Source organism: Astatotilapia calliptera, chromosome 20 (assembly GCF_964374335.1).
Source record: "Astatotilapia calliptera chromosome 20, fAstCal68.1, whole genome shotgun sequence".
Classification (NCBI taxonomy): Eukaryota; Metazoa; Chordata; class Actinopteri; order Cichliformes; family Cichlidae; genus Astatotilapia; species Astatotilapia calliptera.
The window spans coordinates 16,310,202-16,515,553 of NC_137441.1; the positions used below are offsets into that span (position 1 = coordinate 16,310,202).

General features: G+C 43.7%; 9 protein-coding genes, 1 long non-coding RNA gene, 2 other non-coding genes and 1 pseudogene across 25 annotated transcripts; 8 read left to right on the forward strand and 5 right to left on the reverse strand.

The window, feature by feature from the left end:
- Window positions 1-1,928: 1,928 nt before the first annotated feature.
- On the reverse strand, window positions 1,929-6,724 carry LOC145423038 (uncharacterized). Its single transcript, XR_013904158.1, has 2 exons — window positions 6,070-6,724; window positions 1,929-3,314 (listed from the first exon to the last, which is right to left on the reverse strand). It is a non-coding gene; the product is annotated as an uncharacterized LOC145423038 (long non-coding RNA).
- A 37,983-nt stretch (window positions 6,725-44,707) lies between these two features.
- On the forward strand, window positions 44,708-50,762 carry LOC145423165 (PR domain zinc finger protein 15-like; annotated as a pseudogene). The gene is made up of 4 exons (XR_013904274.1): window positions 44,708-45,660; window positions 45,757-45,837; window positions 46,639-46,831; window positions 49,619-50,762. The product of XR_013904274.1 is annotated as a PR domain zinc finger protein 15-like (transcript).
- A 12,494-nt stretch (window positions 50,763-63,256) lies between these two features.
- haus7 (HAUS augmin-like complex, subunit 7) lies at window positions 63,257-69,773 on the forward strand. 3 transcript variants are annotated; one of them, XM_026155249.2, is made up of 9 exons: window positions 63,257-63,416; window positions 64,105-64,220; window positions 64,296-64,366; window positions 64,443-64,504; window positions 64,619-64,809; window positions 66,420-66,531; window positions 66,653-66,865; window positions 69,246-69,357; window positions 69,435-69,773. In XM_026155249.2, the coding sequence occupies exons 1-9, from the start codon at window positions 63,360-63,362 to the stop codon at window positions 69,494-69,496; spliced, it is 996 nt and encodes a 331-aa protein (XP_026011034.2). In that variant the 5' UTR covers window positions 63,257-63,359; the 3' UTR covers window positions 69,497-69,773. The 3 variants fall into 3 exon arrangements, with proteins under 3 accessions (XP_026011034.2, XP_080151580.1, XP_080151581.1); XM_080295454.1 differs by having other exon boundaries at window positions 63,290-63,416; window positions 63,997-64,220; XM_080295455.1 differs by having other exon boundaries at window positions 63,328-63,416; window positions 63,935-64,220.
- A 2,690-nt stretch (window positions 69,774-72,463) lies between these two features.
- On the forward strand, window positions 72,464-74,512 carry LOC113013486 (ninjurin-1). The gene is made up of 2 exons (XM_026154432.2): window positions 72,464-72,813; window positions 74,239-74,512. Exons 1-2 carry the CDS (start codon window positions 72,607-72,609, stop codon window positions 74,470-74,472), a joined length of 441 nt encoding a protein of 146 aa, XP_026010217.2. The 5' UTR covers window positions 72,464-72,606; the 3' UTR covers window positions 74,473-74,512.
- A 3,569-nt stretch (window positions 74,513-78,081) lies between these two features.
- On the reverse strand, window positions 78,082-80,238 carry LOC113013931 (ribosomal biogenesis protein LAS1L-like). Its single transcript, XM_026155167.2, has one exon. It carries the CDS (start codon window positions 80,074-80,076, stop codon window positions 78,349-78,351), a length of 1,728 nt encoding a protein of 575 aa, XP_026010952.1. The 5' UTR covers window positions 80,077-80,238; the 3' UTR covers window positions 78,082-78,348.
- A 2,344-nt stretch (window positions 80,239-82,582) lies between these two features.
- emd (emerin) lies at window positions 82,583-87,124 on the reverse strand. 4 transcript variants are annotated; one of them, XM_080295458.1, is made up of 7 exons: window positions 86,744-87,124; window positions 86,375-86,453; window positions 85,921-86,016; window positions 85,525-85,559; window positions 85,401-85,426; window positions 83,596-83,649; window positions 82,583-83,508 (listed from the first exon to the last, which is right to left on the reverse strand). In XM_080295458.1, exons 2-7 carry the CDS (start codon window positions 86,451-86,453, stop codon window positions 83,343-83,345), a joined length of 456 nt encoding a protein of 151 aa, XP_080151584.1. In that variant the 5' UTR covers window positions 86,744-87,124; the 3' UTR covers window positions 82,583-83,342. The 4 variants fall into 4 exon arrangements, with proteins under 4 accessions (XP_080151584.1, XP_080151582.1, XP_080151585.1 ...); XM_080295456.1 differs by having other exon boundaries at window positions 86,375-86,485; window positions 86,744-87,113; XM_080295459.1 differs by having other exon boundaries at window positions 86,637-86,757.
- A 301-nt stretch (window positions 87,125-87,425) lies between these two features.
- Window positions 87,426-98,045, reverse strand: nlrc3l (NLR family, CARD domain containing 3-like). Its single transcript, XM_026154170.2, has 12 exons — window positions 97,833-98,045; window positions 96,626-96,802; window positions 95,998-96,093; window positions 95,542-95,707; window positions 94,714-94,861; window positions 94,226-94,318; window positions 93,018-93,367; window positions 92,142-92,354; window positions 91,115-91,290; window positions 90,750-91,026; window positions 90,030-90,245; window positions 87,426-88,023 (listed from the first exon to the last, which is right to left on the reverse strand). Exons 1-12 carry the CDS (start codon window positions 97,856-97,858, stop codon window positions 87,637-87,639), a joined length of 2,325 nt encoding a protein of 774 aa, XP_026009955.2. The 5' UTR covers window positions 97,859-98,045; the 3' UTR covers window positions 87,426-87,636.
- A 22,648-nt stretch (window positions 98,046-120,693) lies between these two features.
- flna (filamin A, alpha (actin binding protein 280)) lies at window positions 120,694-164,605 on the reverse strand. Of its 6 annotated transcripts, none has more exons than XM_080295462.1 (49): window positions 164,226-164,605; window positions 154,930-155,396; window positions 144,545-144,796; window positions 142,630-142,727; window positions 141,104-141,251; window positions 140,864-140,982; window positions 140,712-140,789; window positions 140,416-140,578; window positions 140,135-140,335; window positions 138,618-138,755; window positions 137,871-137,997; window positions 137,661-137,797; window positions 137,378-137,574; window positions 136,820-136,933; window positions 136,594-136,737; window positions 136,394-136,517; window positions 136,050-136,210; window positions 135,862-135,952; window positions 134,796-134,965; window positions 134,540-134,657; window positions 134,213-134,325; window positions 133,767-133,916; window positions 133,328-133,646; window positions 132,885-133,058; window positions 132,640-132,802; window positions 132,404-132,564; window positions 132,108-132,275; window positions 131,879-132,002; window positions 131,320-131,476; window positions 131,058-131,247; window positions 129,942-129,965; window positions 129,212-129,459; window positions 128,075-128,149; window positions 127,328-127,427; window positions 127,101-127,241; window positions 126,881-127,009; window positions 126,607-126,780; window positions 125,961-126,122; window positions 125,627-125,830; window positions 125,393-125,545; window positions 125,188-125,310; window positions 124,775-125,041; window positions 124,550-124,687; window positions 124,259-124,374; window positions 123,274-123,406; window positions 123,007-123,183; window positions 122,696-122,914; window positions 122,403-122,600; window positions 120,694-122,016 (listed from the first exon to the last, which is right to left on the reverse strand). In XM_080295462.1, the coding sequence occupies exons 2-49, from the start codon at window positions 155,297-155,299 to the stop codon at window positions 121,832-121,834; spliced, it is 7,635 nt and encodes a 2,544-aa protein (XP_080151588.1). In that variant the 5' UTR covers window positions 155,300-155,396; window positions 164,226-164,605; the 3' UTR covers window positions 120,694-121,831. The 6 variants fall into 6 exon arrangements, with proteins under 6 accessions (XP_080151588.1, XP_080151586.1, XP_080151589.1 ...); XM_080295460.1 differs by having other exon boundaries at window positions 132,404-132,582; XM_080295463.1 differs by lacking the exon at window positions 129,942-129,965.
- Window positions 164,606-182,969: 18,364 nt separating this feature from the next.
- rpl10 (ribosomal protein L10) lies at window positions 182,970-186,774 on the forward strand. Its single transcript, XM_080295467.1, has 6 exons — window positions 182,970-183,152; window positions 184,133-184,191; window positions 184,925-185,032; window positions 185,923-186,061; window positions 186,143-186,305; window positions 186,565-186,774. Exons 1-6 carry the CDS (start codon window positions 183,130-183,132, stop codon window positions 186,718-186,720), a joined length of 648 nt encoding a protein of 215 aa, XP_080151593.1. The 5' UTR covers window positions 182,970-183,129; the 3' UTR covers window positions 186,721-186,774.
- LOC113014052 (small nucleolar RNA SNORA70) lies at window positions 184,304-184,436 on the forward strand. The gene has a single exon (XR_003270920.2). It is a non-coding gene; the product is annotated as a small nucleolar RNA SNORA70 (small nucleolar RNA).
- LOC113014051 (small nucleolar RNA SNORA70) lies at window positions 186,358-186,490 on the forward strand. The gene has a single exon (XR_003270919.1). It is a non-coding gene; the product is annotated as a small nucleolar RNA SNORA70 (small nucleolar RNA).
- Window positions 186,775-188,765: 1,991 nt separating the features above from the next.
- On the forward strand, window positions 188,766-193,913 carry dnase1l1 (deoxyribonuclease I-like 1). Of its 3 annotated transcripts, none has more exons than XM_026154584.2 (10): window positions 188,766-188,908; window positions 190,846-191,004; window positions 191,525-191,613; window positions 191,886-191,975; window positions 192,058-192,170; window positions 192,258-192,370; window positions 192,455-192,612; window positions 192,812-192,908; window positions 193,071-193,219; window positions 193,679-193,913. In XM_026154584.2, exons 2-10 carry the CDS (start codon window positions 190,855-190,857, stop codon window positions 193,683-193,685), a joined length of 966 nt encoding a protein of 321 aa, XP_026010369.2. In that variant the 5' UTR covers window positions 188,766-188,908; window positions 190,846-190,854; the 3' UTR covers window positions 193,686-193,913. The 3 variants fall into 3 exon arrangements, with proteins under 3 accessions (XP_026010369.2, XP_080151594.1, XP_026010367.2); XM_080295468.1 differs by having other exon boundaries at window positions 188,842-189,086; XM_026154582.2 differs by lacking the exon at window positions 188,766-188,908 and having other exon boundaries at window positions 190,674-191,004.
- Window positions 193,914-196,759: 2,846 nt separating this feature from the next.
- LOC113013952 (L-rhamnose-binding lectin SML-like) lies at window positions 196,760-200,091 on the forward strand. The gene is made up of 9 exons (XM_026155205.2): window positions 196,760-196,966; window positions 197,110-197,142; window positions 197,228-197,278; window positions 197,990-198,125; window positions 198,835-198,941; window positions 199,014-199,058; window positions 199,152-199,284; window positions 199,710-199,813; window positions 200,016-200,091. Exons 1-9 carry the CDS (start codon window positions 196,891-196,893, stop codon window positions 200,030-200,032), a joined length of 702 nt encoding a protein of 233 aa, XP_026010990.1. The 5' UTR covers window positions 196,760-196,890; the 3' UTR covers window positions 200,033-200,091.
- Window positions 200,092-205,352: the final 5,261 nt, after the last annotated feature.

Genomic DNA, 205,352 nt, shown 5'->3' on the forward strand with positions numbered 1-205,352 from the left:
ACACAATTCCAGCAAGGTCCACAGTCTGAAGCACAGCCCCAGCTTCTAGTGAACAGTGTGATGCAAGCAGCCACATTAGCTTTCTGTGAAAGAATTCAATTAGGACCCACCCATGTCTGTACAGTGTGCTACAGAACTCCGTTTCCTAATCAAGTTAAACACTGCAAAAGATCAAAATATGTTAAAAATAGTCACATTGTTGACACTTGCTTGACAGGAAAATTTGTCCATGTTTGTGATAGTGAATGTTCAGCAAATTGTACCTTTCCAAAACAAAGAATGAAAGAGTGGATTTGCTACAACTGTGACCTACAACAAGGAAAAATGTCGTCCATCGCAGTGGCACACAATTTAGCACCCGTTCCAATTAAACTGAGTCAATTAAATGTACTAGAACGACAACTGATTGCTAAAATTCTCCCATTTGCCAAAATCATTGCATTACCAAAACACTTCTACACTGTGAACATGAAGAACGTGTTAGCAGGATTATCAAAGCTAAAAGAGATGCATTCAGAATACAAAGATGTATCTATTGATGATGAAGCTACTTTTGCTGATCCCACAAATAATCAGATAATCGAGACGGAACATGACACTGCTGATTCAGATATTCAAGATGCACTGCCCAGAAACTTCGACCAGCAAAATGTACCAGAAAGAAGAACCACTGAGGATACAACAGCTGGACTGCTGTCATTATGTAAACCAACTAATGAAGCCTGAACAGTCAAATGGAGAGCCCTTACAAGATATGGAGAAAGAAAAGGATGAACTTCAACCTGGTCTTGTTCTAGACACCTGTATGCAACCACCGGTAAGGCAATCACCAAGGATGGACGTAAAATTTGTAACAGAATGCTTCAAAATAAAGACGAAGTGGAGAGACTGATAAATAACAAAGATGCAACTAGGGCTGCACGATTAATCGTTAGAAAATTGCTATCTCGATTCATACTTATGTGCGATTTCCAAATGACAACGATTAAAAAAAAAAAAAAGACGACGACTGTACCACATTTTGATCCGGGACGTACTCTGCATGAAAACAAGCGCTCACTCTTCCTGCTCAACAAATGACAAGGGCGGAGCCTTATACCATGTGATACAGAAGCTGTGCCGTGTGATGCTAAAATTAGCAGGGAAAAAACAACGGAGAGCACGTCAGGGATGACGAGAAAGTGACAGGAGAAAATCTGTTCCGGTCAACCACCCAAACACCAATAGCCGGAACCTTATACAGCGCTTCCCTATACACGTCGAACTCAAAGAAATTACGGAGGCTATCACTTATCACCTGACCAAAGATATGGCTCCCATCAACACTGTGCAAAACGAGGGATTTAGGAAAATGATCAACACCCTAGACAAACGCTACACAGTGCCGTCCCGCAACTATTTTTCTATTGTTGCACTACCTGCTCTATACATGCAGTGTCGAGCAACGGTGGAGACGGAATTTCAAGCAGTACAACATTTTGCGGCAACAACAAAACGTGAGACATTTGTTGTTTTAATGTTTATTTATTGTTTTTATGTTCAGTCTCAACTGTTACGAAGTTGATGTGCAGTTAATAAGTGCAATAAATATTTATACTGGAAAAGAAAATCGTGAGAGAATCGTGATCTCAATTCTAAGCCAAAAAAAAAAAAAAATTGTGCAGCCCTAGATGCAACACGCTTCATGAAACCTCTGAAAGTTACTCCAGCCTATTGGGAGAAGGCACTGAAAGATCTCCATGCTATGGTCAGACAGTTAGGAAAGCCAACTTTTTTCCTGACATTTTCAGCTGCTGAAATGAGATGGCCTGAGGTTGTTGAGGTCATAAAAACTCAACAAGGTGGATTTTTCACAACTTCACATAAGATTTTTCACGACTGGAACACAAAGTGTGAAATTCTCCGAAGCAACCCTGTGACTGATGCAATTGTTTGAAGAGAAAAAAAAAAAAAAAAAAAAAAAGTCGATGCACTAATGACAACACTGAGCCTGTCCCCGGCACAGCCCATCAGTGAAGTAGAAGATTACTTTTATCGAGTGGAGTTTCAGGCCAGAGGTAGCCCTCATATCCATTTACTGGTTTGGGTCAAAGATGCACCTAAATTTGGAAGAACCTTGAAGACCTCGTGTACAAATTTATTGACAAGTACATAACATGTAAGATGCCTGACCAAAATGCCGATCCTGAACTTCACAAAATTGTGTTCAAGTCCACAGCAGAAATCACTCCAGATCCTGTAAAACAGGTAATGTGTCATGTAGGTTTGGGTTCCCCAAACTACCCATAGACCAGACAATGATCGCTTTCCCAAGCCCAGATGATGACGATGACCACAATGATAAGCAGCATAGCACAAGTAAGAAGAAAGGCACAAACGAAAAACAAAAAGCAAAAAATAAAAAACAAAAATAGACAAATGGCTCTTGCCCAAAAAAAACCAGAAAGAGGCCAAAGAAAAAAACTCCAGCCATTGAGAGATTTGCTCTGTGACCCAAATTCCTCATTTGAAGACTTGTCTGAGCCGCTTCACAAATGCAAATTAACTTATGAGCAATACTTGAATTGTGTCTTCAATTTAAGCAATGGCCATGTCATCCTGTTAAAGCGTGACCCTAATGACTGCTGGGTGAATGCGTACAATGCAGATCTGCTGAGGGCCTGGAATGAGAACATGGACATCCAATATGTCATTGATGACTACAGCTGCCGTAAGTACATGTCTTGTGTCTCTAAACCCGAATTTGAGATGACACAATTTCTTAATGGAGTCATCCAGGAGGTAAAAAAAAAGTCCAGTGTCAATGAAAGCGATGAAATGAAACAGATAATGCAGGCATATGCTAAACACAGATAAGTCAGTGCCCAAGAATCAGTGGCAAGGACATGCAGCCTGTCACTAAAAAGAAAAAGAAAAAAAAAAGTGTTCACGCAGTGTGGTTTTCATACAGACTGATGATGATGATGCCCTGAAAATGAGTCTCCCGATGAGCAGGTTGCAGAGTATGTCACCAGATGCTGAAAATGTGTGGATGTCCGGCTTGCCAGAAAAATATGCAAACAGACCCAGAACACTGGAGTTTGAAAGAATGTGTTTGGCTGAATTTGCTTCAGAGTACAGGATTCTCTACAGCTGTCAAACAGAGTCCAAAAATGCCATCCCTCTTGAATAACATGGGTTATATTAAAAAAAAAAAAAAAAAAAGAATGGGGAAAACTGCAATAGTCAGATATCCTCGGTTCTCAGAAAAGAAACCAGAAAAGTTTTATAGCAGACTACTAAAACTTTATTTTCCACATCAATCAAATGATGACCTTAAAAAAAAAAAAAAAAAAAAAAAAACACAAAATACCCCACATCCGAGCAGTTCGGATGTGGGGTTTTGTTGCCCGGACACTGAACTGTGTGCTGTTGGACTCAGGCCGTATTATTTACCCAGGGAATTCTCTCACGTCATCTTGGTGGCTGTTTATGTTCCCCCCTCTGCTAACCCCACAGCTGCATGTGACACTATCCACTCTGCCATAGCTCGGCTACAGACTCAGCACCCGAGTGCCTTTATTGTGATCTCGGGTGACTTCAACCATGTATCACTGGACAATACACTACCAACATTCAAACAATATGTGGACTGTCCCACAAGGGGAGAGAAAACTTTAGACTTACTGTATGCTAACGTCAAGGATGCATACAGCTCCTCCTCCCTCCCCCCACTTGGTAGGTCAGATCATAACCTGATTCACCTCACCCCCCGCTATGTGCCAATTGTGAGGAGGGAACCTGTGACCACCAGGACTGTTAGGAGGTGGTCAGAGGAGGCAATAGCGGAACTACAGGGCTGTTTCGAGGTGACTGACTGGGAAACACTCTGTGAGCCTCACGCCGAGGACATCAATGGGCTTACTGAGTGTATCACAGACTACATAACTTTCTGCACCGACTCCATTGTTCCAGCTCAGACTGTTCATTGTTACCCAAATAACAAGCCGTGGGTGACTAAGGACATCAAAGCCCTCCTCAACAACAAGAAGAGGGCTTTCAGAGGGGGCAACAAAAAGGAGGTGAGGAAGGTCCAGGTGTTACTAAAGGACAAGATCAGAGAGGCTAAGGACAATTACAGGAGGAAGCTGGAGTGGAAACTCCAGCAGAACAGCATGAGAGAGGTGTGGAGGGGCATGAAGACCATCACTGGATTCAGGCCAACCAACAGCAGGGGAGCTGAGGGAGGTGAGAATAGAGCCGACGAGTTGAATCTGTTTTTCAATAGATTCGACACCACAGTGTCTGCTCCTACCCCCACAACCTCACCTGCAGTCAGCCTGGAATCCAGAGCCACACCACTGTGCCAGCCTCTCTCTTCACATGTTGCCTCCTGTGAGATTCCTGACACCCCTCCCCCACCCATCACCTTCACTCAATACCAGGTTGAGATGCAAATGAGGAGACTTCACTCAGGCAAGTCTGCTGGACCAGACGGAGTGAGTCCCCTTGTCCTCAAGGCCTGTGCCCCCCAGCTGTGTGGAGTCTTTCATAAACTGTTTATGCTGAGTCTGAGTCTGCAGAGGGTCCCGGTATGTGGAAGACATCATGCCTCGTCCCTGTACCAAAGACGCCTCATCCCAGTGGCCCCCAGGATTATAGGCCCGTGGCACTGACCTCCCACATCATGAAGACCCTGGAAAGGCTCATCCTGGACCAGCTGCGACCCATAGTAAGACCACATCTGGATCCCCTTCAGTTCGCTTATCAGCCTCGTCTCGGAACAGAGGACGCCATCATCTACCTGCTCAATCGTGTCTACACCCATCTGGACCAGCCGGCGAGCACTGTGAGGGTCATGTTTTTTGACTTTTCCAGTGCTTTCAACACCATCAGGCCGACCCTCCTGGGTGATAAGTTAGCAGCGATGCAGGTGGATGCTTCTCTGGTGTCCTGGATTGTTGATTACCTGACAGGAAGACCACAATATGTACGTCTCCCACAGTGTGTGTCTGACAAGGTGATTAGCAACACAGGGGCACCACAGGGGACTGTCCTCTCCCCCTTCCTCTTCACCCTCTACACCACAGACTTCAGCCACTGCACAGAGACCTGCCATCTTCAGAAGTTTTCTGATGACTCTGCGGTGGTTGGATGCATCAGCAGGGATGATGAGACAGAGTACCGGGCTGTGGTCGACTCCTTTGTCACGTGGTGTGAGCAGAATCATCTGCAGCTCAACGTGGCAAAGACCAAGGAACTGATCGTGGACTTCAGGAAGACCAGGAAACACTTGACCCCTGTTTCAATCCAGGGGGTCAGTGTTGACATTGTGGAGGACTATAAATACCTTGGAGTACACATTGACAATAAACTGGACTGGGCTAAAAACACCACAGCACTTTACAGGAAGGGCCAGAGTCGTCTCTATTTTTTGAGGCGACTGAGGTCCTTCAACATCTGCCAGAAAATGCTGAGGATTTTCTATGAGTCTGTGGTGGCCAGTGCGATCCTCTATGCTGTTGCATGCTGGGGGAGCAGGCTGAGGGTCGCAGATGCCAACAGACTTAATAAACTGATCCGTAAGGCCAGCAATGTTGTGGGGATGGAGCTGGACTCCCTCAAGGTGGTGTCGGAGAGGCGGATGCTATCCAAGATAAAGACAATGTTGGATAACACCTCCCACCCACTCCATGACATGTTGGTCAGTCACAGGAGCTCGTTCAGTGAGAGACTGAGATTACCGAAAAGCACCACTGAACGACACAGGAAATCATTCCTGCCTGTGGCCATCTCCCTGTACAACGCATCCACTTAACACACTGTTTGCTGCTACAACTACACATGTTTCTTTTCCAAATATTTATTTATTTATAAGTGATGTATGTATGTATGTATGTATGTATGTATGTATGTATGTATGTATGTATGTATGTATGTATGTATGTATGTATGTATGTATTGTACTATTCTTAGTTAGCGTATTGTCTGTCTTGTCTTAATGTTGGTTTAAAATGGAGCACTGTAACAAAAAATAATTTCCCCCAGGGATCAATAAAGTATTCTGATTCTGATTCTACAAAAGTGGACGAAAACATGGTTTTGCAGTACGGCCAATTGTTACCTTTAACAAAAAGCGTTATGAAAGCCATGGCAAAACAATGGAAAGGGCACTGGAACAGATTGAACAACAAGGCCCACTTATCAATGCTTGGAACACCTTTGCACCTGAGGTTGAAGTAGATAGTTTAGAGTGTGTTGCCCAACGACAATGCACAGATGACACTGATGAAAATGAACTGGACATTGTTCCTGACTACCAAGTCAGTGGTGGCAGCAGTGGAACCATGCCAGCAATCATAGCACCAAAGCTGAGCTCAGACTTTGTCAGAAAGATGTATCAAAGTCTGAATGAAACCCAAGCCTCTATATTCTACACAGTGCGTGAGTGATGTTTCAAACTTGTGTGGGGTCACTGTCCTGAGCAGTTCTTTTATTTTGTCTCTGGAGGAGCTGGCTGTGGAAAATCACATGTTATTAAGTGCATATATGAGGAGGCAACGAAGATTTTGCACCAACTCCCCAGATTCCGTGACCAAGCAGACATATCCTACCCTGCAGTACTGCTGACTGCATTTACTGGCACTGCAGCCTTTAACATATCTGGGAAAACACTGCACTCTCTGCTAAAGCTGCCAGAATCTTTAAAACCGCCTTATCAGGGACTGGGGGATGCACTGGATGAAGTGAGAGCTTCACTTTCAAATGCAGAGATTCTGATCATTGATGAGATATCTATGGTTTCTAAAGAGCTTTTTGCCTACATCCACTGGAGACTTCAGCAAATCAAAGGAAACAAGAAACCTTTTGGTGGGATGTCTATCCTTGCAGTAGGAGACTTTTACCAGCTGCCACCCCTTGAAAAAGCCAAACCACTCTGTGTGTACGAGGACAATGTCCTTGATCTCTGGAAATACTATTTCCACATGGTCAACCTGACAGAAATCATGCGACAGAAAGATGATCATTCTTTTGCTGAAGTTCTGAACAGGATAAGAGTGAAGCAAAAAACAGATCCTCTTGACGCCGATGACAAAGCCTTGCTCACACAGGCTATCCATGACATAAAAGACTGTCCATCAAATGTATTACACATTTATGCTACAAACAAAGAGGTCGACAAACACAATTCGGCAACTGTAACTGCTCTTCATTCTGATATCATAAGTATTCAGGCAGAAGACTACAGAAAAGACCCACGAACAGGTGAGATGGTCCTCCTGGCAGAAATGATGAAAGGCAACAAAAGAGATTTACCTGATAACATACAAGCTGCACCTGGAGTGCGTGTTATGATTATTAGAAATTTGGATGTTGAAGATGGGCTTGTTAATGGGACATTTGGAACAATCACGAACATTGTGACAGCCACACAGGATGGACCAAAAACTGAAACTTACGCTGGACAATCAAAATTCTGGACAAAAATTTCACCAAAAAAATACAAGGATCCTCAGACAACCTGGTATATATTGAGAAATGTGAAGAATGCACAAGTAAAAAAGGAGCTGTTGGCAGGCAATTTCCAATGAAGTTGGCCTTTGCATGTACAGCTCACAAAGTACAAAGCATGACAATGGAGTCAGCAGTAGTATGCTTGAAGCGTGTTTTTGAACCTGGAATGCCTATGTTGCACTCAGCCGCACAACCTCACTTAAAGGACTGTACATCACAGACTTTGATGAAAAGAAAATCTATGCTGATCCTGCCATCACAGATGCACTCAAAAATATGAGACATGCATCATTTGAGAATGTAAGACCACTGTTGCAATTCTTAAAATCAGTATTTCCCACAGTCCCCACGTTGACAATTATCCACCACAATGCACAAGGTCTCCCAACTCACATGGAGGACATGAGATGCCACCATGATCTCAGCCTTGCTGATGTTTTATGTATAACAGAAACACTTGTCTGGATCATCGGTTTCTCCCCACTTCCAGGTGGAACAATACAACATGGCCACACGCAACAGACACGTCTCTTAAACAAACCATACAGACATGGCAAAGGTAAATGGCTCTGGAGTTGCAATGTACTACAAGATCATTCTTACAGCAGAGTCTCGAAAATACCTGCAAAATGTGACTGACCTTGAATTTGTTGTTGTAAAGGTTGAATCGCCAGTCACAGCTTTGATTGCAACTGTATACAACTGTATACAGGGAGAATTTTGAGTTGATATTCGTCAATCGGGTGGGTTTTCCAGCTTTGTGTTCTGGCCGTTTGCTTTTGTTTTGTGCATGTTTATTATATCTGAAAACCGGAAAAAGGTAAAATCTGCTTCCATAATATAAATATCATTAAATAACTTTAGAAAAACTTCCACTTGACTCTTTACATGTAATGTTGTAAAAATATATATTTTATTGTTTAATTAATCTGAAAATGTTAGTCTGCCAAATGTGCAGCAATTGAATTTTTTTTATTCTCTTTATCTGATAGTTTGTGGGGCCCAGGTAGAATGTATAACTGCATCTCTACCAGTTTCTCTGCACTCCAGCCTCTTCTGTGCCATGTGAAGGGATTTTCCTTAATGCAAGAGAAATTATCTCCACAAAAAGGAACAGGTTCGGCCATCGCACACTAGAATAAATTCTCTTCTTAAATAAAAATGAAAAAGGGCTACTTTAAATGCATAATGTTTTTAATTTGCAAGTTCATAAGCATTTTCCCTTTCCATTTCACAATCAATTCTACCCCCAGGTCAAAAATATGTCTGGGAAAATTTCCCTAATATAATATTATTTATAAATATACCCATCTAGCGGTTAATTGCATAAGTGCATGGAGACAGGATCTCAGAGCAGAAGAATACTCCATAATGTGTTGTACATTATCAAATGTATGTTATATGTAATGTGGCATTTTTCAATTATTGTATTTACCAACATCAAGAAGTCACAAGCAAAGAAAGACCACACAATGGTGCATGTTTAAACAAGGAAAGTTTACTGGTCAAAATTATTTATTAAACAAATAAACCACATTTTTTTTAACCACCAAAGAATACACGTTCAACGCAACACAACGGTGGCCCAATATCAGACAGAATTCCACTCAGTAGAGTGGGCAATCATAATGAAGCAGTTGGTTTTATTTTATGGATTCAAGCTGCTCTTCATATTTTTGGCCACCAGAGAGAACTGTTTTGAAAAGCTTCGAGTAATGAACAGTTTTTCAATAAAAGCTTCATTTGGCCATCACTAGTTAAGGCTCTCGGAGTACAAAAGAACACCTTTGCCCTGAAAGAAAAACCTTCATGTTCAGCGCACCTGCAGCAATGAAAGACATGCTGTTAGGTTAGCAGCCATTTTATAGGCATTAGCCACGCCCACTCCAGGTGAAACCAACCAACTCAGATGAATCTTCAACCTCAGGCAGTGACTAAGAATGCACATGTGTAATCTGTGTGGAAACATTTTCAGCTGTTGCAGTAGATATGCCTTCTACAAGTTCCATCCCTGCTATTGAAGTGGACCTTTTCGCTCTAAAGCTGTAAAGATTATCATTCAGGAGATTATATTTAATTTTTCTAACATTTCTGAGAACTGTGGGAGCAGTGATGTTGGTCTATAATTGGTAAACTGGCATCTCTCTCTCTTCTTTTATGGATGGGAATAACGTTTGCCATTTTCCTTTTGGAAGGAAACACACGAGTTCGAAAGAACAGATTACAAATGTATGTGAAAGATTTGACTATATATTCTATAATATTTTAACTAATATCATGTCAATGCTAGAACAACCAGTGAACTTTTTATTTTGAAGTGTTTTCACAATGTCAAGTATTTCTCTATGACTCACAGCACCAATAAACATGGAGAACACATTCTGAGTAATAAGTGTTTTTATCTCATTATTATTTCTTGGATCTGGAATTTCTTTTACTAAAATAAGCCAACATGCACAAAGAAATCATTAAATTCATTTGGTGTCTCTTCAGTTTTATCAAGCACAACATCTTTATCCTTTTTAAAACATGGGGGTTCAGCTTACACTGAGGTTCAACTTAAACTGGAGGTATGAATAAACATGTGACGTGACACACAACACACGGCTCAGTCTAAAAGAACTTCATCTGCATCCGGCAACAATATCAATATAACTCATTGGAATTCTATTTATGATAATCTGGAACTGAGAACATTTCGATACACAGACCATAATGTTCTAGACTCAGAAAAGGACATAAACCCGGAAAATAATTTCTTCTACAACATCAGCAATAACTGCTGCTACTTCACTGATGAACAGTTTAAACACACCATCAACACGGAAAACAAATTATCAATAATCCATTTTAATAGCAGAAGTCTGTATGCCAACTTCAACAATATAAAAGGAATATCTAAATGAGTTGACAAATCCATTTGGAATTATTGCCTTTTTTTTTTTTTTGGACTGGAGGGATATGATGTGAATTTTGTAAATAGAAGGAACAAAAGTGGAGGGGCAGTAGCTGTGTATGTGGATGAAAACCTAAATTACAAGGTGGTGGAAAGTATGACAACTGCAATTGGTAATTTATTAGAATGTATAACAATTGAAATTTATAAGGAAAAAGAGAAAAATGTAATAATTAGCTGTATATATAGATCACCTGGCTCTAGTATTCAAGTATTTAATGACTTCATAGAAGAAATATTCTCTAAAACAAATAAAAAAGTTACGTTTATCTGTGGTGATTTTAATATTGACCTGTTGAATTCGAAAAAGCATAAAATGACCGACGAATTTCTAAACACTATGTGCAGCTTGAGTTTACATCCTAAAATAACCAGGCCTAGCAAAATTACACCACATTGTGCCACCTTACTCGACAATATTTTCACTAACAATATCGAAAACAATATTGTGAGGGGATTATTAATTAATGACATCAGTGATCACCTACCAGTTTTTGCAGTTTATGACACTAATTATAAGAAAAATCAGCATGAAGAACAACTGAGATACAGACGTGTAAGGACAGAAGAAACTATGAATGCATTTAAGAACGATCTATTAAATCAGGACTGGGACAATGTGTACAAAGAAGCTGATATTGATATTGCATATGGCATATTTTTAAGAATATTCATGGAATTGTACGATAAACACTGTCATCAATAAAATAGAACAGAAAGCACAAATATTCAGATAGACCATGGATCACTAAGGGTTTACAAAATCTAGTAAAAAGAAAAATACACTCTATAGGGAATTCCTAAAACAAAGAACGAAAGATGCTGAAAATAAATATAAAAAATACAAAAATAAGTTGACCAATATTATACGTGTATGTAGAAAGGAGTATTATAGTAAAACATTGATCAACAATAAACATAATATGAAGGGAATATGGGATGTTTTAAACAGTATCATTAAAAATATAACAAAGTTATCCTCAATAATTTATTGACAATGGCAATGTTATGGAAAACACTGCTGATGTGGTCAATAGATTTAATCATTATTTTGTAAATATTGGACCAAATCTGGCAGAACAAATTCCTGAGTCACTGCCATCAGTAGACTGTAGTGAATGCCTGATCGATAGGAACCCTAACTCAATGTTCCTCACAGCAATGGAGGAAAAATAAATAATTGAAAATTGGGAGAAATTCGGGAGAATGGTGGGTCTGGAAAGATTTTGGGGAGGGGCACTGAAATTTGGGATTCTCCCGGAAAAATCAGGAGGGTTGGCATGTATGGTTGTGGCAACATCACTAACCTTGTCAAACACCCCAGAGTAAATCGTATCACAGAATATGACGAGCGTATGTTGAGGCGAACTGAAGAGGAGGAGAGGGACAGGTGCTGCTAGGGCGAGACAGACGTCTCTCATGGAGTCCTTTAGTGATGCAGGCAGGCAAGGTGTTCAAATAGGCACAACTTCAGTTTTTTTCATTTCTGTATGATGAACTCTGCACTATGTGATAAGTGATAAGAACAAGTAATCTGATGTCCTGTAATCATTATGACGCTATAATTTGAGATACACTAAATAAAATAAGTTTTTGTATCGGTATCGGATCAGTATCGTCGATACCACCCTGAATATTACTTGGTATCGGATCGGAAAGAAAATCAGTGGTATCGCACATCACTACTACTGAGTTTAACTACTGCCCCTCCCCCCTCTTCCCAGCGTAAAGCACAAGGCTCGCATGCGGAGTGAAGCGGAAAAAAGTGTGAGAGAGAGGGTGAGACAAAGAAAAAAACACAAACCCACGGCTCGCGATAAGTAGCTGGCTCACGTTGTTCACGTCAAAGATCCGGCTCTAAGAGCCATTTCGTTCGCGACCGACCCATCACTAATGAAAATCGTCAAGAAGGTCATAGAAGGAATTGTAGGACCTCTAACATATATTTGCAACTTATTTCAGACTGGAAAAGTTTCAAACAAAATGAAAATAGCTAAAGTTGTGCCACTGTATAAAACTGGGGATTGACACCACTTCACAAATTACAGGCCTGTTTCTTTACTACCACAATTCTCCAAAATCCTAGAAAACCTGTTTAATAAACGATTACACAAATTTTTAGATAAATATAAATTACTCTCTGACAGTCAATATGGATTCAGATCAAAAAAGATCAACATCTCTGGCATTATTTGAATCAATTGATGAGATTACAAATGCTATAGATCAGAAACATGACATATTAATCAATAAACTGGAACGGTACGGGATCAAGGGGGGTTGTACTGCACTGGGTGAAAAATTATTTAAGTGACAGGAAACAATTTGTGAAGCTGGGTGTCCATTCCTCATCATGCTTGGACATTGCTTGTGGTGTTCCACAAGGTTCTGTACTGGGTCCAAAACTATTTATTATTTACATTAATGCTATTTGTAAGGCATCTGATATATTAAAATTAGTATTATTTGCAGATGACACAAAAAAAAATTTGTTCTGGGGGAATCTAAAGGAGCTGCTGGATACAATTACTTCAGAAATGTGCAAAATTTAAAAAATGGTTTAACAGGAACAGACTATCGCTAAATCTAAGTAAAACTAAAATAATCTTATTTGGGAATTCCCTTAGAAACGTCCTGCTTCCTGACAGTATTCTAAAACAGTTTTCTAAAAGGGAAGGGGGGTACAATTTGAGGGTAGAATTAAATTTAAAATATCCTTGTATCCGTACAACATTAGAAAGTTTTTGCATCTCTGCATGTGGAGTGAAGCTGTGGAACAGACTAAGTACAGACTTTTTCAACATGTTCAAAATAAAGATTCAGTCAATCAAACAATCAATCATTCTGGATGATCCTTATTTCATGAGCCCTTTTTGATTAAACTATTTAATAATCTCCATGTTTCTTGTGTTACTCCTGCTTTGCTCCAATAATGGTTGGTAATATTCTTTCTTACTTGTTCTTATAATATGTACTAATCTATTTTTATATGACTTTTACTTTATTTCAGCATCTTTTGTCCTCTGTTTTATAAATCTCTGATATAGATTATTTGTCTTTTAACATACATGTTCAATCCCCTTTGTGATCCATGCCTTATTTGATCTGTGATGCTTTCTACTGATTTTCATAAAAGGAAAATGTTTCTCATATAGTGAGGTTATAGTTGACAAGAATGCATCATAATATATGCTTTGAACTAAAAAAGGAGCAAAGCTAAAAATGTACTCTTAATGTTCTTTTGTGGTAGCACATTTTACTATCTGGAGAAGTTTGAGATGTAGTTAGTCTCTATCACTGAGTGTCACTCACTGACTGTATTTTCTCAGCTGATGTAATGATTTAACCGCCCGACCTTCCAAGCACGAGCATTCAAACCCACAAACCCAAAGCAAAACTACAAGGACCCACAAATGAGAAAGACAAACAATTATTTGTACTTTCTTCCTTCATTGTTCCAGCAGAGGTTTGTGTGCCTTTCATTCATAACAGCTGAAAATGTTTCCACACAGATTACACATGTGCATTCTCAGTCACTGCTTGAGGTTAAAGATTCATCTGAGTTGGTTGGTTTCACCTGGAGTGGGCGTGGCCCAAGTCTATAAAATGGCTGCTACCCTAACAGAATGTCTTTCATTGCTGCAGCTGCGCTGCACGTGAAGGTTTCTTTCAGGTCAAAAGGCATTCTTTTGTACTCTGAGAGTCAAACATCATTTAAAGTTTCATGACGGTAGATTCATTCCTGACATGTTTTATGTCATTTATGTCGACTGAGAACCAGAAAATTAATCACTATGTAAAGTGCTGTGACCACCTTACCATCTTTGTGGAGCTTGTACTCGTATGGTTTGGGGTTAGCATGTTCCTATTTATTAAAGATTCAATTTATCAATTTATGTCATGAATGTTCTGTGTGAAATTGAGAATTGAATTAAATTTATTGCAGTGGTTCCCAAACATTTTTGCTAGGTCCCCTTCAGTTTTACAAGAAAATCTTCTCGCCCCCCCCCCCCCCCCCCCCCACACACACACACACACACACACACACACACACACACACACACACACACACACACACACACACACACACACACACACACACACACACACACACACCACAACCGACACATCCTCCAGCCACTCATGCCGTATTTTGTTTTCAAACTCCATCGCAGATTATTTCACACCTCAAACCTTTACTTTTATTAGTTTGTTTACTAAACTGCAATAAATTACAGGTAACAATAAAATAAACTCTTTTATACTACGTCCACACCTACACGGGTGTTTTTGAAAACGCAGTGCATTTCGTCCACACGTAAACGGTGTTTTGAATCACCGAAAAACTCACTTTTAAAAACTTGGTTTTTGCGTTTACGTGTGGACGAGGAATACAGAGTTTGTCACGCAATGTCCCTCCATTTAGAAAAGCAGAGGTGTCACGGTGAGATTATTATTATTATTATTATTATTATTATTATTATTATTATTACTATTACATGTAGCTTATTTTCCTGTGTAATAATATTCAACATTGCGATCAATACAATTTTCAAAAAATGCCTCTGTGCAAAATGGGTTTAAAAACAAACAGCTGTAGGATGCTGTTTGTCCGTGATTTGAACGGGGGAACAAATCGTGGCAGGATGAAGCCTGATGTTATTTGTATCCCGCTGTAACTTTACTGTATAAAGAGCTAATATCTCCAAAATGTCAGGAGTAGTTAGTGATTACAACAAGTGTTTGTGAACTAAAAATCAAGATTGTGGGATACTGTTTGTCCGTGATTTGGAGAGCCAGGTGCTGCTCCCCACGAAGGGAAAACCAATTCTGCAGGGGAGACCTACCTCGGCACTTGTGCAGGTGAAGCCAAAGGGAAGATATGCTTCACCATATTTTCTAGTCTTTGGCTTAGAATGAAGTTGGTTTGGAAACATATTAGGCTTTGCTTTTTTTTTTTTTTTTTTTTTTTTTTTTCTTTGTCATAAAGTTTGTGTAAAGGTTTCATTGAATAAATGTAAGCATCATCAGAGTATCTGTGAACTCTTTAAAAAGGATATCCGGTCTTTAAGTCTGCCGTCATTAGCCATTTCCCGGTCCAAACTATAACTCTCATTGATGCCGCAGTGATTATTTGACTGGGACCTGAAGCAAACAGTTGAAATTCTTTCATCTTTAATAAAATGATCAGTGTGGCTGCTCTACCACGTGTAACAATTAAGTTTAACATCCAGGCACGGTGGTTGGCACTGTTGCCTCACAGCAAGAAGGTCCTGAGTTCAATTCCACCATCAGGTCTTTCTGTGTGGAGTTTGCATGTTCTTCCTGTGTTTGCGGGGGTTCTCCCCGGGTACTCCGGCTTCCTCACACAGTCCACAGACATGCAGTTAGTGGGGATAGGTTAATCGGAAACACTAATTTGTCCATAGGTGTGAAAATGCGGAAATGAATGTGAGTGTGATTGGTTGTCTGCGTCTGTGCATTATTCGTGGTGCGTTGGCTCCCTCTAGTGGTATGAGAGTATTTCAGCTTTACAAATTACGTTTGATTCAGGGTACCAAATCTGTCCTCCTGTGATTTCACACTCAGGACAAGAGAACAAACTGCTTCATTTCCAATCTGCTACATGGATTTTCCCAAAAGACCTGAAAATTTCCCTGATTGTTCCTCAAAGCCTGCTGATTCTTACAGTGCAGGAATGAAATAGATAGGCTGCTGACCTCTGATGATATGGTATTTTTCTTTCTTGCACTTTTTGCACTAACATTTGCTCATGATGTCACAAAACACAACCCCACAATAACAAATATCTCATGTTCACCATACAGATAGACAACTTTTGACCTTGTAAAAAAAAAAAAAGTTTTCTATACTTCATTTTCTTCACTTAACAACTGGTAAAAAAAACAAAAAAAACAACAACAAACAGAAGAAAACCTGTTGCCATGACATTTTTAAATATGTACACAACCTGGAGTATAACTCTTCATTGAAACCTGTCTTATTAACCCTGCTTCTCAGATTCTTTCATAAACATGACACTGTATGTATTTACAGCTCTTAATGTTTTCAGATAAACAATACACATTTAATACCTCTGTAAACTGACTTTTTCAAACCGTTGTCAACTTTTTGTCATTTTTAATCTATCACTACCATCTTTTTCTGAACATTTTAACAACACACACAAATCAATGCTTTTCTTTCACTACTCATGATCTGTTTTTCTGTTTCAGTAATATGCTTGCCTTTCATTTGATCGTTACACAAACAGTGGGCTTTTCCAGGTCTTTATCAAATGGCTTCCACATGTCCGTTTCAATATACAGTTTCTCCACCTGGTTGGACATGTCAGTGGTTACAACGGCAATCACATGCACCGCCACTCTGTCTTCTTTGGTCTGTCAATGCACAACAAGCAACTACTTAGCATAAGGGGTGTCAGGCCAATTTCCAATTAATTTCCTAATTGAAATTTTTTTTTTCATCCAGAAACCACCCCAATATGGCCATCACGGTTTCCCAAAATCCACACATCTCGTGTGTGTGTGTGTGTGTGTGTGTGTGTTTACATTTCCAAACCTATGATTGTAAACATTTGTTCACATCACATTGCTGTTACATGTTGAAACAAACATACAGTTTCTTCATACCTCAATCTTTGTCAAGGACATCGAGTGCAGCGCTGATCCATAACTTGACTGTTTTACCTTCACACCATTATTTGGTCTCCCACATGAAACTACCTCCGTTGTACCTCATATTTTTACATTACATTCACTAAACCCCTTTGTCTCTAAATGTATATACAAAGCTGTATAAACTCATCATTCAATTGTTATTAGCGACTACAGGATATATACAGTACAAACTGTTCATTGTAATCCAGCCCATGCAAAGCCCATGTAGGCGTGATGACCATGAACTGCATAAATACCACAAACACTTCCAAATACTAATTACAGAATAATAGTGGTTGATCATGTTCCCGCTATTTACTGTTTGTTTGACAACAGATATTATTATTTATATACATAAAACCACTGATGCTTTCCTTGCAAAGCTGAAGCAATATCAATTCTGATGGAACCACAAAAACCTCAACGATCTCCCCTTTTACTGTCATAAGCCCACCCATGGTTGAGCTCATCCTCACAGTTGTTACAGGGGCAGGAGGATGCAGAGCATCCTCACTCTGACCTGGTCGCCCATTTTCAAAACTCGAATTTGCAACGGTGGGAGGCGGAAATAAGGGGTGTCAGGCTGACTCCAATTAATTTTCTCATTGTCATTCTGAAAACAAAGTAACACAAACACATTAACAGGTTAATACATTTTGCTGGATTCACTTGTGATATAATACAATAGCACCTGTTACTTTCATGTAATTTCTTTGCATTTTGATATCAGCAAAGAAATTATTCACCTCTTACATTCACCTCTTAATGCTTTTGCTTTCAATTTTTATATACCTCTAAATCCTTGCTACTTTTTTGTTTTTTGTTTTTTCAACCCTCACAAAGTGAAACACACACATAGTAAACCTTGGAAGTGTGTGGGGAAGGAGGACCCAAGATGCAGGACTCTGCGATGCAAATACACCCATATAATAATGATAATAATAATCAGTCCATACTCCTCACGGACCCAGAGTCCCTGGAACCGGGGACACATGAGTGAGCTCGCATCATAAATAAATGTCCGTCCATCCATTTGCTTTCGCTTATCCTTTTCAGGGTCGCGGGGGGCGCTGGAGCCTATCCCAGCTGTCATAGGGCGAGAGGCAGGGTACACCCTGGACAGGTCGCTAGTCTGTCACAGGGCCAACACACAGAGACAGAAAACCATTCACTCCCACATTCACACCTATGGGCAATTTAGATTTTCCAATTGATTAACAAAGCCCTCAGCTACAAATGCTACAGCTAAGCTACCGGTATTACATCCAGTCATGAATGCACAGATTGCTGAGTATTTTCAGCATGGCTTCACAAATGATGACGTCCTTGTGTTATTAGCTGAATCACATGGCATTACTATCAGCAAACATACTCACGAAAGAGCCAATTTGTTGCGATCTGGTTTTGAGCGCGCTTTCCTCTGCGCCATATGCTTCCGGGTAACAAGAAAGTGACCTCATTAACGCAGATTACTGATTGGCAGAGCCAACTCGAAATTTTGACCAAGACACCCTAACAAAAAGCAGGATTTGGATTTTGTAAATGTTTAAGTGATTGACTTTGTGGAGATCAGAGTACATGAGTGCGTTTCAAACACGTGGCCGTTACAGTATCTGTGGGTGGGGATGATCTGTGTCAGCCACAATTTAGCAGGTGACACTGAGGATTATCACAATCAGTCACCGATCATCGATCGGCCGCATCACTGTGGTCACCTGAAGGCAATTGTCTATGGTGTGAAGATAAGAGATGTGCAGCACCTGAAACTACGGATACTGGATGCCTGTGCTGGCATTTCTCCTGCGGTGTTGCTATCAGTGTGTGAAGAGTGGGAGAAGAGGGTTGCATTGACAATCCAACACAATGGGCAGCACATTGAACACATTTCATAAGTGGTCAGAAACTTGTAAATAACTCATGAAAGAATAAAGTTACGTTGAAACCAAGCACACCATTGTTTTTCTTGTGACATTACCAATAAGTTTGATGTGTCACATGGCCCTCTTCCTATTGGGGGAAAAAAAACAAAAGTTGTATCCAAGATGGCCGACTTCTAAATGGCCACCATGGTCACCACCCATCTTGAGGAGTTTGCCCCCTCACATATACTAATGTGCCACAAACAGGACTTTAATATCACCAACCACTCCCATTTTATTACGGTGTATCCATATAAATGGCCCAACCTTTAGATGACAACCAGAAGGAGCGTGTTTGGAGGCGTGGTCCTGCTCCTGAAATTTGATACATAATCTCTATTAAATGTCTAACTGCCCAAAATCTAACAACACAACTCCTATAAATACTTAACTTTAACACCAGATTTTCATATATTTACATTTGAAAGTGATTTCCTCTCCCGCTTCGACCGCCATGACTATCAGGAAAAAAAATCTCCTGTATGGCCTGCAATGAATCCTATGGTGAGACATGAAGGATACACTGGACCCATCCTTCAAATTCATGGAAAACAAGGACTTATTTGTCACCACATTTGGAGGACTCTTCGAATTTGGACAGCCTTTGTCGCGTTGCTTTGACATCATTGCCCACAAATGTGGCCATCGAAGTATGCAACCCCTGAATTTGGACACAGCTGCAGTGTACAGCGGGTGGGAGGAGTGGTGTTTGGGGAGCAACGGAATACATGTACCACTGTTACGTATTTAAAATACAAATGAGTAACTGTATTCAGTTACAGTTACCATTTAAAAAGGTGGTATTTAGAATACTTTGCTGAAATAAAGGTCATGTCCAAATTCATGGGCTGCATCCTCCTGAAACGCATTTGTAGACCAATTGCGTCACAGCGACGCGCTGAAGGCTGTCCAAATTCGTAGAATCCTCCGAATGCAGCCGACAAATGCGTCCTCCTTTTCCCCGAATTTGAAGGATGGGTCGGGTGTGTCCTTCGTGGCCTACCATATCCCAGAATTCATAGCGTGGCCCAGCCAAACTCCAGTTTCCAACAATGGCGGCAGCTACTAAGTTTTAAAATTACTCTTACTAATCTTTCTGGGTCACAAAATAAACTTTTATCATAATTTCAGGCGAGAATGTAGCTGTGTTAACATCAAATATCTGCTCTGTTTATCAAGATATCGCATATTTGCAAAAGTACTTCGGAGACGTCTGCTACCCACCGGCTCGGGAGCTGGAGGGTCACTGAAGCCGGCGAGAACGGCACAACTCCCAGCACATCATTTTCAGATCACCGCGGTCTTTTGCTACTCAGGTTAAATGTAATATATAAGTCACTTAGACAACCTAAAAATGTTATTGTTTGGCTTTTTTATGTGTTTTATTTGTTCATGAGTAAATTGGTTTGGCTGAAATTAAAGTTATGAGATTAGATTAGAGAAAATAAAACTTTGTAAAAACCACCTGAGGGATTAATAAAGCTGAATAAACATCAAACAGAAGTGTGAGATGGTCGAGAATTTACGTGTCCTGTTATATTTTAGGAGCAGACGGCTAAGTTTATTAAACTCCACCGAGACAGCAGAAGGCTAGACCGTCCAATTTCCCCAGCCGTTTACTTCCGGCCTACCCGATCTTCTGAGCACCCAGCCCACGTAGACCGCGAAGACCGGGTCCTCAGAAGGATGCAGCCCATGAATTTGGACACGACCAAAGTGATTACACAGCGGTCTTTTCCTGTTTCATATGTTCAGCTGTGCCCTCTCTATTTTTGGTTTCCACGCCCCAAACAAAACGCGCATTAAGAGGCCTGTGTCTCAATCTCGTGGCCCATGTCACCTCTACTACACCCCGCATAATGACGTGAAGAAATATTTTTAAAAATTATTCACAAAAATGATTTCACATGAAGGCAATAGGCAGAGTGTTACAGGCATCGCACTAAAGAATGTAGCCTCATGGGCAGTGTAGTTCGTGCTGCAGGGAGAATGGACTGCCATACCCGTTATGTGTCTGTGAGCGAGCGAGGGAGGGAGAAAAAAGGAAAAGTACGAGCTGTACCCGAGCAGAAACGGGAGCTGGAAGCATGCAAATATAATAATAACCACTGCAGCCAAAAAGAGTGCCTGACGAGCCCAGTTGTAAGTAAGCTATTAAGACTCGACTGTACACTGTGTTCGTGTTTTGCTCCCAAACAATAAGTTCCGTTGGAGCAGCCTTTCAACGCCTCTGTCTCTTGCTAGCAAAGTTGACCCAGACAACAAAGTAAAGCTAGTTTTCAGCTACAAGCCCGACATGAACCCGCCGTATTAGCCAGAGGTCCCTTTACTACGGGTCGGAGCCGCGGACCTGTTTTATATACGCGTGGAATAGTTTTCTATACGAGATCGCTGCAAAAAGTGCAGCCTTACCTAATGTCCACCCTACTGTTACTCATTTATATTAAGATTTTAAAATGTAGTCAGTATTGGTATGGCGAGTAACCTTCAGTAAAAGTCATAATTTACACAGCAATAGTACATTCATGTAGTTGTAAAAGGCATGCTAGTATTATAGGTAATCCAAAGTATTCAGAATTCATTACTGTCATTGAGTAACGTAACGGAATACGTTACAAAATACATTCTGGGGCATGTAATCTGTAGTGGAATACATTTTAAAAGTAACCTTCCCAACAATGTGTGTGGGTAACGTTCACACAGTAATGACGGCCTCAGGTGATCAGGAGAAACTCACCTGGATTTCCTTTTTCCACAGCAGACTGAGAGCTGCAGGTGGAACTGAAGGAGGTCTCAGAGGTTGTAACTTCAGTACACATACTACTGTTAAAGGACTGAATACACTCCCCATACCAGCATAGGCAAAAATACACATGTTCTGTACTAAAGTGCTGTAGTAGAATTTGAAGTACTGATTCAACTTCTTTACTCAAGTAAAAGTACTGAAATGTACTCGGAGAAAGAAAGTAAAAAAAGCTGTTTGCAGGATGTTTCAGAGCTCACTGAACCTTGTGCTATATTAATAGCTCCAGTAGATTTTCGTAGTGTGATCAGGTGACCTGCTGCTCTCTGTGGATGGACACACCTGAATCCAACCAGATGTGAGCAGATGTTTCATGAGTTGTCCTGATTTCATCCTCCACACTGACAGTACACAGTTTATCCTGTCTTTATATTAGACACTATACAACCATCATCAGCTAAGTCATCTGAATCTCTGCTACATATGATGTGTAGCAGCAGTCACACACTGTTCTTTACTTTAAACCATCACAGCAAACTAACCTGTTTATCCTGCACTAACCTGCAGAGGATTTTCATGCAGCCTTTAAATCTCACAGTCGCCTCAGTTGGATTTCACAGTATGAACAAATATAATGTGACATGTACAGATTTGAAAACATGAGGACATGTGAGCTTTAATAGCTGGAAAAACTGATCAGGAAGGATGGCTGTTGTTAGCATGAAACTGGACACTCTGGTGACAGTGGCAGAGAAAAGGACACTAAAGAAACTGCTGGACATTATGGACAATGCTGGGCATCCTCTGCACACGGCCATCAACAACCAGAGGAGTCTGTTCAGTGACAGGTTGCTTTTCCCAAAGACAAGAACCAACAGACTTAAACTCTTTTGTCCCACACGCCATCAAACTGTTTAACTCCTCTCTGGAGGGGAGAGGGAGGGGAGACAGGAGGACAAAGGAGGGGGGAACAACTGAGCTGTAGTGCTTTTTCACTGTACAATACTTTTGTTAATATCCAACGGTGCACTAGACTCACAATACTTGAAATGTGCAATTCCCTTGTATTCCTACTCCTATTTATTCCTTTCGTATACTCTGTATTTATATATGTGTGTGTGTATATATGGTATATTTCTGCTCACATGCATCCTGTAACTTCTGTCGGTGCTGTGCTATTGGAAACCGAATTTCCCGGAGGAACCCACCCGAGGGATTAATAAAGTTCGAAGAAGTTTGCTCTCTTTTCTCACCCTGTGAAATAAGCAGCTGGACCTTTAGCTGCAACACACTGCAAGAGAAACTGCACACAAACAACGTGTGTTTGCTGATCTTTGTAGAGCTGATAGAAACGCTGTATTAAAAACTACCTGGCACTCCCTCCTTCTGTAGGGCTGGTTGGATGCTGAAGTACCACAAACACAACTTAAATGGTAAATGGCCTGCATTTGTATAGCGCTTTTCTAGTCCATAGGACCCCAAAGCGCTTTACACTACATTCAGTCATTCACCCATTCACACACACATTCACACACTGGCGATGGCAAGCTACATTGTAGCCACAGCTGCCCTGGGGCGCACTGACAGAGGTGCACTGAACTTAACACCTGCAGTCCTTCAGATGTTGTGGGGAAAAAAAGAATTTAAAAAAACAACACTGTCCCACTTTAATCCCTGACTTTGGCACACATCTCTTTTCATGCTCGATCTCCTGGTGATTAATGAATGAACAGGATTTCTGTTTAGGCTCAGATTGGTTTGGAGGCTCGCAGTGACATGAAATGACAACTCGAGCCAAATGAGCTAAACCTGAAGTAACAAGCCTGTTCTGAAAATGTGAGGAGTACAAAGTTCAGATATTTGTTTAAAAATGTAAGGAGTAAAAGAGGAATAGTAATAAGAGTAATGAACAGGCGCCGTTCAGTGTGCCCAGCCCTGAGGCCCTATATGTATACATAAGGACTTTTTAAGCCTTATTGACTCTTTAACCTGGTGCAGGTTGGGATCTGGTCTCAGGACTGAGGGCAGTATCTACAGTGGCTTGCAAAAGTATTCGGCCCCCTTGAACTTTTCCACATTTTGTCACATTACAGCCACAAACATGAATCAATTTTATTTGTATTCTTCTTTTACGTGGAATTCCAAGTGGTGTACATGTGAGAAGTGGAACGAAAATCATACATGATTCCAAACATTTTTTACAAATAAATAACTGAAAAGTGGGGTGTGCGTAATTATTTAGCCCCCTGAGTCAATACTTTGTACAACCACCTTTTGCTGCAATTACAGCTGCCACATCTTTGCACATCTAGAGACTGAAATCCTTGCCCATTCTTCTTTGCAAAACAGCTCCAGCTCAGTCTGATTAGATGGACAGCGTTTGTGAACAGCAGTTTTCAGATCTTCCCCATTCGAAGGATCTCATAGTGGAGCTTAGAGAGAGTGAAGCCGAAAACTTTTTCACAAACTGATGTCGAAAGGATCCTGTACTTTTGGAGCTCTGCCTGTGTCATCTTCAGCTTCAGGAGTAGGTCCTTCAGTTTCTCATAGGACACAAAATCCTTATTCATAAGTCCCACTGAGCTGACCAGCACTAAGACCTTGTTCCGCGTGTGCTTTTCATTCTTCCTCGGAATCCTCTTGATCACTTGGGGCAGCCATGGCATTCCATGCTCTCTGTACCTTTCAAGGGTCCTGGCGTAACACAGTCCATGGCGCTCCATGGCCACATCCCCCACTATGGCAATGGCCTGGGACTTGATGGAAGGCTCCCTGTTGTCATTATGTATCTTTACATAATCCATCAAGTTCCAAGAAGCCCTCCTTGTTCCCTTTATGTCACGGTACTTAATGTCCGGGAACCACCTGATCTTCAGCTCGAGGAATCCTGCTCTCAGGCATTCTTGTACATTCTTGCCTTCACCTTCAACAAGCTTCCTTGCCCGGGCAAAGGTGAATGGGGTCAGGAAGGAGTCTCTGGTGGACAGGTTCTCCGTCAGTACAGCCAGATTAATGTGTCCCTTTGAGATTCTCTGGGCATTTTTCCCCTTGCAGCTCTGACATGAAGATGCCGTTGTTCCTCCTGAAGAGGTCTTTCAGCAGAAGCTTTACAAGTTCAGGTCCCAGCATGGAAGGCTCGCACTCGAGACTCAATGTGAGAGCAAATAGCCTCTCGATTCTTTTCATCTTATCCCTTGCCCAGTGTGCCAGAGGAGGTGGGCAGTCGTCAATAGCTGCACCAGTTGCTGCACCCAGGCCCATGAAGCCCCTCATGTTGGTTGCACTGAACTCGTGCAGCGAGCTAGTCCCCAGTGATGCCGAGTACTGTCTGTCCATGTTGGACAAGGGGTGCCTGTATAATGCCTCCTCCAGCGCAAGCTCCAGTTGGAATGCCTTCCACACTGGGAGAAAGCCGCCTTTGCCTGTGTGCTTTTCCCAGAGTTGCCGGAGCTGGTCAGCCATATGCTTTAGACAGCGAGACAGTATCTCATTCACGCTTGGCTGTTCCTGTTCCCGTTTAAAGGGGACAATGAGGGGGGAAGTCCGTCAGGCACTTCTGCAATGTCCTCATGTTGAAGAATAGGCGTGCCTCAACAATGTGTCCCCTTCTATCCCCTCCACTATCTCTATTCTCAGGTTATAATTACCTGCATCCTTCCTGGCCAAGTCCATCATGTGGACATTGTAGTCCTCAGCTCTGGTGGCCACCGCCTGAACATAATTCGGGTGACTGAGGCCATCAGTGACGATCAAGCCAGTAATCGGGTGCCGGAATGTGGACATATAATGCGTGTGTGAGCTGTCCACATAAAATTGCCAGAAGGTGACATAAGGCCTAGTGGCAATTGCTGCCAAAGCTGGCAAGATATCCGGTGGGTGCTGGTCGAGTTCTGTCTGCACGTTAACACACTCGTGAATGGACATGCACGTGAAGAGCATCCTTTCCAGTCCTGCTCTTGACCAGAAAAGTGTGGTGTGAGGGTCCAGTGGTATCAGGTTGCAGGCCACGTGGAGAGAACGTCACACAATGTCGTCAGGGTCAGCTATTGAAGGGTTCCTTTGTCTTGTGTCCAAATTTGTAGACGAAGAACCGGACTTCCAATGTTGGATGCTCCAAAACATCCTCTTCGCTTCAAGTTTGGAGAGCGCGAACGCTTGATCCTGCGACAATACGTTCATGCTCCCCTTGTTTTGAATTATGGTCTTCTGCAGCGTGGGTCAGGTCTTCCAGTGGAAGGTCTTTGACCAACTCAACAAATTTTGTTAAGATGTGTTGGGAAATCAGTTTTACCCCGGTTCTTTTTTTTTTATTTTTTATAAATTCCTCGGGCCTCCAGAGATGCACCGGACCCAGTAGCCATTTTCACAAAAACTTTATTCATCTTTATTTAAGCATGCATTCTTCTAGAAGGGAAGACTTGCCAGGCCGGTGTCCCTCTGCAAAATCTTCACTCCTTTGTCTGTTATCGCCAAAGGAAATGAATGGTATCCCACTGAATGGGTCGTTCAGTGAATGGGCTACTGAACGACACTCACTGAATAAGCCACTGAATAGCCCATTGAATGAACAAACGCAGGTACACATGTCTTTCCCATTCTTATGTGCCTATCCTCTGTGCCCCTAGAGACAACAAAAGAAGCCTTAGATGCTGGAAATTTGATGCCTATGTTTGCAAGGCCCACTGTCACCTGAGTGTCACATGTCACTCATGTGCATGAACGAACACACACACACACACACACACACACACACACACACACACACACTAGGGCTGGGCGATGTGACCCAAAATTCATATCTCTCGATATTTTTTAGCTGGATGGCGATATAAGATATTTTTATTTTTATTTTTTAAAGCCATAAGTTAAGAACAAAAAGAGTTCTTAGTCACACTGTGTCCCAGATGTCACACGGGCACTTTTATTTACATACAGCGTAGATGTACATGAAGAAATTACTCAAAAATAAATTATCAGCATTTATTAAATAATCATGGTCCATAAATAAAAGAAAACAATGTTGTTTTTATGCATAACAAAAAGCTCACAATTGTGCAGTCAAAATGTAAACTACTAGACGCTTAGCATAATAACAAAGAGACAGATTTCACAGCTGCACCACGTCTCTGAACAGGTGCCATTTGTGGTCCTTATACACACACACAGTACGTATCACTCCGCGAGGCTCCTCCTCGGTAGCCGTAATCCTCCGACAATCCATCAAGCGGTGCAGCTCCGTAGCTTAGCAAAGTCATATTAAAACATTTTTTGACAGATTGCTGAGCGCTGTGTACCACATAAAATCGGTTCGCGGTCAGTAAGCACAACCAGAATTCATACATAAAGCGCACTGTCTATTTTTGAGAAAATGAAAGGATTTTAGGCCGTGCAGCCCCTCCTGGCTGCATGTCGTTAGCGCGGTTAGCTCGCTAACACGTTGACGCCGTCCAGCCCCACGCACGGTAACTCGCTAACGGAGATTTTCCGCTTTCATCTTGTCATTGCCTGCAGGTGAAGCTATGGGGGAGGCGGAGTTGTGTTCAGTGAAGGAGAGGCGAGGCCGAGTAACGTTGCGTAGAGACAAAAGTGGACGAAAGAGAGGCAAACCTGCGGCTCCACAAGTTTAATTATAACGTAACATAGACTATATCGATATAAACGATATTGTCACATCTTATATCTTGTATGAAAATATATCGATATTTTTAAAAAACTCAATATATCGCCCAGCCCTAACACACACCTACCTTCATGTTGAGTTTAGTCTTTGGTCTTCAACTTATTTTTTATTTGTTCTATTTATTCATGTTAAACACTACTTTGAGATATTGTTCACAGCTAAAGAAGGCTGAATATAGCATTGGTGTTGAAAATGGTTTTTGTGCTAATTTAGGAGCAGTTAACAAGGACCGGTCAATTTTGATGGCTCTTGAGGTTCTGGAGATATGCCAAATCAGAACAAAAAGGATGGGACATGTTTCTCAGGTCTGGTAGAACAGTAGCTGATTCTATAATGAACAGAATAAACAATTATTCTGCAGAAATAAATTGTAGTGTGTGACAGGATTATTATATCTTTCAAAGGCCTGGTGTGAACTCGCCTCACCTGGGAGACATGAAAAATATTATGCATCTTCATGTTAAGAACGCTAACAGGATTTAACATTGCTTCACTGGGAAAGGACCAATAAATCGGGAATATAAATACGGCCATGTTTGGCTTAGTGAAAAAAGAAACATGCATATCAAAAACTCTTCATGCTCCTTTCAAGCTCCCCTACCCCGATACTATGTACATTTAATATAAAGCTTCTCTTGTTTTCAATATATGTAAAAGTATGGCTTTGTTATCCTATGTAATGATTTCTGAAAAACCTTTAGGTATTTATTTTATAAAGTGCATTTGTTATGATTTCAAATAACACGCTAACAGCTTGACTGCTCTCCTTTCACTCTTATAATCTAGTCAACCTTTATGTGCTTGAGTAAGAAAACAGTATGTCACTGTACAGTAACTGATCAGCCAGTATAGTTTTAGGAACTTTTGAATGCAGCAGAATGACATTTTCATTATTGTTATTTTTATTTTTTTTTATGTATTTATTTTTGCTTTACCATGGAGAATATGGTTTTCAGCTGAGATTTTAGAAGGCTGGTAATCTGTTGTTACTGGGACGGTGGTGGCTTGGGATGTAATGCCATCTTTGTGCAAACTGTCATTTCGTAGCTCTCCCTTAATTGCTGGTCATTGATGAGCAACATATCACTGCGGCTATCTGTCCTCCATATATACAATTACATAAACATACAGACACCTTTTAAGCCCTTCTCCTCTGATCAGGTGTCCATCTAGCATTTACCTGGATCACTGTCGCCAAACCATCTGTTTCATAATACATGCAAGCGAATGATCTCAACGTGCTTAAGATACTTTTTTTTTTTTTTAAATTATCTGTCATTTCTGTTCATATTTAAATTAAGAGGTAAAAACTCTGTAACAGAGATGTCATCAAGTACACTGTCAAACTATTGCTCTGTACGGACTCGCGTACTTGACTACTGAGAAACAGCTTTCATGTCAGACTTCTCGTCACATTTCATTTACTGCTAAGCTGCTTAGCGGCTCTTATTTATCCAAAGTGCGACACCTGAGCACAGACCTGGGCTGTTAAACAAGTGTGAGTCAATGCAGAGGTCAGACAGACTGTCCAAATTCTCCCAAACAATCTGCAGCCACCTGTTTAAAATTGACGTAGAATAGAAAATTCTAAGTCTGTTCTTGAGATATTCTTATTTTCTGTTAATAGTTAATCTTTCAAATGACAAGAGATGATGCCTAGATATCTCACCTCATCTTTCCTCTGTATGTTACATATTGACTGCAGGAGACACTCATGTAGAGCTAGTATCTCACATTTATTATTATTATTATTATTATTATTATTATTATTATTATTATTATTATTATTATTATTATTATTATTATTATTCAGCTGTAAACCTGACGTGTTTCATAATCGCCTTGGCTATGTTAATCATCATGCTCTTCAGGAAGTCGTCAGGAGGCGGGGAACACAGATGAGAAATTAAAATGGAGCCACAAGGGAAGCAAAACAAGACACCTGAACATGGAAACACAAGACCTTCACAATAAAACACGAAACTGTGAACGTATATAATACAATGTAAAACTGAGTGAAATTTGGAAACATGACACTTTTTATTTCAATACGTAAATTTAAAAAAACAAAACAAAAACCCTCAAACCACATTTAAATTACAGGCAAGACCATGTAAAAACAGCTTTTTATTTGTTTTAAACAAACTACTGCCATCTTAGGGAAGAATAAAATCACTGCATCAAAAAACCCAAGCAAAGAGGGAAAAAAAAAAAGAACAGATAAAATCAAAGTCAGCTGTCCAGCCACTTCAAGTCTTCCCCTTCAACACCATAAGATTTGTGAGTTACTCCGTTGTCCCATAACAGCTCCTCACCAACTGTGATGTCCTTCAGGGCAATGAAAAGTATTGTCTCCTAAGGTCCTGTAGGGAAGTTCATTGTAAACTTCTGGGGCTTGATGTTGGGATTTTTCCGGGAATGGTTCATTCGCATTCCATAGGTTTCAATGTCGGGAAGACAGGCACAGGGGAATGCAGTGGTATCTATGCACATACCTCGGTCACACTTGCCCTGAAGAAGAACGGATACCCCAACTGGAGCCTCCGTTTCCCTTCTGCCTTACTGATGTATGTCCCGTGGTAATTGCACACGACATCCCCTTTGCAGAAAGGCATAAGTGCGATCACACCTGTAAGTTGAAAGAGACCATCGGTCATGACAGGGCTCTTAGAAACGTTCACTTGCAATTTAAAGACCATGTAGTCTAAATGATGTGTGCATTTGACCTTTGCCCTTCCATTCCCCAAAGTCTTGCAAAGCCAGGCCCTTCCACTTCTGCTCTGCAGTCGAAGACGTGAGGGACTCGTTGTCTTGTATACTGGGTTGCGGAGCAATCCAGGCCTGCAAGATGGCATTGACAGTGGGCTTGTTGGTGTGCCATTTCTCCTTGTCCAAAGCTATCTGTACTCGTGCAGGCTTAGGTGGGTTACCTCTTCTGGCAACTGACTGACCTGCTCAAGTGGTCCAAAGAAAAAATGCAAGTGATTAGTGCAGCTTAAAAATGAAAAATCAACCATATGCATTGTCAGAAAATGCCGAAATCACATATTTGTACCTTGAAAAATTCCTTATATTTATAATTGAGCTATCTGTGTATATTTGATAAGTGGTTCTCAAATTGTGGTACGCGTTTCACTATGTGGAATCCACCTAGTGGTATGCATGAAGTCTCCCAAAAAATTCTAAGATGAAATAATATATCATGTAATGATTGAGGGATTTCTGAAAAGTTAAAAACATACTGTCCTGCTATCACTTCTGGCATAAAGGAAGACGGGAAACTAAACAGCAATGACGTTTGTAAGGTTATTGAAGTCAGGTTAGCTAGTATACAGGGTGGGCCATTTATATGGATACACCGTAATAAAATGGGAATGGTTGGTGATATTAAAGTCCTGTTTGTGGCACATTAGTATATGTGAGCAGGCAAACTCCTCAAGATGGGTGGTGACCATGGTGGCCATTTAGAAGTCGGCCATCTTGGATACAACTTTTGTTTTTTCAATAGGAAGAGGGCCATGTGACACATCAAACTTATTGGTAATGTCACAAGAAAAACAATGGTGTGTCGAAGAGGTTAACACGTGAGGAGCGGATCGAAATTGTGTTGATATCTGGTGAAGGCAGTAACCGGGTCATTGCAGCAGATTTCAATGAGACCACCCATCTCCCATGCTACAGTTAGCAAACTGCTTGCTAAGTTTCGTGAAACTGGTTCAGTGTTGGATTTGCCAAAACGTGGATGCAAGAAAACTGTCACTAATGAAGAAACATCAGTGGCTGTCCTAGCTTCATTCAGCAAGAGCCCACAGCGTAGCACTCGCCGCAAGTCACTGGAGAGTGGCATTAGTCGAACATCCCTTCGGTGGATATTCGCTACTCTCAAATGGCACCCTTACAAACTCCAGCTACTGCAGCATCTCAACGAGGATGACCCAGATCAGCACACACAGAATTTGCAGAATGGGCAAAACAAAAATTGGAACAGGACCCTCAGTTCACGCAGAAGATTTTGTTCAGTGATGAGGCAAACTTTTATGTGAATGGTGAAGTTAACAAACAAATCCACCGCTATTGTTCTGACACTAACTTGGATGGATCCCTCCAAGACTGAAACAACAAAAGTGATGGTTTGGTGTGGTATATGGGGTACAACGATAGTGGGTCCATTCTTCATCAATGGAAACCTCAAGGCCACTGGATATTTGAAATTGCTACATGATGATGTGTTTCCCTCTTTATACACTGAAGCTGGCACGTTCCCTGAGTTTTTCCAGCAAGATGGTGCACCACCACATTATGGGTGCCAGGTCCGAGCATACCTAGATGAACAGTTTTCAATGTTTAGCTGGATCACGTTATCGGTGAGAGATTTGACCGACTCCCGTAGTGTGGCATTTTCAGCGGCAAGCGTTTCCACCTGCTGCTGGCTGAATTCCAGGGATTCTCTCAGAGATTTAAATTCCCGGTGTAAAATCTCCACCAGGGACAGCCTCACATCGAAAGTGGACAATCGCTTGTCGATTGACTCCAGGATGTCTGCGATGTCTTTGCCGGCAGGCAATGTTGTACCGGGGAAGTCTGCCAGGCGACATCTCTTCGATGACGGCGTCTCAATTTTGGCCGGGGAAGATGCACTCTGGGCCTTCTTCATTACTAAATCTTGAAAACAGCGGTCGATGTAATCTTGGAGAGCGTCTAAACTCTCCCTGTTGTCCTCCAGGGTGTTAGAGATGATAGGACAGATGTTGTTAGTTAAATGACAATTGATTAGTATATTTGGTAATACTGAAGCTTGAAAAAAACTTTGTTAAACTCTATGCTACCATTCGCTTTTTTTCCGCCAAATCTCCGGCGTCTGACGTCACCTACAACATGGGTCGCTTACCTTACTCGTCACTTCCGTCACTTACCGTCTCCTCCTCTATCCCGTCTCCTCCTCTATCCACATCTCTGACATACAGCAACATATGTGGTTGACTGTTATGAGTACAGGGTTAGGGTTTCTCTGTCAGATCAAAGAAACAATCTTTCTTAATATGCTTTTGATCCAGTTATGTCAAGCATAGAGATGGACCGATCCGATATTACGTATCGGTATCGGTCCGCTACTGACCTAAATTACTGGATCGGATATCGGAGAAAAATAAAAAAAATGTAATCCGATCCATTAAATATCACGAAAGCACCTCACAAAACTTGCAACACGCCGTAACTCACCTCAGAACGTTAGCACGTCGGAGCAGTATGCATCACGTGATAGAGCGGCTGTGGCATGTAGGACCTGTCGGTGGTCTGGATAGCATTTGGAGCTTCGCTAGCAACCCGGCATTTCATCTCAAACAAAGTTATCCCGAGAGAAGTAAAGCAAGTGTGTAAGTCCATCTCTGAATGTTTGTAAAGCATTCCTGCGTTAAGCTTAACAAGCGACTGTCTCTCCTGCTGCTACTTCAATCATGAAACTGCTTAACGATCAGCTGATCGGCTTTTCTGTCGCGAGTCCATCTCTCTTGTTTGCTTTTGGCCCACTTTGCACCAGAAAGAGGAAACCAGCGGCTGAACAACAGCAGCACGTTTAAGCTTGATCAGCTGTTGTTAGAATTTATTTAATATTACTTTCTACACCAGGATCTTTTTCTACGCAGCTGACGGCTGTAACTGTGCAGGGGCGGATCTAGCAAAGTTTAGCCAGGGGGGCCGATAGGGCATTAACAGGGAAAAGGGGGCACAAAGACATACTTTTTTCTTATTCTCATTTAAAATGTCTAGCTTTTAATAAATAATTATCTGACACCCAAAGTTTTAATTTGATGTAAAATGAATAGAAGTCAATTACTGTATATAGTAACTATTAAGTCTAATATATATACACCCTAGTAAGCTATAGTACTTTTTCCTTTGGGAAGGTACCATCTGTGCAGTCTGCAATTTTGTTGAAGAAAGATGTTGAATCTATTTAATATTTCTTGAAAAATAATTGATTTCTGTGCATTTTTTTTCACACTGCATCAAATTAAGGTTGATTACGTCGATTAAGCATCATGAGGTGGAGCGTGAGGGGTGGTTCCCTATTTTTTATTTATTTATTTTTGTTGTTGCTGGGAGTTGGAACCCTAATATTTATGCTAAGTACTCTTTAAAATACCAGAATAGGGAGGATGGTGTAGGTTTAAGTTTATTAGATTGATCAGTATTGCTGAACTATGAAATATTTTTTTTTGCATAGGGGTATAACAGAATAGCTTTAGTGTAGTTGTTGTTTTAAACTTGAGTATGAACTTATACAAAATGCAGCAAGATATTTAAAAAACAGTTTTGTTGATTAAAAAACACTATCGGATTCATATCGGTATCGGCAGATATCCAAATTTATGATATCGGTATCGGACATAAAAAAGTGGTATCGTGCCATCTCTAGTCAAGCACTCGCCTCGCTCTCAGGCGTTGTACATCTAATACTGGGTTGGACAGTGGGACCCCACATTCTCCTAGCAAGAAATTGCCACTGTCATCGCTGCCAGCAATTTGATTTTGCAAGGACACTGCACGGATGTTCTTAAAATAGCAGTCCAACAACTCCAGAGAAAAAAGGAATCAATGCTAAATATCTCATAAAATCAATTCCTCTACCTGTGTGTGTGGGGGGGGGGGGGGGCTTAAAGAAATACAGACTTGCATCAACTGTCATTTCACTTATCGTGCACTTTTATTGTTGGCGGTGCACTTACAAAGTTCTTGAACAGCATTTGCTGTCAGTCCATGTTGTAGGATCAGGATGGCCTTGCGGTACTGTCTGAAGGTAGTCATTGCAAATGTGGGGATACAATCACCGCCTGAAAGCCTTGCGTGGAAATATTCAATGTCCTTCTTGGTCACGGCAAGAATTTCCTTCTTATCAGACCTATTGCAAATGTGACAGAGGTAAGACATCATTGAAAGTGTGTATGTGTCATCCAATATGTGGAAGTGGCAATAAGGTCAACATACCTCGCTGTTGGCACGACTGTCGGGCACGCTTGGGGACTGTCAGTGATGATAAAGCCACGTGTTTGAAGGTGAGTGCAGAGTTTAATGCAAGATTCTTCATCCTTGCAGTACTCCTGGAGCTCTGAGAAGTTCCAGACTACCTTCAGTAGAAAACAGCTTCTGTGAAGTAATGGCTCTTGAAGCTTCTTCCTCACATTCCTGTGGTGTGCAGTCTTTCAAGCACACTCTGCTCAGGTGTGTGCGAATGGACTGTTGGGGCTTTTTACAAAGCAGGCAATAGACAACGCTTCTCTCCATCTTGTTTGCACTGTAAGTACAAAGAGTGAGAGAGAAAATCTCTTCATATCACTTTGTTTTCTCATACTGTCAAAATAAAATGAACAAACAACAACAACAAAACATCCACACACAAACTTTGCTTCCCCCATCCCCCCCCTCAAAAAAAAAACTTAAAGAAAAAAAAGTGATTTAAAACAAGACAAGAGAACAAACTGCTTCATTTCCAATCTACTACATGGATTTTCACAAAAGACCTGAAACTTTCCCTGATTGTTCCTCAAAGCCTGCTGATTCTTACAGTGCAGGAATGATATAGATAGGCTGCCGACCTCTGATATGGTATTTTTCTTTCTTGCACTTTTTGCACTAACATTTGCTGATGATGTTTAACCCAGTGTTAATTTGGTTATCTGATATTGTGTGATATTCAGTATATATGTATATATCTATATTGGGTGTTATAAAATGTTCTTCAATGATTTTGAGGTTTTTTGTTTGTTTTTTTTATTGCTATTGGTTTGCGGCTGCTTTACGACAGTCGACTGTGGTAGTACATCCTAGCGGGAGGGGCTATGAGCTCACGTGGCTTGTAGCTGTGCCAGAGAGCAAGCTTGGGTGAGCTAGCGGGGAATATCTTCTTCTGCAGTAGCCTTAAAAAAGACTATTGTTCGTTCTCCTGCCAGGCGCCTTACTGCTGTGCTGCCTCGCTGGTGCCATTAAAGGACAAGCGGCTGCCATCCATTCATCCATCCGGACTTCAATTATTTGGACTGAAGTACTCACACACACACACACGCCCGCACTCAGTGCCATACAGTCTCTTTATTTTGCTGGCCAGCTAACATCATTGTTTTGTTTTTTTTCTTTTTGCATTCACAAAGACTATCCAAAGACATTTTGGTTATTGTCAAATAGACACTCTCTGATTACGGACTGAGGAGGTTGTGGTGTTACAACCCCAGGACTGAGAAAAAAGACTCTCTACATAATATATTCACTTGTCTCCTGGTTAGAAGTGATTATTGATGGAAATATTTTTTCTTCTTCTTGTCTTTGTTTACATTGTATCCCAGAGAAGTTTTAAGTTGTTCAGGTTGAAACATTTGCACTTAGTCTGTTAAGTTTCCTTTGATGTATCAGTGTCAAGCTGATGTTTAAGAGGGTATGTTAAGGACAGATGTGCTCCAGTCCATCAATCCCTTAAAGTGCTGGACACCGATGGTAAATTGCCATCAGACCCTAAATAAATTGTCCTCTGCTGTTATCCATATTGCTTCACTCATTCTTTGGTGAGTAGACGTATTGGTTACAATGTCACAAAACACAACCCCACAATAACAAATATCTCATGTTCACCATACAGATGGACATCCGTTGACAGCCTTTGTCGCGTTGCTTTGACATCATTGCCCACAAATGCGGCCATCGAAGTATGCAATTTGGACACAGCCGTAGTGTACAGCAGGTGGGAGGAGTGGTGTTTGGGGAGTAACGGAATACATGTACCACTGTTACTCATTTGTATTTTAAATACGTAACTGTATTCCGTTACAGTTACCATTTAAAAAGGTGGTATTTAGAATACTTACTTTGCTGAAATAAAGGTCGTGTCCAAATTCATGGGCTGCATCCTCCTGAGACGCATTTGTAGACCAATTGCGTCACAGAGACGCGCTGAAGGCTGTCCAAATTCGTAGAATCCTCCGAATGCAGCCGACAAATGCGTCCTCCTTTTCCCCGAATTTGAAGGATGGGTCGGGTGTGTCCTTCGTGGCCTACCATATCCCAGAATTCATAGCGTGGCCCAGCCAAACTCCAATTTCCAATAATGGTGGCAGCTACTAAGTTTTAAAATTACTCTTACTAATCTTTCTGGGTCACAAAATAAACTTTTATGATATTTTCAGGTGAGAATGTAGCTGTGTTAACATCAAATATCTGCTCGGTTTATCAAGATATCGCATATTTGCAAAAGTGCTTCGACGTTTTCGGAGACATCTGCTACCCACCGGCTCAGGAGCTGGAGGGTCACTGAAGCCGCTGAGAACGGCACAACTCCCGGCACATCATTTTCAGATCACCGCGGTCTTTTGCTACTCAGGTTAAATGTAATATATAAGTCACTTAGACCAGCGGTCCCCAACCTTACCTGTGTGCCAAGTTTCATCCAGATTTACTGTAAAATTCCTCAAAAATTAAAGGACATTTATATGCAATTCAATACAGCCAATACACTACAATTATGGAAATTTCAGAAATTCATTAAAAATCATCCATAGTAGTTGAGGTCCAACTTTCAACACTTTCTTACTCTGGGCACCCTACTGTATCTCTGGGCCAAGTTTCATCTCAATTCACTGTAATCTTTATCAAAAATTGAAAGAACAATTATATGCCAATGCTGGATGTGTGTCCTTTCAAAGTGACACTAAATAACAGAACTCAGGCACATCAGGGAATAATCCAAAAGGCGGATTTATTAAACAAAAACAACATACAAAATATCTCTAAGCCATACTACATAACCTAAAAAGAAACAAAGGGACACTTAGAAGCACAAGAAAACAATACTGAAAGGGCAAGAGACACAGCCCAAACATAATCCACAACTAAAATGCCAAAAGAACAAGTCATCCCACATAGCAGACGGGTCTTGCCTGGATCTGGTGTCAAGCCGGCACTGCTGGCTGACTTCTGGCATGGTAAGATGGCACTGTTTATGTGATGGCATGCCACATTTGGCCCGATTGGGTGAATGTGACATGTTGTATAGCGTAGGGGTGGGTTTTTAAAATAGATTCTGGCTTGGATAACGTAAAATCGATTCATTAAAATCCTGAATCGATTTTTTTAATATAAATTTATTTTGCCCGAAATCTCTGGTGAAATCTCACAAAATTTCAACCACCACCAAACAGCTAAGACAGTAAATGAGAGCAGGAACACGGATTCTGCACAAAGACTTAAACACACAGCGCGACCCGCGGATCAGAATCAGTTAGATGTCGCCTTTCTCACGGTCGGGGCTGAAAGCCGACAGCTTGCTGATTCTGATCTGTCGGCGGGTCCGCACTTTGTGTTTACGCCCTTTATGTGCTGATTCTAAAGCTGCTAGTTTGATGTCTCTCCAAACAATATTGACCGAACCAGCAGCAAAAGAAGATCCAAACTATGCTTCACATGAACATTGTCATGTATTCACTCTTACTTTTACTGTTTTGCTTCGACCACGATGCACAGCTCTCTCTCTCTCCCTCTCTCTCTCCCTCTCCTTCAAGAACAGTTTCCCGTCTAAAAATCTGTTTTCGTCATTATTCGCTTACTTGTTATGCACAAGACTACAGTTTACAGCGCTGTCAGCCGACGTTTTTTTTTTTTCGTTTTATATACTTCCGAAAAGAAAACCTAATTTCTGCGGTTCAATACTGAACAAATTTAAACTTTTTAAAATTATGCAAAATGCTTAGCCGTGTCTCTAATAAAACTGCTGTAACTTCAGATTACAATCATGTGTTGATTAATGGTTTTCTTTCGTTTTTGATGTACTGCAGAATATTTTTATAAAATCCCAGGCCAGGAAAATCACCTTCATGTTTTTCTGTGTTTTATCCTCAGCTACTTTGACACAAAGGCATCTGCTGTGATGCTCACACCTTTGATAAAGTCTTGCGTGTGTCAGCTTCCTTTTTATAGATACAAAAATATGTAAATGTACTGATCTGAATTATAATATTTCTGTCAAAATTTCCCAGATTCAAATTGAATCGAATCGTGGATCAAATCGATTCGGGACTTTGTGAATCGGAATTGAATCGATTCTAGAAATCAGTGACGATACCCAGCCCTAGTATAGAGCACTTTGAGTAATATGGGTGAGTAAAAAAAGCACTGTATAAGAATCAGTCCATTCACTGTCTGAACAGAGTTTCGTCATGTTACTTTTGCACTATTATGTTCCAGCACATGTTGTTATTACATGGCTTACATGGCTAAGGTACACATTAGGCTGACATCTGGGGCCAGAGCTGAAACTGTTCTGGGCCAGCACAGGGCCAGCAGTGTGTCTGCAACTGGCCTTGTGCTGGCTCATGTGTGGGCCACCTCTGGTAAACCAGATCTGGGCCACCAGAGGGCCGTCATTCTTTGCGGTACACAGGCCATGTGTAAGCAAATTGTGTGTGACAGATCCAGGCCATACCAATTTTGCTATGTGGGAGGAATTATGTAAAAATAGAAACATCATAAAAATGAACATGAAGTAAAATGTGCTGAAAAGAACATCAGTATGGCCATCATTATTTGCTTGGAAAGTCTAAAGTTCCATGGCTTTGAACAGCCAGACAACGCAATGCCCAGCTTAGAGTGACTAAAAGTAACTTCTTTTAACATTCTGTCATTCTGCCTCTATATCAAAAATCCACTAAAAATAGTCATTTGAAAAAATATTCGCCACTTTTCATCAGTGTGGGTTCCTCTGTTTATAGCAATTTTTAGAAAAGAATCGAATACCTTTGTCACTATACAGTTGTACAGTGAGATACAGAGCATTTCCTACTCATTGCAAACATGCTGGGGGGGTGGCTCTATCCGCCTTAGTGCAGCTGCCGTACCATACTGTGATGCAGTAAGTTAGTAGGCTCTCAATGGGCGAGTGGTGGAAGGTCAGCAGAGGATGTCTGGGATGATTGCATTAAAGGCTGAGCTGTAGTCCACAAAGAGCATTCTGGCGTAGCTCTGCCGCTGTTCTAGGTGACTCAGCACCGAGTGGAGGGTGATGGCATCTTCTGTGAATCTGTTTGCGCGGTATGCAGAGAGCAGAGACGGGTGTTTGTCTTCTGAATTAATATAGAATAGAATAGAATAGAATTTATTGTCATTGCACATGTCACAGGTACAAGGCAACGAAATGCAGTTTGCATCCATCAAGAAGTATATATTGTAATAGATGTATTACAATATATATTAGCAATAATATAGGTATGCAAGTATATTACAGAAATGGGTCTATTATGGTATGTATAATGTACACGGTATGAAGTTATGAATATGCTATAACTATAAGTATGTACAGGCTGTAGTGAGTACAAGCTATGAACAGGATATAAATATGAAAAACTATACAGAATATGAAATTAAAAAAACTATACAGAAGTATGAGATGTACAGCTATACAGAAATGTGAACTATGCAGGTTATAAACAGTTGTAGAATTAAAAATTATCATATTGTACAGAATGATGTGAGCTGCATCCACAGAAGAGAGGCCTGAGAGATGAAGACTCTGATTCCTTTTCAACATTAAAATTCTATAGGAACCACAAGTACACCTAATATTCCAAAATTAAAATCTGGATTTCAAAGCGAGTCAGTGAAGACAAGCAAATATGCTGTCTCTTTATAGTCCCTGTCATGACTCTCTCAGCAGCACTTTTGATCCATCAATATTAAACAATTATTGATGCAGCAGATTGAGATGAAACCTGGCCCAGAGGTACAGTAGGTGTCCCAGAGAAGGAATGTGTTGAAAGTTGGACCTCAACTATTAAGGATGATTTTTAATGAATTTTTGAAATAGACAAAATTGTAGTGTATTGACTGTATTGAACTGAACATAAGTTCCCTGCAATTTCTGAAGAATATTGTGGTGATGTGTGGGTGTTCATGTGCCAATGGGGTTTTGCCAGTAGGGGGCGCTGTATTTGAGAGGGCTCATGAATGCCTCTATAAAAGAAGACTGACTTGTGAATGAGATATAAAATGTTTGGAGCAGACGCTCGCGAAACACAAGTGGATGCTGTGTAATTATTCAAAGCTATACGAAGACAACACAAATATTACAGTAAATCTGGCTGAAACTTGGCCCAGATGTACAGCAGGTTTCCCAGAGGAAGAATGTGTTGAAAGTTGGACCTCAACTACTATGGGTGATTTTTAATGAATTTCTGAAATTTCCATAATAGTAGTGCATTGGCTGTATTGAATTGCATATAAATGTCCTTTAATTTTTGAGTAATTTTACAGTAAATCTGGCTGAAACTTGGCACACAGGTACAGTAGGTGTCCCAGAGGAGGAATGTGTTGAAAGTTGGACCTCAACTATTAAGTTTATTTTGAGCTGCATACTGCCGCCAGCTGCATAGGAGACGCATTGCACCATTAAACCTAAATCGACAATTCATGTGCTATTACTTATGTCTGAGTAAAGGAGCAACCAATCACACAACTGGCTCCGCCCTGTCTCTCTTGATTGACAGACAAAGTCATTCTGCTGAAAAGTCGCATTATGAAATAAATAGACCATCGGGAAAAACGGGATTTTGAAATAAAGACTGACTTTGAAAAAAGGACATTTTGGAATATAAACGGCTGGAAATAAATAAAATGCCTCAGGAATAATCTGTTATTGTGAAAAATAATGACCATGAAATAATATTTCACAATAATAAGTACATTTATATAGCAGAATGTAATATATTTCACAATAATGAGCATTTTTTTCAAAATGTGTTCCATTATTTCACAATATCATTCTCACATTACATATCTGTGTCTTATTTATTCACATAGTTATTTATGTCATCTTGACCTATTTATTTAATTTTGAACACTTTGGTGCCGGTCCGCTATGGAACTCCAAACGACTCGCGGACCGGTACCGGTCCGAGGCCCGGGGGTTGGGGACCGCTGACTTAGACAACCTAAAAATGTTATTGTTGGGCTTTTTTCTGTGTTGTATTTGTTCGTGAGTAAATTGGTTTGGCTGAGATTAAAGTTATGAAATTAGATTAGAGAAAATAAAACTTTATTAATCCCTCAGGTGGTTTTTACAAAGCTGAATAAACATCAAACAGAAGTGTGAGATGGTCGAGAATTTACGTGTCCTGTTATATTTTAGAAGCAGACAGCTAAGTTTATTAAACTCCACCGAGACAGTAGAAGGCTAGACCGTCCAGTTTCCCCAGCCGTTTACTTCTGGCCTATCCGATCTTCTGAGCACCCAGCCCACATATTGCAAAGACCGGGTCCTCAGAAGGATGCAGCCCATGAATTTGGACACGACCAAAGTGCTTACACAGCAGTCTTCCTGTTTCATATGTCAGCTGTGCCCTCTCTATTTTTGGTTTCCACGCCCCAAACAAAACGCGCATTAAGAGGCCTGTGTCTCAATCTCGCGGCCCATGTCACCTCTACTACACCCCGCATAATAACGTGAAGAAATATTTTTAAAAATTATTCACAAAAATGATTTAACATGAAGGCAATAGGCAGAGTGTTACAGGCATCGCACTAAAGAATGTAGCCTCATGGGCAGTGTAGTTCGTGCTGCAGGGAGAATGGACTGCCATACCCGTTATGTGTCTGTGAGCGAGCGAGGGAGGGAGAAAAAAGGAAAAGTACGAGCTGTACCCGAGCAGAAACGGGAGCTGGAAGCATGCAAATATAATAATAACCGCTGCAGCCAAAAAGAGTGCCTGACGAGCCCAGTTATAAGTAAGCTATTAAGACTCGACTGTACACTGTGTTCGTGTTTTGCTCCCAGTTCAGTTGGAGCAGCCTTTCAACGCCTCTCTCTGTCTCTTGCTAGCAAAGTTGACCCAGACAACAAAGTAAAGCTAGTTTTCAGCTACAAGCCCGACATGAACCCGCCGTATTAGCCAGAGGTCCCTTTACTACGGTTCGGAGCCGTGGACCTGTTTTATATACATGTGGAATAGTTTTCTATACGAGATCACTGCAAAAAGTGCAGCCTTACCTAATGTCCACCCTACTGTTACTCATTTATATTAAGATTTTAAAATGTAGTCAGTATTGGTATGGCGAGTAACCTTCAGTAAAAGTCATAATTCACACAGCAATAGTACATTCATGTAGTTGTAAAAGGCATGCTAGTATTATAGGTAATCCAAAGTATTCAGAATTCATTACTGTCATTGAGTAACGTAACGGAATACATTACAAAATACATTCTGGGGCATGTAATCTGTAGTGGAATACATTTTAAAAGTAACCTTCCCAACAATGTGTGTGGGTAACGTTCACACAGTAATAACGGCCTCAGGTGATCAGGAGAAACTCACCTGGATTTCCTTTTTCCACAGCAGACTGAGAGCTGCAGGTGGAACTGAAGGAGGTCTCAGAGGTTGTAACTTCAGTACACATACTACTGTTAAAGGACTGAATACACTCCCCATACCAGCATAGGCAAAAATACACATGTTCTGTACTAAAGTGCTGTAGTAGAATTTGAAGTACTGATTCAACTTCTTTACTCAAGTAAAAGTACTGAAATGTACTCGGAGAAAGAAAGTAAAAGAAGCTGTTTGCAGGATGTTTCTACTTTAGTTCAGAGCTCACTGAACCTTGTGCTATATTAATAGCTCCAGTAGATTTTCGTAGTGTGATCAGTTGACCTGCTGCTCTCTGTGGATGGACACACCTGAATCTAACCAGATGTGAGCAGATGTTTCATGAGTTGTCCTGATTTCATCCTCCACACTGACAGTACACAGTTTATGCTGTCTTTATATTAGACACTATACAACCATCATCAGCTAAGTCATCTGAATCTCTGCTACACATGATGTGTAGCAGCAGTCAGACACTGTTCTTTACTTTAAACCATCACAGCAAACTAACCTGTTTATCCTGCACTAACGTGCTGACTAGTCAGCTTTTTTTCCACCACACAACACCGGCGCTCCATCTGTTGTAAGTCCACAGGTTTGTCCCAGGGCAGTTTCATGTCGGTTACACTTTGACATACGTTTTAAAAAATGTCTTTCCCTGTCGTTGTCCCTTGCATCGACTTAATGTTCAATATTTCCTCTCCACGGATGAAGATGGTCAGCTGTGCAATGTCCATCATGTCTATACTTTCATCCACAGCAAGAGAGTATGCAATAAAGTTTTTGCTTCTTTCACACAACTGTGTTCTTAAATCAGTGGCCATCTCACAAACCCGATCAATCGTATTTCTGCTCAGGCTCACATTTGCCAAAATCTGCGTTTTGTCTGGACACAAGACATTGCACAGCTTCATCATGCAGCTCTTCAGAGTGGTACCAGGCTGATTTTGCTCCTCTGCTACAATAAAACTTGTTTTCACAACAGCTTCACTTTGTGATTTTGCTGTGGTGAAAAAAGTCTGCTGAAATTTCAGATTCTTCTTTAGCTCTTCTACTTTCTGTAGTTTCTGCTCTGCATATAGGTTTTCAGCTTATCCTGACGTTTTGTCTCGTAGTGCCGTCTTAAATTAAATTTCTTAATTACAGCCACATTAGCTCCACTACTAAGACACACGGGTTTACCAGCAATGTCTGTAAACATATATTCAGTCACCCACTGGCGCTGAAAGGCTCTGCTTTCAGAATCAACTTTTCTCTCCACCATTGAGAGCGGCTAGCTGCGCAATAACAGAAGTTTGACTTGATTGACGCGGGAATGTTCTCAGTTAGCCTGGACACATGTGCAGTGTTTATACCGTTATGGAAAAAAACAACAACAAAAAAAAAAAACATCAGCCCATAAAAACGAAAAATCACCATCTGTATGCCCGGTATGCCCGATGGCCATGCAGTTTGGTCCAAAAGTAAACTTGTCAAAAAGCCCGTGACATGCAGCTGCTGCCAGGACCTGATGATTTAAGAAGCATGTTGTATCCTTTCATGTAAACGCCTGCTATTTTTGGACTGAGACAAATACTAGCGTAATGTTAGCTACAACTAAGCAGTAGTTTCGCGTTCTATTGAGTTCATGTCCAGAGAAAGAGTGTAGCCACATTTACCCATAATGAAATTCTTTGGCTCGTGCTCCTCACCTTTACATGAACATGTAGAGAGTGTGCTGTTATATTAAGAAGGGAATAGCAGAAAATAGCAGTAATAATAATAATAATGATAAAAGAGAAAAAGAAAGAAAAAATTCTCTAAATATTTAAAAGTTAGGGCAAGTTGGTATTTACATGTTGTGCAAAACTTGTGCAATAAGCATTTAAGTGACAGTGTCTAGAGTCCTGTAGTTGTAGTGAGTGTGTAATGGTGCGTGCAGAACGTCAGCAGCTCAAAAGCCTGGTGGCTTGTGGGTAGAAACTGTCTCTGTGTCTGCTAGCGCGGGTCTGAATGCTCCTGAACCGCCTGCCGGACGGCAGGAGTGAGAAAAGTCTGTGGCTGGGATCGGAGAGGATGCGCATAGTCTTCCTCATGCAGCGCTGTCTGTAGAGATCCTGCATGGCTGTGCTGTCTTCACCACCCTCTGCAGAGCTTTGTGGTCCAGAGCATTACAGCTGCCGTACCAGGTGGTGATGCAGCCAGTCAGAATAGTATGAAGCATGAACTATGAAGCAAAGTTACAAACAATTTTTAGGAAAATGTGTCTTCTTTCTTAAACAAAAGTTTAATAAGACAGGGAAGGACTTGGAGATTTAGCCACTGAGATTAATACGTTATTGAGCAAAATTGTGATGGAGTAAATCATTTGTTACACTACTCGGTACATTACTTTTGCTCCATAAATTGACCTGAAACACATTCACATAATTACCAGTTCTGCTGTTCTACACACCAACATATATCCCTATCAAAGTCAGAACACACATGTGATCTTTCATATGTATGAACACAAATCCAACAACACAAAGCAAAGATGCTTTGGAGTGCATTACACACAACATTGAATATGATAGAGTTTAATTTGGGGCTTCATACTAAGTGATGCTGTTGAGCTGACGTCCTCTCCTTCTCTGCTGCTGCAGTGGGTATGTGGACATGTCCCACATGCGATAAGAAATATCTGACAGAGTACATGCTGCAGAAGCACGTCCACCTGACCCACGAAAAGGTAGAGCCCCATCGTGTCACCTCTGCGGGACAAAGGTGTCCACTCGCGCTTCTATGAACCGACACCTGCGACGCAAACATCCCGAGGTGAGTGGGGTCAGACCTGAGAGGAAACAACCCATATTACAGCACCCTAAAGGCAGACTCGACCTGAAATGCTGTCCTTCTTTTATATGCCTACAGGTGGTGTCTGTGAGAATCGACGAGTTTGATGATCTTCAGGAAAATTTGTCAATGAATGATTCATCTATCAGCATTGTGCAGGTTAGAATAAAATTCTGGATTTCTGACACCACAGACCAAAAACGATTCATTGTATTTGGTCTAGACCAGGCCTCCATCCATTGTCTTCAGATGGTCCAAAATGCAGCTGCTCGCCTGCTAACTGGTATCAAACGGAGAGCGTATAACCCTAGTTTTAGCTTCTTTACACTGGCTTCCTGTCTCCTACAGGATCCAATTTAAACTTTTACTTTTTGTTTTTAAGTCGCTTAATGCCCGAGCGCCTTCTTACCTGCCTGAGCTCCTCTCTGTTTATGCTCCAGGAAAAACCATGAGGACTAGCTCAAAATGAATGCTGTCCATCCCACGGACTTGTCTCCAATCTCGTGGTGATAGATCCTTCTCTGTGACAGGTCCCAGACTCTGGAATAGTCTCCCCCTAAATGTAGATCTGCACAAACACTTGAGCAATTTAAATCACTACTTTTATGCCCTGGCTTTTAACACATATGACCCAAGCATTCTGGTCTTATTTTAAATAGTTTTAGTTATTGTCCTATTATTGTTTTATATTGTTATTATTGTATTACATTCATGCTTTTTAATGCCATTTTTATATTGTTAAGCACTTTGTGCAGCATCGGCTGTTTGAAATGTGCTGTATAAATAGATTTGACCTTGACCTTTGACCTTATTGACAAGCAAGGTGGTTTTAGGGAGGTGTAGCTATGGAAACACTGACAAACAACAAGAAACCATATTGGATTAAGTATGTCTGTGGTGTCAGCTGCCTTAAAATCTGCATTTTTCTGTACACTAAAGATGTTTCACTTCCTTCTGCAGCCCTCTCTGACCATGGAAAAAGACGGGATGTGTCAGGAGCAGCCCAGTCGACCTTCCCGACACCCCAAGAAGAAGCAGAGAAGCTCAGCTGAGCCGGAGCTCTCTGAGTCCGATGAATACGTTGATTTTGCTGAACCAAGGCATTGTCGGTGATGAGACTGAGATGAGCTCTGCTGTACAGAGCATCCAGCAGGTACAGTGGGGCAAAAAAGTATTTAGTCAGCCACCGATTGTGCAAGTTCCCCCACTTAAAATGATGACAGAGGTCAGTAATTTGCACCAGAGGTACACTTCAACTGTGAGAGACAGAATGTGAAAAAAAATATCCATGAATCCACATGGTAGGATTTGTAAAGAATTTATTCGTAAATCAGGGTGGAAAATAAGTATTTGGTCAATAACAAAAATACAACTCAATACTTTGTAACATAACCTTTGTTGGCAATAACAGAGGTCAAACGTTTGCTATAGGTCTTTACCAGGTTTGCACACACAGTAGCTGGTATTTTGGCCCATTCCTCCATGCAGATCTTCTCGAGAGCAGTGATGTTTTGGGGCTGTCGCCGAGCAACACGGACTTTCAACTCCCGCCACAGATTTTCTATGGGGTTGAGGTCTGGAGACTGGCTAGGCCACTCCAGGACTTTCAAATGCTTCTTACGGAGCCACTCCTTTGTTGCCCGGGCGGTGTGTTTTGGATCATTGTCATGTTGGAAGACCCAGCCTCGTTTCATCTTCAAAGTTCTCACTGATGGAAGGAGGTTTTGGCTCAAAATCTCACGATACATGGCCCCATTCATTCTGTCCTTAACACGGATCAGTCGTCCTGTCCCCTTGGCAGAAAAACAGCCCCATAGCATGATGTTTCCACCCCCATGCTTCACAGTAGGTATGGTGTTCTTGGGATGCAACTCAGTATTCTTCTTCCTCCAAACACGACGAGTTGAGTTTATACCACAAAGTTCTACTTTGGTTTCATCTGACCACATGACATTCTCCCAATCCTCTGCTGTATCATCCATGTGCTCTCTGACAAACTTCAGACGGGCCTGGACATGCACTGGCTTCAGCAGCGGAACACGTCTGGCACTGCGGGATTTGATTCCCTGCCGTTGTAGTGTGTTACTGATGGTGACCTTTGTTACTTTGGTCCCAGCTCTCTGCAGGTCATTCACCAGGTCCCCCCGTGTGGTTCTGGGATCTTTGCTCACCGTTCTCATGATCATTTTGACCCCACGGGATGAGATCTTGCGTGGAGCCCCAGATCGAGGGAGATTATCAGTGGTCTTGTATGTCTTCCATTTTCTGATGATTGCTCCCACAGTTGATCTTTTCACACCAAGCTGCTTGCCTATTGTAGATTCACTCTTCCCAGTCTGGTGCAGGTCTACAATACTTTTCCTGGTGTCCTTCGAAAGCTCTTTGGTCTTGGCCATGGCGGAGTTTGGAGTCTGACTGTTTGAGGCTGTGGACAGGTGTCTTTTATACAGATGATGAGTTCAAACAGGTGCCATTCATACAGGTAACGAGTGGGGGACAGAAAAGCTTCTTACAGAAGACGTTACAGGTCTGTGAGAGCCAGAGATTTTCCTTGTTTGAGGTGACCAAATACTTATTTTCCACCCTAATTTACGAATAAATTCTTTACAAATCCTACCATGTGAATTCATGGATATTTTTTTTCACATTCTGTCTCTCACAGTTGAAGTGTACCTCTGGTGCAAATTACTGACCTCTGTCATCATTTTAAGTGGGGGAACTTGCACAATTGGTGGCTGACTAAATACTCTTTTTGCCCCACTGTACATGTGCACATTTCCCCCAGAAGATTCTGCTTTGTTGCTACAATAACGTGTCCAACTTCTTTCCCCCCGAACACCACGATAAGTGGATAAAGGCAGGCGGCCTGATTAAAAAGGAAAACACAGACTGAAGTTTTTCTCCCTGAAGAGCCCTTAAGTCACCCACAGCGGCTGGCTCGACATTGCCAATGAAAGGCTGAATAAATCTGGATTTGCACTTGTTTTGTTGATTATTTGATATGAAGTCATCATTTAATAACTGTGGCAGTTGTCTAATAAAGTTTTTTTTGAATGAGCTATAATGTTACATAACCTAATAAATTGCTGACTTTGGTAATTGTTGACCTAGTAGTTATGACTTCATTGGGAATTGTAGGATAAAATGTGGATCTGTTGAGTAAAGCAGGTGTAAAATACACACAGTCAAACCACAAAATGATTACATTTATAATATCAAATTGTTTTCCTACTGTTAAGACAGTGTTATGAAATTACACAAATGCAGTGCAACGCTTGAAGCCACAATTGACAGCTAAGGCTTTGTGATTACAGATGTGCTCAAACACATTAGACCTTTAACAATTTTAATAATATAACTATACAAAATGGCATGATGCTTAAATAGTTTGATTTAAAAATGTGAAATAAGACATATTTTCTAATTGTATTTATTTTTCAGATGTGTTTACTACATTATTTCTGTCTGGGCCACTTGAGTCAATATAAGACTGTTTTTCCAGCTGCAGTAATTTATATTTGGCCTCTGTTCTGGAACTTTTCTAACATGTGCAGTATGGAAAGCCAAGAGGGCGGGAGAGCGGCAGCATCATTAACAACACTTTCCTTCCTGTTAAAAGGGAGTTTTTCCTTCCCGCTGTCACAGAGTGCTTGATCACTGGCTGGTGTCTAATTGTTGGGGTTTTCTCTGCATTATTGTAAAGTCTTTACAATATAAATCACCTTGAAGTGACCGTTGTCATTTGGTGCTATGTGAATGCAATAAAATTCAGTTCAGTTCAGTCAGCTGGTCTGCCAGGATCGCTGGCTGAGCTTGACTCACGGCCTCAGCCAGCTACTGTTCCTTACAAACTTAGATTATAACAACAGTGTTGTGCTTTGGCACCAGATGAGCTGCTTTCATCATCGAGTTGCAATTGATTTCATTGTTGCCGTTTCAGGTGGTGGTTCTGACCGACCCCAGTGCTCCATCAGCCTCCTCCCCCAATAGCTCAGTGGGACTGGCCAACATCACAGTCACGCCCATCACCAGCCACGCCCCTGCCCAGTTTACCAGCCTGCAGCCTGTCGCCGTGGGCCACCTGACAGCCAGCGACCGGCCCCTCACACTGGACAACTCCATCCTCACGGTCACCTTTGACACAGTCAGTGGCTCCGCTATGCTGCACAACCGGTCTGCAGAACTCATCCCAGAGACTGTAGGTTCTGCTGGAAGCAGGACACCCCAGTCCGTCGCCCATTTCATCAACTTCGCCACTCTGGTCAACCCCATGGGCCACCAGCTAGAGGCCCCGACTCTGGCATGGAGGCCTGTACCTGCAGCTGAGGGCAGCCAGGTCACTCCAGTGGTGGAGGGTGCACATGGGGAGAGTCAGGAGGCCCAGATCCAGGCCGGCCCAGCCAGAGCCAGCCAGCCACCCCTCAGCAGCAAAGCAGTTCTGCGCAACAGATACTCAGCTACTGAGCAGACACTAGGGGTGCAGGTCACCTCACACAGATACTGTTACATAGTAGAGTAGATTTTTAACAAACTGTACAAAGTTGTGATCACTGTCACCCAGATGCCTCTCCAGCCCAATGGAAGCAAATGGTATTGTAATATTTTTTAATAGTAAAACGGAAAACAAATTGACAGTTAGTGAATCTGTTTTTGAGAAAATAAAGAAAAAAAATGTGCATTTAGCCACAATCACTGACGTCTGAAACCAAAGCAACGGTTGAATATTCTAACGCCTTACCAGCCTTGGGGGGGAAAAATGCATGTTTTCAAGATAAGCCTGCTGCTTGAACAATGAGATGTGGAAATGCACCAACATGAAAAGCAGATGAACTTTGTGACAAATAAAGTGAAAATACGTTGACCACATTATAATAACACGTAGTATTTGGTGTATTCCCTAAAACAGCTGAGTGGTGAACATGATTTTTGAATGCTGTAAACTGTAATTATTGTGAACAGAAACCAAACAGCCAACGGTATCAACTACGTGAAAATGGCGCCATCTCGTGGCCCCTTTTGTCACTATAATACCTTCAAAACTGTAAAAAAAAAAATGCTTCACCTGTAAAAGTTTCAAAGTGACGTTTTTTCACCAGCAGAACTTGAGCAGCTTCAATCGATGACGTCACCGAAGAGTCAGAACGCAAAACTACAAAGTTAACGTGTGACGTCATTATATTTGAATAGTTGGTAGAGAAATATCAGTTAACAGTTGGCAGCGTTCCTCGCAGCATTCAGTGGCGATTAGTCTACATTTACTCCGCGTTTTTAAAGAGCTAAAAGATTTCACAGCATTTTAAGGACTGTGTCATAACTCTGGATAAGTTTGAATCCGTAAAGTTTGAGAGCTGTACTGCTTTAGTTTCCTCCAGATTGTGTATCATCCCAGAAGAATGGACAGAGGAGACGGACTAAACATCCCGATTCAAAGTAAGTGCGTGATAGGTTGGAAGACTTCTGTTATTCCCCATAGGCAGTATCAAAAAGCTATATAGCTGTTATTCATAGGGTTCACAACAAAGCAAAGGTGTACAGTTAATAATTAATTCATATTAGGTGCCATAAGCATAAAAACGATGTAAATACGATAAGAAAATTGTTATTATTTTTTTCATGTTGCATTAATGGTTGTCATTTTATTAGTCCATTACTAATCGCCTTTCTGGGATCAAGACCATCACAGACTACAGGACCACCAAACCCTCCCCCGCATCCTCTGATGTCTCCTTCCTCAACGAGCTCAACAACTTTTATGCTCGTTTTGAGCGAGGGAACCCCACAACCACAACCAAAGCAGACATGACGCCAGACCACCAACCTATGACTCTCCCCCACCGATGTAGGAGCGGTGCTGAGCAGGATCAATGTCCACAAGGCTGCAGGCCCTGATGGCATCCCCGGGCGTGTTCTCAGAGCGTGTTCTGGGGAGCTTGCAGGAGTGCTCACAGACATATTCAATCTGTCCTTGGCCCACGCTGTGGTACCGGCCTGCTTCAAATCCACCTCCATCGTCCCGATACCCAAAAACTCCAACCCATCTTGCCTCAATGATTACCGCCCAGTAGCACTCACCCCCATCATCACTAAGTGCTTAGAGCGACTGGTCCTAGCACACTTCAAATCCTGTCTCCCCCCCACCCTGGACCCCCACCAATTCGCATACCGCCGGAACAGGAGCACAGAGGATGCAGTCTCCATCGCAATGCACTCTGTCCTCTCACACCTGGACAACAACAACACATACGCCAGAATGCTGTTTATAGACTTCAGTTCAGCATTCAATACAATCCACCCCTCACAACTCTTCAGGAAACTGACAGACCTGGGCATCAGTTCCCTCATCTGCAAATGGTTACTGGACTTCCTGACCAACCGCCCCCAACATGTCCGGCTGGATAACCGCTGCTCATCTACCATCACAATGAACACCGGTGTACCACAAGGCTGTGTGATGAGCCCTTTCCTCTACTCCCTCTTCACCCACGACTGCAGACCTGCTGATGGTTCCAACACCATCATTAAGTTTGCAGATGACACCACGGTGATTGGCCTCATCAGTGACAACGATGAGGCCGCCTACAGGGAGGAGGTGGATCGTCTGGCTGAGTGGTGCGACGGAAACAACCTGCTGCTTAACACCGAGAAGACCAAGGAGCTCATCGTGGACTACAGGAGGAATGCTGACCCACATCCACCCATCCACATTAAGGGGACGGCTGTGGAGCGTGTGAGCAGCTTCAAGTTCCTGGGAGTCCACATCTCCGAGGATCTCACCTGGACGACCAACTGCTCCAAGCTGGTCAAGAAGGCTCACCAGCGCCTCTTCTTCTTGAGGACTCTGAGGAAGAACCACCTGTCCTCAGACATCCTGGTGAACTTCTATCGCTGCACCATCGAGAGCATCCTGACCAACTGTATAACAGTCTGGTACGGGAACTGCTCTGCCTCGGACCGGAAGGCGTTGCAGAGGGTCGTGAAAACTGCCCAGCGCCTCGCTGGAGCACCACTTCCTGCCATAAAAGACATCTACAGGAAGCGGTGTCTGAAAAGGGCTGGGAAAATCATCAAAGACCCCAGTCACCCATCACATGGACTCTTCACCCTCCTGCCCTCTGGGAGGCGCCACAGGAGCCTCCGGACTAAGACCACCAGGTACCGGAACAGCTTCTTCCCCACAGCTGTCAGACTCCTGAACTCTGCCTCCTGACATCTGACCCACGTTAAACTCATGGACTGAACATACACACACCCACAATGGACAACTGTACCCTCAAACACAATAATAACATGGACTGAACCACCACTCACAACCACTAGCACTTTATATAGCCTCTGTAGGAATTATATCTCACTTATCTTAACTGCACTACTGTATAGCTCTGTGTAAATAATCATTCTGTACATTCGATAATCTTTAATCCTACAACTGTTTACAACTTGCATAGTTCCCATTTCTGTATAGCTGTATATCTCAGATTTCTGTAAAGTTATTTATTTCATATTCTGTATAGTTTTTCATATTTATATCCTGTTCATATCCTGTACATAGCTTGTACTCACTACAGCCTGTACATACTTATAGTTATAGAATATTCACAACATACTTCATACCGTGTACATTATAACATACCATAATAGACCCATTTCTGTAATATACTCACATATCTATATTATTGCTAATATATATTGTAATATATCTATATCACTAAAGCACTTCTGGATGGATGCAAACTGCATTTCGTTGCCCTGTACCTGTGCATGTGCAATGACAATAAAGTTGAATTCTATTCTATTCTATTCTAATTGTTAGTGACTCCATCCTCCACCACGTGCTCTCATCCGGTCCGTGAGTCGTTTGGTACCGGGCCGCGAGAGTTGAGGCTGTGAAATTTATGGTTTTCAGGGTTTTTATCGGTTTTCCTGGGTCTTTTCCCCTGGTGTAGTTGTTTTATTTTGAAATAACTATTTACACGTTACCATAGCGACCAGAGAGCATTAAGGCGCAGAGAGGATCGGACGTTACTCTCAATGTTGTTGGTGCATTTCAGGAGGACGCTGCTAATAAAGTTATATATTATTATATATTATATTTACAAAATACCACAGTTTTTGTCTTGGTCGTATCATTTTTATTTTGTTGTATTTATCCGCCACACCTTAAAGGTGACAAACTGGTTTTAGGATGGGGACCGCTGCTGTACAGTACAGAATGCGTTTAGCTTGTCGAATTTACACACATCTTCAATCGCTAGTAGTGTGACTCTGTGCTGTACTGTATGTTGTAAGTTTTCTCCCCATCAAACACAACAATGCCGACGAAACGTTTTGCACGGTCAGAGGCTCCTGCGGCTGCCTTTGGTTTCATTCTATAATAGGGGAGACCGGGGATAGTTGTAACATTTTTCACATTTCTGTCTGTAAATTGGAGCTCTTTTAAGGTAGTGGATTCAAAATGTAATGCAAAGTATTTACATGTCTCGGCTATTAAATAGTGCAGCTATTTTCTCTGCAGCACAATTACCCATTGCATGGTATGGTCTCAAACACAAAGAGTGAAATGTTACAATTAACCCCATAGTCTGGGTTAGTTGTAACATATCCCGGGGTGAAATGTAACACAATGAAATAAGGGTACTAACAAAATATTAACATGTAATCTCTGTTTATTCAACACATGAATGCACTTAGAGCCATTTATGTAGCTGTGTGTGTGTGTGTGTGTGTGTGTGTGTGTGTGTGTGTGTGTGTGTGTGTGTGTGTGTGTGTGTGTGTGTGTGTGTGTGTGTGTGTGTGTGTGTGTGTGTGTGTGACAGAATGCAGAAATCTAGCTTTTGAACATATTCCAACCCCCCAAAAAAGACAAGTTATAGAATTTTCTGCAACTGAATATTTCATTAATTTTGGTTGGTCTTCCTTGAGTTTGGCCTCATTGGCTCAGTGGGCATTATAACCTACAACTCTTGCACCAATTTTGAACATAACAATGAAGCTGAAAAAATGTAGTTGTTCACCAGCATCGAAATTCCATTACTTTTTTTCATGGCTTACCTTGGTGTGGTTTGCAAAGTGCTTCAGAAAGATGAGGAAATCTGTTTCTTGCACCCATCCTGATTTATTTCCACTACCAGTACTTCTTACTGGTCCATCTCTGACACAGTGGTCTGCATAATATATGTGTGGGAACACAAACAGTGGAGGAATTGTGTTGCCAATGGCATTAACCGCATATACAAATGTGACCAGTGAACCTCTCTCTGCTGATGTCGTTGCCCCAACTTGTTTAATATAAGTTAAAGTAATAGTGTGGTAAGTTGTAACATCTGCGTTATTGTTACAAATAACCCAGACTCCTATAGCCATGAACTAGCTAACATTACAGCCAACGGCTAAAACATTAGCACTAAAGACCTACACAGAATATATCCCCATAGACATACAAATAACACAATTTAAGTTTGATGAGTTTAACTTAAAAGCAGATAATGCTATTAGAAATTGAAATAAAGTAGAAAAACTTACTTTTTGGCATACAAATTACTTTTTTTCGTGTTAAATTGTCTGTGTTTGACAAAATGTGCTGATTTTTCACATGTGATAGCAGAACTGAATTGGGCATGCACAGGATGAATCACATCATTTGAAACTTAGCCCTGATTGGAGAAATTGGAAGTGTTACAACTGACCCACGTTACAACTATCCCCGCTCTCCCCTACTGGACTTCTGTTTCTACAAAGGTTTGAAAATGTTCGTGCCTGTCTGAGAAAAGTGTATAAAGTGTGTAGTGAGAGGTTTTCCAGCCTTAAAACATCTATAATAATTGTAAAGAATAAAGCTGGCTACTTCTGATTTCACCTGTCGCGGGTTATTTTTAGAACATAACTCCCGCGATAAACGAGGGACCGCTGTAAACTACTGCATGAGAGACAACGAAATATCACTTTCGTGATTCTTTCCCCCATGTTTTCAGGGGTGTGACAAGAGTGTGGTCTCTCTTTGCAGTTTTTCTCGTGGATTATCTGACAGTTTGTTACTACACATGAAAGTTTCTGAAGTTTTAAGGCCTCAGTCGCACAAAGCCCAGAGGCTGCTCTGAGCCCTGAAAACATCTGTGTGGTACTGTGTATTTCCTGGTGCACTGGGAATACACATGTCTCTTTATAAAAATGATTTAGACTTTGCACTTAATTGTAACAAAATCCTAATAATTGAATTTAATAGTGCATTACAACAGTGAGTGAGGGCTGAGGAAAACTGACATGAGGACATTTACACGTTGCTGCTCATCGACTGAAGCCTTTTTTACTTGAAGGAACAATCACACTGTAATAAGTTTAGTGGGCGTATATTTGTATGTTCCCTAAGTAGTTATTTTGCATAAATTGGAATTTGTGGACAGTTTTCTCATCATATGAATGATAACAATAATATATTTCCCTGTTTGTTGTTGTAGGGGTACCCGTCGATGAACTGATTTTGGAACTGCAACAGCGTCCGGATTTTGAAGCGATTCGGCCGATGGTCCGCTGGCTTGAGTACGGTGTGTTGAGCGGCCTCTTAACTGAGCAAAACCTCCGTGTTCTGGGCCAAGTTATTCATCAAGTGCAACGAAATGATGAGGAGGAGGACAGAGTTCAGGACAATGATCAAGAGGCTGATAACGAAGAGGAGGAACAGGCTGATGTTCCAGTAGCGGGGATAGAAATAAATCCACCTCAAGTAGAAGGACCCTGGGTCCATAACAGAGAAGAAATCCCAGCAGGAGAAATTGAAATACACCCGGCCCAGCAAGCAGAAGATCCCATTGCTGAAGAAATGGAGAACTGGTTCTGGGATGATGAGGAGGATGAGAGCGACAACGAAAGTGACCCTGAGAGTGGTCCTGACAGTGACAGCGACCACAGTGACACTGATAGCAACAACAATGATGGGAATGACGATGATGATGGCGGAGACAATGTTCAGGATGCCCCTGTGCCACTGCCCCCCAGCCCAGTACCGGGAGGTTCAAGGAGGAGACCAAGGGAGGAGGATGATGATGAAGAAGAAGATGGGGCACCTAGAAAACAACTAAAACTCTGAATTTTGCTCCTGGACATCTAGCAAACCCTTCAGAGGATTCAAAGATGTACATTTCAGTGGCAGCTAAATCTGTGAGTCGTCTGCATAACAATGAAATGAGATGCCATATTTTTTTTTTAAAAAACTGAACCCATAGGGAGCATATAAATTGAAAAGAGAACTGGGCCAAGAATGGACCCCTAGGGGACCCCACAAGCAAGTGAGGTTTTTGAGGATTATACAGGGAGTGCAGAATTATTAGGCAAGTTGTATTTTTGAGGAATAATGTTATTATTGAACAACAACCATGTTCTCAATGAACCCAAAAAACTCATTAATATCAAAGCTGAATGTTTTTGGAAGTAGTTTTTAGTTTTAGCTATTTTAGGGGGATATCTGTGTGTGCAGGTGACTATTACTGTGCATAATTATTAGGCAACTTAACAAAAAACAAATATATACCCATTTCAATCATTTATTTTTACCAGTGAAACCAATATAACATCTCCACATTCACAAATATACATTTCTGACATTCAAAAACAAAACAAAAACAAATCAGCGACCAATATAGCCACCTTTCTTTGCAAGGACACTCAAAAGCCTGCCATCCATGGATTCTGTCAGTGTTTTGATCTGTTCACCATCAACATTGCGTGCAGCAGCAACCACAGCCTCCCAGACACTGTTCAGAGAGGTGTACTGTTTTCCCTCCTTGTAAATCTCACATTTGATGATGGACCACAGGTTCTCAATGGGCTTCAGATCAGGTGAACAAGGTGGCCATGTCATTAGTTTTTCTTCTTTTATACCCTTTCTTGCCAGCCACGCTGTGGAGTACTTGGACGCATGTGATGGAGCATTGTCCTGCATGGAAATCATGTTTTTCTTGAAGGATGCAGACTTCTTCCTGTACCACTGCTTGAAGAAGGTGTCTTCCAGAAACTGGCAGTAGGACTGGGAGTTGAGCTTGACTCCATCCTCAACCCGAAAAGGCCCCACAAGCTCATCTTTGATGATACCAGCCCAAACCAGTACTCCACCTCCACCTTGCTGGCGTCTGAGTCGGACTGGAGCTCTCTGCCCTTTACCAATCCAGCCACGGGCCCATCCATCTGGCCCATCAAGACTCACTCTCATTTCATCAGTCCATAAAACCTTAGAAAAATCAGTCTTGAGATATTTCTTGGCCCAGTCTTGACGTTTCAGCTTGTGTGTCTTGTTCAGTGGTGGTCGTCTTTCAGCCTTTCTTACCTTGGCCATGTCTCTGAGTATTGCACACCTTGTGCTTTTGGGCACTCCAGTGATGTTGCAGCTCTGAAATATGGCCAAACTGGTGGCAAGTGGCATCTTGGCAGCTGCACGCTTGACTTTTCTCAGTTCATGGGCAGTTATTTTGCGCCTTGGTTTTTCCACACGCTTCTTGCGACCCTGTTGACTATTTTGAATGAAACGCTTGATTGTTCGATGATCACGTTTCAGAAGCTTTGCAGTTTTGAGACTGCTGCATCCCTCTGCAAGATATCTCACTATTTTTGACTTTTCTGAGCCTGTCAAGTCCTTCTTTTGACCCATTTTGCCAAAGGAAAGGACGTTGCCTAATAATTATGCACACCTGATGTAGGGTGTTGATGTCATTAGACCACACCCCTTCTCATTACAGAGATGCACATCACCTAAAATGCTAAATTGGTAGTAGGCTTTCGAGCCTAATAATTCTGCACTCCCTGTATATCGCCCAGTCTAACAGAAAAGCTTTGGTTGGACAGATAAGATTTAAACCACTCCAATGCAGTCGCTTTGACTCCGACAGTGTTCAAGCCGAGAGATAAGAATCCTATGATCTACGGTATCAAAGGCAGCACTGAGGTCTAATAGTATTAAAATGGCAGAATCTCCCAAGTCAGCAAAAGTGAAAAGGTCATTAAAACCTTTTAAAAAAGCAGTTTCAGTGCTGTGGTGGGCTTTAAAACATGACTGAAATACTTCACTAATGCCATTTTTATCTAGAAAGGTCTGGAGCTGTAGAATAGGTTCCACCACAGCATGTTTAAAGTCAGCAGGGACACACCCAGACTGAAGACTGCTATGGACAATAGACAGCAAACTCATACCCACAGTGTCATAACATCTTTTAGTAAATGACATGGAGCAATATCCAGAGTACAAGTACAGTGAAAATTTTGAAGCAATTCACCCGATGGTCCACTGGCTTCAAATTGGTCTGCTGCGCGGCCTCTTGACTTAAGAAATTCTCCGTGTTCTCCACCTCAAGTAGAACGAGCCTGGGTCAATAACAGAGCAGAGATCCCAGCAGGAGAAATGGAAATAAACCCGGCCCAGCAAGCAGAAGATCCCATAGCTGAAGAAATGAGGTGGTTCTGGGATGATGAGGAGGCTGCGGGGAAGAGCGCTCTATGACCGTCCTCGCGAGTAAAAGACAACTGCAGTGTTGCGCCAGAGGGAGTGTTAATAGACCTCTCTGCATTGAATCGTACTTGTTATGAATCTCTGTCTCTCTTCCACAGCATGTCTTTATCCTGTCTTCCTTCTCTCACCCCAACCGGTCGCAGCAGATGGCCGCCCCTCCCTGAGCCTGGTTCTGCCGGAGGTTTCTTCCTGTTAAAAGGGAGTTTTTCCTTCCCACTGTCGCCAAAGTGCTTGCTCATAGGGGGTCATATGACTGTTGGGTTTTTCTCTGTATCTATTATTGTACGATCTACTGTACAATATAAAGCACCTTGAGGTGACTGTTTTTGTGATTTGGAGCTATATAAATAAAGATTTTTTTTTAGTTGCCACTTTCTGTGTGTGCTTACCAACGGTGTATTATTCCTGACCTTGTATTGCTTACAATACAAAGGTCACTGTGAGAGCAAAAAGGTAATGTTTCCATTTGTCCCAAATCACAACAAATGTGTCATATTGAAATCTGTTAGAGAATGTAATTTTTTCCATTTTAAACAACCATAGACAACCTCATACCAGTCATTTAGTGACAGAATTTTTACACTTAGCCATTTCTTAGTGATAGTCTCACGGGCAGCCACACTCAAAATGCCATATAATAGCTTGATCACTTTATCCACAATACTGAGTATAAACATCCAAACAAGAGTTCATCCCAGTTAAAGGGAAGCTGCATACTAAGAATAGTCTGTAACTCAGAATGAATCGAAACCCAAAAAGTGTTTATCAATGGACAGGACCAAAACAAGTGGAGGTGCTTTACTCCTTGGGCCCCACAGTTTCTCCAGCTGCTGGAGGAGTTGGAATAATGTTTACTTTGTGCAGGTTTAATAAAAAATTGGCAAAGACTCTTCCAGCCAAAACATCTCCATATATTAGAGCTAGAGATTCTTTCCCATTTTTGTTTGATGTAAATTGTATTCAAATTCCTAACCTCCTGTAAACCCTTGTACAGTCTAGAAATCACTTTGAGACCAGGATCCACATGGTATGCCTCAACAAATCTATTCAGAACAGGAAGAAAGAAAAGATTTGTTCTCTTGGGTATAAAGTTATGTAAATGATGCGGGATTTGGAGAAACCTGAAAAAAAAAATCAGTCTTGCTTAACTGACTGGAAGTCCCTAAGATTTCCCTTATCATAAAACATACAGTATGCCGTTAAGCCTTGTCCTGCCCAGTTTTTCTATCTCACATCTAACTTATTGGGTAAAAAATCAAGATCATAAGCGCATCATCTTAAGATCCTGGCCTCTTCATTCCAATCATTCTTGTTAAGAAACTGTAACCAGAGTTTTAAAACCAGCTTGATCCATTGGTTTCCTTGCAGAAGTCCACTCTGCAGGTGGGGGAGAGACATATGAGAGGTGGAGAATAAAATCAACCTGGGTGTCTATAGTCTTGTGTAGTCTGGGAGATGATTGAATGTTGGAGTGGGTACAGTTTCCTCTGCGGTGGGGTCAGGTGGGCTGCCCTGGGTCCTGTGGGGCTTGGCGGTGCTGCTGCCGTAGGCCCCAGTCTGGATGGGCCTGGGCCCCGTTGCCTTGGTGGGTGTTGGGGGTGCCTACTAAGGTCAGTGGTCTATTCCCCCCCCCATCCCCCAGCCCACACAAGTAGGGCCTTGGGGTGCAGGGGTGTCACCAGTGTGCAGGGGAGGCTTATCTCCCCTCACCATACTCCCTGCCAGTGGCTGATGCCCTCAGGGGTCGGTGCGTTGGTTCTTGGTGTCCGGGGCCTTTAAGGCTGCAGACCCTGAATTGGGATACAGCCTGTATGTCTTTGGACTGTGGGTGAGAACCCATGCAAACTCCACACAGAAAGACCCTGGTGGTGGTATTGAACTCAGGACCTTCTTGCTGTGAGGCAACAGTGCTAACCACCATTTATTACTGCCAGTAATGTACAAATACTTATTTATACTTTATTTTGTATTTTCTAATGTAATTTTATTTTGACAAATTTATCAAAAGATTTCCATTATGCTTAGTTTTCTACACTGAAGTATTAAATTGGTGAATTTAATTTAATTTAATTTAATTTAATTTAATTTAATTTAATTTAATTTAATTTAATTTAATTTAATTTAATTTAATAGATTCAGAGTTTGCTGACATTCCTCATCATACAGAGGTCCATTGGCTGAGTTGGGGAAAAGTTCTCAATAGAGTTTTTGAGCTCATCGAGGAAATCTGTCAGTTCATGGACATGTATGATGTGGTGAAGGCATTTCAAGTGAAGCTGTCACAAATGTACCAGTGCAACCTGCCTCACTTTCCCTGTTGCCAAGTAATGTTGAACCAAGTCAGCGGACTTTGCTGAACTGCACCTGTGCAGATTCAGATGGAGCTGCAGTGTAATGATACACTCAAGGCAAAGTACGACACTGAATGGCCCGCACAGTTTATTAGTTCCTGAAGCAATGCCTCAGCTCCATCTACATGCGGCTCCAACCTTGTATATGCTTTCATTTATTTTTTCTGGGGGGTTTTGGCAGCATGTTCATATTTCTAACTTGCATAATTTTGACAGGATATATTTTTATGAAGAGCAAAATATTTAAAGTTAAAGTTTTTTTTTTTTTAAAGTTTATTTAATCTGGAACAATATTCCTGTCTGTTTTTATTCATATTTTGTGGAGTTTATATACTGCTGGGCGGGTGCTTATTGATGTTGAACTTGTTTTATCTTATTTTATTTATAAGGTTAGTTATTAGAGTTTCCAACCGTCCCGTAAAAAACGGAATGGTCTCGTATTCAGAGAAAATATTGCGCGTTTTTCGTATTAAGGTGAAAAGGAACACAGTTTGTCCCGGACTTCAGCTACAATGAAAAAGACACAAAGCTGGAGTTATTCTGTCTTTGCTGCACAGCTGCCTCTTCTTCTCTCATTCTCTCCCCTCCCTCTCCTGTTTCTACTTCAATCATGAAACTGATCAGTGATCAGCTGATTTTGCCAGTATTTTCCCACATTTTCTAGATTCTGTACCAGTACTGTGTGTAAAATGCCAACAAAAAGTCAATTAAGTTTTATTCTTTCTCACCTGTCTTTCTGTCTCCTTTCACTTTTTAAAGGTTGCCATCTTAGAAAAAATATTTTGCCCTGCCATGCTGTTTATTGATGTGGCAAATGAATGGTTTATGAAAATATATCTAAATCTGTCATCAGTAATCAGTAATGATCATGTCTCTCCTCTAGTCTTCTCTGTCTTAATTTCAGGTTTTCACCATGTGTTCTAGATAGTTTAGGAGGTTAACTCGACCAAGCAGTCTACTTTCGGGTACTGTTTAGAATACCAGAATAGTTTAGTTTATTAGACTGATACATATATACCAACAAGACAGTGTACATCACTGTGACAACAGCGTTTGTTTTCATTCAAAGGATTTATGGTTTTTCCTATAATACCATGGTGGGCCATTCATTTGGACATTTCAGGCTATTGTTGCTTTCATGATATGACTTGACTAAAAGAAATGTTATTAAGGAACCGGACCACGGCAGGTTTTAGAAAACCCATCCAGAATAATTTTGTAGGCCCATACAGGGACCCCAAAGGTCAAAGCTTCTGTTGCCCTGCTCACGCAGTCCTACCAACAACTACCCACTGTGAAAACAGGCAGGTAATAACGTTTTGGCACATTATTTATGATAAGAACCCACCGTGAGGGGAAATGCAGTTGTGGAGAAGATGAAACCACAGAACATGTTTGATGACGCTGTCAGAAATATGAAGTTGGGAAAAAGTGACTGATGCAAAGCCCCAGTAAAGTGAAAGTTAAAGTGGATCTTATTGATATACTGTAAAAGAACTGAAGAAATGAACGATATCAGGCTATATTGCATTTTCTCAGACAGACTAATTTATCTGATAGCCTTTGATTTTTGTTTTCTTTCTCCGAGGGCAGCTGGATTAACAGCGTATTGATTTATAGGATAAAATATCAAAGAAAAGATGTCTAGTTTGACTTTGGTAAGAGACATAAATCCCTTGAGGACTGTCAGGAACAGCACCCCGTGTAAACATCAGCCGACATTCCTGAGTGGCTTTCCTCTGGTCCTCACGTCACGCCGAAGGATGGCGGTAATGCACACGGTCGCTGTTTGACAACCGCCAATAAAATCCACGAAGAAGAACCCGAGGTCGGTTTGGATAATGGCGGGTGTTCTGATAGAGAAACAACTTGCTCGTCATGTATATTCTTCATTGGAGGTAAACATTAAATACAATATTAACTAAATAAAGTCATAGTTGTGCTCACATAGCATTAAACGCTGCTCTGTGATTTGTTTGAACGTGAGCGGCTCATTAATGCACTGAAATGATTAGTGATGTTTTCTAAGGCGGCGGTCCCCAACCCCCGGGTCTCGGACCGGTATCGGTCCGTGAGTCGTTTGGTACCGGGCCGCGAGAGTTGAGGCTCAGGTGTGAAATGTATAGTTTTTATCGGTTTTCAGCATTATTTTGTCATCGTTTTTATCGTTTACTCGGTTTTCCTTGGTCTTTTCATGTGTGTTATGAATACATTTTCTTTTTTTCGGTACCGGTACTAGTTTTATTATGTTGTATTTATCCGCGACACTTTAAAGGCCGGTCCATGAAAATATTGTCGGGCATAAATAAACCGGTCTGTGGCGCGAAAAAGGTTGGGAACCGCTGTTCTAAGGGACTGTGTAGCTGATTTGGCTTCGGTACAATGTTGGACTTGTTTTACATGAATATTTTTACAGTGGTTTTCCTGCTGCGTCCTTTCTTCTTGGTCTTTTGACTGCTGCCTCATGCGGTCGAATAGAAACAGTACTGCTGGAGCCACAGATCCGCTGTGCCTTTGGTCATGACTCTTTTCCTTTGCCTTGATGTGACTCTGTTGTCGTGTGTGTGCGTGTGTGTGCGTGTTGAGGCTGCGTCCTGCCCCTTGGTTGAAGGTCTGTACCTGCAGGAAGCAGACAGTATGCTGCAGCTGCTGTGCGCCCCCTCACAGCACCGCACGGACATACTAGCATGGATCTGCAGCAGGTAGGAGAAGCTCTGCTCCTGTACCACAAATAATCTGTTCATCATTATGAACTCGGCCGTGTGTTCACTTCACAGTATCAGCCCAAGCTTCACCAGTTCAAAGCCGATGTCAGTGAGATCCAAGGAGCCTGATGTTCTGACTAAAGGTAACTTAGCTGTGCACAGAGTCCACCAGATGTTTTTGCTGCTTGACACTAACTGTGGTGGTTTATGTCCAAGCAGATATGGCTGTTCTTGGGCAGGAACTTTTGCTATGCCGAGCATCTGATGTGGACCTGATTAGGGTGAGAGTTTGTATTCAATTAGTGATGTTATTGATTCACACATACAGACATGCAGTATCACAATAAACACAAACAGTAATCACACATCCATGGTTCTGTGTTTAATCTCTGAAGGGTGATGCAAGTCCGCGGCGGCAACTTCAGTTTCTGGAGCAGCTTTTAGCTTTCGTCCCAGGCTGCGTGAAGTCTGCTGGGCACACAGCTGATGGAGAGCTGCTGCTGAAGGAGTTCTTTGGTGCTGAGAATCTGCCGCACCTCACACAGACGCTAAGTCCTGCATTTGACCCTTGGCCTACACACATCAAGTATGTTTGCTGTCTGATGATCTCTTCTTACACACATTGCTGAAAGACTCGTTCATGGATGCTTGGTGAATCCTAATCGAATTCATTGTGTGCTGTTGTACAACCACAAATCAGAAGAACTTGGGATGTGTGTTAAAGTAAAATCAAACTGAAACAGTGCTTCGTTAAATGATCTTTGACCTGTATTATATTGAAAACAGTACAACAGCACATTATTTAATGTGTTCTTCATGAATTTTATTGTTGTTTTCAAAATAAACACATATTCCAGTTTTGGTTCTTCCGACACATTTTAAAAGCAGTTGGAACAGTAAAGCATGTACTGCTTTGTAATGTTGTCACTTAAAAGACGTTTAGAGACTGAGGACACCGAGCGATGAAGTGATTCAGGTGTCATTTTGTCCCATTTCTTCCTGCAAACAAGTCTTAAGCTGGGCAACAGTACGGGGTCTTTGTTGTCACCACACATTCTGGACTGGAGACCTGTCAGTACTTTGTAACTTTGTTCTTTGGTCCGGAGCACACAGCATCCATTTCTCCCAAAAAACAGTGATTGATGGTGAACGGACTGGTTCTTTTCTACTCTTCTGAGCAATCAAAGTGCTGCAAACAACTTGTGTATTCACACAAGCACATTTTCTGAGTGCTTTCTAACTAACATTCACACGCTGATGGATGCATCGGAGAGCAATTTGGGGTTAGTATCTTGCCCAAGGATATTTGGCACGCAGACTAGGGGAAGCCAGGAATTGAACCATCAACCTTCCGATCAGTAGATGACCTGCTCTACCGCCTGAGCTACTGCCACCCAATTGATATGAAATTATTGATGTGATCACAGTGTACGTTTCCACTGTGACGTGGTTCATCCCAGATGCCTGTGAGCCCAGAGAAGTCCACGGCACTTCTGTTAACACACGGCTTCCCTTTGGCTCAGTACAGTTTTAACTGCCATTTGTGGATGTAACTACATACTGTGGTACTTGACAAAGGTTTTCCAAAGCGGTCCTGAGCCCATGCGGTGATATCGCTTATGGATGAATGACGGTTCTTGATGCAGTGAGGGATCGGATCGGAGCGGTTGTTCAGCTTGCGCTTGCGCCCTTGTCCTTTATGCACTGAAATTCCTCCAGATTCCTTGAATCCTTTAATTCTATTATGCACTGTTGAAGGTGAAATATCCAAATCTCTTCCTATCTTTCTTTGAGGAACATTGTCTTTAAACATTTTGTCTCGTATTTGTTGCAAACTGCTTCTCCTCGACCCATCTTTGCCCCTAGAGACTCCAAGAAAGGACTAGACCTTTCTCAGATGCTGCTTAGACGTCACCTGTTTCCAATCAGATCAATATTTAACCAATTTACGTGATTACGAGTCCTAAATTGCTCCTGTCCCAACCTTTTTTGGAATGTGTTGCAGGTCTGAATGACAGAAAAGGACAAAACATGAAATATTTTGTGTTCATATTCTCTGCAATGAAACACGAGTCAAAGGAAATTTAGAAATCACTACTTTCCTTTTTTTTTAATTTGTTTTCCAAACTGTCCCAACTCTTTCTGATTTGGTTTGTAGGTGAGAAGCCTCTCTGACTTCTTTTCTGTACCTCATAGGGCTCTGTGGAAGAACACAAAGTCATCTTATAAGCCAAACAGAGAAGAAAATGGAGATATTGTTGCCCTTCTACAGGCGACGCAATCAGCACTGGAGCAGCTGCAGTCAAAGGTCTGACAAGGGAAAAAAAGGGAAACTGTTTTATTAAAGCACCAACAGAAAGCTCAAACATCTTGTTTGACATGTGCGACTGTCATGGTGGTAAAGCATGCCGTTTGCTTCGTCCCCTCAGTGTGTATTCCTGAACAGCGAGGCCCAGAGTCCTCCCGCCTTCTCTCCAAGCTCACTGCGTGTAGCAGCGTCTGACCTCCAGCAACTGATGGCCACCTTCAGCCATGTTTATGAGACAGACCTGAGAGTTTACTGCAGCAGAGACCCCCCCAGCTTCAGCTCAGAGACAGAAGTCTTCCAGAGGGTCCAACAGCTGCTGCTGGCCTGCAACACGGTACTCACAAATAAGCCCACTCTGTTAAAGTCACACCTGTGTCATTTGGACACCCACAGTTCCAGAGACTTCCACATTAAATCATTCTAGGGCTGCCCTTAAATCATTGACTAAATATTAGCAAATGAGGAAAGTCTCAGTTGACCAAGTTTGGAGTTTGGTGGAGGGAAAGCAAAGCAAATCATTTACCTTCTTATTTACAGACGTGGCCAAATGTTTTGAGAAACCCACAAATATTAGTTTTCACAAAGTTTGCTGCTTCAGTTTTTATGATAGCAATTTGCACACAAACTTCTTTACCATGAACTTGACCGAGCAACCCAACAATCATATGACCCCCTATGACAGGAGTAGGGAACGTTAGTCCTCGAGGGCCGGCGTCCTGCAGGCTTTAGATCTCACCCTGGGTCACCACACCTGAATCACATGATTAGTTCATCAGGCCTCTGGAGGACTTTAGGACATGTTGAGGAGGTCATTTAGCCATTTCAATCAGCTGTGTTGGATCAAGGACACATCTAGAACATGCAGGACACCGGCCCTCGAGGCCTGGAGTTGCCCACCCCGGCCCTATGAGCAAGGACTTTGGCAACAGTGGGAAGGGAAATGGAGTTGTGTCTTAATTCTGGGAGTGTGACTGCACCTCATACACTCCCCTTTTAGTTTTGTTACTGTTTGAATTCCTGCATTTCACAGCGTCTGTTCTCGTTTTTCATGCCCACACTCTGCTCTTTTGTTTCGTCTCAGTAGTACCTGGGATCTACCTGCTGTCAGTCAGAGGGCTGCCGTGAAGCTTTTCCCAAACTCCGGTCACAGACTCAGATATTAGCTTCCAGCTGTTCTCTTTCTATAGACACTGATGATCTAAGTGAAGACACGGTTAAAAATAATACATTTACAGCCAGAAACAAAAACCTGTTTCTGTAGCTAAATTATTTTCCTCCTCCTTAAACTGAATGGTGTTTTGATCGTTCTGTTTTTATAACCCAGCAGTTGGTGCCACGTTGATGGGAAGGTGTGCAGACACAGGCGGCTGTACAGCCTGGTCTGACCTGAAACCTCTTCAGGTCCTACACAGCAAAATCTCCAGTGTTAAATTAACACTGGAGAGTGTCTATATGGGTCCACACCTCTGAGTGTTAAATACAACACTGTTGAGTGTTAAATTAACACTTTTGACAGTGTTATATGTTTAAAAGTGTAACCGGAAGGTCGCTGGTTCGATCCCTGGGCTCTCTGTCCTGGTCGTTGTGTCCTTGGGCAAGACACTTTACCCTACCGCCTACTGGTGTTGGCCAGAGGGGCGATATGGCAGCCTCGCTTCTGTCAGTCTGCCCCAGGGCAGCTGTGGCTACAACCGTAGCTTGCGTCCACCAGTGTGTGAATGAATAGGGGCATTGTAAAGCGCTTTGGGTGCCTTGTAAAGCGCTATATAAATCCAATCCATTATTATTATTAAAAGTAACCTAGTCAGTTTTGAAGATTAACAATGGCTAACACTTTTGACAGTGTTATATGCTGATTTTCTAACACTGGAAAATAACTCGGTGTTAGAAATATTCCAGTGTTAGAAAATCAGCACTGCTCAGTGTTAGCCATTGTTAATCTTCAAAACTGACTAGGTTACTTTTAAACATATAACACTGTCCATCCATCCATCCATCCGCTTATCCTTTTCAGGGTCGCGGGGGGCGCTGGAGCCTATCCCAGCTGTCATAGGGCGAGAGGCGGGGTACACCCTGGACAGGTCGCCAGTCTGTCGCAGGGCTAACACATAGGGACAGACAACCATTCACACTCACATTCACACCTAGTGGCAATTTGGATTAATCAATTAACCTATCCCCACAAGCTGCATGTCTTTGGACGGTGGGAGGAAGCCGGAGTACCCGGAGAGAACCCACGCAAACACGGGGAGAACATGCAAACTCCACACAGAAAGACCCCGGCCTGATGGTGGAATTGAACTCAGGACCTTCTTGCTGTGCGGCAACAGTGCTAACCACCGTGCCACCGTGCTGCCCTATAACACTGTCAAAAGTGTTAATTTAACACTCAACAGTGTTGTATTTAACACTCAGAGGTGTGGACCCATATAGACACTCTCCAGTGTTAATTTAACACTGGAGATTTTGCTGTGTAGCTTTGCATACTAATGGCTTATTCAGGGTTGTTGTAGTGGCAGCAGATACCTTGGACGTGTTTCACAGAGGTGTTGAATCTATCCCACCAAACGTCTCTGAAACAGTTAGTCTGAACCTTCATTTAGTCCGGACTGTTTGCAGGCCTGATAGCAGGTCAGTGTAACTAATAAACTGACACTGCTCGTAGGACAGGAACATAGTGACGTGTTCTGTCCTCTGGTGTGTGCGTCTGTCAGGAGCTGGAAATGCTGAAGGAAGTGTCAGAAGCTTCTGAGTCGGTGAGCGAGGAGGTGAAGCAGCTTCAAATGCAGCCTCACTACTGGAGCCGAGGAGAGAAGCACACGTTACGTAAGTCAGTTTAACACTCATATTTAGAGTTTCTTACATATTGTTTATTATTTGTTTCCTCTTTTTTTCTCCACTAGCTGATCAACTGGAGAAGGTTATCGGGCGAATTGGAGGCTTTCTGTCTCAGCTTAGTTCATAACGTCATTCAGAGGGATGCACTCATCAGATTCACTGAGGAGGCTCTGGTGGTGTTAAGACGGAGACAACACAGCTTGGACGTGTTTCACAGAGGTGTAAGGGACAGGCGTGTAAGGGACAGACGTGTGTGTGGTCACTGCAGTCAGACACCCTGTTTAATCTGAGCATGACTGACATGTTGTTGTGTGAAACAGAAAGTGTCACTGTTGGTGAGTCGAGAGTTTTTACATCGTTTTTTTGGAGAAATCAGTGATGACATTAAACATGTTGCTATGCTTCTTTGTTTCATGATGATTACTGAAACTGACCATTTTACACTCAGTGGTCACATCACATCTCACTGCAGCCGTGCTGGGAAGTACTCCAGACCAGAGTGGGAAGAGAGTATGTTCCCTACAGTTGGCGTGAAGGAAGCGCCATGCGTCGCAAAGACCAAAATCACTCATGTACTGTCTGATTATTAGGATTCAACTTCGTCATTACACATGTATAAATACAGGGTAACAAAGTACAGTATAAATGCAGTATAACTTGTGGACAGTCGAGTTCCTGCTGTGTTGAGCTTGTTCACGTCTTCATTAGTCCAAAGCTGAAGTCGCCCCAGAGAACAAGGGCACAGTCTAGGTGCTCAGAGAGTAACAAACATGGAAGAATGAGGGGTCATCAGTATCTGGGTCATATATACTGCTATTCAATTAGAAATCTACTCTCCTAATCTGTAACTGAGTACTGTGAAATTCACATTTATTGTTCTATATTTTGTTAAACACTCGACTACATGTTAAAAAAACAGAAATGAAAACATTGTTTATCACGCCACAATTATTAACAGTAGTTCAAAGTAGAGCTGGGCGATATAAGATTTTTTCATATCACGATATTTTTTTTCATTTCAGGCGATAACGATATCTATCACGATATAAGCCAAATAACTATATTTGTAAGATTTAAATGTGCTGTTGCTCACAAGTAAAATGGGAAATAATCAGCAGCTTGTTTTTATTTAAATGTTTATTTCCCATAATAAGTTCAACAGGGTAGATGTACTTAAGGAACATGAGACTTTTTCAGATAAATAAAGGCAAATATTGCAAACTACACAAAAGGCAGCCGCTAAAGCGTTTAAGTTTCAAAATAGAACAAACAAAACAGGCTAAATTGTCAATTCCACTTAGAAACAAAATATTAATTCTAAAAATAAATCTTAGTTTGTTTTACAGAAGAACAGACAAAATTGACTAACTTTTGTCAATATCAAATAAACTGAGAACTAAAAGGAAATTCTCAATCTCTCCTTGTTGTATAGCTGAGCTTTTCAAACAGTTTTAACAGTTACTTTAGTCTGGCAAAAGCCGAATGACGAATTAGCGCTTCCAGTCAGAGACTGAGGCTACGTCCACACGTACACGGGTATTTTTGAAAACGGAGATTTTCCGTTTTCGTTTTAAAAAATAATCCCGTCCACACATAAAGGCAGAAATGAAGGAAAACGCTGCTATGAACATGCCAAAGCAGCAGGTGGCGCTAGATTCCTAACCGTGCAGAAATGTTGGCCAATCAGAAGTCTAGAAGCCTCGGTGGGAAAAAGTAAACAAAGCTGGGGCATAGAAGCAGAACCGTGTGGAGGGACAGTAACTGTGTGTATATGTAAGCATTTAAACACTGCAGAGAGTAGAATTAACAGTATTGTAGAAATTCATTTCACCGAAACAATAACGTGGCGCACAGTGTGACGTCAAAAAATGCGCACACCTTTGACGCTGCGTTTTCTCCGTTTTTCTAGTCCACACGTAAATGCAAAAACGGAGTTTTCAAAAATATCCACCCTGGCCGGAGTTTTTAAAAATCTTCGTTTTCAGTGACCAAAAACGCCGTTTACGTGTGGACGAAAGGTGCAAACGCATAGAAAAATCTGCGTTTTCAAAAATACCCGGGTACGTGTGGACGTAGCCTGAGCATGCACCGGTTTATTGTATTTCCAGACTTGCTTTCGGCACAATTTACAGCGCACGCTACTCTGTTTTTTGTCAGACTTGAAATAGCCGAAATACCTTCACACTACGGAACTTCTTTGGCTCTTCCGTTCGACAATCTCTCCGGCATTGGAACCATCATCTGTTTTCTCTTCGGTAACCTTCGGTCACGCTCGGTTGATTTTTTTTCTAGTCGGCACACTCATTTCCTCCATTACCCGGACCGTATGGTGGCTGGCTGCTTCCCAAACAAATACACATGTGCGGCTTGGCACTTGTGCTGTACGTAACAAGTCACGTGACGTGACGCTGCGGCTGTGATTGGTTCGGCTCTGGGCTACTTAATTTGGATTGGCTGTTCTTTTTTTTTTCTTTTTTTTTTAAGAGGACAAGAGCGGCGAGGTCTATCGCGATAGTTTAACTTTTCTATCGAGAAAAAGTTATATCACGATACATATCGTTATCGTTCTATCGCCCAGCTCTAGTTCAAAGGTTTATTACATAAACGTAAGCTCAACTTATCCTTGTTTTATATCTCATGTATATATATGGCTTCAAGCTCATGTACAGTGGTGTGATTCAAATATTCAGCCTTCAGACCAACAGCCACTCTATTTCACACAGTTCTACTCAGCCTGCTTCATGTGACAGGGAGCAGCTATCTCATCCACCCTGTTTACAAGGGGAGCCTTTCCAAAGACACTGGCTGAAACAAAAGCAGAGGGGAGCTAAACCAGTCTGTCCAGCTCGTACACCCAGTATGAGATTGGAACACAGTCTAATAAATAAAAATCTAAAATCAGGAGCAGAGAAATGTTATTATGGTTAAAGAGACCTAAAAACAGCTGAACTCTTCACTTTTGGTGAAATGTTGAAACTTTTCTAATCACAGAAATAGACAGTTTTTAGGTTTTAAACTTTAAACTGGTCTGAATCCATCATAATGGGAACAAAAGGATAAAAAAATCCCTTGTGAACCCAACAGAGCACCTCAGTAAAGGACGTATAATTCTTCTCATTGCTGCAGGCAGGCCGGCACACTGATTCGTGTTGATTTGTGTACAGTGATATTAAAAGACAAGACATTTGAGAAAGATGAGATACTTCAGTTAAAGGGCTCAAAGTTCTTGTATTATGAATGACACGAGTGTTGGAAAGTGACAGAGAGGCATGCAGTGGGAGTTGCTTAACAATCCTACAGGAGGAGCAGCCAGACTTGATCCTGTCTCCAGCCTCGAGTCTTTCTGCAGCCAGTACAGCACAGACTCCAGCAGCAGGAAGAAGAATGGCAGAGCACACGCTTAATGCAGAGGACATGGCTCTAAATAAACTGGGCGACATAGAGGTAAGCATCAAGCCTGTCTTGTCCTCTCTGCCCTCGGGGGCCACGGTGCTCGTAGCTGAAATGCCTAAAGTTTGTCCAGTTTGAGTCGGCACATCATGAAGCTGTTACTGAAGGTAACGGCAGAATTGTATATGGAATTATAGCTTGTGTGGGGAAAAACAAATTTTTTATCCTGTCTTAGGGCAAACTGACCAAACTTCTGAAGCAAAAGTAAAGCTGTGGCTCTCTCCCCACCGGTCATTTAGACATGGGGCTTTTTCATAGAACCAGGTGTAGCTTCTTTCTAGCAGGACTTTAGTCTCACCCACATGATGTTCTACATTTCTGTTTCTGAGGAGCCAAAAGAAAGGTGGATCAAAAAGGCTAAAACAGCTCATTTTTGACCTTCGATGAACACAAAGGCCCAGCATGAGATAAATAAGGATCATGTTGAACTGTGATTCAATAATAAAATTAAGGTATTTGATGTGATCTTAAGAAGTCTCTTTTAATCCTACCAATAAATTTAACAAAGGCTGGGGCTGTGTGTCGTCTTAATGTCTTTGGCTTTTGTTATTCCTGATTTATTTATGTGGTGAAGCTAGCGATGGGCATTCTGAACCTGCTTTAAAGTAGCTGAAAGTAACTATGTGTTCTCTTAATGCTCAGATCCACGTCAGGCATGTGCAGGCTATGCTATAACAAAGATAACCTGTACAGTGATGAAAACTGAGAACGTCCAGGTGAACACAACCAACCTTTTGGGATTTACTTGGATGTTTGAGCATGCAGCACTAATCCCTGACATCACATCAACCTCGAAGAACAATCAGAATGACAAAGTCACAAAAAACAAAAAGATTAATGATTCAGTTCAGTGTCACTTCATCATTATGCTATTAAAGTCCATGATAACAGGGAGAGAAAATAGGAACGACCCCTCTCCAGTGTCTGTTCCACTGATCAGCTGTACAGAGAGCTGAACGATAGCTTTGGGGCTGAGACAGGGCTGCACCCCGGTGTGACGTCTCACACCCTTGTGCTACACAGCTGGACTTAAGTAAATGTCTCAGCTGGTTGAAACTTTCTCACAGTATTTCTGAGATACATGGCGGCGGTCACCTGGATTTATCAGCTCAGACACAGGACCAGTTCAATTGTTCTCCGCACATACATGTTTTCATGTGATAAGTTGGCAGGTATGTAGAAAACCACACCTCTTTGCATGTTAGCCCATGTTAGCTCAGGTGAGTCAACATATGTTATTCTGCCACTCCTACCTTTGTCCTTAATGCCACACCCCAGGGACAGGTAACTAAACGTGTGTGGAAAAAAGCGTGGACACGTGTGCAGAGACGTCACACTGTTAAAGAGAGAAACATTGTGAAAAGTTATTTGACTTTGCATTTGTGTTCCTGCTCTCGTACCTAACCTGTCCTCTCACAGGCCCAGCCTAGAAAAGCACTCCGACCGATTGACATGAATCACTACGCCACTAAGAAGCGTGCGGCTCAGAGCATGTTGGACGTGGCCTTGCTCATGGCCAACTCGTCTCAGCTGAAGACCATCCTTTATGTGGGTCCGCAGTATCGTTTCTATGTCCCCCTCATCCTGCTGCTGACCCTGTCCTCCGCGTTACAGGTCATAGTGGGGCTGCTGCTCGTCTTCATTGGCAAGTGACATCATTGACTTTGTCTGAATGAAAATGGCTTAAAGAACAGCTGTGCTTCTCTCTGTGTTATTCCAGTTTGAGTGAAAAATACTTTCAAAGTATTTTTAGAATAGAAAAGAATAGAATAAACCTTTATTATCCCACGGATGAGAAATGTGGGTGTTACAGTTCTTATAGCAGGGGCAATATAAAATATAAAAGGAAGACACAAACTGTTCCTATATACATAAGCAACTGAAGTTCGTATATACAGGTAACAATGCACAGAGCTATATATTAAATGTGCAGTAAACAAACAAGCTGGTGAGTAAGATGATCAAAGAATGTTGAGCTGCATTATAGAGTGTGACAGCCCCTCTCCAGGCTCAGACTGAGGTTAAAGATGGATGTGGTAACCTCACAGAGTTGATCTGCACAGTCCCTCAATAGTCTGGAGCTGATTCCATCCGGACCCGTGGCCTTCCTGGTTTTCCTCTTCCTCAGCTGACTTTGCACCTGGTCAGCTGTGACGGAGAGGCTGCAGTGTGGGACAAAGTAAATGATGATTGCTGCTAAAGAACTGATTGAAGTTTCTTCGTGACTTTTTAAAGAGCAGGATAAGTTTGGGGGGTCTCTCTTCTGCGTAGTGAAAAAATGACAAGAGGATGTGAATCTCAGATTGATTGTGATTTTAATGAAAGGAAGAAGTGACGCTGAAAACTAGTTCATGCATTTATTAGTTCCAGGCTGAACTACTGTAATTCATTATTATCAGGATGTCCTAAAAACTCGCTGAAAAGCCTTCAGTTAATCCAAAATGCTGCAGCAAGAGTCCTGACAGGGACTAGAAAGAGAAAACAGATTTCTCCTGTTTTGGCTTCCCTTCATTGGCTCCCTGTTAAATCCAGAATTCAAACTCCTGCTCCTCACATACAAGGTCTTAAATAATCAGGCCCCATCTTATCTTAATGACCTTGTAGTACCACATCACCCTATTAGAGCACTTCGCTCTCGCACTGCAGGCCTACTTGTTGTTCCTAGAGTATTTAAAAGTAGAATGGGAGGCAGAGCCTTCAGTTTTCAGGCCCCTCTTCTGTGGAACCAGCTTCCAGTTTGGATTCAGGAGACAGACACTATCTCTACTTTTAAGATTAGGCTTAAAACTTTCCTTTTTGCTAAAGCATATAGTTAGGGCTGGACCAGGTGACCCTGAATCCTCCCTTAGTTATGCTGCAATAGACGTAGGCTGCCGGGGATTCCCATGATGCATTGAGTTTTTTCTTTCCAGTCACCTTTCTCACTCACTATGTGTTAACAGACCTCTCTGCACTGAATCATGCTTGTTATTAACCTCAGTCTCTCTTCCACAGCATGTCTTTATCCTGTCTTCCTTCTCTCACCCCAACCGGTCGCAGCAGATGGCCCCGCCCTTCCCTGAGCCTGGTTCTGACGGAGGTTTCTTCCTGTTAAAAGGGAGTTTTTCCTTCCCACTGTCGCCAAAGTGCTTGCTCATAGGGGGTCATGTGATTGTTGGTTTTTTTCTGTATCTATTATTGTAGGGTCTACTGTACAATATAAAGCACCTTGAGGAGACTGCTTTTGTGATTTGGCGCTGTATAAATAAAATTGAATTGAATTGAAGGTAAATTACAGCGCAGGAACACGAGAAAACACGGTGATGCAGGACGCTCGCAATACTTTGGTCACTTCAGTGCACGCAGTCCCACAAAACTGGATGTCACGACGCATAAATGTGACATATTTTACTCCATATTCATTCCTGCTGTCTTACTGTTTATATTTTACTGCTGCACAGTCAGCGTGCAGCACCTATCATGGAATTTTGCATGTACAAGGACAGTAAAAGGCTATTCTACTCTATTCTATTCTATTGTCATTTGCAAACACTGATGCAGCCGTGTATTTATGTGGAACATTTGTAATATTACTAGACATTTGAACCTAGGCCAATATCAACGAGTTACAGCAGCTTTGAATTCATTTCAGACTGGATGTAGCCAGTTACAATTCAAGTCTCACATAAGAAGTATTTTGTTAACTTTCAAATCAGATAAAAGCTTCGTTGAAGAGTGCACGGCATCACTAACACCTGAGGGTGTTCTATAGCAAAATCAACTATGATGTGCAAACGTTTGGAGGCCTCGAGGGCCAAAAGGTCAGATTGCTGACTCACTGACTCAGAACAGGACGTTTACATGGAACTTGCTTTTGACAAATATTGCAGTACCTCCACCTTTTTTGGGTTGAGCTGTCCTATATACATTATAGCCATCAATACTTATAAGCCTACTTGTAATACATTTGTTTAACCAGTCCAATGTGCCCATTCACGGAGCATATCCATCATGGAACATAAGCGACCAAGATGGATATGATGTGGTTTAACATTCCCAGAGATAAGAAGTAGCAGAAGAACGACACGCTTCAGCTTAAAGATTTCCTAGAATTATTTTTTAGAATCTAATTCTATTCTAAAATCATGTTTAAAGGAAAGTACAATTGTTGTGAAGAGCCATAACACAAATCATTTGGGGCAGTTCCACAAAAGAGAAGAACAAGGGCACAGGTAAAGACTTCATTCACCTCAGTGCACCGTCACTTTTATACACCACAACATATATTTGCACACATGCTTGTCCTTATTTATATTCATACCTACATCTCTGTATTCATCAAGTCAGCTTAATATTTATCTAACAATGTCTCTGCTTCTACACTAATTGTTTATGAGTTTGTTGTATATTTGCTGCTCTACGACGAATAAGGTTTCTCTGATTCCAGTTAATGTCCATTAAATCTGCGTGATCAATGGCATGCAATAGAATTTAATGGCAAAAAAGCATTATTTTTTTTAACACGTTGGGGGTTGACATGTTGTTTTAGTGAACGACCTTGGGTTAAACTAACTCTGATCAGCTGTATGGAAACAAAATCAACAGACTCTTCATATCAGAAGCTCAACCTGCACTGTGCTCACAGCACAGTCAGCGCTAAATCTGATTTGAACTGACCAAACTATACAGTACCTGTATGAATACTATGAAGGCCGGAAGTGAGAGGCTGTGGAGTGGGACGGTCTGTGAGACTGAGATTACCCAGAATGCACCAGTGAACGACACAGGAAATCATTCCTGGCTGTGGATACCTCCCTGCACAGCTCCTCCATCTAATGCACGACACACACTTTTGTTCTACGGTGAAAATAACAATTTGTTACAGTTTAGCCTAAAATGCCAATGATATATATTTCTCCTCTGCAATATTTTGGACATTTATAATGGAGCTATTTATATATATTACAGCTACACCTTATATTTTGTAACTGTGTAATGTATTGTGTTATTTAATTTTGTTCAGTGTTACTGCTCTTATTGACTCGGAGCGACTGTAACCACAGAATTTCCGCAGGGATTAATAAACTCTTTATTTCACTTTCCAGCATGCAGAGAATGTGTTAAACGTTTTTCTCTGCCACCTACTAATAATATACACAAAGAACATAAAGGCTTCCACCTGGCCCAAATGACCACAACTACGACATATTTTCAGTGTCAGTTCATCAGATGATCAGTTTTCAGGATTCGGATGTATTGTTTGGTCTATTAAATGTCACACACTTGCAAAGAGCATGGTTTATTTGAAGACACAGAGTAATCAAACACCTCGTTTTGTTAAATCAGAACATTTTGTCTTCTGAAAGTTTTATTTCTGCTTCTGCCAACATGTTTAGTTAACGAGCTCGACTGGACAGAAACAATCACAACTGCTGAACCTGCACTGTGCTCATGGTTAAAGCTCCCACAACATTTTGTCTTCTGAACATTGTATTTTTGCTTCAAAACTGCTTCTAGCACAACAAGAGTCAGCGGAGGCTGGAATGAGACTTAAAAAAGCTTCAGTCCACATTTCAGTTTGTTGAGCTCGCTGTTGCTCCAGAGGAGGCCCTCAGCTGGCCGGGCTGGAGCCGAGGCCCCGGGGATGCTGCTACGTGTCGCGCTGCTCTCCAGCTCCACTGGCTGGTCAAACACAGTCATTATCGAATAATTGTCCACCATGAGGCACGACGGGTCGTCCGACTGTCCAGGAACTTTACCAAGGGCGTAGTTCTTCCATGTGACATTATCAGTGCACACCTGCCACGGAGAACCTCTGAGGGCAAGTGCTCTTTCAGCCTGCACGTCTGCCCATTTGCGCTCCTCACTTCTCTCCGAGTCCATTGGTGAGGAATGCAAGGGACGGGCGTCCTGCCGGGAGTGTTGCATCTGGTCCAGCAGCATCCTCACAGTATATATGGGCTGCTGCTGCTTCTGCTGCAGAGGTGTGCTGGCCTCTGAGCGCTCTGTCTGTGTGTAGATGGAGCAGAGCTGGAACAGCTTCTCTCTGGTTTCCTGAGGGGGGGGATGCTCCATGTCATCCAGGACTAGCTGGATCAGGTGAGGTGTGCTGATGCAGGGGGCATCCAGACATGCAGAGAGAAGCTGCTGCCACCTCAGCTGGATGCGGTTGATGAAAATCCTGTCCTTCGTTCTGGCTTTCTTCTGCAACTTTGTCTCAAAATGATATTCAAATTTGTTGTTGTTGCAGAGGAGGACTTCTGAAATCCATGCAGAAATATAGAAACACCTGTGACTGTTGGGCTCTTCGCTGAGCAGCTTCAGTTCCACAAAGAGCTTCTCCAGGAAGAGGTGAATGAAAGACGGAGAGTTAAGCATCTTTAGCAGGGGCAGCCAAAAGCGCAGGAAGGTTTGTGGGACTCTGGGCTCAGTGGGACTGGCACTGTCAGAGGTTGCACAGCCTAATGTTTCCAGCTGCTCCATGGTAGGAACAAGAAAACCGTCTTCCAGCAGCACATCAATCAACAGCTCACTGGACTCCAGTGCAAACTGCTTGATCTCACCCAGCAACCAACTCATGTCTGCTAAGGGGGCCTGCCACAAGCTCTTCTTGTCTTCAGGAGACCCAGCATCAAAAGCTTGGTACTGGTCCTTCTCATAAGAGATCAGCAGCTCCCGAGCGTTTCTGTAGGCATCCACTTCTTTCTGCCTGGCAACGAGCTCATCTTCCTGGCGCTTGACGTCCGCTTCCTCATCCTCGCCATCCGACTGCAAGTCCCAGCGCTCATCGGGGGCTCCTCCCAGCTGTCTGGACCAAAACTCCTGCTGGAGCCACTCCAGGACCACCTTACACCCCTTTCGGCACCATTTCAAAGAAGGAAGCGTCCGATGCGTGATTTCGTGCCTCAGATTCACCACCCACTCGGGGATGTTCAAGTTTCCAGCCAGTCGCCTCAGCGGCCGGGCTGTTCTTCCCTGCTGGCGCTCCGTGATAAGATTAACAAATCTTACCAGGGCCGTCCCGTACATCAGGGTCAAGTCATCTCCGGTAAGCTGTCCGGACCGGTCCCGCACCTGGCAGCGCACGAGGTCCGCTGTGCAGTCCACGGCCACAGGAAAACTATTAGCGCACCTGGCCTTCCAAGCCGATATCCTCTCTAACGCAAACCTCTGCAGAGAGGAGTCCATCGAGTAAAGGTAGTCCCGAACCTGATCCCACTCCGCTTTGTTAAGCCAGGCTACCACATGGCGTTTTTTCTCAGAGCCCTTTTTCTTCATTGTGCGCGCTCCGGACCTCACGCTCAATCTCTCACTCACCGGGAAAAAGCCGCTCGCCTCACGCAGAGACCACTCGCAGATTTATATGACACAGGACCGCGTTCAGAGCTTCGAGTTTTACCGTCGCTTCTCGCACAGTATCCAGGAAATGACGCTAACGTTTTCTTCGGCTTCGTTTGCGGCTGACGTTCACCCTGCGGGCACGCTGACGCCTCCTGCTGGATTGGAGGATGGAGCGATGGTTCTACAGAGCGCTTATTTACATGATGCTGGTCATAAACGAGCTTTCTTTGGCTATGGTGATGATCACAGTTTATTTACATACTCTATAAATTCACGCTGTTTAGTTTTAGACACTGCACTTTTTTCTTGCATCGCATTCATTTGGACATTTCAGGCTATTGTTGCTTTCATGATATGACTTGACTAAAAGAAATGTTATTAAGGAACCGGACCACGGCAGGTTTTAGAAAACCCATCCAGAATAATTTTGTAGGCCCATACAGGGACCCCAAAGGTCAAAGCTTCTGTTGCCCTGCTCACGCAGTCCTACCAACAACTACCCACTGTGAAAACAGGCAGGTAATAACGTTTTGGCACATTATTTATGATAAGAACCCACCGTGAGGGGAAATGCAGTTGTGGAGAAGATGAAACCACAGAACATGTTTGATGACGCTGTCAGAAATATGAAGTTGGGAAAAAGTGACTGATGCAAAGCCCCAGTAAAGTGAAAGTTAAAGTGGATCTTATTGATATACTGTAAAAGAACTGAAGAAATGAACGATATCAGGCTATATTGCATTTTCTCAGACAGACTAATTTATCTGATAGCCTTTGATTTTTGTTTTCTTTCTCCGAGGGCAGCTGGATTAACAGCGTATTGATTTATAGGATAAAATATCAAAGAAAAGATGTCTAGTTTGACTTTGGTAAGAGACATAAATCCCTTGAGGACTGTCAGGAACAGCACCCCGTGTAAACATCAGCCGACATTCCTGAGTGGCTTTCCCCTGGTCCTCACGTCACGCCGAAGGATGGCGGTAATGCACACGGTCGCTGTTTGACAACCGCCAATAAAACCCACGAAGAAGAACCCGAGGTCGGTTTGGATAATGGCGGGTGTTCTGATAGAGAAACAACTTGCTCGTTATGTGTATTCTTCATTGGAGGTAAACATTAAATACAATATTAACTAAATAAAGTCATAGTTGTGCTCACATAGCATTAAACGCTGCTCTGTGATTTGTTTGAACGTGAGCGGCTCATTAATGCACTGAAATGATGCAATGTATTTATTATTCATGTATCTGTAGAAGTTTACTGGCTCAATGGCGCCATCTTTCAGAGGCAGTAGACAAAAGGCTGAGGTGGCTTGTAGAGCAGAACGCTGTGGTGGGGAACTCCAGGCCTCGAGGACCGGTGTCCTGCAGGTTTTAGATGTGTCCTTGATCCAACACAGCTGATTTAAAGGCTAAATGACCTCCTCAACTTGTCCTGAAGTTCTCCGGAGGCCTGGGAATGAAACAATCATTGGATTCAGGTGTGGTGACCAAGGGTGAGATCTAAAACCTGCAGGACACCGGCCCTCGAGGACTGGAGTAGGAGACCCCTGGACTAATACCATGAGTGTTGGTGAGCTTTTTACTCCCCAGTGGTCTGTACCATACAGCAGACCATAGTTTTATGGGTACAGTTCAGTAAAAATAGTCCACCAGGCCCCAGCAGTGTGCACACAGTGAGAAGGCTGGGACACCTATCACAGCAGCTGTACCCTAATTCAATTAATCAGGTGGAGGAAAGATTAAAAGAAATGACCCTACTCTCTCTTTTTAAATAAAGATCAAAACTATTAACACAGGCCAAAATGGTTTGCAAACATGCTTTTTATGCTATACAGCTGGACGTTAAAACGTGTTTGCATGTTTGCAGACCTCTAAGCAGCACTTAGAGGTCCTGCAGTTTTTAGATGTGTCCTTGATCCAACACAGCTGATTGAAATGGCTAAATGACCTCCTCAACATGTCCTAAAGTCCTCCAGAGGCCTGATGAACTAATCATGCTTTTTATGCTATACAGCTGGACGTTAAAACGCGTTTGCATGTTTGCAGACCTCTAAGCAGCACTTAGAGGTCCTGCAGTTTTTTGGCATTTCTTAATTTGGCTTCATTTTTCAGATCCAGAAGGGCCCAAGCAGGGTGTGCTGGTACACAGTACTTTAAACCACATCGTGGTCAGTGTGTTAGCGCAGCATCCCATCTGCTGAGACATTCCAGTAACAGTCCAGCTCATTGACCATAACACAGAATCCACGTTACTGTCATTCTTAGCCTGCTGCTGTTTCTAGCCAGAAGAACATGGAAACATTAGATCACTAAGGTCTTTCAACATGGCAACAAAAATGATGTCAGCTATGCAGACATACGGTTTCTCGTAAAATGTCTTCATTACATTTTCTTTTTTTTTATTTTTACAAAAAATACCTTTAATAATTTGCCTCGTTACATTTCTTGTCAGTGACATTTTATTAAGAGTGTAATTCTTTCTGCTTTACAGTGACTTAAGAAACTGTATTATTGTTATTACACACTGTTACACTGACGCACACTGTTTAGGAGTGATACTTTACAGAACAGCAGGAAGACAGCATTTCATTCTTGAGTCATTATAGGACAAAGTAACATTTTAAATCCTATGGAGCAGGTTTGGATAAGCTGGACAGAGGCAGGTGTAAACTTGTTACACAGCGCTGTAATCAACTCGTGTACTTTCACTGTGGACACAACGAGTCAGTGTGAGTCCGGTGTTTTGAATCTTCTTCGGTTTTCTTTCTCTGATGCTACATGATTAAGTACATCTCAAAACTCGGGTAAATAGAAAATAATAAAAAAGGACACTGCTTAAAACTGTAATAAAACAATTACATTTGACCCTGAATTAGATAAGAAAAAGGACAAATGGATGGCTTTAATGTTAGAGGAGCTAAAACAGATGTTTCAGACAGAAGATGAACTGGGGAGCTGCACCAAAGGCCAGTAACAGATAAATAAGTATTATTTTCAACAGTATTACAGGTGTACAAAATCAATACTGGCTGGTCACTAGAAGCTTTGGCTTTAAAGTTGGACAGCAGAATCTGAAGCTACTGTAGCAGAGTCCAAGTAAAAAGTGGTGAAGCTCAAAAATAGAGTCTCGATGTGACATCGATGGAACAATCCTTCCATCCAAAGGAAGATGATTCCCGAATGAACAACTTCCACTGTTCATCACACGATGTAGGCGTAGGCGTAGTAGCACACAGCTGATAACACAGCTAAAGGCAGCAGCACCAGAATCATCTTCCACAGGCTTCCTGTGGACTTGTCTCCAGTGGGCTCCCCTGATCGTACAGAGGTGTGATTGGTGGAGCTGTAGGTGACCTGCACGGCAGCCCTGAGACACAAAGGAGAAGAGGTGGGTTAGATCCGGCTATAAACTCACGAGCTCAAACATGTGACTGCTTCATACTGCAGGATTCACTCTGTGTCAGCGTCTGGTCCCTCCACTCCATGTTGCTCAGTGCTTCGCTTCACCCTGTGTGCAGGAAACACACAGTTCAATACTTAATGTTCAAGCCAGCACTGGGTTTGTTTCACTGCACTACATTTATGATACATTTTAGGTAAAGTTACCCCAGGGTTTACCATCAACGTGTCATCACCATTATGACTGAGCTGACAAGAACAGTGGATTTTATTAACACACATAACAGATTTGCACTGGTAGTTAGCTGCATGCACTTTTTGGTTTAAGGATGGCTGGGTATTAAAATGTTATCAAGTCCAATTAAATAAAATATCCTCAAACAAAGGTCAAGAACGTGATAAAGTCCCTCACGTGGAACAAATGGCAGTAAGTACCGTGGCAGCTGCATCAGCGTCAGCAAGTTAAAATAATGAAATGCTGCAGTTTGAGTTTCACATGTAAACCATCTCTCTGCTTCCCTCGTCACCTCCTGGAGTTCTCCCATTTTCACATGTAAATGATTTGATTGGCTGAATAGCATGTGTGTAGTGAGTTACAAAGCACACGATTGGTTGGTGTACACACAACAAGAGATAAAGGAAAACGTTGCACAGATTAATATAACGTTAGTGTAAATACTAGAAAATCCAACCTATCATCTTACAGTGTAAATCACAACACTGTACTAAGAAATGTGACTCTGCAGAGTTCTGACTGACATCTGGGTAAACAACAACAATCTGCCCTTTCAGTTTTACTTCCATGGTAGTGTGGACCATAACACAGATGAGGTGTGATAACACCAGTGCAGTTTGGGAGAATTTCATAGAGGAAATAAAAGCACAGTGTTGTATGTGGGCGGTGCAATATAATCAGCTTTAAGACTATCCAACCGGAGCGGTGTGCTGTCAGTTAAGTAAACAACATTTAACTTCTTTTTGCAGTTAACACTGAATGGAACGATGTTTGCTAACTGGGTATTAGTTGTTTGTAAACCAGTCTGGTGGTTGTTGGCAGGTTTCAACTGGTGTTTCTAAATGGTTAGTAGAGAGAGTGGTGCATCGAGAACCACCAGTATCTCGCCAGTCAAGGTGAATGTTGTTTACCCATGAATGCCACAAACCCACACTATCATTTTTATGAGATTCATGTTCTGTTTAATCTGCTTCACTATAGTTTCATGTCCACATTTGTGCATGCACACACATGCACCATGTTTGAAATGCACGTGTCAGCGGAGCGGCTTCATCGATCCATCATTGTCTCAGAGGACAAGAGGATCTTAAATTAGAGCCTCATCCAGATGCTCTAACCCAGGGATGTCCAACTCCAGGCCTGGAGGGCCGGTGTCCTGCAGGTTTTAGATCTCACCCTGGGTCAGCACACCTGATTAGTTTATTACCAGGCCTCTGGAGAACCTCGAGACATGTTGAGGAGGTCATTTAGCCATTTCAATCAGCAGTGATGGATCAAGGACACATCTGAAACCTGCAGGACCCTGACCCTCGAGGCCTGGTGCTGGACACCGTGGCTCTAACCTCTCCTCAGCCGTGCGTTTGCTGCTGAAATAGTGTCACTAGTGTTGTTTGTGGGGACAATGAAGACAGGCCTCCATGAGATCATTAAAGAGTCACATTATAATCAAGGTAAACGTACTTTGCAGGTGATGATCTAAATAAACCCTCAACACCTCAGCCTCGCAGGTCTCGACAGAACAGGTTGCTGCTCTTTTTCTGCTAACAGGTTAATCAGGATGTCGTGTTGCACGAGTGTCTTTAATGTGCCTTGTGGTGTTCTGTGTGGGTTATAGCAGTACTCACATGTTGGCAGAGCGCTTACGTGTAGCCTGTCGAAATGAAAGCAGGAGTAATTGTAAGATTGTCTTTTTCCAGAGTAGAGGAGTTGGCACAAAAACAAAGGGGTAGGCAGACAATCAGGACTCACTGCACTCTGGTATGTGATGTAGGTAACTTCCTCCTCTGTAAAAAAACAACACGAAACACAAATCATCAACTATTACCTCAAAGTTACACCTCCAAATCTGATCAGAGGACAGAAACAGGAGGAGCAGAGTGAGCCTGAGAGCGAGCTGCTGGGGCTGACCTCTTCATACAGACCAGTTATCATCACTGCTGCTGTTTCCATAACACTAACGGATTTAAACTTCAAATTCACAACTATGAAGGGAAGAGAGTTACAGTTCACCACCAAACACCACAGTCTCCTGACTTTACCCAATCACCGTTTGTGTGTTTAAGATTGGAGCTAAATGAGCCCGATCCTTAGTATTCTTCACTCTGACTGAAACACTGACGGCTTCTACCTCAGGCTGCTTCCTACCTTCCTCTCTGTAGTAGGTCTTATCAGAGGACGTCTTCACTGAAGCCTGCTTCATTGCCTTTTCAAGCTTCCTCTCATACAGATGCCGAGTGGAGTCTGTGTTCACACAAAAACACTTCTTCAGTATGTGAACAAAGGACAGACACTTATTTAAATAAATGCTGGAATGAATTAAAAGCAGTTTTTGGGTTCACATGACCTTTTGTAATGAATGATTTTAATGTCACGTGGATCCATTTTTATGATGCAGTGTAAGCAGTTTCCACATACTGTCCACATATACCAAGCCAGACCTGACGTAGCGGTAGCCTCGCGTTATAAACTTCCAGTGTGAAGGAAGTTTCCCGCAACATTTTCCTCATGTTTCAGATGCAGAACAGCGCTCACGTGGATAATCTGCGTGTGTGGAAAACACTTCACGGCGCAAAACTGCGATCCCTGTGTGTGTACTTACCCACGATGGGTCCGTGTTTGATGCCATACTGAGAGAGCAAGCTGCCGAGCTCCTCGTCGCTTTTCTCACTCAGAGACATCTGCAGACAGACAGATTCAGACATGCGCCACCCTGCGCTCCGGCAGGGAAACCAACAGGCTACATTTCAAAACCAAACTTTATTAGTCAACGTTTAAGACAGTCGTACATGTTGTAAAGCGTTTACTTCTTTGGGCCCCGTTAAAATGAGTTTCCCCGCAGAAACATAGTTCCGAGAACTGACCTGGCGGCTTTTTGCGTCCCTCTCGAGAGAGTAAATCACGCTGCCACAAACAAATGAAAGCGGCGCATGAACAAAGCTGACGGTAAAGTGGGCTGAATGTCACTCACCTTTGGAATAAGACGACGGCTGTGCTGCGTGAACTGAGACGAAGGAAAGTCGGGCACAGCAGTAAAGCTCACATGTGGGCGTAACTTCTCCAGAATTTGGAGACGTTAGGTTGGCACACCCGCAGAGCACCGCTGATCCTGCTAACCTGACCTAGCCTTGTTCTGTAGCACGGTTACCAGTGCTTTGCTTTTAAACGAGTAATCAGCGCTCAGAGCGGGTCCAATAGGACCTTTGTTATCGGCAATCTGTGTAACATAATAGATATCCCCCTCCCGCCGATCCATCCTTCCAGCCCGGGTCCTCTACCAGAGGCCTTGAGGGTCCTGCGCAACACCTTGGCTGTTCCTAGGACTGCGCTCTTCAGAGACTGGGAGGACTCCGATTATCACTGGGACCACCGGGAGCTTCATCCTCCACATCTTCTTGAGCCCTTCTAAGTAATTTCATGTCATAAACTTTTGTCTTCTCTCTCATAGCTTGTGTGTTTTTTGTTGTTGTGAACTGGTGCTCTATTAATAAAACTGAAACAATCTTTCATTCTTTTCGTGGAAGTTTGTTCAGTGCATGACACGCATTTAGTTTCTATTTCACTCGTCTGTAAATATCGGCTCCCTTACATTAAGCTGGAGGGAAATAAAGACAACAGATGCTGAAAAATGGCGACTAAATGAAGTAAAGACATTGTGTGAATACATTTTTATTAGTGCTCTGTGTAAGACTTTATAAATATAAAGCAGTACTGCAAGTCTCCTCTGCTGGAATGCATAAAAACGTGATTTTGTCTGGTACAACGGTAAAAGGATCATCATCTTTGATGTTGTACTCCAAACAACAAAAACTTTAATGTTCATTACATTTATGTCAAGTTTTCATGAAACCACGCAGAGTTGAATCACTCATCGCTCTGTGTCATCTCTCTAAGGCACTCCTTCAGGTTATCCACCCTTTCAGGTGGAGCCTTCTGTATGGTCTGCTCCAGCAGCCGCCGTACTTGATCAAGCCCTCCTACCTTAGGGGCGTTCTGGCGGAAGAGGTAGCCGCAGAGCTGATTGTCATGGCAGTCTGGAGAAAGCAGGCCACACAGAAAGCGCAGGAACATGTCAAAGTGACCCAGTGGGTGGTTAAAGGTTCGCACCAACGCACACTGGATCAGGCCTGCGATGGACTTGGTTTGTTCTTTGGATGCAAAGATCTTGGGCATGTGCAAGATCCCAGAGTCCAGGACGTTCTTCTCCTCTGTGCGAAACATTGTGAAGACATACAAAGCAGCCATGAACTCCTGCAAGAAGGAAGATAGAGCTTCTTAAAGCGTGATCTCTACAACATACAAGTTTTTCACATTTTTGTGTATGTCACAAGAAACAGTTGATTACAGTGGCTCCTCGTTTATCGCGGGAGTTACGTTCTAAGAGTAACCCGCGATAGGAGAAATCCACGAAGTAGCCAGTTTTATTTTTTTACAATTATTATAGATGTTTGAAGGCTGTAAAACCCCTCACTACACACTTTACACACTCAGACAGACACGAACATTTTCACACTTTTCTCTCTTGTTTAAACGCTTACAGTTCAAACCTTGGTAGGAAAATAAGTCCAGTATTATAGAATGAAACCAAACACACCCGCGGCTGCCTTTCAGGGCGCAAAACGTTTCGTCGACAGTGTTTGTTGGAGCAAACCTACAAACATACAGTGCAGCACTTCAGAGTCACACTGCTAGCGATCAAAGATTTATATAAATTTGACAAGCTGACCACATTCTGTACTGTACAGGAGACACGGCACGAGATTGATTAACAGTGGCCTGCAGCCAATCAGGACGCAGAACACAATGCGCTGTAAAAAATAAAAAATGCAAAATTGCACAAAAAAAATCAGTGAAACAGCGAGGCTGTGAAAGCTGAACCAAACACTGTTTCTGTGGTGGGTGGGTTGATCCCTGGCTGCTCCAGGCTGCATCCCAAATGCCTCGGGAAAGATGCTAACCCCCAAGTTCAGATCTAATGCTCTGCTAACCACTCCCTGCAAATATGATATAAATTAAACAGAAACAAACAGAAAATAAAAAATCTACACAAGGATGCTAGGGTAGCTGAAACAGAGGGAGAGATGGGAAAGTCTGCAGCTTCAACAGATCCCTACATGTGAAGTGTATGTTTGATATACTAGAAGGCGTGTTAGTGTGTAAGATGCAATGCAGCTTGAGTTGTGCTAGCTTCACTACCTTTATGGAGTCAAAGGCTACGTTCACACTGCAGGTCTTAATGCTCAATTTTTTTTGATCAAATCTGATTTTTTTTTCTGTCTGGTTGTTCACATTACAAATAAAATGTGACAGCAAACATGCTCTACTGTGAACAGTTCACGGCCCTCAAAGCAGCCCGCATGTGCAAAAGAAGACGTCACACACAATATGTCTGTGAAGGTTCTCAGTCATCCAGGTCATCGTAGTCTAAGGAGCTTGGAAAGAAAAGCGTCTGGACTTCTTTGAGTTGCTTGAAGACGTTTCACCTCTCATCCGACAAGCTTCTTCAGTTCTAAGGGTCAATGGTGGGGAGTCCCAGAGAGTCCCACACCAGCGAGGGAGGATAAGAAAGACAGACGCAACAGGCCTGTCTTTAAATCTGGGACTCCCCACCATTGACCCTTAGAACTGAAGAAGCTTCTCGGATGAGAGGTGAAACGTCTTCAAGCAACTCAAATTAGTCCAGACGCTTTTCTTTCCAAGTTCCTTAGACGTCACACACAACGTGCTCCGTTTATGGAAGTAAAAATGGCGGCTACAGAGCAAGTAGGTGTTGTTGCAGCAGTCTATCAATTTCTGCACAGTCGTAACTGACATAATTTTGACGAATTAATTAGAGAAAGAAGGACACTGAGAAAACAGAGAGGGCCTGTGCTTTAACAATGGCCGCCATGCTTTCTCGTTTGTCTTCTCCGGCGCTGATAATTGGCGTCTGTCTTGTGTCAGTGACGTAAAAGACGGATTTAATGCAACATGACCATTCAAACAACAGTCGCTTTCTAAAACATCAGATATGTATTGGATTCAGTACCACATACGAAAGTGACCCAGATCGGATTTGTGCCGTTCACACTGTCATACCATGATGGGATATGGGTCGCATAGGGTCAGAAAAGTCAGATTTGATGCGCTTTCGCCTGCAGTGTGAACGTAACCTTAGACAGTAAAGTTTATGGGAAGGTTGATGTCCGAGCAACAGGAACCTGTGAAGAGAGCTTATGTCAGGTCTGTTTGAAAAGAATAAGCACGAACATGTTTACCTGGAAGGTGAAGTGGATAAAGGAGTACACTGTCCTCCCATTGGCAGCTGGGGCGGGGAGCGCAGTGCACATGCCGCAAAACACGGCCACCTCGTTCAAATTCAGGCTGTACTCCTTCAGATCGTCTTCATAGAACACGCTGGTATCCTTCTCCAGCATTTTCAAGGCCATCCTTCCCAACTGTACCACCAGGTTTTTATCTTCAGTGGACCATTTCTGAGTGCAAAGAACACAAGAAGATAAAAACAAAGCTCTGACACCGAACATAAGCTTTGCAGTTCCAGGGCAAATGCCTGTTCATCGGTCTTAATGGAAATAAACTGGGATTTGACTGTGTTTGATTTATTGCTCCTTTAAAGCTGGGCCACATCTGGACTTTTCTGTTTCAACAGCTCTTCTTTTCACAGCAGCTGCGATGTCATCCACTCTGCTGCTTTGGGACTGCAGCGTACACCCGACAGTCATACATTAACACTCAGTTACCGACAGTATAGACAGTATATGACCCATCAAAGTCATACTAAGGCTGTAACTTGGCCAGTTTAAAAACAAAGACAGTATATAAAAGATGGATGCATCCTCTGTGACATCACTTCAGAAACTCGTGTAATACACACTGTGGACAAAGCCGCTCTTTCTCTCCTAAAGCTAGCAAACTAGAGCAGCAGTAGTTTGCAGCAGGACTGGAAGCTGTTTGGAAATGAAACACAGACACGTTACCAGCTCATTTTCCCTCCTGTCATAGTAAAACTGCAGCCTGCGATTCATCTGGACCATCAAAATGTTGACATGGAACGGCGTCAGTCTGGGAGGATCCTTCCCGTAGCCCCGGTAACGGTAGCAACGCTCGAACACCGTGGCCACCATCCAGCACACAAACGGGTGTCGAGCGGCCATGACAAGTGTGGGGAGGCGCTTAAAATGAGACAAGATCTTTGCTCCCAGATCCGTATCGCTCTGCCAGCGATTCTTCAGGTAGGACTCTTTCATGTCATCGCTGCGGACAAAGGGGGCAAACGGATTAACTCACAGCACTGAAACTAAATCACGTGCACACAGACGTCAGAAAGAATCAGCCGCCATACTTGAAGCCCTGGATTTCTGTGACCGCATCGATGAACTTGGAAGGTATCTGTGAGACAGCCCCCCGTCTGCCCAGGATCCAGAGGCGGGCGCCGCGGAGCACAGTGCCTCTGATGATGTTTACTACCAGGACGTCAGGATGTGCCGGAGTGTCGTTGTCATGTATGACTGGAGCATTCTGGAGACAGAAAAAGGAAACAGACAGAAATGCGTCTGATTGAGTCAGCCACTTATCTTAGCAGCCAGGTTTATTCCTGCTGGCTAAACCTGCTCAGTTACAAACAAGATCGTCACAAGTACTTTACTCTATCTTCATTTAACCTCCTAGGACCTGACCTCCACATGTGTGGACATCACATTTCCTTTAGAAATGTGTGGTTTCTTGCACATTGAATTTTGGTTTGTCCAGACCACAACACTGAATGTTGGGCCTGATATCCACTTACAGGGACGTTATGCTGCCACTGTTCTATCCAAATGTAAAACGAATGTCCTCGTGTGTGGATCTGATTTTTCTCAGAAACAAAAATCAGGTAAGAAAGAAAAAAAAAAAAATCACAAAATTCTTAGTTTTTACATTCATCAGGTCCCAGTGACAGAGCTCAGGTCAGTAGGTTAATATAGCTGTGTCATGTCAGGATATCATTGCAAAAACAACGCCATGTGCTCCTAGCACACACAATGCCACTGCTCAAGCATCGTCCTCTGTGGGGAACATGATGCTGTTTTAGAAGCAGAACAGCTCTGCTGTGAATGATGCCGGTGACGTTGTGGGAACGAGATGAAGATGTGTCACACTGACACTACATATCAAAGATGGTTTGATGAGTGTGCAGCTTGTTGTGTGGTTGGAAGGAGGTGCTGCTGCTGTTCTGTTTAGTTAGTCTGAGAACAGGAAGTTAGTCTCACAGAATAAAAAGGGTTTTCACTCAAATCTTTAAATATCCAAGTGTGTTTGTTTCCTTTATGTGACTTGAGCCAATGATGTTAATAAGTCAGACATCAAAGTATGTGAATGGATGGGTTTACCTCCCAGTCCAAAGAACTCTGGTAACGATCAAATGAGTCCATTATGATGAGAAATTTACATTCGTCCTCCTCCAGGAAAGGCTTTACGTCTTTGCAGTCAGAATAAAAATATTCAATGATTTCCATGATGGACATCGTCTGAGAAGGAGGGAGGTGTTTGTTTCGCAGGACCCACAAAGATCTGAATGAAAGTTTGATGACAAACTGGATATCCTGGATAGAAAGAACAACAGAAAAGCTTTTGGTAATGAGCGAAACACAGGAACAGTAGCACAGCTCGTCTCTGCTGCAGCTGGAAAACCAAATACTGGCGAATCAAACCAACTACGCTGTGTGCTACTGCAGTGCTCAGGCTTCACACAGTATATAAGATGATAAAAAGGGAAATGTAGACAAAATATTGTGTAATTCCAAATATCAAACACATCTAGAACTCACACTGGCTTTCATTTATGGAACGAGCTAATTACAGCCCCTAACCCAGCATTCAGGAGGATGAATGGATGGATGACATATACAAAAAGTTCATTCCCCTTACAGCTGTTATCAGAGTGAAACAGACCGAGTGAAGCTGCTGGGATTTCTGTGTTCTTTCAAAGTAACTGCTAACGCTCTTCATGTATCAAGTGCACGAGACTGGAAAATAGTTCAAACAGTGAGCTCCTGCTGGAGTGACGGTATAACCACGTGTTTATCCACAGCAGGGTCCAACCCGAACGCTTTTTCTTGTCAGGACTGGCCTGAGGCGCTCATTGGGTCAGGATACGCAGAATGTAAAGCATAAAGGCTCAGAGAACTCAGACCTCCCCACTCAGGACCAGCCCAGAACACACCCTGCTGTGGCTTTACTGAAGCTGTGATTTGTAAACATCTCACCTTATTGGCCCGTTGTTCGGCCCAATCCAGGCAGAATTTTCCCACACACACACTCATGCCAACTCCTGGAAGCCCTGTGGTCACCAGCGTCCTCACCGGAGTGCCGTCATCTTTCTTTAGTCGGATCAAATTGTTCAGTCGAACAAAGGTGTCAGGGCTGGGGACCGGGACAGGGGACGCAGGTGGTCGTAAATCATGGGTGGGATAAATTCCTCCACAACCAGAGGTGGAAATCTCCGGCTCCACAAAGACCTTGTCTAGAAAGTTCTGCTTCCCAGCTTGAATGACTCCCTCCCGGATGACTTGATGGTCTCTGAATAAAGCCTGCTGCAAGCGGAAACGCATCAACGCTGTGTCGGAAAAGATATGGAGCAAAGTGAGAAAATGACATGTAGGAAAGAAAGAAACATTCAGTCCTTCAGGTACGTGTTGTCTAAATTCTGAGAGCTAAAATGAGATCATTCATCATCATTCAACAACACATCGCCTACAGGGGAAGTAAGAGGTTAAATCCAGGACGTCACACAATCTATTTACAAGTCAAGAAGCTTGCAGACAGAGCAGGGGTGTCCCACCCCAGGCCTCGAGGGCCGGCGTCCTGCAGGTTTTAGATCTGACCCTGGGTCAGCACACCTGAATCACATGATTAGTTCATTCCCAGGCCTCTGGAGAACTTCAAGACATGTTGAGGAGGTCATTTAGCCTTTAAATCAGCTGTGTTGGATCAAGGACACATCTAAAACCTGCAGGACACCGGCCCTCGAGGCCTGGGGTTGGACACCCCTGAGACAGAGGTCAGAGAATAGATGTTCGAGTGTCGGCAGACAGCAGGAGCATCAGAGTTGCACATCGAGCTACAGCAACTTTCTTATTTGTGATGATTGGAGCAGCAGATGCTTTGTAATGGCATGAAAATATAAAATGTCGTTTCATTTTACACATGAGTAACCCTGCTAGTATATGAATTGTTGAGCCATGGCCAAAAACAATTATATTGTCACTCTGACTTAAACAGTCTCATCTCTGACACAGCGACCACAGCGATTCTGAAGTAATCCCATTGAGGCTTCCCAGAGCTGTTCCCGCAGATATTGGATGTCATTTGCCGTGAGGCATAAAAGCACTTTGACCCTTCTTGAAACAGAGACATGAACATACTCTGCTGATGGTGCTGAAACCTCCTGAAAGCCCACGCACTGTCCGCTCACCTCTCTTACACATGTTTGACAGCTCCTCTGCTTCTGGCTTCTTGTTGATATGTTCCAGATTTGTTATTGTGCGAGTCAGAGCTCGATCTTGTCCTGCAGAGCACAGTTTGCATCCAAAATAAAAGCAATAAGAATGTGTGACACAAGTGTCCATCACAGCAACGACTGTTTCAGCTGTGAAATAAACTTTTACACCAAAATCCCCCCACAGCTGTAAAAGACTGGTTGGCAGCTGTTGCTCCTAAGTGTGGCCCAGCCAGTGATTAGGCTCCGGGAAACACCTTTCCACACGCAGGTTTGGATTTTTCCCCATAAACTCCTTCATTTAGAAACTGCTGCTTTAGTTTACTTGTGTTGTCTGTTTGACATTTCAACTTGTTTGATGAGTTGAAACATTTAAGTGTGACAAACACACCAAATAATAGGAACTCAGGAAGAAGGCAAAGACTTTTCACATCACTGTAGGTGCCACAGCTGTGCTTCCTTACCGAGGACCTCCAACAGCCGGTCTACAAAGTCCAGTATGTCTCCATCGTACATCTGGTTCAGCTTCAGGTCAGCCTCCCACTGATAAAACCACGACTTGAATTTCATCATTTCTTCCCAGGACAGCTTGGTCAGGGTGCTCTGAATATTCTACAAATAAAGAGCACCTTATGAAAACACAACTTAAGACGATGTCTTGTCTTGCTGAATGCTCACGTACTCAAACCCATGGACATGATTTATCAATAAAACTTGTAACAAAACGGCAAAGTTGCTCTGAAATTTGTCCCTCGACTGCCAAATGGACTATCGGGATTTGTTCCACCCTGAATGTTTCATGTGTGCGCCCACTGCAGGAGCCTGCTCTGCAGGACTTCACTCTCAGGCGTGTTTTGGGCAGAAAGATGAAGTAACAGCAGAACAAGTGGAAAAGTCTCAAATGGACTGATTGGGTGTTTCAGGGTTTTCTGGCCCCGCAGACCTCTGACTAATCCAGAGAAGCTTCATCTGTAGCTTTCTCTGACTCTGTGTCAGCCCCAGTGTGTATGGGACAGCTGTCACACACACCTGCAGCTGTGACCAATCACAGCCAAGATGTAAAACGTCTTTATAACCTGAGGAAACATGACGGCTGCTGTTTGTCATTGTGGCACTGATCTTCATCACACTGAAAATGCAGACAGACGTCTGAAGGAAAAGCCTCCTGACAGCAACAAGTTCCAAACACTTTGGACAGAAAATGGTGATTACACTGTGTTATTCAATGAAAACGTCTTTAGCGTGGACACCAAGCGATAGCTTCAGTAAAGACAGACAGGCTTTGTACCAACCCTAAAGACATGAGGCAGATCCTGTTCTGGGTGCAGCCTGCCGGGCTGGCTGTTCTCGTCAGGCATTGGATCATCTGGTTCAATGGGCTCAGGCGGTTCTGGAGAATTAGTTATTAAATACTCATCTTCTTCCTCATCATCTTCATAAAAGTCCAGATCAACAGAGCTGGGAGACAACCAGAAGCACAGGGTAGAGTCAGAGACTGCTGCAAACACGGTTACACAGCACGCATCCTGCCTGACCCAACACTGGTGAACAAAGTGTGGTGGATTTCTATAAATATCACTCTTTGGCTCTTCTAATAATAACGTTTGTCAACAACATTTGTTTTTTTTAAGTTTAATGTGTTTGAAAAACAGAAGACAAACCAGCCCGGGTCCATCGTCATGTTAAACTGAAACAGTGTGTGTGTGTGTGCGTGCATACGTGCGTGTGTGTGTGCGCGTGCGTGCCACCTGGTATCAATGACCACAGCTCCGGGCGCTCTGGTCTGCTGCGTGGTCATGGTGTACAGGGTTTCTGGAGAGTCGGAGCGATCCTTGATCTGTATCCTGGTCAGTATGAAGAACAACAAGCTGTAACAGGCTGCAGCAGCTCATATCATCCACACCTGCCATCCTCTGTAACTCTAACAGGATATTCAAATGTACCAGATGAGCTGCTGTAAAATGACTGCCCTGCTTTCAAAAGCAGAAAAAGAATTATTGTCACTTCTGTGTTGCTGAGCATTGAAGAACAAATCCAGAATGGCTTGTGGCAGCGCCCCCTGCATAGAAACAGCGCAGGTCCAATCCACGACATTTTTTAAGAACTCTGTACTTCGTTAGCCTGTATTTAAACATGACAGTGAAGTTGAAGCCTAATCCTAACAGCAGGATCAGCTGTGTTTAGCTGCACTGTCTTGTGCATCGTGCTGACTGTGCAAACTTTCTTGCAGCTCAGACAGTGGACAGGCTTCATTTTTAATACAGGCAATTAACTGGAACTAAGGGTGGCAGGCTAACTGTCCCAAAAACACACAGCAAAGAGCAGAAGTCTACAGACTGAAACTTCAAATCAGATAAAACACTCAGGACCAAGTACCCTGTCCCTGTGGGAGCTCTCGGTTCAGGTAGTTTTGCTACCACGTCTGCAGCTTCCTGCTTCTCCTCCACGTTGTCCTCCATGTCGTCACTCTCGCTCTTCATTGAACCGTAGCTGGACGGTGGCCTTTTCCACTTCTCCTTCTCCTCGTCCTCCTCATCCTCTCTCTGGAAAATGCTGGGTGAAGGAAAAGAAAGTTTTAGTGTGCACCTGACTGTTTCTTAAACATCATTCTTCTCACATATATTCACTCATATTAAGTTTTGGTTGTCTGGCTGTGACAGAGAGGTGTAAAGGTAAACGTTTTTTTCTGAATTGCCACGTTGCTTTCTGAAAGACGCGCCTGCACTTACTCGTTATTGTTTCGTTACTACATTATTGGCTCCCTCGTCAGCCACTTTATGTTTTCCTCCTCTGTGTTTCAGATTTCTGTGACCGAAGCTAAACTCGCTCCATCACATCCCAACTGGCTCCAACTTAAACCAATGAATTCCTGATGGTGCTAAAGGCTGTAATACTAAAGCCAACAGGATGGTAAAGAACAGCAGACAGTATGAGAGCAGAGGGATGTTCAGAGTAGCTTTAACAGCTTTTTCAAATTCTAAATGTATGTGTAGCTTATGGCATTGAAACATGAAACATGATGTGCACAGCATACAGTTGTGTTCCTTTGCAAAGGACGGCCCAGTGCATCCAGGTGCAACAAAGGGAGCAGTGAACATGTTTCTGGAGCACTCACAGCTCTCCTGGATCCATGACACAGTGACACATGCAGGAAAAAGAAGTCTGACTGGAAATTCATAGACTAGTTTTCAGCAAAGATGGCGGTTGGCCCACAACTGCCTCCCTGAAGTTAACAGCAGAAACGTGAAACATCAGCCAGTCACAGTGACGTGACGTTTACTTCACTTTCCTCGCTCGCTGTAAACGCGGATTTCACTCGCTTTCTTGAACTCTTGCCCCCTGTGTCCACACAGCTGGGCTCTTTCTTTTCACTTGTCTCTGCTGTGACAGGGAAAAGGTCACGCAGGAAGAGGCGTGACGGGGGGGCTCGCTGCATACCTGATAGTAATAAATGCGTGTTAACACTTGAGTCAGAGCTGAGTGGTCTGTAGCGCACAAGGAGAGTAAACTACGAGGTCCCGTCGGAAACACTGCTTCTCTCCTGAAGTCGCACACAAGCTGGGAAGATAATGACAACACCCACCTTTCGACCTCCGTGTCCGGGTCCATGTTTGTGGTTGGAGCAGACTGGCACGGCACGGAGCTTAGGCGGCTAAATGTTGCAGCACACAGTTACTTTAACACGAAAACAAGCCGACCGGCCTGCCGCGCTGATTAAGCTAAACTATACCACTTCCAACTTTCGTTTTCGACTCGTTTCCTTCCGCGAGCAAAGTGCAACGCAAACCCTAAGACTTCCGGGACAGCTTTTCGAAATAAAACCATGATCGTCGTTAGATACGAGTATATTTTAGAAAGCTACGTGTGTATGAAAACAGACACCACGGGCAGTGCTCGGGGCTGCAACACCGCTGCTGTAGACCGCAGAGCTGCGCATGATCTTAATCACGGTCATAGAGCAGCTCAGATGTTAGTTTGAGACATATTCGGGCTTCATAAGTTAGTCCATCCATTTTTATTGTATTAATTATTAGTAGGATTTTTGAATAAGGTTAAAATAATCCCAAATAGTAGAAAAATCAGATTAAAACAAAAAAAATATTTCAATAACATAAGCATAACATTTATTTGTAACATTTAAAGCTATTGTTAGTGTTCGACATGACAAACGTGGACCTGAATGAGCTCCTCATCTAAGAGAGATGCGGTGTTATGTTGTGAGAAAAGCACAGGGCAGCTTAAATCACCATCTTTTCAGTGTTCCAGGGTCTCCTCTAAAGAATTGTCTTTACAAGTTCAAGTGTACCACTTCCTACTTTATTAGGCAGATCTGTAAAATCCAGTGTTGTCTGTACATTAGTAATTCATATCAGTTCTTAGCAGGTCAATTCAAACATTATTTTCTGTTTATTTTCTATTGTTCTAATGTCCTCATAAACACAGGACGGGCAAACTGTTAATGCATGAAAACACTGCAACACAAAAGTCCAAAGATGACTTTTTGCGGGGACTTTTCCAAGCCCTAGCAGGAAAACAAACTAAACAAAGGTGCAGCACAATGTCAAGGAATTGGCACATCTGAAGCCGTTAGACTTGTTTGGGAGAAATGTTTGTGCAACCACATTTTTAGCTGGTTTGTGGTACCACAGAGGATTCAGTTTTACCACCACAGTGTAAGACTGTGAAGTGAGCTTACAGCAGTCAACTACAGTGCAGGCCCTCTTTTCTTTAGGTCTGGTTTTCAGTGAGCCAGACTTACTTGTTATCTTTGAAAGTTTTCCAGGCTTTCTTTCAAAGCTTTGCTTTTGGAAATTGACTTTTTTTTTCTAACTGATTGCAGTCTAGTCTTTATAACATTTCGTTTGTGCAGAGGCGGAGGCAGACATTTGAAACACCAAAAGGTAGTATGCATGTGGGATTGGGGGGGGGGGGGGGGGGGGGTAGAAATGACTGAAAGATTCATTGGCTCTGTTTTGAGTTTTGTTCAAAAAAGAATGACTTCATATAGGGAAAAATATATAACACATATGCAGGACACCTTAAACTAGTTTTTTAATAAGCAGCAAGGCAGAACAAAATCAGGGCTGCATCAAGATACAGGGACTAAACCCCAATTCAACCAGACCCAGAACTGATCCGGAATTAAAACAGGACTACAACAGTTCAAAATCAGGACTACTGAGGATTTAACCAAGACAGAACTAGAATCAGAACTAGATGATAGTAGCACTAAAAATCATCATAGACCTGCACTACACTTATTTTTTAATTCTACCAAAGTACAATATTTAGATTGAGAAAAATGTATATAATTATTTAGCCTTGTTGTGCAAACAAGCTTGCAGAACTTAATAAATATAGAATTTGAAAAAGAACAAACCCAAAAAGAAACACTAGGTACGAGATACATGAGGACCTATGATACGGTGATACTTTTGGTAAACAACCATGTGACTAACATGTGGGTCTCACCTGCTCTTGTTCCATCTCTGTTCTGTCCTCATTCTCCTCTCTCTCCCTCTTTGTGCTGACAATCATCAAATATACAGTTGAAGCCAGATATTTCCAAACTCTTCAGATAAAAACACAAACACTTTTTTAATTGTAACATCAAATCAGACTAAATGTTTTTTTTTATATTGATAAATATAAAAACTTATTTGTTAACTTTAAGAGTAAAGAGAGAAACTATCTGTATTTCTTAATTGCAAATGGCACCAAATTGTATTCAAAATTGAGCCACACTTATGGAGCTCCACGATTCTTTTCCTGGTGTTTTGTTTGACATCTCTTGATTTTCCCATGTCACAGAAACAGGCTCTGTGTTTTGCCTTATATGCATCCACAGGTGTGCCACCAATTTACTCACATGGACTCTACTAACCTATCAGAAGCTTCTTCAGCTCAGAATGGAATCATCTGGAGTTTTCTTATTAATTAACAATAAACTTAGTGTATATGTACTCCTAAATTTGATGAAAGTAATAAAAAATAGACAGCTCTGTCTCTCTTTATTCTGACATTTAACTAATTCAAAAGATATTTCAATATTTATCCAAAACAAAACAAGTTTACTCTAAATTGATGGATAGTCCGGAATAACATCTGTGGGCGCAAATTGGATGACATCTCGGGGAGGCACACTGCCGTGAGTTCTCAGAAATCGGCTCCTTGAGCACAAGAAATGACAAATCACAGAACGCAAGTACGGCGAAGCTCGCAGCTCTCCAACGGGAGATTGAGAGACCAGTGTTGGACTGTAGAACTGCTTTGAAATTCATATGAGTTGTTCGCACTAAAGTAAAAACCACCATCACTTATGCGGATACCCCTTTGGCGCCAGCTGCAAGGCTGGAGCTGAACAACACCCTGATAACGACTGTGTTTAGTCTGTTCCTTCCCATTCCATGCAAGGCCACCTGGGTTGGCTGGAAGACTGTTTACTTAGCCTAGCAGGGCGAAGGACACTGTCTCAGCTGAACTCTGGACACGCACACGTATACACTGATATGCACACTCTCATCCCCCCTCCCTTTCCAAACGCCTTCGATGCTTATTCCCTTCCGATGCTGACGGGGATCAAGGAGACCAGCGCACGCAGGCCCGGATGTACTGTCAAATTCAGCTGTCTCTCATCCTTTACCCACCCCTGTTGCTTGTCATGTGTTTCTTTGGTGTATTAAGAGTTTTTTTTCATGTGCTATGTGCAGAGGTGTTTTTTTCTGTTCTCATACTGATCTCCCTGTCGGAGCTCAGTCTGGGGGGAGTTATTTTTTTCTCCTTATCTTTACTCATGTGGTGCATTTTCCATTGTTATACTTCTCTGACCTGTCTTCCCCATGTGATGTTTTGTGTAATGTATGTATGGTCGGAGGGTAAGATGGCGCCGCCATTGAGTGCAATAGGTCGGCAGCCTTATGAAATTTCCCCTTGTGGGACTAATAAAGGTATAAAGGTATATCATATCATATCATGTTGTACAGTAAAAAAATGTTCTTGTGTTTTCCATAAAGTGTATGTAAATATCTGGTTTCAGCTGTGAATATACTGCTGTGTATTGAAATTCCTCTTGTTTTGCATAGAAATATACTGAACAACATACAAAGCATAATATATAAAATAACATCTACCTGAGTTTTTTCTTTGAAAGAAGCCCCTTATGTCCATTCTTGTATATCAGTACGTTACTGAAACCTATTTATTTAGCTGTGGAGGGTAACAACTGAGAATATGAAATAAACACACATGTAAACTAAGACTCACTAAAGCAGACCTTCCCAAAGTATGGGGCCCGCTCCCTAGGGGGGGTGCAGAGCCATTGCGGGGGGGATGAAAAGGGGGGGGGGGGACAATGCTTGGACACTGCTAGCACGGCGCCCACACAAACGCAAAGCAGGAGATGAAGCATCGCTGAATATGTTTCCAAACCAACTTCATTCTAAGCCAAAGACTAGAAAATATGGTGAAGCATATCTGCCCTTTGGTTTCACCTGCACAATTGCCAAGGTAGGTCTCCCTGCAGAATTGGTTTTCCCTGCATTGGGAGCACTCACCTGGCTCTACAAATCACAGACAAACAGTGTTAGTTCACAAACACTTGTTGTAATGACTAACTACTCCTGACATTTTGGAGATGTTAGCTCTTTATACAGTAAAGTTACAGTAGAATACAAATACCATCGGGCTGATCCTGCCACAATTTGTTGCCCCTGTCTATCTCGGACAAACAGGATCCCACAGCTGTTTATGTTTTTAAACCCATTTTGCACAGAGAGACATTTTTTGAAAAATGTATTGATAGCAATGTTGAATATTATTACACAGGAAAAAACCCAACTACACGTAAAATAATTACACCATGATGCTTCTGCCTTTGTAAATAGAGAGACAGTAACTGCGTGTGTATATGTAAGTGTGTAAAACCTGCAGATAGAGACAAAAATGTTAATCTGACTATCTGCCTTTCTGCAATTCATCTCATGTAAACAATAAAGTGGCGCACAGCGTGACATGAAAAAAGTCGCATACCTTTGACGTTGCGTGACGAACTCTGTATTCCTCTCCACACTTAAACGGCAGAAAAGGAGTTTTAAAAATCTCAGTTTTCGGTGATTTGAAACGCTGTTTACGTGTGGACACAACAGCTGCGTTTTCAAAAATACCCGTGTAGGTGTGGATGTAGAGTAAAAGAGTTAGTAGTTTATTTTATTACTGCCTGTAATATATTGCAGATTACTTGTATTTGCTTAATTGTTTGCTAAATGTTTGAGGTGTGAAATAAACCGCGATGGAGCAAAATATGGGTGTGTGTGGCTGGAAAATGAATGAATATTCTTTATTGTCATTGTCACAGGTACAATGAAATTGAAAGATGTCTCTGGTCAGTGCAACATCACAAAAGATAAATACTTAAAAACTATAATTAAATACTTAAAAACTATAATGATAGGATATAAAAGATAGAAATACATATAAAATACAGTATTCTCATACCGTAGATACACCCAAGCAATCCAGGCCTAAGGCCCCATACAGACACTCAACATACGACCTAGTTGATATATCACTCAAACAATCAATCACTCAATCAATTTGTTAGCGCATCCAACAAAACATGTCTGAAAGCATTCCAACATCAAGGGCACAAATGACAACAGGGGCAATGAAAGTCATCTACTTTTAGTAGCATTGAGACATGATATTGCAATTGGGTAGAAACTGTGTTTGAGTCTGTTAGTCCTTGTGTATGTTGTTCTATACCGTTTACCTGAAGGCAGCAGTTCGAACATGGAGTGTCCAGGGTGTGAGGTGTCCTTTATGATGTTATGGGCTCTTTTGAGGCAGCGGGAACTGTGTAGGTCTTTCAGTTTGAGGAGAGGGCAGCCGATTGTCCTTTGGGCAGCGTTGATTACTCCCTGGAGTGCTTTCCTCTGAGCCACTGTGCAGCTAGCGTACCATATGCCTATGCAGTACGTTAGTATGCTTTCGATGGAGGCTCTGTAGAAAGACACCAGCAGTCTCTGTGTGATGTTGTTCTTCCTAAGCACTCTCAGAAAGTACAGTCTCTGTTGTGTCTTTTTCAGTAGCTCAGAGGTATTCACACTCCAGGATAGGTTTCCCTCTATGCTGACTCCCAAGAAGCGGAAGTCTGCCACCCTCTCCACACAGTCGTCGCTGATGATTAGTGGTTGGATTTCTGTCTTGTGTCTTCTGTAGTCAATTATGAGTTCTTTGGTCTTTTTCGTGTTTAGGAGAAGGTTGTTATCCTTGCACCATGAAGACAGCCGCTCCACCTCATCTCTGTAGGCAGACTCATCTCCCCCAGATATGAGCCCCACCACAGTAGTGTCATCTGCGAACTTTACAATGGCGTTGCTCTGGTGGGCGGGGGTGCAGTCGTGTGTATAAAGCGAGTAGAGCAGTGGACTAAGCACGCAGCCCTGTGGCGACCCAGTGCTTAGATTTAGGGCTGGAGATGTGTAACGTCCCACTCTCACTCTCTGTCTGCGGTCGGTGAGGAAGCTATTGATCCACTTACAGGTGCTGTGAGGAAGCCCTAGGTCTTTTAGCTTGGCGTCCAGTTTGTATGGAAGAATGGTGTTAAATGCCGAGCTATAATCCACAAAGAGCATACGCACATAGCTTCCTTGCCTCTCCAGATGTGTTAATGCTACATTGAGTGCTGTTGCTATGGCGTCCTCTGTCGATCGGTTTGCTCTGTAGGCAAACTGGTGTGGGTCAAGGCTGCTGGGTAGGGCTGCTGTAATGTGGTAACGCACAAGTTTCTCAAAGCACTTCATCACCACCGGGGTTAGTGCCACTGGTCTATAGTCATTTAGGCTAGAGATATGAGGTTTCTTGGGCAAGGGTATTATGGTGGAGGTCTTGAGGCAGGGTGGGACGTTTGACTGTTCAAGGGATTGGTTAAAAATCCTGGTGAAAATATAGGCAAGCTGGTCTGCGCAGTCTCTCAGCACACGTCCTGGTACGCCATCTGGGCCAGCTGCCTTCCTCGGGTTAACAGCCCGCAGGGTGCGCCTCACTTCATGCTCCTCCAGAGTGATGATGGTACTGCTGCTGTGGGCTGTATGGTGTAGCTGTTCCTCTGAGGCATAGGGTACAGTGACCTCAAAGCGTGTGAAGAAGATGTTCAGCTCCTCCGCCAATGCTGGGTCACCTTCAGCCATACCTGATTTGGACTTGTAGTTTGTCAGCTGCTGGACACCCTGCCACACCAGCCGGCTGTTCTTACTCTCCAGGTGGTTCTCGATCTTCTTCCTATAGTCCGCCTTGGCCTTCTTAATGCCTTTTTTCAGGTTGGCTCTAGCCCTGCTGTAGCTCTCCCTGCTTCCGGACCTGAAGGCGCTGTTCCTCTCTTTTAACAGCTGCTGGACTTCCCGGGTCATCCATGGCTTTTGGTTGGTGTAAACCCGGATCTGCTTGTCTACTGTGACAGTGTCTATACAGTGTTTGATGTAACAGAGGACACTGTTTGTGAACATTTCCAGGTCTTGATGTTGGAAGATATTCCAGTTGGTTCTGTCAAAGCAGTCCTGTAGCTGTTGAGAAGCGCCCTCTGGCCATGTTGTTATAGTTTTAGTGATGGTCGACGCAGTTTTCCTGATTGGGGCATATGCAGGAATTAGGAGCAGGGATAAATGGTCAGATTGGCCCAGATGTGGTAAGGGTCTTGCCCTGTAGCCCTTCTTGATGTTCGAATAGACTTTATCTAAGGTGTTAGCCCCTCTCGTGGCACACTTCACATGCTGGTGGAAATTAGGGATAGCTGTTTTTAAATCCACCTGATTAAAATCACCCGCTATAATGTGCACTGCGTCAGGATATTTATTGAGTTTATTGTTGATGTTCGTGTGCAAAAGCGCTAGTGCCACGTTAGTATTTGCATCTGGCGGTATGTAAACAGTTGTTATTACCACAACAGTGAACTCCCGTGGAAGATAGATGGGCCTGCATTTGACAGTCAGATATTCTATGTCCGGAGAACAGTGACGGTCTATGATCACTGTGTTTGTACACCAGCTGTTATTCACGTATATGCAGATTCCCCCTCCTTTTCTCTTACCGGAATTGTTTGTTCTATCCTGGCGCTGTGCGGTGTAGCCTGCTAGCTCAATAGCAGAGTCCGGGATGGACTGATGCAGCCAGGACTCAGTGATTAGAAGAATACATGAGTTTTTGATGTGATTGTCCGTTGTTATTTGTAACCTTAGTTCGTCCATCTTGTTCGCCAAGGATCTGACATTCGAGAGATATAAACTCGGGAGCGGTGGTTTGAAAGGCTTCCTCCTTAGCCTTTTTAGCACGCCAGCCCGGCAGCCTCGCTTCCTCCTTCTCTCTCGTCGCCGTCTGCGTCTCCCTCCCGCCGGAATAGTAATCCAAGGAGCGCCCGGTCTCCTCGCTACTTCCTCTGGTATTTTGTGTGAGTGGATAAATTCCGTGGTCACGCTCACACGGTAACTCACTCCGATCTTAAGAAGATCATGTCTGCTGAAGATGTTATTCGCTTGACTGATCGCGCACAAAACAAAACACAAAACGTACAAAGATAACCAAACACCACACAAAATGTGTTTGTGCGTGCGTGCGTGCGTGCGTGTGTGTGTGTGTGTGTGTGTGGGGGGGGGGACATTTTTCTTGTAAAACAAAGGGGGGCCCAGCAAAAAAAGTTTGGGAACCACTGCTCTAAAGAAACAGCATTGTTGTTCGGCTTTTCATTTCGCCATTTGTTTATTCACTTGAAGAGCAAGTAACGTAATATGGGTTAAGTGACCCACTTGATATCAATCTTTCGTGATACATCGTCATATTTACATTATTTGTACAGTACAAATGATTTGCTTTGATACCTGGTCAAACTTCAGTTCTCCTCTGTCTGCCTAGCTCCGTTTCTCCAACAGCGCACTCGCAGGCAGCAGCTCCCCCCGCCCCCTCGCTCAATCGCTTAGTGCCTGAGCTCGGATCATACCAATATTAGGGGGGATTTATGCACAGTCGTAAACTTCCACAGGGTGCACTATGTGCTTCGAATACTGTGTGTAGTCTTTTGTTTTATACAGTTGTAAGCCAGGCATCTAACTATGAAAAAATTACACTCCAAGAGACCCCGGGTTTCTGAAAAAACAACCCGGGCTTAAGCCCAATAACCCCCCCCCCCCCCGCCACTGCTGAAGTGTCTGTCTAATGTAAAACTTAGCAAAAAAAACAATTGTAGATTTTCAGGCATGTTTGTTACAGGCGCCTGCTCAAGAATAAAAGATGGTCATACCATAATATTGCCTTTCAAGCTAACTGTCGGAAGTGTACAGCTGCATTTGCCTTACATGCTTTCCCCCCATTTGTTTGTACGTTTCAGTAAATTTCGGCACTTCCCAGTTTCAACAGCACAAAGCTGTCACGTGGTGCTGGTAGAGCCACCTGCGATGTTTACAATCCGGTTGTTCAGTCTGACGTCACTAGCCGTGTCTGGACCTAAACTCCGCTGCAGGTCCATATATCAAATGATCACTGTGGCATTACTGAGAGTTATTTCTAACACTGGAAAATAACTCAAAATGTTAGAAATATTCCAGTGTTAGAAAATCAGCACTGCTCAGTGTTAGCCATTGTTAATCTTCAAAACTGACTAGGTTACTTTTAAACATATAACACTGTCAAAAGTGTTAATTTAACACTCAACAGTGTTGTATTTTACACTCAGAGGTGTGGACCCATATAGACACTCTCTAGTGTTAATTTAACACTGGAGATTTTGCTGTGCACTCTCCCCCGCACTCGTTTTTTGTTTTTTTGTTTTTTTGCCTGTCCTGTTTGGTTCTTTTGCCATCAGAATTATTGTCTAAAGGTGAGGAAAGATGCCCAACGGATTTACTTTACCAAATTGACCATCCCAGCCTTGCCGTAATGGTCTATTTGATTCACCATTTATTGTTTATTTTTGAATTTTTTTTATTTTCACTTGCTAGATACGGGACAGACTTGAATGAGGAAAAGAAAAGGGAGAAAGGAAGAGGGGGGAAAAACAGCAGAGAAGAGGGACGGGGATAAAGGGCAAAAAAACAAAAACCAACTAAATAAGCAGACAAAAAAAATACATATATCAATCACCTGGATCACCTGTTGAGAAAGAAAAAAGAAAACAAGCAGAAGAAAACGAGAGCAATACAATAAACAACATCACGATGATATATGGGAATATAACAGTAAATGCTAAATATTAAACATTATTGTGCAGCACGTAATATCGACAGCGCACAGTGTGCTTTGAGGTAGGAGCCAAAAAGGGTGTAATTTGTGTGTGTGAGCACCCATGTGTACACCTGTGAGCATGGATGCGTTCGTTTTTAAAAGGTTGCTTCATGTAATGATCTGCTAGAGGGTGTGGGGAGCCACAGCCCCGTCCACCAGGGCATGAAGCAGGTATGGAGGAGATCAAAACTCCAGACATCCAGAGGCCCCCAGAACACAAGAGACCAAGGAAGACCAACAGAGGGGACCGCGCCACTGTCCCAGAAAGAGCTGAGGAGAGTCCCAGATGAGGGGTCACTCAGCAGCCGCGGAGCAGAAGCCAGGGGGGGTTGCAGTGACGTGCCTGTGAGCTCCGCCGGCAGCCAGCTGTGCCTGAGTGACCGAGCCCCAGACCGAGAGGCCGGGGGCACCCCACCTCCGAAGTGGCCCGAGCGAGCCCCAGGCTCCAGGCCCCGATAAGCGGCCGCCAAGGAGTGAGCCGGTGTGTACCTGGACGCCCATCCCCGGACACAAAGAACCACCAACGCACCGATGTCTGAGGGCGTCTGCCACTGGCAGGGGAAGTGGTGGGGGGAGATAGGCCTCCATACCTTAGAGCAGGGGTGCTCAATACGTCGATCGCGATCGACCAGTCGATCGCAAAGGTAGTATTGGTAGATCGCATGGCATTAAAAAAAAATAGATGCCAGCCTATCATCCATCCCGTCACTTGATTGATACAGGGAAGCCAGTCAGATGACAGCAGATTTTTTCTGACGCTTAGGTCGCTGCGCATGCGCAAACAGCGGCGCGAAGTGTAGTAAAACTGACAAGCTAGTCAGCGAGTTAACTCCAATTTTTAGCTCTCGGTTTTTTCTCTTAAACCTGGCCGTCAGCAGCTACTGTCCGGACTATGCATCCCTGGCTGATTCAATTCAGTGCAAGTCATCAGAGTAAACTCAGGTAATGACAAAAAATTTACATAGTTAATTGTGTTGTGAAATATTGGATATTGCGGTTATGCATGTATATACATTGTAGATATAAAGAATCCTCAATATATTTATAAATAAGTATATGTTTTGGATTTTTGTAGTGGGTAGATCATTTTGACTTGGTCATTTTATAAGTAGCTCACATGCGGAAAAAGTGTGAGCACCCCTGCCTTAGAGGGCCTGAGATGTCCCAGGAGAGGTGGCGTCTGATACCCAACCTGACATATAGACACAGACATACAGGCACACACAGATACAAACATCCATTCCCACCCTCATGCTCTCATATGCAATTACTCAACACTCAACCGACAGACATAGAGAGACTATAGCTGTGTCCCGAAACGTCGGCTGCATCCTCCGGAGGCCGCATTTGAAGGCCGATTACGTCACAGCCAGGCGACGAAGGCTGTCCCAATTCGTCAACTCCTTCAAATGCGGCCAATAAATGCGTCCTTCATTTCCCCGAATTTGAAGGATGGGTCGGGTGTGTCCTTCGTGGCCCACCATATCCCAGAATTCATAGCCCAGCCAAATTTCAGCTGACAACAATGGCAGCCGCTACTAAGTTTTAAAATTACTCTTATTAATCTTTCTGGGCCACAAAATAAACTTTTAACATATTTTAAGGCAAGAAAGTAGCTGTGTAAATTACAAATATCTGCTTGGTTTATCAAGACATCGCATATTTGCAGAAGTGTGCCAACGTTTTCGGAGACGTCTGTTACCCACCAGCTCGATAGCAAGCCAGGGGGTTCAATGGTCACTCCAGCCGGCGAGAGCAGCGGACTCCCGGCTTCATCGTTTTCAGACCCCCGCTCTTTCGCTACTCAGGTTAAACATGATATACCGTAAGTCACTCAGATAAGTTAAAAATGTAATTGTTTGCCTTTTTTGGGTGTTTTATTTGTTCTGGAATAAATCGGTTTGGCTGAGATCAAAGTTATTAGATTATTAGATTAAATAAAACTTTATTAATCCATCGAGTGGCTTCCTCCGGCATCTTCACACAGCTGAATAAACGTTAAACAGAAGTGTGAGACGATCGAGAATTTACGCCAGTGTCCTGTTATATTTTAGATAGCAAGGAGCAGACGGCAAGTTTATTAGACTCCACCGAGACAGCGGTGACGCAAATCTGAAGGCTAGATCATCCCATTTCACAGCCTCACACTTCCAGCCTTCTCGGTCTTTGAAGGACCCGGCCCACGTAGACTGCGAAGGCCGGGTCCTCCGAAGGATGCAGCCGACGTTTTGGGACACAGCTACTGTACACACAATCACACTCCCCAAGCGTACTCTAAGAACCGGGTCTAGGTACCCTTGCCCCTGGAGGGGGAAACTGCACCCAGACCCAGGTGGTGTTACCCTTTTTCCTTGCGGTGGTGGGGGAGAAGCAGACCACCCCGACTCCGCAGCAGCATGCAGGCCCCACACTCCAGACCCTAGTCGGACGGCCAACTCCTCCTCCTAGCCCCCCGCTCCAGCAGGTCGCAGAGAACGGGGGTGAGAGAAGACTCCAAAACCTCCCTCCACCCGCTCATATGTAGTGTTGATGCATGTGTGTTCTAAGGTGCATTTAAAACCCAGGAGGGCATGGAGCTACCTGCCAGAGAGCAGCAGGTAAGCGCATACCCCCTCCTGATAGCCCTCAGTGTCTACGTGTATTTAAAATTGAGAGGTGGGCAACAACACCAGGGGTGAGGTGTACACCCTGATGGTCTTTTGGAGTTCGTGTAGCGTGCCCACCCCCAAGATCCTATATGTATGTGTTATGAGAGTGTGAGTAATGTGAATGTCTAAGTTGTGACATTGACAGCACCCTGGTGACACACCTTTACCCCAAGGCCCTGCATGTGTGGGTGATTGTGGTGGAGCGGGAAGAGGGAGGCAGCTGGAGATGGGGAGGGAAGGAAGGGAGGGGCAAGTGACCCCTCCCTGGGGCCAGCTCCCCCGCTGACCCCAGTAGGCACCCCCATACTCCGCAACCCGCCAGGGAAAGGGGGCCCCGGTCCGGATGGACAGAGCCTGTGACAGCCCACCTGACACCACCACAGAGAAAACTGTACCCACCCCGTCATCCACTCATCTTCCAGACTACACAAGGCAATAGACACCCAGGCTGAGATCTTCCTCCACCTCTCCTGTATCTCCCCCTCCTGCAGAGAGAGTTCCTGAAGAGAGGAGAGCTCCTGCAAGGTGTAACAACCTCCCCCACCAGTTGAAAAGCCCCCCAGGTGGATCGATACACTGGCGGCACCCTGCGCCAGGGCCGGGCCCCCATACAGATACCCGCATACAACCCCGGCAACACACCAACCAGGACCCAAGCCCCCGAGGCCCGGCCAGGGCCCCAGCCCAGAGACGGAGCGCCTCCAGAACCTCACGCCCGTCCCGGACCCACCCAGGGGCAGCCAGGCTACCAGGTCAGTAACCCACGTCCGTCAGCACAGACCCTCCCCTAGCCCCGCTGCACGCAGCCACGAGGAAACCGTCACCTAAGAGCCAACAGAGCCCCTAATAGGCCATGACCGCTACCCCGGGTTGAGGCCCCCAAGGAAAATGCTCCTGGGGAACCCCCCGACGCCCTAAGCCTGTCCCTACCCCCACACCAATCACAACAGCGAAGGTGGGACCAAACCACGACCCCCCACCTCCACTAGGTGATGGAGCTAATCAAAGGAGCCCAGAGCAATTGATCTAATGTGGTGGCAGAGGCTGTATCGAGACTAATGTAATCTAATAGATAATTTCTATATTGGTTAGAATTAAGATTATTTTTATTTTTCCAGTTCATGAGGACTGTTTTCTTGGCTATGCATAGGGCAGTGAAAACCATATGGGCGATATTCTTATCTGTAGTGACATTATCACTTACATTTCAGACACTTCAATAAGTCCTCACATATCTCGCGCCAAAACCTCTGAACTGGTGGACAGAACCAAAGAGCGTGGATATAATTGTCCGGTGAATTGGTTTGGCAGTGTGAGCAGTTGTTGGTAGACGTAAAGCCCATCTTGAACATCCGATGACCTGTATAGTGCACTCTATGTAATATTTTGTATTGAATTAATTGAAGACTGGGATTTCTAACTAGATGAAAGGTTTTTAAGCAAATCTGAGACCAGAAGTTTAGGTCTAAGTTAACTGATAAATCCGCTTCCCATTTTGCAATAGGAAGTGATATTGATTCATCTGTTTTAGAAAGCATTCTGTATATTTTGGATAGTAATTTGGGGGTTTTAAGAGTAAGAAATTGAACCACACTTGGTGGTGTTTGTAGTTCAACTTGACCCGGTTTAAATTTCTTTTTTACTATGGATTTAATTTTTGTTGATATTCTAAAAATCTTTTCTTGTTGATCCCATATTGTGTAACTAATCTGTCAAATGAAATAAATTCTGTTCCTTCTAGTATATGTTCTAAATATATGATTCCTTTACCACTCCAATCTGAAAAGTTTATCATATTATTGTTTTGTAATATGTCAGGGTTGTTCCAGATAGGTGTACGTTTGCATGGGATTAATGAAGACTCCGTCAATTTTAGAAACTCCCACCATGCTGTCAGAGAAGAGCTGATGCTGATGCTTTTAAAGCATTCATGTCGTTGGATGTTTGAGCTGATAAATGGTAGATCTGAAATCTCTAGATTGCAAAGTGCTTGTTCTACATCTAGCCAAGGTTCATCTAAGAGGGTATGTTTTAGCCATCCTGAGATAAACTGAAGCCTGTTGGCTAAGAAGTAATGCTGAAAGTTAGGTAGTTCTAATCCTCCTTTATCCTTGGTCTTTTGTAGTGTTTTTAAGCTTATACGTGGGGGTTTATTTTTCCAAAGGAATTTGGACATACATGAATCTAGAGATCTGAACCAATCTTGTGGCGGTTGATTGGGATCATTGAGAATAAATAATTTAATTTTGGTAAGACCATCATTTTTATAGCGGCAACCCTTCCCATGAGTGATATGGGTAGACATTTCCATCTAGCCAGATCGCCTTCTACCTTCTTTAAAAGTGGGATATGGTTTAATTTAGTTAGATCTGCAAGCTTGGGAGAAACATTAATACCTAAATATTTCCCGATTGCAGTGGTGTTCTTCTGATAGTTTAACTTTATAAAGTTAAACTATCAGAAGAATGCAAATAAACAGCTACAATGTCAGTCCTCAAAGTATTTTGTTAGAGGTAAAAACAGGGCGTGGCTTTATTTTGGCATAAGACCACTTTGAACTACAAAATGGGAACCATAGTAAGTATCCAGTCTGTCCAATATTATTCAAGCTGGTATTTGGCTTTTTCAAAATTATGTTACTATTATACATAACCGACTTATTCTGAGAGCCAGAAGAGACTACCGTTTTAGAATAGTTAGCAATAAGCAGTGTTGGTCACTTGAAAAAAGTCATCAGTAACTAATTACTGATTACTTCCCCCAAAAAGTAATCCCATTACTTTACTGATTACTTATATTCAAAAGTAATTAATTACTTAGTTACTTAGTTACTTTTTAAAAACACGATTTACAACCTGAATAGGTGATAAAGTGATAGATCTTTCAGCCCAATTCTACTTTTTCTACATAATCCATCATACAAAATGTAATCAAATGGAAACATCTCTTTTTAAAACTTGTTTTATTAGTTTTAATCTTTTAACTTCATGCATCAAGCAAAAATTTAACTATATGCAACATTCTCTTACTGGAAGAAATTTGTTTAATATTTAAACCTATTTTCTGCACATTCCAGCACATAAAATATATATATTTTTTGTGTTTACACTCACTCTTTCAAATAGATGCAAGTAAAACACAGCAGAAAATAAATTAAGTCAAAGACTAGCGGTCCTGTCGCTCTATTTTCACCTGTAAAGCAGGAGCAGGTTTACCCTGATGCAGGTGTGCCGCAGCGGTCAGTGGAAGAATCCGCGAGTTTCTCTGTGAATTTCCCATTACGTTGTAGCGCACTCGGTGCTTGCTTGGACAGTAACGCGTTAACGCGGACACCTTCAGTAAAATCCTGCTGAAACACTGCCACCTTGTGGTGAAGGTTTTGCATGGGATTTTGGGGGGTTAAGGGATAGGGATGCAGTGGCGATCCACATTATTTCCTTAGGGAAAAGTATTCTGATTCTGACTCTGATTGTTTCAGGATGAGCTGCCATAATCCAACGACACATCTGCTCACCTGTATCTTTTGCTCGCTTCTCCTCCTCTTCTTTTCTCTTTTTTCTAAACTGAGCACCTGATGGCTTTGAACTTTTCTTGTCCATCTTACATTGGTTTTAATTTTGCACTACAGTATGAACACAAATCCCCCAACTCGAGGATCGCAACAACATAACCTAATAGACCTACACCTTAGTTCACAGATTCACTTTGTCTAAGGTTTATTTCTGGGATTTCACACAACCCAGGATTCAAATCATGAATACATAATGGGCTTGGATTTACAACATTATAAATAATATGTGCTCTATTTGGAAGCAGCCCCCCCCCCCTCCCCTTTCGACGGGTTGTGTGAGACTTTAAATCATCAAACTGTAAATTATAAATTTTAAATTGTTATTGATCCCTTTACCCCAGTCCTAAAGTGTATATTTATTTTCTTACTCTTCTTATATTTACTGTTTGTTTACTTGCACTGCTGTAACTGGAACCTTGTCGTCTCTGTATATACTGGACTGTATGTAGTGGAGATGACAATAAAGTTTACTTTGACTTCAGCAGCAAGCATGCACACTGAGGGCTCTCGCGCTCACTTTTCGGGTATAGAATTTCAAAAAATTATAAGTCTGTATCATAATGTCTGGTGTTTTCGTGTTTGTTGTTTTGTTTTTATTTTGTTTTATTTTGCGAGTTGGTTATTAGTAGGGGTGGGTTTTTATGATCAATTTATCGATTAAAATCGATTCTGGCTGGGATAACGTGAAATTGATTCATTAAAATCCTGAATCGATTTTTTTAATATAAATTTATTTTGCCCGAAATGACAGAATCTCAGGTGAAATCTCACAAAATTTTAACAACCACCAAACAGCTATGACAGTAAATGTGAGCAGGAACATGGATTCTGCACAAAGACACAAACACAAAGCGCGGACCCGCGGATCAGAATCAGTGAGATGTGACTTTCTCACCTGAGGGCACGGTCGGGGCTGAAAGCCGACAGCTCGCTGATTCTGATGTTTCGGCCGGTCCGCGCTTTGTGTTCACGCCCTTTTTGCGCTGATTCTGAAGCTGTTAGTTTTATCTCTCTCCAAACAATAAAAATAAAACTGACTGAACCAGCAGCAAAAGAAGATCCAAACTACGCTTCACATAAACATCGTCATGAATTCCCTCTGACTTTTACTGTTTTGCTTCCACCACACTTCATGCACAGCTCTCTCTCTCTTTCTCTGTACTGTTTTCTGCATTATTCACTTGCTTGTTACGCACACCTCTACCGTTGTTTACAGCGCTGTCTGCCGCTGTTTTTTTTCCCGTTTACATACTTCTGAAAAGAAAAACTTATTTCTGAGGTTCATTACTGAACAAATTTAAACTTTTTAAAATTATGCAAAATGCAAAACGCTTAGCCATGTCTCTAATAAAACCGCTGTAACGTCAGAGGTAATGTTCATATGTTCATTAATGGTTTTCTTTCGCTTTTGATGTACTGCAGAATATTTTTGGCCAGGAAAACCTTCATGTTTTTCTGTTTTATCTTCAGCTACTTTGACAAAAAGGCCTCTGCTGTGATGCTCACACCTTTGATAAAGTCTTGCGTGTGCCAGCTTCCTTTTTATAGATACAAAAGTATGTAAATTTACTGATCAGAATTATATTTCTGACTGTCAAAATGTCCCATATTCAAATCGAATTTAATCGAATCGTGGATCGAATCGATTCTAGAAATCAGTGACGATATCCGGCCCTAGTTAGTAGATGCTGCTCCAGCCAGCCAGAGAATCCCCCGCACTCTCCTCCCTGTGCCACAAGCAGCAGGCGCACCTTGCAAACGGAGGGCGTCCTTACTGCCAGCAAATGGGCGATAGAAAACCGATCGGTGCCTATGCCATTCCCAATATGCGCTGGCTGATGTCGAGGGAGCATGAGAACCAGCAATTTTATATTTTTTTTTGCCGATGCCCGTAATGCCGCCCCCCACCACGATGCCCCGGGCAACCACCTGTTACGATATTACTTCAGGGAGCAGACATGACACCGTCTTAGGTTTTAGCCATCACTTTTTTATTATCTCCACACCACCCTCCGGTGGCTTCCACATGAACTGCACCTTAAACAACAACTGTTCACTCATATCATGACATCCCCCTTTTTTTTTTTTTCAACAACAGGGGCAAACAACAAAGTAACTCACAACACCACTCAAGGCCCATGACCAGAGGGAAAAAAGAAAGGGAGGAAAAAAAATGCCTCTTGGCATACTCACATTTCTCTCTAGTGAACACTTTTTTTTATTTATTTTTTTTTATTTTTAATCACAGCATGTGCTCAAAACATAATGTTCATTTTATTCCTCAATAAGCCTTCTGGGCTTGGAAACAATACGTCCACTCGCAGTTTTGGGTGGGGAACTTGGAAACTCTGTGGGAGTGACATTTGTACTTTGCATGTCCATCTCACTTTGTCCCTGTGTTTCATCACACTCATTTTGCTGTGTTACGTTTTGGTTGTCCCTTGACTGCCTTAGAAACTTTCTGTTCCTTCTATATGTCCGTCCATCAGGCATCTGAACAACATAAGATCTTGGATGTTCAGATAAACCTGTCACCTGAGCTGGATTCCATACACCCTGTTGCCACATTCTGACAGTGTCACCAACCTGCAGTTGCTTAAGTGCTTTGGTTCCTTGGTTAAAGTATTCTCTCTGTTTCTGTTGTCTTGTTTCTAACAACTGCTGCACTGTCTTAGTGACCATGTGGGGTTTCAATCTTTGCGATGTTGTTGGAAGTCTTGTTCTTATGCGTCGACCCATTAGCAGCTGGGCTGGTGACGCTCCAATGTCCTCCAATGGTGTACTCCTCAGATTCATTAATGATAGATACGGGTCATTCCCCTCGGCTTTTGCCTTTTTTAACAAGAGTTTCACTGTTTGTACTCCTCTCTCTGCCATTCCGTTTGACTGTGCATGGTGGGGGCTCGTAGTGTTGTGACAAAACTCCCACTCTTTTGCAAAGTCTTGGAATTCACGGGAGCTGAACTGTGGTCCGTTGTCTGAAATCACCGTTTCAGGAATCCCGTGTCTGGCAAATTGTGACTTAAGATGAGTGATAACTGTTGCACTTCTTGTGTCTGACTTCAGCCACTCAACCTCAATGAACTTGGAATAGTAATCCACTAAGAGGAGATATTCCTGCTGGTCAAAAGTAAATAGGTCCACACCTATCTTCTGCCAAGGTCTTTCAGGAACACTATGTGGATGTAGTGGTTCTTTGTTCTGTCGTTTCTGGTGAGTACTGCACACATCACAGCAGTTCACCATCTCTGTGATACTCTGTGACATTCCAGGCCAAAAGAGTACTTCTCTCGCTCTGCGTCGGCAGCTTTCAATACCCAAGTGACCCTCATGAATGCGCTTTAGCATTTCTGCTCTCAGTGCTGCAGGAACAATAAGCTGCTCTCCTTTGAACAGAACTCCATCCACTACTGAAATTTGTTCCCTGTAATTCCAATACGCTTGGATTTCTGTTGCAGCTTGGTTTCTTGTTTCTGGCCATCCATCCAGAACTGTCTTTGTAAGTTTAGTCAGTGTCATATCATTCCTTGTTTCCTTTCTGAATTCCTTTAGTTTTGCACTTGTCACAGGTAAGTTGGAAATTACCATGTGCACCTGGTCTTCTATCTCATTATCAGATGAGCTGGTCACTGGCAAATATGCTCTGGATAATGTGTCTGCGATGTACATTTCACTTCCTGGCTTGTACTGTACTTGTACCTGATATTTTTGCAGTCTCATTAGGAGTCTCTGTATTCTTGCTGGAGCACTGCTCAACGGCTTTTTCATTATCACTTCTAGTGGTTTGTGATCTGACTCCACGTTCACTTCTCTGCCATACACATACTGATGGAAACGCTCTGCACCAAACACAATTGCCAACATCTCCTTTTCTATTTGTGCATAACGCTGTTCAGTCTCTGTTAATGAGCGTGATGCATAAGCAACTGGCTTGCCATCTTGTAGTAAGACAGCACCGAGTCCACTTTTAGAAGCATCGACAGATAGTGTTACTGGAAGCTGTACATCATAGTATCTGAGCACAGGAGCTTCAGTAAGAATTGTTTTCAATTTGTTGAATGCGTGCTGATGCTCACCTTCCCACTGCCATGCAGCATCATCTCTGGTAAGGCCGCGTAATGGCGCTGTGTGTTGTGACATGTTTGGAATGAACTTTGCTAGGTATGTCACCATACCCAGAAATCGCTCCACATCTTTTTTGCACTCTGGTGTAGGCATTTTCTTTACTGCCTCTATCTTGCTCTGATCTGGTTTCAAACCATCTGCCGAGAAGATGTGGCCAAGGTATTTAATTTCCTCCAGGCCTACCTTGCATTTGTCTTTGTTCAGCTTAAAATTTTTTGCTCTTGCTCTCTCCAGCACTTGCCTCAGTCTGTCGTCATGCTGTACTTTAGTCTCTCCCCAGATCAAAAGGTCGTCTATGTATGTCTCGACGCCATCAATCCCCTCAAACAGCTGCCTCACCGTCCTGTGGAATACTTCTGGAGCTGAATTAATTCCAAAAGGCAGGCGAAGGAATCTGTAACGACCAAAAGGTGTGTTGAATGTACAGAGACGAGAGCTGGCTTCATCCAATTTAAGTTGCCAAAATCCTGAGCTTGCGTCCAGCACAGTGAAGTATTTGGCCTTTGCCAGTCGGCTCGTTATCTCTTCAACTGTTGGCAACTGGTAGTGCTCTCTCATGACTGCTGTATTGAGATCACGTGGATCTAGGCAGACTCTCAGTCGTCCAGTAGCCTTTTCCACAACGACGATTGGATTTACCCACTGGGTAGGCTCTTCAATTTTTGTAATCACCTCCATTTTTTCCATTCTGTCCAGTTCTACCTTGAGTTTTTCTCTCAAAGTGACGGGGATTTTTCTCGGTGGATGAACTTTTGGTGCCACACTATCATTAATTTGAATGGTGTGTTCTCCCTCAAGGCAACCTATCCCCTCAAACACATCAGCAAATTCTTTGAAGATGTCCATTTCATCACTTTTATTCAGTGCCATCACTCTCTTGATGAGTCCCATTTCTTCACATGTTTGAATTCCCAGAATTGGCTTGGTTTCTGATTTTACGACAATGAACTCCAAAGCAAAACTTTCCTTTTTGTATTTCACTGCCCAAGTGCACTTTCCTTTAACTGCTATTTTGTCTCCGGTGTATGTTGACAACCTGACATTTGTGGGTCTAAGCATTTGCTTATTTCCTATTCTTCGTAGTAGACTGTAGGGAACCACATTGGCTTGTGCACCAGTATCAAGTTTGAATTTCACAGGTTTGTGGCCAACTTTTATTTCTACAGTCCATTCATCTGTTCGTGTCTGTGTTTTTGCATTTACAGCTCCAATGAACAGACTTGCCTGCTGATCCGTAGCTTCATCGGCGACAGTGTGCACTTTTCTCGATCTACACATTCTGGCAAAGTGATTCATTTTCCCGCAGTTCTTGCACTGTTTGCCATAAGCAGGGCATTGGCGTAATGCATGCTTAGTTCCACATCGTTTGCAATTAAACGTGCTTGCTTGGTCTTTGTCGTTCAGTTTCATCTTACTTTGTCTGTCTTTTTTGCATGTCTGCTTATGTCTCACTGCATCTACGTCTTTACTTTCATGTGCAGAGACTTGAGCATTTTGATCCTCCTCATGCATTTGCTTGATTTGAGCTTTTGTGGTCTCAGCTGCAATGCAAAGCTGAACTACTTTTTCGAGAGTAATATCGTCTTCTCTTAACAGCCTTTCTCTCATTGCATCCGATGTAATTCCACACACTACCCGATCTCTGATGAGGGATTCTTGCAGTTGTCCAAATTCACATGACTTGGCCCTTAGCTTTAGCTCCGTGATGTACTGGCTAATTGGCATATCCCCTTGCACACACGTGAAAAACTTGTACCTTTCATAGGTTATGTTCTTCTTTGGGCTACAGTATTCCTCAAATTTCTCCATTATTTTCGTCAGCGTATGCTCATCACCATTTTCCGCAAACGTGAAGGTATTATACACTTCAACCGCTTCCTCTCCAGCAACGTGAAGAAATAGTGAAGACTGTACCTTGGGTGGCTTGCTAGCACCTCCTGTAGCCGCGAGATACAGCTCGAACCGTTGCCGAAACCGTCTCCAATTTTCCGAGAGGTTCCCTTGCAGCAAATCAAGTCCAGCTGGCGGCTTAAGCCCTTCCATGTGTGCGACACTCTTCTATAGCCTTATCAGTTCACTTCTGACACCATGTTACGATATTACTTCAGGGAGCAGACATGACACCGTCTTAGGTTTTAGCCATCACTTTTTTATTATCTCCACACCACCCTCCGGTGGCTTCCACATGAACTGCACCTTAAACAACAACTGTTCACTCATATCATGACACCACCCATATCAAAAACCGCTACTGTAGGGATGGGTTTAAAAGTATGTTTCCTAATTCAAATAAATTTTAGTTTGAATAATCTCATTTCGATCCATTAAACCCTAAATGTATGTTGCCAGAAACGCCAGAATCTCACAAAAATAGTTCAACAGCCGCCAAACAGCTAACCGGTTGTTAAGTGATGCCGTATGAACCCTGCTTCCGGGTCCAAACTACTCTGCGTTAATCAAGGCTGATGTGTTAACATGTAGTGATGGCCGAGTGAAGCCTTCTGAAGCACCGAAGAGTTTCAGGCCTCTTTAGTGACATCTGGTGGCCAAAAGTATGAATCGCAGCTTACAACTCAAACTTCTTCATTATGATTGCCCGCTCCTTAGAGCTGAACTGACAGCGTCTGTTTGATGTTTACTTCAATAATAAATTATTTGTCCTTGTTTAAATGTGCCATGGTGTGTTCTCCTTTTGCTTGTGACTTCCTAATATAACACACACACACACACACACCAGAAAATTAAAATCTCCTTGTTTTATCGTCAGTTACTTTGACACAATGGACAAGCGGAAGAGAGTTGATGGATGTACAGAAATGAGACAACCATTAGAATGACAGAAAAATACTTAGACAACTTTATTGTGTATCAAAATACTGTCTTACAATCATTTTTAAAGCCTTTTTATTTTGGACAAGATTCTTTTTTTTGTTCAGAAACAGATTAGACAGAGCGGAGATGGAAGGACAAAGGGAGGGGAGGAGGGAGGGGTGGGTGTTGCTGAAGGGGAAACTGGTGAGATCTAAAACACTGAGCCAAAAAAAACCAAAAAAAAAAAAAACCAAGCATCTGTCCACTCCCTCTGACGCGATGAACCACACCATCATTGTCAGCCCTTCTGTTAAGTACAACTTTGGAAACTTCCCTTTTTAACATACAAGGCAGTGAGTCACTGCACACTCACGTTTCATGCCAGGGAATCGGGCTCTTTATCAGAGTTCTTACAACCTAATGGACATGGATGGCCATTACTGATGGCACGCTTTCCACAAAAAAAAAAAAAAAAAAAAAAAAAAAAAAAAAAAAAAAAAAAACCGAGGAAGTGGCATTTCCAGGCAGCAGTGTCGGGATGACGAGCAAGCTACTGTGAAATGCGTCTTCCCTACTAAGAACAGCAGTGGCTAAACCTGGATCACACTAGCAGCAGGTAAAACAGCTGGGTTAGTAACAGAGCATCATGAACACTCTGGTGTAATGAACAGACATGTGTGTGTTCTCATAGAAGCTCATATCAGAGTGAATCCATTATTTACTGTGTGTATGTCAGAGTAACTCCTCCAGTGTAAACAGTAACTTCCATCCAAAGCAGGGGGCCAGACTCTACTGGCGCTACACTAGCTTCTCATAAATCCACTGAAAATCGCCTAAGGCACGACTGACTGCTAGCTTACAGTAATAATGAAAAAGGTGCGTCGTTCTCGTCCCCAAGTTTACTGAATGTGTTTAGCAGAAGAATGAAAACAGAAAATGGAACAACTGACTGTAGACAAAGGAATATTCAATGCACTGAACTTTGAATGGAATTTTAAAATATCCAATCCTGGAATCTGGCTGAGGGCAACACTGATGAAGTCATTGGTAACATGGGAGGGACGTGGAGCTGTACACAATGATGGCTTAAACTGGAGAACGTCGTTTTAAACAGTGGTACAATTCTAATCTGCAGAGCTGGATTTTTGCTTTTTTATTTTTTTAAACTGTGATGTGGTAGGGGCTGCCGGGGATGTGCTCGTCGCCCCACTTCACCACCAGGATGTACTCTCCCTTTTCCTTGAGCTGGTAGCTCACGTTGTACATGCGGTTGCCCAGATGTTTCACAAGGATCTCCTCACATGGGACCTTAGGACCGTCCACGCCAACCAAGAGCATGTTACGACCTGCAAAAGATGTTATCAGGTGAGTGATTGCATCAGATCAGAATCAGCCCCAGAGCGTGTCGTGCAGAAGCAGCCACACTGCTGAAAGGTGTGGACAATTCCTCCAATGTTGCGTTGCTAAAACAAGCACAGCCATTCCTCAGAGACGAGTCCTGACAACAGCTTCACCAAACTACCATCGCTGAGTGCTGGCAGTACGGGCCTTCCTTCAGATGTCCATTTGCATGAACAGATTAAATGTCAAGTGAAAACAGCTCATATGAAAGCTCTGCCACACCGCAGGATTTTCTATTGTCATACTTACGACTTTACCACAAAATACAACATCTGATCCTGAATAGCGCTTTGACCCGTGTTCTGTTCATGCATATCCTAGCTTTACACACCTGCTTTGCTGCAGTCAACGCTGAAGTTGTTCTTCTGACCAATGAAGCCCTTTGTCAGGCCTGGGCCCTTAGCCACAACCTTGCTGGCATCGGATTGGATAGGAGCGCCCTGCTGAGAACAGCTGATGGCACGGGTCACAGGGTCTACAGTAACAGAGGAGGTTTCATGCATACTGTGGCTGGACACAAGCTTGGAACCTAGAAGACAGAGAGGAAGAGGAGTGCGAGTTAAAGCTGAAGGCATTACAGTATTTTACATTTAATAAAATAATGATGAAAATATTCCTCCTCACCAGTGATCTTGGCCTTGAAGGGGCTTCCCACAATGTGGTAAGGACCGCCATACTTGATGGAGATGAGATAGTTGCCGGGTGCCATCGGGGTGTACGTGACCCTGTAACCCTCGGGACACTCCACACAGTCCATCTTCACCTTGGAAGGCCCGTCGATGGTGACCGCTAAAGCCCCGGGCCCTGCGTTGCTCGTGTTCACCACAAATTCACATGATGTTCCTGGAGGTAAATGACACATGACAGGCAGGATATAGGGGACATCAAACAGGCAAAGGAATTTCATTGATTTGCACTCAGGGTGAAAGTGCTACCTGTGGTGCCTCCCTCCAGTCCTGGTCCGTATGCAGACACCATCCCAGGGTCTCCGGCCTGGCCGGTCTCTCCGACTCGAATCTTGAACGGACTACCAGGGATGTGACTTCCATTGAACTTCACATCAATCAGATAGAGACCATTCTCTCTGGGGATGAACCTGACTGCATATTTATCTATCAAACAGAAGGCAGATCAGTGTGTAACACATCACATCAGCTTAGCAAGTGCTTTGATTGGGTTAGGGTTGGTTTTCCTGAGGTTACCTTGGTCAATCTCAGTGACGCAGCACTCCTCCAGCGCTCCTGACGGGCTGTGGACCTTGGCATCAATCGCACCCTTTGCTCCGTTAAGGCTGACAGCAAATGACGCTGGTTGGTTCACCTTCAGACCCGATTCCTGCTCAACAACACACTCACAGAATTAAACACTGCATCGAAGGACAAAATGAACCCCCATGCCTCTGCCGCCCACAGCAAGTCAGCAAAAGGTCACCACATCATAACCACCACTCTTACATAGCTTACCTGAAGTCGCTAACAAGGCTAAAGAGGAGGGCTGTGCAGTGAAAAGGTGTGCATGCATCATATTTTTGCTTGTGCACGTCCGTGTGCACATGAAGATTCCTGCAAGTGCTTCTAGTAGGTGGTCTGACCATTCATTTTGTAATATATTAGAGAACGCGCGATATGCTTTCAGTGAGCAGCAGGTACTTTGGAGTCGTGCTACCCAAAGTCTACGTCCACACAGTGTCTTGGTATCACGCATGTATGCAGTGATGACAAAGGCAGTGATGATGTGACACTGACACATGGCTCTATGGATGAATGAACAGGAAGAACAGCCCATGTTAAACCTCTTTAACCCTTTAGCGCCCACAAGACTTTCAGAGACGAGAGGCTGTTGGGAGCCTTTAGAATGAGGCACGAGAAACACACACAGTCCTTTCGTATCCCAGAAGCCCTTGCACTGCCCAGCAATGCAGCAGCAGCTGATGGTGATCCCATGTCTGTACCTTTGCTACCAGTGCATGCAAAACAAACCACTACAGCTGACTTGCCGTCAGAGGTATCCACGCTCAAAACATAAAAACAAAAACCCTCACCGAGCTGCTACAGTAAAAAGAAATAAAAGGCTGGTCTCTTTACATATGATCTAGCACAAAAGTCACCAACACTCTGCTGCTGCAATGCGGTGTACTGTGGCCTGGTGGTGTGTGCATACGGATGTGTGCGTGTCTCAGAGCCTCACCTGAAGACTGGCAACAGTGAGTCGGCGGGCATCGTCTGACGGCGAAGCCACGGGGACGATGAAGGGGCTGTCGGGGATGTGCTCGTCGTTGAAGCGGATCGACACCTCGTAGTCACCTACACGGGGAACCATCAGTCAGTGAGAGTGTCACTTAAGCACAAAACAGTGACAGGACGACATGCACACGCACGCACTCATATGAGGACCAGGGTCAGAGTACGACTGAAGCATAAAACCACACTAAACTAGAAATGTGATTCAGTGTGCAGCACAGGCTCTGTCTCTTCTCACCAGGCTCCTGCACGATGTAGGAAACCCCACTGGAGCCGTCCTTGCGGTCCTCAAAGGCGATTTCGGCCTTGCTTGGCCCCTCCACAGCAATACTGAGCCCTCCGGCCCCAGCCTCCCGCGTCCAGATGCTGAACTCCGCTACACACACATGCCAAAACAGAGTTAGCTATACAGTGTAAAATTACACACTGGATTCTGCACTCACAACCCAGACACCACACCAACCTGGTACTCCAGCCTCCGCTCTCTCCAGGCCTGGCCCTCCAGCACGCACTTTGTGAGCGCCACCCTCACCCAGGGGGCCGACAGTGAACTGGAACGGGCTCCCAGGCACATGCACGCCGTTGTATTTCACACACACTGTATGCACACCGGTCTCAGTGGGCACAAAACGAATGCAGTAGGTGTTATTCTCTCCCTCCATGATGTCAGCCTTGTGAACCTGACCAGAGGGGCTGGTCACCTGAGCGGTCATGTCCGCTATGCTGATCTCTGAGGACGCACAGATGTAGACATACAAACATGAGGATCACCTAGCGTCAGCTGCATAAGAGAACCTAACCGTGAGAAGGCTGTAACCTCCCCCTTTACACCCAAGCACAGATGGAGAATTAAATACGAGTTCCTGCTCGTCTCACCTGGGATCTTCAGGCTCAGGTCACACTGGCTGCCAACATTTGCAACTGATGCTGCCCTCTTCTTCCTGGTGATGCTCTCCTTCATTCTGCCCTCCCCTGTTACCTTCACCGTGAAAGCACTTCCTGTGTATACACATGAACAAATTCACTTTTACAAAACCAAAACATGTGCCTCCTCTGTAATCCGACTGTTTCATGTAAGCACCTGGCACATGTTGGTCAGCAAACTTGATGTTGATGATGTAATTTCCTGGTTCAGTGGGGCAGTAGGTGACCTTGCAGGTGCCATCCTCCTGGTCCTCAGTGTTAATGTCCACTTTGCTGGGGCCTTCAATGGAGAGGCTCAGGCCACCGTAGCCTAATGCATCAAAGATGAGCATGACAAATATGAATGTGTAAAAATAAAATGACAGCATCTATGCTTTCACTGAGCATATACCTGCATCACGAGTGTCGATGATGAACTCTGCAGGCTCAAAGGTCCTGGCCTCGCTCAGCCCCTGTCCACTCACACGCACACGGCTCGCGTCACCAATCTCTGACTGCTTGATCATTACAGAAATTGGGCTGCTGGGAATATGACGACCGTTCTTCTTGATGTTAACAAGGTGCTCGCCAATCTCCTTGGGAACAAAGGATATTCCTAAGACAGACAGAGGAGGGTTAACAACGCGCCAACCAGCATGCAGCCAGTTTCATCCCCCCAGTTATACTTAGGAAACCATAAAATATTCTGATGACTCATTGTTTAGCAAACTTAGACGCACACTCACCAACGTGACCGTTACGCAGCATCTTCAGCAGGCAGGGCTCCTCTCGCCCTGAGGGTGTTGTAAGAGAGGCTGTCAGCTGGCTGAGGTCGAGCTCTCCAATGTCCAGTGGAATATCTGCAGCCGAGCCCACCTTCAGATGGGACATCCTCATCGAATCGTCACCTAGAGATGCAGTAGTGATTGTTAGGGCACACGCTAATGGCATAAATGCACTTTTTCTATCATTTTTTGTGTTTGTGTGTGTGTGTGTGTGTGTGTGTGTGTGTGTGTGTGTGTGTGTGTGTGTGTGTGTGGGGGGGGGGGGGTGCGGTGTGTGGGGGGGGGGGTGCGGTTTGTGGCTCAGCTGCAGGGGAGGGGGTGGAGCAGTGGGTTCAGGGGAGGCCGACCCACACCTGACTGGAGGAGAGGGTGGTGTGTGCTACAGGAGCAGTGGGAAAGCCAATAAAAACGTGTTAACAGCAACGCTGCTGTTGTCGGCTCACACACACACACACACACGTATCCTTGCTAAATTAACTGGATTTTTATCGTTTCAGTTTCCAGGCATGTAGTCTTGGAACATCTCTGGATCCAGCAGGAAGGGAGGAACTACGTTACTGTAGTGTGTGGGCTGCATGGATGTCTACTCTGATGTAGAAAGAGTTACCAGTAATCCTAGCAGAGAAGGGGCTGCCTGGGATGTGCTTGTCATTGTATTTAACAAGGATGCTGTAGTCTCCCGGCAGCACTGGCAGGTAAGACACTGTGCAGGTTCCGTCCTGGTTGTCCACACAGCTGATGTCAGCCTTGGACGGACCCTCGATGGCCAGAGACAAACCCCCTACAAAGATGATCAGCGGGCGTCACATGTGTTCAAATCTGAGGCGGCAGGTAAGTCATAGCCAATATAATTGCACTCCACAGGTGTAACTGTTACCCACCTTCTCCAGCATCTTTGGTGTTAACAGTAAAGACGGCTGGCTTGTTGACAGTCCCGTGGATAAGGCCAGGCCCATAGGCACTGACATTACCACTGTTCATGTAATCCACGTAGAACTGCAAGGGACTTCCTGTTGGCAGACAGAGCGGTTAGTGTCGCACGTCCAAACCATCTTCTCAGTGCACTTTAGAGCCTACACAGTCCTAAATGTGTGCAGATACCAGGGATGTGGATGCCGTCGTATTTGATATCCATCTCGTGCAGGCCGGCCTCTGTGGGAGCGTACTTGACAGTAACCGTGCCATCTTTGTTGTCTGTGATGTCAGGCTTAGCCACTTTGCCCGATGGCATTCGGACCTCACCTGAAGCAGAGGACAACACAATGACACACAATGACACACACACACATCACTATGATCAAATTACGCGTTTATAAAGGAGACGTTACCTGTGATCTCTCCTTTCTGGATGGTGAATGGAATCACCAGGTCAAACGGTCTCAGACTTGCCACATCCAGCCCGTTCATTCCCATTGGTCGGTCTGTTGCCTGAGAGACAGAGTGCACCAGTCAGATCACAGGTTGTTAAGAGATTGTGGCAACCGTTCTGGTTATAGTGACAACATGTCACACAAAGTGAACACAGTGCGGGATGGAAGAGGAAAACGCCAACAATGAACAGAGGATGAGACGATGAGATGGAATGATAATGGCGACTGTGGTCAGGATGATGGTACGGACAAGCTGCAAGAGCAGGATGGGGACAAAACATCGGGAAGCCATTTTGAAAAACGTGGAGTAGCTGGGACGGCCAAATTTAGGATTTTCAAAATGGCCTTTTTCCCTCTGAAGCCAGGTCGACATGGAGCACTGTCCACAAGGGCTGCATAATGCTTGAGTAAATATATAATTTGGTCCCATGCTACGAAGGAAACCACTGTTTAGCTCATACAGTAGGCTTTGGACCCTGAACTTTAACATTATGCAGCTCTGCTGAACAGTCCATGTGTCCCTGGCATCCTGTTTGGAGAGAGAAACGAGAGAAAGCACCCTCTCAGTGATGAAACACCTGCAATGAGACACAGCAGACAATGATGAAAGGAGACCATGTGCACCATAGACGACAAAGGGACAACAGGGAGAAGCAAAACTGAAGCCGAGAAGGCCGAGAGACTGGAGGCTGAGGATTTAGATACCCAGGGCTGTTGACTGTAGTACTGGGGCATTTGGCTCTGTTGCATGAGCTGGTCTGATGGAGCTCCTTCCAGTGCCTGGAGGGTGTAGGTAGGGATGGTGGAGGGAATTGAGAGAGTGAAAAAGATAAGGCATTGGAGCGGATTAAAACGGCAGTCAAAGTGATTTAGAGAAACGGCTGCAGGCGTCAGGACCAAAGCCTCTGTAGGGGAAGTAGTTGAAAGCATCTGTGGTCCAGGGCTCTGACAAACCTGTAACTGCTGGTAAACAACCAGCTCAGTAGTTACTGTACCGACGAGCAACACAAACACTCTGCATCAACTTGTAATTCTTACCACGTCTACATCAGCTGCTGCTCATTTGAATTTAAAATCTGTCCTCATAAAGGCCCCGCCCCTCTACACCATCTTACTGAGAGTACTCAGTCAGTATGAAGGGGCTGAGCAATGACAAATGAAGCCAATACAGGTGTGACAAAAGCTGCACCTCATTGTCCTATAAAAGCTCCCACGTCCACCTTTGTAGCCGGAAAAACAGAACGTGCTTACACTCTGCCTATACTGACCAAAGCTGCTTTTTGGACCCACTTCCACAGCAACACAACATGTGTGACTTTAAAACATTAAATCAGGGCTGTGGAATCTCGGACTGTGTATGAGTTTTCTTCAGTCGGTGGTTTCTGTCACTCTTACTAGCAGCAGGGCTCGACTAACGCACAACCTTTGGACAAACTGCCTGAAATGTGTCGACAGAAACATTTCAGGGATTCTGAGTGATTCTGCACTCCAGATGGGTTAATTGCAATAAAATAAATTTCATCGTGATGACGGATTAATCCACACTAACACGTTAACTTGGACAGCCCTTATTAGTGCTCACTTAAATTGCTTGCCTAGAATTTGAGGACAGTTTATCTTGGGCCCACTTCCTGTCAGTTATCTCGCCCATAATCGTCTCATGTCGGTGACTTTGTATTCTCGCGTCACCAGCTTCAAGCTGCAGCCTGCTTTCACTGTGGATGCAGCTTAAGACTGAACTCTGCTTCTCCAAGTTGAGGGTCATTCTTGATAACTGTATCTGACACTGAGAAGTTTTCATGAGATTCTAGCAGAGCAGGCTTACACGTGCAGATCACTCACCGTGACTTGGAACGGACTGTTAGGGATGTGCTCCCCTCCAAAGCGGACGCAGATCACATACTCTCCAGGCTGTGGCGCCGTGTAGAAGATGTCGAATGTGCCGTCCTCATTTTCAACCACGTCCACGTCAAGCTCCGCCCCCTCTGGCGTGCAGACGCTGCACGTCACCTTGCCTTTTCCGGCAGCCTTGGCGTCCACCGTGATAACCGTCTGTTCGCCAATCTGGATAGTTGGGCCAACACCGGCACCTTCAGATAAAAAAAAAAAAAAAAATCAAAAAAAATGCATTTTTTGATTTGATTTAAGTCGTTTCTTACACAGACAAACGCACTGCCAGACGCAACATTCAGCATGCACATTCCACAACCAGAAGACCAGGTTAAAGCTGAATCTAGTCATGTTATTACCATCGCTCATATATTGTTACCAATAACAGTTACAGTTTCCATGTATGAACAGAAAGCTAGATTAGCCAGAGTGCCATTCCACCATGCCTTTCTACCTACTCTGTTAGTCCATTAGTTTGTCCAATATAAAATGGAGACAGTTATGAGAGAGGAAGCGTAAAATGAGATGGAAGGCGGGGGAGGAAAAAAAAAAAAGTCTGGGAAAGTGAAATATAGAAGAGAAACAAGCAAAAGGATGGGATGTCCTGTTGAAAGCTGGTGCCACTATCCTCCATGCTGAGAAAAAGACAACAGAAGGTCCTCTACATGATAAAAAGGCTTACCTAAACCGTGACCGCCGATTGAGACTGAAAGTAGGAACGGTGAGAAGCGAGGGAGCCAGAGAAAAGTGACAAATAAAAGACAGTCAGGTGGGGTGGAGGTGACGGGTGGCAATAACTGTGCTCCAAACAGTTGGATGAAACAAACGGTGGGGGAGTGTGAAGCGGGGCGGTGTGTGTGTGTGTGTGTGTGTGTGGCCGGGCTGAGTAGGAGTGTGCAGGGTGCAACTGAGGAGCACAGCGTGAGAAATGCCACATACCAATGCACAAAAAAAAAACAAAAAAAAAAAAACTGAGATATGAGCTGCAGGTACACTGAGAGGCACTCTAGATCACATGACCTCCAACAAACCACTCACATAATCATCTGTGGAGCCAAATGTCCGTGAGCCCTCAGGTGTGGGTGGGTAGGAAGACTTTCAATCGTTGCCATTGTAGTTAACCAAAGAGTGTCTCATTCATGTATGTTTGACTAATTCATAAAAACCAAAAACAGGATTTCTATCATCTGAGCTCAAACTCACTGATGTCATGCATCAGGTGACTTAAAGAACCAAAGCAGGTAGTCCTACCTGGCTGTTAGAAAACATTCAAGCTTCGCTTTCAGAACCAGAAGCTCTGCATGTGATTACAGCTGACTGATTAAACTGGAACTTCCTCAACGCTCGACTTTAAATACCAGATCCTGACTCTTCAGTTCAAAGACACGCCGAGCGCTCAATCCTTGTGTTCTGTAGACGCATTTGTAAGTATTTACCCATTTGTAAATCTGCACCGCTCAAAGAACTGTGCAACATTTTCTGCAATATATAAAATCCTGTACGAGCAACTATTCCTGCACGAGAGAGGAGAGAAACGTTTTGTGGCTCTGAGTAAAAACCCTTTGACCTCTCCCGCCTGCAGGAACTCTGGATTTTAATAGCAACAGGTGGAAATGTGGGGCATATACTGTTGATAACAATCAGATATGTTGGAAATCATTGTGTGTCAGTATTCTACACAATATGTTTCACTAATTATTCCTGCTGAGATGAGACACTGATCAGCAGTACAGCCGACTGAGTTGGTAGAATAACAAAACTCAACGTCTATGACTGCAGCAGCCCGTCCTGGACATACCTGTGACGGTGCACTTGCTGGCATCTCCGGTGGGCAGAGCCCTGATTCGGTAGGGTGAATAAGGGATCTCGTCTCCTCCGTACTTAATGAGAATGGTGTATCTGCCAGTCATGTCTGGCACATAAGACACCAGGTAGGTCCCATCATGGTTGTCACGGATATTTGCCTTCTTGGGCTTCCCCTCTGGGTCCTTCAGGAGAAAACAAAGCGTTAGCTAAACATCGCAGCTCTGATTCCATGCTTGTGTGGTCCAAGCACTCACAGTGATCTGCACTGCCAGCAGTCCCTCGCCTGCATCTTTGGCATCGATGGTGAACTCCACCGGCAGAGAGGCGGGCACTCCAGTGGTGTTGAGGCCGGGTCCGCTTGCACGCACCTTGCTGGCATCATGGGTGGGCAGCACCTTCACCTTGTACGGGCTGACAAAGAGAGAGAAGGACTGGCTGTGGGATACAGTCTCATCGACAGAGCCGAGTAAACCACGGGCAGGTTAGAGGTTTCACTAGCAGCCTGATGAAACGAGCTGTGTCGTTAGCCGAATTCAGCCATGCAGACAGATGACCGTCTGTGGTAAAGCATGCAGATCACCCGGACAGCACAGTTATTATTCCAGCCAGACTTCAGCTACTTCATTCTAATAATGCAGGAACTACAAAGATTTATTACTGGCTTTTGAATGTGGTTCTATTCAGAAAAACAAAACTAACATTGTTTTGTGTTTTCTGTGTTGGTCACAGGCAGACATTGATCATCACTGTTAGATATTAGGAAATGGATTAAAATTTGTGCATATTTAGGCTGATACACTGCCTGAGAGTTACCTGCGTGGGATCTCCTCATCAGCATACAACACATTGATGGAATAGGGTCCCTCTCGAGTAGGAACATAGTTGACTGTGTGAGTCTGGTCACCGTTATCCACAACCTCCACAGGCTCCACCACACCTGAACACACACACAGAAGGAAGCCAAATACCAAGTTTAACATCCTCTAAGAGCTCTCTGGTACACAGTTAATCATAGATGGAGAAATGTTAGAAGCCAGATCACCTTTGGGCCCTTGTACTCGGACCTGTAGTGGGGCAACTCCAGCTTTGGAGGCATCCACTGTGAACGCCTGAGGAATGTTGGCTCTGACATTGTTGCCGAGGCCGGGACCCTGGCACTTCACCTTGGTACTGTCCACTGTGTCGCTGACGGGCACAGAGAACGGACTTCCTGCTCAGAACAAGCACGAGGGAAACGATATTTAAGGCCTCTGCTTAACAACAGGGGATGAGTACATTTCAAAAGGATGTTCTTCTCACAGTTGTATTTCTTACTACTACTAAAACAGTATTCGGTACCTGTGATGGGCTGTCCTCCGTAGGTGATGTTGAGGTTGTACGTGCCAGGCTCGTATGGGATGTACTCCACACTGCAGCTGCCATCCTTGTTGTCAGTGCAGGACATTTTGGCCTCCGACGGACCTTCCATAGCTAGACCCAGGCCACCAGTACCTGCTCCTCTGCACGGGGAAGAAAGACTTTCACAATAGGAGTAGGAAACAGATTTGTGACACACCACCATGAACTCGTCTCACCTGGTTTCCACAGTGAACTTGTTGGGCTTGTTGGTGGTGCCACCTTTCAGACCAGGGCCGTGCACACGAACACGAGCCGGGTCGCATCCTTCAGTCACAGCAACACGGAACGGGCTCTTTGGTACCGGAGAGCCATCATAGCAAACTTCCACAGTGTGTGGGCCTGAAACACACACACACTCAACTCAAAGTGGAGAAGAAGAAAAACGCTCAGTTACTGTACCCACTGCTGCACTTTAACTCACCCTCCTCATAGGGAGTGTACTCCACATTGTAGGTTCCATCCCGAAGGTCCGTGATCAGGGCATCTGTGCGGCTCCCTGAGGGGTTGCTGATGTGGGTTTTGATGTGGTCACCTCCAGTCTGTGTGAGAGCGCGAGCATCCACAGTGAAGTCTGTAGTGGCCTCACGGAAGACTCCTGAAAGGACAGAACATACAGTACACATAAGCTCATGTCCTTTAAAATGAGACCAGTCTATCATTTACATTTCACACAGCTCCCTTTATTCTTCACATAACGTTATTCACACAAGCTGGGGCCCAATTTCATCTGAATTCTGCAATAATCTACAGATCAGATCCCATCAATAAGACTATGGTGATAATGGGAGGAAGAAACCAGCACCAGCCCCACAAAAAAGGAACACACACACACACACACACACACACACACACACGTTATTTCACCTTTGCCTTCCACTCCTGGTCCGAACACCAGAACACCGCTGGCATCAACGGCAGGCTCCACGTTGAGCCGAGCAGGGAAGTTGGGCACATCCTGGCCACCATAGCGGATGGTGAGCGTGTACGAGCCGGGGTACAGAGGGATGTAGGTAATCGTGTAGGTTCCATCTCCGTTGTCTTGGATGTGAACCTCTGCCTCAGTGCCGCTGTCCGATATGATCTCAATAGTCAGCTCAGCAGGGCCGGCATTGGTACAGTCCACAATGAACTCCCCTGTCTCGCCAACCTTGGCACGCTCCAAACCTGGGCCTGAGCAACGTACCTGAGAGGAAAGGTGACACGGAACAAAGATCAATGATTCCAATCTGCAAGCATGTCAAGCTGAATTAATTCAATTCACTTCACACAGGTTTAAGAAGATCCAGCAGCGCTTGTGGCCAACCTTGGAGGGGTCTGTTGCAGGGTAAGCTGTGGGGGTGAAGGGGGAGCCAGGGATGGGCACTCCATCATAAGTCAGTTCAACCTGGTATGGTCCTGATTCCCGGGGAATGAATTTCACCTGACTAGTCTCTGGGCTCAGCCCAGGCTCCACCTGGAACAAAACACATTAACGTGACTTTACCAGAGGCATGAGGAGAGAGAAATACGTGGCACTGAAAGAGTGCTGGAACACTGGGAGAGTTCTCCAACATCCAAGGAGAACTTCCAGGGAGACCAAATAAGTGGCTGGAGGTGTAAGACAGCAGTGGAGTGGACTTTGATTTTACCAATAAGGATAAATAAAATGTTTATTAAAAACCAAAAACAGGATGAAACTGGTTTAAGACTCAAAGAGAAAAACATTGACTCCTATATTGTCCTGTTAAGAAAGGAGATTTGGTGTCATACTTTGCTGGACACTGGTTTCCCTCCTGGTCCAGTCACTTTGGCAGCAACCTTGCCCTGACCCCCAGCACCCTTTGACTTGACAGTCACTTCCTGATCTTTGCCGACAGTCATCTCTGCAAGAACAGACCAAAGAAAACACACTGACACTTCTGATCTGCCTGAAAAGCTTAGATTTTTTTTTTTTTTTTTTATAAACACATCAACATACTGACAACCATGCAAGGGAGAAAGCCATGGTGAAAACAGTCATGTTAGACAGTAGGCTTTATATAGGTTGAGGTTTGCTGTCAGGTGTGGCTGGACAAGAACAGTGGCACAGGTACATACTGTCTCCCAGGCCGGTCACGTTGACCTTGCTGAGGTCCAGTGTGGGCGCCACGCCGACGCTGAAAGGGCTCTTGGGAATGTGATCTCCACCATAGGTTACAGCAACTCCCAGTGGACCCTGTCACAGCAAAGAGGAGCGATCCACACAATCCCATTTAATATGATGCATAACAGCCAGAAGAATGCTTTACTGCTCTGATAAGAAGCCACATGATACAACGTAGCACAACTGCATGTGGGAGCATTCTTCTCTCACCTGTTGCACGGGTGTGTATTTAACAGTGTGTGTGTTGTCGTGGTTGTTGATGATTTCAAAGTCTTTCACAGCCTCTCCTTTGGTCGGGCCGCTGAAGCTGCAGTCCAGGTTTGCCTTTCCTGCTCCTTTAGTGCTGACGGTGAAATGAGTGGGCTTGTTCAGCTCTACGCCTGAAAGACAGCATTCAACTGGGTTAGGGAGTCTAATTAGAATAAAAGTAATCACCCAGCATGTCATACAAGCTTTTGTATCAACACGTTTCAATAAGCAGGAAACTTTTACAACTTGGAGGAAATGCTCTGGGTGCTTCAGGGTCCACGGGTAACAGCTCACAGCAGACAAAAGACTAAGATTAAGATGTGTAAATGTAGATCTGCAGATATATAAAAGACTTAAAGTAACAGATTTAAAATGCTACCCAGCTTAGCACAGCGTTTCTTCTGCAGTGTAAAATAACACCAAACTACCTTGAGCTAAATTAAAATGATGCATTTAACTGAAGCAGTTGATGACTGATTTGAATTATATTAGTTCAAATAAAGTCTATTTATATGCAGTGTACAGTGACGATTATAGGTGTGCAGTACCAGTCTGACTCTTAAGAGATTAATAAGTGTGCTCCAGCTTCATACATTTATTCTGGGATGCCACAGCTTTACAGGAGTCTGTCACAAAACAATCATTTCAGCCCCCCACCCCCCCAGATGACAACATCTTAAGCTAATGAGCAGGAACAGTGACTTGTACAAATAAATCCTATTATGTGACTCATCTTTGCCATCTTACCTCTGTCAGACTGTCACATGACAGCTCAGAGGGACCCGTTTCCATTAGCAAAGCAGCTCTAACCCTGTTTATTCTTGTTTTTAAATCCTTGTGATTTTAATCTGGATCTTGTCAGTTTTGTCAAACAAGTTCTTGCTACAGATGTTAAAGCATTGAGAGCTATGAAGAGTTGTTCCATGCAGTTTGACACTGACCGTCAAACCTTTGAGCGTTCAATCTACAGCCAATCGAATGTGGCCACGCCTGTTTTTGTTAGCGCCCTCTGGCTTGGTGTTCTTACCACTGCGGCTGAGTCCCGGTCCCTCCGCCTTGACTTTGCTGGCATCATGAGAAGGATCCACTTTGACCCTGAAGGGCGTCATTGGAATAGCCTGAACGCAAACAGGAAGACAAACATTACAATAAACCCCGAGTCGTGGAAACAGTCTGCCTTCCAACCGATATAAATACTCAAGGATTCAGAGTCACCTGGTCAGCAAACAGCACCATGATGGTGTAGCTGCCTGCTCCAGGGGGAGTATATTTGACGGTGAAGGTATCGTTGTCGTTCCTGATGATGTCAAAGTCTATGTCAGCCTCTGCAGGTCCCACCACTCCCGGGGCACACTTGATGCCTATGCTAATGTCACCTGATGGCCGAGGGCAAAGGTTAGCACGTTAGCATGTTATAGGTAAAGCTCTACAGCCTCAAACAGCAGCTGGGTGAAATACATTTCCTATAATATCTGTTCATAAACATGTTGTTGTTTGGAATATTGCTTTGACCGGATCTTTTGTTTGCGCGCTTTACTCTCAGTTTTCTGGAGCTTTACCTTGACCAGCCTCTGAGCAGTCAACAGTGAAGTATGTTGGCTCGAAGGCCTTGAGGCCCGTCTTTGCCACTCCAGGCCCAGAAACCTTCACCTTGTTTGGATGACAGCCTGCTCCGATATTCATCTGTGGGCACAAACACCAAAACTCAGGAGACTCAGTGAGAAGAAAAGGCGAACCCTGCATAGCAGAGCATACTCACCCTGAACGGACTCTCAGGGATGTTAACGTCTCCCCAGGACACCATCACAGTGTGCTTCACAGGCTTTCGTGGGGTGTAGGTGCAGCTGTACGTGCCGTTGCCATTATCCTTCACCTGGACGTCCACAGAATTGCCTTCACCATCCTGTGCAGAGGACAAGGGATTAGTTCACTCAGATTTAATACACATTTACCATATTTTTGGTCATAAACAAACCCAGACATACCTGAGCTACAATTTTCAGAGGAGCTTTTCCTCCTTGCTTGGCATCGACCGTGAATTCGGTGGGTTTTCCAACAGCAAGTCCACTGCTCTGAAGGCCTGGGCCGTACGCCTTAACCTAGACAAAAAAACAAACAAAAAAACCCCACATGTACTACAGCCAGAATAGCATTTACACACTACAGTGCTGTGAAGACATATCTGCCTCCTTCCTGATTTACCATCTTTTTCCATATTTATCACACTGACATGTTTCAGATCAGTTTTTAATATTAGACAAAGAATGTCTCCTATTAAAAACGCAGTTTTCCAAATACACTACAGGAAAGCAATTCATCTAAAACCTGAAACCTTGTGTGTCACCTCTGACACCAAGAACTGCATCAAGTGTTGGGTGCAGGAAGCCTCCCTTTGCCTTCACACAATCGTTTTTAACCCATCCACTCCCACCATGATCTCAGGCCTTGAGGCAACAGTCATGAAAACTAATCTTAACTGAAGAAAGATTGTTAGATGGACTCGTCCATAATCTCCATGTGCATCTCTCTGGGTGGGCGCATACCTTGTCTGGGTAAAAGTCTTTCCCTGGTGGGTTGACGATCTCAGCCATAAAGGGAGAGTGCTGGATGTCCTCATTGTTGCAGAGCACATGGACGGCATACTCGCCAGGCTCTGTGGGCCAGTAGCGCACGTCACACGATCCATCACCCTTGTCATCACACTCGATCTTGGCCTGAGACGGACCTTCCACAGAGAAACCTGAAGAACAACAGTTTCAGAGAAGAAACTGAAGATGATCTGCACATGCTTTCAGGACCGACCCCATGCCCGCGTATGGCACTTACCCAGTGTACCGACATTGTCTCCAACAGCCTCCACCACAAAGTCAGCAGATTTACCAACAACGCCTCCTTCCAGTCCAGGACCCCAGGCCCTCACCTTCTGCTGGCTAGCCTCGGTGCCAATCTTGACCTCCACGGGACTAAACAGAGCATCGAATGGTCAGTCACAATGACAAGTTGGAGTCAGTGTTTTGTTTGCACGCCCATGTGTACCTGCGTGGAATGTGCTGTCCTCCCCAGGTGATGGTGATGGAATATGTTCCAGGTGTGGTGGGGTAATACTCAAATCCATACACACCGTCTCCAAGGTCTTTCCGTTTACACGGCTCCTCCAGACCCTCTGTGAACAAGATGCCTTTGCATTATTTCTTTAATCCAGTCTTACTTTATCATTTTAGGAAGGAGGAAGCATCCCCAGTCTGTTTGTAGTGAAACCACAAACAATAGATTCATTGGCTGCTCAGAACCACATTTAAGAAAACAAAACCATAGCTCAGAGTAGAAATCCTCTGAGGCGATCGTCATTTTAGGTTGCATTAAAAAAAAAAAAAGGTACATTTTTAAAATGCTTTATGCACAAAATTGTTCCCGTTGGACACAAGAAGCAGATTCTGCAGCCTGATCAGGCTGGTGTTTGTGCAGCTGGCTCACTGTACTGTGATAACAGTGCATTTGTCAAAGACTGATGTGAACAGTGAAGACAGTCTGAATGTCAAAGAGCGCAGAGGAGGGCTGCAGACGTCAGGAGCTACTCTTTCAGTGACAAAAGCTGGCTGCGCTCGTTTGTCTTCACTGTTCTGTTGGTTTGTTGTCAGTTAGCTAAAGATTATCTGGGGCTTTGTAAATCCAACAACCTCATTTACTGATGTGTTTGTTTGTTGGGTTTTCTCTCTTCAGATTGCAAACATTAATCCCACCTCAAGCACAAAAACCAATATGAACTTTTGGATTAGAACTCACTGGGGCCCTTGATGGTGACTTTCAGCTCCCCAGTGCCGGCTCCTTTTGTGTAAACCTTGAAGTCTGCAGTCTCCTTCACCCGGAGGCCCTTTGGCTGCAGACCACGACCCTTGGCTCTGCAGAGGCTGGGGTTACACGCTGTGGACAAACAGAGCGAGTGAGACGGGCACGGCTCCGAGTAACATTATGACCACATTTCAGTGGGGACAAGACCAATGAAGTGTGAGGTGAATGACATTAAACACAAACCATCCATCACACTCCAGATCTGTTGGAAAGCAAATGTTATTTTCTCCTTCCTACTACCCTGTATGCCCCCAGTTATCCACCCATCCTTTCCTGCAGAGGGAATTCTTAGACCACAGGGAAGGAAGTGAGCCATTATCCTCACACAGGAAGTGGGATATCCCTTCATATCACTTTATTAAAACTGTAAAAAGCAGTGCTGAGTCACAGCGAGACCAAGTGCAGAAAGCAAAGGAAGCCTTCCAGGAAGATAAAGTGTCTCTAGATATGGTCCATGTTATTGTATTCAGATGTGTTGCACTTGCAAAAGCTACTGGACACAGAGACACCACATTAATGGCAGAAGATTGTTCTGTGTTTTGTTTTAAACCAAAGTTACTTTGTTTTTAATGTCTTTCAGCCTAATCTAAGGGGACCTTCTGGTTAGCAGCAGAGCTGTTTAATGACTTTTGGTTTTTCCCGATTGTGAAACTGAGGAAATTCTTTACAAGCTCTTGTTGTTTCCCACAGGCTCACTTTAAAGGACGACCATGATCTAAACGTTATCAGTTAGTAGGGGATGAGCCTATACTTGGCAAGTGGCAACCCTTCACTACTTTGTTAATGTGCAGCTCTTTCCATTTAACACCAAAGCAAATGCATTTGTTCTGTGAGCCCATTATACAAGCTGAATTTGTTTTCTGTCTGACAGACTCTGGCTGCATGGACGTCTTACTGGATCTCAAAAAGACTGAGTTACTATTAGGTAGCAGCCACACCCACCGTTCTGCTAAAAGCTATTTAAATCATGTAAATATAATTCTTAGTAACCCAGGTCACTGTTAACTTAAGACCACAGATTGGCTGTAATGAGGAACTGGTTTCCTGATCAAACACACTACAGCTTAATTTTCTGGGAATGTGTTTCTTCATGAATGTGCTGAAAACACCAAATAAGGAGATTCACACCACTGTGGACGCTCGAGTCACGTGAAGTTTACAGGCAGCCGACACACACAGCAAGTTTACAGGGGGAAAACACACACACACACACACGACAGAGTAGGTACCAAAGAGATCCCAGGAAGGAAGAGGCTGTTCCAGAGAGAGGACAGATGCCAGCAGGCTTCTATCAAAGAGAAGAGGACATAACATCCAGCAGAGGAACACAGCAGAGGTTAGACACAGGAGAAGCAGAAACACATTTTAAAACGGCTGCTGTGGTAGAAGTGTTCAGTTAGCAGTGACATCCTCCCAGATTTACACTCAGTGAAGCTTTAACATATGCTCACCCTCTCCCACATCAACTGTGAAAGGACTCTTGCTGATCTGACCACCAGCAAAGGTCACGTAAATGGTGTGCTGGCCCTCCTGGGTGGGTTTGTAGGTGCAGCGATAGCTGCTGTTACCCTTGTCCTCAATGGTGCACGTCACCGTGTTCTTATTCCCTGCAGGGTCCATGATCACCACTTCCACCTCTCCAACACCAGCACCTTAGAAAAACAGGAGGAAACGCACAGTTAAACACTCCATGTGGCCTGATGTTACAGCTAGCTGCACAAACCTACATTACCTGCTGTGTACACATCAAAGTAAGTGGACTTGTTAGCAATATTTCCTGAGGGCTCGAGGCCCGGTCCCTGTGCTGTGGCCTTGCTGGAGTCTCCCTGAGCCATGCCGACCTCCACCTCGAAGGGGCTCTTAGAGATGTGTTGCCCTGCAAACAGCACAGTCACCTACAAAGGAAGGAGAGCAGGAAAATGGCATGTTAGCTGTAATCACTGCTTTGTGGAGCAAAACCCATTTTCTACCTGAAAGATTACTTTAGGGATTATTTCTCACATCTTTAACATTGAATTCTTCACTCACCTTGTGCATGCCTGTCACTTTGGGGACATAGACAACAGAGTAGGTACGGTTCTTGTCATTGTTGGCCGTCACTTTAGCCTGAACACAGACACAATCGTTTTTAAATGAACAAAACTGAAAGTAGAAGTTACACACAAGGATGGATCACAGACCTCCTCTCTGTGGCCTGCAGGGTCCTCCACGTAAACCAGCACCTCTCCCATTCCTGCGCTGATGGTTTCCACGGTGAACGTAGCCTTTTTCATCACTACATTACCAACGGGCTCGACGCCTTCACACAACAGACAACATGTTAAAAATGTCTCACTGCAGTATGAGGCTCACAGTTTCTCTGTGGATACAAGCAAAGGTGCATCAGCTGCATGTGGTGATGCGCGTGCATGCCGGCATACCTGGGCCATAGGCACGCGCCTTCTTGGGGTTGAGTTTGGGTCGCAGAGGTGCTCCAGGCTTGAGCTTGGCTTTGGGGAACTGTGACAGGTAGGTCATGACTGAGTGCTCGTCCACATTGGGGTCCACGATCTCTTCAGGGGTTATCACCTAGGAGACGAGGAGGAACATTTTTCTAAATGTAACGGCGGGCAGCCCTCCCCACGACTTGTTTGCATGTTTGTAGTAGGAGAACCAAGGTGACAGCTGTGCAGACGGAGGCAGGGCTTGATCAGTTACCGTGGAGATTACCCACAGGCAAACCCAGTGATGTTTTGATTGTGTGATTAAAACCACACACACACGAGCTGTACGCATTTAGAAAGTACCTGAGACAGTCGCACGCAAACCAGGAGCCAGACAAACCACAGAGTCTGGAGGGGAAGGACGCCGACAGTTTCTTAGCAGAAGCACGGCTGAAGGCGGAAACGCCAGCGACCACAGAGCCAACTGTCAGCACGCTACAGCGTGCCAATCATGCCAACAGTACTGACACACACACACACACAGCAACGCCACACAGGCGGCACAGGAAACTGAGTTCACTTTCAAAGCTCCCTGGTAAATGCTGAAAAGGGGCTCAAATGTCAGGTTTCCCCACATGACTGCACCAGAACAGATTTACCGTTTCTAGTTTGCCAAAGACCCACTGTAGCCTTACATAAGACTGAGGGGGTCTTTGGGGGGGGGGAAACCAAGAATCGGACAGGTATGAAAATGGCCGCTCACTGACCAATTTATATAAAAAATTAAAAAAAATAAAAAAGGAAGCCATCACCTGGGACCGTCACTCAGATAAGAGAATACTTGCACCACTGTGTAAGGATTCAAAAACGAGCTGCTGTACAAAGATAGATGTTGTGATGGTGACCAAAAGGAAAAAGCTTCACTGCAGATAACAATCACCCTCAGGAAATGCACCACTTCCTTGCGTTTGGTGTCGGAGGGAGTGAAGTCATTAGCAGGTGTGGATAAGAGTTCAGTCATAGTTTCCAGAGCGTAGCATGATCACCTACACCAGCCTAATGGCAGACTGACTGCAAACGATGAACAGTCTGAAAGAACACGATGAGTTTACTGGTGAACAACCTCTACACTCTTATTTTAAAAGTTCACCTGCTGTTAACCAGAGGCCCAAAGACCCATCAGTCAGCAGCTTCTGTAAAGCCTCTCAGCCTGTGGATGTCCTCAGTGAAAGGCTCCATCATTTTACCTCCATTTAGATTAACTGCAGATGATGCAGTCATCCTCAAAGCCACCTTAACTCAAAGCAGGTTTTTGCTTTATATGCAAAATCTGTTCAAAAGTGAACGGTTGCTTATTTGTAAAACACTTGTGACTGGTCACAGTGACCAGCAGGAAGCAGTGCATTTCCCTCCAAAAGGCAGATAACTCTGGTTAAACGTTACCTGTGGGGAAAACATGATTGTGCTTGAACTGTGTTCCAATATCCAGCTTTTTTAATGTTACTCCTTCATTATCAGGTCACCTGTGGAATGCCGAGCCAGTCATCAGCTTGCTGCATGGCTTCACGTGCGTTGTCCACTGGTTTTGTCTGATCCCACTGGTCCCAGTCAGGACACAGACCTGCAGGAATAAGAGGTCAGATGGATTCACTATATGAAGCAGAAGGGTTCATTTATAGTACTGGCTGTACTGATTATGACGAGTATAAGATCTCAATGAGAAAAAAAAAGTGTTTAATGATATTGAACTTGCTAGAAATGCTAATGCAGAGTGGACATTTTTCCTGATGACATGTATAAGCTCAGCTAGCTCTGCATTTCACCACCGAGAGTGGATCTGTCGTGTCTTTGCTAATTTTCTGTCATTGCTCCATATTTTTTTATTAACACTTGCATAATTTAAAATCATGTGTCCTGGCTTCAGAGGGCTCCAACACTCAGATGTCTTGACAATGAGAGCAGAAATCCCCAATATGGTCATCTGAAGCATACAGCTCTGCCCCACCCAGCCACTGTTTAAGGTTGCACTGAGGAGCTGTGCCAGGGCTGTATAAGATAAATAAGAAGTTGAGTAAAAGCAGAGTAGATCCCCTTTACACAGTGAAACAGCATTTCTGATTAATTAGACATGGAGTGCTTCCTGTTATAGCCAGTCTGTCTAATTAAGGACAACATGTTGACTCCAAACTTGTAGCCTTGATGATATCCAGAAGATAAAGGCAGAATGTCTAATCTCTGCAGCAGTACGTAGGTGTGGGCAACTCTGGCTCCCAGACATGTCTGCCCTTGAATGATGAGCCTGTCCTGGAAATGCGGCCATGTCAGCAGTTATTTACTTGCTGGTAAGTCTGATGGCTGTCATTTCAGGACGCTGCAGTAAATCTGTTTGCTTCTGTGGAGGCCTCGTCTCCAGCTTGAGGTTGCTGGTGAGCCATAGCAACGCCAAACACTCCAAGCATGTAAACAGAAACCTCCTTTGTCCCCCGACAGAGCTCTGTACCCCCCTCTAGCTGCTCATCACTCTTCCCATCTGTTTTATTGACACGTGAGAATATCATGCTTTCCCCTCACCCAACCTCCAGCTGTCAGTCACTGCTGTGTGTTTAATGTTAGACGTATGAGGCGAGGTTGGCGTGCAGTTTGAGGAGTGGTAGTGTTGCGTCAGTGCACTGCTTAGTTCCACAATCTTTAAGTCCTCTCTAGCTGCTGGACTGAAATGTGTCACTACGTGCCACAGAGACCTGCACACAGGTCGAGGACCGTTTCACACGTCAGCTTTAAATGAATGCTGAACTGTGTTGGCCTGATTATTGATTTTAGCATCTCTACAGACACACACCTCAGCATTTCTGCTGCTTTGTGACAGAGATGTTTTCTGTTTCACTGCAGTGTCACTTACTGTGATTGGCTCTTGTTTATTATTGTTTGCGTAGTTATTTACTACCTTTGTGTGTCTCACTTGGTGAGCCGCATTACCAAATGAGAGCAACATGGTTTACACAATCCCTCGGGAAGTGAAAGACACAAGTCCCCTCTGGGGTCAGGTCAGGAAGGACTGGTGTCAAACTCAAACATGCAGACTTGCTACTGTGAGCCTGTGGGACAAGCTGAAAGTAGCTTCTCACCACACTGGTGTGATCGCTGAACACTCCAAATTTAATGATTCTTTATCGGTTAACATAAAATAAATAAGCGACTAATTTTTAAAATGGCCTGTATTTGTATAGTGCTTTAAAGCATGTGTCCAAGAACATGTTTAAAAATACTGAATCTTCACTGGAGCAGCAGAACATCGAGACAGGAGCCTCGTCTTTCTGAAATAGATGCATCTCGTTCTTGGTACTGGGCTCGTCTCAGGATCAGCCCCTAGCAGTAGGGTAAACACACCCACACACCCAAGACCCCAGAACACCTCAACACATCCACTGTTTAGCTCACCTGGAGCACAGCTGTCAACCAGGGCTCCCAGGGCCCGGCCGGTCTGCCAGTCTCTGTTGAAGTTGGTGATGGGGAGCTCAGGCAGCTTGTTCTGGATCCATCCCAGCAGCCTCTGCTTGGGGGTTTTCTGCTTGCCATCATCTGCCTCTTCCTCTTCATCCCACATGGGCATGGAGATGGAGTAGTGCAGGATCAAGGTCCAAATCAGACCCAGGATCAGCTTCAGGTTTCCATCAACAATGGCTTTAGAGTCTGGGGACCAGATATGAGTCACATTAAACAGTCGCACAAAGTTCCTTTATTTTAGAAACCAGCTTAGACCACCATAAAACAAAGCACGACTAGAAGGTCTCAGCCAAGGACATGAAGTAATCTGTACTTCAAATACTCCGATTCCTCCTGCTATCTAATGTTTGGCTGGATACATGCCCCTCCCCCTTTAAACATATTTCAGATGGTCTAATTTCCAGTGGTTGTCATAATTCGAAGATGTGTCCATTCTTGGAGCACTGCATTTCAAAAGACATTAACTCAGAGCCCAAACCTTTTTTTAAAAGTAGGAGGATAACAGTGCAAATTAAAAGCCGGGTTTCTGACACTGGTGGACAGAGTGCACGTCCTCAAATGGCAGTACAGCAACACAGTTTGTGGTTTGGGCCACCGCTGCAAAGCTTTAATATGAAAACCTTGGAGGATACGTCGAGTGTAAATGCATTTGTTTCAAGGACGGCAGATTTGACCACCATGTACCAGTCATGGACTTTGTTAACTACCTACCTCATTAATTGCTTTACATCAAAGGAGATTCAGTACATTAAACTCCAGGATGTACACAGAGTCCCGCTGACTCTGTAAAAACAGTCATTTTCTAATGGACTCTAGGCTGCTCCACTATTTACCCAGCGGTTGGGGATGGACTCATCTGATTTTGTGCCGGATGCCCTTCCTGATGCAACCCTCCCAATTAGCTGGGCTTGAAAGCAGCACTGGGAGTACACCAGCTTGGAATCCCCACAGACTGGATTTATGAAGACGCCAACCAATTCCTTTCATGGTGTTTTATTAACTCAGTGTGGATGACTCATGAGCACAGTGAGTTTTAGTGTAATAAATGTGTATATAAATAAAATTGACCTTTTATTTGAACTAATTTTAATTTCACACGTCTTTGATGCATTTTTGCAGTGTAATAAAACTTTACCATTTTTGAAACTCCATTTGTGTTAATGAAACAGTGACGCTGAAGCGTGACAAAGACATGAAATTCATCTGAATTAGAGCCTGAACTGTCTGAATTCAGACGATAGCGTGAGAACTTCCAGAACAGAGAGTGCCATGATGAATGCAGAGCTGAATCACATTAAAACTGAGACACTGACACACTAGTTCCAGTTGTGACGACCACACCAACAGCACACCGACTTCTGTATTTGCATTTTTCTATTTTCAAGTCTAAACCACATACTGCTGCAAGCTGAGTAAAAGGTGATGCAACCATAAGCTAGCCTGGGCATGAGCACACATACCGGCCCACATAAATGCTACTGCATGCACATAGCTTGCACAAGAAGCAAGACCAATGATTCCTAAGATCAGGCCTTGAGGAACGGGTGTGGCGCAGTGTTTGTGCGTTTCCAAGCTGATGTTGATCAGATTATTAGAGGAAATAATGGGGCCAAGTTCAGATTCTTGGAAGAACCTGAGATCCAGTTCTGAAATACGAACAAAGCCCCACTTTTACGTGCAGCGTTTTTGTTTTGCAGGGTTTGGGAGAGCTTTAGTCTTCATTGCAATCTTAACTCCCCACCCCTGAATTTACAGCTACACTGGAATAACTGTTGGTGACAGCAAACCAGCCTCAACCACAGTGACACCACCCGAGCCCTTTGCTGGAGCTACTGCAGCATTAATGGTCTTCTCTGGGAGTCAGCGAGAGCGTGAGGATGCATGATGCAGATAAAGATGAGGAACAGAACAGCAACAGGAAATCTTTTCCCCATAACAACCTTCAACAAGTCGAGCTGTTTGTGCACATGCAGAACTGGGACAATCTGTCTTAGCTGGCTGCTCGTCTGAATCCATGCGCCAACAGAAAAGCATGCTCTCGAGCAGCCAACGCTGCTCTACATGACATGTCAGCTGCCTTCTGTTTGGCGTGGGTGGGTGAGAGACACTCCATAGGGGTGATCAAACAGAACTGGATCAGATGCTTGGATGGCCAGCTACTGTGGGAACTTTGAGAAAGAAGCAAAGAGGCAGCGGCGGAGGGGCGCAGAGATATGTTGCCTAGGGACAGATAAACCCAGGACTTATAAACTGTTATTAGTACTGATAGCAGAGTCTGAATAAGACCACAGGTTGGTACGTGTAGCAAGAATGCAGAGCAGCTAAGTAGAGGCGTGTCAGCCTGCCAGCCATCCCAGCAGAGACACAACACTACTAGTTTTAGTACTTGTACAATTAAGAGAACACAATCTGCTGCTTTTAGTTCAACACGACAGTCCCCTATAAAGGAATATTGTTAGGACTTCATTCAGCTCCGAGTCTGTGTCTTTGATTCATGTCTTGCACACACAAAAGCCACTAAACATTCAAGGAATCTGCCAGCATTCCCAGCAGAGCACAGCTCACCAAGCCTGACAGAGCCCATATATGGACACATGCTGCCACAGACTCCCCCCTCTGCTGACTCATACACCCCCTGCAACAAGCTTGTGTGTACCACGGAGGCTACCGTATGGAGTGTCTGTGGTCCCTTTACTCCTAAAACTCCCATGATTCATTGGTATGGCTCATCGTTACTGCAGCAGCCCCTCCACAGCCCTCCTGTGGCATTACATGACATCATCACAACCCGTGACCTGTACCCTGACCTGGTCTCAGCAACGAGACCACGGGGAGCGAGAGCGCTCTGCACGGTTCAGACTGTACAGCAACATCTGGAGCCGATTAGTCCTGAGAGCTTGTAAACTGAAGAACAAGCAGCAGTCCCGAGGCCTCTCCCGTCCATGTTATCCTTACACAATAATGATGAAGTGTAACCGTAGCATGACTGTCACCATCTCTGTATGTTCATAATATCTCCAGCTCACATGTGGAAAGGAATTTTAATGAAATTCTTAAAATGTCACATGACCGTACGTGTATGTGTAACATACATATGAGGAAAAAAAAAAAACATTAGTGAAGTCCCACTGAGAAACAATGGGACCATCATTTCCAAAATGAGCGTTATGTTGATTCACAAAGACTTGAAACTCATCAGTTTGATGTCAGAGTTCGTGGTTAATCTGGAGTCGTGCAGCAGAGGAAACAGAGCAGCTGCTGAGAACCTAACTGCAGTCACAGGGAGACTGAAGAAAAGACATTCATAATAAAGCTTAAAAATAAAGTCATTTGCTTTGTTCATGCTGGCCCACATATACCAATACACTAAATGTAATCTATTGTTATACAGAGTTTAGGCTAAAAGCTCCAAATGCTGAAATCTGTGGCCTGCAGCTGTTCTTCCCCTCCCACTTCTTCCTCTGACTGCACCAAGCCACACTGGAGCTACTACACTTCCTCCTCTTCCTTTCTACTCCTTCCACTCATCCTCCCTCCCCTCAGCACTCCCTAAGCTGGGGGAGAAAAAAAAAAAAAAAAAGTTCCTCCTGGTTTTTTAGCCTTAAAAGGGCAGAAGCACACTGGATTTGGCAGGGCCCCCCCACCACCCCCAATTCCCTGGGCTCTGGTTACAGACAGGGAGGGGAGGAGGCAGGACGGACAGGGAAAGGGAAGGAAAGAGGCAGAAGGGGCGGAGGTCTGAAAGAAAGAAAAAAGGTGCGGGGAGTGAAAGTGCTGCATGGGACATTTTTATAAGGCTGCACTGACAGCAGCACACACTGAGGATGGGATGTGTTCATCTGAGTGAAGCAAGCAGAGAAAATGGCCTTGGACAAAAGGATGATCAGGAGGTGAGGGAGGACATGGGTACCATGTCAAATGATGGAACACAATACAAGTGTTTCCTGGAAACCGCTGAGAAGTACTATTAAAGTACTGATTATTCCCTCGATAACATCGTAATAAGAACAGTAACATAAGACATTATCTATGAAAAACAATGTGTCTGCTGTTTATGTGCAGTTTAAATGTGTGCTGGAAAAAGTGCTTGTTGAGTTTGAACATGAGGCATGGGGAGTTGTGGCAGTTTTCCATATATGATGTAATGGAATAGCCAGAATACCTCTGAACTGAATGGGAACACACTCTGCTAATTCCAGGATCCACATGACCAACCCCCTCTGCCTGTGCAGACAGGAAGTTGTGCTAATGATAATGAGCTGGCAGGAAGTGATCTATTTTGACCCAACTGAGTGGCTAAGAGCTTATCGCAGCCCGACCTGCATTCCTCTCTGCCCTCATCACCAAAGGCTCTCCTTTCCTTCATCGTCATGTTTCTGAAAGATTACATTTAAGATCATAACATCCGAACACAGCAGGCTAAACTGGTGAGCGAGCGTTCCCAGTGGAACTGTGCAGCACTCATGTTATGACCAAAACAGGAGTTTTCCGGGTTTTGGGAGTAGCTTAACTTCAAAAAGGAACCCACCGCTCGCTGAATTCTGCTTATTAACATGGTCCAAGTTTCAAATAGTTTTCCACCAAGCTGATAACTGATGCAGCCACAAGCATCAGTGTAGCTTCATATGTTGGCTAATGAGCAATAAGACTGAATGTGCCAGTTTGCTCCATCTAGCAGCTCAGGTGTCACTGCAGCCAGGAGAATCTGACTTTAACCAAGGAAACGTATCCATCTCCATCACATGGCTCTTTAAACACCTTCTCTTTGGTTAATGTCAGAGATCAACAACACTGGCTTAAATTGGCACCCATTTCCTCAGGTTATTTGTAGAGCCATGGTGCCACACTGTGTGGACATCCAAGTTGCAAAAGTAGAAACATGGCAGAGGGAAGTTAATGTTTGACAGTATGAAACTTAATTGTGCAAAATCACATATCTGTTGTATACAGCAATTACAAACATCTTTACGTGCTTTGATGTTTCCCAATCATCTAAGGAACACGTGCAAGCAGCACCTTACAGTTGTAACAAACTTCCTTAAATGCTTCATCGTCCTGGGATCACTTCTATAAAACTTTTCATTATCATGGGACAGCATAACAGGAGGGAGCAGCTGGCTATTACTACACAGGCGTCTGTCTCAACCTGCTTACCTCCACTACCAGCAGACACAAGGAAGCTGCAATTTATGAAGATGATTCCACACCAAGCCTGGAAGAGCTTGGCACAACATTCACTCATGCACCGTTTCTGCATTTTCTGCACAGGCTCAGTCAAGTTCATACAAAGCAGGGTTTCAAATCTGGGTTTGGCTGACGGGCTGGAACAGAGATGCTGCCGACATGATTATGATGGAGAATGAACCTCTGCACAAACAGAGGAATATTTGATGAGGACAACAAGTCTTAATCTGCTGAACAGCTAATGTTTGTTAAAGCTCCATTTCACTTAGACACAAATAGGATGAAGCTTGTACAAACATGGGTGTGATGAGGGCAGGGGAACAATCACACCGTCTTTGCACAAGGATGCAACAGGAATTTCCTCACAACTAAAGATTTATACAGAAGATGCTTGTAAGATGTTCTATAGTCACAGCAAACTAAACGACTGCATGAGATGTGCTGTTGGATCACTGCTAACACCACTGCCTGCTGCTGGCAGCCTCTGTGACTGAACCCATGTTAGGTCTTTGGATTCATCAGTAGTCATGAGTCTGCTGCTGCTGCCAGATCATGTGGGGCTTTGTCAGAGAGATTACCTGTTAGGCTGGAGCCTGGTTACAGTGAAGTCTGGACTCTGTCACTGTGGCTGTATACCATGCTGGCCGAGCCGTGCAGGAACACGAGCGATGCGAACCACACATGCAAAGGCACCATGTTTACAGCTGAAGGAGCAAACAAGGTTTGGCAGGAAGAGTCTCCTTTAACCATTTATCTCCTGTGGATTTACTGTCAGCAGGCCCATTTGACAAGTTCTGTTTAAGTGAAAGCGACTCTTCTGGTTTGTCCTACAGACAAAACTCAAATGGTTCAGCAAAGATCAGAAGACGAGCTTTACAGGCATGTTTAGTGTCACAGTCACAACTAGGGCTGGGCCATATTATACCGTTCACGGTAATACCGGTATAATGTTAGGCAACGATAGGAAAATGAAATATCGCGATAGAATGGGAGTAAAACGCGCATGCGCAGTGCCTTTGTTTTCATACGCACATGGCCGATTGTTGAGTGAAACAGATGAACCAGAATTGGTTTGTAAAAATGGTGCAACTTCCGTGATGTGGAACTGGTTTGGTGTTTGTCCGTCAGATACACGACAAAGCACATTTTTTTTGCAGAACATGCAAGCGGCCGTTGTTATTGTCGTATTTGTCGGACTAAGATGCTCTTAAATCTGGGAGTAATCTGGGTCCTAAACTCCGTATGCTTCAGGTCAAACAACACTGCAGCGTCACTTAGAGTTAACTGTCTAAATTCTTTCATCTTTAATAAAACGATCACATTGCTGCTTTACCAGGTGTAACTATAAAGTTTAACTTCCAGGCATCCATGAAAACAAAAGTTATTACATTTAACGGAGTTAGAAGTTAGCAGGAAGCTAGCGGAAGTTAGCTCGCTAGTTTTGCTAGTTACCTAAGCATGATATTGCATGTTCTGACTGAGAGATTTCTGGAAAAAAAATCAAACGTACAGCTCTGCTATCACTTCCAACATAAATGAAGACAGGAAACTAAACAGCAGTGACGTTTGTAGGGTTACTGAAGTTGGGCTAGCTAGTATATAATGATGTGCTACGTGATCGCTAGCGACACAGCTATATTAGCATAACATAAACAGTGAAGCTGGAGGACGAACACTAACACTTTTCCACTTATAAAAGTTAACGTGAAGGTTCTTCATGGTTAGAGACAAATGCAATCACATGGCAGGATGCTGTAAACGGACCAAACTTCAGTCAGGAGAACAACTGAGATAATCCATCCACAATACGAGGTTAGTCATTAATATACTGCAACAACATGGGAATAGAGCAGCTGCCAGAGAATTCAACATTAATGAATCAATGGCACAGAAGTTGAGGAAGCAAGAAGAATGAGTTTAATAAAGTTTGATTTATCTGACTGCTTTGTTTCGCTTAATGTGCCTTATAATCCCGTGCACCTTACGGTCCGAAAAATGCATACTGCACACTGCAGTTTAATGTTGCAAAGCACCTCTTTAACTTCAGTGGATATTATACATGGTTGTGCTCAGGATATGTCAGCCCATTTCTACTGGAAATGCCTTTTGGTTAAACTTTCAGCAAGGAATTTGCATTTGCACTGTTACATTTTTATAAAGCTTTAATGTACATAAAAACCAGTTTCTTGTTTAAGTGAAAATAAATGGAAGGTTGTCTTTTTGCGCTAGTAATGTTGTGGAGTTGTATTTTGTCTCGCATCAATTATATCGTCGGTTATATCGTTATCGCAAATTTTCAAATATATATCGTGATAAATATTTTTGGCCATATCGCCCTGCTCTAGTCACAACCTACTGATGTCTGAACACACAAAGCAGAACTGACCATCTTTGCTTCACATTTCGTTTTTCAGAATATTTACATTGTTCCTGAAAAGTGATGATTTTTTAAACTTTACAGCCAAAGATGTGTAATAAGTCCATTTGACCAATATTATTATTGGTTAATAAATCTGGGAATCTTAGTCTGTTGCTGTAAGGTGGATTATAAGACACACAGCATCTCTATGGGAGATTCTGCTAGACTGATTTTGTTAACCTTTCAGTAAAGTTAGCCTAAAGGGAAAAAAGAAAAACCATCAGACTAAAGCTGACACGCTGCTGGTCCCAGTGTTGCATTTCCTGTGCAAAGAAGAACATGACATATCTGTAAGAGGAGCGTTTGCCAAACAGCCTGGCTCAGCCGGTGAAGGAGAGCCCTTTGTAACAGAGCTCAGTACCGGTCGGCGGTCGGCCCTCTCCAGATACATCTCCTGCAGCCCATCCACGGAGCCTCTGCCTTTAAACCAGCAACATTAGTTTCAGCCTCTCTAATGTCGCCCTTCCCAAAAAGCAAAGTTCATTTATTTTACTGTCAGACTGAGGCAGCATGCTGAAAGGTGACAACCAATCTTTAGAGAGGTTCAAAAAGCTGACTGTAGAAACAGTGACACTTTCTGCTGCTGGTGCATCTCTCCTTCATTTTGTGTCAGAGTCAAAAATCTGGCATTAAAAAAAATAAATAAATAAATAAAAAAAATGATTTGACAGAACAGAAATCCACTGATTGTTACAGCACGGTGTTTGTCAAATCGTGCTCTACCTGCTGCTGACATGCAGCCAGAGTCAGACATTTACATAAAAAAAAAGAAAAAAATTCTTGAAATCCTGCTGATGCTGAAAATATCAGCTGTCAGAAAATACCAAAGTACCGAATATGATAGTTCTGTTTTCACAAAATGATTATCCCGTCTCTTATTTGTAGCCTGCACTCCATTAAATCCCTGTAATACTTCCCAGTTAGAGGCTTTGAGAGGGCGTGTACGAGAATGGGAGTTTGTGCTGACGTTCGCTCTTCATATTGAGAGCAGAGTGAAGCCCGAGTGAGAAAGACAGAATCTCACACATGAAAATCTCAAGCAAGCACAGTAGCCCAAAATAAGACTGTGGATAAGGACAGCCAATCAGAACAAAGTGGGCTTAAAGGGGGAGGAGTCGTTATTCCAGACAGAGCTACACCAAGGCCGTGTAGGAGATAACGGTTAATCACTCGGAGCTATTCTAGTTTTTATTCTTGGACTGAACAAGTTATAGGTCACGTACTGAACGTCTGTCGAGTTCAGTGAGGACACGTTTGCCTTTTCCTCCAGTGCAACGCTGTAAAATAAGAAACACTGGACACCTGCGTCTCTGGGGTTGGATGGACTGCTCCACAACACACACAGCTGTTATTTGGAAACTGTTGCATTTTCAGTAAATGAGAAAAAGACAAGTGAAAAGAGAAATGAAAGAGGTGTGGCCATCAAGATGCAAGATGAAAGGAAACCTGATAAGTTATCAGCGAGAAAATATGCTGAAAACCCAAACTGGGCAAAGAACAACAAGAATAAAGCCCAGAGAAGCAGAGAGCATGTGCATCACACTGAAGAGATGTCAGTTTGGCAATTTGTGGTGAGCCTTGCTGCCTGGGTGTGTCCACTTTCTGCAATGAAAGGAGGAAGTAAAAGAAAAGCAGGCTCCTCTCTCATCTTCAGATGAAATGAGTCAAAGAGCAGCTAAGGATGAGTGAGTCAGCAGGAGGAACAAACAGAGGCTCACTCGTGCTTCGCCCTAAATACCAGCAAAGCACTGCTTTCAGTAAAACACAAACTGCTGCATGTATTGAGAAAATGAGGGTGATGTGTGTGAAGAGTGTATCAGATGTGTACTTTAAAATTGTCAACCGCAATTTCTGCAGCAGCACCTCCCAAATTTAGAGCCACCCATCGTCTCCCCTGCAGAGCAGCTGGAGGCAGGAGCGTGTTCATGGAAACCAAGTGAGCCAGACACCAGAGATGACAAAGACCCACTCATGTCTGAGTCACAGAGCTATCACGCATTTCCACCCACAGACTCTGTAGATAACACTGTTACAGACTGTCTTTACTCCAGGTGATGAGGCAGCATTGCATTTGCTCTTACAGACCCTGCATAATGAACTATAGTGAGGACTCAGCTGTGTGACATCTGCACTGTTCTGGGAGAAATATGAGAAAGCAGAACATCAGTAGCGCTGTGAGCAGGCATGCAGCTGCATGTAGGCAGAGCCAATTCAAACTTTATGTCTGCTGCAGTCCAGCACCAGCCCGAGCTCTCCCCACCACATCAACACACACAGTAGGTCTGGGGCAGGCCCACAGAGCGTGGCTCTCACAGGCCCGGCCGGCTCAGGCGGTTGAAAACACCCCACCCACCGACCCCACAGCACAGTCAGACCCCCTCCTCCCAAAACAATCGGCCTCAAACCTGAACAGACCGAGACAAAAGCCCTGCGCCCCCGGTCACCCGAGGGAGACGCCTGCTGCCTCACTGAAAACCCTTTCAGAAATGCTGGTGCGCGTTTAAACACTTCTGTTACAGAAAATATTCTAGTGGGCTCCATAACTGGTTTTCCTGCGCCCCACGGTCGTGGGCTGCTCTTAAAATGATCACCATTTACTACAGTGCAATCAAATGTGACCACTTTCTTTAGGAACAGCAAACATTTCCAGAAGCCTGTTGGAGTAAAGCTGGATCAATCACGCGTCCTGGCACTCACACACACTTATCGGACCCACCTATGGACACCAGCTTGATGTTTTCCTTGTCCAGGAACTCCAGAGCCACCGACACGTTCTCCAGCTGCATCTGGCGAAAGGTGGGCCTCTGGTTGTACTTTCGGAACATTTTCTTCTGAGACAGGACCTCCAGGAGCCCGATGAGCCGCAGCCCGTCGCTGAGATCCGTCTGCAGGTTGCCGATCCTCTTGTTGACGCATTTCAGGTGTTCGTTACACCAGCGGGTGAAAGTGTTCTGCTGTATCTTCTTCCACGGCGCATCCTCGGCCAGGTCTTTCTCTGTAGCGGGCATTTCTGCGTCCTTGTCCGCGGAGAGAGCGTTTGGAGCGGGCGCGGCGCTCTGGTGGAGCCGGGGGTGGGAACCACTCATTTTTATGGTCTCGGCTGTCTCCTGGTTCGCTGGCTTCTCTTTTTTTCCTTCGCCCTGGGTGGAGTCTTCTCAATCTTCCCTTTCTCACTTTCTAGCTCTGTTTGTGGAGAAAAGAAAAAGAGCAGAGAACAGTTACTAACAGCCTAGAGACACAAGTTTCGCAAAGAAAGTAGGCGGCTGAGGACGGAAAGGGACGAGTCAGCTTCATTATCCGTGTTACAATCAGGAAAAAAAGGGGAAACAAATACGAAGAATGGTATTTAGCCCCGTTAGACTGTGTCCCAAACTTATGCCTGGCTCAGCTAAGGAAACCCAAATGTCCTGTGTTGGGGCGGTTGAGGTGTAAGAAACCTGAAACTTGTTCACATTTTAACTTTACGCCATGTTTAACAGCAAACGAGCATCTCGCTAATTTTACTACCGAGTTTAACTCATTGCAGTCAGAACAGCTGCTCTGTGTTTGAACATTTAGCCATTTTTAACGAAGACAGTCAGCGGTGTCCAGAGAAAGAGCTCCGGGCTGACAGAAACCTCAAGCTGCAGCTTCAAGTCAGAAGTACGAGTAGTCTGAGAGTCATTGTTCGGTTTGTCCTCCGCTGAAGCACCTTTGTAAACAGGCTCCTGTCTGAAGCTAACAGTCATGGGTACATTAAACTGTCCCCAAACTAATGGACAGCGCTGGCTACACCAGGACAAACACCAATGATCATAACCATCAGGCCACAACGTGCCGGCAGTATTGTGTGGAGGAAACAACGACTGTGATGTCACTGAAAAATCAGAAAGCAGTGAAATTACCTCCGTAGTCTTTGTAATGTCTTCATGTGTGTTTGTCAAAGACTGTCCTTATCCTGGACCTCCTAGCGTCCCATTGTGGGACTATGTGACAGTTTGCACACCGTTAGTTCCTCCTGTGGGTTTCACCTGCTCCCTTCTTTGACCTGCCCTCATTAGAGCCTGAGTGATTTCACCTGCTCAGCCTCAGCTGTTGTTTCCTTCTGTGTTTTAGCTCCTTTTTACTTGTTATTAAAGTTTTTATTTGAATACCTGCAACATTGTTTCTGTCCGTGTGTGCTTTGAACTGTATCACTGTGTCACATATGATAATCTTATGTTTGTCTCACACCTGGTTGTGCTCCTGTCTGAGTTTCCAAAATGGTTTCAGACAGCAAACAAGTTTAGCTGAATCTAACTAGCATTATTGCTATAGCTCCCCCCAAATAAATCCAATAATCAATGCTGTTATTATGATTCAAATTTACAATGTACAGCTGCTCTGTAAGCTGCAGTGGAGTGTTTCTGACTGTACGTCTTCTAAGTTTTCTCTGCAGTTTTTTGCTGTTTTTAAAAATGAAGCTTAATGGTGCCATAAAGTTAAAACTCTTAATATTGTCATCTTAATTCAGTTTTTACAAATACCCACAAGTATTTCCTTCGAGGACATAACATCTCCCCCCCGGACCTTTATCCCTAATGCTATGCTGTGGCTACAGAAGCAGAGGGGCTGTTTTCAGAGCTCGACAAACAGATTTTCCAGCAGACATACTGCACGGTCCCTGTGAGGATATGAGCTCATCTTGTGCTCGGGGTCCCAGGCGAAGTAAATATTTAAGCTATCTGGAAGGATAAGCAGATCAGAGACTCACTGTTGTTTGTTTGTGTGCGTTGGAATGCATTCAGTGTTGTTCAACTTTCCTTTTTTGTGCAAGCATGGACAGTGTGCTTATTTGTGCATTTGAGCGCACAGTGTGAACCTCTGCCTTCGTCTGTGTGTGACATCACTGTGCTGTGTGTGCAGCCCCGTCAGTAAAGACAGGACTGTGGACCAGTGTGCTGTACTGGCCCAGCAGCGTGATCACAGATCAGCTATGTGCTCTACACTAACACATGTTAGGCTAATGATGAAGTCTGATAAGAGCCTGGATCAACTGTTTTCATCACTTTGTCTTCTGCATTGGAGACACGTGCTGATTGCTCTTTTTAGGATTACCAAAAAAATATGATGGCCAATATTATAACAAAGCATCAAGCAAGCTTTGAGGTGAACAGTTGGCAGCTGTCAGCCTGGCATGGTGAGGTACTATACTGGTCACCAAGGAAGCTTACAGTTTCTCACCAGCTCCATGCACGCTGCTCTGTGACTGCTTTGACCTTCAGAGGTAAGGAAGTAAGCTGATGGCCAAAACTGTTCTTCCTCTAATGGGCACAGTCTCGAAAAGCTCGTCCCTCCACACAGTTTGCTTGATTTCATAATAGAAATAAACACCATCACAGCCTGGTGATGGAGGTCTCTATAGTGCTAGTTTCTTTCATAAAAACTGTACAGTGGGTAGATCTGATCCATTTACATTTTGTTAAGTGTTAAATCAGACGTGGGTAATCCACTGGTGTGCTGGCACGGGCAGATACCTGTGAATGGGACGTGTTGACTATGTGCTCTGGTGTCTTTTAAGCATTTTTAAGGGATCATCTAACAAAAAAAAAATCTTTGCTGATGATTCGCGATGTTGCTGCTCCACTTTTTTTCACCTCACCAGCAGATATGCGTGCCTGCGCATTGCAGTGATGCAGTTCATGTATGCAACTGTCTAACCAACCTTACTAACCATAGCTGATAACTTAGCAGTCCACTTAGCAGTCTGATGCAAATATGCTTCTAAAATGACTCGTTCTTATATAGCGCTTTTGTACTCTTCTGAGCACTCAAAGCGCTTTACACAACTTGTGTATTCACCCATTCGCACAAGCACATTTTTCTAGGTGCTTTCTAAGTAACATTCACACACACTCATGCAATTTGGGGTCAGTATCTTGCCTAAGGATATTTGGCATGCAGACTAGGGGAAGCCAGGAATCGAACCACCAACCTTCCAATCAGTAGATTGGAAGGTACCACCTGAGCTACAGCCAAGCTATAACATGAAAGCTCTGTGCTTTATGCCATCAGATGGGTGCTTCTTGTGGTTTTTGAATGAAATTATCTGACAAATAATAAGTCTGTACCACTGTTGTGGTGCAGTGCAATGTGTCAGAGGTTTTTGTTAGTCCACTCCTTCACATACAACTTATGGTTGAAGCTTGCTAAACAGGCTTGTTACTATTAGTTGGGAACTGGGCACTTCACCCTTTAAAGGTGAGTTTAAATATGGCCACTTTTGGCTCCTCAAAGCAAAAGGCATCATGGTGGTGGCCAAAAGTCTAAAGTACAGCATTCATATTCACATAAATAAGATACGGACATATTAGCAACTTATTTCCAAAGTGTGACCAGCAGGACTGAACAGGACGTTTGATGAACTACCAGATTTGTAGCTCAGTGGTTTCTGTTGCTTTGTAGTGTCCAACATCTGATTATGTATTCTAAGCAGGACGTCAGTATTATCTGTGTACCCTGACCTTTAAATTCCTTTTTTTCCTGTGAGTAACACACCAGCAGCAGCTCTACAGATGGGCTTGGATGTGACTCTGCAGCTTTTTGACTAAATAAGGAGTTCAGTGCCAGGAGCCAAAGTGCGGCCAGCAGCCATCAAGAATGCTTGGCCTTTGTGTGTGTGTGTGTGTGTGTGTGTGTGTGTGTGTGTGTGTGTGTGTGTGTGTGTGTGTCTGGTCAAAGGAGAATCTGAAGAATGCTCTTCACCCCCATAACAACCACGGAGCCTCCAGACTTAATAACACCCCAATAAAAGCGTCCCGTTAATGCTACACACACCGAGTGGCACCAGCATGCTTCTATCATCCTGTGGTCACTTAAAGAATCGAACGATACAATTAGATCGTTTTGGTTTAATTGTGTAATTCACATCATTTTACAGTGTGCAATGTGCGACAACAGTGGCAGAGCAGAAAACAGGCCAAATAAACACAATGTACCAGAAAGAAGAAGTGAATAGATGCTTGGAGTGGAAAGGCTTGGAGGGGGGTAATCTGTGGTTTGTTCATGCCAGAGAGCTCAATGAAGTTCTGCCTGGAAGTAAGTGAAAGCCGAGAAAGCTGGCAGAATATCCAGCACATATAGAGGCCTATTGTTCCAGAGGAATTTAGAAAATAAACAGGAGACAACACGCAGGGCGGGACGGCAAGAGCTCACCAAGGCAAGACTGAGCTCTCTCGCTTGTCCTTTGTCTCCCCCTAGCATTTGATTATGGTACTACACTTCTCTGTCCTGGAAGTGTTCCAATTATTTGCTTTTTGGACGTATCCACTTTTTATACTGATTGTTGTGACATCATCACTGAGTTCAAATGTACAGCAGCCTCCTCTGCTGAGTGCTGTTGAGGACTTTGCCACCACCACACAAATTTAATTAGAAAATCACTTAAAATCACTTCATTAAAGTGCCCAAAAGCTGCATCAGTGTTAATCTAACTAATGCTTCAAGACAGACTGAAAAATGTGTCATTCAAGCTTCTTACCCACACATCAGGACCTCAGTTTAGACTCTAAGCTCAAAGACAATAAGGTAAGAACATGAATGAGTGCTGTAAAAACACAACCTGACCACGTCAGTGTTGAGAAAGGATTTCAGTGAGCCAAATCCAACAGAAGGTTGCAGAACTAAATGTGGCACTGTTATTCTCTGCTTGTGCAGGAGGCCTCCAGCCAAAGATCACAGTGAGTACAACAGGAGTATATGCCTCATTCCCTGAATCGGCCGAGACGAAACCCAGAGGCTGTAGTGCTAAGACAGAGGTACGAGTGAAGACCTGAGAGATGAAAACCACTGATTTATGGAACAAATAGAAGAAGGGAAGAGCTTCGGATGTCTTGTAGTATTTTTCATCAAATAGTCAAATGTGAAATCTATCGACCTGTCTATGGGGCATGGTATATATGTGTGTGTGTGTGTGTGTGTGTGTGTGTGCATGCGTGTTTGTGTGTGTGCGTGTGTGTTTGTGTGCGTGTGTGTGTCTTCATACAAATATCGAATATAAGCTCTAGTCCACAGAAAGGTGTCGACTCAGTCTCCACTTGAGTGAATCTTATATAGCTGTATAGCACCAGCCTGTCCCAGCTTCAGCTTCTCATCACTTACCCCACCCAATCAGCCACAAGCGTGAGCAGAGCAAAACTCAGCACAGGAAATGTAACACTGCACGCGATAACACTGCCAGCCACATTACATGCAAGACAGTGTGGAGACAGCCAGTCAGAAGCAGAGATTACACCTAAATTATGGTTTTCCCCTCCAGTTTCTGTAGACAGTGTGGTAACGGTGGCACTTGTTAGCTGAAAGTAGGACAAGACATGTCAAATAAGGACACGTTTGATTGAGATGTTTACATCAGATGAACCACACCAGCATCCTCTTTTGTCTTCACAGTATATACATCTTTATATTTATGAGAGAGAGGCAGAAATCCAGTCAGTCTGAGTAGTACCACATTTGCCTGGTGTTTGTCTGCATGCAGGTGAATCCATTTGTAAATCATAAGAGGAAGTTATAAGCCTCGAAAGCATCAACAGTTTAGCTTTCATTGTCCTTTTTTAGTTGGCGTTGCAAATACTAATAGCTGCACAGAACAGGAAGTCTTTGGCCTGACATCTGTGGTGTGCTGGCTACACCTGACCCAAACAGCGGCTACTGACCCCGCCGCTAAGCCATGCTAGGGGAGGCATGCTAGGGGAGGCATGCTAGAACAGCCATGCTAGGACAGCCATAGGTCCTCAAACTGTGGAAAAGCTAACTCGCTTAGCTTAATACCTCTCATTTTAGTGGATTTAATTGGATCTTTGCCTTTAAACAACTTTTTTAACAAAAACAAATGTATCTATAGATACCTATAGAAAAACTTTCTGAAAGTTGATTAAATATAAAGACAGTGGGTGGTATGCAGAAGTCTTAAGCTGCCACTCACTGGATATATTTTGCTAGGAAATTAACTGAGACATCTGAAAGTGAACATATATAGAAACACAGTATATGAGACAAAACCTGAGAATCCTAACGAGCTTGGAAGGCAATATTTGGTGTGATCAGCTTTATTCAACACAGTCTGAACTCTCTTATTCAAGCCTTCTGTGATTTCCTTAAGTAGTATTTAGGAGTAGTTTCTTGGGGGACGTTTCAAAGTCTTCTTTACAAACCGAATGCTGTTCAAGGTGACCCCACGTTTCTTCAATAATGCTGAAGTCTGGAGCCCAGTCCACCACTGTGTATTTCTCTGTTCAGCTTTGCTTTTACTTTGTTGACAGTGTGTTTGGGATCGCATGCTGAAAAATTAAGCTGTTGCTAATCGGATGCTTTCCAGATGGAATTGCATGATGGATCAACATCTGATGGTAAGGAGCCAGACATTCTTCTCTTTAAAAAAGACCCTAAGTCTGGACCACCAGTCCCAAACCATGACAGAGCCTCCACCATGTGTGACAGACATCTGTAGACACTCACTGTAGTATTTCAAAATCATGGTCATCATCTCATCAAAGCTGTTTCCAATGATTTTTAGTCACGTTCTTGTGTAATTTAGCATAATTCAACCTTTAGAGTCATTTCCTTTATTCAAGAACGGCTTCTTAGTAACTACCCAAACGGTCCAGTGTCAGCTCTTTGCTGGATCTTTTCCTTTCTTAACGATAGGACTATGACATACTTTTCATCTGCTGTATGTCGTTTTTCAGACCTGATACTTTTTTACCCTCCACTCATTTTTTTGTTTTGTTTAAGGCCACATAGCTCATCAGTTAGTTCAGAAACACCATTTGATTCCTGACCGAACTCTGTTTCCTGGATCTGCTACAGTGCCTAAAGATGGTTTAACAGATGAACAGCATTACAAATGAAAATGTTACTATGTGTTGTCACACACTGGTTCATTCTTAGCTGCCTTTTTTATGCCTGATTGAATCATAGGTCACAGTGAAATGGCTTAGAAAAGGTCAGGCACAAGGACTGGGCTGAAAATGAAAGACAAAGCAGCCAATGCCCACACACTAACATCTGAGATGTACTCCCTTAAGGACCACTTTAAAAAGATCACAAAAAACAAAATCGAATAAAATGTGGGGGTGGCTCGAGACTTTTACTGTAGGCCTTATCTAACCATAATATTTTTGCATGAAAAACACCAAGTCTGCATACATTTTTCTGTTTTAGGGAATTTAAGTTTCAATATGTCATCGAGTTTGCATTCACATGGCAAAAGCTAAACTTTTAAATTTGCTGTAGAGAGGGGGGGGGGGGGGGGTTGATTTCATTTAAATCACACATGTTGTATGTGACAATTAGTAACCAGTAAAAACCAAGTAAAGGTGATGTGTCTGATACAGGTCAGCTGAGGAGCTCAGAGTTTGTGTAGAGCACAGGAAGCCCACAGTCCTCCACAGCGCTTTAGATGAAAGCTCAGTAGGAATGTTATGACCTCACCGTAAAATCACCTGCCAGAAAAGCTTTAAAAAAAAACTGGTTACATTTAAGAACAAAAGAGGCGCATTCAGGTCCTGCAGTCTCATCACCAAACAACCATCATGACAGCACTTTTCTGTTTTTGGAAGCTTACTGGTGAAGTGGACATGACTGTCTGGACTGGACTTAGATTATCTCCTACACTCTGCCATGAACTGAAAAGAACGTTTGTGTTTATATAACTGTATATAATATGTCTATAGGCAACAGTTAGTTCTTTAGAGGCTTCTTGCAAATGCTAAGTGAAAGGACACTGCCACACTGTAAACTGGACTTGGATCGGAGCGTTCAGTTTGCTTCATCACAACTTATAAATAGTAAAGTACTGATACATAGATGTAAGCCTCCCAGTCTTCCAGTGGCATGTGTTAATGCTGTTGCAGTTTAATCTGCAAATGATGTCAAGAACAGCAGAGCTGAAACTAAAGAGAAATGCTGCCTTGCTTGTATGGTTATTAAATGTGGATAAATGAAGTGTAACGAAGGTCATGCTGTCCTTGAACATGGGAGCTGCGTGAAAGCTTTCCTCCCATCTGGCCACACTTTGAGAAGCCGCTGACCATAAGAACCAAAACATGTTGCAATGATGTGCATCAGGTGTAGGCACTCAATGAAACTGAAGCTTTATTATGATTATTACCGACTGACTGACAAATACTTGGCAGGCATCTTTTTGATAATTGCCAGACTCATTATTTTTATGTTTTCATCGATCAGTTTTCCTATGCCAGCTATCACAGGATGAAAGGTGTGGTCCACTAGGAGGGGTCTAACCTTCACACTGCATAACTTATCGTTTCTTTTCCTTATTTTGAGAATTAGATGATCATCCAGCTGTGTTTCTGAAATGTGTTACGTGAAAATTCAACCATTCTTCTGAACAATATCCAGATTAGATCAAATGAGTCGAGACTGGAAGGAATAATTATTTCAAGAGAGAGTAAACTCTGGGACAGGTGCACTTTTAGAGCTGACTTTGCCGTTTCGAGTCTTCAGTCGGGCTGCTGTCAGTGGATCGCTGATACTTCGGGAGGTCAACACTTGGGTCATTTTCAAACGTCCTCAACGTAAAGTGGACCGGGCGGCGCGCGTGCTCTTGCGGTTTCCCGCTCCCGGCGGCGGAGGGCGCACGCGGCCACCACTTGGCCCCCCGGTAAAACAGCACCAGTGGCCGCGGATGACCTTATTTGGTGTGGAACCCCTAATTGTAACACCGGGGAGTCCGCTGCTGCGGTGCACGCGCGCAAAAACCAGCAAATAAAGTTTACACGCAGGAACAGCGTGGGGCTAATCGTGGACCACCAGGGCAGCCAAGCCCCAAGCGCACCCAGTGAACCTCCTTCAAAGTTTAACAGGAAAACCCATTCACCGCACCCGCGGCAGAAGCAGCGGACACTCACGGCTGAGCCTCTCCAGCCCGCTGCAAACATACCCACGGAGCTGACACAGAAAACTTCAGCACACATGCCACGCAGGAAGCCTCACAGTGTGAGAGGAGCCTCCTCACATCGGGACCGAACTCACCTGTGTGCTGGAGCCTGTGATCTTCAGTCGTCTGTGTGTGCGTCCTCCGCCTCTCTGTCCGCTCCGTCTGCGCGCAGATGTTGCTGTGGTCACAGAGGGTGTGTTTATGTGTGTGTGTGTCCGTACCGAAGTCCCGGAGCTCCCTCCCCACGCTCAGTCCCGGTGGGGGGAAATGGGTGTATTGGTACTGGTGGCGCAAAAGAAAAGAAAGAGATAGTCCCTCTGCTCTTTTTCTCTTTTCTACCTCCACCTCTCGATCCCCCTCTCTCTCTCTGTCTGCACCGTGAGAGCCTTAATTGGTAAACGGGTAAAGCATCAGAGGTGCTGGGGGTGTTACTCTCTCTCTCTCTCTGTCTCTCGCTGTCTGCCTTTTTTTACTTGGTGACGTCACCACCGCGCCTGGATTTTATAGGTATGATGTCACCGCTCTGTGCTCTGCTCTCATCTCATCCACTTTTATTGTATGCTGGTGTGTGTGTGTGAGTGCGTGTCTGTGTGTGTGTACGTGTGTGTGAGTATGTCTGTGTGTGTGTCTGTGTGTGTGAGTGCGTGTGTGTCTGTGTGTGTGAGTGTGTGTGTGTGAGTATGTCTGTGTGTGTGTCTGTGTGTGTGAGTGCGTGTGTGTGAGTATGTCTGTGTGTGTGTCTGTGTGTGTGAGTGCGTGTGTGTGTGAGTATGTCTGTGTGTGTGAGTGCGTGTGTGTGTCTGTGTGAGTGTGTGTGTGAGTGTGTGTAAAGCTCCACATCCGTCTTGCCTGGTATTTCTGTGTGGTCATATGTCTTTCAGGCCCTGCTCTCTTTCCTTTTATCTGTTATTGTTAAGCGAGACTGAGGGAGCTGAGTTTCTCTGTCAGGTCCTGCTCTGACTCAACATGGGGAGGTTGTATGTGTATGTGTGAACACACACACACACACACACACTGTGTTTCAGTGCTCTCCAGCTGAGCATTGGCTCAGGAAACAAGAATGTTCGGCCTCTGCTGTGCCCTCTACTCACAGTTCATCAGTCTGGAGGGAGGATGGACGGAAGGGGAGGAGGAGATAGAGAGGTTTAGGGAGGTGAAAGTGAGAGTGGAGTCAAGAACGGAGAGAGTGTATTATGTAGGGAACATTAGGAATATCTTTTAATAGTTTTCCTAAGCGTATTAGAACATGTTCTCCATCCATACATCAAGTTCACTTTCTTCCACTTATGTAAGTTCAGAGCCTGTCACAGCTGTCACAGTGGAAAAGGATATCTTCATGTATTAGGAGAAGTGTGATCTGCATAATGGTGGTATTTTCTCTATATTGTCTTCCTAGAAATGGAGTGTGAGAGAGGACAGGACCTAGATGAGAGGGAGCCGAAGGAGGGAGGTTACAGAGCTTTACAGAAAAGCTCAGTCTGTGCTTTAAGGTCACAAAGTCCCATCTGTGTGTGTGTGTGTGTGTGTTTACTGCTACAGATGAGCCTGCGGTGAGGTAACTGCATACACATGATGTCACTGATCGACTGAACCAGCTCACAACTGCAGACATATGGCTCTGATTAATACATACTGGTTCACACACGCACACATACATGCTTGCAGACATGCGCATATAAGTGAGTGGAAGACAGATGAAGCAAAAAACAAAGGTTTCGTTTTAGGGAGAAAAATCTGTGTCTGTATATAAAACATGAGTGTAGCCACTGTGACATCATTGACTGAGGTTTCATTCAAAGCCTTGAGATGAATGTTTTCACTGTCAAGATCTTTGTGTTCTGAAACGCTAAATGGTGTATGAGGCACACTAAAGACATGCTTTATATTGTAAGGTAAAAACTCTACAATAAGACAGAGAAAACAAAGAAAACCCAACAACCCCATATGAGCAAGCACTTTGGCGACAGTGGGAAGGAAAAACTCCCTTTTAACAGGAAGAAACCTCCGGCAGAACCAGGCTCAGGGAGGGGCGGGGCCATCTGCCAAGACTGGAAGGACGACAAGCTGTGGAAGAGAGCCAGAGATGAATAATAACTAGTATGCCTGCCATTCTACTTTTAAATACTCTAGTATTGTCTAGTACAGTACAAGTGCAAACTGTTCTAATAGGGTGATATGGTACTACAAGGTCATTAAGATAAGATGGGGCCTGATTATTTAAGACCTTGTATGTGAGGAGCAGGATTTTGAATTCTGGATTTAACACTTTGGTATTCAGTAAAACGATGAGAGGGTTTGACCTTTGACCTGGGGGTTGGTGCCAAATCTGCATGTGACAGAGTGCTAGCTACTGCTAAGGCTATTGTCATTTTTATGCATTTTTAATGAAATAAGCATATTTAAAAAATATGCACATGTTCAAGAACATCTGAATCCTATTTTTAGTTGTTTAATTGTTGTAATTCATTTACTAAATCAGCCTTTCTTGGTTTGTTGCCTCAGGGCAACATTGTGGAGTTAGGTCATTGTCTTTAGGCAATAATGGTTAAGAGAAATTTTATGGGAGGAAAGAATTTGATTGGACAGTTAAGGTCAAAAGGTCAGCCCTTTGGTGAGGACAGTGAACTGGATGAGAGTGACAGCAAGCAGCAGAGGTCCCCAGAATCAGGTCTGAGGAACAGTTCAGAGATGAGGGGTCAAGTCAGGGAAAACATGATGTGAACCCCAGCTGAGTTTGTAAGTTTGCCCACCATCAAAGAAATGATCAGTCTATAACTTCAGGGGTAGGTTTACTTAAACAGTGAGAGAAAAATGAATTTAGAACTTATTAGAACATTATAAATTCAACATGTGCATCGGATTCAGTTATTTTATTTTTGATGGATGGCAACCAGAAAGCTAAAATTCAAGCTCCTGGCTCTGAAATCCAGAATTAATGAGTGGCATCACGGTATCTTTTATAAATACTTCATGGTTGATTTCGATATGATGGACCATTACTGTGTTGTGAAATGAATTCATCGTCATCTTTGTTATCTGTTTGCAGCTACAGAAATAAATGACTCATAACTGGAAATACAGATCTCAAGAAAGACAGCGCTGATCCGATCTTCTTCACACGGTGATAGAGGTCTGATTAAATCAGTGAAGAGTGAAAGCTGATATGAAAGTGTGTGATAAAATTGTGGAAAACTCACAACGTCACTGAGGAATGAACGAGCTCTAATGCCACACGAAGGGCTTCTCTCTTAAAGAGTGTGACAACTGGGCACCAGACTGTAAAAGAAAAGATAAAGTTTTTCCTGTCGGGCTGTGTCTGACACACTGTGGGCTCAGCAGCTGTACCTAAACACTGTGACTTGTCCTCCTTTAAAAGGAGCAGGGCTGGCCTGACTGCTCCTTTTAAAGCAGGACAAGTCACAGTGTTTAAGTACAGCTGCAACTACACAGACCAAAAATGTCACAGGCAAAGAGACAGACATTCCCAGTGGGAAGGGACCGCTGATGAGAAAAGACGTACGTAAAGATAATGTGTTTGAGAGAAAACAGCGAAAAATCAGGAATGAACAAGGACAAAGCTTCAAAGCTGAACTCTTCAATTATTAAAGTGATGTCAGTAATGGTTACTTTGCAGTTACTTTTCATCTCTTGTTCTTGTACACACGCATATGCACACACACACACACACGCATACACACACACGCATACACACATACACACACACATGCACACATGCACGCACACACACACACACGCATGCACACATACACACGCACACACATGCATGCACACACACGTAGAGCTGGACAAACTGTGCACATGTAGTCCTGCACACAGACCCTCGGCCTGAGCTCTTGGACCCATAAAAAGTGCATTAAAAGCCACTTGCAGGTTATTAAACAAATGTGCCTCTTTACTTGCATTCCTTGTTCTCTCATCTAGCTCCCCCACTTTCCATCTGAGTCGAACTTAAAGGATGTTACACGTGCACATAAAAGCGGCTCCCATATTAAAGCCTATATTTAGGTACAGAGTGGATTTTAAGACCAGCTGAGGCAGAACAATGCATAGTACAATGGTAGTACATTTGAATCACTGTCTATTTGCTAACAGTTTTTAACATTTGCACACAGCTGGATTAGCAGCTGCAAAACGAGGATAAATTGTGATGGTGATAAATTGTGATGGTCAAAGCCTCAAACACATTGTGCTTTGGTTCTTCTCTGTGCCAGCTGCAGTCTCACAGTGTCTTGTCTAAGGGCCACACTGTATTCTTTAAAAATGAATTGAATTGAATAAAAAATTATTGTCCACAGTGAGGCTGCACATGCTTTATTAACTGAGCACAGCTTTTCAAGAGTCAGCTGGTAGAGGTGAAGGCCTGTTCTGGGAGAAAACATATTGTCAGGCAATCTGTAGAAGACTTGGGTTCACAAGTTCAATTTAATTTTATTTACATAGAGCCACATCATAAAAACAGTCGCCTTTGCAAGGTAAAGACGCTGCAATAATACAGAGAAATCAGAGGTAACTCTAAGAGCCATATAGTCTCCTATCAGCAAGTGCTTCAGCGACAGCGGGAAGGAAAAACTGCAGAACCAGGCTGAGGGAGGGAGGGGGGGAGGGCAGGGAGACAAAGACGCGCTGTGGAAGAGAGCCAGACAGGATTAAATGCATCACGTATTGTATAAACATGTTAATGAAGTGCAACAGCTGACTTTGTTAATGTGTTTTATCCTGAAAGAGGAAGATGACGAGTATGAAGAAGAGTCCTGCATGTTGTGAAGCAGGACATGTTGTGACATAAGAGGATGTTAGGGATGGGTTGAAATGGAGGCCAGTTATTAGGCGTGGTGGCCCTCAGAGGGAGAAGCAAAAAGAAGAAGAAGATCATTAAAACATGGAACCTTTATAGATGCATTTGTGCTGAAAGCAGGTTCAGTCTTTGTATTGGCAGCCAAGCAGAATGATTAGCTTTGTGATGCTTCACATGAATGATTTCTAAAGCCCTGCCTACATATAAAGCTGACAGATGGTAGCTTTAATACCAATAAATCATAATAGGAGCTTCACTTGCTTGCCTAGCCTTTTGATACTGTAGCTGCTAGTCTCTTCCTCTATCCCCACACAGCCTGAAGACCAGTGCAGGTCCCTCAAACCAGAATGAAGTTGGTCCAGTTTATTAAGTGCAACGGTTTCATAATAAAAGCCTTTTCCTTTTTTCTTTGCCACGAATATTCAGGTTAAAATATTCCAGGTACAAAGAGGCTGTTACTGAAATATGTGAAGCTACCTGTAGCCTGATTGTTGAGGATAGCCTGAGGAGTGAATGGGTATGAAATTCCTATGAAAGAGTCAATTAAGCCAGCTGTGCCAGCTGCTGTAGATGAGCCTGGATAGACAGAATGTATCATTTCTAACTGTTTGTTATGGTTATAGAGCGGTGTAGCTACACAGCAACACTGGAGATGTATAATCAGTTTAACATTAGTGGACTTCACCACACGCTCCTCATCTGATCATCAACAGACTCAAAACAATGCAAACTGCTGAGAACGGAACAGTTAAAGATCCAAGCAAACATCAACATGAACCCGCGCTCACTGTCATTACAGCACCAAGCAGCAGGTAAACCCTCCTGCACCTGCACTCTTTTAACACATGTAATATGTGGTGTCAGGGACTGTAAACAACACCGTGTGGATCCAAAGTCATGAGACACAGACTGACCGAGCAGCACACTCTGATGTCTGCCACGGCGTCACTTACACAGACTTAGGACATCACAACTTCAGGAATAATGAAGAGTTTCCACATTATACAGACTAAGAGGTAATTAGGTTAAGTGGGGTTGTTTGCTCCTGTTTCAGCTTGGAGATAAGTCTGTGTGTAACGTCCCCATGCCTCGGACACACTGCTACTTGTTTTATTTACTGTGTCGTTTCTTTACGGAGCAGCTCCCCATGCCCGTCACTACGGCAGAGCTCCAGACCTCTCCTCCAGGTCCCAGCCTCCTACTGAAAAAAGGGAAGTGTGATTAGATGACCGCTGTCAGCTGCGACAGCCAGCCTACCCCCCAGGACCACACCCTAAACCCTCTGCTCCGCCCCTCCCCTGTAGCTGGGCCACAAACCACACCCACCACACAGTGATACACTTCTATGTCTAATGTGTGTGAGTGTGCATGCCAGCTATATGTGAGACCCAAAGACACACAAAACAGTAATGTAACTTCAGACACACACACACACACACACACACAATGTTAGTTCTGTTATGTCTAATAATCAGTCAGAGCCAACGGTGCCTCGTGCTGGCTCACACTGACACATAGACAAAGCCATATTGAAGCACTGTAGTGAGTATTATTATCAAGTATTAGTTTCTTATTTCTCTGGTCATTCAGTTCAAAACAGCAGGCAGACTGAGGCTCTGCTGAAGATGATTAAGATCCAGTTTTCCTTCTGTTCCAGTGTCAGGTGATCCCGTGTTTGTCACAACAAGGGCAGCAGTTACTTTTCCACACTGGCCACACAGGTTTGGACCATCATTTAAAAATCCCTCCGTCATCTTTGTCTAATATTAAAATGTGAGACATATCTGAGACATATGTGTATTGACTATCCAACAATCAGGAAATAGATTTCATGGCACTGAATAGTTGTTATTTTTACTATTATCATTGTAGAGTGAAACACAATATGGAAACAGAACAGCTGAGCATCAGGGGTCATAACTCTGATTCTTGTTTGGGCTGAGAGATGAACTGTTGAAATGTGGCTGTCCAGAGGCAGTGGTGCACCCCATAATGATGATGTATATGAAGCAGGGATCACTTCCTGTTTCACAAAGGATGAATTCATGCTGAAGTGATCTGATAATGTAACATTCATGTGGTTTGTACATCTGTGAGTTTTTATAATATCTTTGAAAGAAGTGGTGGTGGTGCAGTGGTGCAGAACGACACCGTGGACCACAGGCTACAGTCTGACAAAAACACAACGCTGGACTTTCAAAGAACAACATCTCTTATGAAATATTCCTGAAGGCTGCTTAAAGAAATCAAAGCGTGTTCAGGATGTCTTGAAACATACATTTGGTCACAACAAATATTGGCTCAGTTTTTGCCTCCTATGTTGATTTTTTAAAAATGTTTGCAAAGGTTTCGGCGCACATGCACGTTTCCCATTTTCCTAGTAAAACACAAGGAAGGGAAGGGTGGCACGAGGCTTTTCCACAGCACTCTGTCAAACGAGGAGCACAGAGTGTGTCAAACAAAGCTCAACATGTTGAGTTAGTCACATTCCTCACAGTAGCTCCTTTGGCTTTTAGAGCAGCTTTTCATACTCTGTATATTCAATGATGTCATCATCTGGAGCCTTTCAACAGCTTCACATATGCTACAACTTGTCGGTCACTGTTCCCTCATCTGTGCTGGGATTAGGTGCCTGTGGATCCAGGTGTTCTTCTTCTGCTTCTTACATAATTAATCCACTTTATGTTTCACAAAGTTCAAATGGGACATTTAATTTGATTTGTTATGTTTATACTTCCATACTGAGGCTGGTTATTTTGAGTCTTCACACTGTGAGGCTGGACTGTGTTATGAGAACGTGGGTGGGTTGCTGTGAAAAGGTTACCTGTACACTTCACCCTCACTGGTGGCTGCAGTGGACGAACTTAAACAGTATTCAGCCTGTGGGCAACAGGAAGCTTTACAAAAGTCAGAGTACTGGCTGCTTAAAATCTGAAAAGTCCCATATTTTCTGTTTGGACACACAAATGAAAAATGTCACACTACACAGGACGACTCGGGACAATTTCTGAGAGACATTTAGTTATATTTCAGAAAAATACTTTACAAATATTTTTATATGAAATTTGTCACAAATATTAAGAACGTGCTATTTTCATTCATCGTTCACGCTGGATTGAAGAAACATCACAAAAACAAAAACTATCAACGAGCTGTTGCTGAGGCTGCGTGCCACAGAAAAGACAAACAGCCATCCCTGCGCTGTAGAAAGACAGTGCCACTGGTCCTGTTTAAAGTCTGCAGTTACATGTGTGATGTGACCTCATCAGAATAAATGCAGTCGCTTCAGGTTGGTTCTCAAAGTTAATCACTCTGACCTTAAGAGTCTTAGTGTGTTTCTGAGTGGTGAACTCAGCCGTGTACACTACAACAGTTTAACACGGGTCTAGTTTGGCCATGACGACAGCTGGAACACGGACATTTGAACTGCTTTCCACCCTCGAGCTCTCGCTCGGCCTCCTTTCACTCCCTTTCTGGCCATATTAAGAAAATCCCTCAGATTGGAGGAGAGAGCAGCGCTGAGAGAGAACGTGAGAGAACTCTGGACTTATTCCCAGATCTTCAGTTCCTGTTGGGAAATGACTGGATGGGGCTCAGGGAGGATGAGTGTGTGTGTGTGTGTGTGTGTGTGTGTGTGTGTGTGTGTGTGTGTGTGTGTGTGTGTGTGTGTGTGTGTGTGTGTGTGTGTGTGTGATGTAATCAGGACACGCACAATTTGCACAAGTGAGTTACAGTAAAAGTACCAAAGCTGTCTGTGGAGTCTCTGTCCTCAGAGACGTGTGTGTGTGTGTGTGTGTGTGTGTGTGTGTGTGTGTGTGTGTGTGTGTGTGTGTGTGTGTGTGTGTGTGTGTGTGTGCATTCCAGGTGGATGCAGATTTATACTCTTTAAATGGAGGCGTGGCTTAGCTGAATGAATTAGAGTACAAGACTCTATTACTAGTAGCTAAAACACACACACACACACACATGCAGACACACACACGCACACACAGACACACACACACGTTCTCCGTCGACACAGCCTTTTAAGGTAAGCTCTCCCTTCCTCTCTCCCCCGTCTATGTTAGCCTCCTCTCTGTCTCATTTAGCCTGCCTGTGATTTTAACCCCCCCAGCTTCCAGCACACAGCCCTCCCCATTGTGTTTCTACTCTGCTTATTTTTTTCCATGTTTCTGGCTGTCGGCCCGAGCACACAGCACTGTTGGATTCCCTGAGGACCAGCGCGCCTCTCTTGGGTCTTCTACTCTCAAACTCATCTAAACAGAGAGATTCTGGTGAGCGGCGGCGACCAGGCCAGTGAGGAAAGGAGCAAAGCAAACAAACAGAGGTTTGCAACGATGCAGAGAGATGTACTGTGGATAGCACTGCATTCAGCCAGGGTGCAAACAGTGCTGTTTTTGTTCCAAAGGGGAAACAGTATAGACGATCGTCCATTAGAAATCACAGGTCTTACATTTGATCACGGGGTAAAAACGTGCCGACCCTGTGTGGATTCTGCATTTCTGTATTCAACACAGAGATGAAGAGATGGGGTCCAGTAGTTTTGTCCATATAAGGGGGGAGGAATGTGGCTGTGGAGCAGCTATGAATGACTGATCCACCTCTCAGCCTCCCTCCTTAGTGTTATCTGCCCCCTTTTTCCCTCTCTGGGATTAAATCTGGAACATTTCTCTTGTCATGTATGCAGCATCTACACATGTGCTGTCCCCCATAAACACACACACACACACCTCAGCTACAGACAGAATGATGTTTCATCATGAACCCTGCTGGCTCTAGGACTTCTCAGTCACTTGTGAGTAAATGTGGGTCACCCAGGTGGTGTGAGTAACGTGCATTACATCACAGGTACAGGATCACATCACACCTGCGTGACTCATTCACCGTGTGAGTCTGACAGTCATCATTTCAGCTCCACTGCATGAGCGTATGTCGCAATATAGGCCCTGACCTGCATCGAGGATTCGCTGGAAGCTCATGTTAAATGAAACACATGGTGATGGAGAGCAGGGCCTAAAGTATTTGACAAAGATGCATTCCCTGTGTGTATGGGTGTCACTGTATGTGCTCTTTAATGGACGTGATACAGGATGTAAAGGTAAAGAGAGGAGCAGAGGGTGAAGCATTGCTTTTAGTTGCTGCCTGTCTTTGGTTATCTTCTAACCATGTGACCATGATGGCAGTGCTGGGCTGCAGGTTGATTGGTTAGCCACTGTGCCCCACACTCGTGGTTTACGCCAAGTGTTTGTTATCTCATTACTCAGTGTGAGCAGATTGTAACACACACAAAAGATTCTAGGTCTGACCAACCGTCTCAGCAGGGCAAAAAGATGACAGTCAATAAACTTCTAAAAGATAATTTATTGACACAATTATCCAAAGATAAAAGATAAAACAGTCCAGTGTCCCATATGCGAATCAAGTAAAAACACACAGTCCCAAGGCCAGAGCCAGCTATGCCACAACACCAGTAGCACTCCACATGATGACTTCAACAGGGTTAGCAGTTGTCCTCTGAGACCCACCACCCTGCAAGTAGATAGCCAGTGGTCACTCCAGCCTCTGCAACTCTGCTGCCTTTAAGCTGTGGCATATCATAGGCCCTGGCCTGCACAGAGAGACAAAATGACACATTCACTGTATAATTCAAAGCACAAAACCCATCCAGCCCAAACATATCAGGTTTCATCACATTACATACCTGCACACAGTATCAGTCAAGTTCCATTTAAAATTCTCAGGAATCTGCTGAGCCTCAAACTAAGAACTTAGAAATCTATTCCTCCCTGCAACTTCTACTTCTGCAGCATCCTTCCACAGATCGAAGTGCAGGGTTCTCTGAGTGCTGTGCACCTCTAAGGGTATTATATCACCTTTGCTGGGTGGCTGTAGCTCAGGTGGCAGAGCAGGTCAGCCACTAATCAGAAGGTCGGCGGTTCGATCCCAGCTACATGCCAAATATCCTTGGGCAAGATACTAACCCCGTGTTTGCCTACTGGTGGTGGTCAGAGGGCCCGGTGGCGCCTGTGTCCGGCAGCCTCACCTCTGTCAGTGCGCCCCAGGGCAGCTGTGGCTACAATGTAGCTTGCTATCGCCAGTGTGTGAATGTGTGTGTGAATGGGTGAATGACTGAATGTAGTGTAAAGCGCTTTGGGGTCCTATGGACTAGAAAAGCGCTATACAAATGCAGGCCATTTACTGACTGACTGAGTAATAAAATACTGGACTGTCACCCACCACTGGCGTGCTGTCAGATTGTCAAATTCTTCCATTTAAATGGTCCAAAGTTCCCAAAATCACAAACATGGTTCTAAAGTGCAGTGAGTGAGCAGAGGTGAAGGCTTGCAGAAAGCTGTTACAGCTTATTGAAACAATTCTTACTCCAAGTTTCAGAGTGAACTTTAAAAGAAATGAGCTTCCTGCTGTAATCATAAAGGTGGTAACTAAACATGGTTTTCATGCACTTTAACCTGCAAGCGTATCCAACTCCTCTTTAGTCTCAAACTCACCATCAGGGCAGATGCAGTCTGTGCTACAGTGTGATCCACTCTGTGCAAACGATGAGCTGTACTTTAGTGTTTAAAGGACAAGGTGTTGGAGTAAAAGCACGAGGATACTGGAAGGTGTAACGTTAATATGTTATGGCTAAAAAAATGATTGAATGGAAGGTATGCTAGCAACAGACAAACAGAGATGACAATTATAACTACACTGTTATTAAAAATCAAAGACGCTGAGCTTTGTTGGAGAGTGATCTTTAACTAAGATCATGTCTGCAGCTGTTCAGACTGTACACTGTGTGTATATTACTACAGTGGCTATGCTAAAATGATGTTTGCTGACTAACTAAAGAAACCAGACTAAAAGCTTCAGACTAACGGCGCTGTGGTAGGTGTGTTTCCTGGGAGGCTCTCTGTAACCTACATTTGGGGTTCAGGATTCAAGCAGACCAATCAGGAGGCTGCTCCTTCGTGAACAGCATGACATCATATGATCTCATTACTGAAGCAGCTGAGCCTGACACACAGACCTGCAGAGACACGACCAGCAGGGAGAGAGAGGCACACATGCAGTACATGGTATGCACTCAGACAGAACCTTTTAACCTCTGCGTTTCTAGAAAGTGCTTTACAATGTGTTTCTCATTCACCCACACACACACACAAATACACACACACACACACAACAGAGTTTAACATAAACAGCCGAGGTTCAGCGTCCTCCCCAAGCCATGTAGAAAAGAGCCTCTCTATCAGTCTGTATTAGATTTATAACATACGCTTTACTTCTGTTTACTGAGTTTACTTTTATTTTCAGATTGAGCCAAATAATTTTGGTGCCTTTGCTGTAACGACACATGAATGCGTAGCAGAATGAAAGTGTCAGTAGGGGTGGATATGTCTCAACAGAATTCAGGAGATGTGACTGCAATATGATCAGCCTTTACTTGGAAACGTTGCTAAATATGTGTGACAGAGGACGGCGCAGTTACTCTCTCAGCCTGCTTTTCCCTGTGATGCTGGCTGATATGTGAGGCCACCAATGGACAAACATGAAGAACAAACAAGTGATGAGGAAGATGAGCAAGCAGGAGTGAGTCAGATTCATTTGTTTCTGTTTTTCTTGCTCCCAGTCTCTGTAGCAACACTTTGTTTTCACTTCCCAGTCAACAACATGTGGGCATCAAATGCACAATCAGCAGAAATCCCCACTGTTGAGAGCGCTGTGTGCCAACCTTTCCTCTGGGGACCATGTGATGCTGATGTGTGGGGTAAACTACCTGCATTCGCAGTAGTAAATGAAGAGGCCGTGGGGGGCTATCCCAGCTGCCACAGGGCAATGGGAACTGTACACCCTGAACAGGTCACCAGTTTGTTACAGGGCAAACACACAGAGAAAAAACAGTTCACAATCACGCCTAATTTAGAATCACTAATGAACCTGACCCCACTCGCAAGCTCGACCAGATGGTGGATTCAAACCCAGGACCTTCTTGGATCAGGCAACAGTGCTAACCACCACCGCGCCGTTATGAAGCCTCACATTTAACATTTTTGCATTCTTACAGTTTTTCAAATCCAGTTGTGTAGTGAGGGACCCTGCAAACTAAGTGGGTAAATACCCTGATGTGTTATCAGAAACCACACACTTTCACATCCACACTGGAAAATCCCAGCCAACCCGGAGGTTTATCTATCTGTGTGGTTTTATTAGCAAATGGTCCAAAATAGTAATGTACTACATGTAGTGTCTCAAAGATAAATGTTGGGCGTTTATCTTACCTCGAGGTCTGAGTGTTGACCTGAGAGCTGAAAGGTTTGAACTTAACAAATCCCAGAAAGTCAGGAACTGAGTGAGACAGTATAACCACGTCATAACCAGCTCTGCCCCTGGATGAATGCAGAGGGGCGAGCAGAAAGGACGAGCCCACAGACGCTAATGTGAAACTGGGCAGTGCATCATCGAGGCAACCTGCTGAGGAGTCAGTATTAATCCTTATTCTTTGTCTGAGCTTAAACATCTGAACAAAGTGATCAAAGGTGGTGTCGAGACTCAGCAAACTGAGCAACTGGCTGAACTTTAACTCACACTGAACCTTTACTGTTCTCATGATCAAACTGACGACACGGACTTGATTCTTGTCCCAAAGGCTATGTGGGTCCTGTGACTGCTGTGTGGTAACTAGGAACTGTTTGTACCAGAATATGACTGACATGCAAACAAGCACTGAACCTGAGAACACTTGCTGCTGCATGGAGAAGCCTGCATGGTCAAAGGAGCTTTCAAAGAAAAGCGTCTGGACTTCTTTAAGTTGCTTGAAGACGTTTCACCTCTCATCCGAAAGCATTCAGAAGCCTGCATGCTTTACTCATTTGTGTTAATCGACACATGTCACAGTGCAGCTGCTGCTCACGTGGCAGCAGCCAGCTTTCCTCAGCCTTCTGATAACGGTGAAGGTTTCAGATTTTATGTGACGACACTGAGTGGACCACAGCTCACTGACTGACAGCTGAAAGGTGACCCGCCCACCTCTCATTCTGATGTCTCTCTAATCAAAGGAGCTTGCAAAGAAAAGCGTCTGGACTTCTTTAAGTTGCTTGAAGACGTTTCACCTCTCATCCGAGAAGCTTCTTCAGTTCTAAGGTCAAATGGCGGATAGTCCCAGATTTAAACCCAGTGGGAGTTTCCCCCCAAAAGAGGGACAAAAGGACCCCCTGATGATCATCTAATCATCTGAGCCAAGGTATGAAAACGGGTGTGGGTCCCAATCAGCCAGAGTTTCGGGTGAGCTCATTGTCAAACCTGGCCCCACCTTATCATGCGATTTCCTGAGGTCAAATGGCCCAGGATGTGAGTGGGCGTTAAGGCGTCTGGGGAGGGAACTCAAAACTGGATTATAGATGGCAGACAGTTGGTGTCGTAAACCACCGCATCTGTTCAAAGATGGTCGCTCACAGTGGACATAGATGGCTTCTTTTACTCCTCTTTCAAACCATCTGTCCTCTGTCCAAAATGTAAACGTTGGCATCCTCGAAAGAGTGTCCTTTATCCTTAGATGCATCCTGAAGAAGCTTCTCAGATGAGGGGTGAAACGTCTTCAAGCAACTTAAAGAAGTCCAGTATGATGACCTGGATGACTGAGAACCTTCACAGACATATGTCTCTCTAATAGTAACTGTTACCATTATACACCATCATGGTTCCTGGATCCTTGGAGTAACATGTTGCTGTGAAACAAGGCATCACATTCATTTTGACATAATCGTATAAATACAAACACATAGAGCTTATTCTCAGTGGGATTTCTTCTTTGGCCACAGAGTGTTCAGACTTATGAAGAGCATAGATGGCCCTGAGCTCTAGGCAGCACACTCTAACAGATACACCTCCCAGCACATTTCCGTTTTAACATCAGCACACAGTGTGTCACCTACCACACCCTACAGCAGCCACACCGATCAGTGTGTAATTTTGTGTGTGTGTGTGTATATTTGTATTGGGCATGTTGTGGGGACATACTTTATTTTTACACAGTCACACTGTGGGCGCTAAAATCCCTTTTATAGACAAACACCTAGTGGAGTGTTAGAGTGAAGCATGTGGGAGTCAGGGCCAGGGTCGGTTTTTATAAAAGAAGAAGTCGTTCAGTATTTTCTGTAGTGATGGAAACATAACTGTGTCAGTGTGCGAGGGTGTGGTTGGCAGAATGAACAACTCGATAGTGTATTTCTTTATTTGGGTTGCCAAGAGAGCAGCATGTAGCCACGAAACCACAGAAAAAGCAATTGTTTTGACAACATGATTGTTGCCGTCTTCTGCTTGTTGCACAGTCCTCCTTATGTATTCTAATACAAACACACTAATAATTCACTGTATTTCTTCAGACTTTAAGCTTTTTACCTTTGGAGGAGTAGACAGAGAGAATGATCTGACTCTTGTGTCTGAAGATATGAGGCGGGAAACAGCATGAAAACAGAATTCATAGACAGAATATAAAGGACGAGCTGTGGCATCATGTTGGTTTGCATCTGAAGTTCAGTTTGCAGTGTGCAAGCTGCGACTTGCAATGTCCCTTGTGGTGATTGTGGCATCTTTAGCATATCGAAGGAACCACGAGGACTGTTGAATTCAGAAAATTGATTTGCAGTTTGCAAGCAGAGACATTATAGAAGAAACACACAGCACTCAAGGAATCCTGATTTAGAATCAACGGGGAATTCCACAACCGCAGACGGGGGTAGAATTACTCTGAAAGTAAGGTTTAACACGTCCCTTAGCTGAGGTACAAAGTCAACTTTTAAACATTTGTGCGTTTTTAATCATATGGCACAATCGTCTCCGAAGGAGTCGGAATAATATCTGGAATAATAAGATTAGTTTACTGGTAACTTGGTTGGTCAGTTAGTGGTCAAAGGCTTCACAGACTTCTGAACCTATCAGAACAGCAGTAATTCCTAAAATGACCCAGATTCAGCCAATGAATTTAGTTAAATGTCTGAGTTAGTTCCTCTTGTTGAGATATTTGAATAACATCTGATGCTTTGAAGCAAGTATGCAGTGGTGCCATCAGTGGTACGTTGCACTGGCTTTAGTCTTGAGACACTTCATGAGGTGACAAAGTGGCAACTTTTGAAAAATGAAGCCAGAGCAAAAATTATAGCAGAAATGATCATGCCTACAGCCTGCTCCAAAAAGAAGAAAAAGGATCTCTAGATATTTTCTCTGTTCATCATGGTAAATGGACTAATATTTATGTAGCACGTTTTACTACAAGCCTCAACACCTCAATCCACGGTGAGGCAGTTTATCTAACGTTCACACTCACACCCACGGGGAGATATTGGTCATGTTGGGGATCAGTTTACCGACCTTCTAATTCATAGATGACCCACAGCTATCCATAGCAGAACAACAGTAGGTTTCATTAATAACTTTCCAAAAGTTTCTCACACATGTGTGTCCACTCTTTAAATTAAATCTGTGCACACAGTTGGCTATTGTCACTGGAAGCATCATTTTCTTTGCATCTCGTTGGAAACTACGCCTCAGTGTGAGAGGCCAGGAGCTTTGTTTCTGATTGTTAGCACATATGTGCAAACTGATGATTGACCAGCATGGAAGGCAACCTGCTGCTGGCTGTGGTTTCTGTGCATTGTGTGTACACAGAGTTAGCATTAGCAAGTAAGCAAGCTACTGTGATTGATCATGGCAGCTAATGCTTCCTCTTATTAACCTCCTTGTTGGCCAGCTTTGATGCAAAACATGTTTTTGATAAGCCTGCTAGCATGTTAGAAAGAAAAGTCTCACTAACATGCTAATGAGATAGAAAGGATATCAGCTAGCACTTTCAAATTAGCATCTATGAGAAATCAGACTTTCAGATACTAATGGGAGCGAAGGCCGATGCTGGCATATGAACAGCCTGTTTAACTCACAAACATCATCTGTGGGTAATACAAAGAGTCGTCTTAGAACAGGACCATCAGTTGTATCAGTACTTGTACTAAAACAGAAGCACCTTTTTTATTTTGCAACCTGGGATGCCTTAAAGCCTGAAAACGACTGGTCTATTTCTGTTACAGTGTGTGTGTGTGTGTGTGTGTGTGTGTGTGTGTGTGTGTGTGTGTGTGTGTGTGTGTGTGTCATTTGTCACCAGAACGGGCACATACTGTAGCACCATTTTTGGTCCTTGCTCCTTTTCCATCGTCCCGCCGTCATCACTGGCCTTTAGCTCCGCCAGAGTCAGGAGCAAATTCAGACAAAACAGAATCAACATACAAGATAGAGAACTCATAGCTGACCTTCACACGAGGCTATAGGGGGATGTCAGAAAGAGTTCATGGGCGTTTTTGAAAGAGTCACAAGGGAGTGGCAGTGTTTTGCCACTTCCTAAATACATCTACTTGCAAAAGGATAAAACTTTAACAAACGCCGTGTGCACATGATGAGTCAGGAATCTCACAGGCATGTGATAATGCCTGTACTAGCCTGTACGAGCCAGACCCAAGCATGACCAACCTTCAGCTGGTCCTGCACTGCTGAACACTCCTTGTTATGTCGAGTTATGTTGGAGTAAGACGAAAGCTCGGATTCCTCACATGCTTTAGCAACAGAACATTTGTTCTCTATTAACAAAACTTCAGATATGAGCTCATTGTTCCTTTTAGGAATTAGCCAAAGAAGGGTACAGTGAAGGAGACTCGAGACATATGGTATGATAGCGCCCCCTATTGGCCAACCGGCGGAATGGCCTTGGAACGTGCTGATTTTCACTACACACTGAGCTAACAGAATTATTGTTGCAGGTAAAGGATGTGCACGCCTTTTCACTGCTGATACATGTAAATAGATAATCTGTCTAGTTTTGTTAGTGCGGCGGATGTGATGTTGCACAGCTTCACTGGAAATGAAAACAGTTATTCCACTCTGTAGGTAAGTCTGTGACCTACTCACTGGCTGTGTTTACATTTAGATTTACTTCTGAATAAGTTTGAGATATTAACTGAAAATTTTTAACTTGTGAATTGCAAGAAAACATTTGTTCAGTGGCAGAAAAGTAAGTGAAAAAGTTGTAAGCTGTAGTTACTGACACTGGAAAGAATGCGTGTGAATGTGAGTGCCAGTGGTTGTCTGTGTTGACACACTGGAGGGTGCCACAGCCTGCCCTGGATGCAGTGGCTGCCCCAGAGGCCACCTCAGGCTGTCACGGATCCAGAGGCTGCCAAGTGGTGCTCCAACAGCCGCCCCAGCTGGAGGCTGCCCCAGGTTGCCACGGAGCCTTTGCTAATTTCGTTTCTGTGCCAGCCTCAGACAGTATGAATTCTGTTTCTGCCAGGTCTCCAGAAACCTGATCTGTGTGCTTCCCAGTTCTCCAGGGCCGGGCCTTGTGTTTCCCAGCCAGCTTATTCAAAGACAGTTTAAATACTAAGAGTAGCAGAGTAACACTGTCAGACTTCCTTGAGACTTTTGCCCTGTATTTTGAATTTGATGGCAACAACATTTGAGAAAAAGTTTGCTACTGTGTAGCGTCTCCTCTTCTTCTAACAAAAGTCAGCAAATGTCTGTGAACTGAGATCAGCTGCTAGACTTTTGGAAGAGGACCACACTGATACCAAGTCAGACAATAGGCTGTGATTCTACAAATATTATATTTTCTCTGAGCACAGATAGATTTCTTGTTTAATCCTAATGTAATGTATTCCTGGCCTGTAAATCTTCTCTGATTCCATTTTAAATGAGTCTGGGCTCAGAGAAGATTTACAGTATGTTCTACTAAATAAAATTATGTTTGAATTAAATGTAGCTAACCCGCCTCATTGACGTTGCATACAACTACACTTCCCAGCATTCACTTGGTGTTCGTTAAGAGCCCTTAAATGAATTTTTACAACTGTGTTTTTAAATAAAATCCATATAGTAATCATTTATTGTTGTAATAAAACTACGCTGAAGCAAAAATAACGCGTACATGAATATAAAAATTTCCCTCGTGAACCATTCTGTCCATATGACAAAGCGGAAGTGACGTCTTCTTCCTTTCCTCCATTAGGTGAGTGCGTGGTGAGGTCGCGTTTTCTTCGGCTCTCCATCATACCGGTTAATTTAAAGCTATTTTTTTACTTATCTTTGTCCAGATTAAGTTTAGTAACTTGTTTTTATTCGTTAATTTCCAGATTGCAACCATGGGCCGCCGACCAGCCCGCTGGTAAGTCATTTTCTGACCCCGTTTGAGCGAAGGGCCGAGCGAGTGTTTCAGAGGAAAATGGCAGCGGCTCCTGCTCGGCGCCATGTGCACGGTGCTGGCCTGCCCCAGGCCTGAGGAATAAGAATAAAAATAATAATATGTGCTATAAAACCCGGCGTTTCTGTCGTCCTACACTGTGAAGTCCATTTAAATGTGTTCACAACGAGCGCCGTAAAGCAGTCCGTTCACGGGGCACGCTAGCACGGTGCGATAACAGTACAAGCTAAATGCTACTACTTTCAGCCCCAGCCAGAGTCTGTTTGAAGCCGTGAAGAGACTTAAAAGCTCCGAGTCACAGTTTATTGTGGTATAAAATAATTCCGTCACCAAATATTCTGACCCTGTTATAAGCCCACGAAGGTCACCTGACTGTGAGAGTCCTCACTGCGCGGTTTCTTTTATAAATAAATTGTTGGTTTTGATTTAACGTCTGTAAAACAGGAAATGTCCTGATCGTCGGTGTGAATCAGTTTGTGTTACTGACTCAAGGATAGGCTGCCGTATGTTCTCCTGTTTGTCCTGCTTTAAAACACCCGCTGGGAGAAGACACTTTTATATTTAGCTGTTAGTTTTAAATAGACGTGGTTGGGGTCAGACACACGTTGTTGCTATGCTTCAAGCAGGTTTCGCTGATGAACAATCAGATAAAAGGGCTAATTGTCGTTTTATGAAGAATACTTGGTTACAGCGGTCTCACAGTCCCTGACAGGTCAGACATCACAGGATAAATGTGTGTCTGAACAGACTCTGGCTTTTTTAGTTTTTGTCTCATCTTTCCTGCTCTGACATCATAAACTCTGTGATTACAGTCAATCAGATGGTGTTACAGCTGCGTAGCCAGCATGTGATTGATGTGGTCCAGCGTGCTGGCTGAAGGGTTGTTAGATTGTCCACCTCTTACACTAAGATTCAGTGTTGGTGACGTGTGTTTCCTCTCACAGCTACAGGTACTGCAAGAACAAGCCGTACCCCAAGTCCCGCTTCTGCAGGGGTGTGCCTGGTACGTTCTCCATGTTTCCTGTTTCAGTCTGTAACACTTCAGTGGGACCATGTTCAGGTGACATCACGGTCACCCCTCTGGACCGAACTGTCACAGTGGGCTGCTGTGACTCCTGCAGCTTATTAAGCCGACCGGTCTCGCTGTGGTGCGGTTCTGGTGTGCAAAGGCTGCAGACACTGACTCTTTGGTTGTGTATGTCCTCAGCTGGGAGGTGCTGAGTGCTTTAAGGGACCACTGAGACAAAATGCTGCTGCTGTGTGGCTCACAATTAATTAGTTGGTCATCATTGTTTCATTTTTAAAGCTGCTTTTCCATTGGTACCTATTCAGATCGGCTCAGCGCGTTTTTCCATTAGGTCATAGTAGTACCAGGTACTATAAAGGTACCTTTATCGTACCTGCTTGGCCCGGGTTTCAAACGATCCGAGCAGGCAGTAAAATGTGATGTCTTCAGACTGCAGGCCGCCGATTGGCTGGGCAGTAGCATCACGAGAGCGTCTCGTTCCCCGAGTCTGACGACGTGTCACAGGCCGAGCAGCAGGTATGTTCTCCACATCCACCTTTGTTGGAGTGTTCGTGTCACACGTTTATTCGGGACGTGTTGCTATGACGACAGCTGCGTCAGGTGACTCCAGTCGATCCGAGTAGGCGCTGATGGAAAAGCCCATGAGTTGGTCTCGCTGATGCAGACGTGAGTTTCAGTGTTCTTATCCTTCCTCTTCTGTTCTCATCAGACCCCAAGATCAGGATCTTTGACCTGGGCAGGAAGAAGGCCAAGGTGGATGAGTTCCCCCTGTGCGGCCACATGGTCTCTGATGAGTACGAGCAGCTGTCATCAGAAGGTGAGGAGACCAGGAGCCACGACTAACACACCTGTTGGTAACGTGTGTGCTTCTTTGTAGGAGCACACTTTGGCCCGTGAGTGCAGTTTACTGATAAAGACAGTGAGACGATGGCCTCTGTGGTTAAAAGACCAGGTTGCTTTAAACGTTTTGTTAGAGGTGTTATAGCTGAATGAGCCAGTCTCGTTTTCCAGTTTAGATCACTGGCTGTTCCCAGTGTTTGTTCGGGGGGGGTACTGATTACTACTGTGGGAAACTATTGTATAGCTGTGAGATGTTTGTAACCTAATGTAACAGCTTGTATATTAAATATAAAAACTATCCTAGTATACAGCACACACACTCTCTGCGAGCTTTAAAGCTGCTCCATAAAGACTCGTGTATATGAGGAAGGAGCCAGTTAAACTGGGCCACAGCTGCTTACTGGCACCAGGAACGTTAAACTGGGCTCGTCACAGGTTCAGTGCATCAGGCAGATAGACTTGGTGCTAATGTGTGACTCGTCTGTGGAGGGTCTGCTGTATCACAGTGGGTAACAGGAGGAAGGCTGCTCAGCCACACCCTGAGCACGTTACTCAGTAAGGAAGCATGCACTGCTGCCTGCATGAGTACGTTACTGTTAGAGGATGCACTGAGCCTGGTAGCTGCAGTGTTGGGTCTTAGGGGAAAGTAAAGGTTCCAGGTTAGAACAGTAAAGTTTGTCTTGACTGCGTTCGAGTCCTGGGTTCAGAGAGACGTCAGAGCACAGCTCTCACTCGTGTGATGACCTCAGTAAGCCCCTCCTCCTCAGTTTGTCTGGCTCGTGTTAATGCTGCAGTCAGTCAGGGTTGTTGGCAAACACAAACAGCGGTGCCTATAACTTCATGCATGTTGTGCTTCAACCCCTGTAGCTCTGGAAGCTGCCCGTATCTGTGCTAACAAGTACATGGTGAAGACCTGCGGTAAGGACGGTTTCCACATCCGCATGCGTCTGCACCCCTTCCACGTCATCCGCATCAACAAAATGTTGTCCTGTGCTGGAGCTGACAGGTGAGAGGCTGACTGACCCGTAGCCCTGCTGCACTGAGCGCAGTCTGGCTCATCCTGTAATCCTCTTGTTTTGTCGGGCAGGCTCCAGACTGGAATGCGTGGTGCTTTTGGTAAACCCCAGGGCACCGTGGCCCGCGTGCACATCGGTCAGGTGATCATGTCCGTGCGTACCAAGGCCCAAAACAAGGAGCACGTGGTGGAGGCTCTGCGCAGAGCCAAGTTCAAGTTCCCTGGTCGTCAGAAGGTAAACGCTCCCAAAGCTTCTGCTGTAATAAATGTAAAGTGACGTGAGTCCTCTGCAGCTTATTAAGCCGACCGGTCTCGCTGTGGTGCGGTTCTGGTGTGCAAAGGCTGCAGACACTGACTCTTTGGTTGTGTATGTCCTCAGCTGGGAGGTGCTGAGTGCTTTAAGGGACCACTGAGACAAAATGTGTCTTCATCAGGGACTTAGTGTAAGTAAGTGTACTGAAAGGCTGAACCCATGTCTGTGCTCTCGCCCTCAGATCCACATTTCCAAGAAGTACGGCTTCACCAAGTTCAACGCCTGTGACTTTGATGACATGATGGCCGAGAAGCGTCTGATTCCTGATGGCTGTGGGGTCAAATACATCCCCAACAGAGGCCCTCTGGCCCGCTGGAGGGCCCTGCACGCAGTCTGAGGCTGCTCTCTGTGCCCACATAATCAATAAAGATGGCTTTGATTACAAAAGTGATGAGAGCGTGGCTTTGTCTTCATTGAACATGAAATCGCACATCAAGTCTGGGGGAGGTTTTCTAACGTGGTGTCCAGTTGCACTTGAGACTGGACACATTAATCTTACCACAGGTGTTAGGAGTTATACTGAAGTGTGAGCAGTGTGTGTGAGGATCGTTACAGATCCTAACCTCTATAACTGCATACAGTCCCACACTAACAGCTGATGGTCTCCTTCATGGGGCTCAAAGTATTCAGCCTTTAATTCTGTTAATTTACAGCTGAGGAAACACTGAACACGCTTTGGACTGTAAAGGTAACATGCTGAAAGCCTCGTCTGTCTTCTCTCTGCTGTCCCACAAATGACGTGAACAGGTATCCACATTCATTGATACTGAACACAGGTGGATGTTACCTTCTGACAGGTAACAGTCACGTGGAGCTGCAGCTGTACTGTAAACACCAGTTTAACCAAAATAAGAACAAAGTTGTAACATTAAAGAACAGCGGCTGAGTAGGATGAGTGCTCTGCAGTGATCAGACCTGTGACGTGTCCATGCTCTCAGCTCAGTTTGACTTGTTGCTGCGTTTCAGGTAAAGAGCTTTAAATGAACTTGCGTCTGTGTTCTTATTGACGAGCTGCTGAAGCATCGGGAACAGCTGACAGCTAAACGTGTTGGCAAATCAGGATTAGAAGATAATCAAACACATTATTGCTGCCATCGCTGTTCACCCGTTGCCTACTGGTGGTGGTCAGAGGGCCCGGTGGCGCCAGTGTCCGGCAGCCTCGCCTCTGTCAGTGCGCCCCAGGGTGGCTGTGGCTACAATGTAGCTTGCCATCACCAGTGTGTGAATGTGTGTGTGAATGGGTGGATGACTGGATATGTAAAGCGCTTTGGGGTCCTTAGGGACTAGTAAAGAACTATATAAATACAGGAAATTTACCATTTATTTATTTTTGGTTAACTTAGGGATATAATGTCCAGTAGGTGGAGCTACTGTTTCTGTTTTTAAGGAGACCAAATGAAGGTCCTGGTTCAGCGTCTGCAGCTCCCACCATAGCACCAGCTGTACTGCTGTATGTAGTTCAGTGCTCACTGTTGCGCTTCTCGTGGGACATTTCTGTGAGAAACAGTTTTTGCAGTACGTTTGGAGTCCGTAACGTTTGTTTTCATCCATCTGTTTGGCACCGGTGTGTCCCTGCTTCATCCAGGCCGACCTGTCCGCTGGAGACAGGAGGACAGTCTGCAGGTTCTCCCGTGTTTTCCTGGCTGGCTTCCTCCTACGGTCCAGAGACATCTGTTAGTGGGTGGGGCTAACTGGTGATTCTAGATTTCCTGTTGGAATCACTGGCAAGAAGATTACAAAGAAATGAAATCTAGTATGAAAGTTTGGACAGCGGTGGGAGTGGACACTTCCTTGCATTCAGGTGATGGCTGGTTTCACCTGTGTCTTTGTATGCCACAGCGTAGCTTGTGCCAGGTGTTGGACACTGGCTGTGAGACACAGTTCACAGATCCGGACTTGTGAGTGGGAGGACACCGTGTGATTATTCCACAGCTGGACTCCAGGTGTCATCCCAGATTCCCAGCAGGACACTGATCCGAGTTAGAAACGCTGAGGAGTGAACCACGTCAGGTGCCTCCACCTGTAAAGCTGTTCCTGTTTCAGGTTCCTCAGTGTTGCCCCCTGCTGTTAGTTTAACAGCCCTTTCTGCTAACTGACCAGATCAATATCTCTGAAGTGTAACTGACATGGTCCTAAGCTCTGATGAACAAGTCTTCTTTGAATGTTTTGGAGCAGTGTACACGTCTTTAACCTGCAGGCTGTCTTAAACTTCCCACACCTGATCTGTTCATCTGTGGACTGTTTGCCTCCTCACAGTAAATACTTAAGTCATATATGTGTAACCAGGCAGGTTTGTGGTTTTTTACTTTGAAGTATTCAAATGTTAATGTCTGCAATGATTTTCCTGATAAAGACTTGATCTCTGACAAACAGAAGAAAGTTTTTCACAGCAGCAGATCTCCTGCTGCTTCCTCCTTGTAGTCCCTCCTACAGGAAACAGAGTGGCGGGGGTAGCTTTGAGTTTCAGTCGAGAGACAGGAGTAAGAAGCGAACACACCCTACAACTCCAAGAAGTCCCAGAGCTGGTAAGCTGTAGTTTGACGACCCACAGAAGGAGCGAGCGAAGGAAAAGCCGTCTCAGTGGAGCGTGTGACCTGTAATCTGCTGCTGTGTGTTTATGACTACAGAGCTGCACTCTCCTACACACTAAGCTGTGTGTCTGGGTTCAAGACCTGACAGCTGGAGCTCACATTACAGCAGCTGGTACAGCCTGCTACACACACGCTGTAGTTTCATGTGTTGTGCTGAAAGTAGACGTGTAACAGCTTTAGAGCTAACAGAGCTGAACTAGAGTCATTTCTCCATGTTTCCCATGACGTCAGGATCATTCCTGCGATGGTCACTGCTCCGTGTTTTCTGTTTGATTTTAGGATTTTATCATCTTGTTTTCTGGAGTTTCGCTTCTTGTTTTCCACGTTAGTTTCAGATGTGTGCCGTGGGTTTTCCATGATTGTTTCCGTGTGTCCTGTTTCATACTGACTGGATTGTTATGTTTGTTTGTTTTCCTTCATATTTCTCCTGTTTGGGTTTCTGGACATTGTTCTCCAGGCCCTGAGGAAATGATGTGGTTACAGTCGCTGCAGGACACTAAGAGCAGTGACAGACTGAAGTAACTGAACACCGTGGTCTTCCTGTCAGGGACTCATCAGTCCACAGATGTGATTGCACTCATTAATGCAAAACATCTGTGGCTGAGGGGGGACCTTGGACAGATCTGGACTAGTTTGGTTTCCTGAAGACGTGTCAGCTCTATCTTCAGCTCTAAGAACCTGAGTGGATTTGTCCCTTAAGAGGAACCACTACTGATCATGTGCATCATCTCGTGAGCCAAAGTGTGAATGTGTGGGTCATCATCAGCAGGGGTTTCGGGTGAAACCATCGTGACCAACAGACTGAAAGCTGTTGGTCACATGTTATTTTGTCTGAAAGTAAATATGAGTGGACATTTTTTAATGAACACACTATTAATTATTTATGTGAGAACATTTTTAAGGAGCTGAAATGGTAACAAATTTAAGAAACACAGACAGAGGACACGGAGCAAACATCATCTCTGTGGGCAACAAGTGTTTACATGTGGACGGTTTTATACATACACACGATTGAACTCAGTTTGACCCTTTTTATGCTAGTGGGTTTTAAATAGATAATGATGCAGGGCAGCACGGTGGTGCCAGGGTTAGCACTGTTGCCTCACCAGCAGAAGGCCCTGGGTGGCAGTCCATCATCTGACCGAGGTCGCTGTGTGTTCTAGCTGTGCCTTCCTGGGTTCCCTCTGGCTCCCTCAGTCCAAAGACATGCGGCTTTAGCTTAACTGGAGACTGTAAATTGCCCATAGAACGGGTAAATGTGAGCCTCTGCATTGGCCCTGTGACAGGGTGGTGACGTGTTCAGGGTGGAACCCCCCCTCCCAGGTCACCTGACCTTAGATAAGGGGGAGAACAAATATGTGGTTCATGTCTAAGATTTATGCTAAAGCTATTGTTGGTCATCAGGAGGAATTGGAGAAGTGAATAATTTTAATTTCACAAGAAACAGGAAGAAACAGGAAGTTTCACTGCTGAGTCAAACCACGAGAAACAGGAATAATCACAGTTCATGTTTATGCACAAGCAACAACAGCCATTAGATTTGTGCTGGTTTGCTGTTTACTTCTTTTTATCAATTAAAATCATTCAAATTAAAAACCTTTTAGTTATACAACCCCAGCTCCAAAAATGTTGTTCCCAAATCAAACAGACGGTGAAACACCATTAGAGGAAAATATTCTGGATTTGATGGCAGCACCATCAGAGATGCAGTGGTCTGTCTCCTCTTTAGTCCACGTCTCAGTTATGTTCACATCAAAGCTTCCATCAAAAGTGTTTTTTTTAAACACCAAACAAAGCTGAATTTGTCCCGTAGCAGCCCTCAGCTCATGTGTTTCATCATGTTTCTCGATGGGGACTGTGCTTCCTTCCAGCTGTTGGCCATGAGTCTGTCTCTCCTCCTGCTGCTTGCCGTCCTCGTGGATGTGACCGATACTAAAGCTGGTTCAGATTTTAGGATCTGTGCCTTCAACACACAACACTTTGGTGAATCCAAGTCGAAGAAGAGTGACGTTATGGTGACTCTTGCCAGGGTAAGGTAAAAAGAAAGACTGGGTAAGAGTGCTTGTGTTCTTGTATTTGTCTCAAGCAGCTGAGGGACAGTGTCGTGGTTCTTTAGTGGACGATAGTCACTACATGGCTGTAGCTAGTGGGGCCACTAACAAACTGACAGAATTACTCAGTGAATCAGTAAAAATGATTTGTTTAGAGAAACTTGTTTCCTGTTTGAAAATTTGTTCACCACATTGTGAAATTAACCAAAGCAACCAAACAAAGGCTATGAAGACACTTCCATGCATTATCATTTAGCACCACAAGGTGGCGCAGAGTCAATGCCAACGCGTTCCTTACTACATCAGTCGGAATGAACACGTTCTAATTTGCGCGGTGGTCTGGGAAAAGGACCAAAAAGAACAAATATAACAAATATTTTTAGGGATGCAGGACATTTTTATTTTATTGCAGGTGACCAGCGGGGCGAATAATGAGTGGCTCCTCTGTGTGTCCCACTCCCACTCACCTTTTCATGGCTGTGCTGTGTCTCCATTTCAGATCATCACACGCTGTGATGTGTGTTTGCTCCAGGAAGTGAGAGACAGTAGAGGAAAAGCTTTACCACTGCTGCTCGACTCCCTAAAACGGTGATTATTCATTCGCTTCCACCCACACACACCAACACACACACACACCCACAGATACCCACAGATACCCCCACAGACACCCACACACAGACCCACCCCCACAGACACCCACACACAGACCCACAGTCACCCACACACACCCACAGACACCCACAGACACATGTTATTGCATAAGTTTGGAGGTGAGTGGTTTGGACTCTAAATGCTCAAACTTAGCGACTGACACATGCAGTGACTGCATCCCCGTCCCATCTGTGCTGTTTCACCCTCAGGTTTGACACCAAGTATAAATATGAGACTGTGGCCAGCGAGAGACTGGGCAGGTCTGAGACATACCAGGAGCAGTACGTGTTTGTGTACAGGTGAGCTACACCTCTGTGCACAGGACATCTAAGTGCAGGTATAGTGACGGAGTCTGGCTTCACTGAACCTGAATGTGTTCAGGAAGGAGACGGTGAGGGTCATGGACCAGTATCAGTACCCTGATAATAAACCAGGAGACGTCGACGCTTTCTCCAGAGAGCCATTTGTTGTCCGCTTCAGAGCGGACCGCACAGGTCGGTCCCCGATGCTTCCCTGTGACAGAATGGAAATATTGGTGCTGTTGGATGGATTCTCCCTCTAACCCTCATTTCCATCCTCAGCTATAAAGGAGTTTGTTCTCATACCTCAGCACACCACGCCCTCCAACACCACCAAGGAGCTCGATGCCCTCTATGATGTTCTACAGCATGTGAGAAACATGTGGAAAACTGAGGTAAAGACTATTTTGGCATTCATCAAACAGACAAGAAGTCAATACCACAGGTGTACATGGTGACCGCTGTGCTGTAATGGGCAGAATGTGATGCTTCTTGGAGACTTTAATGCGGGCTGTGGCTACCTCGCTAAGAAGAACAGGAAGAATGTGCGCCTAATCACAGACACGAATCTTATTTGGCTCATCCCAGACGACGCTGACACCACCGTGCGATCTACCACAACCTGCCCCTACGACAGGTAAACGCACAAAGCTTTGATTCAGGAGAGTTCCCAAGATTTTAGGATCCCTGGAACTTTTCAAGAAACAAAGTTTCCTTTGATAAAAGCTGATATGCAATATGTAAATGTAAGCAGACTATAGCAGACTTAAATGTGACCGTGTGAATGAAATAAGAGACATGAGTAAATGTGTGCTGCTCTCTGCTTGTGCCAACAGGATTGTTGTGAATGGGGAAACCTTTCACAGAGCCATCGTGCCTGCTTCAGCCAAACCGTTTAACTTTCCAGAGGAATACGGACTGACGGAGGGGCAGGTAACAGTCCACACTCTGCATGTCTGTACCAGTGTGTGTGGACTGTACAGAAACACACACCTACAGAGTGTGTTAAACACGGTGTGCTGTGATTTTGTTACTGAAACAGATCAAACTCTGTTCATTTGTTGACACTGGCTGTTCTTCCTGTTTTTTATTCAGGCGCTGGATGTCAGCGACCATTACCCGGTAGAGGTCCTGCTAAAGGTCAAGGATTCCAGAGCCTTTCTTGGGGGCTCATCTATTACCAGTGGAAACCAGTTTATGACTTTGTTTGTCCTAAGCCATGTTGCCTTTCAAATATTGACAAGGTAGTTAAATAATAAACCTGGAGGATGAGATAGGTCTGTGTTATAGCCAAGTTCATGAACTGATGAGGACATGCGGAGCTGAACTTTCCAAACATCCCTGATGTTGGTCTGCAGGTTAAAAAAGATAAAATTACACAACTATTTACCTTCAACAATATGGCTTTGACTGCAGTGTACAATGGCCGAGCTGTGTGTGGATGTGTATGCGTGACTTCAGTGTTAGGCTGCAGATTCGCTCAGTTTATGGCAGCTGGACCCAAAGTGTTCAAAGATCAAATACACATGATTTCATCCACAGCACACAAAACTGTGCACACAACTGACAATGAAAGTTTCTCACCTGCTGTAAATATTTGTGAGTGTGTTTATGGTGTAAAAATCATCTGAGGCCAGGTTTGTTTTCAGTGCAGAGGTATGTGTAAACTTCATGTTTCGCTGTTTTCTGTTTGTTTTTTTCAGCCTTTAGTGCGACAGGACAGAAAGACGAGGAGTAAGACATGCTGCTCACGGCTGCAGGCTCGATTCAAACACAGGCCTAAAGGCCGTAAACTTTAGTGTGTTCCCAGGATGAGCGGGGGAGTTTCTAAATACGATCGAGGACACGCTAACCTCCTTTCCTTTCTTGTTTCTGATTGGACAGCCAAATTGGACTTTTCTGCTCCTGCACACACTATTAAACTATCATTGATTCCCATTATTGTGTCATGACCAGCTTCTTGAGATGTCTTCATGGACAGTTTGCAGATCATCATGTGTCAGACTGGACACTGTGGACGACTGCTCTGTGGGCTTAGATCCTGCCTGTGTTCTTACCTAGTGTCAGAATCCTCGGCTGTGCAGCAGAAGACTGTTTGATGAATTCTGAGTGAGAAGTTTACAACAGAGGTGCACAGCTTTGGTCTGCGTACAGAGAGCGTCTGTATGTGCTGCTGCTGCTCTGATCGTCCACATGTCAGCCACAGAGACAAAGTGAAAAAAGTGTGAAAACCTGAAAACTGTAACAGCTGAACTTCCTGCTGAACTCCGCTCCTTTCCCAATCGATCAGTATTAGACAGACACAGTGTGTCATACACGCCGAGCACAACCCAAACAGACATGCTTCATTTTTCTTGCTTAATATACAAAACAAAGCCTCCCAGTCTTTGTTTTATTGCAGCTACAAAGCTTGTCGTTTGTTACTCTGACATGAAAGTGTTGGCACTACATGAATCTGAAGTCGTAACTCTGATAGACCCTCACCATCATGTTGTACTGAAGCACACACAGCACCTCACTCTCTCTCTAAATCACACGTGCAAAATAAAATTAATCAGCACCATGGAGGACAACAGCAATCCCAGGCTGTGGGACACGTACACGTCATATAAGGTCACACCACGATGTCTGTAATCATGGAACAAAGGAGAAGTGTCCACAAACCCACTGTGTGCGTCACCTCATCCTCGGTCTGTGTTACTTTACAGTGGAACAGACACTCATATTACAGTAAGAGCACATATTATAACAACAGTAGTAACAATGTTTCAGACTGTATCTTTTGAGCCTTGCGGGTCGTTGTACTCATCCTGCTCTCTTCTCTCTCTCCTCTTTTGAGCACCATTTTTCGCTTTGCTCGCTCAACATGAAATAAAATGCTGCTGTGCTGTTTAACTCTATAAGACAAAACTGTCGCATGGTTGACGTCAGCAGGTCTGCAGGGATTTAGTCAAATTCTCAGGCAAAATTCTTTGAGGATCTAATTGTTTGAGGACCAGGCAGCAAGTTTAGAAGCTACCAGTACTATATTTCCCAGCATGCATCTGTGCCATCACAGCTTTCCCGAATAGGTGTATACTTTAATCAGTGTAGTGTAAAATATGTAAGGACAGATTTGAAAATAATCCTGATCAGAACAACGTGTGCTGTAAAAACTATGAGACAGAGCAGAACTCTTATGATGTGGTCACTTTGCATTACACACTTATATTAACTGTGTTACGTCAGAGTCAGGCCTGGGAGTGCCCGGCTGACCTGTGGGATGTCGCTTGCAGCTGTAGCTGTGACAGTATCATCGTCATACCCTCCAAGCCTGGAGCTGTAACATAGATATTACAGCTGTGTTGACCTTTGGAAATAAGAAATACTTTTTGTATTTCTGTTGGCGTAAACATTAGAAGATAAGAAGAAGAAGACATTTTGTGTGTCTGCTGCATGAGTTTGATTTGTCCAGACTTTTGCATGGAGCTGAATGTCTCAAGTCAGATCAAAGGAAACGACCTCTATTTTTAAAATATCTGATTTATTTTTCTGCACATCAAACTGCCCTGAAGCAGTGCTGGCATGCACGCATTGCACAGTATCAGGGTTACAATTCCATGTTATTCAGCACATAGTGCAGACTGTGTGTTGCAAGGATCAGATTTACTGTCAGTGATGCTTGCCTGTGGTGGCAGCGTGCCTGTGTTTGTGCTGAGTTATCTGCTATTTGTGTCCTATTTGTCTTGTCTGTTTGCTCTTCTTCTGCTCTGTTTATTCTGGTATGCAATCCTAACGGCGTTATCTGTGACAGAAACAGAAGCACACAGATAACAGAAACAAACCTGCACACTTACATTTGGAAAATCTGCAGGTTTGTCTTTTTTCACTTTGTAAATTGTGTGTCAGCTAGTTCAGTATTTCCTGATTCACTGAAACCATGTGTCCTCAAAGATTCAAGATTCAAAGATTCAAGCGTTTATTGTCACGTGTACAAAGAAAAGCATTTCTCTGTGCAATGAAAGTCTTTCTCTGCTGTCCACACACAGATGCAGGTTAATATGTACAAACAGATCAAATAAAAAAAGCATAAATAAATACAACAGAATAAAACTGAGGTAGATATCAATTTCTCTACTTTGTGCAGACAATCAAACAGCATAAAGAGTAGTTTAGCTGTTGGCCATGAAATAAAAACAGCTTCTTCAGTGGAAACAGTATTTTATGGAGCCCATCAGCAAAAAGGGAATTAGGGCATCGTGAGCAGACTGATGTCAGGTTAATAAATCAGAAGATAACATGTGAGTTCATTACACAGTTTCAGTTCTGAAATAAATGACTTTTTGAAGTTACAGTGAGCCAAGTGTCTTTGTTACACAGACCTGTCGGTCTATCCTTCAGGCCTGGGCCCTCTAACACATAGGGGTCCTTAGGGACTAGTAAAGCGCTATATAAATACAGGCCATTTACCACAAGAAAAATGACTAAATCCTGTTTTGCATGGTTGGATCTGAACAAGGTTCCAGGTCGAGCTTCAACATGCAACAAGAAGAAATGTTACTGAGACAAAACATTTTGCTGAGCATGCAATTTATTGAAAACAACATTTAAACTGAAACAGGCTGTTTGACAGGACCACACCTCCAGAAACCCTATAACCCCCCCCCTCCCCCCCCCCCAAAAAAAACAAAGCAAAGGTCCAAACATGAACTCAGTAAAGAGCTCTACTGTTATCGATCACTTCAAAAATTCATTGCAGCACGTTTGATCCAAGCAGGACTGTATGTTCTTTGCATGTGTGTATAATCATGTCAAATCCTTCACTGGGCGAGCACCTGGCCACATGTTTGGGCACGTATCCAGCTGAACAAAAGTCTGGGGGGTAAGGTTTGTTTAGCACGATAAGATGAGACTGCAAACAGACTCAAAGCTATAAATGCTGCGTGTTTCTGCTGCAAGCATCAGTCTCACTGGGTCCCCTGAAACCATGCTCCGCCTCAGCAGCACGCTCTGTGAGTACAGTCAGCATTTTCTCATTCATGTTGTTTTCTAGCTGAAGAAGATTTCTTCAGTTCATGTATTTAAGGGTAAAGTATCACGTGTTTTCATATTTGGCCACATTATAAATTGAGAGTGCTGCTCCTTTGTTTTTCAGTGTTGGCAGCAGCCTGTCTGCTTGTTAGCACAGGTAAGTGTCTGCTAGTCTGATTGTTTCTCAGTGTGCTTAGTTTTAATATGTGAGTTAGACTAATTGCTCCATGTGTGCTTTAAAGGTGCGCAGAGAGTCATCACGTGTGGGAACCACGTCCACCGGCTGAGCTGTGGTAAGACCCAACCACTCATGTTTCTCAGCGCTGCAGTGTTTCTACGTGTTATTGTTATTTATTTATTGGGGACGAATGTCGAACACAGATCACATCATAGACACACAGTGAGGTACGAGAGCAGAAACACTCAGGACCGACTTTAAACCATGAGTACAGAACTCCACATGCTGATATCCAGCAGAAGCTTTACACCATAGTGTCCTATTCCTCCAGTTTTTATTCACATCTCTTCAGCTGCCTTAGAAAAAGTGTCCATACAGAAAGCCACAGTGGTCGTATAGAGCCAGGAGCCACACACGGTGGTACATTACCCCCACACTCTGAGGATAGGCGGGAGAGAATGGACGGGTGGATTTTAAACCCTGTGAAGTGTTTCAGCAAACATACACCGTCATTTACCGCCTGGAAGAACCTCCACACAACATTGCATCAAAACTAAATAAGTGGCACACATGAGTTTAATATAATCACCACTAAGTTAGATTTGGAAAACACGCCCGTTTCTTTAAGGGATCCTTGATTTGGTTCTATGAGTACAGAGTATGTAAGACAGGAATGACATTTGTGTTTGGGAAGCATACAAAGCAGCGAGTGAGCATCTCTGCAGTTTGTGTTTGTGAGTTTGTGAAGCTGACGGCAGCTGCAGACGTCCCTGGTTGGTAAGCTCTGTCGTTGCATTTGAATACCTGCCTCTGTGATGTCCAACAGAAACTGGAGTGATTCGTGTCCAGGAGTCCATGTATGGACGAAGAGACCGGGACACGTGCAGTGGAGAGAAAGCTGAAGAGGTGGCCATCAATACTGCGTGCTCTCTGGAGGGTGCTGAAGACACCATCAGGACAAGGTATACGTCCCAATAACACACCGGTATTTGTTATCAATGGATGTCACTGCTGCTGATTACCACATATAGATATTTCTAAGTGTTATAGAAGATTACCAAAAAAGGAATTATGTCTGTTCTAACTGTAACTGATGCATGTTATGTTATCTGCCTGCGCATGAAGGAGCGTTAACCCTGACATATGAAACTGTGTATCTAAGTGCTTCCTCTTGAGATCGACACAGAAGGTGGTATTGTGTACATCGCCACATGCATGTGCTTAATAAATGATTGTTGATTGACTGGACCTGCTCGGAGTTTGTTTCTCAGCCCAACATCAAAGAAGTCGGGACAGGTCCTGTAGAATAACAGGGGATGAAATGTGCTGCATGTATAGTGTGAAACTTCAGTGATGTGAGAGATCATGTCTGGAAGACGAGATGCTTTTTGAAAAGTGAATATAAAAGAATCAGAGTGCCTTCTTGCTTTCATGGATAATGATCGTGGAGTAAGAAATGCCAGGTTATCAGATCCAGTGCAAAGCTGGGACTGCGAGCCTTTCGCCTCAGACAAAACAGACGATTTCACTTTGATGATATTTGTGGGGAATTCCTTTTACCTTACAAGACCCCATAATCACGTAGAACCCAATGAAAGACTGTTCTTCTCAGCGTTGGTGGGATTTCCCATGGTGCTTCACTGCTGACTCTACTTTCTATTATCTGTTCAGCTGTGACGGCAAGAAGGTGTGTGAAGTAACCCCGGCCATCTTTGCAAGAGATCCCTGCAATGACACCTTTAAATACATCCAGACCACCTACACCTGTATACCAGCAAGTGAGTCACGCACCTGCTTTAAACAGTAGGCTCTGAGTGCTCCACCTAATCTGACTGATGTTACTTTGGCAGTTCACCTGATAACCTGCGAGCAGTCTATGGTCGAACTGCAGTGCGGTAAGATCACGTGTGACTTTGACGTGTCCTGATAACTGCCTCTCCAAGCACCCTTCTTCAGTTTTCAACAGCACGCACTGCTTTCTTTGACAGACCAGGGCCACGTCATCCACGTGTACCATGCTGATTTTGGGCGCCGTGATCCACACATATGCTCCTTCAGACGGGAGGCCTCACACATGGAAAACATCAAGTGTTCAAACCCCACTAGCAAAGTTGCTGAAAGGTACAGCTTTAACATTAATGTGACTTTTTACTGTGAGTGACCAACGAGATCTTAAACATGACTATGAAGTCTTTGGTCTTTGGCACTTTCCTCTCGTAGCTAATGACATATATTTCTGAAGCTAGCGGAGCTGAAAGTATGATTTGGGTGAGCTGGGACGTGCAACCATCACTTTGTGTTCACAGCGTTTGCTGTCCCCACACAGCCAGGGGTTATAGCCTGGGTTTGATCAGTGTTATTAATCACCAGTATTTGGATTTACATAATTAGTGTTGTACTTCTTTTGCACATCCACATCATTCATACACATCGTCTAGTATGAGAAAACAACAAACAAATGTGTCTTTAATTTGCATTGTCAGCTGGGGATCTTTACTACCTGCCTTTAAGTGTTTCATCTGCACTGTGCTGCTCTGCATCCACAGGTGTAATGGGAAACGCACCTGTTCTATGAGAGCAAGCAGTGGAATGCTTGGCGACACCTGTCCGCGTATGTACAAATACCTGGAGCTGACCTACAACTGTCTGAGTAAGTAGCTCAAAGGATGAAGAGTATGTGAACGGTTCATGACACAAGGGGAAGGAAAACCAGCAGCAGAGCCAAACAGGTGCTCAGTGATCCACCTGTGATGCCAACAATAACAGGCTGCTTTATTTAGCTTCCATCTTCATGTGAACTGTTACAGTGAACAGCCAACCACGTCTGACTGTGTGTGTTTGATCTGTTGCAGAATCTGTAGGTGCTTGAGAGGATTAAAGATCCTGCAGTAACAGTATCCTTCACTAAATAAAATACATGAAAAACAACAAGTTTCTGTGTGTTTGTGACTCGTCAGTGTTTTCATGTGTCCTCACATCTGTACAGAGCTTTCACTCACTGGGCCCACGTCCTCATTTAAGAACGAGAACAAACAGCTTGTAGAACTGGGGGAACGTATAGAGATGAGAACTAGAGGGGGTGTGTTTGGAGGCGTGGTCCCGCTCCTGAAATTCAGATACTTTATCTCCAATTTCTATTCTTACTGATCGCTCAGGTCAGAGGCGACAAGAGGATCAAAGTGAAGACATGAAATGAAAGTGAATCTTTAGTGCAACAACATGACATTTATAAAAATACTAGTTTTTCCTTAGCAGGAGAAATGATTTCTATTTACACGCAAAAAACTAAAATGAATAAAAAAAGTTGACCTTTTTTGAGCTATGACACAAGCAAACTGCTGCTGAGCACTCAATCAAGTTCAAACTACAAAAGAAACAGACGGGAGAAAAAGAGGCGATTCTCACAAAGCAGGTTTGATACAAACTTATCACAGTGTGTCAGCAGCTGGACTGAAAGTCAAAGAGAAGCACAGAGAGCGAGTCTGGGAGATCTGTCTGAGGACCCCAGAGGTGCCACGAGACCCGAGGACCTCAGTCTCAAATAAGACAATCGCTAGAACCCTGAACAGGAGCGGACGTGACAGACCAACAGGAGCTCTGACAGACTCGAGCATGCTGGACAAGCTGGAATACGGGGACGGTTGACTACCATGGCAGTGTTACACAGAAGTCTAAAGGTAATACTACCAGTAATAGCACTAGTACTAGAAGTTGATAATAATTGCCTTGGCCTTTGGTCATTATTTACAGGTATGTAAAAAACAACCCACAAGCAACAAAGTGCTAAAAATTTAAATTAAATGAACAAAATAAATGTATGCAAAGAAAACAAAATCCTAGCAAGGTTTCTGTGAGGGGTCAGCGGCTCCGCCCTTCACCCGTTTGCTTCCTTTTCTTCTGTCTCCTGGTCTTTGTCATATCCACTTTCATTAGAAACCATCAGATTCATGAAAAGAAAATTAGCTGAAATAAGTAAGTGATGAACATTATGTCACGATGAATGCAGAAATACAGACTCACAGCTGAGTTACACAAAGCTGGAGCCTTGTCAGTGGCTTTTCACTGAATAATAAAGAATGTGTGAGTCGGCACCCTGAGGTGCTCCTCATCAGGACCAACAACACTACACATATAACATACAATAAGATTTCCTTCTCTCACTGTTGGCTGGTACGTTTAGGAATATTAGTGAAATACATGAGATTAACAGAACGGAAACACAATCAGATCCATGTAGATTCTACCAAAACTCACAAACACCTGGATCACAGAGTGACCTTTTAAATTTGAATCCATATTTTAACCTTTGAAAAGTCTAAAACAGTCTGTTCTGCTTGTGTTTATCAGTGACATAATCAGTGGACAAAGCGCAAATAAAACATGCTGATCTATAATCTTTGTAAAAAAATCTGAAAAATGATAAAGTGAAACTGATTTGATGGGTGATCTATTAGTTTATTTCTAGTGTCTAAACAACATACTAACATTTTATTTCCTTTCTTTTCCCTTCATGAAATGTAACATGAATGCTGTTTGCAGATGTTTAATAATCAGTTCTTGTCGTCGTCATTCGTCCAGGTTTTACAGCATAAATAATTGATCCATACTGCAGACACCAGGTCCAGGTCTCAGCACCATCTGATAACAGAGCAGCCGTCTCACTGATGAAAAGTGAATCATCAGCTGAGGAGAAATGCTAACTAGCTAACAGCAGGCTAACAGTGTGTGTGCTAACTGCTAATCTACAGTGGGGCAAAAAAGTATTTAGTCAGCCACCGATTGTGCAAGTTCCCCCACCTAAAATGATGACAGAGGTCAGTAATTTGCACCAGAGGTACACTTCAACTGTGAGACACAGAATGTGAAAAAAAAAAAATCCATGAATCCACATGGTAGGATTTGTAAAGAATTTATTCGTAAATCAGGGTGGAAAATAAGTATTTGGTCAATAACAAAAATACAACTCAATACTTTGTAACATAACCTTTGTTGGCAATAACAGAGGTCAAACGTTTACTATAGGTCTTTACCAGGTTTGCACACACAGTAGCTGGTATTTTGGCCCATTCCTCCATGCAGATCTTCTCGAGAGCAGTGATGTTTTGGGGCTGTCGCCGAGCAACACGGACTTTCAACTCCCGCCACAGATTTTCTATGGGGTTGAGGTCTGGAGACTGGCTAGGCCACTCCAGGACTTTCAAATGCTTCTTACGGAGCCACTCCTTTGTTGCCCGGGCGGTGTGTTTTGGATCATTGTCATGTTGGAAGACCCAGCCTCGTTCCATCTTCAAAGTTCTCACTGATGGAAGGAGGTTTTGGCTCAAAATCTCACGATACATGGCCCCATTCATTCTGTCCTTAACACGGATCAGTCGTCCTGTCCCCTTGGCAGAAAAACAGCCCCATAGCATGATGTTTCCAACCTCATGCTTCACAGTAGGTATGGTGTTCTTGGGATGCAACTCAGTATTCTTCTTCCTCCAAACACGACGAGTTGAGTTTATACCAAAAAGTTCTACTTTGGTTTCATCTGACCACATGACATTCTCCCAATCCTCTGCTGTATCATCCATGTGCTCTCTGGCAAACTTCAGACGGGCCTGGACATGCACTGGCTTCAGCAGCGGAACACGTCTGGCACTGCGGGATTTGATTCCCTGCCGTTGTAGTGTGTTACTGATGGTGACCTTTGTTACTTTGGTCCCAGCTCTCTGCAGGTCATTCACCAGGTCCCCCCGTGTGGTTCTGGGATCTATGCTCACCATTCTCATGAACATTTTGACCCCACGGGATGAGATCTTGCGTGGAGCCCCAGATTGTGGGAGATTATCAGTGGTCTTGTATGTCTTCCATTTTCTGATGATTGCTCCCACAGTTGATCTTTTCACACCAAGCTGCTTGCCTATTGTAGATTCACTCTTCCCAGTCTGGTGCAGGTCTACAATACTTTTCCTGGTGTCCTCCGAAAGCTCTTTGGTCTTGGCTATGGCGGCGTTTGGAGTCTGACTGTTTGAGGCTGTGGACAGGTGTCTTTTATACAGATGATGAGTTCAAACAGGTGCCATTCATACAGGTAACGAGTGGGGGACAGAAAAGCTTCTTACAGGAGACGTTACAGGTCTGTGAGAGCCAGAGATTTTCCATGTTTGAGGTGACCAAATACTTATTTTCCACCCTGATTTACGAATAAATTCTTTACAAATCCTACCATGTGGATTCATGGATTTTTTTTTCACATTCTGTCTCTCACAGTTGAAGTGTACCTCTGGTGCAAATTACTGACCTCTGTCATCATTTTAAGTGGGGGAACTTGCACAATCGGTGGCTGACTAAATACTTTTTTGCCCCACTGTAGCTAACACATTAAGAGTAGGAGGCACAGATTGATGCTGCTGTGTAAAACTATCATATGTGTCCTCCTTCACTATAGCAACACTGACATGCTTGTATTCATGTTCATTTAAGGAGGTGTCACTGGGCACAAGTGGAGAGGCAGGGAAGTCATCCACCTGCCCACTTAACCACAGTCAGCTGATTAATGGATGACTCAGTTTAAACTGGTCAGGCTCATTGGTGGATTTTTAAAGTTTTCATTTTCAAACTCTACTACTAGTCACGTTTATTTATTTCTAATTTGTAATGTTTGTTCCGAAGCCGTCTACCATATATCTGCTTGTCGATGTGCCTGCACAATAAAGACAATACTTATGTTTGTGTGAGATCACGTGTAGAATGTGCTGGAGTGTTTAATTAGAGTAGAAAAGGCCTGTCGTCCATTTAGTGAGAGCTGGTTGCCTTCTCTTCGTGCAGAGCTGCGTTAGATGCCAGGAAACAAGCTTAAAATGCAAATCGTGCCACGTACTACATCTGCATGGCACCATGCTGCAGCTGCGTCCTGTGACCTGTATGGGCTCATTTTGGAAAAACTCATATGGGTCATATTTGAGGGTACGAACAAACCAATGAATCCCTGTTTGAGGACTTTTTGAACCCAGTCTGAATGTTCTCTGATAGCATTTTATTTTGAAATTTCATAGTCAGTAAGTGCTATTAAACAGCATTTTGAATACAACTAAAAATCAAACCTCAATATCTTTTTCACTGAAAATCAACAAAGTCCATCATCCTGTGTCTTACTAATATCACATAATATCATCATCTTTAGATTGAACTCACCAAAGCTTATATTGACTGTTATATCTTATCAGTTTTGTTCATATTTTTTATCTTTATCTTGTTATGTCTGTTTGGTCTCTATCAGGTTACTGATTACTGTAATCTATCAGGTAATATCTGATTACTGTAATCTATCAGGTAATATCTGATTACTGTACTCTATCAGGTAATAATTTGATTTTGTAAAAGCAGTATAGATCTGGATGTGGGCCCAGGGCCAACTGCTCTTTACTTAGCCGTTCAGGCAGTGAATCCTGGTGTCAGACCTCACTAATTATTATTGTTATTAGTAAATTACTGACCCATGCAATTAACTCAGGGTGAACATCTTCATAGTCTGTCTGGAGCTGCAAACTCAGCTTCTCAGTCCTCACAGGTTTGGATTTTCATTTCCATTTTTTCCTGATATTTACGTCTCTGATCACTCTGATGGTATAGGCTGGCAAAACGACCAAAGTTGTTACTTTATCCAAATAATTATGGCGCTAAATGTGAAACAGTGAACTACTTAATAACTCGTGAATCCTCCATCCGCTGCTCGTCGGGGTACCCGGATGTCTCTCTCCTCCGCTGCAGCTCTTCTGGGGGACATCGAGGTGTCCCTAAAATAGCCACGAAACAATCTCCCCAGCGTGTCCTGGGTTTGGCTCAGTGTGCCCTTCTTATCTGGGAGGTGTCAAGGCGGTATCCTTCAGACGGTTACGCGGTCTGCGGGCTCCTCTCGGTGAGCAGGGGCAGTGTCCGTACTTTCAGCCTCTGCAGAAGGACGATCTGTTCTGGTTTTTGATGCACAAACACAACAGCTTCCCCTCTGGGCTCAGCACCGACCATTAAAGCATTACAGCGTCACTTTCCACACTTCATGCATATAACGTTTTTGCCATTAACCACTAGGGGGCGCTAAACACCATATTAACACGACTGGTTATGTCGGGTTTTTTCTGTTTGCCGGTACAGAGGTTGCCCTTACCTGGTGTGTACACGGATCACTACAGGGCCACCGTACGGATCGC

Coding starts and splice junctions, on each gene's coding strand:
- haus7 (XM_080295454.1), top strand. CDS start 63,360: ATGGCGGGTGTTCTGATAGAGAAACAACTTGCTCGTCATGTATATTCT. Junction 63,417..63,996: donor ATGTATATTCTTCATTGGAG/GTAAACATTAAA, acceptor GCGGTCGAATAG/AAACAGTACTGCTGGAGCCA. Junction 64,810..66,419: donor CCTTGGCCTACACACATCAA/GTATGTTTGCTG, acceptor TGTACCTCATAG/GGCTCTGTGGAAGAACACAA.
- LOC113013486 (XM_026154432.2), top strand. CDS start 72,607: ATGACACGAGTGTTGGAAAGTGACAGAGAGGCATGCAGTGGGAGTTGC. Junction 72,814..74,238: donor ATAAACTGGGCGACATAGAG/GTAAGCATCAAG, acceptor GTCCTCTCACAG/GCCCAGCCTAGAAAAGCACT.
- LOC113013931 (XM_026155167.2), bottom strand. CDS start 80,076: ATGAAGAAAAAGGGCTCTGAGAAAAAACGCCATGTGGTAGCCTGGCTT.
- emd (XM_080295456.1), bottom strand. CDS start 86,477: ATGTCTGAATCTGTCTGTCTGCAGATGTCTCTGAGTGAGAAAAGCGAC. Junction 86,017..86,374: donor CAAACACGGACCCATCGTGG/GTAAGTACACAC, acceptor GTGTGAACACAG/ACTCCACTCGGCATCTGTAT. Junction 83,509..83,595: donor GGACCAGACGCTGACACAGA/GTGAATCCTGCA, acceptor TTTGTGTCTCAG/GGCTGCCGTGCAGGTCACCT.
- nlrc3l (XM_026154170.2), bottom strand. CDS start 97,858: ATGGACCCGGACACGGAGGTCGAAAG. Junction 96,094..96,625: donor AGAGCTCCCACAGGGACAGG/GTACTTGGTCCT, acceptor CATACTGACCAG/GATACAGATCAAGGATCGCT. Junction 92,355..93,017: donor CCGAACAACGGGCCAATAAG/GTGAGATGTTTA, acceptor CTTTCTATCCAG/GATATCCAGTTTGTCATCAA.
- flna (XM_080295460.1), bottom strand. CDS start 155,299: ATGAGTGGTTCCCACCCCCGGCTCCACCAGAGCGCCGCGCCCGCTCCA. Junction 144,797..154,929: donor CATCAAGCTGGTGTCCATAG/GTGGGTCCGATA, acceptor TCTGGTCCCCAG/ACTCTAAAGCCATTGTTGAT. Junction 125,831..125,960: donor GCTGCGTAACGGTCACGTTG/GTGAGTGTGCGT, acceptor TGTCTGTCTTAG/GAATATCCTTTGTTCCCAAG.
- rpl10 (XM_080295467.1), top strand. CDS start 183,130: ATGGGCCGCCGACCAGCCCGCTG. Junction 183,153..184,132: donor GGCCGCCGACCAGCCCGCTG/GTAAGTCATTTT, acceptor TTCCTCTCACAG/CTACAGGTACTGCAAGAACA. Junction 186,062..186,142: donor TCCTGTGCTGGAGCTGACAG/GTGAGAGGCTGA, acceptor TTTGTCGGGCAG/GCTCCAGACTGGAATGCGTG.
- dnase1l1 (XM_026154582.2), top strand. CDS start 190,801: ATGTGTTTCATCATGTTTCTCGATGGGGACTGTGCTTCCTTCCAGCTG. Junction 191,005..191,524: donor TTATGGTGACTCTTGCCAGG/GTAAGGTAAAAA, acceptor TCTCCATTTCAG/ATCATCACACGCTGTGATGT. Junction 192,371..192,454: donor GAAACATGTGGAAAACTGAG/GTAAAGACTATT, acceptor TGTAATGGGCAG/AATGTGATGCTTCTTGGAGA.
- LOC113013952 (XM_026155205.2), top strand. CDS start 196,891: ATGCTGCGTGTTTCTGCTGCAAGCATCAGTCTCACTGGGTCCCCTGAA. Junction 196,967..197,109: donor CCGCCTCAGCAGCACGCTCT/GTGAGTACAGTC, acceptor TTTGTTTTTCAG/TGTTGGCAGCAGCCTGTCTG. Junction 198,942..199,013: donor CTACACCTGTATACCAGCAA/GTGAGTCACGCA, acceptor TTACTTTGGCAG/TTCACCTGATAACCTGCGAG.